This window comes from Pyrgilauda ruficollis, unplaced genomic scaffold, assembly GCF_017590135.1.
Source record: "Pyrgilauda ruficollis isolate IOZ18807 unplaced genomic scaffold, ASM1759013v1 scaffold108, whole genome shotgun sequence".
NCBI lineage: Eukaryota > Metazoa > Chordata > Aves > Passeriformes > Passeridae > Pyrgilauda > Pyrgilauda ruficollis.
The window spans coordinates 1-288,358 of NW_024508988.1; the positions used below are offsets into that span (position 1 = coordinate 1).

Here is a 288,358-nt window from a genome sequence, read left to right on the forward strand (position 1 = left end):
TAGATAACTTTTTATTCATAACACTTTGATTGAGTCTGCAAATTATTCTAAAACATTTGGTTTTACTATTGATTTTGTTCCTTGCTTCCATACATCTTTTGCCTGGAGACAGACAAGTTGTCAATGAAATAGATTTTCTGACCAAGGGTGGATGAACAGGAAATATCCAGGAAAATTTAATTAATGGAAACTTTGAAGTTGAATTCAGCAATTCTAATGTTAACATGAGTGCTTATTCCTAGTATTTCCTATTGTTTTGTTTATAGACATCAGAGAGATCTAGTAAATAGGAAGGTGTTAGGTGTAGGAGCATAAATGGTAGATACCCTCTTTGAATTGGGACCTTTACTATAAGGAAGTTACTGTCTCAAGGCCCTGACTGCACTGCTTATCTCTAGAGTCCTAGCTCTAACTTGTTGAAGGACATTCCCTGTCTGTGGCTATAGTCATAAAGGGTGCAGCTTACCTAAAATTTTTTAGGAAAATATTCTCTCTGTACAAGTAGTTAGAGATAAATTCATAAAGATAATAATTGCAACCTGTTTTGTGTCCAGTTATTATTTTGATAATTTAGGGAGAATTATGTCAGAGATTATCACCTTTTCATATTGTTAAAGGCAGCACTAAGTGGTGTTGATGTACATATGGGTAGTAAACACCACACTATTGATAAGGTTAAATCACTTGGAAAGGGAGAAATGTGGAGTGTATTCATGCTGGTCATACCAACTTAAAAGACAGTCTTGCATGCTGAAGTTTATTGTCTGTTGCACTACCTGAAATTACCATAGGTGTAACTCTTGTAGAAGCCAGTCCAGGTCATGGTCACTAATTTCTCATTTAAAATTCCTGCACATTTCAGATACATTAAATAATATGTAAGTAATAAATTGTTATTACAAGCTTGGTCTATTTTTTTAATGTTGTGTTGGAAATGGATATGGCATTATACAGAATCAGCCTATTAGTAAGTGCCTTTACATGGATGTGTTTGATTTAGTAAATATTTCTGAAGATTTTTCTGCTGCTGAACTTCACAGACACTCTGATGTCCCATCTGTGAGCTGTTTCAGTTCATCTCTTTGGACTGAGAATAATGCTTACCATTTTAGTTAGACCAAATCTTTCATTGCATAAGAGAGAAGCAAATGACAAGATAAATGTGTATAACACAGATTCCTAGCTTTGATTATTAATTTAGAAAGATGTTATTTAGGACAAAAAATTTCTGGGGTGTTTTTTGGGTTGTTTTTTTTTTTTTTTTTTTTTTTTGTTTAGTTTTAGTGCTAATGCTGTCTTATTAACAGATTAAACAGCAGTGACACTGATGGAGAGCCTATGTATATTCAGATGGTAACAGCACTAGTTCTGCAGCTTATTCAGTGTGTGGTGCATTTGCCATCAACAGAAAAAGATTCTAATTCAGAGGAGGAATCAAACAAAAAAGTAAGTTTTTTTTTAAAGAGCCATAATTTTTTTTTTTTTTTTTTTTTTTTGCTACAGGAATGACTTTGTAGGTATAATATTTTATTATGGTACTCTAGTTAATCAAGCCTTTAATTTTATGTCAGCTCTAATTATTTGATGAATGAGAAATGCTGATCTGGAAATTATATTTCTGTGCATGCTAAAATATTAAAAAAATACATCTTGTTATTTTTAGGTGGATCAAGATGTGCTTATGACTAACTCATATGAAACAGCCATGAGAACAGCACAAAACTTCCTTTCTATTTTCCTTAAGAAGTAAGTACTGTTGTATTCTTTAGTGTATTGATGAAACCAACTCCAAATAAAATGTCACACTTTAAGACAAACCAAACCACTTCGCAATCCTAAATGACTACTAATAAAGTTACTTATAACAATATATTTTATAGATCTCTGAGAGAGCTACCTGTCTGGAAAAAACATTATATGGAACAGACAATCTGCAGAGTTTAAGAACACATTTAAGAATTTGTCTGATAATTTATATAGGATCCTTTTATCAGGGATCTTTTACTCATTTGAAACATTGAAGAGAAGGCTGAGTAAATATTTAAGTGATGAAACCAGATTATTTCAGTCATCAAAATGACAAAAAGATAAAAACCCTAAAATTACTTTCATTTAGGTAAAGTTAGGAATGTCAATAGCTCAGCAGGGAAAAAAAACAAACCTGAATAACCAAAGGATTTGTAAGAAGTCCTGAGATTTTTATAATGTTGATTTCTGTTGTTAAGCCAAAATGCTGTTTATGAGCTATCTAGCCATTTCTCTGCATACTTCTGCTATAATTAAAGTTAGGGATGCCACATATAGGTGAAACACTATCACATGTGTTATCTTTTGATTTTTTAACATTCTGATTTTAACCTTTCTGGAACATAATACTGAGATGCCTTGTCACTGTGAGTTAAGTCAGACCAGGTTTAAGGACTAAACACCTTCTGAATACCCCACTGTAGCTTGAGCTTTGGAATTTTACCTACTTTGTTTATCCAAGTTAATGCAGATTTTACCTCAAAACAATAAATAAAAAACCTTAGGAACAAAATTCTACTACCCTGGATTAACAGCTTTACTTGCAGTGCAACTTGGAGTGATAAATGTTTGAACTATTTGTCTGTAAATGGAAAAAAACAAATTTTCTGCTAATATTTTGGAATTTTTTTTTTTTTTTTAGAATTGCATAAAACTGGTTTTCTGGCTAAAAATAGGATTAGTTCTCTTTGCATCAAAAGAAAAGCTTAAATGGCTCTTAAATTCACTTGCAAACATGCATTTTGTTTTAAACAGATGTGGCAGTAAACAAGGGGAAGAAGATTACAGACCACTGTTTGAGAACTTTATTCAAGATCTTCTTTCCACAGTCAATAAACCAGAATGGCCAGCTGCAGAGTTGCTACTTAGCTTATTAGGAAGGCTATTGGTAAGGGATACTTGTTCTTAACTATTATATTAATTTATTTCTTATTACAATGAAATGTGTTTATTTCAGCTCAAACTATTGCAGGAGTGTTTTCTGATTGTTGACACATGCATGCAGCATGTAAGGATATTCTTACGTGTATCACTATTACGTAATGCATAGAAAATACAATTTAGGTCAGAAGATCATTGATATGGAACTTAATAAAGGTCATATGTATGCAGTTTCTCATTAAAGTCCTCTTCTAATACTCCATGACATTTTCCACATTAAAAAATGCCATTCTATAGCATCTAATAAGTTTAGATATTCATAGAACCGTAGAATATGCTGAGCTGGAAGGGTCCCACAAGGATTATTGAGTCCAACTCCTGGTCCTGCACAGCACACCCCAACAATCCCACCCTGTGCCTGAGAGCATTGTCCAAACACTTCTTGAGCTCTGGCAGCCTTGGGGCTGTGACCACTGCCCTGTGGAGCCTGTTCAGTGCCTGACCACCCTCTGAGGGCGGAACCTTTTCCTGATATCCAACCTAAACCTCCCTGACACAGCCACAGCCATTCCCTCAGGTCCTGTCACTGGTCACCAGAGAAGAGATCAGTGTCTTCCCCTCCACTGCCCCTCACAAGGAAGTTGTAGACCACAATGAGGTCTGACCTCAGTCTCCTCTTCTCCAGGCTGAAGAGACCAAATGCCCTCAGCCACTCCTTATACGGCTTCCCCTCTAAACCCTTCACCATCTTCATTACCCTCCTTTGGATACTATCCAATAGTTTCATTCATATTAATTGGGAATAAAGTCAGACTAATACCTGTAATTATTCATAGAATCATAGAATGGTTTGGGTTGGAAGAGACTTTAAAGCTCATCTCATTCCACACCCCTGCAGTGGACAAGCAGGGACACCTTTCACTAGAGCAGGTTGCTCCAAGCCTTGTCCAACCTGGCCTTGAACACTTCCAGGGATGGGGCAGTCACAGCTTCTCTGAGCAACCTGTGCCAGTGCCTCACCACTCTCACAGGGAAAAATTTCTTCTCAATATCCCATCTAACCTTGCCCTCTGGCAGTGGGAAGCCATTCCCCCTTGTTCTATCACTCCATGCCCTTGCAAATAGTCCCTCTCCAGCTTTCTTACAGGCCCTCTTCAGGAACCAGAAGGTTCTCTAAGGTTTTATGGACATTCAGGTTCCTCAGGTGGTCATGAGCCTGATCTTCACTTAGAGTGGGAGGGACTTTGCTCTCCCAGTCCCATACTTCTCTGGACTATTCCTTTAGCACAGAACCTGAAAACAATTAAGTAGTTTGGTCTTTTATAAGTTTGGTCTTAAAGTTGTACATTTACTTACAGATTGTGACATTTTACAGAATGTGAATATTTTTGTAGTAATGTTTTTTGAGAGTTGTTCTTCAGTATTAAAATGCAATTAATACAGTACTTTGAGCTTTTTATTTAGAAAATATTTTATGGTCATGTTCCTGGTAAAACATAGCTTTCTTTATACTTGTGTGAATAATGAGGAAGATGTATTATGGTGCTATACTATTGCAAAGGATATCTGCTTTACTAGATGTCTGGTTTATTTTAGTTTTTTAAAAATATATATTTTTATAACAGGTGTATTTGTAAAGCAAAAGACTCAATAAAGGAAAAAAAATTATTGTAAAGTAAGGACTGTATCTGTGATATAATAGTAAATTACATAACTTTAAGCAGCATGGAAATTAGGTGGACTTTTGAATAAGGTCAAACTGTCTTGTAAGAAGAATCTCAGTTACAGAAATAAATAGTTTTTATAACAGCTTATTCTGCTTTTCTTAGGTTCACCAGTTCAGTAACAAATCTACAGAAATGGCATTAAGAGTTGCATCGCTTGACTATCTTGGAACTGTAGCTGCAAGACTCAGGAAAGATGCAGTCACTAGCAAAATGGATCAAGGTTCTATAGCCAGAATACTCAAACAGGTGTGTGAAAGATCCCATGCCAGTTGGATTGAGATGTATCTATTTAAAAGCCTAAACATTTTAAAGATGTGTGAAAAACTGGTATTATGGGGAATGAGTTTTCATCGTTGTTCAGATTTCTGAATCAAATATACTCAATTTATAAGTATCACATTTGTTAATTCATGTCTTTTTCACACCATCTTCCTAGTGATCATTTTAAATGGTTAATTAAAATGGTAAAACCAATTTTCTGGTGAGACTATAGATGAAATAATGGAGTGACAGTTGGATTATGTCTTAAGAGGCCTTAAAATATATATGTGTGTGCATGCATGTATGTGCATGCATGTATGTGCATTTGCTATTGCAAAATGGTAATTGAGCTTATGGCACTCATATAGAGACTTTTGAGAGTTAAACCGTTAAGCCTATAAGGTTAGCTTTTATGTGAATGAACTGATATTGGTTGTGTGTGTAGGGGGGGTTGTTATTTTTGTGGGGGTTTTTTTACTAGAATTGCATATATCTTTCATTGGAGATTACATATTTGCATTTCTGTTAATGCTCCTTATCAAAATGTTTCCAAATCTGCAAGGTTGGCAGCAATTAACAAAGCAGTATGTGCATTTGGACTCTCTGTAGTACATTAAGAAAATCTTGGGCCTTATGGGTATTTTTAAAAATGTGAACTTTTACATTTCTTATGAATGAAATACTTTTCTTTCTGAACTACTAATTGTTCTCAGCATGATGAGATCTAAAGTTGAGTAGTCATATCAAGGTGGTTTCCCTGAAAAGATTCCAGATCTACTATATGTATTTTATGATGACTGTAACAGACTTATTTTGAAGGTAAAACTCGTGCAATTTACAGGCATTCAGATAAAGTATCAAAATTAATCTACTTCTTCATGAGGCTGATACTTCCCATGACTTTTGTCAGTTGGAATATTTGACTATGTATAGTGTCAAATCTTTATGTTCATGACTTATTATAATTTATACTTCTATGTGCTAAAGGGGTGTAATTCTCTGTTTGCAGTGATTTTTGACAATTGTACATTAGACTTCCTAGGGAAATATTTTAGAAGAATCCTTTTCTCTTTCCTTATCTCCAGAAGTTATATAATAATATTTAAAGATATTCTAAAAAGATACATACCTGAGTGGTGACCTGAATTTTTCTATTTGTTTTGAGTTTTTTACAGGATCAGGCAGAAACTAGGCATTGGCATCCACAGAAAATAAAATAGCTGTGGGCAATTGAGGGCTAAAAGCTTTTTTCAGTTACTCAGGAAGCTTAACATAAATGATGGCATTGTGAAAAGTGTATATTATACAGTACATTCACTCAGTAGACTGTGTTGTTTATAAATGATTTGTAACATACAAACAAATTACTTGAAAATGTGCACAACACCTAAGCTTCACTTTGTTGCTCAAATGGCAAGAAAATAAGATCCATTGGTAGACATATTCAGCTTTAGTCATTAGAAATATCTTAAATTATTCTTTTTATTCAGAAATTAACTTATATCTCTACAGATTTTTCTTTCCTGCTGAATTGAATACTTAGACTGTTGGATATTTCCTTCTACCCTCTGATATCATTACCAGGATAATCCCCAATGATTGATGAGTGCTTATAACTCTGTCTGTTGTGGTTTGGACTCATGAATTGTATAATTAGATTTAAGAGAAAATCTGTTCTGTTTTGGCATTTTTAAACAGATTTTTTTCATAGAAATCTGTCGTAGATTGTCAAGTTGATTTGAACACTTGTGCATGCTTTTCATTAATTTACCTCTTAATATGCTGATCTTCTGGACTTGTACCTTTTTCCACTTGCTGTTGTTTGCAAGCTATATTATGTGCTACATTTGTGACAAGATTTTCAATCTATGCTGTTCATACAGAAGTTGATGGTTCTAAGTTACAGGTTTTATTGCTGAAGAAGATAAATGTTTTGTAGCTGAAGAAGTTTAAGCCAGAAATTATTCTTCTACTTTTATTATTAATATTGAATATGATTTGTTGTGGGATTCACAGTTTCTTTCTGTTTGTTCTGGGTTTTTTCCTTTTAAAATAGTTAGGCAATTAAGGTTCATCAAGCAACTTTTTCAGCCTTTTTATCCACAGAATTTTACATTGGTTGAAGGCCAAACTTTCCAATCACAATTTGCACATCATAGGGTACCAAATATAAATTAATAAACCTACATTAGTATTATGTCTACTGTGGACGTCTTTTGAATTCTTGAACTCATTAATTTGAGGGGGAAAAACCCCCTTTTTTCTGCTGTAGCATCAGCAATTGCAAGGACCTGCACATTTCAGTATAATACTAAGGAAAAAAGAGTGTTTTATGGTTTTGGGTTTATGCTGTCTTGTAGGTGTTGAGAAAGTAAGTTTCTGATTCATTAACAAGTTCATTGATACTGATTTGATCTCTAACTCCTACATGGGGAAAAGTACATTGTCTGATGGTCATATACAAAATCACTGTTCAATTTACATAGGCTAGAATTATTTAAGAGATCAGGATATACATATTTCCTATAAAATAGCCTCTTGTAAAAAAATATTCTGGTTTTAACATTCGTACATTTTAGATATTTACAAATCTGATGCATAGTTCTCAGAATAATATTTCATATGTAGTCCTTTTTGTGCGTCTTAAAAGTGCTTCACAGGAAAACTAATATTACCCTATTCTGTAGATAGAATTTATGCACTAAGTGGAATTTTTATAAAATGTATCTTTGTTCTCAAGGTTTTTGACCTGATAGAAACTAAATTGAGTCTCAGAGAGTATGATTCTTTAGAGTTCAGGGGTGTTTGGGAATAACCTCTGTAAATTCTTTGCTAAATGAATTGAGCATACTTGCTACACTTTCTCTGTATCAATGCTTTAAACCTGAAAACAGTTATACCAAATATTTTGCAGAGGGATAAGTTATTTTTATTTCTTTGACACTTCCCATATGTTTTTACTGTTGTCTGTGTTTCATATTTATGTTCATTTGACTTTTTTGCCTTTTATCCCTTGTTCACCTGTAAAGTCATTATTTCAGTGTTTAATATTGTTGAGAGAGCTAATGATGCCTTTTATAGGTTAAATATTTTTTCAGTCTACTATGTGTGATTTCAGCCCTTTGTTTTTCCTTGGGAACAGAGGGTCTTCACACAAGATCATAAAATGAAAATTAATCAAATCAGTCAGTCTGTTTTAAACCAAGTCTTATTCTGCTGTTAATCTTTTTTTGACTTTGGAGCTACAGTCTAATTTGGTTTAGTCTCTATAAAGTTTAGAAGTAATTGATTAAAAAATTGTTAGTTATATTGATAATTGCAGAACATTAATTTCAGTGTATTTTATATGTGGACATACAGATTTTCAGATGACAATTACCACTGTGCAATATTCTATTTTAAAACTATCTTTCTATTTCCAATAGGTTTCAGGAGGAGAAGATGAAATTCAACAGCTGCAAAAGGCTTTACTAGATTATCTGGATGAGAACACAGAAATTGATGCATCATTAGTGGTAAATTTCAGCTTTCTGATGTCAAATTTATATAAAAATAATTTCAGTAACATGCACTGAATAAAACTATTTTTCTTCATGCATATTAGAGATTCGATTAAATTGTCACCCTAACGTATAATGTTGATTGTGTTTTCTGAAATATGGTTGATGCATTAAACTCACTTAATCTCATATATCTGTTAATTTCCCTCTTCTACATCTGTTGTTTTTGGTTTTTGTATATCCTGCTGTATTTCTCCAGTTTTCTCGGAAGTTTTATATAGCTCAGTGGTTCCGTGATACAACTATGGAGACAGAGAAAGCAATTAAATCTCAGAAGGATGAGGATTCATCTGAAGGAACTCATCATGCAAAAGATGTTGAGACCACAGGACAAATCATGCATAGAGCGGAAAGTCGCAAAAAGTTTCTTCGCAGCATCATTAAAACTGCTCCATCTCAGTTCAGTACATTAAAGTACGTTTGAGCACCAGTGCTTTATTAACCATGCATTTGACATTTTTAATAATTTTTGATAAACATGTCCTAATTAAAACTTTGAATTTGTTGCAGGATGAATTCTGATACTGTGGACTATGAAGATGCATGTCAGTACAACTTTCTTCTTCATTAGCCATGCATTTGATGTTTTAAGTAATTTTTTTGTGAACATGTCCTGATTAACATGTGGACTTTATTTCAGGATGAATTCTGATACTGTGGACTATGAAGATGCATGTTTGATTGTTCGCTACTTGGCCTCTATGAGGCCATTTGCCCAGAGCTTTGATATTTATTTGACACAGGTAAACTGTGCTGGAAGTCTTAGTACACTGAAATCAGTTGGTTTCTGATTCCAAACACTTTTGTGGGAGTGTACCATATCTGTTCATTGTTCAGCATGGGTATTTAACAGGCCACAATAACACCATGTGCTTTCTGTATTAATGACATAAGTGCTTATATTTCTTTTTCTTGCATTCATTTTATATGTCATATTGTACATGCATTATTATATTTGTTAATGGGTGTAGAGGGCAAAATCAATATCATAGATGTACACAGTAAAAAAATAATTGCAAAATGTTGAAATCTCTTACAGTTTCTGCCAGATGCATGCTCTGGTATTAACTGGTGATATTAACTCATTAAATTGATCTTAATTTGAAAATACAAGCCAGCTTAGCTACTTGCTTGCAGTGCATGTTACTGTCACTTTGGAAGCTGTTTAACCTCATTGTGTTTTCTTTCCTTTTTCTGGGAGAAGAGCACTAACATGTTGTCATGGCAACATGTTTGGACTCTGGTACTGGTTTGGTTTAGCTTAGTTTAGGTTCTGTTACTTACAGTGATCTGCATATAGAGCCATTCTTAAAAGGATAGTGCCCAAATCCACCTCTTCCACTGAAAGAACCATGATGAAAGGCACAAGTGAATGGCAAAAGTAGAGTTTAAAATGAAGGGATTTCTTATTTTAGTTACTTAATTTGCATGTTGTTCTGCTGCATTGTTGCCTGTTAAACAGTTTGCTACCTTCCCAAAGCAAATCTTTGTTTTTGTTCTTTTATTAGATTCTGCGTGTACTTGGTGAAAATGCAATTGCTGTTCGAACAAAAGCCATGAAGTGTCTCTCTGAGGTTGTTGCTGTAGACCCCAGTATTCTAGCCAGGGTAAAAAAATCTGAAATATCCGTCACGTATATGCATTTTTCTGTCACACTTAAAAGAAATCTTTAATTCTTATTTTGGATTTGTGTTTTATTTGTTCCTTTTTAGCTGGATATGCAACGAGGAGTTCATGGGCGGCTAATGGATAACTCCACTAGTGTAAGAGAAGCAGCTGTGGAGCTTCTTGGCCGATTTGTGCTCTGTCGTCCTCAGCTTGCTGAGCAGTATTATGATATGCTGATTGAAAGAATATTGGTACGGTGACTTATTTATGATGTGTCATTGTAAAATTTGTTTTCAACTGAGTTTAGATGGTTAATAATATGGAATGATGATTCCAAGAGTATGTTCTATGTATGTTATTTTAATAGGGAGCATCATGATTTAAGACCAACCTTCTAAAATGCATTGCTTTTCAGTGAGGCTTTGTTACATTGTTGTGGTTTCACCCCAGCCAGAAGCCAAGCCCCACGCAACTGCTCGCTCACAACCCCACCATCAGGACTGGGGAGAGAATCAGAAGGGTAAAAGCCAGAAAACTCCGGGGGTGAGAGAAAGTCAGTTTAACAAGGAAAGCAAAAGCCGTGCACACAAGCAAAGCAAAACAAGAAATTCATTGAGCCTTTCCCAAGGGCAGGCAGGTGTTCAGCCACCTCCAGGAGAGCAGGGCCCCATCCTGTGGAACGGTGACTTGGGAAGATGAACACCATCACTCCAAATGTCCCCCCCCCTTTCTCCTTCTTCCCCCCACTTTACATACTGAGCATGATGTCCTATGGTCTGGAATATTCCTTGGGTCAGTTGGGGTCACCTGTCCAGGCTGTGTCCCCTCCCAACCTCCCATGCACCCCCAGCTCCCTCCCCAGCATACAAGGAGCAGAAAAGGCCTTGGCTCTGTGCAAGCTCAGCAATAACAAAAACATCTCTGTATTATCAACTCTGTGTTCAACACAGACCCCAACACAGCCCAATGCCAGCCTCTGGGAAGGAAATTAACTCTACCCCAGCCAAAACCAGCATATACATCAATAAGTAAATATACATAGAAAGTTGTACTGCAACAGAACCAGAATTATATTCTTTTTCGTTCCTTTATTGAGGCACAGATTAAATGAAATGAGGAATTTTGCCACATCTCTGAAGTCTCAGATATGGGTTATTGAGATCAGTTCAGCAGTGTGGATGATGAAAAGAGTCTATAACATATTAATTTAAAGTTGTCATTTGTAATCCAAAAGAAAATAAAAGATAAAACTACTTTGGTTTTTTATGCTATGTTTTAGTGCTTTGAAAGGCTTTTTATTAGAGTTTTTTATAAAAAGTGGGTTTTGCCTGGATGATCAGATAAAATACAGTGTTAATTTAACTTTAAGAAAACACTAGCTTTTAGCATTCATGTTAGGTTTTTAGTCAAATACTACTCATTTGCTATAGTTACATGATAAAACATGTTTTTAAAGTGTTTTGGAAATGTCCACATGAGCACGCATAAAGGTACTCATCCTGGCATTTAGATTAAACATATTTTGAATTAAGCAATATGAAATGAAGCTACTCATCCTTCTCCTGAGATGAAGCCTAGGAAAATGGAAAATATTTGCTGCACATATCATCCATAAGCTTTATTCAAAGGATTTTGAAGTATTACATAAATAGTTCATAAGTAGTAGCTAAAGCATCAGCGCATCTAGCTTGCAAGATCTTGAATTAAGAAGTTGCATTATACATTTGCAACATCATGAGTTCCTAATTGGGATGATATAAATGGAGGAAGTGTTTCAATGTTTAGAGGACTCAGCCCAAAACTTTAGAACTGTTGCAAATAAAGTTATGCTGACCTTTCGTATAAATATACTCCAGAATATTTTAGCTGTGTTTTCTGAATGCATTTTTCAGGTCAGATTGTGTGATCTTCAAATATAATTTATATAATACATTATTAATATGTCTGATTTCTTTTCAAGAGCATAATGTTTTTCTCCTCACAGGATACTGGTATCAGTGTCAGAAAAAGAGTCATAAAAATACTTAGGGATATCTGCATTGAACAACCAACATTTCCCAAAATTACTGAGATGTGTGTAAAAATGATTCGGAGAGTCAATGATGAAGAAGGCATTAAGGTAGAATGAAACATATCCTTCAGGATTTAAATTATCATAATTGGTTTCTATATTTTGACGCAAAAGTAATAAAAAAAGTATTTCATTGCTTCTTTGTAATTTTTTTTTATTTTTAATTTTTAAGAGCAAATAGCTTTCTACATTGCTGTCTGACTTGGTTTTCTTTTCTTTTTTCTATTTTCTTCAAGTTCTTGCTGACAATCAAAGGATTTTAAAAAGTTGTTATCTAGAGTTTTGGGTTTTTTTCTCTTTGCAAGTATTGTCTCTGATACTTCTCTTTTCTAAGAAGTAAAATTAGTATATAAAATTCCTTTCTGAAAACAAAATAAACTTTGTCAAAATTAAGTACTTGATGTTACTATATACCAGATTTATAAGTTCTGCGTATAAAAAATATGAAGTAATAATTTGTGAAAATTTTGCATTAATTCTGAATGTTTAATGAATCAGTTATTCCCCCTAAAATGTTACTTATGTCATCATATTCTTATCTTTGTGTGATGTATATGCAGAAGGGTAAAAACCTAAGATTATGTGTTGAATCATAAACCTGACACTGATGTTTTTTGTTTGATTTGGCAAAAATGATTTTAAAATTGTTGGATAATTAAGGATGCACCTGTAATAATTTTGTATCACACTTCCAGTGGGATTTGAAGTCTGGAACTTTAAAGCTGCACCATATAATTTTACCACTTGGGATATGTTAATGCCAAGTGGCTTTCAGGGCAGACTTAATCAAGAAGTAGATGAACAGCTGGATCTAAGGTGCTGCTAGGAAAGGAGGATGACCTTTCCCTTGCCTTTCCAACAACCTCATAAAGATGAGGCAGTCCCTGCAATGTGTTTTTTTACATCTCCATGGATGATGAATTCTTCCTACAAGCATATGCTTTATAAGTAATTTGGGAATAGTTCACTTTCATTCTATTCCATCTTTTCCTCTATACAAAAACATTGTAAGGGAACCAACTTCCTGTGTTTGGGTAGAGAGACTTGACTTGTCTCTCTTCTTTGCCTTGTCACAGCTGTTCTGAAAATGCCAAAGTAATCTACAATTACTGCTAATTCTGCTGTAGAAATTGTAGTCTTGTGTTCAGTTGTCAGTTTCTCAGGCCTACTATGCTTTCCTGAGTAATGCAGATTAGTGCAGGAAAATGGTAACTATTTCGTGTAGCATCACTTTCCAAGTGATCATTTTTGTGAAGTTTGCTTAGAGACCAGTATAACTGCTGTAATAGTAATCTGGGTCTATCTCAGATAACATTCTCTACAACAGTATAATGTAGGTTGAATAATTCCTTACGGAAGTGCACATATTGTAAAAAAAATTATTGTACGGATGTATTAGCAATAATACCTATGTGCCAAGATAAAATTATTTATTTCTGCTAATTTTTTTTTCCTTCAGAAATTAGTAAATGAGACATTCCAGAAGCTCTGGTTCACTCCAACTCTACATCATGACAAAGAAGCAATGACTAGGAAAATACTAAACATCACTGATGTGGTATGTTAAACAAATTTTAATTAAGTTGCATGTAAAATTTCATTATGTTTTTAGTATCTTTGGAATATTGTCTGTAGTATTTTAGAAATACACAAGTAATTTAATTATCAGATCAATGTATTTATATGTCTCCTGACATAGAATACATGCTAGAATTATTAATCTGATGGAACAGGCTATAAGAAACTTTAAATGCTCACTAATTACTGGCAGTGATAACTGAGACCACATTATATTCAGGTTGTGGAAAATACTTGTTCAGTTAAAACACCAAGAGTTTCTGTTATATTTAACATTTTCCAGGAAATGCTAGTAGCAGCATATAATTAAGCCTAACTAAGAAGTTGTGTCTTAAAAGAAAAATTTCCGCAATTGATAGCATTTCTTTTGAAAGGTTATCAAGCTGTTTCAACAAATGCAAGGTCATGTTCTCACCCAAGGTAAACTAGTATCTGCATAATGTTATCTACTTTTTAGGAGAAGCAAATTAAATTGTATGTCTCAAAAATCTGTTTCAAATAAAATGCTTTTACATTTGTAGTGAAAACGTATTGGTAAAGCCACTGTACTGAAAAGGTATTTTAATATCAATTATACCAAGATGTAAATATCAAATAAAAGTACTCTTCTCATTACTTAAAAATATTAGTTTAAACTGCTTTTTAATATTTTTACTAAATTGTAGTGTATTGTGCGTTTTTCCAGAATGACCAGTCAGTTTATTTGACTTCAGTTTAATTCTCAGTTCTTTTTTGGAACATCTCTGAGCTGTTCCTGACACATGATACCAGTGAAGGCTTAGTTTGTTTATATAAAAATATGTACATGCATATATATATATAATCAAAATGTAAGTAATGAATTTTGAATATATAGTACAGTCATTGTTCAAATTTTAGTGTTCCTTTTGCTTCTAAAACACATAGAATGGGAACACCAAGAGCAGTCCTACAATAGACAAATTCAATTCCTGCTCTTTAACATCTGACCTTTTTTTCTGTCCTTCTTTGGCATTCGTTTCTGTCTTTGCAAGTGATCTCTTAAAAATGCTTCACTTCTTGGTTTTGGGAGAAGTATGATTTGTTTGTTTAATTTCGTTAGTTCTTCAGTAATGACTCACATAACAAAGTCCACAGCTAAGATACCTTATTTCAGAATTAAGTATCTAGTGATGTCAGGTTTTTTTAAACAGAAGATAAGTGTATTTTCATATCCAATGTATTTTCTACACAATTTATGGAAGCAGTGAATCTTCAGAGTATAAGTTAATTCTGCATTATATTCTACTCATATCCAATACCAATATTTCTAAGAATTGAGCTTGGTTTTTTCATATCTCTTAACCTGTGTTATCATTCTCTACATCTTGTATGCAGTGGTTAATTTTCAAGCAAGAAAATCCTTTGATTCCTCTCTTACCTGGAGTGTCATGAAAATAGGTTATCAAGTAAATCAAAGCCTCTTCAATAAGAGCCTCTTCTCTGAGGAAAAGGATGTAATATGGTCTCAGTCCTTCTTAGATACTAGAAGAATCTTCATGGACACAATTTTAATAGCCAAACTCATATGTAAAAAGTTTAAATAAAGTGTTGATATACAGCTATGTTAGATTCTCATTTGCTATTTTAGCTTAGTGTCAAAAACATTTGTTTTGAATTTGCACTTTATTTCTCTAAGATTTTAAAAATCTTCTAACTCCTGCTAGTTTCTGCATAATTTCATTAAACATACAGCAGCTTTCATCCCGATGCAAAAAATAAGGAGAACTATTATGGATTTTTATTACAGTTACTTTTTCTTTACTTATATTGCTTTTTTACTTCCTGTAATTTTTTCTTCACCGTATAAGTTTAATGGAGAATTAAATACTTCTGTAGTCTAAAATCCTTGTGTTTCTGTAGTAATTGTTATAAAAGCAGCATATATTCTATGCAAATGAATGCAGCTTTAACACTAAACCATTTTCTGTTTCATCTGCTGCAGCTGTTGAAGTCAGAAGAGGATGCCTCATATAAACCTGTGAAGAAAGCCTGTACTCAACTTGTTGACAATTTGGTTGAGCACATTCTTAAATATGAGGAATCCTTGTCAGGTAATAGTGTTTACAACCCAGTAGCTTCTTTGAATTTTATGATACTGTAACAGTGGTGGTTCAAATTACTATTGTGTAAAGTTACTGTTACAGAATTCCTATTACAAAACTGATGGTAATGAGTTATTGCATTTATTTTGATTGTGAACCTTGGAGCACTGTGTAATAATAAAGCTTCCCTAATTTTTTCTACCTAATCACAATAACAGAGCTAATTTTAAAATAACTTGTTCAGACTTTTAGATCACTAAAAACAAAACAAATGTGTCAAGCTTTATTTGTATTAATACGTTCTACAGTTATAATAGGAATCATTGGCTAGGTCAGTGTTCTGTGTACAGTAATTAGGTTAAAAACCAGTGATATCTTTGAAGTATCTTTGCTTATTTTACATATGTTGTGATCACATACAAATGTTAGCACATTATGTTCTCATCTCTAATCTAATAAGAATATTCTGTATTGATCTTGAAAGCTATGTTATGAAAGAGATATTCATATGATACTTTGGCTATATGTTTTTCGTTGCTCAAACATTACTTTGTGTATTTTCTAATTTTTTTGCAGATTCTGACAACAAAAGTGTGAATTCTGGTCGCTTGGTTGCTTGCATAACCACTTTGTTCTTATTCAGCAAAATCAGGCCTCAGCTAATGGTCAAACATGCCATGACCATGCAGCCATACCTGACCACTAAATGTAGTGTAAGTAGAGAAAATTAGAAAATCAGTCTTTTCTTTTGCCCAGATAATTAAGCATGGAAATTAATGGCTGTCTTGTATGCTTGATGAAATTGAAGGTAGGAAAAGAGAAATAAAAATTATGTTTCTATGATTCATGATCATATCTTGTAAAGATATTAGGTCCTTTTATGATCTTTATAACTTCCAAGATGCTGTTCCTCACCCTCTGCCTTCACATTTTACACTCAAATGAAACTGAAACCTGTGCTTCTTTCCCTTAAAGACTAAAACACAGTTTTCCACCTGTTATGAAATAATTTCTTTAAATTGCTTTATTTTATAGTCACAGTTTTAAAAGTAGTTAAGATTTAATAAATTAATCTTAAGACTAAAGGTATGGTTCCATAAGATAGAGTGATCTAACATATAGCATAAATATTAGAAGGAAAATGTCCTGCTCTATCCTCTTCCTGCTCTATCCTCTCTTTACCCTAGCTCTGGTGTTTTTCTATTTCTCTGTAAGACAGTTTAGCTCACAGAAATGATAGAGAGCTACAGTGCTGAATCCCCCCAGTCCAGGAAAATGGCCCCCTCCTCTGAAACACTGCATTGCTTTCTCCATTTTGATTAGCACAGTTGGCTCAGTGAAAGTTGTGATGAACCCATCATCTGGCAGGAGCAGAGGAGGATCATGCAGCCATGGCTCAAAGAAGAGCTTGACTGAGTGGGGGGCAGCAATCCATTACCTTAGGTCAGCTGCCCAGGGAAGAGCAGGCCTGAGAATGCTTGTTAACAGCTTAGCTTGCAGGTATAGCCTAGAATTTTACAGTTTCAGCCCTAGAGCATTCTCTAGGCATATCTACAACAGACGTAGAGCTGCTTCTGATCAAACAGTATAGGAAAAGGTTATCTGATTATTTACTTGCTGGCAATACCTGTTGCCAGGTGTTGTGCATTCTGTACTGTGCATGTGTCAGGAAGAGTTCCTAAATTTGTTTTAAGACTCCAAAAAATTTTCATGACCAAAAGTTTTCAGGTCTGTCACAGCCTTGATGACAGGTGAATTCTGCTTCTACTGATTTTTTTTTTAACAGAAGTTCTGTATAAAACAAGAACTTGCTTTCAAAATAATATGTAACTTAAAAGCAGATGTAAACTATATATTATTTTAAATCTTTACCAAATAACTTGCATAAGATACATAATTGTATCATACTATTATGTAATTGTATTATATTAATATGTATTATATATGTATTGCATAATACATATTAATAATACTTAGAGGTAACACAGCCAGAAATGTTAAATGCTATAAATGCTGTTGTTTCAGACCCAGAATGATTTCATGGTGATCTGCAATGTTGCAAAAATCTTAGAACTTGTAGTGCCACTAATGGAACACCCAAGTGAGACATTTCTTGCCACTATTGAGGAAGACCTCATGAAACTCATCATCAAATATGGCATGACAGTAAGCTTTTAATTGCTACTATTTGGTTAATTCCATTTCACATTGTGAAATACATAATTTTGGTTTAAGGAAAGTCTGTCTTCATTATGAAGATAACTTTTGAGCCATGAAATATCAATGTTCTTGGTTTACTTGTGTTTGTATCTGTTGTTGCTATATTTTAACAATTATAAGTTTGGGCATGTTTTCAGAGCAGTCTAGGAGATGGACATTACATCTGTTAGATAGTTACTTTTAGTTCTACATACCTTTTCCCTGCATAACATCACAAAAGTCTCAGGTTTAAATTCAAAATATATAATTCATTTGTTCTTTCTTGCACCTAGGTTGTTCAGCATTGTGTGAGCTGTCTTGGGGCTGTTGTGAACAAGGTCACTCAGAACTATAAATTTGTGTGGGCCTGTTTTAATAGATACTATGGTAAGTAAAATCACAACATGTACATGTCACTTCAGTTTCGCCTACAAGTCTTATTTTAGGGGTACACCATGATTAAATACTGTGATCAAAACTTTTATCTTACTGTAGGTGCACTTTCAAAATTAAAGAGTCAACACCAAGAAGACGCCAACAGTACAATACTTACAGCCAATAAACCAGCACTCCTTAGATCACTTTTCACTGTTGGAGCACTGTGTCGGCATTTTGATTTTGATCAGGAAGATTTTAAGGGCAACAGTAAGGTAAAATAACTTGTATTTATTCTCCACGTCTTGTGTATATTGAATGCTCCACTTCAGTTTGAGAACACAGTATTCCTAGGCCCTCAAAGCTATGCATTTCTTCATAATACATATGATATCATTTTTTGGGTTGTAAATACATGGCTTTGCAAAGACAATGCAGTAAGATTGTGTTTCTCCATTTTGATACATATGGTTGTTATAAGAGATAGAAAATATCTGTTTCATCTTCAAATAACTATTATTTGTGTTTTAACTTCCTCAGGTTAACATTAAGGATAAAGTACTTGAACTGCTGATGTATTTTACAAAGCATTCAGATGAAGAAGTACAGACAAAAGCCATTATTGGCCTTGGTAAGAAATATTAATAGTTTTTAGTATTCTGCTCTAGTAAAAATCCATGCATTTATTTGTGTAGTGGCAGGGAAGTTTGTTTAAAATCAAAGTTCACCATATGTTTTATTTGAGACCTGGCTATAGAAATGTAGTCAAAGGGATACTTGGAAGTTGCATACTTCTGCTGCAGAGTGGATGCTTTTGACAGTGAATACCTTTTTGATGGATGACCAAGTCTTAAAAAGCATCAAGTTTCCAAAGTAAATGGAGATGAGGGTTTTTTTCCTGCATGCAAATATGTTGTAACTCCAAATATTGTTTTTCAGTCCTCAAGGTATGGTTAAAGAATAACTAGGAAAAATGATGGAAAAACTTTGAGAATTTTAAGTGTAGGGGCAGAAATTCCACAGAAATTGAGGGAACTCTGGCAGTTTATCCCAACTGAGAGATGCTCTGTGAAATTTCATGAGGCATTGAGATTATGCCATAGTCTAAATATTACAGCTTATTTTGGGTCTTTGGCAGTATTTCAGTTTTAAATAGATTATTTGTCTGAAGGCATTAGTATAGTATCTTGGTGACTTGCAGTAATGCATGAACTGCTATTGAGTGATTTGTATCATGTTCATCCTCTCCTCAAGGACCAAAACTGTACATGTAAGAGCATCTTGTTTGGACAGATAGGCCTTGGTTTCTGGAAGAGTTCAGTTCATGGTTATGGCTTAGTCTAAAGAAAGTTGTCTCCTATGTGTGTGAGCTTGCATTGTATGGTTTAACTGTGTATAAGAATTTTCCTCCTTATGCTGCTGTTTAGGTGGCTTTTTAGATATCCTGGTACAGTTCAGGTTAGGCAGGACTGAGGATAAGGATTGAGACTGAATCTTCATTTGATATTCTGTGAGGAAACTATTGCAGACAGCTCAGTGGGATTAATGGCTTTAAGTTGCCTCTGTTGCAGGAACAGCGCTATAGTGCTAACAACTAGCTGGAGGTTTTTCTAGGCATTGTATCAAGATGCACAACACTTACTGTAGTCCATTCTCATTTAATTGTTCTATACAAAATATTGCACATGGGATAGGGGCTGCCTTCCTAACCGTAGACATGATTGCTTTACTCATGGAGGCTGAGTGTTGTATTCATTGGAAATGTTCCTGAATTACAAACTGAACTGTGATCAGTTTGGGGAAGAGGAGAAAACAGGAGTGATTATCAGTAGGCATGCCTCAGATTTTTTTATTCTTTTTTCTCTGCCTGTAAACATGTCAGTCTTTATCTTAATTAAACCTCAGACAACTGTTTTCAGTGATATATTAGTCTCATCTAAGTACTGGTTCCACTTTGAAGGTAGCTGCTTGGGTGTACAGAGATGTAGTAGGCAGTGCAAAGCTCTGTTTTACAGGCTGGTAATATTGAGTCAAGTTGTCAAATACATTCAACATTTATGTGCAGCAATAAGGTGAAAATTACTAACAAGCTAATTCAAAATTTATACACACTGAAGACATCAAATGAAGAGTGTGTACTTTCCTTTTGGTAATTATTAGTGCGTCCTTACAGTAAGGACACTCAACAGTTTTAACCTTTGCTTTGGGATGTGTCACTGCTGTTGAGAGATTGAGTTTAACCATAAGCGTTATGGTTATGCTTCTCTTCCAGATGTGTACTTGCAAGGCAGATTGAGGATAAAAAATTTTGTTAGTATCTAACTGGTAATGTCTTACTCAGCCAAATTCAGTGCTTAACCTTAACAGAGTGAAAACAAAGGTATGAAGAGAAGTGGTGTGAGAGCAGCCCCAAGATGTGAAGTCAGTCCTCAATTGAACACAGCAGTTGCCTTTTTTCATCCCCTGTGACAAATTTTTATGTCAAGTAAAATTTCTTCCCTGCTTACAGGGGATGGAAAAATAATAATTTCCCTAAGAGTACTGGTGGTTTTAGATTCTTTTAAATAAGCAAATGAAAGAAAGAGAGTTATAGATTGTTACACATACATGCAAGTGCTTTTCATTTTCAAAATTAAACTTAAGAAATGGGTTGGACTTTCTCAGAGGTGGTCAAGTTATCAATATATACCTATATAGAGTGGACAATTATACTACCTACTTCAAAGAGGAGCATCATTCCTTTTTCTTTCACCTCTTTCCCCTCTATCTCCCCTGAATTCTTTCCTTTTCCTGTTTTGAAATTGAAATGAGATATTAAATGAACTTAGGTCTTGCCCTAGACTTAGCCTTTACCTACACTCTTTTCTGTGTGCACAGAGCCAGTTTTAAAAACCTGACTCAGTCTTCCCTTTGTTACACCCACTTTTATACATTGCTTTCACATAATTTTATTTGCTTTCATTTTTTCCCCCATTCTTCTTTTATGTTTATGTTTTCTGTGTGTTCATTCAGAGTCTTAGTTTCCTATGGTCGTGAAAAATGCACTTAATGTTTGCTTTTCTCACAGTCTTAAAAAATTAATCAAGTAGTTAAATATAGTTTAAATTGGGAAGTTATGTTCCCATTACTGTTTTTTTATGATACTCTGTAAGAGTCTGTTGGCAGAAATCCTAAATCTACATATGTGATCTAAAATTATATATGCTGTTACTTATTTAGATCAAACTTTTTATGAAATAAAGACTTCCCTGGCTAAAAATAACCAGTTCTTTGTCAAGGGTAAGGCTGCAGCTAAAAGCAGTTCTATAGTGTGTATCTTCTAACAGATGTAGTCTTGGGAATGCTTTGGGTAATTTTCAAGACACGACCTTAATAGGTATATGAATAATAACAGAGGTCTAAATTTTATTTTATTGTGTTTGCTATATTTTTTCTTTTAAGATTTTATTGTTTAAATACCCAGGATATTTAGCATTTTTTCCACATTTTCCCTGTCTCCATATGAATAACTCTTCATAGCTTCAGCACAATGTTTTTCTCCAAATGTGTTAGAAAAACAATGAGTAATTTTTTAGCAATGTTCCTCCCTTGCTCTTGGGAGACCTCTTAGTCATTGAGATGCAGACCAGTACACTGAACATGCTTCCAGACCTATGTAGCTCTTAGTTCAACTGCCCTGGGTAGGGACCCCATCTTTATCTATCAGACAGATAATAGAACTCATTACAAACTTAGAATGGTGTCCATATGAAAAAGCAATATTTTTTGTTAGCACTACACTTGGGAGGAGATAAATGTCATACCTCTATTTTGAAGAAAGACTTAAGAAGCAGAAATACAATTTCTAGTTAATAACATGGAATATTTCCTCTTTTCTTCCACCCTTAGGATTTGCATTTATACAACACCCAAGTTTAATGTTTGAACAGGAAGTGAAGACCCTGTACAACAGCATTCTTTCAGACAAGAACTGTTCAGTAAATTTAAAAATCCAGGTGTTAAAAAACCTTCAGACCTACTTGCAGGAGGAGGATACACGTATGCAGCAGGCAGACAGAGACTGTAAGTGCTGAGTTCTTCTGTGCTGAGGCAGGCAAAATCTAACTTTCTTGCATACAATTACTATATACATGAACTGAGTAATTTAAGATTGTTATCTAATTATTAATATTGTACACAAGATATCTTAGAATAATTTTCAAAAATTCATTATGTGCATAGGTATATTAAGACATGTAGCTTATTATTTACTTTCAGGATGTATAAATCCTGAAAGCAATCCAGAATGCATAATTGCTGTAATGATAGTATTAATACTTTTTATCAAAATATTCTCTAAGGTTAATTAGCAGATACAAAATAAGAAATTGTGAAAAATAAAACCTTTATCGAGGGATGAGACTTTAAATTTGTGTGACTTTAATTTTTTAATTATGTTTGCTGTCAGACTGCTTTATGTTTCATGAGATCATAAACCTATTCTAAGATGGTTGAAATGTCTTTGTATTATAAAGCTCAAAGATAAGTATGCATCAAATAATAGCAAAGTAAATGATTATACTGTGGTGAGTGTGCTATTGTTTCCATCCTTTTTACAGGGAAAAAAGTAGCAAAACAGGAAGACCTGAAAGAAATGGGTGATATTTCCTCAGGGATGAGTAGTTCCATCATGCAGCTATATCTCAAACAGGTCCTTGAGGCTTTCTTTCATAACCAGTCCAGTGTACGCCACTTTGCTCTAAATGTCATTGCACTCACATTAAACCAGGGTCTCATCCATCCTGTTCAGGTATGGTAACCTTTTATGATGTGGGGTTTTTTTTTTGGTCTTCAGGTTTCAGAATTTTTTATGCTTGCTAGACACATGTTTAGTTTTTCTCTTGCAGCTATGTTACAGTAATCTCTTATTGTAGCAAGGGGCCTTTACAGAAAGCATATTTTGAAATTTAGATTCCAAATGCTGTATTTTCTTGTCTTTGGATCAAGATCTAAAAGCCCAGCCAGTGCCTAAAGTGCACGTGCAAATGTACATTGGAGCATATTTCTGTTATGAATTTCACGTGTATGCCAAGCTCTTTTCTTTAATTCTTTATCCTGAAAACTGTGACAGCTTGTCTCCACCTCAATTCCCATGTCCTCCAAACATTATGGAATTCCAGAGTCAATGTCAGAACTTCAGTTATCATCACCATTATTCTTTGCTTACATAATATTTTTGTAATTATTTGTTTATAACACAACCATTGTGCATGTTCAGTCATAACTGGTGGTGTGTGGTTTGGGTTTTTTTAAATGGCATTTTTTGTAGTGTAAATTGACTTTAGAGTTTGAGAGAACTGGAAATACTACCTGAAACTTCACACAACTTCTGTCATTTATAATGCCTTCGAGTCTCAATGGATATGAGTGACCAGTGGTGTCCCTCAGGGGTCTATATTGGGACCAGTGTTATTTAATATATTCATTAATGACACATACAAAGGGATTGACAGTACCCTCAGCAGGTTTGCAGATGACATGAAGCTGAGTAGTGGAGGTGACACACCTGAAGGACAGGGCCATCCAGAGGGATCTGGACAAGCTCAAGAAGTGGCCCATTGAAATCTCATGAGGTTTAACAAGACCAAGTGCTGGTGCTGCACCTTGGTCAGGCAATCCCCAGGATCAGTCCAGGCTGAGGGACGAACAGATCAAAAGCAGCCCTGGGGAGAGAGACTTGGGGGTGCTGGTTGGTGAGAGGCTGAACATGCCCCATCCGTGTGCGCTGGCACCCAAAAACCCCCTGTGGGCTGGACTGATCCCACAGTGTGGGGAGCAGAGGAGGAGGGGATTCTGCCCCTCTGCTCTGGTGAGACCCCACCTGCAGTGCTGCCTCCAGCTCTGGGGTCCCCAGCAGAGAAAGGACATGGACCTGTTGGAGCAAGTCCAGAAGAGACCACCAAGATGATTAGAGGGCAGGAGCACCTCTGCTATGAGGAAAGGCTGATAGAATTGGGATTGTTCAGCCTGGAGAAGAGAAGCTTTGGGGTGACCTAACTGTGAACTTCCAGGACCTGAAGGGAGCCGACAAGAAAGATGGAGAGGGACTTTTTACAAGAGCATGTAGTAAAAGGATGAGGGGGAACGGCTTCAAACTCACAGGGAGTAGGATTAGATTAGATATTAGGAAGAAATTCTTCCCTATGAGGATGGTGAGGCCCTGGCACAGGTTGCCCAGAGAAGATGTGGCTGCCCCATTCCTGAAAGCGTTCAAGGCCAGGTTGGATGGGACTTGGAACAACCTGGTCTAGTGGAAGGTGTCCCTGCCCATGGCAGAGGGTTGGAACTAGATGACCTTTAAGGTCCCTTCCAACCCAAACTATTCTATGATTCTGTGATAACACTGGTCTTTTGTGTATTTTGTACTATTTGCTTGAAAAAAGTAGTCAGGTAGTAAGTTGCATAAAGCTTCCTATTCTAGTTTCTGCAGTAGTCAGAATATAACATAAACAATACTGTAATAAAAGAGCAAAGAGTGAGAAAGACGAGATACAATGACTAAATAATAATTTCATTTGGCTTTTTTCAAGTGTGTGCCGTACTTAATTGCTATGGGCACAGATCCAGAGCCCTCTATGCGAAACAAAGCTGACCAGCAATTGGTGGAAATAGACAAAAAGTATGCTGGGTTCATTCACGTAAGTAATTCTTATTTATCATTTTACAAAGTACCGTTACATTCTCTGGTGACTCAACACTTGGATAGGCCTCAGCTGCAGAAAAATAATATAAATAACAAATAAACAATAACTATAAGCAGTTGTAAAGAAGATCCCAACTCTTTCCCCTGTTTGGAGATTTCTGTTTGTAGAAATAGAAAGGATATAATAATTTGAAGCATCTCTTCCAGTCTAAAAATTCCTTTAATTTATATTCCACGGTAGTGTTTTCCTCACTGAATAGTATGTTAAGAGCATTTATTTGATAAGAGGTAAGGACAGCTGTTTCATAATGTTTAGCAATGATTTTCCTGTATTAAGAGAGAGCACTTTGTAAAAGTAGAGGTCAGTATATATGTATTACAACTTTAAGACATCAATGCTTTATAAATTGTAATCTAAGCAGAAGGAACATAGGAAGATTTTAAGTACTGAGGGATCTTGCTGAAAGGAAAATCTGAGGGCTAAGTGAAGACTTGTGGAGTTGTGGCATGGTGACAATAGTTCTGCTAAAGATCTGAAATTGAGTTGCAGCACCCCTTCCTTATTTCAGAAGGCCTCAGTCTTAGTTCAGTGTGTGTACTACATTGTGGGACTTTATAAATCTAATTGTACTCCACTGAAATTTGAGCATTCCACTTTTCATGGCATCCGAAGAGATACCTAACTGAAGTCAGACCTCATCACAGTCTACAACTCCCTCGTGAGGGGAAGAAGAGGGGCAGACACTGATCTCTTTGTGACCAGTGACAGGACTTGAGAGAACAGCTGGAGCTGTGTCAGGGGAGGTTTAGGTTTGATATCAGGAATATGTCCTTTACCCAGAGGCTGGTTGGGCACTGGAACAGGCTCCACTGGGAACTGGTCACAGCACCAAGCCTGACAGAGTTCAAGAAGTGTTTGGACAACACTCTTGGCACATGGTGTGATTCTTGGGAATGGTGCTGTGCATGGCCAGGAGTTGGACTCGATGATCCTTGTGAGTCCCTTCCAACTCACCATATTCTGTGATTCTGTGAATGAAGTGGTGTGATTGGCGGCCATCTTGGCCACAGTGACCACTGAGCAATCAAGTTTAAAATCTCTGTAGCCAGGAGGGAAAGTGCCAGCAAAACCTCAACTCCAGTCATGAGGAAAGCAAACTTCAGGCTGCTCAGGGAAATATCAAGTAAGGTCCCCTGGGAAAATACTTTTGCAGGTGCCGGGTCCATCAGGGCTGCTCACTTTTTAAACATCTCCTCCTAAGGGCACAGGAGCAGGCAATTCCCAGATGTCAGAAGTCAGGAAGGCAAGGCAGAAGGCCAGCTTGGCTGAACAGGAATCTTCTCTTGGAAATAAGGCAAAAAAGGAAGGTGTGTGCCCAGTAGAAGCAAGGTCAGGTGGTATGGGAAGAATACAGAGATGCTGTTCACAACTGTAGGGAGAAAATCTGTGGGGCCAAAGCTCAACTGGAGTTGGAGCTGGACAGTTGTGCTGGTTTTGGCTGGGGTAGAGTTAATTTCCTTCCCAGAGGCTGGCATTGGGCTGTGTTGGGGTCTGTGTTGAACACAGAGTTGATAATACAGAGATGTTTTTGTTATTGCTGAGCTTGCACAGAGCCAAGGCCTTTTCTGCTCCTTGTATGCTGGGGAGGGAGCTGGGGGTGCATGGGAGGTTGGGAGGGGACACAGCCTGGACAGGTGACCCCAACTGACCCAAGGAATATTCCAGACCATAGGACATCATGCTCAGTATGTAAAGTGGGGGGAAGAAGGAGAAAGGGGGGGGGACATTTGGAGTGATGGTGTTCATCTTCCCAAGTCACCGTTCCACAGGATGGGGCCCTGCTCTCCTGGAGGTGGCTGAACACCTGCCTGCCCTTGGGAAAGGCTCAATGAATTTCTTGTTTTGCTTTGCTTGTGTGCACGGCTTTTGCTTTCCTTGTTAAACTGACTTTCTCTCAACCCAGGAGTTTTCTGGCTTTTACTCTTCTGATTGTCCTTCCCATTCCACCAGGGTGGGGGTAGAGAGGGAGTTGAGCAAGCAGCTGCGTGGTGCTTAGTTTCCAGCTGGGCTTAAACCATGATTGTGGGGGACAATAAAAATAGCCTTTTTAAATATGTCAGTAGTAAATGGCAGTGCAAAAATTACATCAGCCCATTCCATTATGAGAATGGCCACCTCACAAACAGGGACATGGATGAGACAGAGATGTTTAATGCTTTCTTTGCCTCTGTTTTCAACACCAGTGACAGACCAAGGGGGTCCCAGTGCCCTGAGCTGGAGGACCATGACTGTGAGAATGATCAACTCCCAGTCAACCCTGAAAATGTGTGGGTTCTGCTGTTCCAGCTGGATCCCTATAAGTCTATGGGGCATGATGGGATTCATCCCAGGCTACTCAGAGCTGCTGATGTGATTACAAAACCTCTCTCAATGGTTTATGAATGGTCTTGGGAATCTGGAGAGGTCCTAGCTGACTGGAAGCTGGGGAATGTTGTCTCAGTTTTCAAGAAGGAGGCCTCCAGTCTCACTTGTCAGTCTTGCTTCAGTGCCTTGTAGAGTTATGGAGGAGATTATTCTGGGAGGTATTGAAAAACACCTGAAAGACAATGCAGTCATCAGTCACAGCCAGCACAGCTTCATAAGAGGAAAGTCCTGCTTATCAAACCTGATTTCCTTTTATGACAAGGTAACCCACCTGGTTGATCAAGGGAAGCCAGTTGATGTCATCTTTTTGGATTTCAGTAAAGCTTTCGATACTGTCTCTCCCAGGATCCTTCTGGACAAAATGTCCAGCCCCCAGCTGGATAAACACATCATGCAGTGGGTGAGCAACTGGCTCACAGGTGGGGCACCAAGAGTTATAGTGAATGGGGTGACATCAGACTGGTAGCCTGTCACTAGTGGGGTTCCACAGGGCTCTATCCTTGGCCCTGTGCTCTTCAACATCTTCGTTAACGACCTGGACACAGGACTGGAAGGGATACTGAGCAAGATTGCAGACAATACAAAACTGGGAGGAACTGTTGACTCCACTGAAGGCAGGGAGGCCCTGCAGAAAGACCTCGACCAATTAGAGGACTGGGCAGTCACCAACCATATGAAGTTTAACGAGTGCAAGTGCCAGATTCTTCTCCTGGGATGGGGCAACCGTGGATGTACAGACAGACTGGGGAATGAGAGGCTGGAGAGCAGCTGTGGGAAGGGACCTGAGGGTCCTGGTCGATGACAAGTTGAATATGAGTCAGCCGTGCTCTGGCAGCCAGGAGGGCCAACCATGTCCTGGGGTGCATCAGGCACAGCATCACCAGCAGGTCAAGGGGGAGGGGATTGTCCCGCCCTGCACTGCACTGGGGCAGCCTCATCTTAAGTCCTGGGGGCAGTTTTGGTCACCACATATAAGGATATAAAGCTATTAAGAGACCATCCAAAGGGAGGGCACAAGGATGGTGAAGGGCCTTGAGGGGAAGCCATATGAGGAGCAGCTAAGGGCACTTGGTCTGTTCAGCTGGAGGAGACTGAGGGGAGACCTCTTTGCAGTCTACAACTTCCTCATTAAGGGAAGAGGAGGGGCAAACACTGATCTCCCTTCTATGGTGACTGGTGACAGGACCCAAGGAAACAGCTGGAGCTGTGTCAGGGGAGGGTTAAGTTGGATAGTAGGAAAAGGTTCTTCACCCAGAGGGTGGTCAGGAACTGAACAGGCTCCCCAGAGCAATGGTCATGGCCCCAACACTACCAGAGCTCAAGAACTGTTTGGACAAACTCTCAGGCACAGTGTGGGATTGTTGGGGTGTCCTGTGCCGGGCTGGGAGGTGGACTTGATGATCCTTGTGAGTCTCTTCCAATTCAGGATATTCTATGAATCTATGATTCTTGAAAATTATTTAAATTTGGGTACCTGGCTGTAGTCGGTAAACAGATCATCTGTATGTTTCTAACATAGAAGCAGTTCACAATACATTTTGATCTCTACCACAAATTCTGTTTAAATCTGTATGCTTTCTCAAAAGGCAGTAGTGCACCTCAGTGTGTGTTTAAAAGTTAAACTTCAGATGAGGAACCACTTAAGGAGAAAAAAGATTAAAAAATAGCTAGAAGTTTCTGTTGTCAGGCATTTGTTTAATTTCCACTTTCAGTGTTACTGCTTGAAAGCAATGATTTAAATAAAAATAAGTACTTTTCCATTTCAGATGAAAGCCGTGGCTGGTATGAAGATGTCTTACCAGGTACAACAGGCAATCAATACCTGCCCACAGGATCCTGTGAGGGGTTTTAGACATGATGAGTCATCCAATGCATTGTGTTCACACCTATACTCCATGATTCGAGGGAACCGTCAACACAGACGAGCATTTCTAATTTCCTTACTCAACCTCTTTGATGATACTGCAGTAAGCACCATATTTCCTTCACTTATAAAGAAATAAAAATATACCATTGCAAGCTTAAATTTTCCTTTTGTAATATATTTTTCTTACATAATTACTGATAGCTTTATTTCCCTAAGGTACTTTGTTTTGCTTTATAATATAAGGTATTTACCTAATAGAATGCATTACTCACTTTTGCATCATTCAGTATCTTTCTGTACTCAGTTTAGGTTGTTTAGAAATAACGTATCTTTAGGTATGACTAAATTTTGCACGTATATATATGTTGTTTAGAGTGCTTTTGGGGGGAATGTAGAATAAAATTTGTGATTTCTTTTTTTTTGTTTTAAACTGTTAGGAACACAGGATAAGTGTATAATAAGATATTTGTATGTATATTCATATGTACTTTTTTTTTAACTTCCAGAAAACAGAGGTGAATATGCTCTTGTACATAGCAGACAATCTAGCCTGTTTTCCTTATCAAACACAGGAAGAGCCACTGTTTATAATGCATCATATAGACATTACACTATCAGTTTCTGGTAGCAACCTACTACAGTCATTTAAAGAGGTATGTGCATTTATATTTTAGTATATTTATTATGGTGGCAGCATAAGCTTCTATATAATTTGGTCAATTTTTCAGTGAATACAGTACCATTATTATGATATGGACCAGTATTGTTAGTTTGTAACTGGTAGTTAAAAAACAACCCTTTCTGTTCTGACCTGTATCTGGTAGACACTAGTTAAAAACTTTCCTTATATTGCTGCTTATGTTATTAAAAATGAATGACAATTTTTGAGATATTAATATTAAATCTATATAATTCCCTAATATTTCTGAATTAATTTGAATTAATAATACTTGCATGCATCATTTTAATAACAAAATCCCATTTACTTTTTCTTTTGTTGTCAAGTAGCTGATGGCAGTGCCATGTGTGTCACCTAGGAGAATTTAAATACATTATTTATTGCAAGAAAAGAGTGTGCAATATGTCTTTTCTTAAGGTAGCATATAAGAACCCAAATAATGGTATAGTATCTGTTGCTATAGCAATACACAATCCTGTAAGAAAAAGGCCTTTGTTTCTTGTGCTGTGTGCAGTTTTGGGATGCTTAGGACAGGAGAGACATGGAGCTCCTGGAGTGGGTCCAGCAGAGGCTATGGGGATAATTAAGGGACTGGAGCACCTCTCTTATGAGGAAAGGCTGAGGGAGTTGGGGCTGTTCAGCCTCAAGAGGAGACAGCTGAGAGGGGACCTCATCCACGTCTGTCGGTGTCTGCAGGGAAGGGTCAGAGAATGGACCAGGCTCAGCTCAGTGGGGTCCAGCAATGGTACAAGAGGAATGGGCAGGAACTGATGCCCAGGAGGTTCCACCTGAACTTGAGGAAGAACTTCTCTGTGCAGTGACCAAGCACTGGAACAGATTGCTCAGAGAGGGTGTGGAGTCTCCCTCGCTGGAGATATTCCAGACCCATCTGGAAACAATCTTGTGTTGTGTGCTCTGGGATGACCCTACTGAAACAGGGAGGTGGAACCAGATGACCCACTGTGGTCACTTCCAACCTGACCCATTCTGTGATTCTTAAAGACTTCAGTGTCTTCATTTCCTGGACAACTTTAACAGTAGAAGGTCCAAACTGTCAGGAAACAAATCCATTTCTAGAATTTCCAATCTGACTAGTAAGTACAAGTCAGAGTTGATACCTGGAAAGAACACTGCTTTGAATTCTCACCCTACCAAAGTCAATTTTTAATTTGCTAGAAAAAGACAGCACATTCTTTAAATGGGGGACCAGAATGTAGAGGATGAAATCCTGCTTGGGACATCTTAAGTTCTGTGTTATGAAAAAGCATACTATGTGCAGTAATAATGCAGGTATGAAATTCTGTAGCTCTACAAGTAATGGAACTGGATATTATTAATACTGTATATGCTGATTTGAGGGGCTCTCTGGTCAGCAGTGTAATTAGTGTCATAGGATTTTAGCAGAGACAAGGATTAAAACCAGCTTGGACTATTTTGTACCAATGTACATATGGAAATATATGTAACATGCAAAAATTATATTCAGGTGAAAAAAAATTAAATTTTCTTCCTGATTTATTGTATTTGGCTTTTACTTCATTTTACTGTCTCTGATAACAAACTTGAGCAGTCTTTTTAAGAATAACATGCCAGTGGAGTACTTCTTGCTTCAGTTCTTTCTGTAACCACCTTGCAAAAAAAGTGGGCTTTGGATCAATTTTTCAGGGACCTTGAATTCAGCTTTTTTATGTCATAAATTATTTTAATCTTTGAATATAAAGTTATGAAAATCAAGTTATGAATTAATAACATTGCTCAGGGAAATTTTCCTAATTTAAGTAAATAATGATTTTTTAGAAATGTACATGACGCTACTTACCCTAATTTTGGAATGTCTGTTAACTTCTCTGTCTCACAGTCTATGGTGAAAGACAAAAAAAAGGAAAGAAAGCCTTCATCAGACGAGGAGACTGAGAGTGACAGTAACAGTGGTAGTGAGAGCAAAAGTGAGGAGGAAGCTTCTAAGCCTCGGAGGTTACGGAAACGAGTGGACTCTGATTCAGATTCTGATGAAGAAAATGATATAAATGCCGTGATGAAATGTTTACCAGAAAATTCAGCTCCTTTAATTGAATTTGCAAATGTCTCCCAAGGCATATTATTACTTTTGATGCTGAAACAGCATTTAAAGAACCTCTGTGGATTCTCTGATAGGTAAGGATATTTAGACAATAGGCCATCTTGTTATCTAGTGAGTTCTTTGTAAGGATTAAGTTTGGAAGAAGTTGGAGGGAGATGTATAGTCGATTGTTAATAATTGCAGTAGATTTGTATAAGAGAAAAACATAAATAGAATCGGTTGAATGTAATGAAACTGGCTTAGAAAAAGTAATGATTTTATTTCTTACCAGGATGTCTATTATATACAGAATGGTTAAAATATAACTACTTATATTGAATATTTTTAAAAGCTTTTCCTTGAAATTGTTTTGGACTTTGCTTAAAAGCTCTTTCTTGCCTTTTGTTCTCTTTAAACAGTAAAATTCAGAAATATTCTCCATCTGAATCTGCAAAAGTGTATGATAAAGCTATAAACAGGAAGACAGGAGTACATTTCCATCCAAAACAAACTCTGGATTTTCTGCGGAGTGATATGGCTAATTCTAAGATCACCGAAGAAGTGAAGAGGAGTATAGTAAAACAGTACTTAGATGTAAGTAAAGTTGCTTTGCAGAAAATCTGAAATCCTTTCAAACTATGTAACACAGTGTAAACTTGAAAGTAGATGCTGATGCATTGGAAGAAGATTTCAAAAATGTTATGTTTCTGGTAATCTTTTGTGATGGGTATATGATAACTCACAATTTCCTTTCAGGATGTTTAGCAGTATTACCTTTCAAAGTATTCTAATAAATTTAAACACAATAAAAATTAATTTCAACTGAAGGATATTTATCTTTGCAGAGTATTTTCTAATTTCTGGTATCCATCATGTATAACTCTACCATATAACTTGTTCACTTTATCCCTGACTGTTTCTGTCATAGGAACGGAGACTAGATCTAGTGTATTTACCCTTTTGTTTTCTTTTTTCTTTTCCAATTCTTTAAAATATTAACTAGAGAAAACTTGCAATTTTGGAAACACAGGAAGAAAGCTTTTACATATCTACTAGAAAATGAAAGTAAAATGTTTGTAGAACAAAACACAAGCTGTTAAAGTTTGAAGTTTTCTGCCATTTGTTTTACATTGTTTCTTTAACTTCATTTGTTTTTTATTTAATGTAGTGTGATATGAATGTCCGGTTTTAAAGTTTGAATGTAAAGTGATCTGTTTTTTGGGGGGTTTATTTAATAGTTCAAGCTCCTTATGGAACATTTGGATCCTGATGAAGAGGAAGAAGATGGAGAGGTGTCAGCTAGCACAAATGCTCGGAACAAAGCAATTACCTCACTTCTTGGAGGAGGCAGCCCTAAAAACAATGCAGCTGAGACAGAGGATGATGAAAGTGATGGGGAGGATAGAGGAGGAGGCACTTCAGGGGTGAGGCGGAGGAGGAGTCAACGTATTTCACAGCGTATTACGTAAAATTATTTTTATGTGATTATAAATGTCAGTCTATTATATTAAATGTACACCAAGTAATGTAATCGACATGAAAGAAAGCATTTTGTAGATAGAGATTCTCTACTTAACCATTTATACAAGTTTTGTAGAAAGTTTAACAGAAAAGACAATAAAAAAAACACAAACTAGAAAATGAGATTTATCCCATATAAAAATTTATTAATTTTCCTTTGGAATGTACTGTGTGTTATCCTTTTTATTGTTGCCAAGTTTTTATGTAGCTTTATGATTCGTGTGTATATATAATTTTATATATCAATAAGAGGTAAAGACACGGGTACAAATTAAGAGTATGTGGTTTTACAAGGATATGTTAACCCCTTGGCGCTGGCGGTCGCGGTGCGTCTCATTGCCGGCAATGGAATGTGTGCCGGGGAATCCCAACTCCCGGCGTCAAGGGATTAAAAGCAATAAAAGCAATAATTTCACTAAAGTTCTTTTGTGTAACACTTGGTCTTTTTTCCCCCCAATGTTTTAGTCATTGAGAAGGTCAAAACGAAATTCAGACTCTACGGAGTTGGCAGCACAGATGAATGAAAGTGTTGATGTCATGGATGTCATCGCTATTTGCTGTCCAAAGTACAAAGACCGACCACAAATTGCAAGAGTAGTACAGAAAACCAGCAATGGCTTCAGTGTTCAGTGGATGGCAGGCTCCTACAGTGGCTCCTGGACTGAGGCTAAGCGCCGTGATGGCCGCAAACTGGTGCCTTGGGTAGACACTATTAAAGAGTCAGACATTATTTACAAAAAAATTGCTCTAACGAGTGCTAATAAGCTGACTAATAAAGTTGTGCAGACTTTACGATCGCTGTATGCCGCCAAGGATGGAACTTCCAGCTAATGAATTTGTACATGCAGCCAAATTTACAGGAATTGAAATAACAGAAAAACTTGAGATATCAACTTTCTGGCAAAAAAAAAAAATCAGTTAAATGAAGAGTAAGAATGGAATCTGGGACGCAAGAAAAAAGAAGGAAATATTTGGTAAACATTTATGTGGGAGCTTCCTTCGCTGTTGTGCAGCAGAAACTTCTCAGTTCATTTTTACTCCCACTGTATTATAGTTTAACAAAAAAATTGTTTATATCTTGAAAAAAAAACCTTTCTGTTTAAAAAAAATAAACAAGTGAATGTTGGAAATTAGTCTGTTAATGTTCTTAATAAAGTGTTCTTGGAGTTTAACCTAGCAGCGGATGGCTTTCTTTAGCTTAGCCCAGTTTCCAGGAAAGCATTGTTTTTCCAGGCTGTAAAGTGGCAGAATCTCCTGGATATATAATTTATTCTGTTGAAGAAAAAAAAAAAAAAAAAAAAAGAAAAAAAGCATGCAGTATCTATGACCTATCTGCAGGAGGAGTTTTTGTAAATGTAGATTTTGATGTATTAGGTCACCCTGAAATAATACAAGAAAAGGGATCCCCAGCAAATCTGGTGGAACGAATACTGCAATAAATTTTTTTACTTCTCTTTGTTACTTGTCTGTTTCGATTTGAATTTCTTATTGTAAAGATCTGTTTAAATCCATTTATATTATTTTGCAGTCTTTTATGTAAAATTTACTATATCAGTGGTTTTCAAAACAAGACATAAAATATTGTTTATACAGTTTGTATAGGCTGACTTCTGAATAATTGGTATCTTTTTATTTTTATCCCTAGAAGGGTGTAAACACAAGTTAACTCCAGGGTTTTATTGTATCCTGCAATATTTAGTATTAACTATATGATTTAGCTCTGTGCCAAACACATTTTCAAGAGTACATTTTGATATAAAAAGAAAATATAGTTTATTCCTTGTATGCTTCAATTTCTTTATAATGCTGTCTAAATGGTAATTTATGATAGTTTAAATTTGGGGAAAGCTGAACGGCTATTTTGCTTGGGCTAACTGGCCATGTACGCATTTCTCTGGGTTAATATAGAGAGGCTTGTGTCAAGAGAAGGTAGCTACCAGTGTCAGAGGAGTGAATGGGTATGAGTCTGGGCAATTACACTACATTCCTTCACAGATGAATTTTTAAAGAAAGTGTTTGTATATTAGGCTAATTTTTTTACTAATTGGAAGATGTTTTCACATTTTGTAAATTGAAAAAATGCTATTGAAATCTACCAGAAGTATTTGCTTCAACTGCCTTGCCACAACCTTTCAAAAGCAGTTTGTCTTCCTAGAGAGCAAGAAAAGCAGCATATTTGCAAACAGGGAAAAAAAAATCTAAAAACAGCTAAACTTTTTAGGAGTCTATTAAACCCTGGTGTCTTTTCAAATGTATTTATCAAAAACAGGTGTTCCTCAACATAGTTATTTTTCTATTATGTTTTCTTTTAAAAATTCAGTATATTATAGGGGGCTGGTTTTATGAAACTAACTTGCAGAATTCTAATACATTATTCAATTTGTGAGGCACAGTAACAGTATTTCAAAATATTGATATGTCAAAAAACCCAAACAACTCATTAAACAAATTATTAATAACTCCTCAGAATCCAGTTAGTAAATTGTTGGGGAATGCCTTTTTGTTGTTTCACCACTGGAATTTTTCTGAACAGAAGTTATTTAGCACCTCTTTGTTTGATAATGTTGATAGTATTCACCATACATAAAACCACCTCTTGGGCTAAGATCGGTATTGTTAACGAAGGGAGAAGTAGAAGAAGCAGGAGTCAGTCCTCCGCAGCTCTGCAAACAGGACGTTTTGGTAGCAAACAATGAAAGACTGTGTTTCTCAGGGCCAAGTGCAGCCTTTATACTGGCAAACTCATACTTGGAGACTAGAGGGGTTATATGACATGTCAGATATTACTGATAATCAGAGTAGAAAATACTTCACCAAGAAACTCCCAAGTGATAAACCCAAGGGTTTCATACAGTTGCAGTTTAAAATTAAGTTGGCTGTTAGTAATTTCTGATGCAATTATATTAAAGCATCTTATTTTTAATAGGTAATACAAATATTTCCTTGTTCTTTTCATGTGGCTTTTCCAATAGCAAAGATGGGGGGTTATTTCAATTTGCTTGGTATTTATTGGAATAAAATTATCAGAAAGAAGTTATAATTAAACAATATAACCCTGAAGTCTAAAGCTGTCTTAGTTGAGAGGATTTAGACCATTACTATATTGTATGTTATGCCAGTGGCATACATGCTCCTTGTTGGGATGTGATGGCTGTTAATAATTTACAGTTATGAAGTTGATTATAGATTATTAAATAAATTCAATATGATTCTTACTAGTTAAAGAGTTGAATTTTACCCTCCCAAAGTACACAGAGTAATACCTAGTCTGGTTTTGCCCATCACAAATACTCTGGTTACTGGCTGTGAAAGGAAAAGGTGGCAGTGTCCCGTTTTGGGAAACAAACTCCTGTTTGCTGTGTGAGACTCGGGATGCTGGTTCTCTGCAGCAGGGAGTCAGTGCCCAGTCTCAGCACCAGTGGCATCGGTGCAGGGCTCAACCTCTGAGCAGCAGCTGCAGCTGCACCAACATGAGCCACGTCAGCAGCAGCAACACACACCAAGATAAGAATTTCTCTACATGAGAAAGTGTTTGGTTTTGTTTTGGTTATTCTTTAAGTGCTGCAGTGCAGTAATTGATCCAGTTACACAATTTTACTCCTTTGTATTGACATAGCTTTGTAGTATTTTTTCACTGTATGGCTATAGATTTTTACATATATAAGATTATTGAATTTTTTATTCTTCCTGCTTTCTCCCTTTGAGTACAGGATCCGTGCATGGACCTTGTTGCAGTAGCTTACCTAACAAAGGGGTATTGTCAAGCTTTTAGAATTAACACTAGCCATATTGTACTTTTTAAGAAAACACAGACACTTCCACAATCTAAATAAGAACAATATGATTATTTTTAATCTTCCACTTCATACTGTAAAAATGCAGAATAATTCTTGAATAATTTCAAGATCACAATAGTTTTTGACAGAACTGTAATTATAGGTATTTTTTTAAATGATTCAGTAACATCCTTTTGTATTTTTGAGGTTCTTTATTGCTTATATTAACAACTGTAATGTGTACAAAAGTAGGCATGGGAAATATTCAGCATAAGTATTTTAGTGAGGTATGGCCATTAAAAAAAAGCTATTTAAAATTTTTAAATTTGAGTCAAACTTTAGCCTTTGTTTTGCTGTTGTGGTGTCACTAGTAAGAATATTGTTACTGTGGAATAATGAGGTTGTGCTAAACAGTAGCTCTAACATGAAATACCTTGCAGCCCTAAAATAGTTCTTTAATGTGTTTGTGGCTCATGTCAAAAAAAAAAAAAAAAAAGTTTTTAATCAGGTCTGGCTCATCTGGTGGGAGTTAACAGCAGGACATTCTGCCAAATGCATGTGTTAATGGTATTCCAGGGAAACACAGATGAGTTCAGCTGATCCTTTGCTTTGACTCCAAGCCCCAGGCAGATCTTAGTGACACTGAATTCAGACAAACACCTTTGCTGTGCTTTCCTGTGTCCCAACACTCCTGAGCTCTCATGCCCTACACATAGCAGGAGTGCTATGTGCACAATTCCCATATCCCAGTGTATGACTCCTATATCCTAGTGTTCCTCACCAAAGAGCCACACCATGGTCGTATGAGCGTTTCCATATCCTTCAGAGAATTTGTCATCTTATCGTTGAAGTTCTGAGTTGTAATGGGTGAGTTCTTAATGTAAGTAGCAAGTTTTTAGATCTCATGGTTCCTTGATTAAATATTAAAGTGTTATATACAAATAAATTCATAGTATTTTAATATTTCATTTATTTAAAATAAATGTTTTAAGAGTTCAGTCTGGACCCTTCCGAAATGAAACTTGAAAGTTTTAATCCTAGAATGTGCACACACTTTATTGATCCCTTTTTCACTATGCTCACAGTGCTCAAATTATGCCTGGGCACCTGTAAATCATCCAGGAAATGCATTTTTGGATTATTCTGGGAGACTTCTTGCTAGCCTGTGTTCCCCCATCAGACATAACTACATCATTTCTAATTTCTGTGTTACTCGGGGGCAGTGCAGCTGCACGCACTGCTCGCAGCTGCCCAGACTGTGAGGCCAGATATTCTCCAGACGCTCCTTGCCCTGCGGGCCGGTTCGGGGCAGGGGAGGGTTTATCCTGCGAGGATCTGAGCTGGCTCGGGCCACCAACACCAGCTGGGTGGCGGCCCAAGTGTGCGCTGTGCCCGTGGCAACCATCCAGGTGAGGGACTCCGTGCGCCGCAGTTACAGCAGGACGTCACCGGCGGCTGCCGGAGTCCGGCACTGAGTGACCCGTGTCACTCGTTACTTCAGCGGCTTCTTCTTTAAAGCAATCTGGTTGGGCTTCAAAGGAGCCTTTCTCCATCACTGTTCTTTGTGCGGCTCTCTTGAAAGGCTCATATTTCTGTTTTGAAATAAGATCCTGCTTCCTAAAATCTGGAAAGGTGATTGATCTGATTTCACCCCCACTTTCCCGGGGACTGGCCATTAGCAGGGTGCTGCAGCCTCTGCCTCTCAGCAGCTGCAGTCACCAGCACCGAGCTGTGTTGGGTCACTGCTGGTGCTGGCTGCACCTCACTCTCCACTGTCTGACCATCACCTCACTTTCAATGCACTTCCTCCTTTCTCTTCTCTCAAGAGGGCTTCTGAATTTGTTTTACCTATCCCTTATTTGTATCTCTCTTCCCAACTATAAAAGGCTACAAAATTTGCTGGAAACAGCCCCACTTTGTCACTACATGTAATTTATTTTGGAGAAACCGTGCAGGGGGCCATCTGCTTTTCATTTCGACTTCACAATCACAGACTGAAGACTTACATTTTCTTTGAGCAAGTCTTCTTTCAGTCTCTTACTCTGCATGTTTTGTTCTCTTGTTAGCATTCTTGATTGTACTTCTGTACCCCTTCACTGCACTTAAACTCCAGAAAGCCAGAAATACATGTGTGAAGGGACACATTTAGTAGGTTTCCTGCTTAGAATAAATGTATTCTGTGAGCACAGGCAAAGTGTGATGAATCCTTGAGAACATCTGTTTCTTTCTTATTTGTGAGAGGTTTTTTTATTTTGAATAGCCTCGTGTGGAGGTGGATGTTCAGATTCAAGGTCAGCCTTGAACATCACCTGTGCAATGAGTTCCAGTGCAGTTCCATCTCCACTGACAAACTGCAGAACAAATTCACATAATACCAAGTTCTAGGTGATTTGGATCACTCCTCATCAAGACTTTTTGTTCGCTGTCCTAAAGTGCTGCTGTTGCTCCACTCAAGAGAGAGGATCCCTTTCCTTCCCTTCGTGTTGAAATCCACATGAAATAATTGGTGCAGATGTTGTTTTTAAGTCTATGTTCAGCCTTTGAGCCATCCAGACCAAACTTTCCAGACCAGCCATGTACAGGCTTCTATACACTGAGTATTTTTCTTTGGACAACTGATCCCAATTACAGGATCCTCCATGGTTAGTGTAAATTTTTCCTACCTTTGATTTTTAAATCTTGGCTGGGAAACCCACTCTGGTCACTTCTTTAAATGTCATACTAGATATTGGTGGTAGGAGGGTGCACATGATTACAAGGTATGTATTACTCTTAGCAGGCCCTTTTCAAATTTAAGTGCTTTTTGAACTTTCCTTCCGTGTATTACTTGTGTCTTGCTATATCAGAAAAAGAAAAAAGTCCTTCCCTTATTTTAGTGTTTTAGTGTGTTTTAGTGAAAAATTCCCAGGTGAGGCTCAGGGTTGTCTTCTGGTGCTTTACCTCCTGTGTGTTATCTCAAAGTGACAAAATTATTTCAAATGCAAGTTTTAGGGTGATATTTATTGTTCAGATAGTAGTGAAGTTTTGCTCCTTTTCCCTACAATTTTACAAATTTTACAAACTGTAGTGCAGATTAATCTTGTGTACACATTCCAATGCTACATATAATTTGTTGAAGCCTATGTAGGATCCTTGAAATTCCACAGCTGAGGACACTTGCTTCCATCTTCAGAAGGTGTAAGTATGGCTTTGAGGAGACAGGGAGCCCGAAAGGAAACTTCCCTTGCCTTCCCTTGCACGTTCCTCTTGAAACCTAACTCTCTGTTTCTTCACTGGCCAGGGGTCTTGAAGACAAAACACAAATGCCAGCCCTGTGCATCTTAATCTGTCTTTTCAAAGAATTTGACATCTTGTTAGTAATCTCTAAGTTTAAATATCTCAGCCAGAGTTCTGGCTTCAGCTGGAGGTGCTCTTGTGTCAGCCGGTGGTAAGTACCATTGACTCCCTGAGATTATTAAGGGAGTTCCTGAGTCCCTTAATAATCAAGATTCATATTAAAGAACCAAAATAGTTGAAGTAGTATCTTCTTACTTTTGTAGCTTTGTCTTTTTCATCTTATTTTAATTATTGTACTTTTTTGGGTTAAGTTGGTGTTGGGTGTTGTCTCCAATATCTCTTTTCGGGGTTTTTTTTAGTTTTGCTTTTGGTTTTACTTCTACTTTTGCTTTGCTGTTGTTTTTTAAACTTCCTGCAAGGAAGTTTTTTCCTGAAATAGGTTCCTTTTGACTTTTTAAAGCTTTCCGACAGAAAACGCCACAGAAAACAAAGATCAAAACGTATTAAAATGTAAAATGTGTGAGGTACACAACACAGCCTCTATATATGATTTAATCCAAAGAAAATGACAATGTACTTAATCTGTGAAGATTCCCTATCTTTCATTGAGATGGAAATGTCATCTATTAGAGTGCTAAAGGAAGTTCAGGTCTCTGGATAAGATTCCTAAAAGGCTGTGGCAGGGGCTGGTTGCCACAGCGCCCAGCCCCAGCAACATCCCAGGGCAAGTGTCCATGGCAACAGCCTCGGACAATGGCTTTGAGCGGCGGCTGCCGGAACCAGAGTGGGGCTGCCGCGGGCCTGCTGCACCGCCAGCCCCGAGGAGCATCTGCCACGTGTCCTGCAGGGAATGACAGCAGAAGGCATCCTGCTTCCACCCTGACTGAGCAGTACTCCTGCATCAGCTACAGAGCCGACAGAGAGTCACCAGCTCAAACACAGCTGAGAAACCTCTGCGTCATCATGTATCTAGTCTGTAATACGCACATGCAGATGTGCAGATGTGCAGATTTAAAACTGCAAAGAAAATTTGTACTTTTACATGTTTCTGTAAGGAAGAAAATAGAAGTTTAGTGTTTAAAATTAAAGGTTTCTTACATAGTGACTGTGGTAAAAGATGCCAAGGAGCTGCTGGGGTAAATGACCCCCAGTGTAAAGTTCACCACTTTTCCCAGCATCTTTCCATTAATTGGCAGGTGCTGCACTGTTCTCTCACTGCTTGGTTAACAAAATTAACCTGGCATTCCATTATCACAGTAGAGAAATGAATAGAATAGAATAGAATAGAATAGAATAGAATAGAATAGAATAGAATAGAACTGCTGAACTACAATGGTTGGAAGGGATCTACAACAATCATCTAATGCAACTGCCACTTCCAAAGACCATTTTGCTAATCCAAAGAACATTTTAGGACTGAACAAAGGTTGAAACCTATTGCTAATGGCACTGTCCAAATGCTTCTTGAATACTGACAGACTTGGGGCATCAACCACCCCTCCAGGATGCCTGTTCTTCTATGTGACCACTCACTACCCTTGTGGTAAGGAAATGCTTCTTAATATCCAGTCTGAACTTCTCCTGCTTCAGCTCTGAGCCATTCCCATGCATCCTGCCCCTGGATGCCAGGGAGAAGAGCTCAGCACCTCCCTGTGCCCCTCCCCTCCTCATGAAGCTGCGGAGAGCAGTGAGGTCACACCTCAGCCTCCCTCTGTCCAAAGCGGACAAGCCCAAAGACTTCAGCTGCTCCTCACAGGAGGTTCCAGCTCTGTTTCCCCCCTCAGGATGCACGGAAGGACCTTTCCATCCCTCTCCAGCGGCAGGGCCCAGCCGGCCCCAGGTGAGGCGGCCCCGAGGCTGAGCCCAGCGGGACCATCCCCTCCCTGGGCCGGCTGTGCCGGGCTCGGGGCTCTGGGCTGGGCTTTGTGTCGGGGCTGCCCGGCCGCTGCTGACCCACCCTGAGCCACTCCTCTCCCACTTCACCCCTGTGCCCGGTGTTACTCCTTCCCAGGTGCAGAATCCACCATTTGGACTTGACAAATTTCACCCCATTTAAGATTGCTCGGTGCTCCAAACTATCCAGATCCCTCTGCAAAAGCCTCTTATCCCTTAAAAGAATCCACAGCACCTTCCAGTCTGGATCATCAGCAAACCTGCTACTGGTGCACTCACCTCCACCATCCAGACCACTGACAAACACTTTGAGCAGGACACTGTAACTAAAAAACGAGGATTTTGTGTCTGGTGATGTTATTCTTCACTTTTCTTATTTTCCCAAAGAGGCTATTTTGAAGATTGCCCATGCCAGCCACTAACCCAAAATTAAACAGAGTTATGCTTCTAAACATTTATTCTACACAAAGTGTAAACAGACATATGCTTGGGAATGTAGAGTACTTCAGGAATCCTGGAAACTCCTGGAAGAGCAAGCCAAACATGTCCTGAGCTGCATCCCGAGCCCCATGGGATTCTGCCCCTCTGCTCTGCTCTGCTGAGACCCACCTGGAGCACTGCATCCAGAGCTGGGCTCCCAGCACGGGAGGGACAGGGACCTGCTGGAGTGAGCCCAGAGGAGGGACACAAAGATGACTAAAGGGATGGAAAACCTCTGCTCCAAAGACAGTCTGAGAGAGGTGGGATTGTCCAGCCTGGAAAAGACAAAGCTCTGGGGGGACCTTAGAGCTCCTTCCAGTACGTCCAGGGGCCTCACAAGAAAGCTGGGTAAGGATTTTTTACAAGGGTAGGTAATGGTAGGACAAGGGACAATGGGTTTAAACTGAAAGAAGATCAACTCAGGCTAGATATAGAGAAGAAAACTTTCTGTTGAAGGTGGTGAGTCACTGGAACAGGTGAGAGGCTGTGATCAAAAAAACACCAAAAACAAACAACTCCAAAGGGATGGCAAAAATGAGGAAGGCTGGATAAAGAAAGAAAAATTACCAATTTCTTCCTTTTCCAAAGTTTCAAGTTCTGCAATTTGGTGTTTGAGGAAAATCTTAAGCCTTCAAATTTGAACAAAAGCATTAACTTCTCTTTCAGCTTTGCAAGAGAAACTTCAGCCCTGAAAAACGAAGCAAGTAATAAGGCAATTAAACTGTAAACCAGTCTAGATTACATACATATACAAATATACATATACAGTTGTATTTAGACTACCTTTATGAGGATATTAGAGAACATGGGCTTTTAAAATTTTGTTTATAAAAGGTTTCAATGACTTAACAGATTTTTGTTTGTTTGATCCTCATAGCTTCCATGACAGCAGACCTCCTCAATGTTTTTTTAATGTCTATTTCAAGATTTCTTTAATTTCAAATGACTACCTGCTTCTCTCAGAAAAAGACATTCTAAACAGTTTCCTCCTCTTCAGGCCTAAAAGGAGCATCATAGAAGAGAAATTGCAAAGAAAAGTTTTGAGTCCGTGGGAGCAGCTTGGTGAAGAGATCACTCTTGATGATCTTCTCACATGTCCCAAATGTTTTTTCTCACTGCTGTGGCTCTGCAGGAGCAGCTCTGCCTGCCCAGGTCTGCTGCTGTCACAGCTCAGGCAAAGTGTGAGTTCAGTGCTGACATCCTGACTGGGAGGTCTTTGAACTGCCTCCCTGCCCTTGTGTTAATGATCTGTGATGCTGTGGATCTGGAGCCACATCAAGAAAGTATTTCCTTTACCACTGTTAAAATGAAACGGACAGACTGCTTTCTCTTCCTTCTCACACATGGCTGTGAGATAGGCTGTGGCACAACGAGATTTCCACACTTGGATAATCCAGTATTTTTCACAGTATTTTTCCACCAAAAACAGAAAGTGTTTCTTGATGATTTGTTTGCTGCCACTCTGAAGAAACACAGTATTACACTTTGGGTACCAACGTCAAAGTCACAGTTTCATGCTTTGATTGGCTCTTTGAAGGCACTGGCCCCATTAATTTTTGACTATTTGTACCTCTTTATATCAATCACTCCAACTCTTCTATGATTTCTCAAAACTACTGCACTGTTGGAACCCAGGGCACAGGGAATATTTCTCTGCCTGCTCTGTCCTGGCCTCCAGTGAAGCACTGCCTTTGACCTTCGTCCATGGAGAAGGCTTCCAAGACTTTGGGAAAGACTAGAGTCTGCAAATGTGTAAAATAGATAACAGAGAAAAGTTTAGTCACAGGGTGAGAAATTTAGAGTTTTGGGATTTTAGTATGGAGGTAGTTAGGAGACAAGCTGGGAGGATCTTGGGTGCTGTCTGGGCTTCTTCTTCTAGTCCATTTTCTGCAGTGTTGGTGCCACAGGGTGCTTGGTTGAGGGAAGCTGCAGTGCAGAGGTTACGCGGACAGACAAAGGATTAGTTGTTGGTAGAAAGGTAGAAATAAAGTACGTTTTAAGAGTTAATTGGATAAAACAGCTTTAAAAGACCTTGAAACTGTACACCTTGTGACCATTTTTGCTGTACTTTCTTGCACACTAAGTCTGCTGCAGACAGCGTGCCAAACTTCTGATACGATAAAAATAAACAGCAACCTGAAGACCGAAAAATTCCCGTGCATCCCTCAATTCTGGCACACAACTGTTAAAAAGAGGTTTTCCCCATCAGGGGAGCATCTGGGGCCCAATAAGGGTACACCTGCACTGCACAAGTAGGCTGGGTTTAAACTATGAGGATAGTGCACATACAGTCCTAGTGGTACACAGCAATAATTAATAGTGCTATATGTGTAAATAATTTATAGCAGAAACAAATAAAATCACTTTTATTAAACCAGTTTATCACAACCCTTATGTTACAAAAATAACTTCATAATAGTGTTAAATATTAAATACAAAAGTAAAACAGTTGTATACTGCTCTTAAAATAAAATAACTTTTTTTGTGTTTTATATATGTTTCTATGTAAAGCAGCTGACCCAGATCTGTTTAAGACTGTGGGTCTGCCTTTACCAACTATATTTAGTTCTTCTTGACCTGAAGATATATGGAAGCAAAACTACATTTTTAGGAATTCAGCTTCATCTAGGCAAGGCTGGAAACGGTGAGAGTTTCCATGATGCTTTAAGAAGGAAACCAATGCAGGCCTCAATCCATTTTAAGTAGAACAATTACTGATTTTAAAAAACAAAACCCAAACACCAACAACTATTTGGAAGAGCACAGTGGCTGAGAACTATTCATGTGTCTTCCACATCTGCTATCATAGCCTCAACTGCATTCCAGTCCAGCTTGCTGAGGATGCTCCCTGTGCTTTCAGAAACACTGTCAGTGTTGATACTGCTGAGAGGAGAGAAGCTCATGCTGTGCACTGCAGAGGCCTGTTGGGGGAAGAGAAGATGAACTGAACATTGTGCTTCATTCGTGGACAGCAGAAATGATCCCACTCTTTTGAAACATGTCCAAATCCAGTTGTGTGTCTGATTAGTCTGCAACAAATGCAATCTATTTTCCTGTTAATGCCCTCCCTCTGGTGTCTGTTGCCTGGGCAGGCAATGTGCCTTTACAGTTGTCAAAAAAAAACATTGAATTTCAAGGCTCACAAGAATGACTGCAATTGTAAAAAAAAATAATAAGGTTCTGCTGAAGCCCCACCATTTATGCCCCTCTGTATCTATCTCACCCACATATTTTGAATAGAGAACCCCATTTTAAATAAAGTAGAAGTAAACAAAGTGTTAAGTGGCAAGTATCAAATAGTTTACAGAGTAAGTAGGTACTCTACCTGGAACATGGAGTCATGAGTATCTTGAAGTATTCTTTGGATATCATCAGGCATAGTCCAAGGACTCACCACGTCTCGATCAGTGTCAGGATCAACACCTTCTGTCTGAACTGCAGTGGCAACTTGAGGAGGCTTTTGTATTGAGCCTCTGCTGACTCTGCACTCAGCAGCTGAGGAGAAAACATGCCAACCATAGCCCTGTAACACTTCCTACAATTTTCATCTCAATCTCTTGAAACTCCTAGAAGCTTCAGGTTCTAGGAACTGAAGCTGTGCGTAAATCCATGTGAAAACAGTGAGCTCTCTTATCTAGAACTGATGTTTATGGTTAGAAAAGGCTGCTGGTTCCTTCCAGCCTCCTGCTCTGAACTGCCTTGACAGAGCAGAACACAAACTGGAACAGGACTACGCATGGTGCCTACAGCACCCAGGCTCTGTGGTGCCATTCCCAAAAAGCACATCGCTTCCTTGTTTGGCAGAGGACTAAACTAAATAAATTTTGAATTTGTGCCTCTTCAGAAGACATGGAACTTTGATGAAACCCTTAGCAGTGATATGATATACTGGAAAAACAGATACAAGGAAGTGCTAGGAAATCAGAGAAAGATCAGACTGAATACAGAGTTTAAAAAGTGAATATATGGAATGGAGAAAAATTACTTTTCTACATGAGTAGAGGCGATTCAGGAAATGTGCCTTTCTGCTTATTATTCCTTCTCTCAATTTCCTGTACTGCCAAGTCAAATACACTGACCTTTGACTTTCCAAAATATGCCAATAGCATAATTCTGGTGTAAGGCAGAATAGAATCAGGCCGCAGCATTTCCTAAGTCTCAGACTGATTCACTTCTCATTCTTTGATCAGAAATTCTGCTCCTATTAACAAGTACTGTCTCTGTTAAATAATTTGATTAGGAACAATCTTTTGTGGATTAGACCTACAAAGAGAGGCATGGGAAAAAGTACCACTAAAATCCAAAGGGGATTTCTTGTTAAGCTTAATCAAATTTTTCCATGCTAACATTATGACAAAATGATATATTAGATGGATATTGTACAGAGGGATAATAAAGACAATTCCTATTTTAAAGATCTCGGAGAGTCAGCAGCATAGAAAGGAATGGGAGAGGCGTAATTCTTGTGTCCTGGTCTGCGAATTAACTTTCTCTGTGGGTTTGAATTGAAAGATAAAAGACTCTACCCCTTGTGATTTCATAACGTGTTTCAGGAGTTCACCAAAATCTAGCACACTTATTTCAGTAATCTTGAAACTGTCACCTGGCTAAAACTGTTCAAAAGGTGAACAGAAGTGATTAAAATATTTCACAAGTTTCTAACTAAAAGGATTTTTATGTGGGGAAAAAATAATGAATTTTATTCTTCTAAACAAATGCTGTATCTGCATCTTGTTCCCCCTCTGTATTATCTAGCACTATGTCATTGTTCTGTGTAACTTACAGTGTCTAGACTTAACAGGACCATTTGTAGCATTTCTCAGTCTTCTTCTGGAGGTACTTTTCTGAAGGAGCATACAGGCATTTCCTGTAGAGACAAAGTAAGCATTTCCTTTTTTAAATGCAGATCAAATATAATCAAAGATGCTTAGAAATTTTTACCTACAAGTTTGCTGCCTGGATTACACAGTACTCTTGCTATGGAATTTAAACTACTTTGGATTTAAAGAGAAGTGATAAGAAAAGGTAACTCTCATAATTTAGCAAAACAATAGCAGCAGAATTGCAAAAATCTCAGGACACGAAACATCCAAGATTATAAATCTGATTTTTTACACACATATCCCTCCCAAAAATCCAGCAATCACCTGAAGATCCTCTTCAGTATGTGCCTTCATAAAAAAAGTTCTGTTCTTACCCCTAGACTGTGTTAAACCAAGAGTTGGGGTGAAGTGTTGCACTTTTTGACCAAAACCAGGTTTGGCAGCAGTTCTGCTTCTTTCTGCCAGAACAGGACTGCTCAGATGCGCTCTACAAGACAAAAGGACCGACACAAGAAATCTTAAATACTTGCTACTGTGTACCATACACCATTCCTCCACACAACTCAGACCTCACAGGGCATATTCAGAAGAGACACAAAATCCAGAGAAATCACATTCACCCCACTTAGCTGAGGACCAGCATCACACATTGCTTGTGGGGCCAGTAAGCCTCACCAGAATCAGAACTGCTGCAATCACAGTGAAGACACATCAAACTGGCTTTACAGAGAGCCACTTTAGGTCCACCAAAACTTTTTAGTTAGTAGCTCCTGCTACTCCTAAGTAGATTCCTGCATGATGTTCCTTAGCATGTCTGATTCTGGTTGGGATGATGCACTTAAATTTCCCTTGGACACCACCAGCAGGCTCTGCACAGCACTGACTACATTCAGTTTAATGTTTTTTGTATGCAACAAAAAAAGGTACTGCACTGAAAAAGAGAAGCAGAAATATTAAATTACAGGATTACCCTGTAAGTACAAAGTTCTCCCTATCATTCTGAAAAGCATAAAATTATATATATAAGAAGAAAAATTACAATGCAATATACACCTGTATTACACATATACACACGTAGCATTAATGCCATCAAACTGAGTAAATGTATCAGTTCATAATACTCAGATACCCTCATCTCCTCAAAAGGCAATAAGAAAAGTGCAAAAGTAAGAACAAGTGAAATCCTAAGTAATAAAAAAATTAACAAGAAAAAGAACAAGTCTAGAGTTTGCACAGCAGAATTTTTATTTGCTTCTTGCTTGTTGTTAGATGCTCTTCAGGTCTATATTGCTGGTTATAGTCCAGTGGAACTCATGGAATCATTAAGGTTGCAGAGGATCTCCAAGATCAAGTACAACCTCTGATCGGATTACAAGCCTGTGGCATTCACATTCTCTGAAAAAATCCCTTCGCTCAGGATTTTTCTCCTAGGAAGCTGAGAGGCCTCAGAGAAAAAGGAAAACAATAATTATCTCATTTGCTTCTCCTAAGTTGTGCTCACATGTGGAATGTGGTTGGAGATTGTTTCATTGGACTCTGCTGTGAGTTATTTTGACTCATTGGCCAATCAGTGTCAAGCTGTGTCGGGACTCTGGGGACAGTCACGAGTTTTCTTTATCTTTTTAGCCTTCTGTAAGTATCCTTTCTGTATTCTTTAGTATAATATGTATATTCTTTAATATAATATGGTATAATAAAGTAATAAATTAGCCTTCTGAGAAATGGGTTCAGATGCATCACTCCTCCCTGCCACAGGGGTCGCCTGCAAATACAATACAAGCCTGTCAACCAGACCCTGGCACAGAGTGTGTCCAGTCAGACCTCCAGGGGTGGTGATGCCACCAGCTCCCTGGGCAGCCTGTTCCAGCGTTTAACCACCCTTACTGTAAAGGAACTGATGTTGAGTAGAATGGGTTAGGACACTGCTTGCAGCCCAACTTTTTCAGTGCTTCAGAAGGCATTTTTAAGGCTCCCTCCAAGATGTGCAGTACTGATTTTAACAAGCCTGGAACAGGGACTTGAGAGTCCTCTGACCCAGACAAATTGTATCTTTGATTCCACCAGCATATGACTTTTCTCCCAAGCTATTCCTGTCTAAACTTGCTACAATATTTGGAGGGTATTACAGACACCAGTAGAACAGAGCAGGTTTAATGCTTAGAGTGTTACCCTGTACTAGATGCCACCTTCCTCCTACTGTAAGCTTGAGCTGATCTTGTGCTGGACAACATCCTGTGATCACTTGCTGGTGATGCCACTGTTTCAGATAACATTTCATTCATCAGAGAAAGTGCCTGTGATACTCTGATTCTGTGATGCTCAGACAACAGGGCTCTGTGGAGAAATAGTATTACACATTACCTCATGCTGTCACTCATTTCACTACAGCTGATTTGTAAGTTCTGTAAGGATACATGAAAAACATTTTTTACAAGATCTCACAGAAAATATACTAAGCCTTTTAAGAGATCATCAGCAAAAAGTTAGAATATTTCTTACCAAAGGATTTGACAGAATGAATGAGTAAATGTTGGGGAAAGAAAACAAACAATGATATTTGGAAAGCAACAAATACAGTCAAAGGATAAAAATGTTCAGAGTTTTCCTAAATGGTAAAGCAGATGTGAATTATTTATGCTTTTGGTTGAAATTTCATTCATATCTGAAGTTTCATAAGCAATATAGTTGAAACAATCTCTATATCTTTTTCAGGACTGGAAAACTAATATTAAAATAAGGATTTAAAAGCATCTTACTTGTCCTTTTCTTCTTTCTTCTTCTGGAAGACTCTAATATCCTTTGAAGTAGGATTATGATGCTGTTTAAGAAAGTATAAAAATCTTTAAATAATTATGTACTGTGGTCTCATTCCAGTCTCTCACTCTCAAAATGTACTTATTTGTCTTGACAGTTACTGCTTAAGAAACATTTCAGAAAAAACCCCAATATGGCCCTACCAGGAAATTCAAGTAAGATTGTGTCTATAATTTTCCAGTCTCAAAAAATATACTGATATCCTCCAGTCACATCTTCCATACCTCATATGCTTAAAATACTAACATTCCTAAGGAGACACCCTCACAGTCAAGCTCAAAGTTTCAAATGGCCTCACCTCCCATTTCCTAAAAATCAGTGGTGTTCCTAATAACTGATATATAAAACAGGACAAGGTTGTACTTTGACCTGTGTTTGCTAGAGTACAATTTGAAGTCTTTAATTCTTCTTAAAAAAAAAATCCAAACCAATCCAAACCAAACCCAAACCATCCACTGAAAGCTGAGAATCCCTCCACTAATGATTTCAGGAGAAAAGCCCATAGCAAAAGCATCAAGTGTATATTAATGGGCTGACGACACAGGAAAGGGAGAGAAGCAGGACCCAATTTTCTTAAATATTTTTCTTACTTCTCTCCACACATGCACAGAAGGTCACCCCAGTTCAATTGTTTAATCTTTTAGGGGAAATACTTTATTTCACATAGAGCTTTTTCTCAAAGTGAATACAATTGCATTATTTAGTCACAGGGAACTTGTGTACATTACATATTTGCTGCTTGGGAGTTAAAACAATTAGAGCTTCAGCCTGCAAGTATTTACAGCATATCCTGAATTCAACAAGTAAAAAGTATAGGAATATATTTGGTGTTATTAGGTCTCATCTTCTGTAACTCAAAAGCTTCCTGTGAAGGCATCCAGATGGCAAATGCATATTTTAAGAGTAAATACTGATTGGAAAATGTCTTCTGAACTGCTTTTGTATGGTTTTTCAAAAATTTTCTATTAAGTCCAGCACACGAAGATTTCCAGATCAGGCCATAAATGTGTTTTTACTAATAAAGTTAAAATGTCAAAAATTCTGGGAGTGGACTGTTCATTGAAATCAGCTCTCAACAAAATACTTTGTAAGATACTTGACATATACGACATATTCTAGCATCTCTGCTGACTTCTTATGATTTTTGCATGCACCCCTGTGTGGGTGAATGACAGTGACAGCTGCCCTCAGTATACTGCCATGTTTGTAAAGGATGCTGGCATCTGAACACTGCTTTTTAAATTCTCTGGGAGGTGTGTGGGAAGATGAAACAAGGTGTAAAAACATTTTAAGAACTGCTGTAGTTGTCACTCCCTGGAAAACACATCTCTCATCAGTGAATGTTGCAGCTGTATCCATCACAGTCAAGGGCCACCTGCATCACTTTGTAATAGCCACCTGCAGCCAGTGATCACCACTGCAGCCTGTGAAGAGCACTGGTGTATTTACTTATCTGGCACAACTATGGCCAGCTCCAGAAAAATAAAATCATACATGTAGAAACCCTACATTACAATAGGAAAAAAAAACCCCACCACTCCCAACCTTAACATTATCTAACCTGAATAATCAACACTTATACAGTAAGTAACAGTTACTCTTCAATACACCTATTATTCTTACCACATTCTTTCTCAGGCTGAATGGATGATGTTCTTTTTGTCTTTGTTCATCTAGTTTCTTCAAATATTCTCTCATTCTTTCCTTTTGCTTTCTTTTCATCCATGTTTGGATCTCTTTCCTTTCCTTTTCTGTTCTTTGAGAATGCCCAGAAGCAGAATCAAGAACCCTGAGGGCAGATGTGAACAGGAAATAATACAGCACATCCTGCAAATTGCAAACCTTGGCAACTACATGATATAACAAAAACATTGAAAACCCTTTAAAATTCTGACACAGCTGGAAGCATAAGTAATGAACAAGACGGGAAATTTTCTTTTGTAAACTTTTACTAAATAAAATCCTGGTAAACAAGTAATTTCCAAGACATCTCCTAAAACTTTTCTTTTACTTGTCAGCTACATTCAGATAATAGAACTAGAGCTTAAACTGGTGGCAACTGTGTCACCAATGCAGCAGACTGGTGACCTGAACAGCTATATTTTTTTTGCCTTGTCAGCAACTGATATCACAAACTGCAGTAGGAAACAGCAGTCACTTTGACCTCTCTCAGGAAAGAACACAGCTGATTTTATAACTGACAGTCAGGAAGGTGTAGAAATCTCCAACAGGGAGAGGAGCATGACAAGCAGGAATCTGGGGCTCAGAGTTTCTGAAGCTGCTGTGCCACTGCCAGGAAATTTCTATTCTGTCTTTTAGAACTGCTTTAAAAGACTTTTTAAAAGACCTGAAGGTCTGAACTGAATCTGCTGTATAAAACCAGTTCTGCTGTACCTAGCAGAAGAAGGAACAAGTAAACGGGAAGGAAAGAATTTCAAAAGCAGAATACTAGAAAACAACCAGTACATTTGACAATAATGACCAGTAGATTTGTGGCGATTACAAGCTCTAATACTAGTCCCATTAACACCAAACCACATCCTTGCTTCCATTGTTTACAGGGCGTGAACCACAAGAATAACCAGGGTTAAAATGATTTAAGCAACACACAACAAAAACCAGCCATGGTATTACCTAAAGGTTTTCTTAGCCTGTGTTCTTGCAAAGCTCAGCTCCAGCAGAGAGGTGTCACTTTCTACAACACGATCATTCCCAATGTCAGTAACATCACTTGGTCCAGCAATTTGCAGGGGATCTTCTAAAGAGCTTGATGTTAGGTAGGGAAAAAAAAGCTGTTACTAAATTAATGTAGAACATTCTTGTAAAAACAACAAGTTAAACCTCTTCCTTTTATACTTAAAACAACAATATCCAGGTTGTTTTACACAGAGCCTTTGGACTGAATTTTCTTTCCCCTCATCTCCACTGGGTTAGTACACTTGAGTCAGCTTTGATGAGGACAGAAGGAGCAAGACCTGATTGTCCCAAGAGAGGGACAATCCGCAACTGAAATGCTTGAGCTCTGCTGTGGTGTGTCAACATGGCTGGAACACAGGAGGCTGAGCCTGGCAGCCAGGGACACCACAGGCTTTGTACTGCAGCTCATGAGGAGATAAGGTTATGGGGTGCTACCAGTTTCAATGGTACCCAAATCTCAGTGACCTTCTGAGCAAGAATCAGTGTCAGTAGAGCACAGCTTCACCTATAATCTCCCCAATTCTTTCCTCTCTTTCAATCAGTTGCTCCTAGTAAAAAACAACTCTCATAGTTTAGGACTACAGGCTGTCAGTGTCTGCTAAAGTTTTGCCTCACACCCATATTCCACCTTATGTAATTACTTCCTAATCTACTTCAGTCACAACCCAGTTCCACTTAAAATATTAAAAAATAGGACACACACCATTCAGTTCACTGCTATACTCCAAGCAAAGCAATAAAGACGAGTAATGGAGCAGAATGACTGGGAAGAAAGGAAACCAGCTACTCTTTTCTACTGGATTCAGAAGACTAACAGTAGCTAAAAGTAAAAATATGTACGTCGGACCACTTTATTTAATGCATAGGCTCTTCCCAGTCTTGAAATCTTCCATCTGTTGCTCTGAACTTTTCACACAGTAAGATTTTAAAAACTTTCTTATGATAGCTAGCCTTCATGGAAAACTACCCACAGCAGTTACATGTATTTTTCTGAAAAAGTGGTTTGCAAATAGGAGAAACAACAAATGCACATAGACAAGAGCACCACCTATATTAACAATTCCAGTACTTTTAATTAGAAAAGAACTTTGAATGCTTCTAGAGCTTTTGCAAGAAGCAAATCTAACAGGCACCACCAAAGTCAGAGTAAATGCCTGAAATTAGCTAACAAAAGGCTTTTATTAAGCTTGAACTTTTACTTGATTTTTGCAAAGTGATGATCCCACCCTGACAGTCAGCTTTTTGGTAAACTGTCAATAATACCAGTCTCAAAATACATACCCAGGACATAGATCTCTGCATATGTGAGAACCTGAAACAGAAACAATCCTTGTTAGTAATATCTTTGCAGTAGTACACACACTAATCATACATAAGTTAAACAGCCTGTGGGATAAAATATAGAAATATGTCAACCTCAATTGACATTTGAAGGCTGACATTAAAAATAAATTAATATTATACATAAGCTTAACAGCCTGTGAGACAACATGTCATTGACTGCCAGGTGAGCACAGAGGCTCCAGAGAGTATTAATTAACAGTTCCTAGCTTTGTGGGTAGTTTTGCTAGGAAGATATTGTCACTGTTGACAATTTTCTGCCATGACCAATTAACTGGAAATAGTCTGTTCCAATTAATTATATAGTGTTTCTTGGAAAATTAATGATTGACACTTACTTGAGGAATCCAGGTACTCAGAAGAAGCTTGGAATTCAGAAGATGCAACTGAAGAGCAGTATGGCTGTCTTGGAAGGAAGAGCACTGCTTCCTCTCCTAAACTAATCTCTCCATCTCAAAAAATTATAGTTGTAACTTAGTATCACCTATAGTTTCCTTAGCTTGGAAATAAAAAGTTTATACTTAGAAAACTCTATTACTGTTTTCAAAACTTAACTGGGTGTGTGTACTATTTGAGATTCACTTGTGCTGTATACACACACAGGAACAATGTTTTAATACCTTTTAAGACAAATCTTAAAGTGTGGCTATCAAATGCACATTCACGTGTACAAACACATACCACTTTTGGAAGCCTGACTGCAAGCAATGCAGGCAATACACAGAGAAAACAATACAACTGCATTTTAACCTCAGGCAACAGGTTGCTTGCAGAATGATTTTTCATCCTCCTTTTAATGCTACTGCAGTCTTCATAATAGCAAAAATCAATTAACCCTCAGTTTTCAAAATTATTAAACCTCCTAAAATAATCTTTTAGGGCACAGACAGTAATAAATCAATTGATTTTGCTGATGTAGACTGGATTTAACAGAGAGATCACCCCTCTAGACACTGGTAGATGACAGAGATGATCAAGACAGCTTTTGGAGGAAGCTTTGAGTGTTCTGTGATATCATAGTCATTTATATAAGGTAAATAAATACAAATCAGCACAGTGATGGGTTTCAGAAACAGACCCAATGCTGACTATTTTCTTTCAGTAACAGTGGAGTGCAAGTATGATTCAGTACGGAACTGTTTTAGTGATACTGTTATGTCATGTAACAAACTCATTATCAGAGCACATCAATGAAGCCACTCTAAAGAATGCAATCTAGAAAGACTCATGCCTGACTTTAATGAGCTCATTCGCATTATGTAACATTCTGTGTAACAGCCATGAGGAAGTACTACAGCATGAAGAAAAGGTTTACTTATTTTTAAAAGATGCAAAGGGGAAAAATATGCAATAAAGATTATACCAGAAGGTGACTTCAGGCCACTGGGAAACTTAGAAGCCAATGCTGAAGAGGCAGAAGAGTGTGCATCCACTGTAGTAGAACTGGGCGCTGGATATTTCAAGTTTAAGCTCTCCTTTTGATCATCTATAACATCTTCAAAAATCATGCCTGTCAAATGATGTTCTGATTCTGTGGAAAAAACCAAAACTGTACTTAGTGCAGACCAATGGTGAATCCTCAAAATGCAGAAACTATCGTATATCTTGGTTAGTGGCATTTTAATTTATCTGTCACCAACAACAGCCTGGACCTGGATCAGCTGTGCCTCCCTATGGAAGGACACTTCCAGGGCTGTGCTGTGTGAACCAGTCCTGCAGACACAAAGAAAATGACTGGACCAGAAATTGCTCTGGATGAGTCTAAAGGACATCCTAAATATCGTCTTACAAATGATTACAGATATAGCCATGATTTGGTTCCACCACTTGGCCTTGCATTAACTCCATAAGCAGATTAGACTATGTTCTTGGCACAGTAGCTATAAGTAGGTTCTACAGAGTTATTTGTTAGATAAACAATAAATCATTCAATACATGTGCTCTAGTGAACACTTAAGCTGATGTAAGATTTTAATAAAACCGGTAGATATTACAACTCAATATTCAGATTGGCTACCTTTAATTTTATTTTTTTCTCTGGTATTTTTGGTTCATATTTCAGTAACACCTTTAGGGATTGCATTAAATGTCCGTAAAAACTAAAAGTTATTTAATATGCATATTCTGTGGTAAATTTATTATCCTTCTGTTAATTGGACACATACCAGCACCAATGACTCCAGCAACTTCAGAGACTGCAGGATGAGCACCAAGGTCAGAATCAGCAGCCATTTCAAAATCTTCTATTAGCTTCACTAACTGTAAGTGAAATCCAAAAACTAGGTAATGATACTTCCTTCAAGGTATTTCTGAGACTTACACCACAGATATTTATGCAAAGTACACTTTAAATATATTTTTCTTGTCAGAATCTTTCGAACATTTTAATGCAGTTTTCTGACTGAAAACAAACAAAAATGTTCAAGAATCAAAGTAGCTCAGGTAGATTAATTTTATGTAAGAATTACAATCTTCTGGATACTTACTTTGAGAAAAATACATATAAACTCTATTATTTGTTTGAACAATTTTATTTCTACTGATCACATTATGTTTAAAGTAACTGAAGTTTTCCAATATATATTTTATCTAAACCCCACACATATTAAAATACTTGCATCATCTTCATAAGTCTGAAGTTTCAAACTAGAAAATGAAAACTAAAACTAACCCAGAGTGAGACATTTTACTGACCATTAGTCTCAAAAAGAACAAATTTCAAAACGGATAAGTAATACATGAGAAATTGTTTTAATAGGAATGACCAACAAGTATGAACTTCAAAAAAAAAAAAAAAACCCCAAAAAAAAAAAAAAAAAAAAGGGGATTTTTTTTAGCATTTGGCTAGGTACCCAGAAGTTTTAAAACCCACATGCTGAAACACGTGCTGAAATGCTGAAACAGCTGAAATGCTGAAACAAATACAGGATATATAATTTTTTTTTCCCTACAGGCTTTAAAAAATCTGACTTAAATAACAACCTTGACAAAGAATGTAAGTGATTAAATAATCCACCTGAGTGTACAAACTGCGTGTAAGTGATACAATGAGGTCTTTACATTCCTGTGAATCACAGAATACCATGAGTTAGAAGAGTTAAAAAATCCATCACAGCCCAAATTTATTTTAATTCCATATTAGGATTTATAAAGATGGCAAAAATGCAAGGATTTTATGAAACTAACTGGATCAGGTTATAGAAACAGTCACACAATATTTTGCAGAGGTACAGTTGCAGAAGTCTTTGCCAAAAAAGGTCTCCTGCTCAGCCTGAACTCAGTTACACAGAAATTAAGTATGTTCTGCCCATTCACTAGTAACATCACCATTCTGGCCAACATTTGGTCCATTGTAAGCGACATGCCAGCCAACAGATTCTGCACTAAATATGAAATAACATTGTATATACATATATGCAAAACTTGTATTATAATATAGATAATATTTATCTATATTATATATAATGTTACAAATGTATTATAAACATATATATATATATATATATATATATACACACATATTATTCTCAGTATCTTTCAACAGATACTAAGCAGATTTGAGAACACACTGCTCCAAAATGGAAGTTTTGTCTTTAGTTTAAAAAATAAACTGTTTAAAAACCAACAGTTAGTACTCACCATTTTGCTATTTCTGAAATCCTGCTCCATATTTTCTACTATGTTCTCTAGTACCCGTAATTGCATATCCATTTCCTTCTGCCTTGTGGAGAAGTACTCTTTTTCAATTAGTTTGGGTGGAAGCCCTGAAGAAGGAACAGTTCCTCCATCTTCATGTGCTGTGTTCCAAGTTACAATATCTGTAACAGAATCTGACTTATCTTTCTTTTGCAATTTGTCTGACACATTCTTCTGATGGTTATCTTAAAATAAAATTTAAAAAAAAAGAAAGCACCAATATCACTGAATAAGCCACAAACACCTAAATACTGCAAGTAATTAGACAAAAATATGCCATACCTAATAGGGTGTTTTAGAAGGCAAGAATTACTACAAAAAAAGTCAAATGTATCAATGCTGATGTTTAAGACTAACCAACTATGAGGTTAATTGGGAAAAGGCTGCAGATTTTCTGTGGGAGTATTACAACAAAAGAATATTACTTTTTCTTGGATTTAGAACTGAAATGGTTTACCTTGCTTATGAAGTGCCTCAGGTGGAACTGCATTAGTAACAGAAGCTGCTGTGTCATGAAGTTTTGTAGTAGATGGAACTTCAAGCTTCTTCTCCTGTTCAGCAGCTCTCTCTTCTTCAGACTCAGATTTCAAGGGCAAATTGCTAAGGATGTCACTGTCTTCAATGTCAACCACACTGATATATTCCCGTTTATGCTAAACAACAAGATAATGAAGAATTATACAGCATGTGTTTTGAATGAGCTGCTTATAGTGCACTGTTCTCCATTTCCTGTGTTAACCTCTTGACATTTGTACATGAAAGGCTTTTTGTTTTGGGAACAAAATAAATACAATCTTCCCTACCATATTACACAACTGACTCATGGAGATACAAAGAGCCCAAATTCATGAAGACAAACAGTACACTTAAAATGCATTTAAGCCATATGTACATTAGATCACTAACCAAATCAGGTGCATCTGACAGGAGGGATGGTAAAGGTTTCTCATTCACTTCAGTGGGGAAACTCAGGTTTAAATACATGTCTGGCAGTAGTATCTCAGAGGAACTGGATGATTCTACAAGGAAATAATAATAGTCAGTATTATATTTACAGTAAAAGCCACAAAAACTTCAGACTATTAGGAAACAGCTCTGCATTCTCTAGAAGATAAGAAAAGCTTTGACTAAGCTGCCATCTAGATTGCTATTAATATCTAAATCCCTCCTACTTAGGTAAAAAAAAAAATCTGCATCTTTACTTAATCCAAAGAAATTAGATTAGTCAGATAGAAACACCTAATAAAACTATCTGCAAATGAGTCATATGATGTAGTAAAATTATCTTCAAATAGAAAAACACTGTTGAATTTTACAATAATGGAAAAATTAGTATGCTCTCTTGGTACTATAGGGAAAATAGCTGGGTACTGAAATCTATGTAATGTATTTATGGAACAATGCTACTGCAACACAATTTCATGTGATCTGTTTTAACATCCTACTGACCAATTCATTTGGTCTACACTATACTAAAACTAAAGTGGGCACTAAAATCAATCTAAAATCCACAAAGGATTGGGTTTCAGAAAGTCAGATAAATTAGCATGTTATTTGCAACCTGAATTAAGCTGTCTCAGGTACAAAAGCCATGTTAGAACAGTAACTTTTACAGACTTCCCAAACAACAAATGAAGCGGAGAAAGACTGCAGCCACACCTGACACAGGAACAGATGTGACCAGCTCGTTTTCTTGAACTTTGGAAACCTCATTTCCACCACTGGTCCCATGATCCTCATATGATTTGAGCACTTGATTGGGAAAAAAAAAGCAAAAACAGAATGCATGAGTTTAAGTAAAGATACCAATGGCATTTTCTGAGTGTTTCTGATTTGCCAGTTCACAATCAAAGAAAAACAGGGGAAGAGGCAAGGAAACAATTTCAGTCAAGTGTGAAACATTGCCTAAAATGCATTTAGATAAAGTCAAGTTAAAATGAACTTTCAGAAAAAGTCACAGCAGAACTGACTTACAGAAAGCATGAAGAGAGTCTTATGTAATTGTGTCAGTAATATTTTTAATTATAATTATTTTAACTACTGCTTTATAATTTATATTCTGTTGTTTTCTGGTTTTTTTGAAACAAGAAAACTGCACAAAAAACTGCTTCCCCTTTCAAACTTGCTGCATTTTGAACTGATCAAATAGCAAAACTAATCAAGAAGCAACACCAGAAACAGTTGGTTTCTGTAGATCACCTGTGTGGCACTTACCTGGGTTAGTATTTGTACTTGCATCTTGGGTTTCTGCTGTTTTTTTTCCTACAGAAGCTAAATAATGTAGATCTGCTGAGGTAATACTTGCTTTATCCATTATATCTAAAATGTGATAGTACAAAATAGATGTCTATTAATGATATAAAAATTGGACATCTTTGAAAGCAACAATACTAACTCACAACTATGGGCTCCAACATTTTCTTACTTGTATTTATGACAGATAATTTTACTTTGTCTCTAAGCATACGTCACAAATGACTCCAAGAAAAGTTCATGCTACCAACTTTATGTGAATAAACAACTAACACTTACAATGTTACACTGAATTAAAATCAAGATTCAGTTTAGATATGAGATTTTAAATTAAATATTTTAGTATGCTGAACAGTAACAGTCTGCTTCACATTCTAAAAGGAGGGCAGGAATATTTATGACACATATGTCTTCATTTCTTTATTGTTGTTTCTACAACAACATTTCTTTAAGGCCAAATTTCAGAGAATGAATTGCATTTTGTCCTGTGACAGAACTGAATATTGTCATGAATTAACATATTATATAAAGAAGGAAATCTTTCCACAGGCCTGGTCTTCATATTGCAGGCTAGAAACATTGCATGCATTGACTTTTATTTACGAGAGCCCTAAATTTTGTGTAATTAGAATATGCAGGCAAATAACATTGGAATAATATCTTTTTTTAAATACTTTAAAAATTTAGGATTGGAAATGTTTACAGAATATTTTGATTAATCACATTAACAGAAATCACTGTCAACCACAGCTAATTAGATTAACTTGACATTATTATTTCATTAACTCTGTTGTTTATAAACATAAACACAAGATTACCACTCATTTTGAAGAAAAACTAAAAAATTTTTTTAAATTTTTCTAGAATTTTCTAAAATTTTTGAGAAAACTATTCTGAATCTTCAGATAATTCATACAAGACCTTAAATTTGTCTGCACCTCTCTCCATACCAATCCCCCCAAGAAACAAGTGTCTCCCAAAATTCTTGATACCTGTTGTACATCCTGAATGGTCTGGGGAAATACCTCATAAACCAGTAAACTCTACTGCCCACAGACCACATAATCCTAGCTCTTAACATGTGGATTATTGTAGAGTTTTACTGTGAATTCTAACAGACTAATGCTCCTTGATTTTTTTAAAATTTTATTTGAGTACTCAAAGCATTAAAAAGACTTGTACTTGCCCATTGACACGGGAAAACCATCTTGAACGTAAGATGTTGATTTTGGTTTGTGATCCTAATATAAGGAAAAAAAGAACCATCTTTAAAAACAGTTCCAGTGCAGATTAAAGGCTTTCTTGGCGATGTTAACTATCCAATATACCTCATATGAGTAATGATTTGGGGAAAAAAAGAAATAACTTCCACTTACTTTTCTCAGCAATTATTTTAACTCCTCTGAACTATTCCAACTTAGTGGAATTTACTGACTATGTAACATTCTCTTATGTACCTTGGGGTGACGTAACACAAATTCCTTATTCCTCTTTGAGTCTACCCTACCCCTGCTGTACCCTGAACATCCCCAGGTCTGGTGAGGGTCTCCAGCTGCTGTGCTGCAGTGAAGTCACAGAGAAAGTATGGTATGGATCAGAAACACAGCTCTCGGTAGTGATCCAGCATTAAATTGGCAGCGTTCTAGCTTGAAATTTGGTACTTGCAAGGATAAACCCCAAAAGATATCAAAAAGGCCTAATCAAAACCCAGCTTGATGAAGGCTTTCTTTTTTCAGAGTCTGGACTGAGACAAAACTGAGATTCCAATGCATTGTTACTCTTATTGTTACTCTTGTTGTCATACATCCAGGCCCACATGGAAAGAATAATGCCTGGGTCACTTGCCTGGGTCACTTTGTCACTACTAGGAAAAGCTTTTTTTTTTTCATTTTTGACATTTTTGTATGTATTTACTACAAATGTACATGCAGACTTATAGCCTATCAAAACAAGCTCATGTTCCATAAAAAAAAAAAAAACAGCAACCCTGGAATCCTTTATAATAATCAATCTCCAGTTTTGAGAAAATCTAAGTATATTAATTAAATATGCATACTGTTTGTAGGCTAGAGCTTGGAAGAAAAGTATATTACTGTTTGGTTTATACTTTTCTTCTTTCTTTTCTGCTAATACTTGAATGGAAAAGGCTAAGAGCTAAGAAAAAATCGTAATTCTATACCCCAGTCTCTGATTCAGAAGCCACTGCTGTGTCACTAATGCTGATGATGGAGTCGTCTGGACGGAAGGACACACTTAGTTTCTTCTTATCCTCCTTCTCTTTCAGTTGCTTCTTACTACGCCTCTTTTTACTGTCAACATATTAATTGCAGGTAAAGAGTAAGAAGTGCTCTGAAATAGTAACAATACCTATTGTTGTTTTCTAGGAAAGATTACTACTAAGAAATAAACACTGAAATAAAGATTGGAAAAGATAAACAGCTGCTGCATATAGATCAGTTCAAATCACATTTTCTGCCTGCTTGAAAACTAATCAAAAATGTTGTAGGAACCCATAGAAATACCAGCAATTACACTAAAATCTCTTGATTGTCTAATAGGCTATTTATATTCAATATAACAAACCTCATAATATTTCACATCTATATCTTGTGTATAATTAATAATTACTACACAAAACGCCCATAACAAATTTATAAAAAGCAAACTTCAATTACACAGCAGTAATTTTCTAATTACTAGGTGACAAATAGATTACACAACAACTACTGCAGCTTCTTCTTTAATATGTGACAAGTAGATTATATGGCAGCAACTACAGTTTAAAGCACTTCCATAGATACTATTAAAATGTATTCTAAACTCTATCTGCAGTTGTGTAGCAAAATTTTTTTCCACTTTACAAATGAAAAACTACTCTTGAGCCTCTGTTCCAAAATGACAGAATTAAAAGCATCATAACTGAAAGAAACCAAGTATTCTATTCCAGAGCATTCTATCAGCATTCTATAAGAACTGAACAAATTTATGTAAGTAGCTTAAACAAACTGTTTCAACTGTTTGTGCATTAATTAACATCAAATAGATCAAATTTTGTAAGTTGTAAATAACATATCTAGCAAAAAAACCCCACAAACCCAAAAAATCTCTGCTTCAGCAGGAATTTTGTTAATCACTGTCTGCATTAAAAACAGCCTACATATTTAATTATACTGACAGAGCATACAATCCATTCCTTCTTGAAGATGACAGTGACAATATGCAGCCCAGACAGCTGTCTACTAATATTCACTGCATAAGGAGTGAGCACTTCATTAAGAGTGTATAGCAAACAGTCAGGAGACAAGACAACTTTAAAACACAGATAGCAGAATGAAAAACATTTCCTCTTGAATCTTCTTCCTATCAATCTCCTAAGAGCACGAACTCCTCACACCCTAATGATACACTTCTGCTGTGTCTTTACTAACATTTGCTATTTTATTCTCTGCTGAGAGAATACACTCCCTCTGATGCCAAAACTAGAATATACAGGTTACCAGTTAGTCTGCCACTTTAAAAATCTGGCTTGCCTTTTTCTTTTGTTCTGCACATCTCTAAGCTCAAATGGTTCAACATCAGTTCTTAGTAGCTGGATAGATTTGGTTTGGTCTTGTCCAAAGGAACTGCTGGGCACAGAATGATGCTTGTGGCATTGCTCAAATGCAATGAGATCTCCAAGGGGGATGAGATTTGGTGCCTAAGAAGGTTCAAAGAGAAAGACAGAAAATGGGAGGAGAGCTCCAGTCAGATTGAATGAAGAAAGTAAGTCCAGTTCGGATTTCAGTTACACAAACAAAAACTCCTGTAACATTTTGTACAGAATCAGACCAGAACCTCTGCCAATATGTACACGTGTAAACTATTTTCTGAAAATTAAAAGGTATGAATTTTCTCCACAGAGCAAAAGAATTTTCTCCACAGAACATATTTCACTAATATTTGCATTTCTTATGTAGGTAGTTCAGGGTGAAGTTAGGAACCATCCAATGTAGACAAGGACTGAAGAAGCACTTTTCAAGGAAAAGCATTTCCATTTTTCTCAACTGGAATATGCAAGCATGTAAGTCTAAAAGAAATAACATTTTTTTCAAAACATCAGGTATTCAGCATAATATTTTCTTACCATGCCTTTTACCATTCCATTTCTGCCCTGCAAAACAGGATTTTTCACCACATTCTGTTTCTGTAAGTAATTCTATTATAATCTCTCAAGGAAAAAACCATATTATTTTACTATACCAATATTATCCAGTATTTTAGATAATAAATTTTTAACAGTCACTGCCAGTGGGCTGAACACTGATGAACTATGGAATGTAGAATCAATCTAATGTAGTTATAAACACTTTCAGGCTTGCAGTCTGTCTCATTGGCATGTCAATAAGCAGGTACCCTTAGTTCTAGATCCCTCCTGGTATCTGTGCTGAACAATTTCAAATTCAAAGTAAACATGGAATTACTTGTGATGACTAAGAAACCATGAAACTGACAAAACATTATAACTTAGAAAAACATATTATTAAAATTCAATACCTTCTTTTTCTGACGTAAATTAATCTGAAGTAGTGATATTCCTGCATCCCACTGTGTTTCTCTGGAGTCAGCATCCTTTGCTGCAGGTTTAATAGGTATTAAAGTAGTAGTGATTGGCTGCCTTACAGCTGGTGGAACTCTAGGTACTGGGTCAAGTTGCAAGCGCAACAGTGGAATAGCAGCCAGGTTCTGAGTGGTTGGTGCTTTGAACACGTTCACATTTTCAGGGAACTGTGGCTGAGGTGAATCCTCCTGCTGTCCTTCACACTGATCTGAATTCAGATGTTTGGGAGGACCCTCATGCACTGTTTCTGCCCATCTCTCCTTTTCCTTGTACTTTTGTCTTGAAATCTCAGGATTGCAACTATTTCTGTGGAAATCTTCCTCTGCCTTACTCTTTCTTGGTGCATATGATGACTGATGGTTCCATAAGGAATCTGATGAACTCCAAGCTACTCGTGGTACTGAGGGTAGCCTGGCAAATGCTGATGGCATTTCTGTTGGATGTAAAAATGCTGGTTTGACATGATAACTTGATTCAAGTGTAAGCAAAGGAAATCCATTTGAGTAACTACTTTCTTTTTCAACAGGAATAAGCTTCACTTTTTTCTGGATGCCGGAGGAAGGAGCCAGGAGATGAAGTGGTTTAGTAGGCACTGAAGAATGTAGATCTTGGTATGGTGACATTAATTCCGTTTCCTTGCTGTTGCTTTCAAATAATGCCAAAGAGGTACTCATATCCACACAATTCTAAATGAGAAAAGCAAATAAACAAGCAGTTACACATCAACCATGCACTAAATATGCAGAAAAATACTTCTTTCTATACCAATCACTATGAACACATTTCCTCACTCAACAGGATAGATAACATATCAGATATACCGAACAGTCTTCATAAACCATGCTTTAATATACCTACTTTTATTTGACCATTGTTGCTTTCATCTTCTACACTCCTCCTTGGCTGAAAAACAGAGCTCTCTTGACCCGTTTTTCCTGTTTCTTCTTGCATTTTTGGAGAAGCATTGCTTTCAGCAGTGTGTGCAGGCTGGCTCCCTGCCAGGTGAACTAACCGATGCTGCTGTAATACTTGTTGCACATTTGGCACATTGGTAAAGGATGACTGCACTAACTGCATTAAACTCATGAAGTTGATCTGCTGAAGCTGAATACACACATGAACGAAGTTAACAATGCAAATAACTTTAACAGAAATCTTAGCAAGGTCTAAGTCTAGGTTATCTTACAGCTGTTCACTATCAGGTGACAAAACAGACAACATCCCAATAATGGGATGATTCAATAATGATTAATTTGTATAATTGTTTACTGTTTTGGACTTCCTTGTAAGATACCATAAATACCTGCCACAGACAGGTTATGCTAAAGCAAAACAAGTATCTTCAATTTTTTGTGATGTTTCAATAAATTTAAGGTCACATAAAATTGGGTCAACATACTACCACCACTTAAATCCTAGCACAGTTGAAAAGCTATTCCAGCATCAGAATTTTTCCAAGTGTAAACTATTAAAGGACATTGACATAAGTGATCTAAAACACACTCAAAGATCTATTATTATATCACTAATTTTCTTGAATTAAAAGCAAGAGTTAAGTCTAAAATAAGTTTCACAGTGCTTAACATGGAACTAGAAATCTCTTTAAAGAACAGCCTGCGCTGTTTTGCACTGGAGCCACGCACTGAAGTGATTTTTTCTGGGAGGAGCTGCTGAGAGCTTCCTCGTTGCCTAGCAAAACCAATTGCTGGTTAGCCTTGAGAATAAGAATGTTAATGAGCCAATTAAAAATTAGACCTGCCTCTATGATCACACCTGTGAAAACAAACAAACCCCGGGAATTCTCTCTTTGCCTTCTGGCCTGGGAACAGGTAGCAAGGCTGGCCCGTCCGCTGTCTCGGCCGGGCAGGCTGTGCCGCAGGGGAGGGCCGGGCCGCAGCGGCTGCCAGGCAGGGAGAAGGGAGGCCATCGGCCGCTGAGTACTAGCCTGGCTGCTGAGATCCCGGCTCTCCCCCCAGCACGGCAGCCAAAAAACCCCCACAGGCAGCTGTGTAGGCCACACAGAGTGCCCTGCGGCTGGAACTGAACGCAGCAGGGGACGGAAAACAGCCATGCAGCCGGAGCGGCTGCTGCTGTTGTGGCCCAGGCCCCCTGAGATTCTGACACAGCCCCTGTGTGGCCTGAGAATCCATCACTATGAGTGCTCTGGACACCCCTGGCAGGGATCCTGTGAGGATCGGCAGGCCCTGGGCAAGATACTAGCTCTTTTAGGGTATAGATAAGACTCGCAGACCTTCAATTCTCCTTCAGGTGAGAGAAAAGGACAGAGTAAAGACACCTAGAGAACAACATGACATGAAGGTCAGTAAGAAGAAGTCAAGTCCCAGATGAGAGGGTTGAGATGCCTCAGGTTTGGGCTTGTAAGGCTATGGAGAAGACATAATTGACACACCAGTCTCTTTTTCCTGTAACTCAATGAAAGTATGGGGGGATGAAGTGTTCAAATTGTAGATACAAGCACAGGCAACTATGCTAAAGCGAGCAGATGTTGCAGTAGTTGTGATCCCAGGAGAACTTTGCACAGAGAGAGAAAAGAGTGCCCCAAGGGAGAGAAGACCACTGTTCCAGAGATGATGATCTCAGAGACAGGTAAATCTCTTTCCCTATCTCAGAGATAGGTAAAGAGATTTACCTATCTCTGTAAAGTAAAGATAACCTTTGCTCTTGAACAGCTCATCCTTAAAATAGCACACCGTAAGTTGATTTGTCTCATAACCACAGTCGTGGGAAGGCTGCAAAAGATGGGAGGGACTCCACGACTGCAGATTTCTGAGCGCCTGCTATTCATGGACATTAAAAGCCATGAGAGAACTATTTCTTGTGGAGAAGTCTATGCCATAGAAAGGGCAACTCCCCTCCCTAAGTGAACTGAAGAAAGACTATTCTAGAGCTGACAAACTGACTGAATTGTTTCTGTATGTTGTTAGTGAGAAAGAAAAGGTTGTAGGGGGGAGGAGAAGTGTTCTAAAGGTTTTATTCTGATTCTTATTATTCTTTCTTTGAGTTACTGTTAATAAAGTTTTCTTTATACCCTTTTAAAGTTTTGAGCCTGCCCTGCCTTCCTCCTAATCCTATCTCACAGCAGGAAATGAGTAAGTATATTCTAGTGGGTGCACTGGCATTTAGCCAGCACTGAACCAACCACACACAAAAGGTCCTTAAAACAGTAACTATTTCCATTTTTTTAACAACACAGTTGGTACCATGAAAATTACTTAAAATAATTAGATGCGCTCACCTGAACTAATTTAAACATTTCATCTTGTAGCATCTGCCTGACAGTTTCTGATGTGCTTGGTTTCTCTTCTCTAGGAACTTCTTCCTTGACTTCTTGCTTTGCACGAACAGAAGTATAGGAGGCAAGACTTGACATAGTCGACACAGCCGTCTCAGAAGGCTGAGAATCACTTACAGCATCTGCACTACTTAAGAAAGAAAAGAACCAACTATGAAAAACATTCAGAGTTCAAAACACCTACACAAGGTTGTCTTAAATCAATCCAGAAAAGTTTTTAAAATACCTGTATATTTAAAAAACATAATTAATTTGTTAGAGCAACTGAATAATTAACAGTGCACGATCTTGACTAGAGAGCATGTAGGACGTGTTTCCTAACACTTTGTAAAACACTGAATGAAAAACAGTAGTAAAGATGTAAGGTCTAGCTGATTTTGTAGCCACAAGCATATCTAAAATATTATCACTAGAGATGAAGGCAGAAAACAATGATTTGACAAAGAGAAACAGAAAAAAGGCTTGGTTAGTCATAAAGTCAAACAGCTGATGGAAAAGTAAGAGGGACATTTTTAGCTGAAATAAGGAAGACTTCATTCTGACTTAAAGTAATGTTCCTTTAGATATCTGGGCTTAAAAATTAACAAGATTTCAGAGTAATGTATTGTATGTGTTACTCCAATTTTAAATTATTTTCTTTACATTTTCCCACAGTGATTACAACATCTTTTAATTGGTAAAGAATATTAAGTACATTAATTCCTTACATGAAGAAGAGAGGGTTAGGATTTCCAGTAAGCTATGAAGAAACTGAAGGACTTTACTTACTTTACTACACCAACAGAAATCAACCCAAAAACATTTCTCTGTTTAAGAAAAATGCTGACATTGCTATGGATACAGGCAACCCTTAGAGAACCTTTTACAGTTGTGAATGGCCTCCAAGCATGTGAACAAGCAGGATCATAAAGTAATGGACAATGAGTAATAGTTTTAGATATGTAATAGGTGTGAAGGGGCATATGAAATCTTTAGGAAGGCAATTAGAATGTGCAGGCATGACATGAAATACCAAAAGTTTGAGTAAATTTTTTTTTAAAGAGTTGGCATGAGAAACTCAAGAAGAAAAAGAGATTAGAGACACATGAAAATGGAGCCCAAAAGTATTTAGTTCATATTTTCCTCTAAAGTGAAAAAAACCTCATAGAGGACTGTTCCAGAACTGAAAGCCTGAGACTGACTCCTGACTCCTTTTCCTAATTCCAACATTCTCTTTATTTTGTATATATTTATGTAAATCTATCAGTTGCCATAGGATAGCTGCATTTTAGTAATTTAAATTAAAATGTATATAAGTTTAAAATGTTATTGTTCAGGTGATCTATATAATCAAGTATCTTCTATAGCAATATTATATAATGAATTCTGTCCAGAACCAGAAAACAAAACTATCATGTCTCTTGAAATCTGTTAGCTCTGAATTAACATTTGAGCTATGCAATATTCCAGACAGCATATGAGAGTATATGATCCACAAGTATTATAGTACAAAAAAGTTCCAGAAAAAGCTACTTCGTTTGTAGGTACAATACATTCTACCTGCAAATATTTTGCAGTCAAAACTACACATCACATTACTTCAAATCAAAAATATTGTTTTATTACATAAAACAGTATAGGTTTATCTTGCCTAGGAACTTCTGCATCGTTTTAAAGAAATGAGTGGGAAAGGTTGCTAGTAACAACCTCAGTCATATTATAAAGAGAGAAATACTACAATAATTGCAAATACTACAATGATTTGCTATGATGTCTGTTTCCATTTTATATACATGTATGTGTATAAATATACACATAACCTCCTGAAAAAGTATTTTAATTAGTATGAGATGAAGTACCTGAAAGCCACCTGACCAAAGCTATACAGATCTGCATTGCTTCAATTACAGCATTACACCGCAATCTGAGCTGGCAAATATTGACATTCATGTTTTGTCTCCCCTAGCAATCAGAAACTGACTCAAACAAAAGCACTGAAAAAGTTCCAGCTATTCAAGACACCAGGCAAAGAAAAGGTTGATTCTGGTACACAAAGGAAGAGAAAATCCAATTTAACTAATACTGTTAATATCACTATAATCTTCATCCCTAGAAGAGAAAAAACAATGACATAATAAATTCTCCAGGGGCATCCTACATTCAGTTAAAACAAAAACATGTAATTTTAAAAAGCAGAGAATTTCAAGTCTTTCTAAAATTAATTTTAAAGTCTTTCACAAACATTATGTGTATGTAGGGACATTTATTTATATGCCATCGTAATAAGATTTTCTGTTTTTTCCAGTTATTGTCTATCTTTCTCCCAGATAAAATATATCTTCCCACAAATCATGCTTGTTTTCTTAGATCATTACTAAAATAATGATTCATCACCCCAGCCCTTCATACATGTGAAATGCCTGTACATGAAATAGGAGATGACTGAAACTGTTTGAAACTATGGCTTTGTTGCTATAAGCAACAGCAAGAACCTGAGACATCACTGAATACAATCATTAACAAAACTGCTTTAGATTTTTAAGCAAAGTTAAAAGACTTAAAAGAGTTTAAAAAACCCAAGTCACTTACATATTCTGTTCAGCCTTTTCTTCCTTTGTTTCTTCCAGGTTTGGATCTTCTTGAGCACTATCTACAGCTGAAATGGCAACCTGCTAAATAAAAAAAGATGAAAAGATCTAAACTTGCAAATTTTTCTATCCCTCCTGCTTCAATAAAATACCAGTTTTTTAGCCTATGGCAAATGTATTTTTGATTAATTATCCAATTACAAAAATCTGACTAAAAATAATCAAAATTATATACTTATCAGGAGATAATTACAGATAATACAACAAAGAGATATAACAATTTACCCAAAAATCTTTCTTTCTTAAAATAATCTCATTATTATGAGATTATAGTTCCAAATTCATATTCATGTAGCAGCCTGGATATATATTCTGTTAACCTCACACTCCCTAGGTAAAGATGAAAATGTGGAAACAACCCCATTATACACAAACTATCTACAAAACAAGAAAATTAAACAAATGTAGGATTTTGCACACGCCATAGATTCACTGTAGTGAAATGTATTGAAAAAACTGGAGACCACAATACATAGCATAGCAATCCTGCCCTTAGCCACTTTCAAAGAAAAGATACCTATGACCAAAAATGATGCATAAAAAAGCAGTCTTATTAATAAATCCAGACTGAGTTTTCAGACAGAAGCAAAAGAAACATCTTGATGTATTTTCTTTAAAAATCAATTCAATTTTATGTATACATAATACATCTACAATATATACATATATGAAAGCATACACGCATTTCCAAAAGTGCTCAGAGCAGATCTCACTTTACCACCTTTTAATTGTTAATTTTATTATTAAGCAAGAAAGAAGATTCACAAACCCTAAACAATTTAGCCCTCAAACTCACAAATGTATTGATAAATTCATGATACTTTGAAAACAATATTCATAACAACTCAATGCTTCCATATAAGATCCTGTCACGTCATGAGAAATGCTGGAGCTGAGTAAGGCATGCAGACCTGCTCTCTGTGTTACAACCAGCACAACTAAAGAAAGTTGATGGGTGGTAGTAGGAGGTATCTCTCTTCTGAGAAGTAACAAGGCATCCATTTGCCAAGCTGACACACTCTCTAGGGAGGTGCTGCTTCCCTGGGGCTCCTGTCAGGGATGTCTCTGAGAGACAACCAAGCCCTGTACAACCCACTATTACCCACTGCTGTTGTTTCACACGTGTGCCAGTGACATATCCACGAGCTGGCTGAGAAGGGAGTAGCAGTGAGGGCTCTGGAGTGCACAGTCAATCCTCCCATCCTTCCAAAAGGAAGGGGTTTGAAAAGGTTTGAATCTGGTAAATCAACAAATGGCTACAGGACTGGTGCCACAGTCAGGGGTATGGCTTCTTCAGCCATGGGACTTGCTTTGAGAACCTGGTCTGCTGAGGGCTGATGGAGTTCATTTATCAGAAAGGGGGAAGAGCACCTTCAGTCATAGTCTTGGAAAGGGGGAAGGGGCCTTTAAACTAAAGTTGTCAGGGGAGGGGCAATTTTTTGACAGAGTCAGAGATGCCTGGAGAGGAGCAGCTTGTCAACAGAGCACCTGAAGAGCTGCACAAAAGAATTACAATTTCTCCTGTCAGTAACTCAGCTGCATCAGGAGCCTCCATGCAAGCATACATAGCATGGGGAATAAAAAAGTTGGAAATGTGTATGTCTACCAGGTACAATGTTAGTGGCATTGCATACGTGGTGTGATGGTTCTGATGAGTGGAGTGTTGGAATGAATGGATGCAGGCTTTCTTTAGGAAGCACAGGCAGGGGAGATGAGGAGTGGGTGCCACCCTCTATGCAGTGCATGGAGTTCTGCCTGGGGATGGATGAGGACTTGACCAAGAGTGTATGGCTCAGGTTTACAGGGAGGGCAGGGACAGGTGACATTACAGTGGAGTTCTGATAAAAGGCTGCCCAACTAGGAAGATTAAGCAGATGAGGTCCTTTATATGCAGATAGGAACAACCTCACGTTTGCAAGCCCTGGTCCTCACAGGGAACTTCAACCATCCCAGTATCTGTTGGAGGCGCAACACAGCATGGCACAGGCAATCTGGAGGTTCTGGAAGGCATTGATGATAACTTCCTTCCACATGTGACAGACAGAACAGCCAGCGAGGAGAGGTACTATGGTGGACCTCATTCTGATCAACAAGGAGGAACTGATGGGGAATGTGAAGCTCAAGGGCATCCTTAGTTGCAGCAACCATGAAATGGTGAAATTTGAGTTCCTCAGGGCAGTGAGGAGGGCACACAGTAAGCTCACTGACCTTCACTTTAGAAGAGCAGACTTTGGCTTCTTCAGGGAGCTGCTTGGTAGGGTCCCATGGGACTGCACCCTGGAAAGAAGAGGGGCACAGAAAAACTGGTTAATATTCAGAAATTACCTCCTCTAACGTCAGGAGGGATGCATCCCAATGAAGAGGAAGTTAGGCAAAAATGCCAGGAAGCTTGCATGGATGAACAAGGAGTTCTCAGACAAAGTCAAGCACAAAAATGAAGCCTACAGAGGGTTGAAACAAGTACAGGGTGAGGAATACTGAGATTGTCCAAGCCAAACATATACTGTGCTGCATCCAGAGCAGCATGGCTAGCATATTGACAGAGGCAATTCTCCCCTCTATTCTGTCCTCAGAAGATTCACTGGAGCACTGTGTTCAGCTCTGTGTCACCCAGTATAAGAAAAACATGAACCTGGTAAAGCAAGTCCAGAACAAAGGGTGTTCAGGGGCCTGGAGCACCTTTCCCACAAGGAAAGGCTGTCAGAGTTGGGGTTGTTCAGCATAAAGAACAGAAAGCTCTATGGAGACTTCAGAGCAGTCTTTCAGTACCTAAAGAAGCCTACAGGAAAGTTGGAGATGGACCTTTTACAAGAGCACAATAGTAACAGGCAAGGGGGAAATTACTTCAGACTGAAAAAGGGTTTAGATTACATTTTAGGAAGTAATTCTTTACTGTGAGGAGATGAGGCACTGGAACAGATTACCCAGAGAAGCTGTGGATGTCCCATCCATGAAAGTGCTCAAGACCAGGCTGGATGGGGCCCTGGATAATCTGGTCTAACGGAAGGTGTCCCTACCGATGGCAGGGGGTTTGGAATGAGATGACCTTTAAAGTCCCTTCCAAACCCAAACACTTCTATGATCTCTGATGATTGTATGACAACTTGCCTGTTCTCTTTGATGTTCTACAGGTCTGATCTTGACAGAGCTATTGGAGCTCTTTGAAGTTTCATATGGCTCCTCAAAGAATTCTACAATATAAACAATATAAATTAGAAAACAACATAGATTATAGTACTGTTACATGATTTCTGACAGCAGGTCATATTAATCCACTTTTTCACTAGTGTGGAGGAAAGTGTTCAAAGTTGCTTCTGCAAATTCAAAATGTGTGTGCTTACTAGTGTTGATGCATGCACGCAAAGAGAGAGGTAAAAAAATCCCTAGCTTATGAAAAGGGTACAAATATGATAATTTACACATACTCAGCTCTTAAAATTTGCAAACCATTTTGCACAGTTGTGTGAATATTTCCAGAGTGAAATATTCTTATGTTAGCATAAGAGAATATAATAATAATAATAATAATAATAATATAATAATATAATAAGAATATTCTATTCTCTCTATAAGAGAATAGAACATGCTAACATACATTTTTCTATTTCTATAGAAAAAAAGGGACATAGTGAAAAAGTGATCAGAAAGTCTTGATAAAACAATTTTATATAATTTAGTTATAATACAAACTGGATAAAATAATTTCAATACAACAATGAAGACATCAGTACTTTTTGATTAAATAAACAGAGGGACATAAAATTGTATTAATGCAAAACTTACTGCTTTATATGTCAGACCACAATAAAAGGATATACAATTAAAACAAACCTTGTTCTGATGTTACATCCAACTCTTGCTGAACAAATGGTCCCACTTCATTCAGGTCTTCAGTTATATGAGACACAGAATTATTTCCGTGATTAATTTTCTTCTTATAAAAATATTTTGACTTTGCAGACATTCTGGTAATAAGGATTACAAAACATAATTAACAACATAATTACCTGGCTCACTTCAAGTATTGCTGTTCCTTTTATACTGCAGGCTAGTGCCTAACTGTAAAATAAGCACTGTTGTGATATAAACAATATTCATTGTTTATATCACAACAGGTTTCCTCTCTGACTACAACTTAAACCAAGCTTATTTTTTTTTTGCATAGCTGTGATATTTTAGCGCCATTAATGGTACACTCTTTCAGACAGGCTGTTTCCAGATAAACTGTGCTATGTCTTTAAAATCATCTGGTTAAGGCCACATTTATCTCCCTCACAGGAACTTAGTTTATTGAAAAAAATAGGAAATTATCAGACAAGAATACAATCATGTCTCAAAATACTAGAGATTATTTACAGAATACTAGAAATCTATATAACTCACTCTCTATATGTATTCTAATACTAGAGGTCGATTTTTTTTTCTTATTGCAATAGAAGATGAAATGCCACAGAGGAATTCAGGTTAAGGATTCTTTATTTTTAAGACAGTGCAAGATATTAACAAATAAAGTATTTACTTCTTTTTCCATCTATTTTTCTGACATGCACATATATGAACACAGCTAGATTACAGATCTAGAGGACAATAAACTAACATTGTGAACCACTCATCTCAAATCAAAGAAAATTACACTGAAAAGAGAGGAAGTTGTCTCAATTCTTTGAGAAAACCAAGACACCCGTTACACTGGAAATCTAGATTCTATTTCCATCACTAAGTTTATAAACAACCATGTACAATTCACTTAATATGCAACAGCTACTTTATGTACATGTGCTGAGGGAGAATATTTAATTTGCTTCATGCAGCTGTAACCAATATGCCCAAGTTTGACTTTTTGCACAAAATTAAACGTGAATATAATACATAAATATAAATATTGATATAATACATACTATGTATATAAGATCTCTTCATGCTGCTTAGTAGAGGAATTATGACCAACTAGAGTTCTTAGATTAAAAAAAAAAATTACCCCAAATCACTTTCACGAAGATTATCACAGACTTGTACAATCTGAACATCAAGAGGAGAATTGGCCACTGTGGAAGAGCCTTCATCCATACAACTTTCTTCCTCTGCTCTAGACTGGGCTTCTGATAGAGATGCAATTTCTTTCAGATATTGATCATCTGGATGCTATTAATAAAAACAACAATAATCAAAATTCACTAGCCAAAAAAAAAATACCAGGTACTTTTAAAAAACCACAATGCTTTCATACAGAATGGCTATACTTAATTAATTCATATCCTTTTCTTTATTATAGAGCCAAGAAGTCCTGGATTTACAGATTTACAGAAACAAGAGTTTCGCCCCTTTTTACATTAAGTGAAGCAATGGTCCTCTGAATTATCCAAATGAAAGATAAGAAAGATTTCTCAATGTCAACTGTGTATGAATTGTCAAAGACACTATATGACAATATAATCAAGGTAAATATATACAGTAAGATTCGGCCTTATCCAGACAATATAAAACTCTCAAATTACCACTGAAAACAGTATGGAAGTCAAAAAGAGATACATAACCTTGTAGTTAGATGCACACGCAAGATTTGTTAAGTTGTAAATAAAACACTTGTCAAAAAACCAGAAAATACAAACCAAAAGTAAGAAAAAAAATCCCTTTTGAAATTGGAGAAAAGCCTTCTCAACCTGAGTCCCACAACCCTCTTCCCTCAAAGACTTTCATGTATTCTTTGACTCTATGTATTTTTAATTAAAGAAGCTAAGTGATCCAGTTGTCTCTGAAACATAAATTAAAGCAACACATACCAGATTCATCTGGCAAATCTCCTCCTTCATATCCACACATATACTCCAAATCTCTGTAACAGTGCTAGTCATTTTTCACAGTCTTTAACCAGTTAAAATACTCTAGTCAGACTGTACCTGCACTGTCCTCAAACACAAAGGAACTCTTGCAAGAGGAACTATTTCTTTATTCTTTGCCTTGCTCTGCCATGTTCTGTCTCCAGTAGTATGTTTTTTCAAAGATGATGTCCAAAACTAGACACAGTGGCCAAACTTACAGGAATTTGTGCAAAAAATGTGGTGTCTGGATAAATTACCTATATTGAACTTCCAAAGAGAATTTTCATCTCCAACTTAAGTATTTCTACTGACAGAATTTCAGTATTTCTGGATTTTTCCCTTTTCTTAGCAACTCTTAAAAGAAAGGCTATTAATATTCCATGTTTTATTGAGAGGAGAACTATGAGGTAAAACATGTATGTGGTTTTTCCCTACTGGCATAACTCACTCACACTCACTTCACTAACACTTGTTCCATCCTTTTTCTTACCTTACATTTTACGCTCCTTGTTTGAGATCTGTCTCCATATAACTGTTCTAACAACCAAAAAGACGTAAGGACAGCTGCCGATGATGTTTTCAGATGTATCATTGGGAGAGTCTCTTCTAAGCAATCTTGTTTATTGGAACCACAGGGCAGTCTTTTATCGGACCATCTGATCATCCACTCCAGCAATTTTGAAATATTGCTCAATTTGCCCATCAGATCTATAGGCAGTTCTTCTGCTGGTACAATACCAACTACATCAAGAGTTTTGTAAATGTATTTAGGAATTGCCTGAGTTTGCAGGGTAGAGGAAGCACGGTTACGAAAGGTCTGGCTTGCTTGTGCAACACTGACTCCTTGATTGTCAGTCTGAGCTCTGTATATTGGTTTGTATTTTAAACCAAATAAGCCTTCTTTAAGTCTTTTTTTTAGGTTACACACAGAAGGTTCTGTGGTCTGCCCAACAGACTGTACAATTGTTGGTTTTTCCAAAATATTTTTGTTTTCATTACAGGCAGGTACTTCTTCAGGATCACAGGATGCCAGGGTGACAGTATAGCAAGACCCTGCTCTAAACACACTTGGACTTCTAGTTTTGTTTTGTCGACGTTTTAGTGTTGTGTGAACATCAAAAAAGAGAGAGTTCAATTCATGCTCTCGAAGCAGCCCAGAAAAGCTAGTGAGAAATGGAATTCCAAGGTCACCGTACTTTATCAGGTCTCTCTCAAGAACGTAACTCAGAAAGAGTTCTAAAAATCTAACATACTCATCATCATCACGTTCAAATTCCCACGCACCAACTACAGGCAAATTATGCTGATTAAGCCTGTCTCTCCTACACACTTTGTCTTTATGTTTTGTTTTACAGTTAGGAGCTTTTATCGTGTGTGTGGTATTTTTGTTACCTATTTCCCTTTGTCGTTGGAGTTCATTTTCCCTGTAAGACAATAGATGTAAGAACATTAATACCCAGATCCATTTTAAAAAGAGTTACATGCAACATTAGTTCCTTATCTTCCACTAAAGTTAAAAACAGCCAAAAACCCCAAATTTACATTAGTACAATGTATAGGTGGCAAGTTAATAAAATTCAAAATCCATAGACAGAAACTAGGCAGTAACATATACAAATGTAGACACAGCTGATAGTAATTTACACTTCAATAATTTATTAGTCATATACTAACTGATATAACATTGGCAATTCTATGATTTAGGAAATCTGTAATTCTTCACTTGATAAATCACCCACAGTGACAATTTACCTGTTTGATGACTACTTGATCAGCAGGAGACAACTCTTCCCCCCCACCCCCAAATTTAAGTCAAAAGCCTTCTGTTGCAATTTTTTCATACCTTGGGAATGAAGGTGTTTGAGGTCTTGTTTCTTCAGTAAACAAAGCATCAGAAAGTGTGTCTGGCGTGTCTGCATCATTATATACCTGAGGATTCCCAACATCAGTAAGTGTGCTTGTGCTTAGACTAGTACCTAATGAGAATCTGTCATAACAGTGTTCCTCATCATTTGATGCTGCCTCTTCTACTGGCTCCCAAATATTAACTTCTATGGGGCCTATGTTCTTTAATACACGTCTCAAGGCCTTCTTCCTCACTTCTTCAGCAGCTTGTATAGACATCATTTCTTCACTTTCAGGACCTTCTGAAAGAAAGAAAACCAAGTTTGCAGTCTTAATTTTCAGTTTTAAGTTAGTCTCTCAAATTGAGACATGAATTAGATTTCAATTAAAATAATAAATTAGAGCCATTTATAAATTCAACAAAAAATTGTGATAATGTGAAGAAACATCAACATTTTGAAAGCCATGATACCCTGTGGCTGGTGTAGAAATCATACGTATCAGAAAGAAAACACAGACTTTGTGACAAAGCTCAAAGTTGTCCAACTGAAAATGGCAATAATTGTTTTGCATGGGATATGACAGAAAGTACTGTCGCAAACTAATAACTAGGATAAAAACCAAAGCTTGTTTAAGATTTCTGGAAGAATGATGAACATTACCTTTAGCAGTACTGTGTCTGAGTCGCTGCAGAAGTCCATGATATTTATCTCTTAGTGGAACTCTTACATCTTCAGGATTAGGAAATGCTTTTACAAAAACCTCTGCCACCTACACAAAAAAAGAAAGCATCTTTTCCAGTAGCTATCATACAAGTAGGTGTCTTATCACATATAACTTACACCATGAGAAAATATAACCAGTAGGTTTTCCAAGGAGGAGAAATATTTGTGATAATCTCTATTGCTTTTATACTAGTTTTAAGGTCTTTTACCTTTTTTATTGGTGGCAATTCTCCTAGCAGACTTAAAATTACATCCTGAACTAATTCTTCAACATTCATGAATCTGCAGAAAGGAAGCATTCGACAAGCCCATTCCACTGCATTCAGACAATGCTCAACTGTGTAGGCATCATATCCATTCTTATTTGGATCCTAAAAAAATTACCAGAAACATTAATTACTACAAACAATGTACTTCAGCAAAATGATTCATACACTGCAAATAGTAATGCTTCTTAAAAATAAGTATCTCTAACTTATCTGCCAAGCAGAGCAGTATATGATGGCAGGAAACAGATGAACATTGTAATGGATCACAACGTACGTTAAAAAAATAAGAGAGAGAGAGAAAATAAAGGGCTTTTTAAAACCGGCTTAGGAAAATTCTATTAGCACACAGCTGAAGAGTTTGTTTACAGCCACAAGTAAAACCTGAGGATTTGCCTAAACTGTGAAGTAAGTAATTCTACTTTGACTTCAGGTGATCATAAATTCTTTCTTGTGAGCAAGATAATTAAGCCTTGTAAGAGGTTTTTAAGATAGATTGGTTTATTTTGAACAGTATTTTCTATCTCATTTGTCACTGTCAGACAAAGTACAGTAAAATCAGAATAATCCACAATTAGAAACAGAGCCATGCTGTTTATCTGAAGCTTAGTTATTCTGGTAAAGAAAAATCTTGGACTTGTTACAGAACACCTGACAAATACACTAGTAGTTCCTTTCTTTTTCTTCCTGGACCTCTGACATCAATTGAGAAGGTGTAAGTAGAGAAAACATGATCAAATTTTAATCTTTTTCATTATTCTTTCTGACAAACATGTATATTTAGCACACCATAAACCCCATATTTTGTGTACTAAGTATGTATTATTCAGGAAATTCTCAAAATATCTTGACCTAATATCTTGACCTAATAGGGAAAAAAACCAAATCAGAAAGTAAATTCTTAGGTCAACAAGTGTAGAAGCTATTGCTTTTCTGGCAGCTCATCTGACTCAAGTACCAAGCAAAAGCCTAACAGAAATACTGTCAGGAAGATGGAGATCACACGCACAGCACACTGCTCCATAGCATCAAATATGTAATTCACATTGCAAGCACTGTGCTCGTTTTGTTCTGTTAAGCAAATAGAAGTTCTCACAGAAATATACAGCAGATCTTTAGAATTATTCTCATACCTTCATGCAATTAAGATGTATCTCTACTATATTAGGAAAACAACTACCTTGATATTGTTAATATCTTCCCTTGCAGTTTGGTACCGCCTACAGTTGTCAGATAATTTTTCACGAACATGAAACATCCAACATAATGCACAGAACTCTCTGAACCAACCTACAATAAAAAAATGCAATATGATGAGATTCTATTTAAATAAATTAAATAGAGTAGCCTGACATTTTTCAGTATTGTTCTGGAGCTACAGCTCCTTAGTCCCACTTAGTGTTCATGTTCTTTCACATCTATCAGGTCTGTAACATGACCCCCCACACCCAATACAGAACAGTACATTTTAGAATAAGAGTTTCAGTAATTAACATAAAAGCTGGAAATGAAATGTGTTCCTGACACATTGCAATATACTATTTCAACCTAATATGCCAGCTGTGGATTTTCACTGGTGTTCTTTTTTCCAGCTCTAAATTACTTTATGTTACTCCATACAGACCTAAAATTTTACAGGTAATGTCATCAAACTGATGGGCTCCAGAAGATGTAGATCCATAAAGAGCAGTGCGAAAATTGCAGTAACAAAGTAAAGTCTCTGGGAATGGACTCAGCAAAGGAAGAGAACCTTTCATTCGAATCTATAATAACAGGTAAATAAACAATCAAAATGGAAATAAAAATCAGTTAACATTTTACATGTATCACTACTAAATACACAGCCTTTCAGTTGTTAGAATACTGCCAAGATCAGCAAAACTCCCTGAAGCTTGCTTTTGATTTTCTTCAAATCACTATTCTGAAAATTCATTTAAAGGAATATGTTTAATATGAACTATGGCACAAAGAATGCTTTTGTTTGAATGGTAGTCATGATTACCAGGAAATACAAGAGTAACACAAAGTATAAGAACTAAGATCACAATCAAGAACTGATTCAACACAGTCCAGGGTGCTGTCACCAAGGCTTTGCCTCCAGTTTCAGTTGAAATGTCTGACCAGCTCCCCATGCCAACCATAGGGATGTGACCATGCAAACAGAAGTAAATACTTTTCAGTCAGATCAGTTCCTGCTCTCAATCACTGCATTAATGCTGGTGCAGGGGGGTTGCAGGAACAGAGAGCCATACACACTCTCATCTTCTTTAAGTAGCTGTGTTACAATGACCTAAGAAAAGACTGATTGTACACAAAAAAATTTAATCAATTTATTCTGAATTTGATCCTGTGCAAACAAACTGTACAAAAGTAAAATGAGATCTTACAAGTTCTGTGCACTAAGATGATCCCTCTACCTGAAGTGAGCATTACCTTCTATGTTAATATTCAACCCTAATGATTTGGAGCATATATCCAGCTCACAGCTATAACTTCCAATTAAAATCTTTTTTTTTCTTTTTAATGGAAAATAAATGAATTCATAGGTTACCAAGTAGGTATAGAAAGACCCAAAAGGAAACACCTTATGATTTAGATACCCTCTATCTTTAAGTTCTGGTTTCCTATAAAAATGAGCATGAAGTATAGAACTAGAAGATGACATGTACAAAACATGACATCAAAGCCAAGGTGAGATTGAATGCTTCTGCAGCTGCAAACTTATTAATAATATTTACAATTGATATTCAAGTTAAAAATAGAAAGTTAAATGTTTACTTTCTGCATAACTTTTCTTGCCCACTTCAGTTGTGTAATATACCACTGTGCTGCAGAGCAAGAACAATGAGCAGCCCGGAAGAGCAAGATAATTCGCTGAAGAACTCCTGACACTTTCTGACGGACTTCTTTCTCTGTTTTTAAAAGAATGTCATCACTGTCTTCCTAAAAATGCAAAGACAAACAAAGCTCAAAATTAGAAAGGACATATAACTAAATGCTATTACTAGTCCTAATCTTGTCTTCTTACAGCATAGATCATTTATGGAAAAAACACAGAGGCACACATCCTTTCTCATCACTGCTGTGCTACCTGGGCAGATGAGCAGACAAGGAAGAAAACAGAAAAATGAGCTCAAAAGAACTAGAATAAAGCTCATAAAGATTCATAAATACCATCAAACAAACACACAAGAAACAGACTTACTTCACTGAGAGAAGCTGGTTGAGGACAGTACAATGGTGGTGCTGGAAGACAGAGCCCAACCGGAACCAAACCATAAAACTTTCTGCAAAGATCCTTGGCAGAATCCATCAAAAGCTGAAATGTCTCTGAGAGAATATCAACATCTGCCATAACAGCTGCTTTCAGTAGTTCCTGTATTGAACTATAAAGAACATCTGCATCTTCCTCTTCAATGGGATCTATAAAATATTAAGCCCAGAAACTGACAGATTAATTGAATCAATACATGGATTTTCATTGTGACACGAGGTTACATTCTCTGAATTTGCATTCATATATTACAATAACAGACCTCATCTGCTTAAGATCTCATGCATTAAAAACTAGTATTCAGTTATTAATTTAAAGTTTTTCAACACTACCATGACGGCTATTGCCTTTCTAGGTAGAACAATGGAACTTTTTAGCCAGGCATTTGCTTGGCATAACATTCTGGCAAATCATTCTTACCAAAAAGGCATAAACACGTATATTATTAATAATGACTAAAGCAAGTCTTTTATCAGTAAGTAGGTCCACCTGCTGACAAGAACTTGAAATGCTTTCAGACAAAAAGATAATAAAATATACAAATTGTGCCAGTAAACTTTCTGTAGAACACAAATAAGGTCAGGTTGACCCAGCTAACAGTGGGAATTTCAGCAGTTAAGTTAGGAGCTCACAGTATCTGCAGGGTTCAGTGAAGACCTGCCCAACAGCCAGAGACAAGTGAGAGACCTGCTTGTGTGTCTTCATGTCTCTAAGGGCAAGACAAGGGGAGACCAAGGGAGCCATGACCACATGCGAGAAATACAGTGTTTACATTGGTATGTGTGTGTCTCTAAAGGTCAGGCACCCGGACAGGCTGAGGAGCCCAGACCAAGCGTCTGCTGTATCCTGTATACTGACAGGACGGTGTGCTCCAGGCCAGCTGCTGTGGGGGTGCATGGACAGTGTATGTGTGTGGGGGAAGAGGGTGTTTGTGAGTAGGTGTTGTCAGTTTTCTGAGTACCAGAAAGCAGAGAGGGGCTGGGGTTTTGAGAGCTTACAAACACAGACATGAGCTACCTGTGACACTCAGCAACTGGGTCAGCTGGCCATCTACTCAGCTAATGGTCTTGCCACTGGCCTAGCTACTGTAGTGACACACACTGTACAAACAGGTACCTATACGCCAATCTTAACCCTGACTAACAGGAGAGCGAAAGGTGATAGGGCTGTTGGTGCTGCCTGAGTGAGTGGTGAGCAGGTCTGTAGGTGTTTGTGTGTGGCCAGACCCACATAGGTGCTGTGTATGTGCCTACTGGGAATACACTCTTAGCCTTGCTAGCTGCTGGATCTGGGGATACACTTTATCAGAAAGGAAAAAGCAAAACTTAACTTCTTATAACTGATTTCAAGTTTGATGATACTTTCCATACTTGTTAACATATAAATTTTTTTTGTTTGCTTGTTGTAACGAAGATTCAGTTTTCTTCCAAGTAAGTTAATATCAAATATGGTCAAATAAAGGTTTGGACAATACAAATGAGAAGACAAGATTGATAATTTATTTCATTTCTGGAATGATCAAAGCCAAAACATACACCCTCATGAAATTAAAGTGCTTGAATATATTATAACAGTAATACACACACTGGAGAAGACACAGTAATTGTTTCTTTCTCAGACAGTGTATATTTAGTCAAATAACAAGAAAAATAACCACAATTATTTTTCATTTTAAGTACCTGTGAACTTCTTGTATTTAATATGTCCTGATGTTTCAGAAGTTACTGGCTGTCCTAACAAACACTGTAACTTTTCCCGAAAAGTCTGCATTGGTAATAAGCTTAATGGCAGGTGACACTCTGGTTTATTCATTCTGAAAATATAATAAGAAAGTGCTCATGAATAACTAAGTCATATCCATACATAATCCAATGAAGGTCTGTTAAGCTAATAGCTATGCCAAAATAAGTAATCACACCACCTTAAGTTCCACACCTAGTAGGAGTCTGGTAATATGAACTTCTGAGGCAATATATACGGCTTGTCACAATAAACTTCATGGAAATAACTATGTAACAAAAAATAGTATACTAATTCCAATAGCAAGTTTACCTTGAGAGCTCCTCAGAGTTCTGACAATACAGCTGGTAGGCCAGACCAATTGACACAGACAGCTTCCAGTCCCCAAGTGTGTGTGCTAACCACACAGCCTCTGGAATAAGTCCACCAATAAAGAACAAATCAAGAGCATATTCAACTGTCCACACAGATGAAAGCTTCTGGTCCCTGACAGCTCTGGTAACCAAACAGTGTTGCAGTGGAATGACACGAGGAGGTGAATCTGTGACATGAAAGGCACATATAAAAGTTTACATAAATCCTCATGCTATCACATGAATAATCTGGAATTTATTTGCTCACATTCTTGTGGATTAGTTACAGTGTACAACTGCTTTTATTATTAATTTACTTTTATTAGAGGTATGCTATGGAAGTCCATCTGCAGCAGCAGATGCAGCTCATGCAATGGTATAGGAGTGTGTTCGGAATAGGCTATTTTCCTGCTCAATTATGTTGGATAGGACAGCAAGTGCAAAATCTGTGGGTTTTTTTTTTCTCTTTAAAGACTTAATCACATTGATGGACCACTTGCAAATATTTTTCGTATTTGTAGCATATACTAGAGGGTACACATGAGATAAATCGAAATTCCTAGAGTTTTCCTAGTGTACCCATATTGTTTGTACACATTCTGCTTGTTGCAAAAGACAGAACGTTAAAATGCATTTTTGAGAAAGAACAGTATATAATATTCTGTGATTCTTTGATTTTAGGGTAGTATATAGATACAAACTTGAGACAAATTTACTATGTCCTTTTTTGTTCAGATTTAGATTTGTTTTTCAAGGTTTTGCTTCCTAGTTCTCCTGCAGAGGTGCTGATCAACATGAATCCTAAAGAGTTATTTGCTCCTCTCACAGCTTCTGTTTTGCTCAGATAGTGGCATTACTTAGGAGATATTCACACTAATCCAACTTGCACAATGTAATTTTACCCCAATTGTCTCACCATGTACATTGATCTTCGCCTAATCAAGTATTAAAATCAAGGTTTTATTTTGTAGGGTTTATCTTGAAAGCTGTCCAAATAAAGCATTAAAGAGACCATGAAAAAAGAAGTAGATACCAGGGCATGCTGTAGTACAGAAGCATTAAAAACATTCAATGTATTCAAATACACTACAGAAAACCTAATCAATCAAAATAAGTTAATATTGTAAAAAAATATATGGCATTATAATATGAACTTACTGGTACTCTACCAAATGCTTCCAAACAAACCTTTATTCTCACAAAGATATGAAAAAGTAGGTCTGAAAACAAAAATTTCCTGACAAAGGAAATCTTTAAATGGAATCTCTCTGAAACCACTCACTGTGATAAACACTAATTCTCAGAAAAATCCTAAGAAGCAGGACTTAAACTAACAAGTACTACTGGATTCAATGCCAAGCAACCTGGCATTCCCATTTGCTTTGACAGATGGTGTCTGAAGCATTTGGATTTGGATTCCAAGACTTTGACTGTCAGATAAGCAAAAAATGCTTTCCTCTGGCTTTTCAGCTGCGGTCACACCAGATCACAGATTCAAGTACTTCTTCAGCACTAGTGTTATCCCACTTTTGGGAGGATCAAAGTCAGTCAGAGCCAGATCTTTAGGCAAAATTGTGACAAAGGATGATAAAAAGGCTGAGGTACTTAATGCCTTCCCTTCCTCATTCTTTAATAGCAAACCAGTTTTCTGAGTAACAAGTCCTCTGAGCTAGAAGACAGGAACGGGGAACAGAATGAAGACCCCAGTCCAAGGGAAAATGGTCAGCAACCATACACCACGTAGACATACACAATTCTATTGGGTTGGATGGGATCCACCAAAGGGTACTGAGGGAGCTGGAGGAAATACTCACTGAGCCAGCTTCCATCATTACCCATGGTCCTGGCTCACCAGGAAGGTTCCAGCTGACCAGAGGCTGGCAAAAGGGACACCCATTGATAGGAAGAGGTGGAAGAAGGGTGTGGAGAACTACAGACCTGTCAGCCTGACTGTGATGCAGAGGAAAGTCATGGATCATCTTGAGAGCCATCATGAGACACATACAGGACAACCAGGATCAGGCCCAGACAGCAGGGATTCGAAACAAGCAGGTCCTGCTTGACCAACCTGATCTCCTTCTATGGCAGGGTGTGGGAAGGCTCTGTAGAGGGTTCTGGATTGACTATTATATGGTATTTTAAAAGGCCACATGTCAGGTCCTGCACTTGGATCACAACAACCCCTGCCTAGACTACATGCCGGGGGAAGAGTGCCTAGAAAGCTGTCCAGTGGAAAAGGACCTGGGCATGTTGCTTGACAGAGGTTGAACATGAGCCACTGTGTGTCCAGATGGCCAAGGAAGCCAAGGGCATCCTGGCTTGTATCAGGAATAGTGTGGCCAGTGGAACTTGGGTAGTGATTGTCCCTCTGTACTCAGCACTGGTGAGGTCAGCTTGAATGCTGGGGTTAGTTTTGGGCCCCTCAGTACAAGAAAGACATTGAGGTGCTGGAGCATGTCCAGAAAAGGGTAACAAGGGAAGGGTCTGGAGCACAGGTCTTGTGAGAAGCAGCTGAGGCAGCCTGGAGAAGAGGAGGCTCAGGGAAGACTTTATCACTCCTTGAAGGCAGGCAGGCTGTAGCCATGTTGGGATCCATCTTTTCTCCCAAGTGCCAAGAGACAGAAGAGGAAATGGCTTCAAGTTATGCCAGGGGAGGTTTATACTGGATATCAGGAACCCTCTACAAGTGTTGTCAAGCATTGGACCTGGCTGCCCAGGAAGGTGGGTTGAATCTCCATTCCTGTAGGTATTTTAAAGATGCGACGCTGTGCTGTTTAGGGACATGGTTTAGTGGTGGGCTTGACAATGTTAATGGCTGGACACAATGATCTTACAGGTATCTTCCCAACTAAGTGATCCTATCTGTTGGAACAAAAATTGTATCAGCTACACTTTTTTTGTGACATCCTCATGGTTTTTTTCTGTCTCCTACTCCACTGAAAAGCTAACTTGATCGTCAAGTTAAAGCATAACAGACATCACTGATACGTGTGAAAAAATTGTGAGATTTAAGCAACTAGAACAGCTTATACAGGAAATACCTTGTTTGATGTGAAGTGGATGAAGGATGTCAACATTGTGGGGAGGAAAGATGTAGAGCAGCTGCTTTGTGAAATAAGCAGCCATGAATCGTGCCATGGATTGAATCACAGCCATGGCAGTGTCAGTATGAATGCTGGTTACCATCCATAATTCATGCTGAACATACTTGATATCTAAAAAAAGAAATATAGAATTAAAACAATATGATAAAAATTATTTTAAATTTGAATGCTAAAATTATTTAATCATAAATAAATTTAATGATAAATTACTATCAAATCAAATCACATAATTTCCCCCTTATTTTTCTTATTCAAAGTCCTTCTTTGAGAGGATTTGAGTTGAAAAATACTTAGCAGGTGACTAGTAGACAATGAGAGTTGTCTAAACACATATTCCAACAAGTGCAGTTGAAATATCATCTGAAGATCAGAAAAAGTCACTGAAAACAGTGTAAAGTGAAAAGCATCAAAAGCTGTCACATGTGCATGTGAGGGCAAAGAAATTAGACACTGGGTTCTTCAAACAGTGTCAACATACATTATCACACTTTTAGGCAAAGTAAACGTACCAGAAAATTCTTCCACCTGACTTGTAGAGAGCTGTGATCGCCTTAGAATCTCTCTTACCAGATGATCGCAGAGTCCCTGAGCTTCACACACGTTATATTGATACAAGTGACAAAACAATATTGCAAGATAGTATCTACGCTGAAGAAAACATGCTCTTTTTCCTCCTGAATTAAAAAATGAAAAAAAGGTACAAGGCCAAGTGGAAGAGAAACAATAAACACAAAAAGAAAAGTAGCAAGTGAAAGTACTATTTCTTTTCTCTCCAGAAACACATCTACATAAACAATACACTTTGAGGAGTAGAAATCAGGAGCAGCTACTTTAGGATATGATCCTTCTATACAACCTCTAAGTCCCTAGTAAGTTAATGCGCATCCACAACATTTTCATTTCTAGAGATATGGCAAAACAATACTATGAATAACTGTTAAGACACAGACAAACAAAGGAGAGCTTAAGGAAGTCTAGCCTTCAAATAAAGAATGCCTGAACCACAGTAGAGTTGCTTAGACATCCACCAAGCCTCCAATATTCTGAATTTTTTTCCTCTATGAAGTATTCTTTATTCTAATAACCAGCAGAAAATTTTCTTATGATGCCTGGAAAAGAAACTCTGGTATATCTGTTTCAAATCAACTCTTACAAAAACTCCTGACACAAGTTTTGTTTTGTTACTCTCCAAACACTAATTCTTTTAACTTTACAACTACTAAAGAAATTGATTTTTTCTTCATCTGTTTTTGTCTCATTCTTGCTCACAAATTTATCTAGAAGTTCCCTGTACCAAGTACTTCATAATCACAAGAAAGCTCTGATATTAAAATAGAAATGCACAGAATTCTCTCAGAGAGCAACCAGACTTAAGTTTTGACTGGTGTCTATTCATCCCATCTTAATTTCAAATATGCATCCTTTATTCATCTCACCCCCTCTTTCTGAAGGGCAAACAGAGTCACAAATGTAAAATGATTATACCACTCACCCCCTCCACTCTCAAAGATTTTATCCCTTACCATTTGTCTTGAGTTCACAAAGAGATCTTTTCCAAATGTCCACAGATTCTCTGTATGAGCCTAAAAGGAACTGCTCCTCACCTGTAAAAGTCACATAGTAACAAATTAAAAACTCTACTTTTAGTAGTTACTTTTACATTTACAAATACATATGCTCTTATTTCAGCATCAGAGATTTACTGAAAGCAGAACAAAATATGTGAGTCCCCCAGTAAACTTCTATTCTCATAATTAAGTCTAAGTTTTGAGCATCTGAGAGAGAAGATGACTTTGAATACTCCTTACCAGGACACGTAATGTATGAGCTCTCCTTCAGAAGGAGCTTATGTATTGTATGGAGTGCTATAGGAAGAGAAGTTAGAACTATCTTTTAAGGGACAGAGATCAAGAACATGGCAAGGAAACAGAATTGTAAAGGGAGACATAAATGGGAAGCTGGGCTTAGCAGTGTAGAATTCAAAAGAAGGTAGAACATCGAACAGCAAAGTGTAAGAAATTAGGCTACAACTGTATACTATTAGGAAAATAAATATGCTAGATTACCAAGTATCTTAGCTTACACTAATTTAGATGCTTAGTTCAAGCTGACTACATTTGTGAATACAAAATGCTCATACCCACAATGGCCACAAGGAGTGAACAATCTTTCTACACAGAAATCCAGTAAGAGACACACTGTGATGTGTGGCATTTACTTCAGAAGAAACAACACAGGAGTTCAGAATTAAAATCTTCCATTCAGATTCTTCACGACATGGCTCAAAGCAAACTGAAGTCAATTCAGTCTCTTTATTCAGCTCAACAAGCTCTAAAGATTATAATGCAATCTATAGACATACCAGGACACTAAGTATTTAAGACAGAATTATGGTAAGAATTTTAAGAGAAGTCCCAATGTTCACTTTTCAAAAAAATCTGGTAGTCATTTACTGTTTGTAACAGTTGGACCTAATTTTCCTAGTTTTCAATTAACATTTTTACTAACCAGACACAGAATTAATCTTCATATGTTGTTCTAATGTCACTCCTGAAGACTGGATGGCTGCTTGTATATGACTTAAAAGCAATGAGACAACAGAAACCTCTTCTGCACTTTTGTTCACTTTTCTTTTTAGCTGCACCTGATACCAAACCACTTTCTTATACAACAGTTGCCATAGTACAGTCAACCTGTAATTCAAGAAGTACAGTATTATGAAATTAAGCAAGAATTAAAGAAGTTGCCTACATCAATTTCTTATGTTCTTTTATTTTGCATTATACACCTGAAAAATAAGTTGTATGAACTACTTTCTTGACTTGGGTGAGGGGAAAAAATGAAGCACTTCTTGCCTCATTTTTGACTAACAAACATTATTCTTCTGAATTTTCTTAAGCACAGCAATCTACTTTAAGAACCTAAACATCCCCAAAATTAATCCCTTTGCTAGCTAAACAATGGGGAAATGAAATAATCTTAGAGAATCTCAGAACAGGTATTACTATCTTTATAAACAAGACTGATTAAAAAACCTAAGCGTAACACAGAAAAGCAAAGACAATAAAACAAGATTGCAGAGTATGGTTTTAGGGCTGGCAAGTCCCTGTCACCTAGCACAGTTCTATTAGATGTACCAGCTCAGACACATAGTCAGCTTAACAATACAAGCAAATACACGTTGCTAGAGACTTAAAAAAGTTTGCACAGAACTGAAACACATCTGCATCTTGAAGTACTACTGGGTTCATAATTACCACAGAGTCAGTCGTATGCACAGTGCTCAGCACCTCAAGCACAATTAATCAAAAATATGGATTATCTTCTCTGAGACAACTGAAACTTGCATATCAGATTTGCAGTGAACATAGTACTATACTAAAGGATTACTGATATTTACTATATTTAAGGATTACTGATTACTACCTTTCACTGTAGTAGGAATTAATTTGTGAGTTATAATGCTACTTAAGTTTTAAATCTCTGGAAAGCAGAAGCCTGCTCATGTGAACAGCACACTTTGATTCACTGGAGTTTTGCAGCACAGAAATACTCTGTACTCTAGAAATAGTGGTAACAGTATACTTTCCCAAAAGTTGGACAGCACACTTCAGTCAAGTTTATGTGTGTGGAAGAAATAGCTCTGACAGTTTAAGTAAATTAGTTTCCACAAATGGGTTTTTCTTATCGCTCTGAGACATCACATCCATAATGAATAAAAACTTTGCTGACTGACATCACTGACATACTGCATATGAGCAGACTCTTGCTCCGTATACTTTGCAACTAGGAAAGAGTGAAATGCACAAGAGACAGTTAAAGCATCTAAATTTCAATATCTGGATTGATGCTGCACTACCAGGTCTGGTGTCAGCTGTCAACCCATCCATTGTCTCCAAACTGATTTGCAGTTATAGTTTAGTCACCACAACCAAACTATATTCAAATATAGGTCTGAGCCTTAATCCGTATGCTTTGTTTATCATGACTTTCCATGGAGTAAAAGGTGGCAAAAAAACCCCAAAAGGATATTTCATTATAGTTTAACTCATACCATTTTCTTTCTATCATACAGAACCACTTAGGCTGGAAAACACCCTTAGGATTACTGTCTCCAACCATTAACATTGCCAATCCCACTTCTAAACTATGTCCCTTAACACCACAGCTACACATCTTTTAAATACCTACAGGAACGGAGACTCAGCCCACTTCCCCAGGCAGCCTGGTCCAATGCTTGACAACCCTTTCAGATACTGGGGGACCTAGGGTTGGACACAGGACTTGATGTGCTGCCTCACCAGTGCCAAATACAGAACAACTGTCACTTCTCTGGTCCTGCTGCCAGGATTCCATTGGCCTTTTTTGGCCATCTGGGCATACACCTGCTCATGTGCAGCTGCTGTCAACATATGTCCCCAGGACCTTTTCTGCTGGGCAGCTTTCCAGCTACTCTACCCCAGCATGTGATGCTGCACAAGGTTGTTGTGACCCGAGGGCAGGACCTGGTACTTGGCCTTGTTGAACCTCACACCATTAGCTTCAGACTATCAATGCAGCTAGACCAGATTCTTCTGCAGAGCCTTTCTGCCCCCCAGCAGACCAACATTCCCACCCAACTGAGTATTATCTGTGAATTGACTGAAGGTGCTCCCGATACCCTCACCCCGATCATTGATAAATATATTAATCAGGGCTGGCCCCAATACTGAGCCTTTGGGAACACCACAGCAACTAGCTGCAGCTGGATGTAACTCCATTCACCAGCACTTCCTAGGCCCAGCCATCAGCCATTAATTAATTTTAACCCAGCAAAGAGTGCTTTTATCCAAGCCATGAGCAGCCAATTTCTCCAGAAGAAAGTTGTGGGAGCCTATAACAAAGGTTTTACTAAAGTCCAGGTAGACAATATCCACAATATCCACAGCCCTTCACATCCATCAAGTAGGTCACCTGTCACAGAAGACCAGGCTGTTCACACAGGATCTGCCTTTCATAAACCTGTGATCTCTGGGCCTGATCACGAAGTTTTGCTGTATATTTTTTTCCCCATGCAAAGCTTATTCATACCTTTTTTCTGTTTTTGCATCATGGATTACTTGAGGACACTCTCTAAGCAGAGATTTCAGTGAGCTAAACTGCTGAGTAGTATTCTCATCAAGAACTAAGAAAACAGGCACTGTGAGAGAGTCAAGTTCCACAAGAGTATTACTGTCAGGAGAGGCAAAAAAATTCTCATACTGTAGTACACATACTCTGCTTAGGGTGTGAGAAACCATTTTCAAAAGACAGAAGCATGCCAAAAGGTTTTTTGAGAACAACTGATCTTGTTGCTGTATAAACATCAGTTTTAAAGTTTCGAATGTCAACTTTGCCACATGCCCAGTCACACTGGCTCTTGAATGCCAGTACAAGACAGTCAAACACTGCTGAAAATATTTCAGGACAAAATGCATCCACTGAGTAGTCTTCAGAGACTTGTTTAAAAATGCATCCTGGTTTAGCAAAGTACATTTCACAAACTGAATAATGCTGAAAAAATGGATAATGCAGTTCACTGTGTAATTCAGTAATGCATCTTTCTCTTCTATATTTTTTGAAATCCCTATCTGCCATGCACCAAGGAGGTTCTTCTGAATGGAATATAGTTCCAATGCTGATTTATCTTTCTCTTCAATATCATCTTCTGCATGGATGGTATCAAACATTGATGCAAATTCTAAGCAACCTTCATCAGCTTTACCAACAGACGAATAGATTCTTTGGTTATAGAAGCTGGAAGGGCTATTGTAAAACTGCTTTCCATTGTCTGATTCTTCTTCAAGGTCCTAAATCAGACAAATGAAAAATCAACAGTTTAATCCAAGTTTACTGAGAGAGAGAGAGCACACTTAGACTGCAAAGAATCATCATTTAGTCAGTCTCATAAATGAAGTTTTTATGCTTAATTACCTTGCTTAAATGCTAGTGTGTTTAATAATCTGCAATTTCATCTCAATCTCAAATGGAATGTTATTTGCAGAACAGTTGGGCAGACAAATTAAATTACCTAACAAAATTACACTGCCAACACAGCAGCAGATTTTATACCAGAAAGTGAAACTCCATCCTTCATTAAACCTAGAGTACAAGACAGAGATTTTGCCAGATACCTGTAAGATATAAAAGTCATTCAATGAAAGCTCAAAAACTTCAAAGAAAAACCAAAACTCAAAAGCATGAAATGAAGTTGGGAAAGGCTGTTCAGTAACTATGATCACAGGGCTACTCTTCCAAAAGACAATACAGATTTTGGAACTGATTAAAGAACCCTCTAAAACTCAGGATAAAGATAAGTACCATATTTATTAAGAATAAGACTCTTGTTAAGATAATCTACAGCCGCAGTACATCTAATAGCTAATGTTACATTTTATTTTAAAGTGAAGCTAAAGCATTAGGTTTCTTGGGAGACTTTATAGCACCTTTCATTACAAAAGAGAGTAAGAGACTTTTGACATGGACACATAGTGACAGGACAAGGTACATTGATTTTAAACTGAGAGAGGGCAGGCTTAGATATTAGGCAGAAATTCTTTACTGTCAAAGTGCTGAGACTCTGGAATGGGTTGCCCAGAGAAACAGTGTCTGCCCTATGCATGAAATGTCCAAGACAAGGTTGGATGGGGCTTTGAGCAGTCTGGTCTAATGAAAGGTGTTCCTCACTCTGGCAGGGGGTTGGAACTGGACGATCCTTAAGGTCTCTTCCAACACAAACCATTCCATGTATTGAAACACCACAAACTGACAGATATGTATATTGTCAGATACTCTTCAAGAAGTCAACACATGCTGAAAGAAATAACTTGCTTAAAACTAAAAATCAAGTATCAGTTTGAGAAAATAAGCATATTCCTCATGTCTATAAAGAAAATGAGAATATTGAATGATTTTAAAAACACTAGTTAGGATAAATAAACCTATTATTTTTTTTAAAAACCCCCACAGTTATTTCCATTTAGAATACCTTAAACATACATAATTTCACTATAAGTGGGAAAATGCTATTAAGTACCAGTAAATCCATGGTTTTCTCATTCATTTCTGTTGTGTCCTCCTCCAAGAATCTCGGAATGGTGGAAAAGATAGAACTTTGATTTTGAACTTGTTTTAAAAGACTGGCTTTTAAAGACAACAGTGATCGTAAGTACCGAGATCTCCCTTTACACTGAAAGAAATAACAATAACAGAAAACATCAGTTTCTAGCAAGACAGACAGTTTCTAAACAATTCAAGGAACTTGGTTACTGTTGAAAAAGCTTCAGTTCAAAAGTCCCAGGGAGAACAGGTCAGCAAGCATCTGTTGCACAGACACAAACTACCATTTGACCATGCTTTGGGGAAGCAGAATTCTCTCACACCAGACAGCTTTAGTTTATTTCATACTGAAAGAATCTGCTTTCTTGATGCCTGAAAAAGCCCTAGAAATTTGCCTGTATGTAGGGTTTTGCAGCATTTTTACTAGTATCATATCTCTTTCAAAATCCTTGCTCACTATTCTAGCTTATGCAGGAATAGCATGATAGCTCATTTCTCCAAAAATCAGAATAGAAATTGAATTAGAAGAAAAGCTGCATTTTATCAGTAAAAGCAAATATTCTGAACTAAATATCTGTTATATCTTCTGTGGTCAGCAACAGTTGCAAGACCTCTTCATTCAAGGGAAGAAAGGGACCTGGCTTCCCTTCTCCCAGACATAGCTCAATTCAGAAGTGACACAAAATGAAACAGAAATGGTTTAACTAAGCTTTAATTGCCACCCTTGATTGAAGACCTAATGGACAAATGTATGCACTACTACAGGGACTAAGTTATAGAGGATTTCCAGAGTTCTTTCTGCATCACTCTGAAAGTTGACAAGAGTAGCACCTGTCAACATCCCAAATCAACTCTACAGATAGAGAAATCCCTGTTTCTTTTACAGTTACAGGAAAATAATATAGTGACAGCTCTACTTTCCTGAAATATCACCCAGACATCAAAGGTATAAAATTTCAGGAAATCTGTCTTCATTGCTTTGCAGATCAAAGTGGTTACTTAAACAACTTTATAATTCAAAGGTACTTGGTCTTCAATTTACACTTTTCATGCACCTGAAATTTTTCACTTAAAAACCTACAAAATAGTTCATAACTCCACCTTGAAGTTCATCAAATTCTGACGGATGTTTTCAAGCTGTTGGGCTGAATCAAGCAAAAGGGATCTCATAAATCCTGATGGTGAAAAGTTGTTAGGAAATCTTAGCAGTGTTATCATGTATCCATCAGAGACAATGAGGTAGGGTAGTCTTGGATGTGAAGCAACAGAGAATCTCTGTTTCAGGAGGTCACGGTCAGAATCTGAAGAACCAAGAGACTGGCTGGAATCTCGACAACAAGAGTGGTGCTGTCTAAAATCGAAATACATCAAAAATTAAGAAGTAACTATCATATGTAATAATCATGAACAGAATAATTTCAGAACATGTAATACCATGCAATCTACTATCTGAATAAATCACCTCAGAATCCTAGAGAAGTGTCTACACTTTTGCAGGATGAGCACTCTGGATGAAACTATTTATGCTTGCAAGATGCCAATATTTTACTAAAACTGCAACTTCTTTGAATTTAAATAAATTAAAACCAGCTTTCAGTATCCACTTACTATTTCATTAGTAATAACTGTATTTTTTCATAATTAGAGTCTAAATTTCTATATCACACATTCTTATCTAGCTAGTATTTGGTATGACAAATACTTGAAGATGAAATTTGGAGGGCTAGGCTAAGAAAGTAATATATGAAAGAACTCCTCAAAAATCTGAATCTTACAATTTCAGCATCAGTTCAGATATTCAACAGAAAAATTTTAAAAACACACACATCTTCTCTTTCAAAATGGTTTTTCTTATACAGAAATCCCTCCTTACTGAGTTTCAGAAAACTGTGTAATACATGTATTCTAATATTAGCCACATAACACACTGTTTAAGTTTATTAAATAAAAAGTGGCTGCATTCATTCAATATATCATCATAATTCATGTATTTTAATATATTTCAGTATCTGATTTTTCAACCAGATAGTGTAAGAAGGTAATATACTGCTTTGAATGTCTTCACAAGCTGTTATATTTACACACTATTTGGTTAAGGCATGCAAAGTTACTAAGATCTTAAAAAAATAAAGTTTAGACTTTATTTTTTTCTCTATTTAGACTGTGTTACTTTCACTTTATGCTAAAGTGTGTTATCAAAGATCCTCCTACTCTCTCATGCACCCAGCAGCATAATCTCAGAACTTAGACCCAGAGAATCCCAAAATAACATTTTAAAAACCAATTACTTTCTGTCCATGCAAATATGTCATTTACAATACCTTACATCAGGTTCTATATGTAAATTAAGCAATGAGCAGAGAAATAGGACTGGATTAAAATAAACTTGCACTTTTAGCACTTCTGCAAGTTTAATTTCTTCTTATATCATAAAAACATGCTAATTTTAATTACTAATAAATTAAAACACTTTTAGGAAAACAAATCACTTTATGTATACTTACATTGTCACAATGTCAATTTTCATCACGACAAATGCATTATAAGAAATAGAAGAGAACTATGAATGAGAAACAGATATTGGAAAGACACATGAAAAGCAAAAGAGTGAATTTGAAAGATAACATTTATGCAAAATTATAATAAATATGATAGAAAGTAAGGTAAGACCAGAATACAGAATACATATAAACCTTTTTAAATCCTTTTACCTGTATGTTATTAGTGGATGAAATGGAATAAACTGTGCTGGTCCAAATTCTACAGAGCATCCAGAAGCAATTAAGGTCAGCAATTCCCCCATACATGTCAATAAAACCAAACATCCGCGTTTTAACATGCAAGCCAAGAAAAGGCTATCAGGAGTCCAACTCATATCGCCAACCCAGTAAGATCTAAATTGGACAAGTAAAAAAATATTTTTTCTCTGTCAAACTTCAGCATCAGAGGGTTAGGATAGTTATAAAATAAACAAACAAACCATAACACAAAACCAAAAGATCCACAACAGCAGCAGAAACAGCACCATTTACTAACCTGATGAACCTGGATGGGGTCATGCTACTCTTGCTACTACAACCTTTCAGGCTACCCGAAACTGTTACAAAATTCAAGGTGTTCAGAAACAAAACCTGAGTTGCCTAGAAAGAAAAAATAAAGACATCATAAATGTTTGTATCAAAATGCCATTATTGTAAAAAAAAGTCTACTACTCACTTATGCATTAAATTTGGTGGACTGGTAACATCATTATATATGGAAATTACATTGCATTTCATTATTTGTTACTATTTGAACATTTATTGAATTCTACACATTGTTCTACACTTGAAATAGAACTAAGGACTATTACATACTTAATATGTAATTCAATCTTCTTTTTAATGTAACATTTTTAATGTAACTTTTTTCTAAAACACTCAATATAAGATCACTCTTCTTTAGTCTTTGTGGTAATTAACAACTGGAGCTTTGAAGAATTGTACCAACCCAATCTGGTACATCAAAAAACGGGTCCATTTTCCCTATCATCACTAGCATTAAAAACTACATTAAAATTTGACCTCTGAGTTATTAATAGGAATAATATAATGAAGTCCAAAACATGTCAGGCTGAGGCTTGACTGAGAGTCACCTAGAATCTTTGCAGATATGATGCAGTAATTGAAATTAATTTCTTTTTTATTAGAGCTTAGAAATGACAGGATCTTACACCAACTTCTAACTGAACACCACACATAAACAATTATGAGCTGTAGTAAAAGTTTTTAGCCAGGGATATCAATGTAGATATAATTTCATGTTGCCTTATGAGTGCTAAAATCATTCCAAAACTCTGTTTTTAAATCCTTGTTACTACTTCATTTAAACTGAACTCTTAGCTAAAATGATGCACTGTCATACAGACCTTTGGATCAGTCTGATTTACAGCTACTGCAAGCAGAAGTCCATCTCTTGCAAATGCACATAGCAGAGCTCCTCTTGACTTTACAGACACACACTGAGGTACCAAATTAACAAGAGAACAAGTCTGCTGTACCCACTGGATCTGGTATGGCAAAGAACTGAATGCCAACAAAAAGATAACAAAACCAAGTGGTTACTTCATTTTGCAGAATGGGGTTATTCCTATAGAGTAAAAAACCATGCAAGACAAAACCATATAAAGCATGAGCTAGTAAAAAAAAAAAAAAAAAAAAACAAAAAAAAACCCCTGTTTTTCTTCAAATGCCTTACAAATGAAAAAATATTTTGCACTTACACAAGTTCAAAAATTATTTCTGATCACTAGGAGTTATTTTTATGGGATGGGATTTTTATGGGATTTATAAGTCTAGAACATGCAAATATATACAGATCAATGACATATAACTGAGGCACTTGCATTCTAGCCAGAAGCAGCTTCCCCAGACCTTGTAACACCATCCACCTCAGGATTACTCAGAATTTGAAAATCAACAGCATGTGGCTCTGAACAAAAATTTGTGGATGACCCATCACTGGAAGCGTTTAATGAGATGTTGGATTATGATTCCAGTAACACCTAGTGGAAGGTGTTCCTACCCATGGCAGGGAGGTTGAACTATGTGACCTTTACAGGTCCCTTTCAATCCAAAGCATTCTGTGATACTATGAAGATTCAGAACATGACAGAAAACACAAGACAGAATCTGTCTTGAAGTATACCATCTAACTGACAGGAAAGAAAAAAAAAAGCATTAATATGCAAAAATGAATTAAATAACAGCAAGCAATGAAACTAAGCATAAGTTGGCATAATAGAAACGTAGTTACAATTTTAGGCTGCAATTACTATGGTGTGGATAGCTAGCTAGCTACATACATACACATGCATTTCTGCACTGGGTATATTACGCTCTATTTCATTTTTTATTTAGTATCAGAAAGGAATTACCATGCCACTGATAAACTGAAGATTAGGTCAAGTAGGACATCACTACTAAATATCAAAAGGACATCATATAACACAAGTAGTGGTACCACATCATGTGCAGGGCAAAATTTTGGCAAGTTATTAAAATAACACCTGCAGAGGGCATATCCATTTGAACTCATAGACATGTGTCACCTAGGAAGAAGAATGGACTATACACGTGCTCCTGATTATTACTCAATAGCATTTTTAAGTGGTTGTATCAGTGTAACTATTTCAATACTTGGCCCCAATCCAGATAAAGAAATGCACACATAGACTTTCACATCAAGCAAAAGAAATGGAAAGGGCAACAGAAAACCCATAAAATATGCAAATCCACATAATGAAGAGGAAGAGGTAGTCAAGGCATTCATGGCTGCACAGTACAAGAAATATAAGAAAATATAAGATATACAAGCAATATAACAAGAAACAAGAAAAGTACACTCTATCATCATCATGCAAAAAACAATGAAACTAAAACACATGTGCCAACAGGCATACACAGCTACCCACACAGAATGATATATATTCCCAGTATTATCTAGGTGTAAGCTAATAATGAAGTAAGGAATATATAAATAAATGCTGTTGTATTAAACACATTCTACAAGGGGCATGTAAAGGACAGGGGAGAATGGCTTTAAAATGACAGAGGGCATACTATAAACATCCACATGTAAACATAAATAGGTTCTCATAACCATAGGTTAATGGAACATCCATGTAAATGTGTTCATTTGCATCTCTGAATCCCAGCTCCAAAAAATAATTAAAATATTCCTGATGCTGCTGTAACTTCAGATATCTTCGAACTTACCTAATATTTTTAAAGGTATTTTCATGCCATCGAAGAATCAAAAATGTGAGCATCAAACACTCACCAGAGTAAAATACAAAAGAACACAAACAGCAATCACCTAGTACCTGTAAAAAGAGAACACGATCAAAACAACCCCAAAAGGCTTGTCACACGAAAATTTCTCTTTAATTATCTACATATTTAGATCAATAGCTATTACAAATCAGATTAAATAACACAATGTTGTCATTTAAAAATGTAAAGGCTGGCAAGAATGTAAGTGGGCCAGAAACTCTGACCTGATCCAGTGTGGCTGCTCTTACATTGTCATCAAATATAACATGAACTGAAACATTAAGCCTATGCAAAATGCCAAAGAGGCAGACATTGCTTTCAAAATTCACTGCAGCTTTTGTGGCTCTAATTTATTTAAGAAATAGAATTATTGCCTTGGAGTTTATTTTTTACCTCATTTTGTATGAAAGCAGCATCCACTCCAATTTCTTTTTCTTCAGTAGAAGGCAATATAACAGATTCATCAGTTAAAACTTGTGTCCAACGCCCAGAAAGAGAGGTTTTACCAGAGGCTGTATTTTCATGTTCTGTACTCTCCCACAAAAAGGCACATGCTGTAGGAGTAGTTAACAGTACCTTTCTGCCATCTCCAGATACATACAAGTACAACCTCATTAAACACTCTGGAGAAAAAAAACAAACAAACATAACAATGTGCCAGGATAGTTTCTGTTCCTTTGTTATACATAGAATTAAAAAGAATAGAGAAAGTAGATTTCTCTTCTCATCTATAACTAGAAATTCAAGCTGTCATGTTAAGTATCTTTAATTTCCAGCTTCATGACTGATAGCAGACCTCCGGCAGCAGCAAAGTCAGATGGATATTCATCTCTATGTATCCTATGAATTATCCTTCCCACAACACTCGACCATTAGAGATGTTTCCCAAGACAGCCTAAGTGCTCTACTATGGATTACTTTTAGCTCTTAGGTATACTACTGATCTTCCCTGAAATGACAGAATTTCTTGTGCAACACTTAACTTTAGAAGCTGGCATCAGTGATGCTATCCAATACAAGAAAATATTTGATAATTAGGTTTGCAAATACATGTCTGCATTTTATTATTTTTAGCCAGCATTTGCCACAAAAGCCCACCTAGAGAACAAGCTTCAAATTGTCCATATACTGTTTACATCAAACGTACATCTGCCGTAATTGATAACCTAGTCAGGAACATTTTACAGTAAAAAATTAACCAATAGGACATACAGTATCTGAAAATGAACTATTTACAAGGGATTACTAAATGAAAAACCTGTACCACTCAAAAGACATTTGACAAAGTTTAGCTAGGAAACAAATTATGCAAATGCAAAACAATGTAAGAATACAGTTTTACTCATGTAATAACTTTTAAAGAAAGGAAAAGAACTTTCCCTTTATTCCATTTTTTCACAGGATTAATTGAAAAAAACCTACCTTGTGCTCCTGCTACTACTTTTTTGGACTCTTCGATTGCTGGCACAATTTTCAAGCAGTCCTGATCTTTATTCCAAAGAAACAGCTCTCCTGTTGTAAGTATTCCTGCCAACCAAGCAGCTGTGTTCGTTGGGGGAGAGAAGTTTTGAAGGATATTACTGTGAAGTTACTTCAAATTACTTCTCTTCCATCTTAGCCACAGTTTTAAGTGAACTGGCAGATGCTTTAGATATCTGCCTTTTCACACTGTTACAAATATAAATAAAATAACCTGAGCTTATTGCACATAAGATATTATACTTAACCATTTCCTGATGTTGTTAAGACAACCACATTTTTCAACAATGACTGCAGCGAAGGTATTTTCTTCTTTGTCTTCCCTGATGCCAAGTTAATTTCATTTATATGTTTACCATCTAGAAGAAAAACAGCCTCTTTTTCCTATTGAAAGAATGAAAAAGTATTTAATTTTTCAAAATGCTGTTTTCTACACAGGTGTACAGAATAATGCAGAGAAAAAATGTCAGGGAAAAAATAATTTTAAAAAGTACAATAAGGCAGCAATTGCCACACTAATTTCATTCTTTAAAATATTTGCTTTACAGTACATTATATCCAGCATGGACTTACAGTGATGATGAATTTGACTCAAAGGTTTCAAAACACCAAACTGATCTTAACTGTCATTAGTAAAAAGTTTTCAAAGTACCTCTGCTAAACTACCTTCTAAAAATGCAAAAATTGGACATTAGCTATCTTGTCTTGTAGTGTTTAATTTAGTGAGATAATTACAAGTGACTTCAATAGAAAAATAATTTAAAAATCAGTGTTAAATTGCTACCTACTTAAATTCAAATCTTAGAAGAAAAAAATTTAGTGTGTTTTTATGAAAGAAGTCTAAGAAAGTGTGTCTTTCAACAGATGCAGGATGAAATGAGGAAAAAAGAACCGTTCACCCTTCCCACGATATATTGTAAAAAACGTTGTGAAAAACGATAACCATCAAAACAACAATCTCATCTAAGCTCTTCTGAGTCTTTGGGGTAGGGGAAAAAAAAGGCTCTTCAATGTTCCTCTGGGAAACTTTAAATCTCCAGATTCAGATCAATAAGGTAAAAGTAATTTATTTTTTAACTCTTAAGGTTAATAAAAATACTTCCTGAGGTTGTTTTTAAACCCTCCTAAAGCAAATGGATGTGCAAAGTATTATACAATTAAAACTCAAAGAGTTTATTATACTTACCTGTCCAACCCATGATATGCGGGGCCATGGTTTTCTTTGCTTGATACACGTAGAGATGAGCACATCTAGCTTAATCTCCATTCTTACTAAATCTCTAGGTAACCATTATACAGAAAAGCAAATAGTGACTTTCCCACACATTTCTAGAGAAACTGAAGAAAGAAAAAAAAAAAAATTCAGAAGTTTTTGTTGTCTGGGGGTAGGTGCAGAGGAGAAGAATTCACAAGGAAAGTCTTGACCATCTCTAGCAGCTTCCTTCTAAACACAAAGAGAACTGATGCTTACCCGTACTTCCAAACTTTTGATATTTTTTAATATATTTTTAATTTTTTTTTTTTTTTTTTAATGTTTGATGTATTTTCCTCCGGGCAGCCCACGGGCGATGTGCTGCTCAGCGGTGCGGGTCACGCTAGCTCAGAAGGAGCCAAGAGAGAGAAGCCGCCAGTACATCGTAAAGAACTCCAAAGATGCACAAGACAAGGAAAACATCCTGCAGCCTCGTCCGGCGGGACAGGAACCCCAGGGCAGGGGCGCCGGCCTGGCGCGGGGCCAGCCGCTCACCCGAGCGGGGGCAGCGGCACAGGTTTCCCCCGCCGCAACCCGCACTGCCCGTGCCCGGCTCAGGGCGGAGACGGCCCCGGGGCGGGCTCCTTCCCCAGGGCTCGAGCGGCGAGAGGAGCTGAGCGCCCAGACCGCTGCTGGCTCGCCGCAGCCGGGCCGCTGAGGGGCCGCGCCCGCCGCCGGCCCCACCGCCCCGCGCCCCCCCCGCGCAGCCGCAGCTCCGCCCCGCTGCTGCCGGCGGCGCCGTGCCGGCGTGCAGGGCGGGCCTTCCTGTGCAGCCCCGGCGGGCTCGGCGCTCGGCCGGTGCGTGCCCCCGCATCTCTGAACGAGCCGGGAGTGTCGCTCGCCGGCCAGAAAGTCACCTGCATCCTGGGCTGTACTCAAAGCAGCGTGGTCAGAAGGATGACGGAGGGGATTCGGCCTCTCTGCTCTGGTGGGACCCCACCTGGAGCGCTTCGTCCAACTCTTGGGTCCCCAGCACGGGAAGGGCATTTGACCAGTTGGAAAGGGTCCAAAGGAGCGCAGCGATATCAAAAGCAGGAACACCTCTCCTATGAAGATACGCTGAGAGAGCTGGGCTTGTTTAGCCTGGGGAAACTTCTGCAGAAACCTCATTGAGGCAAATCAGTACTTAACAGGGGCTTATAAAATAGAGGGAAATGAGACTTTTTGCAAGGGTGTGTACGACAAAGATGATTGGGTTTAAACTAAATGAGACAAGATTTACATTAGATGTTAGAAAGAAGTTCTTTGGGAGTGGGGAGGGCACTGGCATAGGTCACCCAGAGGAACTGAAGATGCCTCATCCCCGGTAACACTGAAGGCCAGGTTGGATGGGGCTCTGAACAGCCTGGTCTAGTTGAAAGTGTCCCTGCATGGCAGAAAGGCTGAACTATTTGATCTCTAACATCCCTTCAAACTCAGATCATTTTAGGGTTCTGTGAACTCTCATATGTCAAGAAAACTGACTATTGAACTTGATGATCAACACAACTTCCTCAGTGGGGAAAGCCAGACACCATGGATTGCCTGTGGCAACAGCCCGCAGGGAACAGGGCACATGGCTGTGGCTGTGGGGGAAATTTGCATCAGCATCAGTATTTGGGGATGAGGGGCATGAGTAACAGCAGGATACATAGCTGTAAGAGATCAGTGTTCTCTATACAATACAGGAATTACTGGAATTCAGGCTGTCCTGGTTTTAGCTGAGATAAAGGTAACTTTCTTCCAAGTAGCTGGTACAGTGCTATGTTTTTGATTTAGCACAACAGTGTTGATAACACACTGATGCTTCTGCTGTTGCACCGTAGGTACGTACTTACTTTATGTAAAGGAATTTTCAGTGTCCTGTGCTCTGCCACCGAGCAGGTACACAAAAGACAGGAGGGAGCACAGCCAGGAGAGCTGACACGAACTGGCTAAGGGGATTTTCCACACCGTGGAACATCATGCTCAGTATATAACCAAAGGGAGCTGGGTGGGAGGAACCCATCACTTCTAAGGGACAGGCTGGGCACCAGTCAATCCATGATGAGCAATTGCATGGTAAATTACTTGTGTTTCTTGGTTTTATTCCTCTCTTTTTGCTACTTCCCTTTTTGTTACTATTACTTTACCTTTTTCCAATTATTAAATGGTTATGTCAACCTGTGGATTTTAATTTTTTTCCAACTCCCCCCATCCTATGGAAGGAGGTATGGGAGTAAGAAAAGGCTGTGTGATACTTGCTAGAGGGGGTTAAACCATGACAAGGTGAAATACAAGTGGGTAAGCTGTCACTATATTTTATTATCTTGAAGAATACCTTGATTTGCTTAAAGCAGCTATTCTTTGAAACTCACCCTTGTTCCCACCTTCTGCCACCTTTCCCTAATCACAGTGTTGATTGAAAGCTACAGAAGAAAAAAATAAAAGTAAAGATACATTGATAATATTGTTAATGAGCAATGTTTTATGTTGGTCTGCTACTTCCCTGTGATTATCATCCTTCATTTAATCTACTGCATTAAGCCACCCTTCTCCCCTCTGATCCCAGTTTTCCACATACCTCCAAATTTAAATTGGGAAACAGAACCTGTCCTTTCTCCATCTGAGAGCAGAGCAAGTGTTATGAAAACAAAAGGTTATGTGCATACTGGAATTACCTGCTGTCAATCTGAAAAATATCAGAGGTAACTTGTGATACACTTTGAAATACTACTACTTTGATCAATTTACAATATTTCCAGAGGAATCCTTATTCCATTAACTGGAGAAAAAAACAGAAGAGCTGAACTTCAAGTCTTTGATTTGTGTCTGTTCAAAACTTTTCAGTTATTTCTCCAAATCTGAAAATAGAAATCTTTTTAGTAATCACATTACTAAATCAGATTACAGAATGTGGCTGAACACAAGATATTTTTATGCAAATACTGAAATTTAGTTAAATATATCAGGCAAGACTGAAAATTATTTGTGTGAACTGCACTAACAAGACCAGGGTAAATGCATTATATCCTTTGTAAGAAACATAGCTTAGCAGAAGATAACTTCTAATACTTAAAGATGGTTTATTTTACATGGAAGAAGAAAATATTTTTCCCAGGACACACAGGACTACTTCTATTTAAATACTTTTTAAGGACTACTTCTATTTAAATACTTTTTAAGTTTTTAACAATGACAAAGAAGAAAAGCTAATTCTAATATTTCACCTCTTTTTTCATCTAACAAGGTTAAAAGGAGTTGTATTTTAATTTTTATATTGTATCAACAAGTGCATTTGCTGGCTTAAAATCACCAAAAAAATCACCAAAATCATTCAAAAGAAGGTATTTGGTAGTTGAGAGGGAAAGAAATGTACTTTAAGCAAAATTTTAGAGCATACCTATTTCATAGTAAAGGCACTGTAGAGCACTCAGCATATGAGAAGCAGCAGGATTGATGCCCTCGTTCTCCAACACTTTTCATTCCTGTTGTCTGGACAAAGGCCCTTAGATGTCCTTGAGAGGCACTGAGAGGAACAGAGTGAAGCAGTGGAAGCGTGCTGGGCCCATACCCTAGAGGCTGATAGGTTAAATCCATTATTCTAATGGATTTTTTTGTCTTCCATGGAGTACAAGACCTAGCAATCCCCAGGAGAAAGAAATTGGGCAAGGGAGGCTAGGGACCAGCATGGCAGATGAGGGAACTGTTGGTCTGACTAAAGGGAAAGAACTAAATGCACTGGAACCTAGGACAGGGAACCAGGGAAGAGTATAGAGAAAGACTGGTTATGTAGCGATGAGGTGAGGAAGGCCTTCCAGAAGCTAGAACTGAACCTGGCAAAGGACATAAGGAATAACAAGAAGGGCAACTACAGGTATGTGAACCAGAGAAGGTGTAACGCTCCTGATAAACAGTGATGGAAAGCTGTTAATAGATGAAGGCTCAACATTTTTGCAACAGTCTTCAATGGAAATCTGTTTTCCTGCACCTCTTGAGTTGGGAGCAGGATGGCGACTGGGGGAGCAAAGTGCTTCCCATTGGCAAGGGATGATCAGGTTCATGATGACCTACTTGAATTTACCTAAGTCTTTAGAACCCAGTGAGATGCCTCCCAAGGTCCTGAGGGCATTGTCTGATGTAGTCCCAAGTCACTCTCCATGATAACTGAGAAGTCATGGCAGTCAAGTGTAGTCTCAGGTGACTGAAGAAAATATATCCATCTTTAGAAAGAGAATAAAGAATAACTCTGGGAACTACTAACCTGTCAACCTCCCCTCTATGCCTGGAAAGATCATGGAACAGGTTCTCCTAGAAATTGTGCTGAGGCACCTGGAGGACAGAGAGGTGATTTGAGACAACCAGCACAGCTTCACGAAGGATAAGTCATGCCTGATCAACCTGGTAACCTTCATGACTGAGTGACTCCAACAGTGGACAAATGAAGGGATACAGATGGTATCTGGACTTCTGTAAAGCCTTTCACATGGTCCCCCACACATCTGTGTGAGATGTGGGTGAGAAGCTGGACGTGCCCCGGCCATGGCACTGCCAGCCCAGAGAGCCAAATGTGTCCTGGGCTGCATCCAGAGCCCCGTGGGCAGCAGGGCAGGGAGGGGATTCTAGGTGTGTATATAATTTGGTGCTTGTGTGCACGTAATAAAAACAGACAGAAGTCAATTTTTGACTTCTTTATTTGATTTTAACAGATACAACATATTAAAATGGAATAGGGGAAATAATTTGCTTTTCCCCATTATTTAAAACAAAGAAAAAAATATTTTTGAAATATTTTTTATCCCCATGGCAAAGATCACACAAAGTACTTTATTTCAACAGTATTAAAAAAAGCTTTCTATCGTTGAAAAACCTAGTAGTAGTAAAAGTAAAAGAAACTCCATTTGTCACATTTACATTCTACAATTTGTAGATACTTTTAGGAAGAGCATGAATACAGGCCACACATCTGATAACCATGGCAGCAGAAAACTCTCTCAGTATTTTCTTTCTAAGGATTTGTTTGTTCGTAATTCAGTGCCAACATCGGAACCTTTATTTCAGTTTGTACTATCTGCACTAATGATTCTGTTCTTGTATTAGTCAATCAGTGAAGCCGTTCTAACTTGGCCTGTAGAGATTTAAAATTCCCAATAGTAGTCTGCACCATTAGTGTGGGGCTCATAGACTGAAGTTCAACCAGGTAGCAACTAACAGCATCCAAGCAAACATTTGTGAATCGTCGCCTGCAAAGAAAACACAGAATAACAATGAACTCCTTTTTAATCCTGTATCTCAGAATTTATCTGAACTAGAACATGAGCATTCTTTGAGTTGCAATGGAAAAGTGTATCAGTAAGACATCTGTCAGCTACTTTTAAGTATTTAACTCTTCATTAAGAGAAATTTATTTTTGAAATCTAATGCCTGTGACTAAGGCATAATGGGAAAATAATTGACCCATTACTATTTATCTGATATTAAATATATACTATAAAAGCATGGTATAGTTTATAGCAATGTGAAATATTTAGATACTACTTTAGATATTCTTATGGTCAATGTGTAAGTTATTAATTTAGATAGCAGTTTAAATGTCTTAAATTATAATCAAATCTCAATTTATGTATTATCAAAGTAAGTATTAAAATCAGACAACATTCACTAAAAGTTCTAACAGATATTTAAATCAGCCAACCATAAAAGACCAATACAGTGATAAAAGATAGAAATAAACTATATGTGAACAGGGGATATTCAGGAGAATCAGAAACATCTATGTTTATAAGAGTTATCAAGACTTTGCCTAGTTCTGCTTTTTGGTTTTGAGACAAGATGGCTCTGACTGAAGTTCATAAAGTCTATTCAAATAAAAATTGTCAAAGCTAGAGGTGATATGCAAGCAACTTTTTCAAGTACTTAGCTATCTTTTTTGGTAGAAACTTTTTCTATTATTACACCTAAATTTCTTCCTGATGTGAACTAAGCTGAATTTTAGTCTTGGAGACCGATTCATCATCAACCTCTTATAAAGAAATAGGGAAGATCCATTCCAATGTTTGGTCTTCTATTTCCTAGATTAACTCAGAACTTCTAGAATTTGTACATAAAACAGTTAACTGTTTCAATCACAAAATGCCCAATTTGTGTTTTCCCCCACTTTCACACATTGCAACAGATTTGTCTGAACTAGTCCTTAAAGTATATTGCCAAAAATCACAAAATAATCCTCTCAGTTTCTCAAGGATCTTCAGCGATGTGAAGAAAATTACCTTTGTGGAAGTAGTTTATAAGGCAGATTTCTACAAGTTTCTACCAAATAGTTTTGAATGACAAGTGTTAGGAATAAAATATTAAATTCACCCAAAAGAAGAAAAGCTTTGGGAATTGCTGGAGTGAAGAATTTTAGAATATTTTATGTTTCACTAGTCATTAGGATATAGCTATCTTTTTACCTCATAGGTACTCTGCTTGGATCCTGTACATATCCTGACAGTAATACGTGAATACACTCCAAGAGATGCAACGGCTTTTTCATTCTACTCCAATATGGATCCTAAAAAAAAAAACCAAAAAAACCACAGAATATTAAGGACACAAATATTAAGGAGACAAGACAATAAAAAGGTGTGTCATGTGTACAGGAATTGCCAGCTGTGCAATTATTTATTTATTGTATCAAGAAAGTTAGATAAATAGGAATTCTACCTTAATCTATATTTAAGCCTGTATTTAAACATTATTTTAAATTACGTATGTAAATATACCTAAATTTAATTCAGTTTTCCATTACCACAAAGTCAAACTTCTTTGTTTATTGCATTAATGGTTCAGACAAGATGTAGTGATACAACAAATTTTAATCATTATTAGGAAACAAATAAAATTAATATACTCAATATATGCTGTTCCTTCTGCAACATAAGAATTCTAATCCTATTTCATCCTAAACTAGCTCCAGGTAAACTAAAAGAATTAACGAATTTCCGCATCACGCTCTGGAACTGAAATGAATAAAATCCAAGGATTTTATTCACAGGGAGAAGATGCAGCTTTTTTGAAGTCTTTGAGTAAAGAAAGCAAAGCTTTGAGTGCATATTTTGTTATATCCTTCCTTATATTAAGGATTTTCCCATTAAAGAGAGACCTTGATAATAGCTGAACACAGAATTTTTATTTTGTGTAATTTTCCTTACCCGTGCTTTGAACAGCTGGTCATACACTTCAAGCAGCCTTGGCAATGGCACTCCAATTTCTTGCATGGTGTATGTTACAAAACCTACATCCCAGTTCAAAGTGCAGACCTGTTGCTCTAGAAACTGCACTAGAAAATCTGGAGGACATAAACAAGGGATCATTTAGATTCCAACTTGTTACTGGGAGTCTAGGAAACAAAGGCATTTAAGAGTCATTTACTATCAGCAGTGCATGGCAGGGATTACTCATACCTAGTACTTTGATACCATTTTGCTTTGCAACTGTGCTGTTAAGAAAAATTCATTAACTTTTGTTTCTATGCAAAACACATACTATGACTACATTTGCTAGAATGGCCTGAAAAACTACTGAAGCTTGTTTAAGTGCCTGTAACAACAGTGTATTGGTCAGCACAAAATGTTCATATTTAATGTTAGTTGCGCATTATTTTAGTATTATAAAACAAAAGAAGATTTACTGCTGAACAACATATTTGCCAGGTTTTTATATAATTGTCAAAACATATGACCATCAGAAAAGCAGAAATTTTAAGAACTATCCAGAAATCTCCTCAATTATTTTCAGAATCTACCCATTAAGATGGCAGATGGCTCATACAGAATTTCAAGAGACAGCAGATAAATGTGCTTGCTTAAAATCTTAAATGTATAAATACACATTTTGTACTTTGTGCTTTGATGCAAACAAACTTTACTATTTTCTAAAATGAGATCTGCACAGCCATCCAAAAGTAACTGCTGCTGCCACCTAAATGTCATTTATTTCCCATTTCTTTTGAGATTAAAAAATGAGAAACATTTCTTAGTTTAAAACTTTTATAAGAGTCTAAAAAAAAAGCTGAAACCCATCCATCAAACATATGCTTATTTACTACGCAGGCTAACAACTTGCCTAAAGGAAAGTAGCGAGGTGTGCCAGCATAGATCTTTCCAAGCAATGCCAGCTTCAGACAAAGGGCTTGCATTCTGTCAGCGGGGCTCAGAGATACACTGTCGCTCAACTCTGGAAATGAAAACACTTAGAACTTCAGGAAAAGTCCTACATTTATACAAAATGACACTGATGTACATAATTTAAAAATAATACATGAAAAGCCTTACACTCTTGTCAACAAAAAAATCAGCGCATGGAAGTAAAAATACAACCTTTTCTGATGTGTTTGCATGTACATTTTTAAGTTTTTATGCTTCCATGAAGTTCCATCAAACCTACTTAAAAAACTACAAACAAACAAAACCACATTCCAGAACCCAAAACAAACACACTACCACACAGCTTTTCCCTTAAATCTCTGATCAATGTTGTTAGCACAATGGTAAACTTGGGCCCTAAAACCAAGGGGGGAAAAAAGCCCCAGTCAATCAAAAACAACAGGAATGGATAGTGAATTACTAACTGATGGTAAAGGATGACAGAGATCATCACAACTCCTACTCCATTAAGACCTACCTTTTTCAATGACTTCTTGCCACAGAGTTTGCACCAAGATAGGATCAGAATGACCTGCACAATGTATAATTGCAAGCTTACACTCCGAGAGCTTAAAAGGGTCAGCAAATTCTCCATACAGCTGAAAGAAAAATTACCAAGCTTTACTTTTCATGTAGGATCAAATTAAATCTTAAAAATCAGTTGTTTCTTATTTTATCTGACAGACTAGTAAATATGCAACATAACTGTTGTCAACTACTAAATTTTTTTTTGCTATGTGTAGTTTCATTTCTTAGATACAACACTAAATTTTATATGAATTTGAAATGAAAACTTAATTTTCCAATAGTTTTTTCTGTGAGTGAAGAAATTCAAGAGACGTCATAATGAAAATAAACATGTGAAAGAAATTAAAATACTAAAGACTAAAACACTATTAAAGTACAGAAAATTATGGTCCAGGGTAACAGACATTCTGAGACCAGGAATGATAAACTGCCTATTACTCTTCCTAGTCAATATAGAATAAGTCTTTGAAAAACATTTTTTCTCCCCAAAATTTGACAAACTGGACTTTAACACAAGGAAATTTCCATCACCTTGGTTATATCCATCAGCTCAGCATCAAGCTGGGAGATTGCATCTTGTACTGAAGAATGATGGGAATACTGCCGCTGTAATGTTTCTTGTATTTGAAGCTGGATCCTTGCAACCTTGTTTAAGAGGAAAATACAGTATTTCAAGATTGAATTAATTTAATCATAGTTTAAAAATACACCCAGGTTTAACTTGAGCCTATTTAAATATAGAAATATTGCTGCCTTACACCATTAAGTCTATTTTAATCTGCCTAACTTTGCAGGACGAAAGCAAAGAAATCCATTTATACAGAACTGGTAGTAAAACTGTTACGTGCCAATGAGACAAAGTGAAATAATACATTTACAGTGTAGCTTAGATTACTATTTTTTCTTACTTCCATTTTCTCTTCTAGTTCATGTAGGAATTCACCATCTGCAGCTAAAGAGGATATGGCAGTGGAACTTTTGGCACTCAAAATGGCACGTGCGATGTATTCAAGACGCTGCTGAAGAGAAATTTCCGTGCTGCAAAATAAATTTTCACAATAAAATGAGTACTTAATATATAATTGTTTGAGGGTAAGTTATAGTCTAGCTAGACTCTGGGAAGTAATATGTGCCTTTTCCAAATTTTACTAAATCATGCATGACACAATCCAACCACATTACCCCATCTTTACTGCAAGCTCAGTTCTAGTGTACTTCTCAATAAGAACTGGCCACTTAATAAGTTATTATTACAGGAAATGTATTGCAAAGTAATGTACAATACAAAAACTAACATTATCATTGATTTCCAGTACTTGCCTAGACTTAAAGCTAACACATCTTTTTTTTTTTTTTTTTTAATAAAAACTCCTTTTTAAAAAGTACTTAGACAAAAGGTTTTGATTTTGCTTTTTTCTGCTTTTCCCTAGTTACCTCAATATATAAACAATAGATCACACATAATTCATACCTATGGAGGTCAGCCAACTTAGCCAAGACTCTGGCAGCATTACTAAAATTTCTGTTTTTTTCAAAGTATCTCCAGAGTAAATCCATATAGCGGACTTTGTTTTGGTCAATCTTGGTCATCCGCACCAGATAGGGCTCCAAAAAGGGGGCAGTAACCTGCAGACATCAGAAAGGTAACACTCATACTCTTGCTCTTCCCTGCCTTTTAAAGCATTATTACAATCACCTCTCCCAGTTCACTGAGTATACACAAGCTCACCTGTAACAGCTTGTCCGCCAAGTCAGCTTGTATCAACCAATTGTAAAGTGCAATACTGAAGAGCTCATCTGTTGAACGCTGAGCCAGCTTTAGCATTTGTTCAAACTAAAGGAAGAAAAGGTCAGAACTGCTATTAGAGAAGTGGTTACATTACTTTAAGCCCTGAATTACCATGCGACAATACTTAGGTTCACATTATTTGCATGTCATAATTTCTATTGGTGCTCTAGATATTGAGGCCAATTCATGACAAACCTTCACTTCATTAAACTACTCCATAATTTTATTAAAATAATAAATTCTAGACCCCTTCAAATCACACTGTTCTCTGGAGCGTAGTCATGACTTTTTTGTAAGTTTCTTACATGATGTCCAGCTTCTTCATTGCTTAACATGTTGGGGTCAGATGACAGCACCGGAGGACCTGGCTTTTTGGGTACACTGGGAGACTGAGGAGCAGCTTTACTTTGATTTACTAACTCTTGAAGGGTGTCAGTGATACACTTGTAGCTGTTCAATCTGTAAACAGAGCAAAAGAAAATAAAAGCTTCGTAAATTTCATTGCAACTGTCCATAAAATATTTTCTCAAGTGTGTTATTGTATGCCTTTGTAGACAGTTACTAAGATTTAACGACTGTTGTCAGTTTCTTGTCAGGTGGATGTCACAACCTAGTTTGTTCTCTTTCATCTTTTTAAGAAGTATTTCCTGTAGTGTTCTGATCACAATGTTTTCTGCATCTGTTACCCCTTGTTTCAGATTAAGTTGCTGCCATATTAATCATAATCAAGGGGAGCATGATGCGCAAAAATATTTATATTGTGTCCCTTATCATAAAACGCTTGTTTATTATTACCCTGCATTCCTTCCATAAAAAGCTACTTTCCCAGTCACCTGAAATAAAGCACTCCACATAATCGTCATGAATTATCCTGAAAACTTGCCTTTCTTGAAAAGCTTGGAGTCCAACAACATCTTCTTCTGGTTCTCCATTTTTATAGAAATGAAGGCCAAGACCTTGGGGATCTTTCTTTTCAGCTGCTGTAAGAGAGAGCTCTACTACTCCCTCGTAGAAACGCACTAGGAAAAATCAAAACAAATATCACTGTTCATTATTGTATTAAATTCGCAACAAAATGGTAAGTGACATCAAACATTTCTCAAGCAAATGCTACGCTATTCATTCTGGTCCATCTAATTTAAAGTCTATACCTGTTCCCACCCTGTGGCATTTATATGCAAACTTGAAGTTAAGATACTAAGTTACACAGAAGTTACATACAATGTCTTCCATAATATATAATACTGTACTGAGGCCCATTTCTTAACTGTTACATAATTTAAATGTATATGTAACTGATATACTACACTAATTAGGATTAAGAACTTTCTTTCAAACAGCATATTTCATAGAAAAGGTACCTGAAACAGTCTGCTTACAGAGACCCTAGTGAAATATTTCAACCACATATATGAAACAAACAGGCACTGCGATATGAAGTAAATACATGGGACTATTTTAATATAGAAATGGTTGGCTTGTTAAGTCTAGCAAGGCTTTAAAAAAGAAAAGGCTGGCACATTTTAATTTTAAGATTTATTAAGCAACGGTTTATGGTAAAAAATTACAAGACTGAGTTGAAAGTTATCAAACAAAACAAACAGAAAAGATGGCATGAAAGAATACCATGAAATTATTCAGCATGATCAGTGACTGGCTCTTACCCTGCCTGTACTGTGCACAAACATTAGCAAGGTCTACTTGATTGCTGATCTTCTGGTACTCTTTCAGCGACTCCCTCAGCATCTTCTCTTTTTCCATTTTGCTTTGAGCTTGTCGAGATCGCTGAAGAAGTTCATTTGCCTAAAAACAAATGCAAAATGGAAATTATTAACATAAACACATCATGGATACTGTTAATGAGCTATTATTCTAAATTTCAAAGCCAAAACAGAAGAAAGACCATCCTCTCCAAAGCACTCTCTGGTCACTAAGTTTCCAGCAGAAAGGCTACAAGAGCATTAGAAGAGCTGAAGACTTAAACAACTGGTTTCCTATTCTCTCCTCACCAGTTATTTCTTTCAAATTTATTTGAAGAGCTTCAAAGACCTAAGTTCTTAAACACAAATGAATGTCACAAATTCCAGTAAACTATGGAATGGACAAAAACCAAGATACTATGCTCAGAAAGACACTATGCTGAGAAAGACTGGAATAAGACAACATTTTATCAACATAAAGAAGACAGAGTTAAGGTTAGAGATCAGATTAAAGTTAAGAGACTATGAAAATAACTGCAAATGCATCAAATAATTTTTGTGTAATGTTCATTAATAGCATTAATCAATTAAAAGATGAAAATATGCCCAGAACTTGACTTCATCTTCTTCTGCTTCTGAAACTACTTGAGCATAATTTTGACTTACAAGCTGCCCAATGTCTCTCATTTGTGTATGCTCTCAAGCTGTGTTCGGGTGCTGCAGAATCTGGAAGTGCACTTACCTTTGAACACACAGCATCATCAGTGCTATAAAGAAGAGGGCAGATATCTTGCAAATGGGCAATGATTCCATCCACAGCAGCATTATCTCTGATGTAACAGTTTATAAGAGAGGCAATGAGTGCTCCAGTCAACTCTCTATCTCTAATCACTAAGTCTTTAAAAGCAGTAACCTTTAGCTGTTCTTGAAGTTCCTGAAGATGAGACAGAATTTTATTAGTTCACCAAATCTTTTACTTGACCCTGTTTAGAAATGTCTGAATGTTCCAGCAGCAAAATTAACTGTTTCTAATAATTAAAAACATACATAACTCCAATGACTACAATGTACAGCACAGAAATACATTATTTAAAATACACATTTTATAGCAAAATAAAAATCAAGGGCAACTACTAAAGGCCTTGCTGGATGCCTAAGGACAGTGAAAACTCCTCCTAACAGACCTAACAGACTTCCTCTGCCATCTTCACTATGTGTCCCTCTGTTTCAGATCTCTGACAGTAAGAATGGAATTAGCAGTTCCTTTTACTTCACAGGGCACTGTTAGAATGCACACCCTATGAGACTGTCAAAATTTTTAATATTTGGAACAATAAAAATGACAGATTCAATAAAAGCTGGAGTTTGGAAAGTTCGAGGTCTGACCTCATTATGTTTTTTAAGATTAAATTACACTGAAGGTTTCTAATTTTTAAGAATTTATTATGTATATTTGCGCACACTCAGTCGCCAGTACGGTCTAGGTAGTGACTATGTAGCGTCTGTAGATGATACTAACAGCATGATAACACAGCTACAAAAACTCTAAATCTACTGAAGACAAAGGACAATATTTTAGTTGTTAAACAGTTAGTTAGCTCCTTGTCCAACACAAATAAAAGTTGCACAAAGCTCCCCATTGCCCCAACACCATGAAGAGCAACAGCTTTTGTGCCTCTGTAAGGTTTACAATTATTCTTTTTGTGAACAAAATATACAACTTCTTAAATAATCCTATAAGGTTTTAGGACAAAATGCCCAGTATTCAAATTAATAGCTTTTTTCAATGGTTGGCTGCGAATTCGACATTAGCAAAGGGTGCACAGCAGTAGCACCTACTGTTCTACAAGTTTCCTTCTTTACAAACCAGGAGCCTGAAAGAGCTGGGATCATTTAGCTTGGATGCTTAGAGGGCAATATGTGGGATCTTACTAATATTTTTGAGAAAGTGTAAAGAATGCAGAGTCAGGTTTTTGTCAGTGGTAACCAGTAACAGGACACTGCACAATGGTAAAAAATTGAAGCGAAGGAAATTACACCTGAATAGAAGAGAAATCTTTCTCACTCTAGAGGTAGTTCAACACTGGAACAGGTTGCTCAGAGACACTGTGGAGTTTTCACCTTTATAGATATTAAAAATCCTTACTGGACACAGTCCTGGGCAATCTGTTTTAGCTGCCCCTACTTTGAGAGTCAATTAGATTATTACTCCCACTGCAATGGGGACAGATGATCTCCAGTGGTTCCTTCCAACCTCAGGTGTTCTGTGGCATAATCTGGTACCCTACTTACACAGAAGAGCAAGGACTTTATTACCCTATTGTTCTCCATCTTTCACCAAGACTAGGGCAAAGAGTGAATTCCACATGGCTGGAATATGCTGGTCTGTTCTTTTCAGAACATTTTACAGAACATGCATAAGGTAAAAAAAACAGTAATTTATAAAGGAGACTCAGTATTAAGTATCAATAAAAGTAGAACAATTTATTGTTAGTGACACTTCCAACTGCATAAAATTAAGTGATTATGTCAATACTACATGTCAGTCTCTTAAACATTTGTGACCACATATAAAAAAATTTTTGTGTGGTTTAAAATTCATATGTTTCTCAATCATTTTAAGTAACAGTCCTTTGGGAATACTTAGGTAGCAAAAGAAATTCAGGTGATTAGTACATACAAGTTAAAATTATATTATCCAGATCTTACCTTCTGAAGCTCACCTACAGCAACACTGAATTGGTGCTCACATAGCAACTTCCATAAAGCCAGTGCCTGGCAGGTTTTGCGAACAAGCTGCTGGATGCCTTGAAGTGAAGTCTTCTCAGTTAGCTGTGCCTCAGCTGGAAAACCAGACACTGTCAGCAAGTAACTATTCCACATGTTTCAAATAAGCATGTAAGTTTTTGAGGTTTTTCAGTAACCATCTCCTTAACTTTCTATCTTCTTCTCTCCTTCATTGCTGACTAATGATGTCTAGCTTCCTTGGGAGACAAATGCTATGTTAACACTGCCCCAAAACAAACAACCCTCTGTTAACATTTATTTCAAACTACGCAACAAAGGAATCATTCTCTCTGAAAAACAAGTATGGTTTCCTGTGCACTAGATTTACACATCAGTCTTAAAATTTTTACTTTTGTTCCAAAAATATGTATTATAAATGTATTTCTGCTGAACATAAAAGAAATCAAATTAAACCCATACATATTCCCTTTTTGTTTGATTACCTGCATTTACTTGTAGAGAGAACAATTACAATTACAGCTGTGGTCAACACAGTCTACACTACCTTTAAAGCAGCAACTACTCCAAAAACTACAACATTTAAGTCTGGTAAGATGTACTATATAAACTGAAAGGATAATGTTTTCATACTTGTAACATAGGCAGAACATAATTGCAACAATTTATGTGTTTACTTTTCAGTGTTTACACTTCACAAATGAGGTTAAAAATAATTACATTGTGTCATTCAGCAATCTGAACAGATTAATGAACTCAGTAAAAAATAAAAAAAATAAAATTATTAAAGGTCTACCAAATCCTACATAGTGACTTACAGAACATGTTTACATTTACACTATTAAAAGCCCAGGATTACACACACGTGGACCACAAACATTCACAATTCCATATATGCATCAACAACATTTCCCAGCTTGCCTGCAAGTGCTGGGCAAAAGCTGCACTATAAGAAGACAAGAATTCAAATGGGCTGTGTAACAGACCTCAAATTTCTAAACAAGGTTTTGTAGACATTTCAGTGACTGTACCTTTGGAAACCTGCACTATAGTAGTTTTTTAACAGGACATCGTGCTCACTTATCTCATAAAATAACTGCTTAGGAAATGCTATCTTGTAAATATAAATGGTTGTGCAGCTACTAAATACTGTAGTGAGGAGATTAAACAAACTTATCCGTAATGGAGAACATTAGGAAAGAAAAAAGGATACAGGTAAGTGTTCAAAACAATGGCAAGATATTTAACATAAAATTTCTGTGGAAAAAAGGCCTTTTTATTCAGATTATTTCACAAGAAAAGAGAGAAAAGCAACATCCAAATGCACCATTCCTTGATACTTCCTGCTCAAAACCAATTACATACCATGATATTTCCTTTGGAGTTCTTGCTGGACTTGCTGAGAACTTCCACCATCAGGCCGCATAAAACCCAGGAGTCTCTGCTGTAGATTGGCTGGTGTGCTGAAACTGCAATTTAAAAAAAACCCCAAGAAATGCTAATATGATTACAAATACCGAATCACTTAAAGATGAATGTAACAAACTCATTTTTAGCATCTGAATGTTGCAGCTGGAGACTATACAAACACTTCAACTCAGCAAAATACCTATGGTAGTTTTTCAAAAGCTGTACATTAAATACCACATGTAAATTTACCACAATTAACAATACCTTGGGTTTCCAAGTGCTCCTACTGTAGCAAACTGTGAATTTCTATCCAAAAATTCTTGTAAACCTTTTAGTTCTTGTAGCACACATTCCAGCATACGGGATGGAACACTGCTTTCTATCTGCAAAAGAAAGAAAACTTCTTTACAGAAAGCTGGGTTTTCACTTCTTTCTCCAAAAAATTCAAATTTAAGCTAACATCACTGAAAAGACAAATAAGAGGGTACAACAAATAAATTGTGTGTTAGTAACAGATCACTGGAACACATAATTATACCACATTCATTAAGGCAGCATACATGCGAAGAGGCAGGAGTCCTCTGCAGATACACAGTATTCAAGATGCTACTTTCTTTGCCCTCCCCGATAACTAAATCAGTTATGCTTTCCTACTTCCAACTCTAAGCTAGAACAAGGATTGAGCACTGAATTCTATTAACAGTCATAGCCAGAAAAGATTTTATTTTCATCATGGACAAAAAATGAAAGAGCAAGATGTTAGTTAGGCAAATGACAAAAATTTTTTATGTCCTTCCACAACTGCAGTGACTATCCCAAATCACTAAAGCATTTCATTTGTAGGGTTTGTCTGGAGGGAGCATGCGGAAACCCTAAGAGGGTATCAAGGAAGTGACATCAGTAAACATGGAGAAAACTGGTCATTGACAATTAAGAGCAGAGATTAAATTAGCTGGTTTCTTAGAAAGTATTATTTAAAATAATAGCTTTAAAAAACAACTAATTATCAATTAAGAGATCAGCACTTAAGAAAACAATCACATGGCAAACAATGGGTCTTGTACCAAACAGTTTATAACTAAGAATGGAAGTTTAAAAGGACTTAAATATTAAAAGAAACTTTTAAGAACACAGAATAATCTTTTACATACTGCAACAATTTCTCGATTGCCACTTTTGAAAACTCTCTCCACGACTATACTGCCATCCCAAATATTTCTGAAAAAAAAAAAAAAAAAAAAAAGCCAAATCATTTAACCAAGTATTTTTGTAAGTCTTCTATATATAATTTCTTGAAAAAGAAATGGTAAAACTTTGAAGTTAAAAATCTAAAATAAGGAATAATTTTATTCTAAAAACTAGCCATGACATAATAATGAATAGTGCAGATATAAATAATTAGCAAAATTCCAGATCTAAAATCTTTAATGAAATCAAATTTGACACTTTCAAATACTACAGATGAATATGATTTCCTGGAAATACAGTAAACAAACAAGTCTCATAACAAAAATTTCTTTCCCACTCAGCATGGAGAGAGATCACCAACATATGCAGAACTCTGTTGTTGCTTGGGTTGCTTAGGGCTCAACTTCCAAGGTAACAGAATCTTTAGTAATGCTTCATTGCTCTGACTTCCAATTCTGACTAAATATTCTTCATAGAAATTACTTAAAGGTAGAACATTGATCTTTTAAGTCCTTCTGCATTTCTGTTTCATCGTTCAGTAGGAGTTTAAAACACACAACTCATAGGTTTTAAAAATAAACATGGAGATTTCAGAGTGCTGTTTATGCACTTGATTGCAGGCTCAGTATCTAAGCAACTTTCCTGCCCTGGTCATTCACTGAATGTACTATTATTAAAAGAGATGCAAAACCAACATATTATATAGACAAGTATTTCATAAATACAACATTAAAATTTACTAATTTCCAATTTATATGTTATTAATATAGAATACACCACCTACATGCACCTATTAGTGCAAAGAAAAACTATGAAACAAACTGAGTGACAGAATCTCTTTTTACAAAGATCTCACCCTATAATCCGGGCAAAGTATATGCAGATGCCATTGTGTCTTCCAGAAAATACTATCTCAGGACCCATCATTCCGCTAATGGATGTACCAGGGTGAGACATGGAATTTCCAGGAGTAAAAATAGGAGTTGACATAGCAGGAGGCTGTAAACCTAGAGTAAAAATAGGTAATTATTACTCATTTCAATGTCAATGAAAAAGCCTTAAAAACTTTAAAATTAAGAAATAAAAATGGAGAATAAGGGTGTTACCTTGCCCAGATGTCAAAATGCTAGGATTAGAATATGGACTATCAACAGTCAAAGGGGTACCTAAGAAGGGAAAAGAAATAAAGGTAAGGTTGTGGAACACAATCCAAAACTGCACCCTCCCAAATCTACGTCATAAAGTAGCTGTGCAAAAGCAGCAAAGTTGTTAAATCAAATACTTTCAATGTTATGTTTATAATAAAGTCTCTAACTGCACTCACTTTTTATCAATCAACGCTCCACAAGTAAAATAAATGGATACACTTCCTTCAAGAGCAGCTGAAGCAGCATTTTCTTCCCAGCATTCATGCGTTAATTTATTGCACACCATCTGTTGTCTCCATTGGATATAATATTGCCCACATATTTTTTCCTGTTCCTCACCTTCTGAATGCTGAACACTGGTAATATTACTTTTATTTTTATGTGGGGCAGATGTACAAACACTACAGCAACACTGCTAACTCAAAACACTAAGTCTGAGACTGTCCACAACCTCAAGTTCAGCAATGAGTACTCCATCTCTTCCTGCAAATTAAGTCTGAATAGCTAACTTAAGACCTCAAAATATCAGGAGCATGTGTGGTCATCTACAAAAATGTCCACATACCATTAGCAACCACAAACAAGGCGATGTATCACAGAAAAGAAAAACTGGCACTCTGGAAATTTGGCTTTTACCAAAGGATACAGTTTTGCCTAATTTGCTACAGTTCTCTCAATTTGGCAAGACACAACAGCACAGAGGATAACACAGTGCCAATACATTCTCAGAGCACATTGTCATGTGTGCTAAAGCAAAGCACAAAATTGCAGAGAAGCAGCATGCAAATGCATGACTAGACTTTCAACAGTGGGAAAAAGATGGAAATGGCACCTGGCCTTTTAATGCTAACATTATTGTTAAGTTAGTTTCACATGCAAAATTATGAAGTGGTTGAATGAATTTCTGTCAGCAGTGTCTGACCCACCACATGGGACATCCACAATATCAGAATCTTAATTTCACATGACAGTTCTCTACCCTTTGAGTAAACCGAGAAAGTAGTAGGAGAAGAATGGTGCCATCTTCCACCTGGACCTGTTACTGAAGCAAAATGGAAACATCTGCTTTGATACTAGGTTTGAAAGAGGCATTTATGACAGAATGACAAAAATAAGCAAACATTCAGACTTGGGAAAAATACATTTAGTCCTAAAATGAGTCTCCTTGTTGACTACAGAGCTTCCTGCCATTTCCCCCACAACCTAATTTCACTCCTTGTCTGCTCCTAGCACCTGTTCTCCCCACAGCTACTGTTCTCTTCAACTCAAATTTAATTTTCCACTCTTATGCCATGCCTCAGCTCTTGCTCACACTGTCACTGTTCCACACCAAAAGGGTTGGAAAGTGATGCCACTAATTCATTACAGTAGTCATTCCTCTTTAGAGTTTTAATAGCAGTTAAGAATTCTGAAAAACAGGGTCAACTGTTTTTCCTAAATTTCATCCTACTTCACCACATTTTTCTCCAATACTTAGGAATTTGGATACATGTCAAAACACAGTCATGAAATGGAATTTCCTTGAATTCCAGGCAAACAAGTTTATTTCCCAAGTCTCTTGTGTAAAACTGAATGCCACATGTCAGATGAAGGAAGGGAGATTTTATACATTAATGAGTTCTAGATAAAAAACACTAATTAATTTAATTCAGTATTTCAATCAGAATTTCAACCTTATTATCATGAATTTCTTTTTTAAAAACCTTCCAAACTGAAATTGAGTACTGCATATTAAGGAACAGCAACTGTAGAAATTTAAGTGAATCTGAAAGTACAAAAAGGCCTTCACTCCAAGAAGCATTAATTCTGAGGAGAAAAAATAAGCACTTTTCTCTTTTTTAGGTGGCACTGAAGACTGAAGCAGAAACCAAATGATGAAGACAGAGCTTTTAAAGACAGAAATCACTCCAAATGACTAGCTCATTTCTTGATCAAATTTCTTCTTCCTTCTCATAAGCAGTATCTGTAGAGGCATGACAATGACAATGTAGGAAGATGCAGTTATATCTACACAGCAACCAGCTAGGCTTCATGAAGTCTGAAATACATTATTGATAAGTTGTTCTCTGGAAGTAACAAATGTATACCCTCTTCAGAGTGTCTTAATAGAGTATATGCAACATGGACACATCATTTGAGATAAATGATCTAAACCCAAAAATCACTCAAGAGAAATGGAAAAAGCTCTTGTAATTAACTAGGTAGTAAGTGAAAAACACAGTCTATTTCAGACAAAAAGAACACAAGTACTTGAGAGAAGACAAAACACAACATATTCAAGAAAAAAAACCTGTCCAAAACAATGAAATGCTTGCTACATACCTGCAGAAACAGGAGAACCCAAAATAGGTCCAACGTTGCTGGGAGGAGGCAGAGCTGATGGAAACCTCATTTGGGCTTCTCCACCATACCTAAAATTTGCAAAACCAAAAATTCTCAACATGTCATACACAGCCCATTCAGTTTTCATGCCTTTGAGAATTAACAGCAATTCTGAGGTTCTTTTAAAATGGGAAATAAAAATCCCGGAAGAGTTTTTAAGACAAATTTACCAATTCCTAAGTCAGACTTATGTTTTATCATCTTCTCAAGATTTGCTTCTACAGGGAGGTGGAAACAAGGGCACAGTTGAGATGACCCATGGTTGTCTTTCTATCATCCACAAGTAACTTCTATTAATCTCTATCCTACAGTGTTACATGAACACTTTGCTATGTCTTCCCTTGCTAACTCCAGTTATAATCCACATTTTGTTTCAGATTTTGTGATAAAATTGAATTTAATGACAAGCAACTATTCACAATCTACTGAAAACAGCTTACTGACTTTAACACCAGCACAAGTTTTGGCAAGGAACTAGTAAGTTTTTGGGAACACAACACTCCAAGCTGCACATTTTATCATCACTCTCAACAGCCGTATCTTACCAAAAACTCTTTTCTCTCTCCCTGTAGGACAGCCAAGAGACCCACAATATAGGGTCACAAGAACCTCATGAGGTTCAACAAGACCAAGTGCAAGGCGCTGCACCTGGGTCAGGGTGCTGCCCGACAGAGCACAGACTGGGAAAAAAAAAAACTCAAACTCATTGCAGGCAGTCCTGTGGAGAAACACTTAGGGGTTCTCATGGATGAAGAGTGGGAAATAAACCAACAGTCTGCCCAAAAAGCCAACACTATTCTAGGCTGCATCAACAGAGGAGTGGTCAAATGATTCTCCTCTTCCATCCTGTCCTTATACCCCACATGCACACCCTGCCTGTATCCAGCTCTGGGGTCCTCACTTCAAGAGAGACTTTGTACCCACAGAAGCAGGTCCACATGAGGCCATGAAGACCATGACAGTGCTGGAGCAGCTCTGCTGTAAAAACAGATTGAGAGCTGGGGTTGTTCAGACGGGAGAGAAGACTCTGGGGAGACCGTACAGCACCTTCCAGGACTTAAAGGGTGTCTTACAAAAATCAAGGGAAAACAACTTTCACAAGAGCAGACACTGATAGGACAAGAGAGAAGGGTTTTAAACTAAAAGATGAAAGAGATTTAAGTTAGGTATTAGGAAAAATTTCTTTGCTGTGAGGTAGGTGATGCACTGGAAGAGGCTGGCCAAAGACAGTGAGGATATTCCATTCATTAAAGTATTCAAGGCCAGGATGAAAGAAGCCTTAAGCAACATTATCTAGTGGGCAGTATCCCTTCTTAAGGCAGAAGGGTTGAAACAAGGTGATCTTTAAGGTCCCTTCCAATCCAAACAATTTTGTGACTCTCTGTATACATCAACTTCTTTAAGGCAGATAATGAAAATACACATATTGGCACCATATCAAGGATCTGCAGCACTTAAGATCCATGGGTTAGAATTTAATCCTCCAGAGTGGAAGTTCCTAATTCATCATTCAGACTGTGCCGGAAAAAACATACCAAACTAAAAAGCAACAACCACAGTCAAAGGAACCAACCAACAAAAAAAAACAGCCACAAAACCCAAAACCACTACCACATCACCAAAAACATTCACACCTATAGCCAAATGTCACCAGGCCCTGAACTGGCAGCAGGTTAAAAAGCCTGTACACCTGTTTAGTGACCATTTGTCCTAGATTACAATATAAAAATGTATTCTATTCCCATCCTCAAGAGCTGCTGAAACCAGGAGGGGCATTGTTTTTTCCTTATCTCCCATTAATGGGCCCATCAATGTCTTGCTACATGACTCAGAGATAACTCCCTCCAGGAGCCATTTCTGTTTAATGGGCAATCAAGGACCCACCTCGTGACTCAGAATATCAGCCCATTGTGACATGCTCCACCCGGGGAGGAGGAGCTAAGCATCTCCACTGGGATATAATCTGGGTTTTGGAACAGAACAGTCAGTCTTTCCATTGGATTCCTAGAGGAACAGTTGCCCTTACCCACTGGTTTCCAGAGGACAAAATCTACTACAGGATCACCACTTCAACAAGACCATTTCATCTGCATTGCTACCACCACCCTAACTAGCAGGGTGTCAGGTTGTATTCTGACTCCATCAGTGCTTTTTCTTTTGTATTATTGCATGTATTTGTTTTTTTCCCTTTTCCTAATAAATTGTATTTCTGACTTGGAGTCTCTCACTAGTTTTGCTTTCAAACCAGAACACCACAGTGATCCTGAGCATAACGTTCAGAATGACAGACAGAATTAAAACTTACCTGAAGAATGCTCGAGTAGCCCAGGCAGATACTTCCCTATCATACGCAGCATTAGAACAGGCCAAAATAAGGCAAGTGGCACAGGCCTGATCCTCCTAGAGGATATTACAATGTTAGTGAGCATATTACAATGCTAGTGTGGTGTCTTATATCAAGTTGTTAAGAAATGTATAGAAGTTATATTCCTCAATAACTAAAATGGTAAATACTTTCTGCATAATTTTATTTAGAAGCCAGGGAAATCAGCTCTTCTGAATTATAGATAAGAAGTGAATCCTAGCAAGTTATTCCACTGCATTAGGTAAGATTTTGCTATACAGTTTTTGCAAACTCAGTGCTATTACTGGTAGGGAACAATCTCCATGCCTGACATTTAAACATGACTAAGATTCATGCAATTTCTATAAACACAAAAACATAAATTACAATTGTGTCTGAAGAAAAAACACTTGTAAAAATCAGTGTTTGCATATTCTAATAAGCTGTTACAATACCAATTATGTCCTTTCCAAGCACAAGAGAATACATTGCAATGAACACTCACTACAGAAACTACACAATATTAAAATTAATTATTAATTAAAATATTAAAATTGTAATTGTAATCCACAATAACCAAGCTTCTGCTTGTTTCTCTTAAGCTGCTAATAAAAAAGAATACCCAGACCAACATTTCTACTGGCCTTCAAAATATGAAAATCCCTTGCAGTGGTAGGAATTCAATTTTTTTAGAAACTCTTCTTCTCCTGCTCTCAGGTCAACTTCTTTCTAAACTAAGAAGTGCACTACACTTATACATACAAGACATAGGAATTTCAGGGAAAATAACACATTTGTTTTTACACATCATAAAATGAGGAATTATTTCTCTATTCTTTTTATGTAGACAAAAGAAAAATTTATCAATCATTTTAATTGGTAAACAAAACATTGACCAGAAAGTTGCAGCAACAATGAAAAGGTGACAAGTCTTCCATTTTTCACAACACATCAAAAGCTCTTACCTGATGCAACTTGAAAAATCTCTCAATCTCCTCTCCATCTCCACCTGTATTGCTCACAAGCAGATGCCGCAGCTGATCAACAGGTCTGAGTTTATGAAACATAATGCTTCCCTAGAAGTAAGGCAAAGCAAGTTAGGCTAAAGTTGTCTTAACTCTGTTTCATCAGAACACACCCATCTCCATGACATTTATTTTTGGCATTCTGAGTCTTCCTCCACTGCAGCACTGGATATAAATATACCTGGTCTCCAAAGCCCAGTTCCCAATCACCAGTGAATCAAGGAAAGGCAGGCAAGTACTGCAATGGTTACAAACTCTCCTTAAACTGAGTTAATTTTGCTATTCTTAGCCTAACACAAAGCACAGAATTACATATTCAAGTATATGCAGAAAAGAAAGGTTTTGTGTATCCTGCAAATCCTGAAAACTGCCAGAAAGAAAAATGCTTAAAGAATTCAAGGCATGGTAAGACTTCACATTAATCACCTTCCCTGCATTCAAACTAACTACTGGAAAGTGCCCAATTAATGCCCTTAACAAAACAGCTGCTAATAAACAAATGCAGCTTGCAGGTCTAGAGTTTGCAAGACATTAATATTTAAACACTATTTTAAATAGCCTATTGGTCAAGATATAGAGTGCCAAAAATATTGCTAAATATAATCAGAAAAGTAGGCAAGTTTGCTTTCTTTTCTTTTCTTTTTTTTTTTTTTTCTTTTCTTTCTTTTCTTTATTATTGTTTTCTAAAACCCTCTCAAAAAATCTCTCCTGGGACTTTTACTATGACAAGTAAGAAATTACTAATTCAAATTTCAATTGCCAACAATATTTACTTGAACTATTTTTCTGGGCAGACAGTGACTGTTTCAACTTCACATGATCAAGAGCATAACCAAGGCTAAAGGAACTTCCCAGATTTGTATCTGCAAGGATTTCTGGAGAGCAACAAAAACTATTAATACACTGTATAAAAGAAGTTGATCTAAAACCTCTGAGTAAATTTAAAATAGGTACAGATAGTTCCAACAATCTTTTTCCTGATTCCTTTTTATGTTCAAAATATAGTCCTTAAAATATATCTAAAATGAATCATGTACAGATTTAGATGAAAAGTCCAATTTCATATTTAATTCTTCTGGTAACCTATGTCAAGAAAAGTAATACTCACTTGGGCTGAAAGCAGAACAAACTTCTTAGGCGGCAGCATGTGTTGCTGCACAACAACAGGTGAATCAGTTATGGGAATAATGTCTTTATTTAGTGGTGTCACAATCTTCTGAACTTTAAATTCATCGATAGCAGAAAGAGCCCAGGAATGTCCGTCAACACGGGTCGTCATCTGAAAAACAGATAGATATTATCCACAGTTTGGCAGCAAAAATGGGTTTTGCACATCCATGGTAATGTGTTACTATTTACTATTTAAAATTACACAGAACAGAATCTGCTCCTCAGACAAGAGAACCCAACAAAAATAAGTTCTTGTACTGTTTAACAAAGTTACCATCAAATTTACAGCTATATATACACTGCTACTTTTAGGAGAAAGGGAATATGGGGGACCGGGATATTTTTTTACATTTAAATGTAAAACAACTTGCAAAGTGAGGCTACTACAATATAAACAGCAACCATCTAATAACCACATCAGAACTAAGCACCATAGGCACCATTAATTTAAAAGATTTCTTAAAAAAATAAAAGAAAGCTGCAACTGAATTAAAAAGGCTTACAAGACCTTTGCAGTTGGCAGCAGTACTTCAAATATAACTCAGGAAGAGACATATACTAGTGAAGACATTCCAGAAAATTACGTATGCAAAACAGAAAGAATTGCTGCTCAAGAACAGGCTGCAGTTTTGTTTGGGAAACCTAGCTGTTGCTGTCAGATGCCTTGGGGAAAAAAAGAGGTTGGCACTTGGAATATTCATGTCTAAGTTTTTGTGGGAAGGGATATGAAACAACTATAAAGTTCCTTTGTAAGTTATTAAACAGCAGATTAATCAAAACTTGACTTTGAAGCTTTTAACTTACACAATCCCTTCATTCACTCCAACTCTGCTATTTCCACAGTAACATTATTTTTGACATGTCACTCCTCTACCTCAGCAGAAGACTTGAAACATCTTTCAGAGATGAAATACATGTTTTCCCTGAACTGATACATAAGGCAACTAACTCCCTCCAAACTTGTCTTACAAATCCACTTACAATCAGGAAATGAAAATCAGAAACCGTCCCACCATGAAATAATGAAGACATCAATCATGTGTGGATTTTAATGAATATATGGCATGTACGTTTAAATAAGGAATCACAAAGTTTCTAGCATCTACATTTTAAACAACCTTTATCAAATTTTATACTGATCAACACCATTATGGACCGAGGGCCATGTTTTTCTGTGCTTGTGCACAAAATGCAGCAGACAATAGTATTCTCAAACAAATTAATTAGAAGTCAAGTCTTAGAAGTTAAGGCAATTGCTTTTGACACAAAGGTTGCATCAAGCTAGAAAAGTATGCTTGAACTAGGGATCCCTACTGAAAGAGGCTCATTCAGCTTTGTGAAGTTTCCAAACTCCTCATGACATTTTCTGTCACCTACTTATTTCTCGCAGATAGTATGACTCAGGAATCTTATTAGGAAAGAAAACATAATACCTAGACTTCATCAAAATCATAAAGAAGTCTGCTTTATACCTGCGTTTCCATCATTGGCTTTTGAAAAGGGAAAGAATCATGATTGACACACCACAGGATGTCATTATCTTCATTTTCTGAAGCTGCCATCAGCAGGACCCCTAGCAAGAATAGCAGCAGTAAGTCCATATTAGAAGCAATCATCAAGCATTAAATGCAAACTCATTAATTCATCCCTAAGTTAGCAAAATTCAGTCTTTAAGTCATTATCATACAATATGAACAGCAACTAATATCTCCTGGATTTCTGTGTCATATGGTACTTCAAAAGGTCACTTTTAACACCATTTGCCGTCTAAAAGGTAAAAGAGATGCTTATAGGGACCAAAGTAATAGTGACTGTCGCACACAAAGAATAATCTCATTTGAGCCATGTACCACTGCCTACCTTTGCTATAAAGAGCTCTGTGAACCTTTGCAGGTTTCTCTACATTCGAAGAAGCTGAAAATCCAGGTGGCAAACGGACATGGACCAAGGTTAACATGGAAGGACGAGCTGTTGGATGTTTAAATTGTGACGTACTAAAATATAGTCGGACACCTGAACAAAAGATAAGAAAGGTCAAAAACTGTGCAGATACCATTTAGCAGTTTAAGTAGAGCGGAATTAGCATTGCTTTTTTACCTGCATGTGTGATTGCTAGTAGTTGACAGTCTATGGATTCAGAACTTTCAATCACTGCTATTTGAATAACAGGCTTAAATACAGAACGATCAATTGTTCTGAAAAATAAAACAAAAAAGCCCAATACACTTTTAATCCAAAGAAACATGCAAATTCTTAAAAATTATATTGTGAAACTATGGTCTTAAAGGAAGCCTCTTACATTGTAACTGTCATGAACATACCTGGCAATGCTCCCTGCAGCAGAAACTATAGCATTTTGTGAAAGAGAAGTTACTCTGGTCATTCCTTGACCATCTTGCCCCAAATCATAAACCTGCAATTCAATAACACAGCTTAGTGATTTATTAATGAATTAATAAATTCAGCCTCACTAATCAAGAAGTAACTCAAGCTGTATTTTTATTTTGTACTCATGCTTCCATAGAATCAAGGCTACTCTTTCCTCAGAAAAGAAGTTTTTCAAATCTTCAGCATGCACACTGCTACAAAAAAATAAACATGAGTAAGGGCCTGACATAGCTACACAGAATTCTCAGGTACTGAGGTAAACTTACAGAGGTACCTGTACATTATTACACACATTAATAACAGACCAAAGAGTCATAAGAAGTCACATACTTGCAGGACTCCTTTTTCTGAGCGGGTGTACAAGATATTTCGAGAGTTGTCAATGGCAATTTGAACTACAGGATCTGGAGGAAGAGGAAAAAAAGGGAGAACCAGCAAATCAACACCAGACTTGGGAAAGCAAGTTTAGGACAGAATGTCAATAAAATAATGAATTGTCACTTCACAAAAAGTGCACTTTCATACAGGACTGCTGCTGTAAGTGATTTAAAACAGCAATCAAATAACACAACTGCTAGTAAACAAAAACAAAAAAAACCCTGTAATTTCAAAATAATTTTTCACTAAACAGTGCAAGAAGGTACACATTTTCCATGTTCATGGTGATACCACTAAGCACCTATTAATTTTGTACTACATATCACTTTAGTTAGAAATGTCAAAGAAATGTCAGTTTTTTTCAGGCTTTGCTATCTACATCCTGAACTAAACACTCAATCTGTCTTGATTTTACAGAATCACTAGGTTGGAAGAGACCTTCAAGATCATTGAGTCCAACCCATGCCCTAATACCTCAACTAAATCATGGCACCCAGTGCCACATCCAGTCTTTTTTTCATCACATCCAGGGATGGTGACTCCACCACCTCCCCAGGCAGGCGGGGTACATTCCAGTACTTTATCATTCTTTCCATAAAAAATTTTTTCCTAATATGCAACCTATATTTCTCTTGGCACAACTTAAGACTGTGTCATCTGGTTCTGTCAGTTGGTGCCTGGTGAAAAAGACCAACCCCCACCTGACTACACCCACGTTTCAGGAAGTTGTGGTGAGCAATAAGGTCACTCCTGAGTCTTCTTTTCTCCAGGCTAAACACCCCCAGCTCCCTCAGTGGTTCCTCACAGGGCTTGTGGTCCAACACCTCACCAGCCTTGGACTCAGCACTTGGACTTATTAAACTTCATCCTGTTAGACTTTGTCCATTCATTCAACCATTCCAGGTCTCTCTGCAGAATCTTCCTACCCTCCAACAGATCGACACACACTACCAGCTTAGAGTCATCTGCAAATTTACTGATGAAAGGCTCAATATCATCCATGTCATCAGTAAAAATATGAACAGGGTTGGCCCCAGCACAGACCCCTGAGGGACACCACTGGTGCCTGACTGCCAGCTGGATGTAGCACCGCTCACCACCACTCTCTGGGCCTGGCCATCCAGCCAGTTCCTAACCCAGCACAGAGTGCTCCTGTCCAAGCCGTGGGCTGCCAGCTTTTCCAGGAGTGTGCTGGGGGAGACAGTGTCAAAGGCCTTGCTGAAGTCCATGTACACAACATCCACAGCCTTTTCTGCGTCCACCAGGCAGGTCACCTGGTCATAAAAGGAGATCAGGTTGGTCAAACACAACCTACCCCTCCTAAACCCATGCTGGCTGGGTCTGATACCCTGGCCATCTTGTAGGTGCTGCATGATGACACTCAATATAAACTGCTCTATTACCTTACCAGATACTGAGGTCAGGCTAACTGGCCTATAATTACCAGGATCCTCTTCCCAACCCTTTTTGTGAATAGGCATCACATTAGCCAGCTTCAAGTCATCTAGAACTTTTGTGCAATTCTTCTACAATAATGAACCAATGCAAGTATCACTGACAATAACTAAGTACTTTGAGTAAGCAAAATATTCAGACTGACTTCTTGGTAGCATTATTTAAAAGATTACATTAAATTATCGGCTAATAAGAACTTTAATATCAGTACTTACCATCCTCTGAGAATGTGAACTGTAGCAATGAAGGAATAAGAAAAGACAGCGCACTCTTTGAATGATTAATTTTTCTACAGCGCTGGCTAAACCAGCCTGCTTCAGCCTACAATTTAAAACAAATACAGCATTGAAAGAAAAAGCAAAACAAAAACCAAACTAGGAGTGATACTAAGTCATTCAAAGGACGAGTATGAAAACAAGTAAAGATCTAACTGCAAACTTTGATTTAATTCAACAAGTATGTGTTATTCAATGGAAAGAAAACAGTGATCATCAAAACAAAAATGTTGCATAAAAAACTGTTTGCAGACAATGCAATTTGAATTTTTAAAGTTGACCAAAACTGCACTGCTATTCCCCACATAAACACTACTTTTTCAAAGAAAATGCATCTACCCGAAGCTGTTGTGCAACCAAGACATGCAACACAATTACAGAAGAAAAGAGACTGCAAACTTGACATGTTTTAGAACTATTATTGCTGAGATCCCACAACAGTGAAACAATGAAAAAATCCTGCGTGTAAAAACAACAGTCACCTGGTATGCCACTTCATATAAGCACCCATCTTTTCCTGCAAGGAAGATCCTCCCGTTATCAGTGGATGTGATTGCCAGGATGTAGGTGTTGTCAGTAGGGAGTGAATACAGAGGATCTGGTAGCAGCTGCATTCCTCCAGACATGCTGTCATTGAGTGATCCAGTACCTTCAGTAAACAAGAATTCATAAATCCTCTTTAGTTTTTAAGCTGTTTTAATAAATACTACAAGTCTGTGACAAGAAACATTTCAGAAACTGGAAAAATTGCATAAAATTTAATAGTTATGAAAATATTCTCAAACAGCTTTTGTCCAATGTGAACTGCAGAGTAATAAATCCATTCTATGTAGGTTTCCAAGGAAGGAAACACAATGTTTTTTCATTTCTATAGACTGTTCTCTCCTCTAAATCACACCAAGTCCGAAACATAGGTTTCTACTTGTTTTCTCTTTCACACTGACACATTATTAAAAAAAACAGTATGATTCTCCCACTTTCACCAAACAATTTTTTCTCTTAGTATATATGGCATAAAAACACCCTATCAGGTTCTCAATTTTTGTGGTTGGAATACAAATGCCAACAAAGTTAATGAACTCTATTCACACTTTCAAGATTCATGCACCTATCTTCTCTCCCTCTTCAACATCCTGTTTAATTAACAGGAGGACCTGTTTCAAAAGCTTTTTTTACATTAAATAGGCAAGGAATAAAACTCAATGCTTCTCATAGAGTCCATGATCCAGCAAGTGCACACCATAAAAATTATCTTCCCTGCTTGTAACATGATTTAAAGATTTAAAATAAGCAAGGCACTTGGCACATGGGGTTTTTTAATTTTTTAATGACTACTAATAAAATTGCCATGTATAAATACACATGGGAATTAACACACTGGGGATAGGGGAGAAGAGATTATTACCTGATTGTAGATTAGAACAGTGAAGCCCTAAAATCACAATATCCACAGGAGTAGCCAGAACAAGTAAGTGTCGTACATGAGGCTGGAAGATACCTAAATAAAAAAAGAAAATTTTGGTTGGCACCCTGCTTCTCTGATCACAGTGATGTAAGCAAATAAATCCATTGGAAAGCCACATCAACTGATTAGACTGAACAGTCATATGAACAGCCTAATGATCTGTGGAATTCTAGAATTAGAAAGGAGTATCAGCCAGCAGCTCGACTTCGACCTCATGACATACAGGACCTTTAAAACAACACTTCTGTTCCCAACATGTTTCTTTTAAACTCAACTCATTTGCCAATTCAACTTTGACCTTGATGTCATCTTAGCAGTAGATACTGAAATAACTGAGAGGGCTAGAAACCAGAATCTCATGGAAATTATCACTTGAATATGTAAATTTATAAACAAATGTTTAAACAAACGTTAAAGCATGATGTGGCAAAAAAATGCAACCTTATCAGTGAAAATAAATGTTAAACTATACATTATTTTTGGATCATAATTAATTTTTAATGTTTCTAAAATCAAAACAAACCCATATAGTCTGTGTGTACATACACATATACACACAAACCACAGATTTACACATAACATAGAATCACTGAGGCTGGAAAAGACCCCCAGGACCACTGAATCCAACCTTGAGACTGAATACCACCATGTCAACTAAACTATAAGCACCAAGTGCCACATCCATGCATTAAATACATATGCATGTTAATATCTATGCATATATAAAACAAAAAACATATTTTGGCTTTTATATTACCTTACATTGCATTATTTGTATAAAATACAAATGCATATATACATAAAGACTGAAAAAAATACACAGAAGGTTCAGTACTGTCCAACTCTAATCTCTGTCATAATATTCCTTACCTGCCTTTGGCTTTACAAGGCCCACTGCAAGAATAGTTTCACTGAGGCCATCAAAATAAGCCAGATCTCCTCTGTCAATAAATACACAAAAAAACTGCATTAAATTTGTCATGTAACATCACATAATAACAAAGTAAATTAAATCAATGTATATTTAAAAATTATTAAGGCTTTTGAAACACTCTGAAGCCATTTACATCTTTCACTTTCAGTGAAAGCAGGTCCTTTGAGTTGCTTGTAGCTCCTACAGTTGCTTTTCAAAGCAAATCCAACTGCAGCATATTGTATTTTCGGATTTTGTTAATTCATACAGTCTACTCTGAATTACACAGTGCAGCATCTGCAATACTGATTAACATCAAGAGAAGGAAATCACATGGGATTTTTTTTCCCCATGAAAATTATCTGATGCAAAAATTCCCAACTTCTTCCCCATGATCTACCACTAACACCATGCACTCCTGTTTTCTTTGGGGAATGTATTTCATACGTTCTGATGCAATGTAAATGTATAGATAGTAGCTATTCTGAACTTTGGTTTTTTTTTAGGAAATGCAACAATATGTACAAAGCAATTCTTACTACACAAATGCCTACTATGTGGGCAAATAAAGACGCAAACACGCAAACTATAAACTGACCAATGCCATTTCAGAATGTACTGAACTTATTTTCAGTTTTATGCATCCATAAAATAAGCAAGGATGGAGAGTTTCAATTATGATACTTCAAAATACTAATGCCCTATTACTTACTATTGTGGGAATTACTTGTCACTGCACACGCGTATCAGTACTTACTAAATCTACCTATAAAAGTTAGGCAATTAGAGGGATTTTTATCTACTTTTTCAGCACAAGCAAAGCCCTTGCCTAAGAAGAGCAGTAACTTTAGGACATTAGATATGTCTGACTCAAAGCAAATGCATTTTCCTTTCTCTCACCTGTGGATGATTTGGCAGCAATATTACTAACTCTGACAGATCATATGCTTACTATTCAAAAGTTTTAGTAAAACCTAAAAGGAATTAAGATCAGTTAAACCAAACAGCACAACTCCATGTTTCCAGTAAACAATCTCTCACTGCTCCAGTTGCTTACTTCTGGTTTAATACCAATAGAACAACATCAGGAATGCATCCTCTACGTACCCATCCTCATAGTTCCACATGAAGATGTCACTGTCAATGGTCAGCCACGCTCTGCTTATCTCTGGAAATACTCCCATCATACAATTGCACTGCATATCTGAAGCACTGCTGATGTAAGGACTAAATGCATTTTGGGTAGCAACAGCAAAATCCTCTTCAAAGCATTTAAAAAAAAAATCACTAAAATATAGTATTACACAAACTGCACACTTCTATTCTTCATTTAGAAACCAATTCCACCAACAACTCCACTCAGATGTGCCTTGTTACCACTTAAGAGTGTTATTAAGAGAACCCAAACAACATTGAAGTTTTTTGCTGGGAGTCTGGCAAAAAGGTTGGGGAAGAAAAATATGGAGGAAAGCTGTTTCTAATATTACTTTTTACACAATCTAGGACATTTGTTTACATAAGGATACGTCCAAACTGCTCCACTAGCTCTGGTGGAAGTGGGACTCGGCGGACTGAGCTGATTTCCGGAAGATTGGGTATTGACAGCAAACCTGGTCCTTGTAAAGGATAATCCATATCTGACATACCAGATACAGTAGGGCTACCTACAAATAAGAAAAAAAAAAAAAAAAAAGAAAAAGAAAAAAAAAATCAAATGCCTTGATGCTGCAGAGACTTTAAACATGATGTAAATATTGCTACTCACAAGATACACACGGACGGAGGTTTCTGTAGGAGCAAAACCACAAACAATAAATCTAAGTCTCAAATGAGATAAGAGCAAACAGATTTGCAAACAAACTCTTAAAGTAACTCACCTGGACTCCAGCCTACTCTTTGCCCCCTTTTTTCTGTGATACCCTGCAGTGCTTTTTTCATTGTATGGCCAGACATTGACATGAACAAGCCAGAAGCATATTCCTTCACCTAGAAAGGCTGTGTGTACTCTCAGGACCGATTTAAAACACCTATATATATTCGCTGTTTTATGTGCTGTGTATCCACGACCCTGCCAGAGCAGCTACACTGTGGCCATGCCATCACTGCACAACAGAAAGTAGATGCTCTTTGTTTACATCCAGCCACTTCTGGATATATATGACTAGAATACCTCTCCGGAGCCCACTTTGCCAGCCAGTCAGCACTATTGAGAAGGAAATGCTGTCTCCACGCGTTAAGGAGAACAAAACGAATTTTTGGTGGGAGGAAGTACATTTTATATCATAAGCGTGACACAAGGCTGCAGACAAAAAAGAAAGTCAAGCTTAAGAGAGCTTTCCAGGCTTCGTGCAACTTAGGCATGCTGGTGGGCACATGGCTACCATAAGCGCATTCTGCACGGGACGTCCCAACAGGAAGAATGGAAAATTAGAGCCGTTTCCGTCACCTTTCAGAGGGACAGAAGGCACCTGAAGACCAGCTCTCCTGCAGTGCTCACATCCACAGCTCTCACCCGCGCACTGAAGCGGACAGCGCACGGCCCCACCCCACCCCGCGCCCGAGACGCCTCCTCACACCCGGCCCCAGTCCCCGAGCAGGGCCCACAGACCGCACGCGTGTCCAGCCGGGCCGTGCCGGCCGAGGCCGCCCCGCGGCGGGGCCCGGGGCCACAGGGACCCCGAGCGAGCGGGTGCTCCTCACTCACCTGGCGCCGGCACCGCCAGCAGCTCCGACAAGTCCGGGTAGCAGCGGTCGTCCTGGATCTGCCGGTCGATGATGCGGCCGGCGATCTCCAGCGCCTCCTGCGCAGCGGGCGCGGCCGGGCTCGTGGCGGCTGGCATCGCGACGGAGACAGAGGCGACAGAAGGACGGCAGCGACACGGCGATGGCGGGGCCGCGCTCTGGCGCCGCTTCACCGCCCGCCCAATCCCGTCAGGCCCCGCGCGCCAGGCCGCTTCCGGCGGCGGGAAACGTGGGGTGGAGGGGACGGGAAGTGAAGTTCTGGGAAGTGGGAAGGGAAGGGGAAGGGAAAGGGAAAGGGAAGGGGAAGGGGAAAGGGAAAGGGAAGGGAAGGAACGCGGAATGACGGCCCGGCACAGGCGGCGGGCAGCGCCTCCGGGCACGGGAGGTGATCTCTGCCAGAACGGATCAGTGGAAGAGCCGACCAAGAGGGGACCTCATCAATGTGCTTAAATATCTAAAGAGGGGGGAAGGGATGCCAAGAGAATGAACCAGGCTCTGCGCGGTGGTGTTGAGCAAGAGGGGAAGAAGCAATGGGCAGAAACTAATGCACAGGAAGGTCCACCTGAGCATAAGGAAGAAGTTCTTTATTGTGCAGTGCCCGAGCATTGTAACAGATTGCCCAGGGGACTGTGCCGTCTGCCTCACTGGAGATACCCCATTTGTTTGGACACAATCCTGTGCCGTGTGCTCTGGGATGGCCCTGCTCAAGCAGGGAGGCTGGACCAGATGACACAGTGGTCTCCAACCTGACCCATCACAGCTCGAACAGGCAGGCTGGGGCTGCGTGCATCAGTGGCATCCTCAGCGCCACCTCAGGGACAGGCATGGTCTGCTCTGCAGCCCCCAAAGGCACAGGGTGGCCACAAGAAGAGCAGTGGGAAGCGGCTCCTCTCCTCTAAGGACACTAAGGCACTCGGCAGCTCGCTGTCCACTCTGCAGGCACAAGAGCTCTGGTTGGGCCCCGGTGACAGCCCAGCCAAAGACAGGGTCTAGGACCACACAAATATCATATATATACTGGATCTGTCAAAGGCTGGACCCATCGATCTCAGAGGTCTTTTCCAACATAAATAATTCCGTGGTTACTTGCTGCCATCCTGATGGGATGCTGTGGAATGACAGTATAGCTCAAATTGATGCAGACATGCAGATTTGGAAAGAAAATCCAAGAAAGACAAGCAACTACTGGAGAGGTTTCAGCAAAGACAGCAGCAGTAGCTGCAGTAGGAGTATACTACTACTACTACTATATTAATTATTCTTATACAATAAAATATAAAAATATATCGTACATAATTTAGATATGTATGTAATACTTATATATACCAAGAGAATGTAAGATTTATTATTCTAGTAGGTAGTAATAATATGAATGAATAATAAAATGAAATAATAATAATATTATAATGATTAGGGATGTGGAACATCTCACAAGGAAAGCCTATGAGAACGAGGTCTGTCTCAGTCTGGAGCAGACTGAGAGGGGATTTTATCCATATATATAAATATCTCAAAAGCAGATGCCAAGAGAATGGTGCCAGAATCTTTTCAGTGGTACCCAGTGATATGATGAGGTGCAATGGCCATAAATTAAAACAGAAGTTCCAGGTCAACATGAGGATGAACTTCTTTGCATTGAGGGTGGCAGAGCATGGAAATAGAATGCCAGGGAGGTTGTGGAGTCTCCCTCTCCGAAGACATTCAAACCCTATCTGAATATGTTCCTATGTAACCTGCTTAAGGTGACCCTGCCTTGGCAAGGGGCTTGCACTAGATGACCTCAAGAGGTCCCTCCCAGCCCTAACAATCCTATGATTCTGTGATTTTGTGTGCATTGATACAAGCCAAAATCAAGCTTATATCAGGCTCCTCCAGACTGAAGCCCCTCAAGATCTGAATACAGGTTTGAGTCAAACTTTGAAATTTTTTTGTTGTTGTTGTTCATCTGTAACTGGCTGGACAGTAATGATTGTGCAGTTGCATTGTGAACATTGTACACTTGGCTAATCTTTTGTTTTGAGGAAAAGAGAAGACAATCCCAAGGTGAATGGGCTGGCTGAACAGCCAGAACCAGAACTGAAGTCAGCAGGATTGAGCAGTAACTGGGGAGGAAAGGTAATTCCAGGAGTGAGTGATCATGTCCCATTAGCCACCTACTCAAAAGAGATGCCAAACTCAACTAGAAGAACAGCACCTGCACTAATAACCACGAGAAAGGAGGATATACAGCCAGCAAATAATGGTTTGAGTAGTAGTACATAAAATTATGTAATTTGTAACTGATCAATGTTGATACCTTTGTTTGTTAAAATGTATAAATAGTGTAAAGCTCTGATTATCAGGAAGCCAGCCTTTTGTGAGTTAACATCCACCTCCCTACTCTGCACAAGCAAGAATAAAGAAACAGAAATACACGAATAGAAATGCCTCACTTCATGTGCAAATTGCATACTGGGTAACAAGCCCACGTTCAGGACAACATGGGGAATCTCAAGGCATGCACAGTGCCTGTTCAGAGCAGAGGTGTAAAAACAAGAGTAAATAGCTTTGCATGGCACTGGCCTCGTGGCTGCTGTTTTTCCAGAATCTGGGGTGACACATCAGTGTGACTATATCAGGTTTTTAACTTAACAAGGCTGAGTTTTTGTTAAGTGATGTGTCTGCTCTGAACAGCATAGGCATTCCCAAAATGTCACAGGAAATTTTCGGACTGGGAGTAAATTTGGTTCCAGAGGGGTTTGGTTTCTAAGTGATGTTTGCTGCCTAGACTGCACTGACTCTGCTCCTCAACTGGTCCAGCATCCATTCTGAAAAGCTTCATTTATGGCAGAGGCACATGGCAGAAGAAAGGAAATCCACCTCAACCTCTGCTTTCCAAATTAAGATTATAAAGTTAAACCACAAACCCTGCAGGGTTTACATCACTGTTGAGGTTTAACCCCAGCCAGCAACCAAGCCCCAAGCAGCTGCTCATTCACTACCCCATTCCCAAGATCAGGGAGAAAATTGGAAGGGTAAAAGCTGGAAAACTCGTGGGTAAAGAGAGTATAATAGAGAAAGCAAAAGCCACACACAAAAGAAAGCAAAACAAGGAATTAAGTCACCACTTCCCCTGGGCAGAGAGGTGTTTGGTGATCTCCAGCAGAGCAGGATCCCATCATGCATAGTGGTTATTTGGGAAGACAAACACCATCACTCCAAATGTTCCCCCCTTCTTCTTCTTCCCCTCAATTTATACACTGAGCATGATGTCACATGGTCTGGAATATCTCTTTGGCCAGTTTGAGTCACCTGTCCTGGCTGTGTCTCTTCCCAACCTCCTATGCACCCTCCATTTCCCTGCCAGTGTGGCAGTTTGTGAAGCAGAAAAGGCTTTGGCTCTGTACAAGCACCGCCCAGCAACAACAGAAGTATCTCTGTATTTCATCACTGTGTTCAGCACAAATCCAAAACATAGCCTTGCACTACCCTTGTACTACCCACTGTGAAGATTAACTGTACCCCAGCTGAAACCAACATAATAGCAAATTAGGAAATTCTCTATCTTCTCAAGATTAAGAAGCTAGTGCCTCGTCACCAGCAGGGCTCCCCAGGGCTCAAATTTAGGGACAGTGCTCTTTAATGTTCTCATAAATGATCTGTTTGCAGGAATTAAGTCTGATTATACTAAACCAGGAGGAGCTGTTGACTCCCTTGACGGTAGAGGAGCGTAACAGAGATTTGGACAGAGAGCTGATCAATCACCAATCATCTAAAATCTAAAAAGTGCCAGATTCTCCACACAGGACAGGGAAATCAGGGTTGCACAGAGAAATTGGGGGATGAGAGGCTGGATTACAGCTCCATTAAAAGCAATCTTGAGTTTTTGGGTTGATGTCAAGTTGAATAAGAGTCAACAGTGTGCCACAAGTGACAGCCAAAAGAGCCAACTATGTCACAGAGTGCATCAGGCACAGCACTGCTGGCCAGTCCAGGGAGGTGATCATCCCATTCTACACTGTACTGTGGGATTGCACACCACGTATTGAGCCCTATGTGCAGTTTTGGGCACCTCAATTTAAGGACATCACACTGTTAGAGTGTGTGTCAGGAGTATGGGGGCCAAGATGATGAAGAGTATTGAGGCTGAGATTTAGATGCTGAGGTCGCTAGGCTTGTTCAGTTTGGAGAAGGTGCAGGGGGAGCTTCAGGCTGTGGACACTTTCCTCATGGGGAGCAGCGGTTGGGGATGTGCTGACCTCTCCCTGGTGACCAGCGGCAGGACAGGAAGAAATGGAATTGTTAAAAACCGGTTAGAAACTTTTGTAAAATAGTTGATAATTGTTAAGCAATTGTTAGCTTGATTGTTATATCGTAAAAGGGGTTAAAAGGGAGAAATACGGTACTCAACGTACCATATTACACCTAAGTAAAGTGCACCACACCCCCAGCGAAACGAGCCAACCTGGACTGAACTGTAATGGACCAATCAAGCGCCTTAAACCTTCATGCAAATTAAAGGATCCAAACAGAAACCAATCCAGAGGGACAAAAAAAAAACAAAAACCAAACCCACCCCAGGATAAAAAGGGGCATCCGACCCAGGGAAGCTGTGCCGCTCCACCTGGAACATCGGCGACCTCGCTGCTCAAGAAGACCGAGCTCCGGCTCTACAGCATCCTCGACAGGAACGCTTCTGCTCGGCCCGCGAGCCCCCTTGCTACGACCTCGTCCAACCGAAGGACAGGACGGCAGCATGTCCTCCACGGAGGGACCTTGTGTCGGTATCCGGGGAAAAAGGCCTGAGGCACGTGGGAGGCACACCGGAGCCGGTAAGTATCACCCATCCACGGGCAGGGAGAGGGCCCGAGGGGACAGCGGGGCGAGCGTGTGTGGGTGGATGAGCGTGTTTGAGACTGGACCAGCAGCTTAAGCGGCTCAGAGCCCCGAAGTGAAATGAAGACCTGCTACTACCAAGGTTCTGGCTCTCCCCCACGAGACCGTCTGGGAACGGAGGGAAGCGAAAGAGGGAAGACCGAGTGAGGCGCCCGGGCAGGCCCCGTTAAAGCCTGACAAGCCACGGGCGGGTGGGGGCTGTGGAAAAAGGTGTAAGTGACCCACAAACAAGCCATTGTTTCCCTGGCGGGTGGGGAGCCATGGTGAAAGAGAATCACAGGCAAATCAGCATCACCTTCCCGGGCGTGTGGGGAGCTGCGGCGAAGGTTTTGAGTGACACGCAGACAGCCTCACAGGTGACCTGACACCAGAGGAGACCAGACTCAGGGCCCTTCCCCACCAACTCTTCCTCCAAACTATCAAGCCACCACCTCCAATGATCCCCGCCTCTCCTTTATCTCCTCAGGGAATCTCCATGTGATTTTTACCCACTCCCCTGTATAGATCCACCCCCTGATGCTTTTTCCCCACCGCCTCCTATCCCCACTAGCCTGCAGCTTGCTCAGCCTTAAGTCGGAATACAATACCTTTCCCTGAGAAGAAACCTCTGGATATATCCTCCAACTTAACAACTGAAACCTCCCAAAGTGATAACAAAGAATTAGCGAGCCAGTCAAATGACCCTTCAGATGCTGACCCGTACTGTAATACCAGATCAAAAAGTGGTGTAACACCCCCAGCGAAACGAGCTAGCCTGGACAGACCTTAAACTTTCATGCAAATGAAAGGATCCAAACAGAAACCAATCCAGAGGGACAAAAAAAACAAAGCTAAACAAAACAAAAAAACCCCCAAACAAACAACAACAACAACAAAAAAAAAAAAAAAAAAAAAAAAAAAAAAAAAAAAAAAAAAAAACCAAAAAAACCACCCCAGGATAAAAAGGGGCATCCGACCCAGGGAAGCTGTGCCGCTCCACCTGGAACATCGGGGACATCGCTGCGTGAGAAGACCCAGCGCCGGCGCTGCAGCTTCCTCGACGGGAACGCTTCTGCTCGGCCCGCGGGCCGCCTTGCTTTAGGCCTTTTTATTATAATAAATGCTGAATTCACTTTTAGTTCCGGGAGTCCAGTCCCGTTTTTAACAGAATGAAAGGGAAATTCAGAATAACAGAATGCCAAGGGAAATTCAGGTTGGACATCAGGAAAAGGCTCACCCTCTGAGAGGGTGGTCGGTCCCTGGAAGAGGCTTCACAGGGATTTTGTAAGGGCATCAAGCCTGGCGGAGCTCAAGGAGCATCTGCATAACACACGCAGAAACGTGGTTTAGTTTTATGTGGCGCTGCGAGGAGCACGAATTCCTGACGTTGTTGCGTTCATTCACTGGGAAGGAAGCTCGGCTGTCCCCGCCCGGCCGCTTCCTGCCGGCGCCTGTTGTGGATCCGGGGCAGGCGTAGCATGGAGCCGGCGGCCGAGGGCGGTGAGGGACGGGGGCGCCGGGGCTGAGGGCGGCCCAACTCACCCGCAGACCCCGCTCACCCCTGTGGTTTCTTCTCCTCTCTCGTTGCAGATGCAGAGATGCTGGGGACACCCGACCAGGAGCTGGCGTCCACCATGGGCTTCTCCGGCTTCGGTACGTGGCGATGCGGCCGGGGGGGCCGGGGCCTGGCTGGCGGAGCGGGGGCGAAGCCGTGGGGCCTGTCAGCCCCAGGTGGGCTTGTGTTCCAGTCTCCGTTTGCTTCATTTCCAGGGAAGAAGGCTCGAACTTTCGACCTCGAAGCCATGTTTGAGCAAACGAGAAGAACTGCAGTGGAGAGGAGTAGGAAAGTCTTGGGTAAGAAGCTGCTAGCGTAGTTGGCTCTTGCATTTTAAAACATCTTTTGATTTGCTCCTTTAGGGAGGTGTTTGAGGTGTCTCAGACTGGCTGTGTAGAAGAAAAAACAGACACGGAGTTTTGTTCGAGGAAGGCAGCCCTGAACAGCTTGGGCCTCGATGAACAGTAAAGTTACTAATTTGCTGATGTTGTCTCAGAGTGTTAGAGCTGTGTGCATGTGCAAAGCTCCTGTTGTGGGGCACAGCTTTCAGATACAGGAAAAACACACAACCTCTTTTGTTTTTTCTTTTACTTAGCTGTGTATTTATTTTGGAAGAGAAATTGGTATAGACAGCTTTAATCTCGAGACTGCAGAGTAGAGAAGAAGAAATGTGTGTCTTAGAGCAGGTTGTATAGCAGCCCACAAAATGTGTTGCTGTCTTCTGCTGTGCTGGCAGCGGGCACTTTTTGAGGGTGATGTTTCAAGAGTGGGAGGTGGAGCAAATTGTATCATTTGCTGCCTGTAGTCGAGACAACATCACTTCAAACAAGGTCCCTGAGAACAGTCACACATGTTCTATAAATCCCTTTGCCAACCCAGCTATTCATACTTTCTCCTTCCCCTTGGCCAGTTTTTGAAGCATGTATGCCTTTTGTTTTATTGTGATGCCATGTTTTTTATTGCTCTGATTCTGTACAGAACCAGATCAGACCTTTTTGGAGGCTAATTGACTTTTTGGACTTTAAGACACTATGAAATTCAGATATATAAGGGATTCCAAAATACATTACAGACCGGTTTTTTTTTGTCTGTTTTTTTTTTTTTTTTTTTTTTTTTTTTTTTTTTTTTTTTTTTTTTTTTTTTTTTTTTTTTTTTTTTGTTTTGTTTTGTTTTTGTTTTTGTTTTGGTTTTTTTTTTTGTTTTTTGTGTTGGCTGAATCTAAACACAGGAATGTATGTCCATGTTGGAAACCTTTTTAAATTTGTTACTTGTTCAGGTTGAGCTGTCTTTCCTTATGAAGAACTGTTTATTTACATAATATATTTGTTTAATAGGGGAAGTCAGTAAGTGATTGCAAAAATACAATGTTTTTAAGTCAAGATATCTTGACCTGCATCTTGAGTATATCCTCTCCCTCACCCTGCAGCAGACCACATCCTAGCCCATCCCCAGGTTTCTAGGCTTATACCAGTAAAAGAAACACACAGCATTTTCTTGTTTTGCCAAAATTTATAAAGCTTTGTATGTAATTCAGTTGTTTAACTTAGAAACAAGTTTTAGTATTGAGACTATAGCAATTAAGAATGTGTATGTGTTGTGGGGGTGGCTTAATGTGAGCGCTTATTTTCTGATTTTTTGAGAGACACTTCGGCTTTTTAGCTTTTTGTAATGACCATGATAACTTTTGGATATGTCTATCCCACTATCTGATTTGTGGAGCTGAGATCAAAATATGTTTCCTGGTTCTGTACCTTGCAGCTCTTTGGGTTTCTCTTCAGTGGAAAGTGTTTCCTAGCTTTGCTGAAAAAATGTTTTTCTTTTTCATTTATCTAACAGAGGCGAAACACAATGTTTCTTACTTAATATGAGATGGAAGTTTTTGTTTGCTTTGATTTTATTGCAGTGTTTCATAGGGATCCTTTTCAATGAGTGCAGAAAGAATGAACTACTAGTGTGAGCAATACTTTGTGTGCTTAAATTATTTAAAATTCACCTATTTACACATCTGTATACTTTAACTGCACTAATTTAGTTCCCTGTGCTATGAAAACATCAACATTTCTCTAAAGTGATCATTTTGTTTTAGTATAATGTTGGAAATAATTGAAATATTAGTGTCCTTATATGATCAACTTATTTTTGATAACATTTACAAATGAACAACTGGGTGTTTACATTGTCCTTTTGATGTTTTTTTGAGTGATCATTGCAGTAGCAATGGAAATTTAATAGATATGAAAAAGTATCTTAAATCCTTTAATTACTGTTGCATTTTCAAGTATTTCATCTAGGTCTGGGGAAAAACTATGTTACTGTCGTTAGGAAGCCAGTAATTTTAGTATTTTTAAAGGTCTTGATTATTTTTTTTTTTTTTGTCTCCCTATTCAGAAGCCCGTGAAAGAGAGAAAGAAGACCAGACTGAAAAGGAGTTTAGAATTCCATACAGTGCTTCATCAGTTTCAGCATCCAGTGCAACAGGACCTGGGTCCACATTAACTGAAAGGTACTTAGATATGGTGGGAGATTCCATGCAGCAGCTTTTTTATCTGAGGAGAGTGTTGGCTTGTTTTGATGACATGAGTATCATTTAGCTCCTGTGAATATGTCTTATCTTAAGTATTTCAGTGGGAATACTGATTTTAAACTTTTTAAAAAATTTCTTTCTCAAAGATATGTCAATATTTGCAAATATTGACATTATGTATACTTAAGAGGCAATTTTGCTGCTTCCTCCTTGATCGTGTTCCGCATACTTTTTTAAAAATAAGAACAATGATGTTACCATGTATTTTTTGAAAATATTAGGGCAAATACAATGACAACATATGATGACTTTATTAGCAGCTATTGTGCCCACCTTTAGATAGAACATTGATGTTCACCCCTGATGAAAAAGAAGGCAAAGTAGGTGGACAGCCTCTGTGTGCAGACTTTGTGGAGTAATGATGAGGTAGAGAAAGCTTTTTGTTTTACTTCAGCCTGAAGTTTATTCTTAAACTTTAGTCTGTTACTGACAAGCAATATATGCTATGGAATTTGCAATTTAAATTCTGAAATTCTCTGAAATCAGAAGTAGCTGAGGGCAATGGGGACCACATAACTCCATTGTCTGGCAGGGCTGGCAGATATGAATGTGTTGTACATTTTTAGGTTCCTGTATCTATGGAAGTTTTAACAACCCATGCAAGACTCTAGTATATGCATATTATGGGCTGGTGTGTGGTAGGTTATTATATGAGCCTATATGAGGTTATTATAGACAAACTTGTAGAGTTTCAGACTCAACAAATTTTTATTAGAAAATTTTGGTTTTGCCTGTTGGTCTTTGGAAAACCTGGGCACTCCCACAAAAATGCTTGCACAATATACTACTACTTTGTGTATCCTATGTATGCCTTGTGCCCAAGGAAGAATGTTCTGTACTTCCATTTGCTTCTGATGATCTTACATACCCATTTGATGACATAATGAAGGATGACAAGAATTTAAATGTAACATGATTGTGTATTGTAAATGGATGATTCCAACATATATAAGCAATTTAAACAAGTTATAAGGTGGAGAGTAGTCAGGCAATACAGAGGCTTTCCGTAATTATCTCATTCTTCTAATTGACTTGACAAGAGAGACATCCAGGGACTTAATATAAGGAAGATAACAAGTATGTTTCAATATGCTGAGTTATTAGGTAGACTCTGATAACTCATCAGAGTTGTGCTCATAGTAAATTTTGGTTTTGTTTTTCACTAAGCATTAAGAAGGAATGGCTTAACCTGAAAAGCTCTCCTGGAAGTTTTATATTTCCATGTAGAAAAAGGATATATAGCTTAGTTCTTAGAAGTAAAAACACGAAACTAGAAAGACATGCCATTGTGACTCAGTCTTAATTCAGAGGAGCAATCCTGCAACTGACAATTTTAGTCTGAAATACAGGATTTTCTAGTTCTTTTATAACAGAGATTTTTGTTAATATTTATTGATCTAATATGCATAGCATCTTTTATTCTCTGATAATGGCAACATTTTACTGAATTTAAAACTTTTTAAATTTTAACTTTTTAAACCTTTATCAGAGGTTTTTTTTTTAAATTATCAGAGCAGCCCTTATACTAATTTTTCAGTTTTTAAAAAATCACTCCAAAATGATGTGAAATACACCTAATGATTATTTTTTTTCTCCTGAGCTATTTTGCTGTAGAGCAATGTTTACAATAGCTATGGTATATAATTTATGCATAAGTATAATTACACCTTGTGAAATGAAAGAATCTGTTAGTATATGAAAAGGAAAAACCTGAGAAAATTGAGTGATGTGCAGAGAATGAACACATGGGGGGGATATGCCCACATACATGCACAACTCTCAGGATGTTTCTTGTTATTGCTCTTCTCAGTGTGCCATCAATGCTCCATTACAGCTTTCTTTTTTTTTTTTGTTTTTGTTTTTAGTTTGTGGTTTTTTTTTTTTTTTTTTTTTTTTTTTTTTTTTTTTTTTTTTGGTTTTTTTTTTTTTTTTGGTTTTTTTTTTTTTTTTTTTTTTTTTTTTTTTTTGTTTTTGTTTTGTTTTGTTTTGTTTTTCCTCTAACAGCTTGTTTCACTTACTGAGGAGGTAATGAGGGAAAGTAAAAAAAAAGAAGTCCTTACACTTTTCTGAATCCTGGGAGAGGGGCTGGCAAAATGGTTGTTCTTTATTTACATTCCCAGGCAGACTAAGATTGTAAGACTAGAAGTTGAGGGAAGCGCCGCTTGCTTTGTCCTTTCGGTCAGCACCACTCCCAGCTGATGTCAGAAAAGTAGATGGGGATTTGGTCTGGCTGCATTGGTGTGTTCTTGTGTTTGACTGTATCCCAGTCAGGACAGAGGACACCTGTAGCTATTGCTGGAGTATTTGGCTCTTCCTGCTGTGCTTGGAGTGTGGTCTAAAATTACACTGCAGCTCTGGCCACATCACATGGAGAATGGCTGTGCTGCCCCTCAGAGTACTGAGATGTTTGATTTGATCAATTTCCTTCCCAGCAAATGAGATAATTATAAAGATAATTAGGAAAAAAAGGTGGATGCTGTTCTTGGGTGTCTGTATAAAGATCTGAAAATTTGGGACTCAAGGATTGGAATGGCTTCCTTGAATGATTATGTGGTATACATCCTTATCACTGGCACAGTTTCTATTTAGTTTCATTCCAAAACTAATTAAATGGTTTAGCTTTTGGGGAAAAGATGTGTCGTTTGCTAGTGTAGGAATGCATATCAACTTTCAAAATACAACTCTTTTGCATATAGTATTATGGAGTTAGTTTTGAGGATAGCTTACTTGAAGAACTTTGAAGATCCCAATCTGTGCCTCACATGCTGGAAAACGTTCCCTTTGGTAAAAGGATATCAATTGCTCTATTATTGTAGAATAAGAGAAGCTTTTTATATTTGTGTTGGATTTGTTAGGTAGTAATATTCTGATGTAGGTCTTTAATGTAGACAAGCTATCAGGCTTGCAAACCCTGCTCTTCACTGTAACATCTGAGGACCTAAGTCATGTTGGTTTTAATTTATTCTCTTTTCTTCCTGAAACAGTTTCAATTGCTTGTCCAACAAAATTTTTTCCTGTGCGACTTAGTACCTGCTTGTACATGTGTATAGGGCAAAACTCGTTTTCTTAGTCTTTCGTTATGTTCCTAAACTTCTGTGATTTTTATTATAGTCTTAAAGTGATAACCTAAACGTTAAAAAATCCCAAACAAAACAATATCACTGTAGTTTATGAAGAAACAGGAAAAGAAAGCTATTTTTTTTCAGCCTGTTCACTTAAAAATTCTGAAAATATACGCTCCCAAACGAAATCTTGGAAGTTGAGCTTCTCTGTCTCAATAGCCCTTCTGCCCGTTCGCGTGCGTGGCTTGGGAACTGCCAGCAGAGGGAGCGCGGCTGCTTTGAATAAACTGTAGGAGCATAGACACCACGACTTTGCTTGTCAGAAATTTCCATATGCCAAATCAATGTGTTTGCAGAACCAATTTGGGCAACAGCAGAATGGTAATTTAATGTAACTTTTGAAACACTTGAGAGTGTTTCAAAAGATGATGGTGGGCCTAAACTCTGTTAATGAAAGTTAGTGTGCATTTTGCTACTAATTTTGGTGTCTGCTGATTTACAAGAGTGCTTGACATCTTTTATCTGAAAATTACAGTGGAAGTGACAATGTTTTCAAATAGTAATGTTTTAAATTTTTCTTGCAGAGAGGCAGTATGTAGTGAAAGTGAGGACAGCTCAAATGAAGCTTTAAGTGGTCCTTCTATGCAATCCCAGAGTTCTGCTAAAGGTCCAGCTGAGGATACTGATGATGATGATGATGAAGAAGAACAATTTATCGGGCCACCACTTCCCCCTGGGTTCAAGGATAGTGATGACGACAATGACAATGATGATGCAGAGGAGGAAGATAATGTAAGTTGTTTGTTTCTCTTTAATGTTTTAATCCTTTGAGTGGGTTCTGATTTGTATGTGGGTCATTCCTTTTTAATGGAATTCCCAGGTGATGTATGGCTTGTTCAAAATGCAGGTTTTCTGTTTTTCTTGCAGTTTTTCTAATGTTAATTCATCAAATGCAAATAATTATTTTTATTTAAAAATATCAGGATTTAAAATAAAAATACACATGTGAGTCTCAAGGGTAATTCAACATCAATTAGTGTATATTGTTTGCTTTTTGTTTTCATGTTATGAAAAAACCCAGATAAATATTTAATATGGCCATTTTAAATGGTTTATTTCCCAAAGCACATATTGAATTTTATACAAGAAAGAGGAGGCAGAGGAGGGCTTGAATCTAGGGAGAACCACTGTGCCAAAACTGTTTTTAGGAAATTAAGTCTGGTAACTGAGGGCTTGTTGGTTGGTTGTTTTTGTTTACCTGTGTTTATTTTGGTTTGCTTTTTTCTAAATAAGTGCCAGACCTGTTTGTTGTTAAGAATACAGATTTTCCTGTGTTGAAATCAAGAGAACCCCTAACACCCTAACTTTGGTATCAGAGAGACTCAGTTAAACAGCCTTCCTCTATTGACTTGAAAGGCATGTGGATCTAGCACTGATGTGGTTTAGTGGTTTAAGGGTTACAGTGGTAGTGCTGGGTTGGACTGAATGATCTTAAAGGTCTCTTCCAACCTTGATTATTTGATGATTCTGTGGAAAGATTAATGGTTTGATGTTTGTTCTTCAAAACTGCTTGGATAGAATATTTTGTGGCATTGGGGTTTGTGTGATGGTTTCCATGTGTAACAACAATGATAGAAGTCCTGTGAAAACAGCCTTACTTATTATGTATTGAACCATCTGGTAAAAGACCTGTATGTCCTGTTACACAAACGTAAACCAAACTAAAAACCACTGAATTTCCAGGGGTTCCAAGACTCCTTTTGATTTTTCTTTTGTTTTTTTACTCAGGATTCAGTTTGCTTGATCTTTTTCTGTAATATCTCTTACCTTGCATGTTTTGAGCTTATATTTTAAAGTTTAGAGAACTCATTTTGAATGCTTGAGAGGAGCTTCTTGAGCCATGACATTTCTCATTTTTAGAGTAAGCCTAAACTTACGTGAAGACGTTTTCTGTTTTGTTTTTTGTTTACCTACAAGGGATAAGTGATGGGAAATTTTGGTGTATTAGGTATTTGTATCTCTTTGTCTGATTAATTTGATTCACTGTTGTCTATGGATTTCTATAACTATCAGACTGTACGTTTTAGTTCCATATCTCCTGTCATTGTATCTGTACCCCACAGATGACTTGTTCTGTCTCAGGCAACCACGAAGAGATAAATCCAGAATTTTCTTTGAGAATGACATAAACCCTAAGTTTACTTACTGTTGATCTGTGTCAGGAATTCTCTTAATTTCTGGCTGTTAGGGCACTGTGGAGTCGGTCTCTGTTCCTGAGGGCATCATTAGACTCAGTGGGTTTCAGTTGCTATGGGTCATGTTATATTAAAATCACTGTTTCATTGCTGCCAACTTCTCCAAAGGCAAAACAATTTTCAAAAACAGCTGAATTTAGCCTTTCTCTCTCAGTAGTCACTATGCTGATTGACTGTTTTAATTTCTAACAAGATGCTGGTATTTATTTTTTATTCATAAAAAAATAATTTGAATAATGCTACAACTGGCTTGATGCAGTGAAGTTACTGGTGACCACAGTTAAAAGACCCTAATGAAAAGTTTCAGACAGAAAGGTAACTTGCAGTCTGGTGTGATTTAAGTTTGTCTGAACTTAAGACAATAGTTACAAAACAGTCTAGAATAGATTTGGTTGAGAATAAGCAGAGCAGCAGAAATATGAGACTTGTGGGTTTTCAGTCTAAACAGTTAATTTATAACTGGGGAGATTTTGTGTCAGTGTGAATGCCAGAGGCCTTTGGGGTCTAGAGCCTTCCCTTACTGCTGCTCATGAACTCAGTTATTTTCTTTCCTGTGAAGGGAATCAGGAAGCAGCTGTGCTTTCGTGGTTTCCTGTTGATCGATTGGTGATCACAGTATGATCTTGCGAGCCCCAAGGAAGGCAGGTGTTGCAGTTATGAGAACTCTGATTCCTTTCTCTTGCTTGTACATAGACAGTGGTTGGTGTGCATGGGTGCAGAACTGAGACAGAAGAAACTGAAAGCTGAATATTTTTTTCACAGATGTAGTATGAGACTCTCTCTTTTATTATCTTATTTTGCTGCTGAAGTAATTCCTTGAAAACACAAGTATCTGTGCTTTTGATCCTGAAGGAATCAAATTTTTCTTTAGTAGTTCTAGGTGTTGTGGTATATAATTTGTAATTTGAAGTCTTGTGAATTTTGTATGACAGATAAAATTCATCAAAATGCTGGTTTCACCCTGACATTTTCCCACTGTCTCTCAAGTCTGACTTTAGATGTGGGTTTTTTTTCAGTATTGCTTGTTCTTTTGTTTTTCCTTTCTTATGACAGATTGTCAGTAGAGACATTTGTCAAATTTGTCTTGCTATGAGGCAGACAACTTTGGAGTCCAGGGCTGGCCCAGGACTGCCCAGCTTACATGAGTTATTTTACTAAATAAACATTTAGGTAGACGGATTAGCTGGTGGTTATTTTCTTTGATGGGAATTTTTCCATACCTTCTTGGTGTTTTTGTGGGAAAATGACTAACAGCAGTTAATTGCACAATGTTTTGAATTGACACTGGTATTTTTTGAGTATTATGCATTTTTGTAATTTGCATAAATCACCTGTGATACAAAGCAAACACAACTTTTTAACAGAGCCTTAGATGTTGTATTACAAGTGTGAATTCTGACTTGCAGTACTTTTTTCCCCAAATTGATGTAAGTTCATTTCATATCTGTAAGTCTGTGGTGCTGTTTTAAAGGATTTTTCAGTGTTTCTTTAATCTGTGTTGATACTGATCATTAGTTACATTTAACAAATAAATATTTAGTTTGACTTGCTAATTTGGTATCATTCACTTCCATTTGTGTCAAAAGTGATGATACTTAAGAAACCGCAATACAGTTGTGAGTATTTATCCAAATGCATTACAATGCTTGTTTGTAGTAGTGTAAGGAGTAGTGGTTTATCAAGTACATTTCAAGGATAATAGGTAGATGTGGTATTAATCCCCTCTGATATTTTCCTCTTGGTTTAGTATCCCATTTTATATAAAAGGCTTGCATTAATTTGGGGAGCGAGGCAAATTAAAGCTTTTTGAGTTGGCTATTTTGCTGTTTGAGTTGTGATCGTCATGCTGGCTATTTGAGCTGTGATCAGTACTTACTTTTCTGTGGTGCCTTTTCTTCTGATGGCATAAAAACCTGGTGGGATCGTTGGTGCCCATTTTTCACATGGTCATAAGCTGAGAGGAGGAGGGAAAAGCAGAGCATCTTCTGTAGTGTGAAGTTTTTCAGGGCTGATCTAAACCTTTCTAGAAAATTTCAGAAAACTCTTTATAAGAGAAAACAGCTTGTTTTGCAAGAGGGCAATCGCATAATGAGGGCAATATTGCATGTGATAAATTTTGGCTTGGGAAATATAGTAGAGGCTTGGCCAGCTTTTTTTGCCTGGCAAAATGCGCTGGGAATCTGTCTGATATCTGTTCACTCAAAACCTGTCTGAAGAAGGACAAAGACTAGCAAGAGCAGTTGTGTCAGGATTGGTAGGTAGACAGATTTAAATTTAGGACATAAACATTTTTCAAGGGAATGGATGACACGTGTTAGAAGACTTTAGTAACAGTGTATATCTGTCAGTGCTCTCTTCTACATGTTATTAGAAAATGTGCTGAGATCATTAACAAAACTTAATGTACTGTTAGCTTCTCGTGACACTTTTTCTGCCTTGAGCCAACAGGTAAAGGTGATTGTTAAAGAATTTGCTAGATGGATTTGCAAGGATTTACCTTCTATTTGGAGCTGAGTTACAGTTCGTTCTCCTTCGGAACAGAGAACTGTTTCTCCCTGCCGCACCAAAGGGATACTAATCATGTTGTAATTATGTCCTTGAACCAAGTACAGCCTTGGGCCTCTTCACAGCCCAAGGCTGTACTCTGATTTGGCCTGTTTCCAAAATGATAGCATAGCTGTATTTCAGGTTTTAGAATTATTTGGAGATATTTTAATTTTTTTTTCAGAAGTTTAACAGGACATACCAGTAATACTTGTTCAGAATTGAAGGAAGCCATTTCCTGCTGATTTAGATGGAGAATTTAAGTAGACTGTAATTGCTCCAATTAGAATTTGGCTATGGTACCAGACTAAAAATTATAGTGTTTTAAAAATAAGTAAATGTTGTGGGAATTTTTAGTCTTCCTAAGGATTTGTAAGATTTAGATTGAGAATTATCTGTCCTGCTGAATCTTATTTACCCAGTCATGATTCATCTTATCTAAAGAGGAAAAGGTATAGTAAGCTGAACAAAGCAATTTTTTGTATGCAACAGAGACAGAAAAGTGTGGTTTTGAGGGTGAGAAGCATTAAGTATTTCTAGTTATTGAGAATAAAATAGGTGGAAGTTAACAATTGCTTTAAATTTGCTTCTGTGTTACCTTCCTATATAAAAATGAAGCAAATGTTTTTTTCATATATATGCATATGTTCTTAAGTCTTAACAATGAAAATGAGGTAAATGTATTTTATTTATATTAAACTTGGTACAAGTTGTGGCATTTTTCTAAGGATCATTAATGTGGTGCAAAGATTGAGAAAGATTATATCCAAAGTGAGTTAAAACAGATTTGCAAACTTTGCAAAAATTAGAAGAAAACAAAATAATTGGTCTCTCTCAAATCATTGGTCTTCCAATGTGACGGAATCAAACAGAAGCTGTAAAGAAAGGAATACTCAACTTAAAGAACAGATCATCATATGGAGAGGAAGCTAACAAGGTAATTCCCTTAGGGAATGTTGGTCTTCAGTAAAAAGGCATGGAGTATTTGCTCATCCTGTCTTCAACTGAGTGCCCCAGAATTCATGATTACCAGTTGTTCCTAGAGTGTACTTGCAAGGGCTCTATTGATTAATTCTGAAGAGCTTAGCAAGTCCAAGCCTTCTTTGCTGTATATCTCACCATGCTTTTTGGTGGATGATACGGATTTTAATGTAATATGGCAGAATATGAAAAGTTTTAGAACGTTTCCCCTACAGATAGGTACTTAGGGTCCTGTGAGTTTGTTTCCAGAGGTATTTTGTGAGAACATTAAGAGGCATGTATTTGTTGACTGTGAGGTGCTTCAAAGTTAGACAGAGGTGATTTTACCAGTCTTAGGACATAATCTTAGTTTTTACTGCCCTTTTTAATGAAGTTCAGAGATCTTCCGTCCTGTTTTTACTTTTTATCAGCTCTTTTAGAGACCTTTTACCAAGTCAGCTTTAGCTGCTGTAGCCCGTAGAAAGCATGCTTCAGGAGCTGCTCATACCATTTCTGTGTTTGAAGAGGGAGCTGTTAAGACTGATGCAAGGTGTTGTTCATCTCAAGGCCAAATACGCTGTGGCAATAAACCTTCCACAGTTAAAGTGTGATCCTCATGCTCATCCCTCCGAGACCATTAAGTCTTTCTAAGCACATACCCTGCATGTTTATCCCAGTCACAACACTGTACTTTTGATACAGTATTATTTAACAAGAATGGGTTGCAATGGTATGTGCAATGATAAATGCAATGCAATGCTGAACATTGGTACATGCAATGGTATGTGAGCATTTTGTCCTGAATATTACTTTCTTTACTTCCAGTAGAAGCTGGCATATTTGGAAGTGAAGATACTGAAATAAAGTTATTCTTTGAGAACTGAAAACACTGTCAAATTGAAGTGGTGACTGCCTCTTTACATGATGCTTGATGCGTTTTTTGGCTGTTGCAATGAATTTCCTATATACTTTAAAAAAGAAGCACAAATAGCATATAGTTTCTATCAGTGTTAGAATACATAAAATATTTTTAAATTTGGCCAGGGAACAGCAATGGTGACACTATATTCAACTTCGTTTGCATCGCTATGGGAAACACAAATTGAAGATAACAGGTTTTCCCTTTATTTGGCATGTGAGTGTTATCTTTTTGATAAGTTGTTTGTGCTCTAAACAGATTAAGGAGAAATACAGGTACAGAGTACTCTTGCTAGAATCAAGAGGAAGATGAAGTGGATGATAACAAGTACTTGAAGTATTTATGGTGGGGATGAACAAATAATTTAAAAGGATTGGATTTGATGGGAGAGTGTAAGTGACATGCAGTTACACTTCCTCTCCTATGAACAAGTCTTCACAGGATTTTTGATGAACAAATGATTTATGTTAAACTGTTGGAACTGCAGACCACTCCAGTAGAATCCTTGGAGAGCAGTTTTGTTGACTCTAGGAATGTCTGCTCTTTGTTTAAAAGATGGCTTTGGATTTTTATGAATGTGAGTCTACCACACATATTGTTTTACAACTGCTGCAATGACATCTCTTATTTGCAGGTGAGCACTTAGCAGTATACAGGGACTACACATACTTGATACTAACAGTATCCAGATCACACAACAATCACACAGAACCTTCTTCCTTTACTCCTGCTTATCCTTTTCTTTGTACTTTAAAGTCTAATGAAATTATTTTCAAATTCTTAGAATCTTGGATAATATTTTATTGCATTACCTTGTGTACTATTCGTGAATGTTTATTTGACATACCATTGTAACTAAAGATTAATAAATATTCAAATAACCAAATACCAAAGAATTCAAATAACCAAAGAAGAAAGACTTTTGATTTGGTTTATTTGCATGTGTGGGATTAATGCCAGTGAGCATTCTCATGTGGTGAAACACAAGGGCTTAAATAAGGGTTGAACTCAGTCAGTCATAGTGATCTTTTGCAGTACAGAGGCCACTTAGGTCATCTTTCATATAATAATGAGTATGAACCATGTCATGGTTTGGGAATGGTATTCCCCAATTTAGTACTTCCATTAAAAAGAAGACCATGGCCTGCTCCCCTCCCTCCCTCTGGTGGGAGACGCAAAAGGCAGAGGTCATGAATTGAGATAAGACCTATTTACTGGATACAGCAATGGATATGAAAGTAAAGAGTAACAGTATTAATAAAGAATATTAGTAGCCAAAGTGTGCAAAGAGGGTGATTCACATGGAAAATGGTCTCCATGCTTGGCACAGTTAAGCAAAGGTGAATGGCTTCTGGTATCTGGGAAAGGAATGTCCTTCTTGTCCCTTTTCCCTGCCACTGAAACTCACATGAGCTGTAACTGAGTAGTATAATGTTTTGTCCATGCCCTGTCGTGCTCATCTGGACTGGAGCCAGGGCAATACAGGAAATAAATTCTGGAAGAGCTGTAGAAATCAGGAGTAGAACTTATTTTTCTACATGTGACCAAAACTTCTGTTGTGGAAAAAGATGGCTTTGAAGAGTTACCTTACTCAGTTTAAGAATTCAAGTGTCTGGAACAAAAGTAGAAGCTAGAGTTCTAATTGATATTAGTTATTTTAATGGAAATGTTAGAAAGTCTGGCTTGTTTTTTTCAGTCAAGTATTTCACAAATATCGCAAATATAGTGGTATTTCCCCATCACTTACTGTAGAGTGCTCTATATTTCTAGAGCAGTTCAGGTGTCAGAAAGAGCTGATAACCTTTATTAGAGTTGCAATGTCCTATTAATTAGGACAAATTTTATATTAATGTCTGCCTCTACTAGCTGTGTATTAGCTGCTCTTTTGCTATTATGTACTACAGGCAAACCATGGGATTTAATACTTTAATTTAAAGAGGGTAGCAAAAACATAAAGGAATCATGTTATACATATAGCCTTTCCCTTTTTTCTCTCATGTTAAAATTCAGTTGTCAACTTTGGAAGATTAGTTGGAGGATGGAAAAGTTACTTAGGATTTATGCAGCAGTGTAAATGTTTCTTTCTTAGCTCAGTAATCTTAAAAGTTTCATGCATTGTCTGGATTTATAAAGGTATCTTCTTCTAACCAGCCTGTTACTTGGGATGTTTTGGAACATCCCAAGTAACAGGCTGGTTAGAAGAAGATGCTGGTCTCTGCAAAGAAGGCAGATGAGCATATCAGACTATGTGTGGCATCTCTGGGCATCAGTTGGCTTTCAATGCCACCAGATTTGTAAATTTTTGCAGTTCAAATAGTCAGTGTATGTCCCTTGCAAAACTGATGCCACAAAGTAACTGATCTTGTCTTAAATATATGAATAAAGGTATTTCTCACTGACATTCCTTCTTGAAGTTAATTTACCTTTTCTACTGAGTACCAAAAATGTCAGAAATGGAAATTTAGAAGAAAAATTTAAGTAGCTTAATCATCCTCAGTGTCTTCAAACAGCACTGTTTTATAAGATCACTGTGACACAGAGTGCTGAATCATTTTAAGGACAACCTCTGCTTGGTCTACAGTGTCAAGTCTTGGTCTTTGTGAGCATTCTATGCCGTTTTAGATGCCTTAAGACCATCTGAAAATAACTTGGATTTTATCTCCATAATTTTTTCCTGAAGAAAATATTAAAATTCTGGAGAAGCTGTAAAGCCCCATGTACTGTTTTTTATTCACTTGTGGTTTTTTCATACATTTACTTTTCCTTGTGTTTAAAAAATGCTCTCTCATTTGGATGACATGCATGGTTGTGCAGGCATGCAAGGTTAAATGTTGGGTCACACCTAAGAGTTTGATGATTTTTGATTAATTAGAAGTGTATCATCCAAATTTAAATTCTAGAAATAACAGTGCGAGAGTAAACTTCACAGTCCATCTCAATAGAAAATAGTTTAAGAATTCTGACATGGATTTCTGTCAATAACTACTTGTTTTAATAGCTTCATTTGTTTTAACTTGGCATTTGTTACATTTATTTTCTCAGAGTCCTTCAGAGTTGTTCCTCTGTTCCATGATTAAATGCTGCCTTATCTAGCATTTTCTTTGGTGAGGACAGCCAGTTAGTTTGGGGCTTTTTTTTTTTTCTTTTTTTTTTTCTTTTTTTCAGACCAGTACTCTGTCGTATTTAATTGCTCTTCCTAAGGTGCCTTTTAGGGATCAGGCATTCCGCTGATCCTCTCTTTCCCATTCCTGCTTGTATCCCTCTCTCTTGTGGCTCTCATATTTTTCTCCTTTCTGTAAAGGAACTCATGAAAAATATTTTTAAAACAACAAATGTTTGTATTTGTGACAGTGCAAGCCTGTAAGTAGTAAAGTTTTTGCATTGGACAACTGCAATTTTAAAGGCAGATTCTTTCAATTATCTCTAAATTAATGGCGTAAGGCTTAGTCCAGTTGTTGTCCATAAATTTTTTTTTTTCTTTGGGAAGACAATTATGATACATTGAGTAGACAGTGAATTTATGAGAAAGCCTAATGGTAGTTTCCTGTGATTTCTCAAAGTCTTGTTTTCCAAATAAGAAACTGCATTCTGTTTTTCAATGAATGAGTAGTAGTAAAATAATTCAATGCATTTTCAGCAGAAAAATTAATTCCTCTGAGTAAAATGAACGTCACTAGATCTAAATCAGCTACAACTATGCTATTTATAAGGCTATTGGGCAGATTAAATAAATATACTAAATAATACTAAATAAGTATCTGCCCAATTCACATTATAGTTATGAAAACTGGTCCTATCCTGTAAAAAAATATAATAGTTGTCAGCTGTAGTTTAATGCAATTTGCATTAGTTTACCTCTTGAGAATCATCTCATAGTGTAGGAATTAATGGAAGCTGCAATTCTGTCTAGTACTTTTAGGGAGTATCCTCATGAGGGACTCTGCAACCAAGTTTGAGTGGGTGGGAAAACACCACAGAAACTACCCAAAATTTTACAGGTAAAATTTTGTGTCTAGCTGCAGCTTGTGGGTTGGTGTTTGAAGAAGAGTTCATGTTACTCTGAGTAATGCTTTAAAGTCTTGAAAATTTCCAAAGTATTGCGAGAAAAAAATCTGGGGTTACAGATTCATGTTTCCTTCTGACGGTTATGTATTTATTTATCAAACCTACTTGCTTTCCAAGTATAGTAAGGAATTTTTTTTTTTCCTGAAGTCAACCTTGCCACTTCTTGTGTGTTCACTTTTTGGAATATCAGTTAGTGATTTTTTTAAAAGCATTTAAAACAGATTTAATGAAAATTAAAAAGTATTTTTATGCTGTGTTTTCTCATATGATTACATCGCTACTAAGGTAATTGGCTCATTTTCAGAATTAAATTGCGCAGGATAATTTCCCAGTAACTGAAACTTCCTAGACCTTCCTTAGTTTTTGGTTCAAAGCACCTTGTAGGTATTGAAGTTTTTGTACATAAAGAAAATTAAATCAGGAGTGATTGAGCCACAGATCATCTTAGAGAAAAATCATCGGTAGGTTTAGGCTTTCTGTGTTAGGAAGTTTGTCTTGCAGGCCAGGAGCTGATGAGAATCCAAACTTTCAGAATGTTTCTATCTGAAATAAATTGAACAAATAATATTGAATTTATTTTTAATCTGTAACAACTCATTTTGCACCAAAGAAAACAACCCAGCTTTAGGTTTTGTAGGTGCTTTGAAAATACTGTGTGGCAGCCGCTGACAATGCACTGCTTGACCTTGCTGTGTGCCATTCTTCTAGCTAAAAAGGCATGCAGGAGGCACACTGACAGTAATCTCTCAGCTTGGCGCTTTTACAGTGAGAAGGGCTTACTGTGTAAGCATGAGGCTTAACATGCCATACCTTGCTGTAATTGCAAGTTCTAAGAAGGTCATCTCAGGTCTTTCATCCTTCGGGGTGGATGGGTTAAATTGTGTGAAGTTCATATTATAGCTTATTGGTTATTTGAGTTCTTTAAGTGCAAGTTTGTGGACATTAGAACAGTAAATATCATTTGGAGCAAATGCATAACCTTATGAAAAATTCCAGTGTCTTAACCAGAACTCTTCCACTCCCTTTATTGTGCAAAATTTTAATAGTGTAATTTCTATCTGCTCTGTCCCTGTCAGTATTAATAGATACTTGTAAGTCCTTGATATCCACAACCAGCTGCAAAAATCTATTTATATGTATTTGCTCACTCTTTCTAGCTTGTTCCCTCACCTAGCGTCCATGCTAGTGGAATTGTTCGGTATCATAGTGACTGTGAGGATTTCAGAATGCATGAGTAACTTATAGTGGGTTTTAATAGTTTTTGTACCTGTTTGTCTCAATCTGATGATCTTGTTTTGAAAGCAGGATTCTTTTGCTTTCTTCATTTCCTTAATTCTGTATTACACTGAAATTCTAAGGGTAAGTGGTTCACCGGTAGGAAGAATTTACCCAATGTCAGGGTTTCTGCATTTTAAAATGCATTTTAATAGATTGTCATTTCTGAAAGAATTTATTTACGTAAAGGAATACTAAACTCCGTCATTTTACTCACTAAAAAAAATGAAGGCAGCTTCTCCCTGTCTGTAGTGGTTTATCAGATCTTATGAGAGGAACCTAAAGACAAGGGGTTGCCATCATTCTCTACACAGAGATCCATTTTTGCTGTCTCAGACTGGATGTTACTTGTGGTGGCTAAATGAACTGAGGATCCAAAGTACCTGAAATGTGTGGTATGGAAGGCCAGGTAAATTCTGAAAGCAAGCATGTAAAGAAAAGTGCCTTCAGATGGCCTGTACTTTGCAATTTTTCTGTAAACAGAATAATGGCATTGAAAAACTCACTGTGAAACCATTTGTTTTGGAAGCATATCCTACTGTCCGTTTTGTGTGGCTCCCAAGAGGTGAAGTGTAAGGTCTTAAGAGGCTTGGGAAACAGTCAAGTCTAGGACAGCAGTAGGTGTTATGTGAGATGGCATTAGTTTCACAACTAAACCATGTCATTTAGTGGATCACACATTCACGGGCTATATCAAACATGAGGTTAATGTGAAGAATTTGGGCTTACAGAATGAATTCCAGAAACAGGAGTTAAATTCTGGCCAATTGCAGCAACTATGCAAAATTGGGAATCCTTGTTTTGGCTTCCTTATGAGTTGTCTGGAATATGTCCATAACAGGGAATTTGAACAAACATGAACGAAAAATCTTGGACCGCATTTGATTCAGATTATTTTATGGATCATATGTTCCTGCCCACCACTTCAGCTTTTCCTGTGAAAAGCCAGTAAGTGTTTATAAGCTCTATGCTTCTCTCATGCACGTTTTTGGCATATTTTGTACTTTTGTTTCTTTTTCGACAGAATAGCATGTTGGACTTGCTTGTTACAGGGGAAGGTCTGCTAGAGGATTTTTATGGATAGAGCTTGCTTTTTTAATGGAAACAGTAGTTATCAGTTAACAGTAGAATCATGCATTCCCTAGGAACCTCGCCAATCAGTCAGCCAGGAGGTATGAAGTATCATGGATCTGTTTTTTCAACAGCATCAAGACTGCACTTGTAACATAAGCATTATACACAAAGCTTGTTATATTTTTCCCCTTTTTTGTGGAGGGTTTTTAGTTTGTTTTTACATCCCTGGAGAACAAAGGCATGGAGAGCAACCCTGCCGAGAAGAACTTGGGAATGAAAAGCTGGAAGTGATCTGACAATGTGTGCTTGCAGGCCCAAAAGCCTGGACTGCATCCAGGGTTCTGTGGGCAGCAGGGCAGGGAGGGGATTCTGCCCCGCTGCTCTGCTCTGGTGAGATCTATCTGGAGTACTGCATCCAGCTCTGGGTCCCCAGCATAAAACAAGAAGGACAGGGACCTTTCAGAGTGAGTTCAGGAAAGGGCCACAAAGATGCTCAGAGGGCTGCAGCACCTCTCATGTGACAAAAAGGCTGAGAGAATTAGGACCTGAAGAAGAAAGACACTGAGGAAACCTTATTGCAGCCTTCCAGTACCTAAAGGAGCCCCACAAGAAAGATGAGGACAAACATTTTAGCAGGGTCTGTAGTTACTGAGCAAGGGGTCATGGCATTGAGCTAAAAGAGGGTTGATTTAGGCTAGATACAAGATTTTTTTTTATGCTGCGGCCTGTAAAACACTGGAACAGGTTATCCAGAGAGATATGGTACATGCCCCACCCCTGGAAACAAAATTCAACTCCAGGTTGAACAGAGGTCTGTGCAATGTGATCTAGTTGAATATATCCCTGTTCATTGCAGGGGCATTGGACTAGATGGCCTTTACAGGTCCCTGTCAACTTAAACTATTCAATGATTGTAAGTAATAGGCATTAGTAATAATTTCTGTCTTAGTGGAACATGAACCGCTCAATGAACAAACATACTATAGCTACTGGAGTATCAGCATAGCACCGCTGTAAGGTGGGACATTTTATCCTATTTGAAACAAAAGCACATAAGCAATTGTCATATTGAAAATTTTACAGCAGATATGCAGTAGATGTGTGGTCTGGAATCTGGACTTCTCTATGTCTGTGGATTGTGCTTTTCTTTCCTGACTCGCACAAAAAGCAATTGTAGAGTTTCATATGAGTATCTGAAGTTGCCATCTTTGTACTAGATTGGTATGAACTAAGAATGGTAACTTCTGTTATGACCAAGTTGAAGATGCATATTGTTGCTAATCCATTCCATTATCTCATTAAAAAGTAATAGCAATTTCATTTGAATCATATAATTCAAACTTCAACTTTAGATTGTAAAAGGAAGATTTTTCCTGTAACTCAAGTAATCTTTACGTAGTAGGGAGTATCATCAGCAACTCCTTGTGAAGATCAAGAATCCTATTGAATAAGGAGAGACATCATAGGTTGTATCTAATCTACATTTTTATATGTTAGGAAGGAAGAAAGATGTATGAGATCTTAATGTCAGTAAAAATCTGAAATGAGGCATTTCAGGAAGGTATGATGTTGACTTTTTGTGTTCTTTTTCTGTGCACAACAGTTAATGTTGTCAAGACAATGGATCTTTATCTTAGTCTGGAATAAAGAGTGAAAGCATTGTTTCTGTGTACTCACATACTTCAGGCTTTTTAAGGAACAACTATAATAAGTGTTTGATTTAACATGGGTGAGATGCCACTGAAGGCTGTGATGACGTCTTTCTTCTTTCCCTGTATAACCCAGAGCTGAGCCATACTGGACAGTTAAGTGTAATTGCTTTGTAGAAATCAGTGTCTGTCTAGTTGTGTGTCCTGTCAGGTTTAATTGTAATAATTCGGAATTTTCAGGCTACATTACATGTATGGAAATCAGTATTTTTGATAGAATATGCTTTAGGGATTTCAGCATATATAGCTACTGTAGTAAAATACACCATATAAATACATAGAAGACAAGCATGTTTCGTAATTGTTGCACACCACATTTTACAATTATTTGCTTTATGATTCCAAATAAAGCCAGGATATTCCCACTGGTTACCATTTCTAACCTAGTGTTTAGTACTTCCCTTGAACATCTTAAAAATTATTGCAGTGTTGTTGGGTACTACAACCATTTTAGCAATAGGAGGTGTATAGTCTGGCCCTAATGCACTGCTTTCTTCTGCCATAAGCATAGATAAAAGAATATACCTGTGAAGCATGAAGGAAGGTGTGTTTCTACCAAGCATGGATCTCAAGTCCACACAATATAAATGTATCTTTTTCTCTTTACAGATGCATAAAGTCACTTAGCAATTTATCCTCATGTCACATTACATAAAATTGTGCTGCTATAAGAGAGCCTAAATGTTAATGTTTTGAAGGTAATTTATGGGTGGCATGGGAGAATTAGTAATCGAAACAGTAATGGAATTGGAACCAGCTGTGGAAGCTACATAGGAAATTGTTCTTCCTTCCTGCAGTAACAGAGACATGCTGTAACTTTTAACCCTTGTCCCCCTACCTTCACCCTGTGTTGCAGATCTTCTTTACATGACTAGCTGATAAACACACATACACACACAAACACACACACACATATACTTTTAATTCCTTACTCTAATTACTTGGTAAGTTTGTGGATAACTGCAGTCATTGTCACTGAGTGGGTTGTTACACATACATTTCTGTCTCTCAAGATCCTGAAGTAAACTTTTGAATGAATATGTTTCGCATTAACAGCTGTAGAACTGTTGAAAAGTGTAGTCTGTGGACATCTCTCTCTCTCTCTTGAGCTGTAATGGTTTAGTTTGCTGAAGGTAGTGTGTTTGCTAAGACCAACAGGACCCTTGGGAATGTGAAAAACTTCAACATTATTGCTGAAAACCTTACAGCAGATTCCTTGAAATAGGTGTTATTTATTCCCGTTTTTTCAGATGAGGAAACTGAGGTATGTAGAAGTCAAATAAATAGCACAGTTAAAGGTCAAGGATTGGTCTACACCAATGGTGTATTGTTTTAATTTTGTTCATTAAAATACTGTTTAAAAAAGGTGGCTTGCTAATGAGGTTGCCATTATAGTGGTGTAGAGGTTGTATTATCTTGATTGTGAAATTCTATGCTAACATGTTCACCAGAAGTCTTACAATGAGCTCTTTAAATAAGGCCCTTTTTGATAAGAGAAAAAAATGGATTTTATTTCAGTTGTAGTAATACCATTTCTGTTTTAGATAGCAATGCCATATATTGATTATATCTTGGTTGCATTGTTTTTTTAAGTTTTGATGAGTCCAAGACTGTATTGCTGTTGATGGACTTAATTTCAGTGGTTACACAACTTTCAAAAGAAGCTTTAATACTTATTGTACTGCAGATGTAATTTTAATGTACTTCCATGGAAGTGCATGTAACTGAAATTGCGTTTTGCTGCATGACTTAAAAAGGCTTAGTAGTATTTTTGATTTTTTAAGTATATAGAGGGGAGGAATATTTTTTTGAAAAAACGTGTTGAACTTCATACGTATTTCTGAATTGTACGATACTTCGTAAGTACTTCTGTTTTGTCAGTGGTTAAATCTAGAGAGCAGTAAAGCTATTTTAAAGAGTGAAAAACATCTAAGTGTTCATGGTTTATCTTGGTGAGTCAGGTGAAAGAACTTCATGCTCTTCATTCCCTAAAGTTTGCCAAATGGTGGTAATGATAAAGTGTCTGTGTAGTTTAGATAAAAGATGTTTTGGATCAGGTTTAATGTAAATAATTAAGTGAACTGGCTAGCAGGCTGAAAAATGTTATGCATTAACAAATGTTAAGTTCAGTCTGGTTGTGCATCCTATGTTTTGGTTTTGGATTCTTTCATGGGTGTCTTTTATGGCATATTCCTTGTGGTAGAAATCTCACAAAGACTCTGTGGTACAAAATTATACACAAGCTGAATGTAAAATAGGTGAATGTCCCATCTGAGCTAAGCATTTGGCACTTTTACTCCAAATACTTAAAAGTTCACAATTATTTGTCCTTTCTGATTTCATAATTAAGCTATGGTTTGGAAACCTCCCAACCTGAAAAGAGCTTTCAGAGTTTGTTTTATTTCTCCTCATTGTCAGCTGATCTATGGTTGTGTGAGTTGTTTTACTGTTGCAGAGTAAATGGAAGTATTCCATTATGTTAAAACAAAGTGCTCTGTTCAGCTCTAAGGAACAACCTGAATAAAGGATATGCCCAACTGAAAATGCTAGAGATTTTTTTCATTCCTAACATGGCAGGTAGCAGTAATGTTTTGTATTTTTTTATTGTAGTAAAATAGTGTCTTGACTGAACATGGGTGCTTTTTGGTGGTATGTGGCAGTTGTACGTACGGTTTCAGCAAATTTGAATTATTTCTATTTATACCCATTTGAAGCTGAGAAGATAAAGATGAAGCAGGTAGGAGGTTATATGAGTAGAATATAACTGGAATACTAGGCTTAAGTAAACCTGTCTCCCAGAAACTGCAGAGGAAACTTGAATGATTCCAGGCAATTTTACATTTAAATCAGTTTTATTGATCGTTATAACTTGTTTTAGAAAAGGCTCAAGAGAATTTCTTTGGTATACATTGTGAGAACCATTCCCAGGTCATAATCATTAATTTAATATAAACTATGACTTCATAAATCGAAGGCTTGTTACAAATTTAGAAATTTATCTGAATAAGATTTTGGAATCTAGATTAAAAATAGCAACCTCCTGAAATGTGTCTAAATGAGCCCCCAGAAGACAGATCAAGCAGGCTTTTTGCTGTACTTCAGAAGTATGCTGTTTATTTCTAAAAACGGTGCTTGCAAACATGCTGAGATTCTATTTGTAATACCTTTTCTAAACTGCTAAGCCATTGGAGTCTTTTCAGAAAGGGATATGCTAGTCAGTAGCATGAAAGGGAAGGGGAGAGCTAACTGATGTTACCTGTTGTGTCATGGCACAGTCTCTGAGTTACTATTTGACTCAACATCTAATAAAATATGTTGTATCTGTCCTATAATAACAATAGAAATTTATTACTTTTAGGCAGTCATGTTGGAATAAAGATTTAATCTGAGGTCTTTTTCCTTGCTGGTCAAACCTGACAAAACACTTAGGTTCAGATCATAAGAGAAAAATTGCACGAATCTGTGAATTAGATGATGTTGGGAGAAACTAGCCACAGTACTATTTACATGTTGAATAATTGAATTTACATCCTATTAGTATTTGAAAGGAAGTTCATCTATTTAAAGCACCTTTTAATTTTTGAGTGCACACTGAAGCAATATCTCTTAATGCACTAAAGGAAAGAATAACATCTTGATCTTCCTATACTTAAAATTCAAGATGTAAATAATCTGTGGTGTTTTGACTAACCTAAATTAAAGGCTGGAAACTGGGAACAATATGATTTTAAAGGGCCCTTCTGATATTTCTGTTAATTTTGAAGGTTTTCTGCATTCATCATGCATGCCTGAGGTTAATTCCGTGAGTAATGGATGTTTTGGGTATTTTGTGGGAATACCAGCCAAGATAATTCATCCCAGTGTTTGCATGCATCCTCCTGTTTTCCAGAATGTTTTCCTTTGTCTTCAGACCAGAAATTTAGATACTACAGACACATGTACCCTGATTCACCCAATCTAATCAAGGCATCTGTGCTAGAAATTCAGATGCTTTGCACTTTTCTGAATAATTCATGAAGAGGAGAGATTTCAAAATACTTTTTGTTTTTTGGTACACTGGTTCTTGTTCTTTAGTTATTTACCTATTTCTGAAGGCAGTATAGGAAGTCTGAAGAAGTTGTTTCCTTATTTAGATGCATCACATTTAGAAACTCAGATTATATGAATCTGGGCCAAGCTGAGTTTAATAACATGCAAGTTATTAAACAGTTACATCTGTCAATTCTAACACCTAAAAGAGAGGAAATTAAAAGTTGTTGAAATGTCCTTTCAAATGTGTATGCTTCCTTCTGCATGGAAGTTTGTGGGTAATACACCCTGTAAACCCAAAAAAATTTATATTTTTCTGTTGCTGGAGAACAGCATCTTGCCCATCTCTCATATTGTAGTTTTTCATACTTAATCTTTCTCTTGAATGTCCACTTGTGCAACCTGAGTGTATATCTTACACGTTTATTTTCAGTTTAATTTACAGAGGAAAAGAGTGAAAAATTGTGACTCGGTATACCTGCCCATTTTACAAGTAGTGTGGTTTTAATCAGTGCATGATTGTGGAACAAAACGTGACATCACTGTGAGTTTGTTTGAAAAATGGGTTTAAAAAAGAACAGAAAAAATAAATTCGAACACTTACTACTGCTTTCACCTTTCACTGCTGTCATGGAAAATTCATCTGGATGCCTAACAGCTGAAAACATTTATCTAATTTGAAAAGAGGAATGAGTGAGGTTTTCTTCCAGATTTGTGAAATACTCCCCTTAACCTCCTTTTATCTTTCTTCAAATAATGTTTCAGACTTAATAGTGAAGAACAGAACTGGTTCTGTTCTCTATGTTCATCGTCACTAAAATAGTCTCTTAATTTCCTTCCTGCATATTGAACTTGCATATTGAATTTGGATGTGAGGTAGAAGGGAAGAAACTGCTTTTTTGTGGGCCTGAGGTTAATTCCAATGTATGAAGGTTATGCAAGAGTCCTCCTCTGAAGTTTTATGGACTTCTAGAACTTTTTTACACTGAAAAAAAGAATTTAGGTTGTGTTTTAAGGGTTGTGTTTTAAGAGAGAGAATACTTGACCTGTAAACCAAAACATTTTGATACAGACAAGCAACAAGAAGCATGAGTTGAAGCCTGCTGCTATTCATATTAACATATGGTTGTGCCTACATACTGCAGCACTTGGACCAGATTTCTTCGGTGGTCATGATAAACAGTGGCTTTTCTCCAGAATTCACTGGATTTCTGTGGTATTTTATCTGCCTAAACATTACAGGCTGTCTATGGAGTCTCCCTCTCTGGAGTTATTCAAAACCCACCTGGCTGAATTCCTGTGTCACCTGCTCCAGGTCACCTTGCCTTGGCAGGAGGGTTGGACTGGATGATCTCCAGAGGTCCCTTCCAACACTGACCATTCCATGGTTTTGTGAAGAGCTTGTGCCTGTCTGCTCTGGGAATTACTGTGTCAGATATCCCATACTTTCTGTTGTGATTGTTGATGAGTTGTCTGCCCATATTTTTGTCCTAAAAATGTTTTAAGAGCTTTCCCTCCAATATGTAACATAATTTACAGTATGAACATTTTCATAAGAAGATATTACATTTCTCTTTTTAACTCTTCCCTGTCATCTTGATTAACATTCTTAATTGAACTTGCGATTTTGAATACTTTGCTGAAGAAAATAGAGGGATAAATAGTATCTGGTCACAAGGCAGATTTCAGCACTGGTGTACAAAATAAAAGTCTTTCAAAGGGTCTCAAATTTTCCTGCACTCCTCGCCTTGCCCCTCAGCAGTGTGATAGTTGCTTTTCCATGCAAATCGGGAATTTTGTGTGGGAAGAGAATAAGCTTTAAAAAAACTTTCAAGAAAACATGTACATTGTGTATTTAAACAAAAGGCACAAAAATAGGAAGTCCTTTTTTCTTAATTGCCACAAGGCCTGAGATTTGAATGATTAAAACATGGCCTTCTGTAAGGGGACCTTTTTGGTGAAGAGTTAAGGTCTTAAGTAGATGGTGGTACTCACATTACCATTTGTTGCTAGGGTCTGTTGTTCCTTTTCCACTTCCACCAGCTATTCCTGCTGCCCATTTAGTATTCCAGTCATTTCCATCTGTCTTCAAATAAGGCAGTAATCCTCTGTGTCAGAGCACTTCTGTGATACTTTTCTGCAAAACCTGTCTTTTCACCAGAAATAGAGAATGTCTGTGGAGTGTAGCTCTTGCCTCCTTCTCATCATTCGTGCCCATGAACAGACAGCATCTTCCTGTGGAGTGTATCAAACCAGAGACCCAAAAGAGCAGGGTGTGTGTACCCTTGTAGCTGAAGGGGGTTTTTAGTATAGTAGAATCACTTAGAATTATTGACTGGTTTGGCTTGAATGATACCTTAAAGACCATCTCATTCCAATGTTCCTGCAACTAAACCACGTTGCTCAGAGTCCCATCCAGGCCTGCTCTTAAAAACTTAAGGGACGGGGCATCCACAGCTTCTCTCAGCAACCTGTGCTAGTACCTCACCACCCTCACAGTAAAGAATTTCTTTGTAATATCTAACCTAAACCGACCCTCTTTCTCAGTTTAAACCTATTCCCCTTTGTCCTAATGCTACATGTCCTTGTGGTAAGTCCCTCCAGCTTTTTTGAGGCCCCCTTCAGATACAAGAATAGTGATTCCCCAGGGCCTTCTCTTCTCCAGGCTGAGCAATGCTCCCTTCTTGCAAGAGAAGTGCTCCAGCTCCCTGATCAATTTAAAGGCTGTCTTAAAGATATTTAAGGTAGGTAGTAGCCAAACCAGCTTTAACCTTTTCTCTTGCTCAAGACAGACTCTGCGTTTAGTTCAACCAGCTGCAGTTTTGCATTTTTTTCTCCATGCTGTGCCATAGCTCTGCTCTCACAAATGATAGTCTTTTCAAATTTTCAGGAAGCCAGTGTTTCAGGAGAGAATTGAGAACAAGGGAGCTATGCAGGTTTTTTTCCAGGGCAGCATATGATCTTGAAGTTCTCAAAGAAGGCAATTGCAAACATAGAGAAAAAAGGCATGGTTTTTCTCTGTAAATTATAGTATTTTAGGTACCCAGAAAAGTTCCTATTTAAGGACCTGATGTGTGAAAGATTACCTACAGTTTGCAAGTCTCTTTCATACAATATAATTTCCATTTATATACAAACCTCTGGAAACAGAACAGTAGAGGTTCTTTTAGGTATAAATGCATCATTTTCCCCTTCTCTGGTTGGCCATGAAAAAAAGAGTAATTTTGATTTATTTGACCTCTTGTTTTTGTCTTTGATTTTTCTCAAAACATTCTGGGGAGACTAATGTAGTTTCAGCCTCTGGTTGCTAGTGGCGTATTTTCTGAGTATTGTTTGAGAATAAGGAAGCTCCCAAAAGGAGCAAGGGAAAAAAATCCACAATATTTACTGACAGTGGTGCAGTAAATAGAAGATTGTTGTTAGACACAGGAGTATAACACTCAGCTAGGGCTGAAATTCCCTGAAAAAATTGAAACTCCATACTGCAGATGTGATGCTGATTTGCAGTGTCCCTTTTGCAGAAATTGCTTTTAAGGTAAGACTGTTCATTTTGAGAAAAAACTGTAAACTTGTAGAATACTCTATTTCACAGATTTAATATATATAAATCTTATGTCAGCCAGGGAATTGAGAATTTTTGTAAAAGTATTAGGAGATATGTCAACACCATAATTATTTTCATCTGTTTCTGCTGAAGCAGAAATTTAAAGTATTATCTTTTCCTCATGGGCTTTAAAAGTAAACAACAGCAACAACAAAAAACACCCTGGAAATCCTGTAAAGATTTTACCTCCTGTAGTTTTAATCACTATACAAATTTTGTGGAACAATATTAGTGAAATCATATAATCAGTTTGTGTAAAGTTAGCATCTGAAATCCAAGCAACAGCTGAAGTCCTACAGGACAATTCAGGCAAACTGTCTTGACGCTTTTTTCACACTTACAGTAATATTCCAGTATACATGATATCCGGATGTTCAAATCGGCCTAAATGTATTAGCTATATTTCCCTTTCAAAGTGTGGAAAAAAAAAAGGATTTTATGGCATTCGTTATTCTTTGGAGTGTAATAACTGGAAAAATGCAGTAGTGCTGGTAGTTGCGTCTGATTATCTTGTGTGCATATAGGCATGTGCTGTAGCACATTAGAGATACAGCATTCTGTGTTATTTATGAAGTTCATGGTTAACTAAAATAGAATAAGCCACCTTGGTTTTTTGTAAATATTTAGCTAATTTGCAGATGTTATGCCAAGATATGTTCCTGGATGTCGTTATCTTAATTTTTTGTTTTGAATAGTCTAAACAGTTACTTTAACTGTCAGGCATCCCTTGGACCCTGCAGAGCTTAGCACCAGTAGCAGTCGCCAAGTGTCTGACTTTTAGGCTCAGACTGTTTGATTTATCAGGTGGCAGAATATATTCCTGTCTGTTTTTCTTCTCTAAAATGAGTAGCCAGAATACTGTTCAATGTGAGTGTGGTGTAAAGCAAAAATGTTTTCATGTTAGTGCTTCACTCTTCTCATAAAAAAGGGGATTTAATTATTGTCACTTGAGGGAGCTAGCAATTAAAATAAAATTTGTTCTAGATAATTTGTTTATTAATAATTTTTCTCTTTTTTGGCTTACTGAAAGACCTTTGAAAGTAGTTGAGATACCCTCTGAAAATTAAATTCAGTGCTGACACAATATACCTTTGTGGTAAGTTACATGAAATGAAGAACTGTATAATATTCCAATGCAGAAAAGCAACCTGGCAGTGATTAAAGTAAGAATGCAGCAATGGTTTCTGTGAAAGCTTTTGATTCACAAAAATAGTACATCTTTTATTGTGTGTGATGGCTTTGTGGGTGAATCTTGGAAACTGTTTGCTTTTCACACTTTGGTTTTTATGGAATGTGCTTGGAGGACAAGTGCCAGCAATGACTGTTGAGCAGTTTTTTGCATCCCAAGAACAGCAAATATCAGTTCATAGTGTAGGGAATGATGGAGCATTGAAAACTTAATTTGTATTATAATTATACCTTTGTCTGTGTGCTTTATAGTGTCAGTTGAACAATAAACTCATTTTCATAATCACAGCTTCACTTGGGAATTTTGAGCTACAACTGCTTCTCAGCTTCTAAACCACAGAATCTGTGAAAGTGTCACTTGGTTCCATGTGGGCTATACCTTTTAGGATGTGGTGTAGTTATTGGTAAACCTTTGCTGTTACCTTGTGGTGGGCTGACTTTGGCTGGATGCCAGGTGCCCAGCAGGCTACTTTATCACTCCCATCCTGAGCAGGATGGAGCGGAAGAAGATGGAAAAAAAGCACATGGAGATAGAGGCAGCTTAATGAAGTAAAAGTGAAATCCACACCTGGAAACAAGGGAAAGCGGAGGATACATTCTCTACTTCCTATTAGCAGGGGATGTCTTGCCGCTTCCCAGTAGGGCTTCAGTGAGCAAAGTGGTTGTTCTGGAAGACAAATTATGAAAGCACATGCACAGCCTCCATGCCCTCCCATCTTAAAGACCATCTCATTTCAACCCCACTGCCATGGGCAGAAGCACCTCCCTCTGGACTGTGTTGCTCAGAGCATCATCCAGTATGACCTGGAGCATTTCCAGGGATGAAACACCCACAGCTTCTCTGGGCAACCTGTGCCAGTGCCTAACAACCCTCAAAGTAAAGAATAGTGCCTAATCTAAGTGTACTCCCTTGTAGTTTAAGTAAGGTTAAAAGAAAGGTAGGTGTGGCTAAACCAAAGATAATGAAAGTTTTAGTTTTGTCAGAAAAATAAAAGATGGAACTGATAAGATAAAAAAGTATGAAGATAATCAGCCTGATGCTATAGAGACATTTCTGTGAAATGTGAAAGATAGTGAAGGGATTGGCAGAGATGGATAAGACAGGAGATTTAATGTGTAGTATAAAATGTGCCTAAAATTATTTTAAAATCATACTTGGCAACAGAAAATTATAGCAAAGATGTTAGGCATCAAGAGGATAGTGTCTGTTTTAGGAAACTGGAGTGGTGCCAGATAAAGAAGCATTTTGAAGGTAATGATTCACATGACCTTTCTAGAAAATTGCTGAAAAGTACTTGAGTACTTCCATTACATTTCTTTCTGTGTGGACTAATACCTTCCAAAGAGAAAAAAAAAAAAAAAAAAAAAAAAAAGAAAATATTTTCGTGTTTTAGTCTTAAGACAGTGTCATATTTTTAAAACAATTATTTATCATATTTTTGGGAGTCTATTCATGCAAATAAAAATGTGAAATCAGTCTCTGGTTTATGATTTCCCCATTTCTTCTTCTCATGTTACTACTGGTGCGAGGGAAGCCTTCTTACTTTTACATATATATTGCATTAGTGGGTTTTTTTGGGGATAGCACTGTTTTCACAGAGATGGATTTTCTTTTTTTCCAGAACCCTGTCAAGAAAATCCCAGATTCTCATGAAATTACACTCCAGCATGGAACCAAGACAGTAAGTGATAACATGTTTTGAACCCTTTGTGCTTTTCTACAACTGTGCCAGTCTGTGAAATAGGTTAACAAATACTTATCAGCTAAATTCAAGAAGCAAATTGTTTCCTTGATATGTTAGTTTAGTCGGTCTCTTTTCTTAGTGCAACTGAAAGTGTGTTTCATGACTACCTCTTCAATTCCTTGTAATAACCCAAATATGGCTCCATTTGACTCAGCTGTAGTCTCATTTTCATCAAGTATGTTCTCTGTAATTGTTAGAGTTTTTCTTCTAGGATAGACCTTCTTAATATGTAGACATGGGTCTAATCTAGACCTTTCTTTGGTCATGGGTTTAAAGGACTATGTTATTGCCAATGACTTCTTTGCAGCTAAGTACTTCATTTTACTTCAATCTTTCAGTGCCTTTTTATACACCATTCTCAATTTCTTGAGATGTTGTTCTTCCTTGTCTTTGACTGCATCTTTTCTAGTTTTTATCTCCACTACTGCTCCTTTGCTTTCTTTTAAAGAACGACAATTGATTTTCTGCTCTATATATATATATATATATATATATATATCTGTCTGTCTATCTCTGTATAATCACATCTTGCAATATGAATTCAATTGTTTTTGTGGGCTAATTGACCTGTAAAAGATGCATTGCGCAACACTGAACAAAATAGAGTGGATTTTTCTACACATGGTGCGTGTAACTGCTTTGCATATTAATTTCTATGGATACTAGGTTTTGCAGAGTAGTGTACTAGTGCAAATCAGTTTCCCATTTTACATGTGACAGTAACTGCTTCTGCAGTATGTTTCTTGAATACACGTCCTAACAAACTTTGTTAGGTAAATTTTTCTGATTTATTTTTCTCTATATTAAACCAGTAAATCTTTTCATGGCTTTTTGAAGAGCAAGCTCATGTTATTTCTAACTAAAAGGCCTTATAAAGTGGTAGTTACAGTTCTGGAAGACTTCTGAGATATTTTGACTGCAGGAGAATGCAGCTGTCATCACCTTGAGCAGAGGTGAATTGTAATGTGGGATATATATAGCACAGTTGGATTAGACTGGATGCAGTAAATTAAACATATTGAAAAAATATCTCTTCTGTGGAAGGGCTGTATTTTTGGTGGGGTTTTTTTTGTTTGTTTTTTTGTTTTAGAACAGTGAAACCATTTACTCCTGACCTTCGACACATAAAGATGGGAATAACTTCGTATCTTGATTTTGGTGTTTTGCCCCAATGTTTTTAAATACAATCTTCTCATTATGTTCATACAGTGTAATGTATTTCAGCTAAGCTTATATATCCCATCTGTACCTCTTCAATCTAGTGAATGTGGATTTGATGATGACTCTATTCCTGTGCAGCTGAGAAGTCTCAGGAAAGATTTCCCAAGCTAGAGAGTCTTCCCAGAAAACTGATTAATTTCCCAGTTGTTTTGCTTATACAGTGTAATAGGAATTACTGTTCCCAATGAAACTTCATATATATTTTTTATTTCTCCTGGTACTTGTGATATATAGGTGGGTATGAGAAAGAATATGAAATATATGCTTTCTAATATCTCATTTCACAACTGCTCCCTCATATAGAAGTTACTGAATAGAACACTTGAGTGTTCTGATTAATCTGGAGATGCCCAGTTTTTCTGCATGTCAGAAATCATGAATGAAATTGCTAGGGTTCAGAATTTCCATTTACGTTGTAAAAGGGGCATATTCTTTTTAGAAATACACAAGAGATTTCACATTTTAAAGATTTCTGCAAGTGAATGCCTCTGAATTACAGCAGAACTTTTAGATGAAGGAGGAGTTAGTTGTCTGGTGAATAGGTTCATCATTTCTGCCACATCTTGGTTTCCTTGAAAGTACTGTTTTCAGACAGTTGGCTATACTAGGGCGTTGTGTATTTGAAATACTGTGAGGTACCTGTGTTACAGAATCACAGAATTTTCTGAGATCGAAAGAGAGTCACAAAGATGATCAAGTTCACCTCCTGACCCTGCACAGCACCATTTTCAAGATTCACACCAGGTACGCAGGAGCATTGTCCAGACACTTACTGAACTCTTCCAGCTGCTGTGACAGCTTCCATGGGAGCCTTTTTCAGTGCCCAACCACCCTCTGGGTGAAGAACCTTTTCCTAATACATTTCATCAAGAAGAACTCTGTGAGAGATAGTATCAAAAGTGTTACTTATATCCAAAAAGATCACATCAACTGGAGTCCGTTTATTAACTAGATGCCTTACCTTGTTTTTAAAGGAAATCAGGTTTGATAAGCAAGGCTTTCCTCTCATGAGGCCGTGCTGGTGGAGACTGATGACAGTGTTGTCCTTCTTCTTGCCCTTCTTGAAAACTGGAACCACTTTCATCAGTTTCCAGTCATCTGGGACCTCTCCAGATTCCCAAGACTGCCTGAAAATTATCAAGAAAGGCTTGGGAATAACATCAGCTAGCTCTTTGAGGATTCTCAGATGAATCTCATCAGCCTGATCTGAATCTGCATAGCCTGATACAGGGATCCACTTGGAGCAGCAGATCCTGCTCAGTTTCAGGATTGGCTGGGAGTTGATAATTTTCACAGTCATGGTCTTGACCCCTCCTGTCAGAAGACAGAAGCAAAGAAAGCTTTAAACATCTCTGCTTTGTCTATGACCTCTTTGTGAAGTGTGCATCCTTATCCTGTAATGGGCTGGTATTATTTCTACACTGTCTTTAACCATTAATATGCTTGAAAAAAAAAAAAAAAGTTCTTGTTTTCCCCCATGGTTCTGGGCAGCTTCAACTCCCACTGAGCTTTGGCTGCACAGATTTTCTCCCTGCAGCATCTCTTTGGCTGCAGTAAGCAGCATCTCTGTATTCTTCCCATGTCACCTGACTTCGCTTCCATTGGGCATATACCTTCCTTTTTTGCCTTACTTCCTAGAGAAAATCCCTGCTCAGCCAAGCCAGGCTACTGCTTCCCCTGCTTCATTTCCAACATTGGGGAATAGCCTGTTCCTGCCTTAGGAGGTGATGCTTAAAAAGTGGCCGGCACAGAGCTGGTCAGCAGTAGTGGGAACCTGTAGGAGAAGACGACTAAAAATGAGTCTTTGATAAGATAAGGAATAGTAAGTGCACTTTTTCTCCATGAAACTGGAAAAAGAAAACTCAAAAGAAGCCCATACTAATTCATGTACGGAAATCTCAATTCTAGGGAAGCAAATTATCCATCTTAAAGAAAAAATTTTGTTCATACAGGCTGTTTTTGTTGGGACGATTGTTTCTGTAGGTTACTTTTTTCATGAACTTGTTTCCATGCTTTAAAATATTTTCTGTGGGAGCTATTTAACAGTTTACGTAAGTTTTAAAGTGTCCATAACACAGTGTGTATGGATGTATACTAAAGCTTTGAAAAAAAAGTACAATAGTAGACTGATATATCTTTGAGACAAGTTTTTTTTGGTGGTATTACTATGTATCTGCATTAAATCATTGTTCCTGTCAGTACTTCTCATGTATATGTGTAAAGAAGATACATATAGGTAACCATCTTCTGTGTAAAATTCTTGGTATTTTTGTACATCCATATCTAGAATTTTTAATACTGTTTTAGACATCTGAAAGCAATTCCCCAAGTTCTTTTCTTCCTTGAAGAAATTCTGTTTTGCTAACCTGTAGTCATGACATAATTCTCAGGCATTACCCTCCACTCTGAAATGAAGGGTTTTTTGTCTTCTATTCTGCATAAATAGTATTTTTGTTTGATTGGGACTTTTTTCCACATGGTTTTCTATAAGTCCGATGTTCTTGGTGAATTCTTTTTCCTTCAGAATTTTCTGGTTTATCTCTTCAAATGCTTTTCCTGAAATTTTATTATCATCATCATTATTATTAGTATCATCTTTATCATTACTACTGCTACTAGTACTACTAGTACTACTACTACTACTGCTTAATTGTGTTGGAGACTATCTTTCTTCTTACTGAAAGGGTTTTTCAATGTGATGATTATCTCTAAAAAATGTGAGATGACCCATGTTTTTGTTTTGTTTTTGTTAAAAGTAATCTGCTGGTTGTAGTCTAGGTTTTACCCATGAGCTCCATTAAAACGTAAGCATGAATTCCATATGAATTTTATCTTTTAATGAAAACTAATTCAGGCATTTTAACATTTCAGACTAGGTGTAATTTTGAGTAATTACAAAAATACTCTAGTTTTATATTTTTTGATAGAACTTTTCATCACTTTCTTATGTAGATAACTTAATTTTTTGAGAATTAATCTCTTGGTATCTAAATTCATTTAGCACATTGTCCAGCTAATCTTATATTAATGTTTGAAACCATAGTAGTAAATATGATATTTTCACAAATGTGAAAGGAAAAGAAATCATTTTGAAGGTAAATGGTTTTAAGTAATTATTTTATATAATTTTTAGTGAAATGCCTTGTATTACCTTATTTCTCCATGTAGTGATTTGAACACTACTGTTTGTTTTAGTTTGTGAAATACTATGTATTGTACTATAGAACATTACCATTCTTCAAATAGAGAATTAAAATAGATTTTCAGTAAAATTTCTGTTTTAATTGATCTGTGATTTGAGAGTAACATATGAGAATAATAAGCATAAGCATTCTTTCCTCAGAATTTCTAATAGCTCTGAGAAGCTGGTTGTGTATATAAAAGAAATTGGTTTTGTGAAGTTACTTTGACCTGTTTTGTTACAGTAGTATATTTTTAAAATCTGTGATTTAAAAAAGTTCAAGTTTATACCCCATTTTATTCTTCCCTTCCTTTTTCAGAAGAGAAATCTTAACTAAGCAATGTGTATATGCACAAGAGCTGTCTTAAATAAACTTAGAATCTTTAGCTGGTGAATGTTAAACACTATTTTGTTACCTTGCTGGAAATATTGTTTGTACTTTTGATAGATGTCTAGAGCACAATTTTCTTCATAGAAACATTTAGCCTCATTTTGCAATGAAATTATTAGAAAGTAAACACTGTAAACTATTTTTTTCTCAGCTGTCTTCAGTGGTTTATTCAGATGATGTAATTGCTACTTCCATTCTTACTGCTTCTTCAAAAGTGCTATGACTTTATTCAAGGTAGTGAAATTTCAAAATGAAAATCTAGTTAAGATATTTTAGTAAGAAACCACTCTGGGTTGTTTGAGGCTTGGGTCCGGGCTTTTTGTTTTTTGGTGTTTTTTTTTTTTTTTTTTTTTTTTTTTTTTTTTTTTTTTTTTGTTTTTTTGTTTTGTTTTGTTTTGTTTTTTTGTTTTTTTTTTTAACTTTAGTTGCATTTTTTATTTTGCTGAGACCTTGAAGAATTGTGGAAAAAATAAAAAAAAACTTGAATTATTATGATTATAATTTTTTTTCCTTTACAGGTTTCTGCTTTGGGGTTGGATCCTTCAGGTGCTCGTTTGATAACTGGTGGATATGATTATGATGTAAAATTTTGGGATTTTGCTGGAATGGATGCCTCTCTCCAAGCTTTTCGGTCTCTCCAGCCTTGTGAATGGTAGGCATGAAGGCTGCCTTTTGCACTTAATGTTTCATGTTAAGCTCCTGGTAGAATGCACAAAAGCCTTGTTAAGACAGCTTGTTTAAAAGGCTCTTGAATACTAAGGAATGTGAATCTAAGAACCTGGCTGCTTATTTCTTTTCCTGCTTTTTGCAGTGACTTGCATGTTTTCTCCCCTTTTGGAAAGCTACAGGTGGATTTGCCCATGCAATTGTAAATAGCACGTCAGAAAAGGAACCTCTCAAAGACAAGCTGACTATCAGAGTTTAACTGACATTATTAGAATACACTTTCTATATGTATTCTGCTTACATAAAACTAATTAAGAGAAGAAGCAAGTTAAAACAATTGACCCCTTTGTGGGGAGCCTCTCTAGTTCCTGCCAGGATTTCTGAAGGGAAGGGTGATTCATTTAGTTTTCATGAAGTCCTCTGTTTCAGAAGCACTGATCCTTTGCATTGCAATGATCGCTGAATAACAGCATAGTGTGAAATACTGTCTTTCTGAAAGAAAAAATATACTTATGTACATTTATTTCTATGTTTCTATATATACAAATTGAAAAGAAAATGCAGGAAGCATTCTTAGAGAGTTATTTCCATATTGTCCATATTGTTCACTGGTAATTTAGAAATTAAGTGAAGTGAATTAATTTAATTATAACATAGAGAACTGGAACTCCTTTACCAGTAGTGAACACTGAACTTTCTGAAAAATATATTGCATAAAATAAAACACAGTGGTTTTAGCGAGGTACTAAATGGTATGGTGTCTGCCTGATGTGGTACAGTTTAAAAGGTACTTCCGTGTGATTAAGAAAGGGATTGTAATTTATTATACACAGAGTAAGAAGTGCTCAAAATGTCTGTTTTTAATCATATATAGAATATATGATTAAAATATAGAATGCGTATAACTGACTATGGATATGCCAAAAATCTAGGTAATGAAAGATGAGAAGTTAAGACTGTTATCCTTAATAGGGGCAAAATTGAAAGGGATTCTATCGTTGGTCTGAAGTGTGAAAAATTGCAAAAATAAAATGTGTGCTTTGCATTATGCAATTCCAATCTCTTTGACAGACCTTGACTTGTTATAATAAGCTGACAAATGATACATTTACTTCAAAAACATAATTAAGTAAACATGCCACTTAGGAATAAATACATAAATAAATAAATAAATGTTTTCACATATAAAGTGACTGATTCAGACTTTTCTGGCATGAATTTCATTTACATGATTAGTTAGCAGAATATAATTGTATTGTCTTTCCTCTGGTATAACTGAGGAAAAAGAGCTGACAGTCTTTACTCTCACAGTAGGACATTATTTTAATGAAGCATTTTCAAGTTTAGCAGAAGAGTGCATTCAAATTTAGTAGTACTTGACAATAATGGTGTAAAATAGAAATATTGTATAAAAACACAAGTAGAATGTATGTTAATGCTCTGTTTAAGGGATAGCTTGCAGATAAATAGGTAAGCTCCTTTTAGCAAAAAACTGATTGTAAAATATAAACTTAAAATGCTTGTTATTCTTGACACTATTAATTTAGTGTGTTGTAAGGATCTCATAGATATTTTTATATAAATGTTCTTTGTGAAATTCTTGTGATTTGAGTACATTGATGTATAAATAAAGTACTTAAAACAGAAACATGAAGTAATATTAAATATAGACTTTACTGGTGTGAAGCTTGGAAATTACACTTATGATGCGAGTCTCATGAAGTAATTTTGGGAGCTCAAAAGTTACTATTCAAATATATCTTCTGTATCTTTTTCTAAACATAAAACTGGAACTATATCTCTGTCTGGTAAGAAGATTCAGCTTCAAGTTCTTTCATGCTGACATTGAGACAAGCTGGTGAACTATATGGAATATTATATCACTTGTGTCCAGGTGTATATATTTTCTTACATTACTTTTTCACTATGCAGTTTATTATTGAAGAGCTATTAGCATTCACAGACTTGAATTTCAAAGAATTCTGAGGAGTTCTGGTATGGAAACATTAGGTGTTAGGAGAAATCCAGATCTGGAGCCATAAATTTAATTTCATTTTAAAAATAAAGGAGCCTGAGATCAATTCTATATTGTCAAGGCTCCATTTTGTAGCATAATATCAGGTTACTCTCTTAATTTCTCCTTGGATTTGTGATGTAAAGTTAAAAAAACCCAGCCTGAAAAAAAGCTAGTACTTTCAAGCCATACCTTGGTGTTACACCAAAAGGAAGTGTAAGGCAAAGCTGTTAGGTGTGTAGAAAATATTTGTGTGTCATGATTCTGCAGCTCCTAGTACAAAGTGCTTTGCACATTTGGCAATTTTAAACCAAATTTATTCAGATTAATACTATTAAAAGGAACTGTTTTATAAGTTTCCCAAGACTTTTGCTGTGGCATTAATAAGAAGCAAAAATATTTTCTTAAAAAACTGCCTTTGTAGAGCCTCACTTTTGGTCATGTTCCAGTAAACATCAGAGAAGTGGTAACTTCTGTGACTTTGCAAATACTCTACTTCTAGAAGCAATTTTTAGACATGATTTTAGAAGTCACATTGCACAGTCAAGAAGGTATGGGTTTAGCTTTTTTTTTTTTTTTTAGGTAAAGGTTATGGAAATCTGTTCTCTAAAGCTAATATTTTCACATGACTGATTTGATAAATTATTGGTTATGTTCCATTGTGCTAGTTGCTGTAAAATCAGTTGCTTTTCCTTACTGGGAGAAATTTTAAGACAAAAGAAAACTTTGTTCAGACATGCTGATGCAGAACTACTAAGAAGCAATGAGATTACATTGTTTGGATTATGAACAGTGCGTTGTTAATAGTATTAGTGCCTGCCAGTTTGACTTTTAGTATTTTGGTCTCTGAAAACAGGGGTTTTTTTCAGAAGACTCCGTGGGCCTTTATGTATTGTGGATTCTGTCAGAAATCAGATTTTACTTCTGACCTGTTTGTTATTACAGGTCAGATCCTTTTCATGCATGAGACATGCATCAAGTGAAAATATATTTTAGTCTAGTTTTTAAATGTTTGTTTTTTATTCTTACATTTCAACAGTGATAAGTGCAAAATGTGAATCTGTGCTTTGGAGATGTTGGCTGTTTTCTTTTGCCAATTTCAGCATTGGAGTATGAGAAATATAACTTAATGAATACTTCATTCTATGTACAGTACTCAGGTGGGACTCAGGAATATTTTGCATGAATCATACGATTGGACAAGAGAGCTCGGAAGTACCACTGAAAAAAAATTTTAATTCCTAAGGTGTTTGTTCTGCAAAAACTGAATCTGATATATTCTTTAGTCTAGGTTTATCAGCTGTCTGCAGAGAATATTCTAGACTTTAGATACTATTTCTCTTGTGGGTTTCCTGTAATTTCTTTCAGTGTTTCCTCTGAGCTTGATGTAGCTGGCCATCTTCTTTTCTGAGAAAGTATTCATTCATTCTCTTGAGGATCAGAATGTTTATTCAGACATTGACTGTGATCTATTTTGGAAATTCCCAGATTTGAATGTCTCCTTTCTATTAAAAATCAGCTTATAATACTCAGTCCAATTTGGCTGCCAGTTGGTATTACATAATAGGGTGTTTGAAGCAATTTTTAACTTTTGAATTGTAATGTAGTCAGTTTTGACAAACATTTTTTTGAATAAGAAACTTAAACTTAGTTTACATTACTATGATCAATGAAGAACTTTTAAAGTAAGTATTACAGTATTTTAATTTTTTTATGTAGTAACTCATGTTTGAGGACAGATTTAATAGATAATAGCTACTGCTGAGAAATTACGTGAGGTCACTACTGTATAAGAACTGAAATGCTAAAATATTAAGTTACAAGTTGCGCAGTTGGTTTTTTTGGTCATCTGAGTGTTAACTTCACTAATAGGAAATAATGTTAAAAGGTAGTTTCCTGAAAGGTGCTAGGATTTGAATGTGCATAGTAATGTTCTTAAGCAATGAGAAGATATTTCTTCGAGAATACTTTGGATGCCATATCTATATCTAGCTGGCAAAATGTGTTATGGTCCTGTACTTCAGATTAGTCTAGAGGCAGAAGAGAAGTATTAATATAAAGTAACATTACTTTGCACATTCTGTTATGTGCTGGGATATAAATTCTGGCAGGTGTGAAGTGGATAGACTGCTTTGTATTCTTTGTTATCCTTATAATGAAGTGTAGGGAATCAAAGGGATATCTGCTTCAGACAGAGCAAGAGCCAGGAAATTTGTTCATAATGCAAAATGCTGAGAGAATATGCTGAAGCTGGAATTGGGCTTTTCATTCATCAGTCAGCTTTGCACTTTCAGTTCATCTTTGTCATCTCAGTATTATTATTCCATCGTTTCTGCCGCAGGTTTTCTCAATCAATGGAAGATGTATGTGAGAGCACTGTTAAAACAAATGAACAGTCACCTAAGACATAGTAAACTAGACAGATGGTTATCTCTTGTCATGTTTCCAGGGCTGATGGTATTTAACTTTATCTTAAAGTTTGCTGAAATTAAAGCCCTGGCCATAAAAAAAGATGCAAGAATGCTGACCTATGACTAATATCTTGGTATGTGAGGTACAATGAAGTTTTATGTATGACTGCAACATCCTTTTATAGTAATTTACAGATTACTGTAATTCCACATTTTACTTTTGGGAAGATGAAAAAGAATTTTCATCTCTAGGTAGTTAAATCTGACACACACTCTTTTTCCATTGGAGCTGTAATAGCATCCTTAAAGAAATATGTTTGCCAGAAATGACGTTTTACGTGTTTGATAAACTATATGTGATTGAAAGAAACATCACACGCATATATGCACGCACACTGTGGAATAAAAAAATTTATTCCATTAGTAAAAGATTTTCTGCCTCCTGCCTCTTTGATATAGGAGTGTATATAGGTCTGTTTCTGCAACATGGTTTCTCACCATTGACACTTTCGTTTTAGTGTAAGTTTACAGGGACGTTAACTGCAATGTTTAATTTCTCCTTTTTTTTTTCTTTCTTCTTTCTTTATAGTCACCAAATCAAGTCTTTACAGTATAGCAGCACAGGAGATGTCATTCTTGTTGTCTCTGGCAATTCTCAGGCAAAAGTTCTTGACAGAGATGGCTTCCCAGTAATGGAATGCATAAAGGGAGACCAGTACATTGTGGATATGACAAACACAAAGGTAAGGTCAGGGGCTGGGGGTTGTTTACTTGCATACTGTGAGTGTAAGACTAATAAGCAAAAATGTGTATATTTTTAATGGTAGTGAAAAATGCAAATGAAGAAGGGTTCATTCATAGTCCTGAAGTGCTTCAACCACAGTTGCATTTTAACCATCTTGCCCTTGTGTTTTCACAAACTTTCATACAATGCTTCCATTTACCTAGAGTATTTAAATTCAGGTCAGTTTTTAAAATAGCTTAAGCCTAAAAAGTAATGATAAAATCTAAAGCTCAGACTGATGATAAAATTGATTTACTTATTTCTTGTAAAGTATATTGCCAAATAACTAGGCTTAATGCTGTTTTGCCTAAAGCTGTTCTTGTCAGATGACTATTTCTTTTGGCTGGTGATACGTATATAAAACCATCAAATAACATCTGCTTTAGTTCTACTTTGCTTAAAAATAATTTAGATTTTCTTTCTCTTGTAAATGTCTAGAATTCCAGTATACTGTAGTCCAACAGTCAAAATGCTGAAATACTTGTTATATTGCCTCGTTAAATTTTCAGTATTTCTCTCCTTATTTGTGCTGAAAACAAACTGAAGTCATTGCAGCATTGCAGGAGCAGTTTCCAAATTTCTCTTTGAACGTAGGCAATGAGCGTGTGCCTGTACTTCAAAGAAACAAAGCCAAACTGGCAATATATAGTTCACTAATATAGTTATATTCATAGTCATCATAATGGCAATCACTTACTTTGTATGAAACACTCAACTTCTGGTTTTTTGTCTTAAAGGAAAGCAGCGGACTAGTCAATTTGCAACTTCAGTATTTTATGAAAAACTCATGTGAGATAAAATCCCTCTTGATTCTAAAATTCTATTTCCTCAGCTTTCTCCAACAGGATCTTTGGCTAGTGTAGATTGACACTGGCGTATTGTGTCAGTATTGTTACTGTTAATTCTGTCATTCTTCTGTCACTTGAAAAGGTTTGTGTGGCACTGTAGTGATGCCTGTTGTTTCATCCTTTCTCTGCATTACAAGTCTACCAAGAGAAAAAGAAGTGTGTTTCTATGCTCTTTTCTGAAAGAAAAAAAAAAAGTAGAAGAATATAAGGGGTTTTCTAATTCAGAGATGAAAACAAGGATGAAATGGATCAAGTTCATACAATCTGTTAAATCATCCTGGTATCAGTCAGAAGGGTCCAAATTTGTGCCTCAGCTTTCCTGTGATTCCATTTGAAGGATTTGGAGTAAAAGTTGTAAAAACCTTGTAAGACAGCTTACAAGTCCCTTTAAGACCTCTGTGTTTATTTCTTTAGGGTCACACAGCAATGCTCAATTCAGGCTGTTGGCATCCAAAGCTAAAGGAAGAATTTTTGACGTGTTCTAATGATGGGTAAGTATTGAGGTCTATCTTTGACACTGTTTTTTGGGAGGCTTGTTTAGCTGAATTTACTTTAAATATCATTCTTATTAGTCTTTAGTAACTACTTAATATAGTGGGATCTGGAAGCAAATATTATATTTGTTTTGCCTCTAGATAATAAATGGGGGTTTTTTGTATTATTTTAGTTCTGTAACTCAAAATTATTTTAAATAATATTTTATGAAAGTTTTTGGTTAATTGTTTTTTACAAAAATTCTTGGACAAAATTTTACCCGGTATTCCTTTGGAGTAGAGTAATTCCTATGGAGAAACTCAATGTATTCAATGAATACAGTAGGAAGATTGAGGATTTAAATTTGAAGTTACAAGTTTCACTTTAGTAACTGAATATTGATGGATGTTGTTTGACAAGTGTCAAAGAGACCGTTAGTAATTATTTTGTGGCTTCAGTCTTCATCTTTGTGGTTAGAATCAAATGGTAAAATGTCACGTGGCATCTGGATTCGTTAAGTTACTGCAGCTGTCAGTAGCAGGTTCATGAATTATTTTTTACTGATGTTTCAAATATGCAATCTCCTTTAGTCTAGAGTGACAGTAAGGATTGATTTTCCCCACTAATGTATCTGTAGAGTGGTCCACTGTAAAAAGAAGACTTCAGTTATCAGTTTCTTTCAACAACATGGTTTATTTTCTTTTTCCCCTAAAGGGGACTGACTTACTGGTTTAACAGATGGGTACATGAAAATATTTTTTTAAGGGGAAAATTCACACTTTCTGATAAGACTGTGTCAGAAGGAGAAAAGCCTGAATACTACATTGTGCTTTATGGAGAAATTAGGTTTTAAAAATACACTTGAGCAAACCGTATATTGTTTCAGATTTTAGGCACAGAGGTACTACTTCCATAATAGGAATTATTATTAAATGCTAGAATCAGTACTTTAGACAGTTTGTTGATATTTTGAATGCATTTAGACATTAGTAGGATTTCTTTATTAGGTTTAGTAGTTTGTAGATCATGAAAAACATATTAAGATACTCTAAATGATGAAGATTGTCTAATTTTCTCCCATCTAATCAAGTCCCCTAACTAATATACCAAAAAATGCGCTCAGTACATTCCTGATGCTTGAATTGCTGTGAATTAAAATGGTCTGAACAAGAAAGAGAAAACCAGATAAACACTACTATAAATGGCTGCATAATTGCATTTTGACAGACACTACATGGCTGAAATTACAAGAAAAGTATTTTAAACTGATTGCATTGTGCTTCATGCTAGTGACAGGTCTTTGAAGGATTTGGATATGTCCTGTGAAAAGAAACAATTTGTATTGCTTAATTTGCCCCACAGGGATTGAACACAGTCTGTGAAATTTAATAGTAACAGAAACTAAAATCTCTCCAAGGTTTAATCAGTAATTCATTTTAAGATTGGAGCTGTGAATGCGAATTGAAAATAATAGTTACAGTTGGAAGGGACCTACAATGATCATCCAACTGTCTGACCAGTTCAGGGCTGTGCAGAAGTTAAAGCCTGTTAAGGAAATTCACCAATCAACCATATCTCCAGGAAGCCTGTGTTGGTCTGGAACCACCTTATCAGTAAAGAAATGCCTCCTAGTATCCTGTCTGAACTTTCCCTGGAACAGCTCTGAGCCATTCCCATGCATCCTGCCCCTGGATGCCAGGGAGAAGAGCTCAGCACCTCCCTGTGCCCCTCCCCTCCTCATGAAGCTGCGGAGAGCAGTGAGGTCACACCTCAGCCTCCCTCTGTCCAAAGCGGACAAGCCCAAAGACTTCAGCTGCTCCTCACAGGAGGTTCCAGCTCTGTTTCCCCCCTCAGGATGCACGGAAGGACCTTTCCATCCCTCTCCAGCGGCAGGGCCCAGCCGGCCCCAGGTGAGGCGGCCCCGAGGCTGAGCCCAGCGGGACCATCCCCTCCCTGGGCCGGCTGTGCCGGGCTCGGGGCTCTGGGCTGGGCTTTGTCCTCGGGGCTGCCCGGCCGCTGCTGACCCACAGCAAGCCTACAGAGCTAAAAAGGCTGAGCAGGGAAGGTCATCTGATCATGGCAATATCTGGTCAGCTTCAAAAACATAATTAATTCAAAGAGAGAAATTAAAGCCTTAATATTATTTTCATTAACCATGTTGTGTGAAGGTGAGTTGAATTAGTGAGTAGCACACCTTTGAAAATATAGGTTCCATTAGTAAATTTGGAGCACAAGTCTGATGAGGAGCAGCTGAGAGAACTGGGGTTAAGTCTGGAGAAGAAGAGGCTGGGGTGGGGGACCTTAACACTCTCTAAAACTCCTTGAAAGGAGGGTGTGGCCAGATGCCAGTCTATCTCTTCTCCCAGGTAAGAACAGACAGGGCAAGAGGAAATGTGCCTCAAGTTGCACCAAGCTAGGTTTAGATTGGAAATTAGGAAAAAATTCTTCTCTGCAAGGGTGGTCAGGCATTGGAACAGGCTGCCCAGGGGAAGGGGTGGAATGGTTGCCATTCCTGGAAGTGATTAGGTATATGTATTTGTGGGGGATCTGGCAGTTTTAGGTTAATGGTTGAACTCAATGATCTTCAGCATCTTTTCCAACTTTAATGATTCTAATTGACAGTAGTTGCTGGAATTATATCAGCTATTTTAACCAGTATCGTGTGAGTTTCTGACTTCTTTTTTGGTGGTAATTTTTGAATGAGGAAAAATAAGTTCTGTAAGATTGCTTTTATATGGTATTCTCAGAGAGTATTTTGCGTAGGAGAGTAACTTTAGAGTATTTATATGTCAAGGCAGATAGTTTAAATCTAAAGAAAGAAATGGTCTGTGTCAGCAAAATATAATTGAAATGTTTTTTTGGTTTATGCGTAAAGGAAACAGGTTTTCTGAATTTTAAGTAAATGCAATTTGTACTAAGCATTCTAGAAACCAGATTTTTTTAATTTAATACTGTTTATTCAACGTTTTGTGTAGAATGAGTTAAGGATGTCCTTAAATGTTACAACTGTATCTGTCAGTCTAATTTTTTTACATTTATTCCACTGTTTATACTTCACCTTTAGGTGTTAAAGAAAGGTATTTCGTCAATTTGTAAAGCAGGCTTTTTTGTTCAAGCCAGTAGATTTGCACTTAGTTGAATGCTGGCCGAAATATGAAACTGTTGAAACTGTTGAAAACCAGCATGGAACTTGGTTTATGCTGCATGCAAAGAAAATAATATAATTATAAGAAAACTGGAATTTTGAAAATTGTGGGCTTCTCAAGTCAGACCAAAAGACTGGCAATCTTTATTCTAGGGAAGAGAGGTCTAAGTAGGGGACTATGTGATCAAAGTTTGTGAAATGTCCAAGATGGTAGGTGAGCTAAATGTGGAGCTCTGGTATCTGAAAACATCTTCGAAACCTAAACTTTCTTGGAAATGGTTATAGTTAAGTTTAGAACCAATAGAAGAAAAAAATTTTGGGTGCTGCTCAGATTTATTTTGTAATGTGTTGTCACAGGAGTACATGGACGCAAGTTTAAAAAGGGTGAGAAGAATACATGTTTAGAAGCACTTGCAAACAGATAGGAAATGCAGTAGGCGTTATAATACCTTCTATATGACAGTTGTGAATAGTAAGGTAAAATGGAGTTAACTGTAATGACCAGACTCTGAATACAGAGCTAAATGAACCTATGATCAGATGTAGCCAGATGTTTCTTATATCTTTATGTTATTCAGTGACAGTAAATAATTAAGATGTATTTCATGCTGCATTACTGTTAAAAATGTAGTGTTTGGATTCTCAAGGTACAATACTTTTGCAATGGTTCTATACCTGGAGTTGTGTGGTGTTCGTGTGAATAAGTTAACTGTTAAGGTCTTCTCTCAAGCAAGATGGTGAGACAAAGCCCACTTTACATGGCTCTGGTACACAGAGATTTTTGGTATGAATGTTTATATTTTTAAACAAAAAAAAAAATTAAAAAAAATAAAGGAAAAAAAAAGAAGTAACAATCTTTTTACAAGGCAGAAGACCTGCCTGTACCCAGTTTTGACATTATATGTTAATGTGCTTTGAAGTTCATAGACCTTGACATATTACACTATCACGTAATTTAACAAGACCATCTGTACCCATAAGAGGAGAAATTAAAAGCTTTAGAATATCAGAGCATATTGGAATATTAGAGCATATCAGAGGAAAAGGTGCAAACATCTATTCTTTGTCTTTTATCCTGAGAGTGCACTGCTGATCTTGTATACAGTGAAGACAAGCTCTGGAAATTCTGCCATAGATTCCTATTAGTTTTGTTCTAAAATTTTTACTAGACAATGAAATGTGGTGTAAGAATAAATTACCTTAAATGCAGTGACTGCTCTGAAACTTTTAAGAGGGAATGTTGATGCTATGTGTGTATCTACAAGTTGTGATTTAATCCTCACATTGAGAAGAGGGATTGCCACAACTGGCATGTGTGGAGGAGTATACACCTGACACTAAGCACCAAAAAGGGATCCTTTAGAGGGTCATCCTGTATGAATGTGGGAAGATGATACCAGGGATGCTCTTAACAGCTATGAAGGAAAGCTGAACATTTTCTCCTTTTGCTGGTTTTAGGCTGTGTTGGATATCACACAGAACAGTAAAATACAGTGATAGTTGTCTCTTAAACAGAGGCTTCTCTACTCACATGATGGGTATTTCTACGTGGAGAGGTTCTGTGTACTCCAGACCTGGTTGCTAGAACCATCAGCTTTTTTGAAGACGCTTGCAAGAAAAGATTTTGCAAAAAAAGTAATACTCCAGGAGTTTGGAAGGTGCTGAAAATAATGGTTGCAGCATGTGTGTCACGCTTCTTAGGGCACAAGGAATGGCAGGGTTTGAGGCTGAAGGAGGACACAGAAGAGCACGTGAGGGATATTAATATACTGTTAAACCTTAATTCTGTATTGTATGGCTCTAGATAGCATTTATACCTCCTCTAGAGAAAACAATCATTCATAAACCAAATGAATGAGTATCTGCAAGCTGTAGAGTGTATTTTATCTGATTCCTGTAGCATTTACACTGTCTGTCTCTTTAGTTGAATGGTTTCCACCTGCATACAGTTTAAAAATAAACTAAGGAAAGAAAATGGCATTTTCTGGATAGCATGTTGAAACAGGAATTTTCATAATGCATAAAGAAGTTAAAAAGCAAAATTTCCAAGTGACCTTGTGTCAAATGAAAGGAATACATTTTAAATATGTTTTAAGTAAATGCTTTTCAAATATTTAAAATCCATATTTCTTTTTATGTTAACCTGCTATAGCTCAAATACTCACTTAGATAGTCTTTATATCTATGTGACAGTCTCTTTTGATTTCATGTGACTAAGAGTGTAGTAGGAGTCTGAACTAAAAAGTAATTCAAATGGAGGCTCTTATAATTGCTATTGTAAAAGAAATGTTTTGAGAGGTGATCTGTTTCTTATACATGGGTGACTTATGCATGGCATTCAAATACGCTATAAATTCTAAAAAATCCTAGAAGTAGGTTTTGATGATAATATATTCTAATGTGCAGTTATTTGTCTCTTTGTAAATTTATTACTTCAGACTGCAAGTATACGGGTTACCAGCAGGGAGTCTCATTGAGTTTTGAATCACTGTTCAAGGACACAATGTTGAATGCAGGAAAATCTACACAAGAAAATTACACAGTTCCATCAGACTCTTCTATGAGAGAAACAGAAGCTGGTCAGCTTGCACACTGAAATGAGCCACAGCCTAGACACAGCAGTTAAGGAATGAGTCTGAAAATTCCTCTTAACTTGTATAAGGTCCTGCCCACTTATGCAATTGTTAGTAGATATGTACAAATCTCAGTAGCTCACTTCATTTTATTTTCCTTGAAAACATTCCAGATGATGGCTTGTGGAGACACGTAATACTATACTCTTTCTTTTTTTTTTTTTTTCCATGTTGTGGCCAGGTTTGCTTTTTTTTTGGTCTTATTTTTAAACAAATTCTTCATTACTCTGGAATTATAGATGAATAATATTTTTGGGGGGCTTTTACAGGTTGTTAAGCATTTATTTGCTTTTAATTGAGAAGGAAGTAAGAAAGTTTTCAGTTCTGTCAGTAATCTGGTGATTCACTGTAAGTATATGAATGAATGACACTAACCTAGAGATTTAGCTAAAGTAGGTGTTTATTTGAGTGGTTTTTTTTTAAGCTAGAATAAATGTTGTGCATAGATTCTTATATGTGGGAATTCTGATATTTTCAGTGCTTCAACATCACAATATTTCATATGATTAAAACTAAATTATATTAAAAGAAAAGACAAACATAGAAAAGCAATTATCTTTTCCATGGAACTGCAGTAATTCTCATGATTTCATTACAGATAATTTCAATTTTAATGTATTTGAGACTAATTATTTAATTTATATTAACTGTTCACTGTTTTAAAAAGTATATACACAAAGCTTTCATCAGTATTGATACTAACTTGAGCAATTTTCTTGCTCAAGCTATCTTTTATCATGTGTGGCTTTATGTTGCCTAGAACTTTAAATACGCCACAACTATTCCTGCATGATCAGTCCCTTTCCATTGCATGTACTCCTTGCCATTCTAGATAAGGTTCAGATCCAGTGTGTGATCAACACTATCTTTGTCTTTCTTATAGATCCTTTGCCACATTATTGGGCTTATTTGGAAGATACAATTGTTAAGGCAAGGATCTTTCATTTTAGCAGCAGTATGTTGTATAAGTGTACAGAGCAGCGTTAAGAGTGATAGCAACAGAAATTCCAACATTAATGCACTCCCTAAAAGTGGAAAAAAGTTTCGGAATTTAGGAAGTTGTTAGATAGTTTTTTATTCTCTGAAAATACACCTGAGCAGAGTGACCTTTAAAAATACCCTGTGTTTTAAGACATAACTAACTCTTTGTTTATATTATTCCAAAATATCAGTTGATGTCTATGTAATAACAAAGAAGGAAGAGGAAATGGATGACGTTGTTTTTGTTATTTGGATGTTTTCTTATCGCAAATGTGATAGGTAGTGCTGTAAGAATAAGCAAGAGAGGTCAGAGATGTTAAATGTTCCAGCAACAGGTGTTCTGTGTCCCTACTCTCATATATTTTTTTTCCTTTTAGAAGCAGAATCACAGCCAAACTTGAAATTTAGCAGTCATGAACTTTATGATTTGTCATTGCAGTTTGGGTTATGGTTGATTAACAGCTGTTTTCCTGTAGAGCATTCCTCTCACAAGTCTTTCCTCTCTCATCCTCTAGTAAATTAAGTTAGTGTTCCTACTCTCTAAAAGGTATCCTAGGGAGTATTTACTGCCGTCACAAACTGACCTCTGTGATAAGTTATTTAGGGGCAACTGCAGTGCAAATCTATCTCTAATTATTTCAGTGAAGTAGCTTCAGATCTTCAGAAATGGAATTTTACATTTAAGGCACAATTGAATCCTTAGTCTTTTGTCAAATGTCAAATATGAAGTTACTCTGATCTGTGGAATATGGTTTTAACTTTTGTTTTAACCATATATTGTTGCTTAGTAAATATTATCTGTGTCTTTTTTGTAATTTCAAGCGTCAAAATACAGTTAATGAAGGATTAGTAGTTTACGTAGCACGTATCTGCTGTTGGCAGCCGTTGCTGTTCAGATGATTTTTCTCTCCTTTAGGGTGTCTGTTAGTCCTAGATACTACTACGGGCTTTTGAAATTGGCTATATCTTAGTGAACACTGCTGTTTCATGACGACTTTTATCTCAGCTTACCATTCAGTCTTCATATGTTAACTATTGCCATCCTCTTAACTAGGTTTGCATCTAGAATGTCTGCTGTCTCATCTTCTCGTATTAGCTGCCTTGTTTCAGTCTCTTTAGTTGGGAACTATCAGTGTATGACTTCTCTTGTCATGACAACTCTTCTAGTTTTTATTAGGCTCAGAACCGCATTGAACCTAGTAATTTGACAGAAAAGAGATTTGAGCAGGCCTGGAATAGCATTGCTGAAAATGGCCAGCAGTTGGTTTCACTGCCCATGGAACAATAAGTTATTCCCACGATGTTGTTCAGCTTGTCTTGAACTTCAGCCCAGATGATTCTGTTTTTCTTTAACTGAAGTCTGTGCCCCTTAAGAGCCAAGTCACCTGTTGTAGACCACATACTTAGTGTGTTCTCAGGAGAGCACAAGTTCTGTTATCTCCAGCCTGCTTGGCTGTGCACTGTGAAGGACAGCTCCACTGGCTATGAAGATAGGACTATATGGCATTTCTCTTTAGATTTATAGACTCTTAAGCTTCAGATTACATGCTGTCTGCTTACTCCAGGTTGACAGCAGCTCAGCCTAAGCTGATTACACTAAAAGTGAATACAACCCTGGAGTTTGTTGAACTGGGCTAAGGCGTGGAACAGCATTGTTGACAACTTGAGAACTTAAGCTGTAATTTTATTTTTCTTTAATGCTTTTACATATCAGGAATACGGTGCATATGAAAACATAGTTGAGAGCTGAATTTGGACTTGTGTGGTTTAGTGTAAGTGTAGTTATATTGTCTTGCTGAGTTGAAGAATTTATAGATTTTTTTCTGAATAATGTATTTGAAGAAATACAGTGATAAAGCTTGTTACATAGACTGTCCTTGTTTTGTTTAAAAGCACCAAAGTATTCAAAGCAGGCTTTGAATAAATACTAGTAGTCCTAACACCTTGAAAACTGCTGAGAACAGTAAGATAGCAATGCCAGGGCTACTACCAAGACATTTTTATAAACTTTTGTTACAGCCTAAGCTTCAACACTGCATCTGTCTTCACAGATTTGAAGGGTAAAAAAAAGCATACTTGAAAATAATTACTCATATTTTACCTTCATTTGGGGGATAATTTAAAAATCTTTAATTGCCATATTTGCTTCCACTTTCTAAATTTATTTCTTAAAACAACATGCATATTATAGAGAGCAGGACTTGCTTTGGGGTCCAAAGTATCTACTCACCACAAAGATCATCCTGAGGCATATCTACTTGCATCATGGTACTTTGTACGGTAGGGAATGCAAATAACATTATGGTGAAACAGTTGAATTTGGCAGAGGAATAGTATAACTTCGACTTCCATCTTAGAAAATGTAACTCTTGTCAAGTTGTTTCAAGCATATATGTTTGTAGGTGTGTATACACATATACATTCACTTACTGTGCCATATTCCATATTGAAAGGGAAATCATTAAGTTTGAAAATGTTTCTTCAAGATTTTTATGAGATGCTTTTATTCCTAGTACAATATTACAGTTTAGGAAAATAGTTTTCAGAAATAATTTAGAACATAGAGAAATACAGTTCTGTCAATTGATTTATTTTCAGTTTTACCAAGGTGAAGTTTTTTACTACAGCAAGAAACTTGAAAGTATTTTTGTGCGTCATATGAAAGTACACATTAAAAAAAATGGGTTGATTTGTCTGGCAAGCACAGAATTTAAGTATGCACCATAGCTCAGTACTTCCTGAAGACTTTGCTCATTTTAGAAGTCTGCAGTGAGTAGAACAAGAAGGGACAGTCTTTTCAAAGGCTTTTGCTAGGCAATTGCAACGCTCTTAGCTTAGGATGGGAATGCAGACGTTTTGGTGTGTATATTTGCTTTTATGCCAGAACACACGGTAGTTCACTTCTCACCTGTAGTGTGCTCTATTTGGGTCATATGGATAAGCTTCCCTGAAACTTGTTTCCTAACCCCTTTCAGTCAGACTGGAAAAGCTTTTCTCTTACATATTCTCTGATCCTGGCTCACCTTGACTGGGAAAGAGAGTACTTTTGTGCTAACTTTCTGTTAGCTGATCTGTGGGGGTAGCTTCTGGCAGAATGGAAAATATGGGAAACTGGAAGTTTTAGTATTTCTATCAGCTAAATTTAATTTAATATCAGATAGCGAAGAAGACGGAAATTTGCCATTTGTGAAATTGATAGGAAATTTCCCATGGTTTCGGGTCATATACAGGTTGTTGGGCAAATACTTCCATTGTGGTGACTTTGTTCCACAAATATCTTTCACTGGCAATTTCCTCTCCTGTCTTCTCCCATAAGAAATGTATTACATCTTTTATTTTACGAAGATGGAATCCTTTCTTCTCACGTATTCATTGATAATTTTAACCTATAACTAACTCAGTTTAAAGGACTATTTTCTCATGAGATATGCATCTTATTCAAATGACCAGAATTCTTTGATTATTCTAGTACTAATGGGAAGTACCTTAGCTTAGTAAACTAAACTAAAATATTTTTGTTTGATAATAAGGAAGTGGAGTAGACAAGGATTTATTTTGGCACATTTCTGTACAAAGATAAAATGTACATTATATCTAGGAAAATAAAACTAAATTGTAATGATTAATGTTCAAATCTGATTCTGTATTAAAACTGCATAGTAATGACTAATGATACTTGATATCCTATAGATCAAAACTCTGTGAAAATATTTTCTTTGTGATTTTTGACGTTTAGAATTGCAGGTAATTTCATTGTTTGAGTAATGAAATTTTAAGTTGTTTCTCTTATCAGGGTCCTCATGTTATATAAATACATGTTTTAGTTAAAATCCCACTGCTAAGTTGCTTGTTTAGAGATGTATGTTGGGTGGTTTTCATTTTTCATGGAAGAAATTGGAGCAGCCTGCAGTTACATTTCTCAGCTCATAGTGTTTCTAAGGTGCGTGGTTTCACTGGAAGATGATGAAGCCTGGAAGAGTTTCCAGTTCAGAAAATTCTGTTTAAGGCAAATAAATCCCGTTTCGCAAGTGAGATGGAATACCATGGAAATTATGTATGGGTTTTTGTGAAAGAAGTTTCTCTTGTTTATTTAATAAAACCTTTTATAAATTTTTGTATAGTATCCATTAGTAACTTATAAGCAGGAAATTACATTCCAAAATATTTTGAAATTTTTTCTGTTAATTCTAATAAGTTTTGTTTCTGCCTTTTAAAGGATTAATCTTGTAAATACATGTGAGACATTTGTCATCTATCAGCTGGGCTAGCTAGTAAGAAGAGATCTTAAAACTGATAATCTGAAGTAATCAAAACAACATGTTTCTAATGCAATTTCATAAGACTGAACTGTTGCCTCAAAACTTCTATATTTCTATAAATTATTTTAATTAAAGCAGATTTTATCAGAGAAAGTGTGAATGCTTCTAGTAAAACCTGAACACTAAGTATTAGCCACTGACTCTCAGATTGGTTGGTGAGCTGGTTAGTGTTAGAATACAACAGTGTGGGAAATCATACACAGAGAATAAAGTTATGTACGGTTAATTACGTGTAAGCTCTTAGTATGAGGCTGTGGAAAAGCAGATACATGTCCTGTAAAAATGCATGCTTATACAGAGAATGAACTTCTACTAATGGCATTGATAAAGGAGATGATGTTAATGTTATATTTCAGCAATACCTGTTGAGTTCTGTGTCTAGTTACAATGACAGCAGTCTAAAAAGAATGGTAGAAGACATTGAAAAGGAAAAATGTCAGAGATTTATGCTGAAACTTCATCTAATTCAAGAATATTCAGGAAGCTGAATACACTTCAGTTTATTGAATAGGATATTAAGAGACTTGGCAATAGCAAAAAAAATTGAAACAGAAATAAAATATCCAACATTTGAGAAGTCTTTAAATTGTTAAAGACGTAAGTTGACCCGGTAATTGAAAGCTAGCAAGATTTGCCTATAAGAAAGAAAGTGTTTCTTTATAAACAGATGTATTATGTGACTGAAATGATTATTAAGGAAGAAATGCAGTAAATTCTTTACAAGTTGTAGCTTTCACACAGAAATTGTGGATGAAATTTCTCTTTCAATCATCAGACAAACCAGTGAACACAAAAAGCACCATTTAATCAAAGCACCACCAATCAATCTGAGATTGGAATAGGCTGGGTATTCTCAGTGATAAAAACTGTGATCAAGCTGTTCATGTGACTTAGTTTTTTCTAGATAAAGGCTTGGTATTGAGCTGTTAGTGTCTGTTAAAAGTACTCAATTTTTGAGGATAGGAAGAGGTCCATACATAGTCCTTCTGAGGATGACAGAACTGTCCATGTGGAGCTGCAGGTAGGATATGTATCCAGTTGTTGTTACCATAGCACATTAGTTGCAAGACTTCATTCCTATTTTAGTTGAGTGGTTTTTTTTCCAAAATCAGTCTGCTTTCATAGTTTTATCAACCAATTCCTCATTGACTTTTTAGCTCAGTGTCCCCCTTCTGTCCCCAAATCATTCCCCAGTAGATAGTTTTGCGGTGACAATAATGTCAATTTTTTAAGCTAATATTGTCATTCAGATAATTTCTAATAAAGCTTTATATTAAATGCATTTCTCTTGAGAGGGATTAGTTTGATTTCACAAATGTTTCTTCTCCTTGAAATCTTTCCAGACATATGATTTGTGAAATCTTCAGTTTGCTAGGACAGAAAACATATTCTGATATTCTTCTGTTTAGCTCATTAATGGTAGTGGAAACTTCTGGTCAGTTAATCTCTACAATTAAGATCCACATTCACTGGTGTCTGTGTGATTTAGAACATTTTGGCAAACATTTCAGTCTCCTGAGGATGAACTTTTCGTGAGATAAGATGCAGATCTTCTTTTGTCATCATAAACTTACTAGACCATGTACATTCCTCCTTTCAAAATAAATAATTTACTTATACTTATGTGTAGTTTTCTTCTGTTGTGTAATTCACAGTGAATTAAATGGATAGAAGAATATCAGGTACTGAAAGGTCTCAGAGATGAAAAAAGGTGTCTTCCCTTTTTTGGTGGTACACACGTAGGCTTTAAAAATAAACTATTCTATCAGCATGTTTATTAAAAAAATCTAGCAAATAATTTAACTTAAAGCAGATTTGGTTTGACAAAATTTTAGCTTTAAAACTCTTGTAGAAAAAAACCCCTACTTTAGTTCATCCAAACTATAAAATTCTGGATTTTTTCTGAATAAATTTTTAGTTTAATTATCTATAAGTGATGTGTCATTCCAGCATCTGTTTACTCACAGTGTGAACTACTTTTCCTTAGAAAGTTTTTTGTTAGTCTTTCAAGAACACTGGGTGAGTGTTGTGCCTGTAAAAAATACATAGTATAGTTGTCTTTTTGGACCACTAAATCGCAATTACCATTTAAATGGAATATATGTTTCCAGTTCTTTCACACAGTGAGACAACCTCAAAGGACCAGAGTCCATAGCCATGGTTTGTTTGTTCTAAAAACTTTTTCAAGTAAGTGAAGGATGTCTCTTATATTGTACATAGCTCACATTCATTTACGTGAATATTGGCATTGAGTAAGAGCTCACAGTGACTCTAGAATGGCTTGGGTTTGAGCCAAACACCCATTGAGAAGGATCTAGGTGACATGAATAGACTGCCGAGCACTGTACATGAAAAATTGTAGTTTTATATAATTTAGTTTCATAGATTTGGATATTCTGAGGAAAAGTCAATGTAGTTTTAAATTAGCTGTTCCACTTGCAAGCTCCTTTTTTTTTTTTTTTTTTTGAAAGATATGTCATTGTATGGAATATAACTTAAATATATTCCATGTACTTTTAGTGCCATAATGTAGCTAGACTTTAAAGCAGTGAACCTAACAAGGTTTCTTTCTTGTAATGACTCTTTATGAATTAGAAATTAACTTAAATAAGGCACTCACACACTGTTACAGATAATACTACTTAGAACTAAATACCAAATGTATGTGACTAGTGCAACATTCATAAAATTCAGGCAAGGGGAAAGCTAGAGGTGCATGAATTAACAAAAGGTTACAGTTTAAGAGAAACCTGATGTTTGTGTGCATGCACACAAGTGAACACCAAGAGTAAGGAACTAATAGTCTGGTACCTGGTTCCAAAATAAAGTAATTTTATTAAAGTGATTTTTAAATATTTTGTCAGTTAGAGGTTTTAAGTCTTCATCTCAGTGTTCACGCATGTAAATAAAATATTTTTTGCTTCCACACAGATCTGGTTTAACCAGTATTTTATATAATCTTTTACTGTTTAATTACAGTTATTGAAATGCCATGCAGATTATCTAAAAACTTGTTCTCAAGAGTTGCATGAGGTAAAAATAAAGCAGAATTGGCATTTGTGAAGATCAAATTACTTAGAGGGATTTTAATATCCACTTTATTTATCCTCTCAAAGTTGATGTCTTACTTATGTCAGCCGTAGCAATTCAGCTGTTTGCAACAGTGAGGCTTAGGAATTGTGTGTATCAATTAAATTTGATGAGTTTTTTTCTTTCTTCTGTCTCTGGAACAGCAGAATTCACATCCTTTGGTGCATAAACATGGTATTCTGCCGGAGAGGGATCATTGTGGGTTAAAGTTCTGTCACTTATTAAAATCTCCTGATAAGTCATAATTTTAAGTCTTTAGTAGAATTTTCTCTGGAGACTTGTTTGTAATACAAGAGTGCCTCCATCAAAAAAGTGTGGTTATCTCACAGGTGTGTAGTAATTTGCACTGCACTAGATTGCTTCTTGTCTTGACGTGTCTAAAGGTCCATTACAGATCCATGAGGATGGCTTCTCCTAGACTAACTTATCTGTTTATAGATACGTACGTGGTGCAGAGCTGATTAAGAGAGTTCAGCAAATGAGCAGGCCTGGTTAAGAAGAGTTTGAATAATGACTGTACTGGCCCTTGCTGAAAGCTGTATGTTTACAAAAGGTTTAGTAAAGCTATTTTTGTCTTTATAAACTATGTGTGTTTACATTAATATTTTTTCTGAAGTTTTTCTTGATTCAAATGTTAGCTGCTGCAATAAGATACACAGTCAATGGTAAGAGCTTACATTTGAGGGCTTTTTCAACTAACTTTTTTATGGCATAACTTACTTTTAAAAAGATACACACAGCTTCAGGTAGATCATCTTAAGAATTAAAAATCTAATTCAGAAGGAAAACTTCTGACAATGCAGAGGAAATTTGGGACCAAATTAGGCTAAATTATTGTTCTGCACTGGTGGGGCCTCACCTTGAGTCCTGGAGACAGTTGTCGGTTCCACAGGATAAGGAGATAAGGGCATGGAGTGTATAAGGAGAAGTGGCACTAAAAGGGAGAAGGGTCTTGAGAGTAAGACTTAGGAAGAACTGCTGAAGTTGCTGAGCTTGTTCAGCCTGAAGGAGAGGAATGTTTACCTTCCTTTTGGGGGACAGCAGATGGAAGGTGCTGATCTCATTCTCTGGTCACCAGTGACAGGACATGAGGAAATGGAATGAAGCTGCATCAGTGGAAGCTCAGCCTGGACATTAAGAATAGGTTCTTCAATGAAAACATGGCTGATCCCTGTAAGAGATTCCCCAGGGAATTGGTCCCACCATCAAGCCTGGCAGTGTTCAAGGAGCATGTAAATGAGTCTCTTAGTCAGGTTAGTTTTGTATAGATCTGCAAGGAGCAAGGATCCTGATCGATCTCCTCTATTCCAAGATACTATGTGACTCTGATCTGTGATTCTAAGAAGGTGAGAATTAAAAATGTTGCTGATGCCCTAGGTAAAAAGAAAGGATAGAGCTGGGCATTTCCACTCACTTAAAGAATAGCTGAATTATTGAGGAAGCATCCATGAATTCTAGCTGAGGAAAAACAAACAAAAAAAATATTAGAGAAGTTTCCTGCTACTTGGTTGATCTCTGTAGGAGTGCTCTCAGCTGCAAGTTAAATTTTGATTGCTGTGTATGTCAGTGAGTACTTTTAACTGTTCATGCATAAAGTTAGAAAGTGGAGACAAGTCATGTCTTCACAATATTTAGGACAGTGGACATAAGTTGGAGCTGGAGCTTCTGCAGGTTTTCCAGTCTCCGTCACTCTCAGATTTTTCTGCCTCCTAGTAGTTCTTAAAGTTGGAGATGCTGGTGACATTTGTATGTCTTTGTTTTGATTTTGGATTTAGTTCTATTCTTATTGCTTTTGAGGAGATTTCTCGGGGTTAATAGAATTTTAAATACAAGAAGTGTGTGTCCCTGGCAGGAATATTTATATGTTCTAAATGCATGGTAGAGTACCCTTTTGAGTTGTCTGTAGTCACAGAATAATTTAGGGTGAAGTGGACATCTGGAGGTCATCTGTTTCAATTCCCTGCTTAGTGCAAACCCAACTCAGATCAAGTTGCTCAGGTTGTGAAGTGAAGTAAAAGGTGAATTTCTGAACAGTCAGAAATTTCAGGGCTTCAAGCAAACACAAGACTAGAGGATTGCAAGTAACATGTTCAAACTCTAGATCTAGTTGATATTTTTATCAAATTAAGCTATGAAACAAGTCACTTCTCTGCTGTTATTTTATTTGCAAGAAAAATCAGATTGTTAGAAGCATTTTCTAAGTTATTTATGTCCTGCCTTTCCTATTTTTAATCCCACACATTTTAAACTCAGAAAAATCCCTACCATTTTCCCGCATATGGAGAATGTAATTAATAAGGGAGCACAAGTCCCTTAGTGTTTATGCTTTTTTAGAGTCATTTTATCTACTAATCTATTTCTTTAAACTTTTAACTTCACATAAAAGTAAGAAAAGAATACAGAATACACTTCCTCAGTAGTGTAAGTATTATGATATGAGCAGACCATGATTTATGAAAAAATGATTTATGAAAAAATATTCTGTGTGGTTATCCAGACAGATGTGGGACTGTATTGTGACTCTCTGGAGTTCTGAGGCTGAGAATTGTCATTTCTTTTCTTGAAGAGATGCTTTTTTCCATTCTGAATTCCTGTGAGGATGAGGGAAGTGTCTTAGACTTTGGTGGATATTCCGGAAAATCAAAATACAAATACCCAAATTTACACTTAACTTATGTGCTCCAGTTTGTCCTGATCTTTATAAGTAGGTCATAAGCTTTTATGTGTTTACACTGCAATGTATCAAGATTGATACTTCATACATAAAGACAGAGTAAAACTCACATTTAAAATTTTCTATAGCCTAAGGTGCATAATTAATCTGTGCAGCAAAGTCAAACTTTGCATTGTGTAGAACAGATTCTGTAACTTCAGAAATGTCAAAATACATTTAAGGCTTACAATTTGCTCCCTTTACTTACTTACCTTTGTTAGACTGCAGTTCATTGCTAATGGACCTGCAGAAAAGTGTCTTGAGTGAGATCTAAGATGACAGCAAAAGCACTTGAAACTAATGCATGTAGGGTCAGCTGAAGTGTTGTCTCAGAGAGCTTTTCAATCCTTGACTGTTTAATTTTGGTTGATTTTTCATTGGTGTAATGAAGAGTTCAGCTGAGTGTTAGTTCCAATTTAAGTTATTTAACGGAGTGAAAAAAACTTGAGATCTAAGTGAGCCTAAGCTATTTTATAGCCATGACTAATCAGCTCTTTAGAAAGCATCCTGTTTTCCTAGTGATTAACCCCTCCTCCTTTTGCAGAATCATGCAAGACTGCTCTTGAGTAATTTCAATTCATGCAGGTGACAGTAACTTGAACTGTCAAGATGTTCTTTACCAGAAGTTTTCCCCTTTGGTCTTAATCAGATGTACCCCCTAGGGAGATTGATTACATCCTACTTTATCTTTCCTAAGTGGACAATGAGATCTCAGTTCATTCAAGATGCCTGCTTGCCCCATTTGGAAAATGACATAAAATTGTATCTACTTTTACTGTCACAGCTTTTGTAATTGAATCACATAATACCTGTAATTTACCTACTATTCTGTATAGAGATAATAATATTGGTGTTAGATGCTGCTGGAATAGTAAATTGAGGACTTCTTGTGTGTAAAGTGCTACCCAGTCTCAGGAAAATACTGGTGCTCAGGTTTTTTAAATAGCCCAGCATGAACATAGACTTTTTTACTATTGAGTCAAAAGCATATTGACTCTTACAATGCTCAGTATCCTTCATTAAAATCACTGAATCTGTTACTCACTGGAAGAAAATATCTTCAGGGGATAGTTCTCTAACCTAGCTGTGCACTGTTTTCTGAAGACTTGCTTTTAGGTATCTTGCTGATTTGAACTGAAGAAATTATTGCCTTCTTAATAGTTGATGCAAAGATAAACACCTTTTTCTTCAGTCAGATTTCTATGTGAAGACATCATCAACAAAAAAGCAAATTAGCTGTCAGTCCCAGTGAGAATGTAATTCAAAATCAGCAAGACTTTTTTCTCTTAGTGCAGTTTAGCTGCCCAAATGTTTATCACTATCACAATCAAATATAGTCAGTGTTTCAGGGAAATATGAAAGGAAAATAGTTTAATATTTAAGGAAGTACTAAGGGAGAAAGGCTTATTATACTCGGGCATGATGATCATATTCAGTTTTTGCCTGTATATTGGCCATTGGAAGGGAGGCAAACAGACTGAATCTAGGAGTTAAACTTGAGAAAGAATTATTTGAGAAGGAATCCATTACAAGAACACAGAATGGAACCCTTAAATGAATTATTTTTAATCAAAGTATTAGTACTGTAGCCTTTGTTTTCAGTACAGTATATGCCTTTAATTTGGAGACCATTTTCTTAGGCTGAAGGGACCTTTTTCTGTACCACTCTGTAGGGATTTTAAACAGACCTCTGGAGCATGTTTCTGTGTTGGTTTTTAGACTGGGGTTTTTAAATTTTGTGGTCTTTTTGGAGTTTTGTTTGTTTTTTAATACCTCAGTGATTTGCCTCCAATTCATCTTCTACAGGATTGGAATGTATTTAAGTACAGTATCCTCTCAGTAATATGTCCTCTCAATAACATAATTTCCTTATCATGTATTTGATTCTTGTGAATAGGTTTTTGAAGCTGTTTATTTCATTTGGTGAGATGGCGGGAAGGGATGTTTGTCCCATTCCCACCTGATCCCCTAACAATTATCCTGTCTTCAGAATCAATGTTTTCAGATTTCTTCTATTTTTCTGTATTCCAAGCAGCTCTGAATAGATGTATGTTGAATATTAATCTTCCTTGCTTAGAAGTGAGGATTCTTACTGGTATCGCATGCCTGCATACTCTGAAGTACTGCTTTTTGTCCAGTGCACAATTGATCTACTTTACACTTTCTATTATTCTTTCTCAGCCTTTCATTCTGCTTGTGTGTTCTTTCCCACAATAGCTGTTCTTGTGTTTTCTTCTGAACTTACAAAGTTTCTCCCACAAAACCTTTTGTTATATTTATTTTCAGAGTACTTGTTTTGATGTGAGGAAAATTCTGCTGAACATCAGTAACTGCATTGGAACTTACTATTAACTGTTAATGGAAAAGACATGTAGTATTGTTGTTTTTTTTTTTTTTTAATTGAAAAATTTCCATCATTTACTTTCCTTTTGATCTTGACCTTTTCCTATATATGATTTATGTATTAATATGTTATACTGTCTTCCAAGTTAGCAATTACATTCAAAGCAAATTGTGGCTATCTTAGAATTTTTATAAAGAAAACAAAAAATTCTTGTGAAACTTTTAGGTCCCAGATGAAACTTACTGTTTTGAATTAAAGCACTCAGAATCTTTGAAGACTGGTTATAGCAAGGTATTTATCTGAATTTTACTTTGGGATTTCAGTGGGAAATTCACAGTGAAGGTGCAAGACAGTATAGAGCAGAATCCAGGAATATCTTTTAAGATCCATTCTGAAGTATTTCTGTTTGTGTGACTTGATGCTCTTTCTTGAGCTTTGACTTAACAGCTGCTGGAGATAGTTAAGAAATGGTAACATTTAAAATGCAGAATTTTGTTCTTACTATGTAGTATTTTGTCACTCCTTCTTTTTGCCAGTATGATATGCAAAATATGTCTGCTGTAATCTTTGAGGGTGATCAAATTTTGGAACTGGTCATTTTGATGAACTGATCTGTAGATACTTTGAGGGAATCTTCAGGTTTTGAATGAAGAACTTAAAAAAAAAAAATGCAAAGTTCCAAAGGATGTATTTTCCGTCACTTTGGAGAGGTATGTAGAAGGGAACAGCTGAAGTACATAAGTAATCCATATGCAAATATGATACCATTTTATAGACAGGCGCTTATGATTAAAAAAATTGTCAGACTTCTGTTATGTTATTTACTTGTTTCTAGGAAATTTGTTTTTACTCTTGAATTTTTAACCTTAAGAGTGCCTTTTGGATTGTTAATCTGACCCAGTGATTTAATCTGGGAAAAAGCAAAAATTATTCAGTCTAGGAAGCTTGTGATCTTTGATTTCATTAAAAACAGACTCTCTATGCCTTAAGTAAGAGGTTCTGTTAATAGTTATTCTACTGCGTCTTTACAGTATGACCTCTAAAGGGTCACACGGACGTATTGGTGGGTCACCTTCTGTGTCTGAATGGCTGTGTTCTCAGTCAGAAGCAATAGCATGTCATAACTCACTAGTATTGGCTGCTGCCGTTTTCCTCCCATGAGCATGCTGCACAGCACTCCATTACTTCTGATTTCTTAACTGAGCTAATATTACTCTAGTTCTTCTCTGTCTCCTTTTCTAATTTAATTTTCCTCAAATGTTGTATGTATTGTCCACCAGCAGGATTTTTGCTTAATAATTCAGAGCACCTACTCTCCATGCTCTCTCAGACATGCTTATGTGTCATTTTAATTTTGAGTTAGTTGCTTTTCAGTTCCTTCACGCTGGAGAATGGAAGCAATGCTTATTCATTGTTATTAGGTTTTAATCTACTCCACCCCAGTAATTAAGATTCAGCTGTTCTTGTGCATACAAATGATGTACTTTGTACATTTGTACTTTGTACATATGAATGATGGTAATTTCTCCTGTCAAAAAAGGCTACCAGTTTAATTTGAAAAATAGAAAAATACGGTTTCATAATTGCTTAGCTCATTTGCTGTATATCGCATACTTTTTTTCACTCTGTTAAATGTTTCTCTTCAACTTTTCACATTTTGTGTTTATTTAAGTGACAGAAAAGTAGAGTTGTTATAAATTACTAAGTTGTCTACATATTTTTGGCAGTTCCTTCCATAATTATGATTTTACATATGTTGGATGTGACTTTTTTTGTATTCTGGTTCAAATTATTTTAATTCAGCTCAAGTGCTGGAAGTAGGTATCTTATTTAGAAGTTTTTGTTGCCAGACAAGTACAGAAAGTTTCTCTGGATTTCTCCACCCATTTATGTGTACAAATTTTTTCATTGTCTGGCAGGTGACTCAACCTTCCTTAGGTCCCCTGTGCTCAACAGAAGACTATAACTTAAGTCTGCTGAAAGAGGGCAAAAAGAACACAATAATGAAAGTTTTCTTGCTGACATAATGATGCACCACTATATGCATGAAGTGCATCTTAACAGAACTTTGCAGCTATTTCTTAACCAACCTCTTTACATATTCTGCTTTAGGCAATTTTCCACTGTATTAATAAATTCCTTCATTTCACTCCCATGTACATATGTTTGTTTTATGCGATAAAAGAGTTTTAAAGAAACCCTTACTGTAAGATCAGTTGCTTGTTTTGTTTATAAAGAGTCTTAATTGTTTTCTATCACTGATGACTTGGTGTCATCTTGTACTGGCATGATCAATTCCATTGCCACCGTATTTGTATGATGCTTTTGAAGTATGATAAGTTTTGCCACCTTGTATTACATATGTAGGCACTATAATACTGTGTTCACATAGGTGTTCACATAATATTCGCATAAGTGAACGCTATAATTAGGTTATTAGATGTACAACATTAAGCCTGTTCTATACTTTTAACAATACATTTTAACAATAATGTACTCTTTGCTTCTTTTGTATTTCAAGTGGTAAGAGTAGACTTCATTATTCAGATTAGACGTAACATATTAAATGCCAGTAACATTCAACATTGTGCAATAAAGTTTTTCAGTCCAGAAGAAACAGAGGAGGTGGGACAGACAAAAAAGCTTAGTGGAATTTGGCAGGTCTGGCTTCTGAAGTTAACATTGGGTCATTTCTTGAATTTCAACAGATTATATTAGGGCAGTGTCTAGCTGACTCGTGACAGAGAAATTTTCTGTGCTTGCAGTCTGGGAAATGCAGCTATATAATTATAATAATTTGTGTAATGCAGCAGCATTGCCAATAATTAATTTTATTAGAAATTTTAACTTGGTAATAACATCATAAGAACATGAGAAAAAAGGGGAAAAAGAAAGAAAAATTATTTTCTGGGAAAAAATTCTGCCAAAACCTTCCCTTGAACCTCAGTAATTAAATTAGTTGTTTGTGGTGTGTCATTTAACTTCTCAGTGGTCACGAAAATACCCACATTACCTTTCCAAAACAACATTCCCCTCCTTTTCTAAGTTGCTTTGAATTGCTTTGGCAAATAAGAACTTTACAAAATCACTTTTGCCAAATCTGTTTTGCAGATGTGGAATCCATCATTTAAGAAGTTAAATTTAAACATATGTATGTGAAACCTTCTTCATGGATATTTGAATTGAAAAGGAATTTATTAAAGAGAAATCATAAATGTTGATAGGATGAATATATTAAAACTTGATGTAATGAGCAAACAGCAGTATATGTTAGAAGTATAGTTTTTCAAAAATGTCTCTTTCTAGTTTTTACTAAAGAACAAACTTTCAGTAAACAGTTTGTTTTCAGGTGGAAAAGACTCATTCAGGAGATGCTTTTGTTTTCAGTGGAGTTCAAAAATATCTTGGTTCTGCCTATTAACAGATAAATATTAATGGTATACTTCTGCTAAGTGGTGCAACATAGAGCATAATCCAGTGTTATTGTTTCATCTGCCACTTTTTTACTTCTGGGGAGATACTCTTAGGAAGAGGGTTTTTTTGAACAAAATGAGTGCCCTGGAAATTATCTGATTAAAGTAGGGGTATAATTTTTTTACTCATTTCAACACAAATGACAGACTGAGCTCAGAGAGCTTAGGAAGTAAAACCAGAACTTCTGTAATGCAATCTCATTTATCTATTTTTTTCATTATGTCTGAGGAAGAAGAAATCATTAATGCTACAAAATATTCCAGAAAAAAACCCCAGAGTTTTAATTCCATAATGTATCCTGAGTTGACTGTTATGTGGTATGCTGATTGAGGGTCAGAAGGGGAGAGAATATGTGGAAGCAGTCCATATATTTTTGCCATAATTGCCAATTGAAAGACAATATTACCTGAAGGTAAATTATTTGGGTTTCTGTGCCTCTTTCCCTATTTATCTCCTTTCCTTCTGGCTAGAATGGGTGGAGTTAGATGTTAGTCACAGTACCAGAGAAAGGGCTGGGTTGGAAGAAACTTCAGAGGCCATCTAATTCCAAAGTTCCCCCTCTTCCAGCCAAGGTTAGGGATGCCACCCACTAGACCAGATTGCTTAGATCCTTGTCCAACCAGGTGTTGAAGATTTCTAGGGATGTGACATCTACAGCTTCTCTGAGCAACCTGTGCCAGAGCCTCACATTGTCACAGTAAAGGATTCGTTCCTAATTTTGATCCTAAATCTCTCCTCCTTTAGTTTAAACTGTTGCCCCTTGTGCTGTCACAATCTGCTTGTATAAAAATCACTTTCCATCTTTTTTACAAGCCCTTTTAATGCCTTCTTCTTTGCTGTCTGAGCAAACCCAACTCTCATCCTGTACTCACAGGAGTTGTGCTCCAGCCTTCTGATCCTCATTGTTGCCTCCTCTGGACTTGCTTCAACAGGTCCATGTCCCTTTTATGCTGCATGCAGTGCTCTGGGCGGATCAGAGCAGAGCAGAGCAGAGGGGCAGAATCCCCTCCCTGCTCTGGGAGGCTCTGGATGCAGCCCAAGACATGTTTGGCTGTCTGGGCTGTGAGTGCTCACAGCTGGGCATATACAGCCAAAGAATCAGTTAGGCTGGAAAAGGCCTCTGGGATTCATTCCAGCCTGTGACCCATCATGATCAACTAGACCATGGCACTCAGTGCCATGTGCAGTCTTACCTTAGACACTTAGTGCCATGTGCAGTCTTTCCCAAAACACTTCCAAGGATGTGACTCTACCACCTCCCTGGGCAGCCCATTCCAGTGTCCAATAATCCTTCCTGTGAAGAAATTCTTCCCAATGTCCAGCCTAAGCCTCCTTTCTTTCCAGAGAAGGTATGTCCCCAAGGTCCTTCAGTGATCCCTGCTTCTAGTCTCTCACAGGTCTGAAGGAAAATATAAAACACGTACTTAGTTTACAAATGACTCCTGGTGTTTTTGTTGGTGGTGATTCAGTCAGAAACCATGCTAAGCTGAAATTTTGCAAATGGTATTATAAGATGTGTTTGCTGTAATGTGTCCATTTTAAAATAGGAAATATTTCCATAAAGAATAAAAATACTTAAAAGGTCTTATGTGAAATAAGACATTACAGAGCTTAGTCTCAGCTGAAGAATTAAGGCTCTCTGGGAGTGATTGACAAATTCGTAACCGTGGTTACAAATAATATATAGGTGGTTTCTTACAAGATACTTTAGTATAATTTTTTTTCATTAGATCCAGTAGCAGCAAGGCAACAGCAAACGCATGCTCAGTTTGGGGACATTACGAAAACACTGAGGGAATATTGTATATATAGTGTAGGCTATGTGGGCATTTTTGACAGGGCATGTAACTCATGTGTGGGAATACGGCCAGCTGTCTGCAGTGGAAGCAGCAGTTCAGAGAACTTGGATTTTTCAACTGACCTGCTGATATTACAGCTGATTTAGGGCTCATACTTCTTTTAATGTGTTTTATAAGGAATAAGAATATACAAGTGCTTCTTCTTTCTTTACAGTGGAAAGGTAAAATGATAAAAAGGTTTCAATATGCTCTTAGTGTAGCAAATTTTTGAGGTTTTGACAGGTTTTTGAGGACGTTGAGCCCTAACGGACGTTGAGCAGGGTTTAGAAAAGTCATTATATGCCAACAGAAATAAAGAATTAGAATGGTAAAGGATTCTCAAGAGATTTTTTTCTGGAATTACATCTGAGATGCTGTGAGGCATTTGAAATGAAAGGGCTCTGAAGTTCCCTGCACATAACTGTGTTACCAGGTGCACTACCTGAGAAGGTGTGTGCCAAGGCAGTCCTTGGGAACTTGAACTGTAAAAGAGGACAGAGCTGTTCAGTAGGAGATGGTCACCACTGAAGGAAGAAGAGAAGCTGAAGGTGCAGAACTGATTTTGGAGGGATTGAGTATTATGAAGGAAGGGGAATGGAAAAAGACTCAAGTTTTGAGCAGCTGTTACAGTGGGAGAAAGCGTGAATGAAAGGCAAGAGACTAAGATGGTTATTGACCACACAAGGAGATGAAAAAGGGAATGTCAGAATCATATAATTATTGAGGGTGAGAGCAATTTCTGAAGATCTTACAATAAACCTAATCATAATTGCAATATAGTGCATAATTTAAAATAAAAATAATAGTTAAAACCATCAAACAACAAACCTGCCAAACGCTTGAATGTCTTGTGCTAGAGCTCCAAATACAGCAGTGACGTGATGCCTTACACATAAGAGATTTGCAGACTTTTGAAAATGAAACTAACCTTGACTTTATTATGGAACACTGAAGATTAATTCTTCTTATTCATTCTAACTTACAATTACTGATTTCTCATTACTGTCATTAAATGTGCAGTTGATTGTAACCTCTCTGAGGTATTTCCAGCTTATTTTCTTGTCTGTTTAATTCTAGAGTTATTTATATATCAGCTCTGTGGCCTGTCTGGTCCTGTAGTTCTGATGGAAGTTCCTAATGTATTGCTGTGGTATCTTGTCTCATTCTGGAGCAATGGCAGCCTCTATTAAAGATGTATTTGCTTTGCTAGACACCAGTGAATTATGTGCTTTTGGATCACAGGCAGTGTTTGTATAGTCTAAATAAATGAGGTTGCCTTGAGAACCTTGAGACTTTTTCTTTCTAAATGAATGATCTTCCTTTGCCAAATTCTGAAATTCTTCTCTGCATTAGATGCCAGAAGAGTTTTGAATTTTTATATGGAAAGACCTCAACATATTAAATGGACAGAAAACATTTGTATCTAAGACAGTTTAAAGGGTCCACCTGTATCTAGTGTTTTAGTTCTCTCTTGTTTGGATGTTTTTCTGTATCTAAGGAACAGTGAAGATCCAGGCAGATACTCCTTTTCCATTAAGAGAAAGGATATATTTGTTTTGCTGATAATGTGGGAAAAACTCAACCTGAAAAAACAACAAATTAGTCTTTCTGAAATATTTGAAGAACATTTTTATAACAGAACTCTTAACACCTTCAGGATTAGTGGAAGAGAACTACAATAATATTACAAATAATGTTTACAATACCTCTTAGAAGTAAAGTGTGAAGAATAATCAGCCAGTTGAAAGCAGAATATTCAGTTGTTGTTATGTCCGAATAGTTAAGAAATCTGTTTAAGTTATGAATTTGTATAAGCATTCATGCCTATTTCCTGAAGTATTCATTCTTTGTAGAGGACTGAATACTTTCCTCTTCCTGACTTCCAGTGGCAGTGGAGATGATGTAGTACCTGTGTATTGACTTCTTGTTATCTTGCAAATTCTATATCTTGATGTACTTACATGAGAGTTTTGGGGAAAAGTGTTTTGGTTTGGGTTTTTTTTTTTTGTTTTGTTTTGTTTGTTTTTAATTATTTTTTAACTTCAGATGCATTTTAATGTACACGATGTTTCTTATTAAAAAAAGTTGTCCTCATAGCTTAAATGCTATTTTGCCATTACAGCTTAATTTAAACAACATTATATGACATCTGTGCTGGAAAAGGTGCTTGGTTTTATCACAAGAAGAATAATTTTATATGTATTAACATTATTTAAACAACTGTTTATTTAAACTATTTTTTCAGAACTGTGAGGACTTGGGATGTTAACAATGAAAAAAAGCACAAAAGCGTATTTAAGCCACGATCAGTTCAAGGTAAACGAGTGATTCCTACAACTTGCACGTACAGCAGAGACGGCAAACTTATTGCAGCTGGCTGTCAAGATGGCTCTATCCAGATCTGGGACAGGAATATGAGTGTAAGTCCAGTATTTGATAACAATATATGCTTCTATTATTTTGAGTGTGAACGTTGAAACAGATAAAAGCAATTTTGGCACTTTTATATTTTTATTTATTCCCTCTCCCTCTCCCTCTCCCTCTCCCTCTCCTCTCCTCTCCCTCTGTCCTGAAAACCAAATAACTCGTAGGCGTGTCTTAATATTTCTTCTGCCTTTCCACTGATCATTAAGTGTGCTGCTACTGAGTTCAAAGGTTGGGAAAACTCTTGACAATCTGTATTTTAAAAAAAATTTTTAAAAAATTGACCGCATATCTGTATCTAGATTATTATTCACTTAAGATGGAATGGTTGTGAGAAAAGCTGTAATTTTTTTGTTATTATATAATTTATTTGATTTATTGAATATATTGAGGAGTGAGTCTTAAAACTTGTTACTGAAATCAGTCATTAATCCGTATAATAAGTAGAGAAGAATAGCATCCACGTGGGTGAGGATATGGCCAATGCTGCACATTAAATGGTAAATGTTGTTATAGTGTCTAATGTGTAAAAATTAACATTGAGGCAAAATTTGAACATTTATGTAAAGGCATTGTGGTCAGAAAGAGTCAGAATGGAAACTATTTCAAACTTATCAAAATTAGGAAATATTTCTGTTCATATTGAACTAAACAATAAATTTCCAGTAGTTATGACTTGAACTGACAAATGTAATTCTTGCTACCACTTTATAATTTGAAGCTTAGAGCATTCAGTGCTCACTGTTGCTTTGTGTAGTATGGCTTACAAACCAGTCCAGTTCCGAGAGTTTAATTATGCAATGTCAAGTGCAGATTCACCAGGCTAAGCTTTACTGCTTTGAAAAATAATCATCCTAGTAAGTCATCCATATGCTCTCTTTATGCCCATCTTATGTGAAGAAGATTCGGTGGGATAAGTACCAGTGGCATGCATTGGAGGAGAAAATGGAAATAGGCTCAATTTTTTTTTAAAGCCAAAATGAGAATACAGAGTAAATGAGGCAGGAAGAGCAGGATTGTGAAACTGGTGTGATAAATCTCTGAAAGCTGTACAACTCCAGTAGGATGGCTTTGTGGAAGTAAAACTGAACTAGTGCAGATTACATTAGTCTGTTCATATTTCAAAATATTTGATTTTAAAAAGGAAAACAGACAATCTGGGCAGCTTTTTGCAAAGATTTAGAAAGATCTGATTGCTAGAGGCAGGAGGAAATGTATAGATTTAAAAGGAAAAGAAAGCCTGTGGATCATACTTGAAGTACAGCCTGTATTTTGGGATTGTAATCTATTTTTATTTCTGTTTTTATTTCCACTATAAACCTAGTAAAACTTCCTAATGGCATGAAGCTTGAGAATTCATCCTAAGTGTAAACTTATTCTAACAGAGTAATAAATTTTTCAGAGACTGGCTTTCATCACCTGTGTATGTTGTTTATTTTAACATATACAGTATTGAAATATTAAGCTTTCTGGTGTAGTTTTAACAATAGTACTCTTGGTAGTCTGCTTTTTCATGTGCTTTTCCTTTTGAACTTTCCTCTGTCTGTAAGATGACATATTGCAATGCTGATTGAGTGCAGTTTAAGGTGATTATGAGTAATTTAAAGATATATCCTGTGCATCTTGTGCAATTTCCAATGGGTGACCCCTGTATAACAAGGCAAGACTAAAGTGATTTTCTAGTGGAAGTTAAGTTCATGGTGTTCCTGGGTTTGTATTTTTAATGTCTAAAGAATTTTTGTCTTTGCTTTATTGGTTTCATTAAGCATGCAAGATTTTTGTGTAAAGGAGCAAGTAAATTGGATTTTTAGTGGTATTCTTACCTATGGCTGCTGGTGTTCTCTGGAGATCCCTGTGTTTCAAAAGGCATCTTTATTAAACAATTAGAAAAAGCCTTCATCTTGTATTTGGGGATGGGGAAGGGATAAGAAAAAAATTTTCAAATGGACCATGTGTTCAACACAACAGCTAGAAAGAGGATGAGACTGACTCCTGCAGTGGAATGGTGAAAGCACTTACTGTCCTGACAGAATACAGAGATGCTTGCAAAGGCGAAGAAGAACATGCCAAGTTATTACAAATTGTTGTGGTTCTTGGGTTATTTGTTGTGGTTATTACAAATTGTGTGTGACATAGGAAAATGGGTAAAGCTGTGGAGGATTGAGGTGTGAGGGTTAAACTTCTTGAAGAAATATATATTAGAAATATTAACTTCTGATTTTTGAAAAGAAAGCTGTAATTCCCATCCAGCAAATGTAGTTTGGTTCTGTTAAAACAAGAGTGGAGCCATATATATACACATATTTTGTTGTGCTGCAGTACAACTGGCTTTCAAGTCAAAATTAAGAGAGCATTTGTGTTTATCTTGACAAGGCACTATTCAGTAAGTAGCAAAATTCACTAGTGTTTGAAAGCAGAAAATAATTGCCATATTTTCTTACTCTTGATCAGTTTGGAATGATTCTGTCATCACTATTTATGCTGTGTGCTTGGTCCTTATGCAGCTGGAAGGAGAGATTCAGGAAGGTATTTAAAATTGACTGTTGTTTATTTGACTGTATTGTCTTGAAGGGATGACCCTATAAACGCCTGTTGTGACTGTCTGAATTTGATTTTGCCTTTGTGCAAGAAAGTAAATGATATTTCAGCCCTGATCTTGAGTGCCTAAACCACTGCTCCTGCATATGACAGTAGCAGCACAAATGAAATCCATGAGGATTGTCCATCCGCATCTTACGGCTTACGCTTGATACACACCTGTAGTGCCTGTTGTCCTGGTCATCTGTGAAGATTTTTAGATGCATTTATTTTTGAGTTGAGTGCAAACTACTGTCAAACACAGACCTTCTAGAGGGGGAGGTTTCTGTTTGCTTCTGTGAAAATGTAAAGTCCCTGCTTTTCCACAGAAAAAGGCTCATCAGTGCAGCACAGGATCACGTGATAGGTCAGGTTGGAAAGACCACTGTGGGTCATGTGGTCCAACCCCTTTGCCCAAGCAGGACCATCCCAGAGCTCGTGGCACAGGATTGTGTCCAGATCATTGCTGGATATCTCCAGTGGGGGAGACTCCACAACCTCTCTGGGCAGCCTGTTCTAGTGCTTGGGCATTGCACAGTAAAGAAGTTCTTCCTCATGTTTAGGTGGAACTTCCTGTGCATCAGTTCCTGCCCATTGCCTCTTGTCCTATAAAAGTATGAAGCAGCAGTTCCAAGGGCAGAAACGAATATCCCGACAGGAAAAAGGGTCTGATGATGCCCTTTCAAAGAGCAAAAGGGGCACTCACTAGAAGCAGTCATAGTTGCACAGTGTTCGTGGGAAGCCATCACTGTACCACTTTGCAAGACAGAAGCTACCCCACAAATCTCCGTTGCCACTGTAGTCATAGTTTCTGTCTGCTGGTATAGGTTTTTTTATTCACTGCTTCACACCACAGACACATCACCTGTGTTCTACACTGCTCCACAGTGTACAACTTGGTCTAGAATGGTATTTTAAAATAATTTTTGATTTTTAATTTAGAGGAAGACAGGTTCTCTATGTCATATTTTATCCATCCTGCTGAAGTCAAAGTAGTTGTTTGTTGTAAATTATCTTCATCAATTAGTTGGTCTTTTTCTAAGCTACTTTTGAACCATCACAGTATCTGCTTTTTTATTTTTGCGGGGGTTTTTTTGGTTTTTTTTGGTTTTTTTTTTTTTTTTGTTTTGTTTTGTTTTGTTTTGTTTTGTTTTTTTGTTTTAAATTATGTTGCTGTGCCTAGGGAGGGATTTTAGTGTATGATCAATTCACTTCTGACTAGTAATGAACACCACGAATGTTTCATTCAGTTTTTTACTTCCACTATTATTTTGGTATGATTCCAAATCTCCCAGCTGTATGCAGTGAGAGTAAAAACACTTTTGGAACTTCTGGAGGAAGATTTTTTTCTTCCTCCAAACTGACATTGGTAATTTGCTAATGCTGAAGTTAGCCAAATGCATTCCAGCTCTGCCTTGCTTTTTTCCAAACTTCCTCAGCAGGATCATGATCCATTATAATCACCTGCCTAAGAGGATTTTTTTTGTTTTGTCATAAATCTGTGTTATTTTCTCACGTGTGTTATTTTGTCAGTGCATGCTTTTTCTTTAAGGTTCACGTACATGTGCATTTACAGTGCGCATTAGCAGAGCAATCTGTCAGACTATTTGAAATATTATGAACACTGTCAACTTGGCTTAAAATAACAGCTTCAAAGGATGTAAAAAATAACTTCCTTCAAACTTTGAATGAATAGTGGAAACAACAGTGTGAAATAGTCAGTTATAACACAACATATTAGAACACTCTCAATTTAAACGTTCTGAGATGTGGGGAAAAGTGTCTGGCAAATATGGAGAGTTGAAGAGCATTAGTGGTCAAAATAAGATGGGGCCTGAAAAATTATTGGTTCACTGGGCAGTGCAGTAAAACCACTAAGTTTACCTGCAGTTCAAGTAAGTTCAAATTCCTCATCTTGCCTGCACTTGTCCAACAGAGCTTTTTGCTCTGTTGGTAGAAGTATATATTTCTGAACAAACTGATCCATGGAGTCAGTCTTCAGTGTCAAGAATGCAGAGTGTCTTGCTATCAGTAAACCTTTGTGTGCCTGATATTCCTGTCCAGGAATGAGAGTATCTCATTCATACAGATAGGGAAAGAACAAAGTCATTTTTGAAGCATGTTGTGAGTTAAAATTCAAGTCTCTTCAATGAACAGAAAATCTCCCCTCATTTTCCACAATAAGCAGGATTGGATTGAGCTGTTTTTCATTAGTTACAAATAGGCTTTTTTGGGGTAAAAAAGCTAGACTTCTTAGTTAGCCTTTCTTAATCTTCCAAACCTCCTGATGAGGCTACCTGTTACGTGAATTTTTTTCCTCCAGCTTTTCCTGGGTGTGTTCAGCACAGAACTGCATAAACAACTTCTCTGTGTATGACAGGCTGAATCATGTTTCACAGTTTCACACATCACCGATTTTATGGTATATCATTGCAGGTGTGATACAAAGATAAGGATGTTGGGGAGATAAAGTTTGTAAGAGAAGTGGTCATGATTTTTAAATGCCTTTGAGAGCTTGTACACTCAAAATCTTCTCTGTTTTTAATAGCTATGTTAAATTTGGTTATAAACTTGGAGTAGTTTTATAAGCTTTTACCTATCTACTGGCTGCACTATAAGTAGTAAAGAATTAGTCTGGACAAATACCTCTGTAATAGGTTTGTCTTTTACATCTGTAATAGGTTTATTTTTTTATATAGTGCAAATCTGAACATTGTATCTAAAAGATACAATGTTTTGTGATTTTCAGCATAATTCTCATTAAGCAAATTGATTCAGTCCTCATGGAAATACTTTTATAGTGAGCAATTAACCTATATTTTTTTACTTTCTTGTTTCATAAAAGACTTAGCCATAGGTTTAAATCTGTTCTTCAGCTCAAAAGTGAGCATTTGATGCAGTACAGCTGAATTACTGCTTTGCTATCATTTTCTTTTCTCCTGGTTTTAAAACTTTACTCTGATTTTAAATTGCTAGAGTAATTTATGTATTTTGATGAGTTTAAATTACTTAGCTGAAGCTCCAAGTGGTCTTGCAGAACTTAAAATTCTCAACAATGTTGAAATTCAACACTGTAATAATGTACTGCCCGCATAAATAATTCCCAAATGTGATCAAGTGGTAGTCCCAATAACTTGTTTTCAACATGCCCTTAAGCCACCCTATCCTCAAAATATAAGGGGAAGAATAGCGGAATGTCACAGTATGCCTTGAAATTAAACAGATCTAAGCTCTGTACATTTTAATTACAAATAGTCATGTTAAAAGTATTTTCCAAATAATTGCATGATTTATAGATGTAAGATAAATACATTTCTATATTTAGTGATGGTTTGCTTTGAAAGGGTTTCTGTAAGCTTTAGTTTTGTGGTGTGCTGTGGGAAGTTTTAAGGTTGAGTTTTTAGAGACAAAAGGTTTTGCAAGTACTGAAGCCATTTTGAAAAAATACTGTACAACTAAGGATACAGATTTAGATAGTGAAAAATTATTATGTGAAAAACTTCCTGTTTTTTTTTTTTTGGTTTTTTTTTTGGAATGGATTTTTTTTTTAAAACTTTATTTTGCTGTTCATGATGGATTTTACAGCTGATGCTGCCAAGATGGAGTGAGCAAAACTGTTAGTGAGATCTGAGACTTGCTGTAAATACTTTCCCATTAATTAGAAGGTCCTTTGAGGGGATTTATACCCATGTGTTAGGAAGATGAGGTTGTTGAATCTTTGCACATTTACAGGATTCATTTTGCATATGCTGACATGCAAAAGACATGGCTTTCAGTAAGTCATTTCTGAAATGTCTTATGTCTGTCCACTAGAAAGCTTTACTAAGCCTTTTTAGATACAGTTTCTACCTTGTGTGTCTTTGGCATCTTGTCTTTGGCATCTTTTCTATCACAGCATTAGAGAGTTACGCTTTTTTCACACCAGCTAGGTTTTATTAATCTTTTTTTCACCATGGAATATTCACTTGTATTCATTTGGGTGATTTTTTAATGTATAGAATTCAATGCTTATATTGATATCTCCAAGCATTAAAATATTCCAGTGATGAGTCAATATGTAATAGAAACAGTTTACAATGACTGTTCTTAAATTTGCTGAATATCACTACTACAGCTAAACAGCAGGGAAATCTTCCAATTTCCCCCAAGTATGTAACATGTTTCATGCTTTGAAGAGGGCAGTCTGGCTACATCTGGACATTTCTTGTGTAAATACAAGATGAAGTATATCCAAATATACTATATTCCCCTTTCAAACTTAAGGTAAGTTTTCCATATCCATAATATTCCACCCTTTCATTCCATATGTATATGTGCCAGACCTCTGTTCCAGAAACTGGAAATCACACACAAGCTTGCCAGCAGCAAATATTAACAGATTCATATATTACTCCTTTTTGTATACGTCTGGGTTAGCCAGTACATCACTATCTGTACCCTGAAGCCAGCCACAGTAAAGAATCTGACAATCATATATGTGCCCTGCTGTATTTCTAAGTGCATTTCTCTCTTAGGTAATAAACAGTTTATAGTTAAGAACTATCTAAATGTTTGCACTATCTAATACAGTGATGAAAGGCAATTCTAAATCTTGAAGTCTGTCACACCCCAATGAAAATAGGTTTAAGGATTTCACTTTGGATTCATGTATGGTTAAGGAAAAAGGTTTATCCCACAAGGATTATATATCTCTCTTTGGTTTATTATTTGGAAAACTAAAAGTAGAACTTACAGAAATAATTTCAAGATTGCAATTTGAGAAGAGTAGGCATTACAGCAATGTGATTTGCTTTATTAGTATTGTAATGCTATTAATATTAGTGTAACATGAATAATGTTACAGAAATAGAAATATGAAATAATAAAAAATAATGGGGGAAAAAAGAGCCTTCTTGAGCTAGCTTTTTTACTTTAGAGGAAAGTTTCCTTTTTTTGCAGAGGCAAAAAGTGGAAAATACAAATACTACATTCTGATCTAAAAAGAAGTGAGCTCCGGAGTGGTTTGGCTTATCTGAGAAGTGGCTTTTAGATGGTGTAGTATATGCATTGCTCAAGCAAGGTGAGCACTTCAGTGGTCTAGAGTCTGATAGGGTTTGTAAATTATGAAAAGACTGTTGTGCTTGATGTGTATATTAGGAAGCTAGTTTTGCTTCCAAATGTATCTCACTGTGCTTCATAATAGGTCACTATTTCTTGAAGCTTGTGAGGAGATGAACAGCAGGATTATGCTGTGAATTTCCTAAAATGAAAAGTGCATTTCTGTACAGCTCTTGGTCATTAAAGACCAAGAGAGAAGCCAAGGACTCCCACATTTTAAAATACTTAACAAAAGGAAAGCTGTTACAGCTTGAACAAGTGAATTAAAACCCAAAAAGGTAGGAAATAGCTTCTGAGCCATGGAATATACAGGTTTGCAGGAGATAAGTTATATTGAGTCATAGCTTTTGTATGTAACATTAAGTTACATACATTTAACTCCGGAAGTTTGAAGAAGAACAACCTTTTCTCTACAGAAAGAACAATTGATTCATGGTTATATCCATTAAAAGTTACAGTTCTGTGGGGTTACAGTTTAAATAATTTGCCATAATACACTAGAGACTGTACTCAGTTCCTAAAGAATGTAAGTCTTGTTAACTTTAACTGAAAATATTTGAATGGCATTTCTAGAGAATTCATAATAAGATTATTAGTCAAATAAGTTATTTTTGTGTTCATGATTATCAATGAGAATATAAATTGCACAGCTAAAGCATGTCTTGGCAGCAGGTATAGAACTAAACCAATGAAAAATACCATATTTTTCATAAGACAGCTTCCATGAGGAGGTTTCTTGTAACTCTAGGTATATATCTCATAATTAAAACCTGATTGAATATATGTGAGGCTTCCTTCCTAAGTAAGCAAAACTTCTCCCAGTGCAAAATATTTTAAAGTAAAGGGGTTTTTTTCATGATCTTCCTATTCCTAAAGTTTGTTTTCAACAGATGTTAGTGCTAAACAATTAGCAGAGAGGGTGGTGAAATAGGTGGAGCATTGTCCAGCTGTGTTTTATTTAATGTATGACTGCAGTGATACTATACAGACTGAAATCAGATACATCCATGAAACAGCTGCTTTCCTTAAACCAAGTTTTAAATTTCTCATGAGATAGAGAACTAGACTTGGAGTTGGATATGACTACCTATGTATTTCACACATTATGTGTAAATACATATACAATGTGTCTAAGTATATCCAGAGACTTATAATGACATTCTAGTTCAATAGACTTTCTGAATGTGTATAATCATTTAAAGCAGTAATTTAAACAACGTATTCTTAGATATTTCAATATACGTAATTTTCATTTAGATAAAGCAGTATGTGGAGTTTTAAAAAAATTCCTTTATGGTTACTATTTCACTTCGCACTGTGTTTATTTATCACCTTGAGATTTGGCTTGTGACTGTTTTGTGGTCAAAGAAATCACCCATAATCAGCACAAAAAAAATTTATTTTATATTTGGTGCATTTTTCTGCATGCTGGCTCACTAGCCTGCTCTTTGTCCTCATCATTATGCAGTTCTGTGGTCTCACCTGGAGAGTCCGAGATCTGTAAACAAACTTCATCCTGCTGAGGCCATTGGAGTACACTGTGTGGGCCTTTATAGATGCTGTTTCACCAGGGCTCACAAGAGCAGGAGGACAGGTAGTGCATTCCTGCCCTTCTGACAGGAGGACTGGTATCTATTTAAGACTGACAGGAGGACTGGTATCTATTTAAGACTGCCTTGAAGAGCCAGAGTGATTTGTCAGAAACAGGGACAGACAGCTGTTGCAGTCAGCAGAAAGCATTGCCTTGCAAGTCATTGGGTTGTTACTTACCACAAATGTGAAAATGGCTGCTTGATTTCAATATTTGATGTATTGAGGTTATGGGTAGGTGTTCGCAGAAGTGTAGGAATGTTTTCTGTATTCCAGACAGGTCGATGGGGTTTCTTGGCTGTTGCATCGAGGTGGGAGGACAGGGTAGGGCTGCAATAATGTGTGGTACTGTCTGTCTGCATGTGTAAAACAAACTTCAGTTTTGACTTCCTTCCTAACCAAAGGTGATTGTGTCAGAAAATGAATCCTTCAGTGTCAAGTTGGTAAGAGGTTTACACCAGCAAACAAAACAAGGCGACGTGCAAACTGGATTGCACTATGTGTCTATGTAGACTATGTGTCTTTGACCCCCTCCTTTTTTTTTTTTTTAATAATTTTTTACCCAATAATTCTATGTCCTCATGTGTTGCAGAAAAAGGAGTGGTGGTTTTCCTTGGTTTGATTTTCGTTTTCTTTTATTTTTTCTGAGAAAAACACAGATGTGCTTGCAGATCAAATGAAAGATCTGTAATTGCTGTAATTGAAATATTGTATTTAATTCATTGGTGAAATACAGCTGTTAAAAAAGACAAAATGAGGCAAGAGTGGACCCCTAAAATTAAAGAACCATTATCAAGGAAACAAAAAGGGAAAACACATTAAAGTAATGATCCTGGCAGTGGGTAATTGGTTGGATTTATTACAGTGTGTTTTACAATATGTGACAAAGGAGATGACACATTGGGATGCATGTAACAACACTTTTCTTATGAATGGTTAAAGGAGGTAAGATCTTCCAGGGAAATTGAGAATATATAGTATCCATTTAAGAAAATCAGTAACAGCTTTCACCATGTTGAATTTGTATTGGCAGCTAAACATTCACTGGGTGATGTCAAGGAGAATTGAGATGTTCAGCAGAGAGACAGTGATGTACCCTTTTTTGGAAGGCAATTTAATAGCATGAAAATATTGGGAGTCATGTTGTGAATAAAGTGTGTAAAAATACACTGTAGAGTGAGAAGTTCAGTGGCCAAGGGGATTGAGTAGCAGTGAATAGCCGGAAAAAGGTGATCATGTACCAGAGGGAATAGTGAAGAAGGGAGCCAACGTGTAGATGGTGTGCTGGATATACTGGATTTCATAAAACAGTGAAGAAGGGGGACAGAAAATAGACACTTTTTCCCCTGTGCTGATGACAGTAAGGGTGGGGTAGTGTCCCAAGTTGGATTTGTCAGGAGTAATCCTGAGACTCAGGAGGGAATTTAAGTAGCATTCTTACATGGAATATAGTGGGATTGACAAGCAGTGGGGGTGGAGAGGAAGGCAATGGATGAAAAGGCGAGAGAGAGAGGAACATGGAGCTATTTGGGGAACACTACTGGGTAATGCAAATAAGATTTCGAGATACATGAATTGCTGCTTCTGAAATTTGTATCTCTGTGCTGTGAGGATGCCATTGCTGGTGGAGAAGAAATACTAAGTTGCTGGGTGTAAGTGTGAAATACTGCTGAAGTGAAACTAGGAGGCTAGAATGAGAGAATGAAAGGAATCTTTCTGTTGGATGGAAGAGAATTCTAGGGATGGTAGTGGTCATAAAGAATTGCAGTGGAAAGAGGTATTATGTAATGAAAGATGTAATAGAAAAAGAAGAGGAAAGAGGGGTTTAAAGCAAATAGCAAACATTAATGGTAGTGGAGAAGGCTACTTGCAGAATGAAAGATTCTGTGACAGTTCTCAATCCTCAGAGACAAATTTTCATGGAAATACTGCAGCCTGTTTGAAGGACTTTTGGATATCAATTTGGACATTTTTGTATTTCCATACCTTTTATAATCATCTCATTTGTATTACATAAGACAGAAAGGATTAATTGATTCAAATATGCAAACAAAAAAAAGTCTTTATTCTTGTGCTTAAAATAGTAGTTTGTTTTAATGTCTGTTAAAAAAGAAAGCTAAGGTTAAAAGTGACCCATGTTTGAAATTTAATCAGAAATTGCTCTGTAGAATATCAAGCAACTTCTTCTCTAAAAGGTATTACAAACTTTTTCATTCTATCTAGTGCTTTGCTACTTGACTGCTGCTCTGAAAGCTAACTTGGAACACTCTGTTCTGTTAACCACTATAAACAATTTTTGACTTTTTTTCCTGCTTTGCCATCTTTTTGCTTTTTGCTTTTTGCTTGCATGTGTGGGGGTTTAATTTGCTTGCTTATTTAGCTAGTCAAATATATAAAATTATTGTGAGAAAAAAGCATCAAAGAAGGAACTGTGAAAATGACATCAGAATGTTGCATGAAAAGAAAATGAAGTTTACTTGAGAATGCTCAGTTTATCACTGACATGCATGACGAAAAATATCACCCCTTTAACTGAGGCACAGTTCCATCTTCATTGTTCCATCTTGTAGCAGGCCCAGGGCCTGCGAGCCCTCCTTGGCGGTCAGAAGCCTGAGCTAGGAAATGCCAGGTCACGATGACTCGGGCCTTAGGAGCCCCTCTCTTCCGCCTTTCGGACCCTGCTTATCTCTCTGTAAGCCTGTAGGTCACTTTCCCCTGACCCTTGCTATTGGACAGTTTCCAAAACCCCTGTAGGGTATAAAAACCCCTAATTCTGCCTGGTTCAGCGGAAGAGCTGTCACTGAGACCCTTCGTGGGGGACACCAGTAAAGAATCCTGTGGAACCTTATTCAGCTTTTTCTCCTCTCTCTCCCTGCGTCTGCTGCAGTGGCACCAGCAAGCTAAAGAGCTGAAATCACAAAGAGCTGATAATCACTAAGAGCCAGAAATCTTAAGCTGCTTGGCTGCCTGGAGCTGGGACCTGCTTGGGGGTTCGGATGCAGTGCTGAGCCTACCTGAGCTATCCTCACCGGGCACAGCCCGGCTGGAAACTGCCACGGCACCATCTGAATGAATAAAACCAAATCCATAGTTTTAAAAAATTATTTATTTTAAAATAATATGCAGAGAGATAATATGGCATGATGGTTACAGTGTGTTTTTATCAGAAAGCAATCAAAGAATGTAAAAGAAAGAATAGCTTGGTATGTTCCAAGAAGTTTAGTGAGAATGCTTTCATTTCTTAGAGAAATACATCCATCCTCTTAGAATATACATGTGCTAGCTACTGTTTCTAGCAAGCAAATAGATTTATTATACAACCATCTTTGATAGCTCACTGCAAATTATACCATTTTGGCTCAAGGATTACTGAACCAGAAATGTTAACTTTATGTAGATTTTTATGTATTTCCAGTCATATTTCACTCTATTTACACTGTGCCTCTGTTAGACCAGAGAAGTGGTTTAAGCTTTGGGGACACTGAAGGAATGTGAGAAATTTTATTGAATATTTGGGAATAAGCTGAGAATAATTCTGTCATAGTTGCTTTTTGAAGGCTACTTAGTAGCTTCTTTATAACTTTTTTTCAGTTTGTATTTTTGTTTATTGCCTGTACGCCAAAAGCTACTTTTAAATGATATGTAACATCCAGGGTTGGCATAGATGAGTTTGAAGAAATCTGTGGACTTTTGGTGGAGTTGTAGTGTGTCTTAGCTGAATCTTTAGTAATGTTTTTGTAGAATAACATTGATCACATTTGATTGTTTTCTGGAAGGCAAAGAAACCTTCAACAGCTGGGCATGTCTAAGGATGATCAATTCAACTTCTAGAGAGGCAAAATGAGGAGTGGGCCTTTTTTTTTGTTTGCAAAAGCCATATTTATGATAGTAGAAAGGAGGAAAAATGTAAATTTGCTAGGATAATATGAGAAGGTTTAGATAAGTTATGAAAAGATACAGAAGAAAGTTCCTTTTACATCCTTGTGTGTTCTTCTCATGAAGTGTAAAAAATCTCCAAAGGAAGCCAACTGAATAGTTTTCAAAAGCTATTTTTATTAGTAATAGGTATCATTTTTGTGGCCAAGATAGGTTATTTTCTCAAATGCAAAGTTTGACCATGCAGCCAAACATTCAGCTGGGGTTTCATTTTCAAACCTTTAGGAAAATATTTAGCAATATTGTTAAGAAGCTGTCTTTCTAAAATGGTTTCCTGAAATATTTCTTGATGAATAAGCTTAAACAAGAAGTTGTTTCTGTGGTCAGCAATATTCTTAAAAGTTGAATGTTTTTCCTGGTGAATGAAGCATGTGCAGATAGGAAGGACTTCCTCATAGCTCTACAATCAGAGACATCACTAGGACAGGCTGGCCTACTTGCTTCCTTGTTTTGCCTAAACCCTAAATGTATAGTCAAATGTATCAGGTGGCTTTCCTCATTGCCTTCTGCATAAATGTTTTAGATTTTTTTTTTTTAATTAGAAATCCAGTTTTTGTATCAATTGTAATTAACAAATCACTAAATAATTTTTCACCTTGCCTGGCTGTACCACTGTATGACTTCTCTTCTTAGACTGCTCTTTTCCATAACTTCTAAGCATTTTCTGACTAAATATTTCACACTTGTGTTTTTATTTTCATTCACAATTGCAAGTCAGATATCCTGATTTGGCAAGTAAGGTTATGCTACTGTCTTCATAACTGATTAATTAGGATTGAGAGAAAAGAAGGAGTGTTTCAGGTCTGACAATTATACGTGTAGATGTCACTGAGTTAGAAAGTCACAGAGGAGAGGAAATCATGTAACCGTGTAATCACATAAACACAAAAACCTCAGATTTCACAAGTTAATCTTTTGCATCAGTTTGCTCATTACTGAAACACCATTTCTGGCACCACAGGAAGTGGTACTGAAGAGCCATCACATAAGTTGAAAGCCCTGGGATCATGTTTACAGAGACTTAAAGAAAGCGTCTAATATAGCCTGCAACTGCCTGATCAGGGAAAATACTGAGAAATTCCTGAATTTGGCTGACATATGTAGACCTGAAAAATTTTAATTGATACACTAAAGCCAGAAAGTACACTTAGATTTCTTTTGTGGATTATAATTGAGAGCTATGAGATAGGCTTCCTTCAGTAGAGGTGGCTGAAAGGGGGATGGGGAAGTAGATATTTGGATAGTGAAACTCCTGTCTTGGGAACCTGTCTGCCTTGTCAGCTGTGATCAGAGCTCTGAGGTGTTGTCTGTTTCTGCTTGGATCACTTTGAACAAAGACCCAGACAGCTTTGGTCAGTTGTGACTAAAAAGGAGATTTCTGATTTATTTGTTTGTTGTTGTCTTGCAGCTTTGTAACTGATACTTCTATTACCCTGAGCCTGGCCTATGATAATATGTCATCTTGGAAGGCTTTTACATTTGTTAAAAATTACAACTTTTGCAATTGAATATTGTCAGTGTGAGCTATTTTATTTTGCTGTATCTTAGGTGAAAATACTCATTTAAAACTCAAGTAGCTGTACATGGCCTGGGACTTGCTTGTCAGGCGTCTCTGCTGAACTATCCTGCCCTTCTGCCTCCTGTTTGAAACCAGCATAAATCTTGATTGTGGTTGTGTGGTTGACTGTGTCCACACTAATAAATAAGTAATATTTTGCTATACATTTGTAAAACAGAGAAAGATTGATATAGCTGTCTTTGTAGGTCCCACTTTCCCCAAGGCCTGCCTTAATTTACTGCCTTTGCTTTAAAGAAAAATCTAGAAGATGTTAGAAATAAGAAGGAAGCAGAATGTCTTGGCTGGGGCATTCAATATTTTGTTAAAAGAAAAGTGGGGGGGCAGAATGTCAGAAGCATTATAATATTGGGAAAGTGTTGGCTTACCGTGAAATATTATATCCCAGAAACAATGTGGGAAGTTGAAAAATTCCGTCAGTTAGACATACTGTTATTTTCCTCATTGATGTGGCTTGGATTTCTGAGGTGAACAAAGTGAGTAGATCTGTCTTTTTCCTAGAACAAGTTTTATTGAGTGTTTTGGAGCAGGACAGCAGTTGTGAGATGCAGTGCTGCAGCCATGTGGCTCTGTTGTAGGTCATTCTTTTGTGGTAAATCATTCATGTGGCCACTGTCATCTTCACTTCCATATGGGTCCTCTTAAATCCATACAGATTTTTGTAAAAGGGATACTCATTGCTGATGCTCCTCCAGTCATGTATCTTTGCCTCTACCCCCACCTTTTCCTAATCCGTTCTCTGGTTTCCTTTTGTGTTCTGGCTCTCATTTGCTCTGAGGACTGTGGCAATGTTGCAAACCCTGACATTTATCTGTTATTTTTGGGGTTTTTGGTACATGCAACTGTGTCCTTTCTCACATGTGCTTTATGTTTTATGCTTGTCATCTCATTTTGCACACAAGTACATTCAGCTGTAATTGCTTAACTAAAATATACATGCTAATACAAAGCTAGGAGGAAAGTGCTTACATTGGTGGAGTTCTTTGTTAGAGAGCCTTTAAAGTAGCAGAAGATAGTGGTTTACTGCAGAATTTGCTGAAGTAACTAAACCTTTAAAAAATGTTAAGGACTGATGAACTTGTAAAATTTTGTATGGCACATGACTTACTTCAGAATAGCAGGCACCTCTGCAACAAAAGGAGAAGGGTAAGAAGGAGATCTGTAGATGCACTTTGCCCAAATGATCTTGACATCTTTATCTTAAGTTTCAATGCTCTTCCTTTCCCTTCTTGAATCAAATTTTGTAATTGCATACATTGGTTCTGTTGTTTCATGTCTTTCCAGCTAGAAACATTCTGATAACAATTTTTTGCTAATGATTTGTTAGCAAGATTAGACATCTGTTAAAAATACTAAGAGGTCAGAGGCCAGAAACATTATTTTCTTTGAAAACTGCAATAAATGTTTGCCAGTATGTGTAAAAACTTTTTTTCAACCTTCAATCATTTTAGAATATTTGATTTAGTACTACAATTCAGGGTTATATTCCTTTGCAGAATAATATATGGAGGGCAAGAGCTTGCAGAGCTCAAAGTTAGGAAAACAATCTTTTACTGGTAAACTGAGCAAATTTATTTTTAAAGGCATAGAATTGCTGATGCAATCTTACTATCCCTTTCAGTCAAGTCTGGTTTTACATGAAATCTTAAAGTATCGAAGCTGGATAGAGTTGGGCAAAATTTGTTCTTTTGGTTTAATTTTTGTCATTAAGGGGCAAATAATACCAGTCTTTGACATCCATATGTTTCTGTTTTCCTTTCTCTGTAGGACAGTTGAAAAAAGGGCAAAAACTGGTCAGAGTATAAGTGCTTCATTGAGAAGGCTCTATAGTGCATGGTGTAAAATAAAAAAGTCATTTCAGTTGGAAAAGACCCTGAAGAGCATCGAGTCCCACTATTTACAACCTTATATACAATCTTAACTCTGCCAAGCCCACCTCTTAAACCATGTCCCCAAGTGCCATATTGGCATGTCTTTTAAATACATCCAGGCATGGTGACTCAACCACTTCTTTAGAAAGCCGGTTACGATGCTTGGCCACTCTTCCAGTAAAGAAATTTTTCATGATATAAAATCTAAACCTCTTCTGGCACAACTTGGGGCCAATTTAAGATGGGTTGTTTAATTCTTGAAAGACACAGTTTAAGTTTTATTAATGGATTCGCAAATAAATGCTAAATAAAATCAGTATCTTTGACCATAGGAAAATAATACAAATTCTGACTGTTACGTGATTTGCTATCTATCTATAGACGTTTAGGGTTTTTACTTGTAAAACATAAAAGAAAAGGTATTTGTTGGATCCCAGATCTCTTTCTGTGTTTTAATTTGGATCCAACACAAAACAAGAGGAAAGAATTTCAGGATGAAATGAAAGGAAAAAACCCTACACCCTTACATTAAGTTGGGCAGCAGAGTGAAGAAAATGGTATTTTAATATATGTATGTCAGTGTGACATTGCCTGAAGGGATGGGAGTGTTGTGGAGCCCAAATGAATTTTTTTCAATTTGTTTGAATTAGCTTAATATCGTAACGTAATCTTTCTGTCATTTTTTAAAGTGCGAATATTAACCATTTATGATGTTTTTGAGAGTGTCCATGGTATTTCTTACACAAAAAAATACATAGTTTTAATTGCTTGTTAATGTTTAACAAATACTACAGAAAATGTATTTCCTGATAGCCAATTCACATTTTATTCTTTACACGTTTCCACATACTTGGAGAATTTTATGCAATTGGATGCACAGAGTATATTTTTTAGTATTAATAAATGCTCCCACCAAAGACAAACACTTGTAAACCTCAGTCTGTTCATAGACTTCAGGGTATGCACAATTGGCTGGAAGTGACATTCATTTCAAAACAATTACTATGGCTAAGTGTAGGCCATTGCATTCTGTTTTCAAATACTATAAGAAGCATGTTGTTGGTATTTGAAATCCCCCTTTGTTTGTTGAAGAGTCATTTGTGGAGGGAATGCCTCATGTGACTCCTCTTAATGACTGACCAAATCTGCACATGAAAATAAGATTGCAATAATTATTAAAGTCATCACACAAAGATTCTCTAGCTTTTGAACCAAATTTAGAACAACTATTCTTAAGAATAAACAACATGAATTAATTCACTAGTTTGTGGCTCTTACTTAGAAAATAACCCATTAAAAGAGTCTTAGTAAGGTGCATAGTCAAAAATGTGAAGATCAGTTCACTGAGGATGCCTGTGTGACCCCAGATCAGTCTGTGTGATTGCATTTCATAATCACATTCACCTTTTGTGATCATATTCTCTTTTTTATTCAGTAGAATTGTGTCTATTGTAATGCATAGTTTGGATAATAATCACTGAGCAGCTGCTCATTGTTTTGTCCTCTTACTGTTCAGGGTGGGATTCTTGGTCTGATTTTGCTATATGTTGTTCAACCCCTCATCTGAAAAGATATGCTTACATGCGTGAATTTTGTTTTGCTCATCACTACCATAAATGAAGGACTTCAAGGTCACTAATTGCCATTTTCTTCGCTGTGTTTTAATCCTCAATTTAAAGAGGGGAAGATTAGATACAATCACACTGGAAACCTTTAAGTCTTGAATGCCTAATTTTACAACTATGTGAATTAGTTTTCTTTTACAAAAATAGGGCAAGTGAGAAGCATAATTACCTACGTATTAAAAAAGGAATCAACCTGTCTGAAATTTGTTTTTCTCTGTTTCTGTCTTTTCCCTTTTTCCCTTCCTGTGTTTCCACTTCCTGTCTTAGAATCTTAGGTTAGACCCTTGCTTTGGTTGGAAAGTGGAAAAGCTTGATTTGACAAGACCATTTAAATTTAATTTGAGGTTCCTTCCCTGTTAATAGAATTTTTAGGTATTTTACTGAATAGTGACTTAATAAATAAGAAGTGATCTCCATACAAGAACAAAATGTGAACTTGAAGGTAGTTTCAACCTTTCTTTAGGATTATCAGCAAAATAGAAATAATTAAAATAAAACATACATCGTTCCCATACTTGAATTTTAGTGTACCTAAATGGAACACAAACCTCACAATATCTGAACTTTGTTCTGTTATATAAGCCATGAATTCTGCCAGGGATTAAATTTGGCAAAAGTAAATTTTTCCAGTGCTTTTCAGTCCTTTCTAAAGTATGTACACTGTATTTTGCTAGTTTGAGAAACTAAAAGCCTACTTAGGGGAGTGTTGAGATCTGTCTTGGAATGTATTTTTATCTTAACCAGGCATAACTACCTTTGTTCAGTGCAAGTGGAAGTTTTCCAAGAGTGCTGATGCTATGTAAATCTGTACTGTATATTTAAACCTATGAAGAATTTGAATCTTGCATTCAAGCTCTTGTTACGAAAGCATATTCTAAAACTAATATAACATTTTTTAAAGTCTGTTGGAAATACTTAGCTACTGTACCTTCTAAAAGTGTAGGGGTTTCTGTTTAGAATAATGAATAGCAGCAGAGCCCAGAAAATACTGTGAAGTAATGTTTGTCCCATTTGTTTCATTTGTTATTTGATTTGTAATTTTAATTTATTTTGTAATGTTTTGTTTGTTTGGCAAACAGGTGCATACAAAGTTCCACTGCAGGCAAGCCCATGCTCCAGGCACTGACACTTCATGTTTGACATTTTCCTATGATGGTACTGTCCTTGCCAGCCGAGGAGGTAGGTGACTGAAAGAACGCTATGACATGTTGAATGTAAGACATTTTTAATGAAATGAAATGGTTCATTAAACAAACTATATAGATCACGTTAATTGTTAGATGTAGTTGTTTGTGGTGGAGGTAAGGTAGTGAAATCAGATACCAGTGATTCAAATATGAAGTATTTCACAGTTTACTAGTTTTATTTGATACACCATGCAATACTATGTTCCTGAAAGAGAATTTTACACCAGTTAAGAAATATTTTAAGATAACTTTTCTGATTGTATTACACAGTTTCTGATCTGTGTTCTTGTCTAGCAGTAATAATACACTGAAAGGAAATCCTTAGCTTAATTTAAAAAAAAAAGTCCAGTTTTGTTGCTTAGTTCTTACGTGGAAGATAAGTGCCTCTCAATAACACGGTCTCTTCTTTGTAGGTATTAATTCCTCATACAACTTTCTTAGGCAATGTCATTTTCTGTCCTAATTGGACTTTTTATCTGATCTGTATTAAAAACATCAAAAGTTGATGACTGGAATTGACTTTCCAAAATATACTTGAATGGCAAAAGAATTTGGAATGTCCACAGGACTGGGAAAACAGGCTTGTGTTGTAAGCTTCAGGTAAAACTTCTATAAATGAGTCTTAGATAATAGAACAAGACCTGAGAAGGCAGACATGTATTTGAGGACTCATTAACTTCATTATTGGGATAGGATGGTGTTTGTTGAAGACAGCTTTTGATGCAGAAATTTGTCTGCCCAGTACTTTGCAGGCAGGTGCAAGCATACAAGCCAAGCTGTCTGGATAGAAAACAGCTGTAACCAGAAGCTCTGTGTATGCATTAGCATTGCCCCAAGGCCAAATAAACAGGCCTAGGGAGAGGCAGTATACATTAATGTTGGCTAACACTGTGCCTAACATATGTTTAGAACATCTGGTCAGTGTGGTACATAGACAGAATGAGATTACATACACAAAATATCAGAATGTAGGTATTCATAGATTAAAAAAACTCTGAAGCAGTGGATGTGTTTCCTAGCTAAGTAGCTTGCATTTTCTTTGCGGCCTCCCTGTGCCCCTGTCCCTGAAGGGGGTAGAGTGTCTGACCGGTGCACGTCGGTACAGTGAAATGCAGCTGATATTGGCTGTGGCCTCACTGATTCTTTGTATGTCTTGCCGCATTTCAAAGATTCCAAATGTTGTTTCCAGATCACATCTTTCAGAGTAAGGACTTTGTAGTCTTATCCTCGAAGGCCCTAGGCATATGGACACTAATGGCACTTGTGTTGTTTTGTAATTGCTGTTCAGGGTCCTGAGTTGAACTGCTGTTCAGAGTTCTGCTGCCACTCTACCCATCATGAATGGGTTGTAAGTGGTGAGGTAGAAGCTCTGAAGCTTTTTTGTCCTTATTGAACCAGACTTTTATTATGTGTGGTCCTTCTCCTGCTTGGAAAATATGTGAACTGTGTGTCTTTCCGTTCTGCACTAAGTAAAATGCTGTGTCTGTCTGCCAGTGGTGATTGCTCCAAAAAAATTCACGCAAACATACTTCAGGAAATTTAGGGATAAACCTTAGTGTGCTTTTAAATATAACGGCAAACAAGGCTATTAGTTAGTGAGGGGTATTCACTACTGCTGTCTTGAAACCTCAATTTATGCAAATTCTCTTCTGTTTCACATTTATGTATGTAGACCACATAAATGACCTTTTCTTATTTTTATTGCATGTGGCACTTTTACTTGCCTGCTCTTCCTCATCTGTCTCCAGTTTTTGTCTTGTGTTAAACAGACTTTCATTTACTCAGGTTTTATCTTCCACACTCTGCACTAAGCTGTATAAAATGTTGATTGATTGTTTGCAGAATGTAAGACTGCACAGAAATTTGGCCACTCAGAGTGGATAAAAGTGCTACCTTTGTCTAGTGTATTAAGAGAAAAAAAAAGCTCTCTGTGCTAGAAAGTAAGGAGGATTCATACCTTATTTTGACTTGTTTGGGTAGTGCTTTAATATGAGGATTGCTTTGGATCTGTACCAACAAAAGCAGATGTGGATCCAGCATTTGTAGATTAACACACCTGCCAAGTGCTGAGGATCAAAGAGAGGATGGTTGTTTGGGGCATGGGAACTTTCATTGAAAGCCTGTTGGACTTTCCTGTGGATCTGTGTTGGATATGAGAAGATGAGGCATGGCTCAGCTGCAGGCACAAGGGAAAATGAAAACCTAAGGAGCTGCTTATGAAAGTTTCCAGTGCTATTCTTGTTGGATATTAGGTAGTAACCTGACAGAAACTTAAGAAAGTGATATTTCTGCATGCTTGAAGCAACAAAGCGTAGTATTTGGGGAACATTTTCTTTGTTTAGCAGGGAAGAGATAACAATTAGGATTGGACTTGAGGTCTTACTGTAAAAATTTTTTAAATCTTTTTTTGACTCCTGATATTTTTTTGTTGGTCTTTTTTCTTTTTTCATTTTACTTGTATTTCATTCTTAATTTTGAAATTGGTTTAAAACATAGAAACATGCATGCTCAAGGGTTATGCAGCAGTATGTATAGTGACTGTTTTGTGTAGTGTAATAACATACTGCTCTTCATAGTAAATCCAAACATTAGCATTTCAAAAATCAGATGGGTTTTTGTCAAATAATATTTCTTGGAAGCTGAACACTAGTGTTCATTCTAACCATGGCAGAAATGCATTTACTAGTTTTAATAGGCATAGGCAGAAAAGTGCAACACTTGGGGCTGAAATGGCGTTATGAAAGACTTCCAGTATCCTTCTAGCCATATGTCTGTGTGTTCATTCCATATGTTTAGAGGGGACGATGCACTTATTTGATCAGGCTGGTATGGATGCAGGTGATACTGAGAAGTGTTCCAAATGTAGGTATATTTCCTCAATTTGTGACTTCCCTCATGGGATCTTTGGCTTTGGTCCTAATCTTTGATGCCTCCAAAGGCTGCTCTGTAGTTGTTGCAGCTCCTGCTGTAGAAGCAGTACAGAAAGTACAAAATGCAGAAGCCTGTACCTTGTTCTGTAAGATAAGCCTTCACAGAAAGGCTCAGAGTAGATAAACATACTATGGTAAGTGTGCTATGCTATATGTTTCCAAAGCTGTAACTTTTTAAAATTCCCATTTCCTATGTTTCTTTGCCTCATTGATCTCTGTGAACAATTTCTGTCATGGAGCTTTGCTTTCAGCAGAGGACTCCCTCTTTTTAAATAGAGTGCTGCTGACTGTAGGCTTTGTGAATTCCTGGCAGCACTTTTGCTTCTTCTGGGCCTACTCGCATTTATGTGCTTGTCTTCTGGTCAATATCTTCTGAAAAGAAAACAAAAAAAATCAGATATAATCTTTATAATGTTAGTGCTTTAGCCTTATTTTGACTAAAGGGCATTTGAAAAATGCCTATCTTTGCTCACCAAAGACTGTTTTTCTAGGACCTAATTGTTACCTCTTGATAAATCCAGTGCTCAATACCATTGGCATAACAGTGTCTTGACCTGATTGTGTCAGTCTTGAGCCTGTTTATTGGTATCCTTATTAAAAGGATAAACAGCATTTGAAAAACAGCATTTGAAATGCTACTAAAAATGCTATAAAAGCTTTAAATAATCCTGCCAGGCTTTGGAGAAGTCTGCCATCAAGAAAAAATACTGAATGATCTGAGTAGACTATTTTGAATATTCATACTGAATTGCACAACTCCTGTTTATAGGCTTTTGTTTAAGGATAACTATTTTTGTTAATGTATAAAGTAATTAAAAACAGATCACTACTGCTGCAGCTCTGTTAAAGCTGCCTCCTAAGCATTGATAGAAGGATCCTACTAGGAAAAATCCTTGGTGCTGAAGAAAGGCAATATTCTGTGATCTTATTGACAGTGATTTCAACTTGAAATGCAAATTAGATTTAGGAATCAATTTGCATCTGGGAGTTTTAATTAGGAAAAGTGAATTGGAGCAAATTCTTAATGATGGTTCAGTTTCACAGCATTAGCAAGTCAAGTCATTGTACTAGCATTTTCCCCTCTCCAAATACTTACTCTTCTATTTCTAAACTATTTCAATTTAAGACAATGTTGACTTAAAATCAACCCTAAATTTGAGTCCTACTGGAGTTTTCTGAATTTTTTTAACTAGTCCATTACATTTTCTTGCTAGCAAAGGAGCTATAGCTACATGTCTGACTGCATTTCTCCTGCTAAAACCTGGCAGGACTACAGTTTGAAGATCATGTCAAGGCTCATTCCAGTAGGAACAGAACAGCCTTGGCTGCTAGCCGTAGATCTGTCCCTATCCAGGAGATTTGCAAAGTGGCCAAATGCTGTCCTTTGCATACATTTATAAAGTGGTGGTGCTTTAGATGTAACATCTCGACGATAAGTGGTTTTCGTTTTTTTTTTTCTTGGGGGGTGGGAGGGAAAAGGGAGGGCTCATTTTACAAGACTAAATGCTTTGAAGTACTTGGGATGGAGTCTACTGGGAAACAATAAGAAAACATATATTCCCTAAACAGGGACTCAACATTTTTCTTTCTTGTCGCTTTTTAGCTTCCCGATGAACAGAAATATACTCTACTCTAGACATCATTTATTTAAGTTGTCCAGTTCTTAAAAATATTTTGTAGTAAGGAGTTATCCTAGTCTTTAATATAAACATACATGATGTACGAGGCCACACATTACTGCTTTCCCTGTAAAGGGCACTGCTGGCCTTGATTTCTTTTGTTACTTCTTTTAAAAACATTTTATTTCCAAGGCCTCCTTTGAGCTCTTGAGCTCAAAGGCTGTGAATCCACAAAATACTTGTAGATAACCAAATTACTTCCCTGCAAGATTTGTATTTTGGAAGGAAGCAGATTTTGCCTCCTAGGTCAGAAAGATTTTGTAACTTTTGTCTGAATATTTTTAAAGAGAATTGTTGCTTAAATGTCCTTCTTTTTACCCTTGAAAGTGCTGAGGCACTGCTGTCAAAGACACATCACTAGGATGTGTCTAGGTGCTTGAGTGAGGCACTTCAAAGCTCAAATTCTGTAGCTCATTTCATGCTGGAAATATGTGTTCCAGAAGGATAGTCAGAGAGGATATGTAGATGTCTCTGAGAATAACTAATTAATCTCTTTTTTTACCCCTGTTCTCATTTTGTTAATATGTCATAACTTTTCAAAAAGGGATAAACAGCCTGACTTTTACTGGCCTACAGTCACACCATGTTCATCAAACACAGATGAAAATTGCTACAAATCTCTTTTTGTAATCTTGATTTTGGCTTTTATAGCTAAGGGTAATGTTGTGAAATGCTTTCATTACAGAAAGAGTGGTTTCACTTACTTCCCTTCACCCCCTTCCCTGAGGATTTCTGACTGATTCCAGAGCCTCTTCTCCATACTGAGATAGCAGTTTGTTGCCTGCTAAAGAAGGGGGAGGGCTTTCAGGTGTTTTTAATGTTCTTCCTGATTGCTTTTTCAGGACAGGTAAAAACCACACATATAAAACTTTTTAAGTTTTTGATCTAGACCATCCATGGCAACATTTTTAATTTCTTTAGATATCTTGTAAGTTAAATTTGCTCCTAGAAGCAAAACATCAATGCTCACAAACAAAGAATAAATTAGTGATTGAGGAATCGGATTCCACTGTGTATAGTGCTTCTTGATAGGAAGGATTACCACAATACAATTGAGCCATTGAATACTGGAGTGCTGCATATTGTGCTTCTCAACCTTGCGCTGTCATAGTCACTTACTGAGGAAAAACTTCCAAATTGGTCCCATTTCAGATGCTTCTATTATATAATTTTGTTCTCCTCTCTGAATTAGAGAGTGAAATTTTCTGACATGTATAAGTTCTTGACTTGAATTCTTTATTGCTGACCTTTGTCTCTTCTGTTTCATAGGAGATGATACTTTAAAGATATGGGATATCAGACAATTTAAAAAACCTCTTAATTCAGCAGATGGACTGCCCAGCTTCTTTCCGATGTAAGTATTCTAATTTATTCCAACTAGCAGAAATAACAATATTTTTGCTGAATGGGGAAGGATTCTGATGGAGTTCTTATCGTCAGTTGTCACTAGGTCCACAGTTGTGCAGAGAGGACAGCACAAGAAGAACTGTGCAGTGACAATTCTGGTCTATTTCAGGGATTTGTGTTGCTTTAAAAGATCTTATTTTTGTGATATTTCAGTCTCATATGTCTCAAATCTAATTAGATTAGTAATATTTCAGGAGGAGACCCTTATGTGTGTAATGAGATATAGATGTAAATCTTATTCTTATTTAGTCTATAATTAATAAAAAAAGAGCTGAATGAAAAACTAGACATAACATGAAGGTACTTGATATGAATTGAGGTTACAGCATCAGAAATGCTGATTTTATTTTACTGCATAGTGCTGAGTATTGTTTTCAATATTTTTATTGGTCTGGTCTGCATTTCCATTGCTGTAATACAGCCAAATCCTCTAAGGACAGTTTGTAATTTTGAAATGAGATCTTAGAAAGACAAGTCATGGACAGCTCAGTCTTAACTGCAATTTGTAACACAGAGGAAAAATAAACAGAAAAATATTTTTGGCCAGTGTGTAAACACACCACCTTGCATCACTGAAGAGTGCATCATCAGCAAAACCAGATTTCATGATTAGTACATTTTTTACTTAATGATGACAGCCAGATTTGAAAGTACTTTTGTTTGTTTCTTTCTTTCTTTCTTTCTTGTATTGAAAAGCTTGCAAGACTTTTGGGTGGAGGAGAATTTTGCTGGGAGGAGGATTTTTATTGAACCTGCCAGTTTTGCCCATGTTGTGCACAACAGTAATAACAATTGTAACAGATAACTCTAATTGATAACTACACCAATAGATGACAGCTAACAAATACTTTTTCAAGCTTTGTCTGGAAAGGACTAACAAATAGAAAAGATTGTTTTAAGGAGTGCAATTTATATCTAAATTCTTGATATATTAATTATTTATCTGCTCAGTGAGATGCTTTGTTTTCTTCAACAGGACAGATTGTTGTTTCAGTCCAGATGATAAGATCCTTGTCACAGGCACCTCTGTTAAGAAGGGTGGTGGCAGTGGGAAGCTGTTTTTCTTTTATCGTGAGACCTTCCAGAAGCTCTATGAGATAGAGGTTACAGATGCGGTATGTATTTTAGTTTAATCATCTCTTCAAAATATGAATTAAATCCTATTAATATGCTTCTTTTCCCTTATACAGGTTATACCTACTAACACTATTGTGATTTTCCTACTCCATGATTAAGAGATAGGGCTAGAGTAATCTGAATGATTGTTTCAATTAAATTTTAAAAAAATCCTAGGACAAGATGTTTAAGCAGTAGAGCTTCCCTGCTCTGGTGTTAGCATTGCATTTCTCAAGGATTTCTGTGAACCCTTCTAGATCTGTGAAGTGAGACACAAATCCTAAAATACATAGATGTTTATGTTGTTTACTTCACTAGTTATCACGATGAAATGCCTTATTGTGACAAAACTCATTTTTGTCCATGAGATCAGATTAGTGGTTACTCTAGAATGTGTTTCTTACTTGTCTAAATGCAACAATTTGTTGCAAAAAGAAGACATCATTAAGAAATCCGTCAAAAACACCTTTCTCACCAGTTACTATCAAAACCTAAAGCTGTGAACCTGTTATACAGAAGGGTCTGTTAATGGCTTGAACTACCACCTATTCCCTTGTGCAGAAGGGAAAAGCTCCATACCATAGATGAAAAGGTCCTTTTACTCTTGTGGTATAGAAGTAAACTTATGGGTGGTAACAAACACCCATAATGTGTTTAGGAGTGGGTGAAATTACCACAGAATTGCCGCTGATAACTATGGCACTGTATGCTTATGTCCATTTTTGTTGGAGTATTTCAGGTTAGTGATTTTGTCAGTTTTTTCCAGGATACCATTTTCTCCTTCTGCACTTTTTTAAAGCGAGCATAACAGGTTTTCCTAGCACAGCAGACCAAACCTCCTTCTGCTGGATGTTGTTTATACACCACCACCTTTGTATTTTCTTTTCTTTTCAAATCCTGCTTTCTCCATTAGTCCATCCCAAGGGAAAATCTGCTTACGGATGGATTTCTTATATCTATAATTTTGGTGGTAGCTGTCTTGGAAATTAAAAATGCTGAATTCTTACCAAAGCAGAAAACAAACACACGTTTTTTTCCTAGAAGAACACATGTTTTTATCTTAAACATATAATCTAAATAGAAAGGGGTTTTATATGACTTTGGAAGTTTTACTTACTGCTAAATAATTTCTCCAAATACAGCAGAAATTGGCTTTTGTGTTTTTTTCCTGTGGAACATACCAAACCACAAACCAAGCTAAACTCATGAGAATTTCTAGGGGAAGCCTTATAACCAAGTATTTTTAACCTTTTTCTGAGAGAAAACATGAATGCCTCAGTATCTCCTCTGAAACTTCATGACAGAGAAAAGAACAACAACCACATAAGATAAAGTGCAAGAAGTAGATTTTTGTAGGAGCTCTCCTGTCCATGGGCACCAAAAACAAAATAGTTTCATAATTCCATTCACAATGAATTTGAAATCCTTAGACCTGAGTGTTTGGAGGTTGTCATGATGCCATCTCCTTTTAGTAATAGTCATGTCAATAACAGTGTGCAGAAACTTCACTTAAGCTCTAAGTCTGCAAGAGGGAAAAGCTTGTCAGTGGTTGATCCTGTATCTCCAAAATCACTTAAATATTGAGAATACTGCTTGAGATCAGCCTTACAGCCAGTCTTTTTTTGCATTCAAAGAAATTTTTGTTTTCATTTGGTAACTTTGTCTTCTAAGTCTTGGAAATAAAGGGTCTGTTTACCTGCCAAGATAGATCATGTTACAAGGGAGTCCACAAAATATTCCTTTGCTCTCAGTTTATCTTAGAATCAGGAGCTAAATTTCTGTTCTTTGTTTAAAAATGCAAAAAAGACATGAAATGCAGACCCAACAGTAAGAAACTGTCAATAAACAATTTCATTGGGGCCACTAATATAGTAAAATTTCAAGTACATGTACAAGTCTAAGCAGGTTCATAATTTTATACTATAAATTTGTATAGGTGGTGATATTTATATGGTACTTTTTAATACTGTAGTAAATCACTTTGTTCTATAGAGTTTTAGTGCTGCTGGTTTTCTTCATTTGTAATTATAAAATTTAAGACTGTCATCTGCTTTGCACAGTGAAAATGAAAATAATGGAACTAATAGGTGAAGAATTTAGACAAATACTGATCTTATGACATAATTTTCAGTGAGTCAGCACTACCAATACCTGTACAACAAGTCTGTCTAGTTTATAACTTTAACTCTACACATCTAAGGAAAACACAGTTTAGCATATCAATCTGAATCTAAAAGAACAAAAATTCCTATAAGCGGTCGTACAAAATAAAAGCAGTATATTTTTTTAAGGTCTTTCTACTGTTTGTATCTTTTGGCTTTTTCATTAGTGTTCTTTACTTGTTCGTCTCAAATTACTGTGTTTGATGAAATATAAACGCATAAAGGCATGCTAAAAGCAAATGAGCGTTCAAGAAGCTGGCTTTTATGTTCTGTAATCAGTAAATGCTGTTTGTCGGAAAGATTATTGGTCTGTAAACTGTAAGATTAATATCTTCTGTGTAGTTTATCAAAGCATTTTTTTCAGCAGTGTAGTAATTACTTTCTACCGACTGCTTTCCTAGTTTCCATTTTTTTCCTTATACTGTCAAAAATAGCAGCTAGCATTTAGCATTAGTGTAATTAAAGATAAATACATAGTGTTATTCAAGACTTCGGTTTGTTTTCTGCAACAAAGTGTTACACTTCTTTACATTTTCCATGTTATCTAGTGCTGAAATACGTCATTTTACTCTTTCTGTTCTGGGTTTTTTTAGGTATTACAGAGTTGAAGTTATGCTATGCTATATGTATAATAAAAGCATAAATGCATCAGTGTCTGTCTCTGCAAAGAGACTAATCTGCTCTCGTTTCTAATGAAATAATTTCAGTGATATCAGTGAGATTTACTCCATATTGCTGAAGAAAAATGGCATCTTCAGTAACTTTTTGAAAGCAATTGTATAGCAGTTTAGTGGTAGAATGTATATAATCAAAATAGCAGAAAATCTACTGAGATTTTCTCAGTATAGTATAAACTATTCATGTGTTACTGTCTTAATTTCACAAGGATTTTTTAAAGGGAAATGCCAGCAAGTCTAGAAAATTGAAAAGCAGTAAAGAGCAGTAAACATTATCTTAAACCTTCTTGGTAAATAGCCAGTGAAATTGGCCTGTGAGTGAACTTAGTGGGTAATGAGAAAATATTTAATGGGAATGTTTGACCAAAGCTGTGTCTGGCATTCCTTTCCATCATACCACACAAACCTTTTTTCACCTTTTCTTTCAAGTTTTCATGGGAAAATCCATTACTGTTTCAGAGCTGCTGAAGTGCAACCTTGTGGTTTTACTAATGGGCTAGCAGTCTGATTAGTTTCTGCTGTTGTGGCTGGGTACAGAATATGAATTTTCTTTTTTCCTCTTCTATTAATGTTTTGGTTTTTTGTTTCTCAGCCACAATCTGTGCTTAAACAGCTGTGTTGTTATGTCCACTCCGGAATGCCATCCCACATGAAGGCAGTGGGACTTTCATGGAATTCAAGCTTCTTAGATAAATAGCAATGCTTTTTGAAGAAAACTAATGTCAAAAGAGCTGGAGATCATGGGCTCTCTCTCTGGCCATTAGCTGGAGGAGGTGTGAACAGGACAAAGACAAAATTGTTGGTTCTTCTCTGACCATCTTTTCTGCTTTCAGTGACTGCTGTTTTTGAAATATCTTGATGCAGACAGAGGAATTTTGCAGTTAATAGCACTCAGTGAATTCTTTTTTCCCTTGAGTTTATCAAGGAGAGAAATCACTCATGCTGCACGTTATGGCAGGGTCCTTTACTTACTGCAGGTTACATCAAAATTACATCAGGGTTGGAGCTCTTGCCTCTGCCACTCTGATAAGAAAGCTGATGCTCTGTGTACAGTGCCCCAGCCTTGCTCTGGCTCAGTGTGTACAGATAAAATTGGAGATTTTGAGGGCTTTGTACTGTGACAGTGATCATGTTTACTAAACTGTACAGAATTTCGTCTTTTTAATGGAACTTGAAAATACTCTGTTACGAATATTTTTTGTCTCTTCCTCTTCTGTCTTTTTCTGTCTCTTTCTTTTCTGTCTTGACAGTATTATTTATGAAAGATTCTTCCGCTTTTTTGTCAAATAATTTCACAATAAAATAAGCTAATTAAACTTTCTCAATTTGAGCATTAGAGGCTTATTTAATCTGAAATACTAATTGCACACAGAACCTTTTTTCACTCAGTTTACATGGTGAAGGAGACTTAAACAGATGGCAGGAAACAATACTGCCAGAATATGGGGGTACAGAGCTTAAGTTCAGAAACTCAGAGGGTGTTTCCCTTTCTTTTTTTCATGTAGTGTGAGAGGCAGGAAGACCTGTAGCTGCTGTGGAATGAGGTTTCACCTTTGGGATATGCAGTCTGGAAGGGAAGGGAGATTTCAGTGCCAGATGAAGGCCAGGGAGGATTTATTCCTAGTTCTTGATTTGGTTATGCAACCATCTTCATGGGAACCAGTTAAAAATACCTAGTGTATGGGAAAAAGAAATGGGTACACAACATTTCCCCCAATGTCAGTTTAATTTTAAATAGCTGTGGATAGGCACTTGAATCACTCTCACATGTCTGTCATTCATTTGGCTACTTCCAACAGATCACCCTGTAGTTATCCTTATTACAGACAAGATTGATCTTGGCAGAAGTAGAGTACTCATTTTCCCCATATGGAAGGGACAAGTATTACACCCTGTTACTGCCAAGCAAGAATGGGCACTGAGAAAGAAAGAAAGAAAAAAATTGTATAGTTACAGGAATTGGTGATTTTTAATGAAAATTGAAGTAATAATTTAATTTAAAAAAGAGCCGAGATTATGAGTTTGTTTACATTATAAAATGAGATGTGCAAGTTTTTAAAATATCCCACAGAATTTTGTAGATAAGCAGCAGTCCATAACTATAGATCTATGGTTGTTTTGGGAAACCTATTTCTGTTAGGAGGATTCTTCAATATTTTCTTAGTTTCTCAAATATAAGCAAAAGTTAAATTATTAAATACTTCTTAAAATACCTCTAAGGGATTTTTCAGGAAGGTCTTCTGAGACAAGCTATAAATAAAGCTTCTTTTTAGATGAAAGAATGAAAAGGAAGGAAGGAAGGAATAAGGAATATGAACCTTCCAGCATACTTTATGCTTATGGTTGCTTTAGGATTGCAGTATTTCTTTCCTTAACCTTAAACAATACAATTTACTATTTATAAGGTGCAGTAATGTAGTAAAGGGCTTTTCCACTGTGGCCCATTTCACTGAGATTTAAAGCTTTTCTTTATTTAAGAAAAATAAGTTATTTTAACTTTTGCAAGAAATCATCATGCAACTTCGGCTTTGGGGTTTTTTGTTTGTTTTTGTTTGTTTGGTTTTTTTGTTTTTTTTTTTTAAGCCATTTGTTTTGTTTTTATGGAAGATACGTATTTTCCACAATAGGTAAATTAATACAATATTTAAGGCTCAGTAAATTTATGTGTTTTTTTAAGTGAACAAAAACACTCTCTAGTATAAGAGGTGAATCACAGGAATGTGTTTTCTTTTGTAGTGTGGTAACCTGTCAATTTTTATTTTCTGCTTCCATATATATAAGGACAATGTGGTCCTTCCCTTTGTGTATCCTGGAGCAGCAGTACTTTGTTTTAGGAGAGATGTCACTAGAGGTTTAAGGTATGCAAAGTAATAAACTGTGAGGGTTTTGTTCCTGTACAGGGAGTGGGAGTGCGCATGAAGGTTGTCTCCCTTAGTTTTATGATATATGAAGATGAAAGTGTAGTTGTAATTTTAACAGACCAAGTGTTTGAAAATGCCTGACATTGCAGTTACAAGGGAAACAAGTTGCCACCTTAAGTTATTTTTTTACTCATCAAAAGAGGAAAATATTTTTCAGTGGCTCCATGTTCTTGTAAAAATATATTTCATAGCTGTACCTTGAAAGTTGAGTGGTACAGCATTGTTATGCATGTATTGAAATCCTTCTTTAAAATAATGGCCTCTGAAAATATTTTTAGGGTATTTCTGGTTTCTACATAGAGAATTGTAAGTTTTATCCATTTCTGGTCCATTTTCTATTGAATATTTCCACACATTTTCTAAGTCATGTTTCACAGGGGAAAAACATTAGTATTCTTTCCTCCACTAGTGTATTCTCATGAGTATTTTAAATCTAATGATAGCAGGTCACTACATTGTAGATACTCCCTAACTTCCCACCTTTGTTATTGTAGTTGGCTCTTTTCCTTGGAAGAGCTCCAGGGGAATCTTGAATGCGAAGATTTTTGCAATGGGGGTTTACAGTAGATTTTTAAATATAATATTAGTACATTTCTATTATGTGAGCAGCCTTTTTTTAAATCAGAGCATACATAGTATGAACATGTGTTAACCGCATTTCTGCTCAGAAGAAGAAACAAGATGGAAGCATTTATTATTCAGCTTGGCAGACATTTGAAAGTGGCATACTTCTAAATCTGTTGTTTAGCATTTTATTATTACTTAAAACTCAGCAGTTTTATAAGAGTTACACAGTTTTATCCCTTATTCGGGTGCTTCCAGGAGGCTGGCCAGCTGTTTCCAGGTAGAGCAGCATGGCAAGCCAGGTAGATGTCTGTTGTATCTCCACTCTGGTCTAAGACACCAGTGGAAAGAGATTACAGAGTGTGCAGTAGGAATTGGCATAATTATCAATGATCTTTGATAATTGCATAGAAATGATGGTATTTCTGCAGATAAGATTGCTATTATCTACGGATTAGAATTTCAAGTTCCTGATTTTTTTTTTAAATTTTTCCTTTAAATTCCAGTTGCTTGGAGCTAGCAAGAAATTATTTGTTAATGTGGGTGAAAATGTCTTGAAACATTTGCTTAAAAGTCCTTGGGGCCTGTTTCTGAACTTCATGGAGTATGCATGAGAGAAGTGTTTTCTTTTAAAGCATTGAGATCTTTGAAACAGACTTTTCTACTGCCTCTAAGTTAGAATGCGTTTGGATTTATCCTCATCCTGAGATTTTTAGTGTATTTTGATTCATTTTCCTCTATTTTCTTAAGCAGTGTATGCATTCTTCCTGGGATGTATAAAATATAACATGACAAAAGTTTTTTTTGGTTCATGAAAACTGTGAGCCGTATAAGACATATCTGTGAAAGTTTGTGCTAAGACTAGATTCATATCCACTGCACAGCAGTCTAAATATTTGAAGTTTCTAAACAGTTCCACACCTTTATTGTAAAATGGAAAAGATTGAGAGCCCCTGCTTTAATATCTTTCCTAATTACAGAAGTTGTTTAAAAGTGGTAGTAACCAAAGAGGAGTGGGGAACAATCTTGTGGTAGTGGGACACTGTCTTCAGCAGTTGGCATCTAAACTTTTTATGTTTTATTCAAACACATCGAAACTGTATTAAATAAATGGAGGTGTTTTCCTGAAATAACTTTGTACATTTCCCTTCTCCTATGGGGAGACATTTTGCTAAAGTCAGAAGTACTTAATGTACAAGTCCTAGAACTATGGAAGATAAAGCTGAAAGGCTAACACTGAGATTTCATCCCTCTATCCAGCCCAAGTTTGAAATTGCTCACCCCTCTCAAATACAAATACAATATAAGCTTAGGTAACAGATGATAGTAATTTATTATAAGCTTCCTAAGTAGTATTATTTATTACGTTTTGAGCTCCTGTGCTGCAAGCGCAAAAGATACTGGAAGTGGTTCTTCACTGTAAGTATGTAGGACAGTTTTATAGGAGAAAGGACAGGATAGATGTGCTATATAAACTAGTTGCATGCATACTTGCACTGATATTGACAGATGAGGCTTTTTTCCGAAAGACTGGAATTTGTAGTGATTGCATTTAAGATAAAGACTCTGTTCAGTCAGAAAAGCCCCACTTAGCAACTGCTGGGGTCACCTGTCCTTATGGAATCCACGACCACGGTCAGAATGTCATTTTATATGTTTGCTATCTTCCCTGCTGACAAGTCCCTCATCTGACTGCCTGGACAGCCAAGTGCAGGGAATCCAAGCAGTGCTGTTCAAACAGAGCCCATCACATACTGTCACAGCCACTGAAGCAAAGCTTTCACATGGGAAAGAGAGAAAGTTTGTTTAAGTTTTTCTTCCCCTAACTGAAAATATTTTCTTAGGTCAGAAGCTCCTGCTTTCACTTTTTTATTGTATAGCTTCAGAACAGATTCTGAGGAATTATTTATTAGATTGTAGGTTAGGAAAGGGCAACAAGGGCAAATACACATTTTTTTCTGTTTAACCCCTGTTCAGTTTTTGATATCTGCACAGCTACACCTGATCTTTGAAGCTAAGATTTTCAAGATTTGTTGGGCAGTTCTAGAAGTTTGTGTCTGGTGTATTTTTTCTGCACTAGGAATATTCAATATGGGTACCAGGATTCTTTATCTTGAACTATGTAGTTTCATCTAAGTAGCACAATGTGCTGTAATACAGATCCTCATTAGTTTTCTGTTTTTCTTTTATAGCTATTTTGGCCACTGTATGCTGTAAGGATTCACCTGACCAAATATAGATGTCTACAGCTGATCCAGTCACCCTAGGCTCCTTTTCTAATCAACAGAGAAAAATAAACATATTCAGACTGTGATTTTATCCCATCCTAAAATAGATCTCTCTAATAGGTTAGCTGAAGTCTGCTGTAAAATGCTTATTTCTCTCTGTTAACTTTAAAGGGAGACAGTTGTAGACATTTAAAGAATAGATCTCCAAAGATTAAAAGTGTAGACACGTTAAGTTTGATGAAACAAGTCCCACCTAAACTCTTCACTTCCCTCCGTGGGTGTTTATTGTCTTCTACTAAAGCACTGGAACATTTAATCTCTCATTTTCTGACCTTGCTGATAATGGGTTACTTTTGCATTCATTTCTGTTGATTTAAGAATTTTTGACTGTAGGCAATTCACAGGAGAAAAGCCTGCCAGTCCATGAAAGACTTGTGCTAGCTGAGAGCGAAGCCTACGCTCTCTTACTTGCACCTGATTTCCCAACAACTGTCAAAACATCAGCAGCTTCACCATGGAGTTACTGAACTTCATCTAAAGTGTAACGCTTTTAAAGAAACATCAAATGCTCATGAATTCTTGTTTCATAGGTTAGAGATGTGTGAAAACCTAGGATTAGCATGTTTCGGTGTTTATCTGAAATTAGCAGTATTTTTTTCTAGTGGCTATTTGGAAGATCAATTTTGATTTTCCCTGTTTGCAGGTGGAATTTTGACTGCACAGTCAGCACAGGGAAAGTATGAATATTAGCTGTATGTCAAAATCATTCAGTAGAGATTTCCAGCTTCTCAGGGTAGTTTAATGTAGGGATAGAAGTAGATAGATATAGTCTGCAAAGCAGATTTGTTGTCAGTGTTTTTATTTAAATAGTTAGCACTAACAGCTGTGGAAGGAGACAATAATTCAGTAGACTTTGCTTAAAACTCTGATAGCTGCTCTTAACTGATAAGTCATATCTAGTGTTTTGGAGCAAATGTATAAGCCAGTTGAAAGTCAAAAACAGCCAGAGAAGAGTGAAAGTGTGTACTTGAAGTGAAAAGAAAAAAAATGGAAAATGTTTATTCCAAGAGTACATAACTGATATGGAAACACGTTTTTCTTTCCTCTTCCCTGCATGGCAGGAGAAGATTTAGTAATGAACTTGAAAAAGCTGATACATTATCATGCACTATCTGAAAATACACTTTACATGAAATGTTCATTTTCAAAGATAACTGCATGGTACTTAACCTTAAAACTTAACTGTTTTTAGGGAGAAAGGGTAGTTTCCAAAGAAAACAGTGCCTGTCTGAGAAGCACTAAGACCTCCTCAAGGAGGGAAAAGAAATTAAAATGTCACTGTAAAATATGGCCCCTGTACTTTACTTTTCATTTTGCAGTAGCAAGGAGAGAATATAATTCTGTTGACCTAAGTGCTGTAGAAGTGTATGGTGATTCCTATTTATGTCCAAAATATGAAAGTTCTTGGAATTTTTTGGAAAATGGTGAAATCATTATCATGCCAGTCTTGTTGCAATTATGACCTCCATATGCGTACACACATGTAACACGTTTTATTAAACGTGTCTGTTTAATAAAATTTTGCTAACCGAAAAAGATTAATTGTTATCATGGGGCTTGTTTACATAAAAAGTTAGTTAGATTTTGTTGGATCTGAGCTGAAATGCACCAAATAAAAACCAATTCTTTTGTACAAGATCAGCTCACAGACATGTAAAATGTTAGTATAGGAATTCAAGAAGGCAGTGATGGACAGAAACCTGAATCTTCCCTTAATCTTTTGCAGCAGAGTGAAGGAGGATGGAGGTGAATAATGCTTTCAAGAGACATTCTTTATATATGTTCTTGTTATTTTGTTGCATAATGAGCAACATCATTATGAGCAACCATTTTGGTAGATTCAAAAGATACTAGTAAGATTAAATGACTGTTGAGGCTCTGAAATGCTGTAGAAAAATCTTTTAGGTCTCAGATATAGCATTTATGTGAAGACTGTATGTACTCTGTAATTCACAGGAACTAGGAATACGTGCTGCGTGATGCAGCATTGATTAATGCATTTATGGTTTTATTCTTTATATGTTTTATTGCAGCGCATCTTCTCCGAAGCTTTTCACAATCCAGATAACCACTGCTAATGTGTGATCTCTAACCATTCATAGTCCCTCTTACTAGAAATAATTAAACCTTCCTGCCTAACCTGTACTGACCCCTCTGAGACTGCACTTCCCATCCTGGATCAGCTCTATCCACACTCTAAAACGGGGTGTTTTTATCTGAAGTGTGGTCCAGGGAACTGAATTCCTTTTCTGCTGCAGTCTCAAACCATCTTTATAAGCAAAGATCCAGGAAAATTCTTCCAGTCCTTGACATCAGTCTGTAGTTTCATGACCTTCCAGCTTCATAGTTTCATCTTAGGGGGTAAATTTTCCACTCCTGTGCCACAAATCATTTAAATCTTTTCTTACTGACCTTGTAAAATGCCCTCTCTGCATTGTTTACTCCTGTCAGGGTGTTGCCCAAGTACTCTGGAAAGTTTCAGCAGAGGTAATTAGCTGACAAATCTGCTTCAGTTATTCTTCACTGTGCCTGTTAAACACCGGGCTGTATTCCTAGGCCAGAATAAATGTCCCATTCCGTGTTACAGAAAATGAGGCTTCAGTTTCTCATTTAGAGACACTGCTGTTAACTCTTGTCTAAGCACTAGTACTTGTTCAGTACCAGAAAAGCCATATGTGTAGTTGCCTAGATGGAGAATAACCTGACAGAAAAATTATTTGGTGTTGTTTACTGTTTACCTGCAGCAACAGCTCTGTTCACATGACTCAAAGGGAAATACAGAGGTGAGAACAGACTGATAGGGGTGAGACTATTTGGGAACCAACCCAGAACTGCTTACAGACAATGACACCCACTGAATCTGTTCTAGCCTTTTTCACAGTGAGAATCAAGAGGGTAAATTTGCAGTGTTTCTCTTTTGGGTAATATTTTTAATATTTTCCCTGTCTGTCTTCACAAAAACACTTTCACAATGTTTTCCCAGTATTTCCCAATGCAAGCTACTGTGTTTGTATATGAACAGATATTGCCAAAGGCTTTTCAGATTTATTTAATTTTAAGAACTTAATGCTTTTGCCATAGCAAAAGTACAAAACAACTTTTAAATCGTTACTAGTAATTGTCTTTTGTAATTTTCTTATAATCACAAAGCTGGCCACATCATTCTATGGAAAAATTATTTTCAGGATTTTTATTACAGGCTTCCAGGACTTCATGCTCCAAAAGCATAGTGTCCAAAGCATTCAGCCACCACAGAAATATTTTTTTCAAATGTTGAAGATGATGTTTGTGTGATGATACATTCTGCACTTTATCATTGTTCTTTGTTACAAGACATTTTCCATTTTCTAAGCTATGACATGATATTTTTTTACTTTCAGAATCTGCATAGGTTTTTCTTCTTTTAAATGAAAGAAAATTATTTGCAGTTTGTGGTTTATATAGTAGGGCTGGTACATTGAAACAGGCTGTTGAGTTTCCATCCCAGGAAGTTTTAAAAAACAAACAGGGTGATATCCTGTGCTGTCTGTAGTATCTGACCATGCTTGGAGAAGGCTGGTTGATTTTTGTCATCTCCAGAGCTCTCTTCCAACCACAATCATTCTGGAGTTGTGAAAAATTCAGTATCAGTAGATGGGTGCCTACCTACATGCGCACCTAGGCAAAGGCAGGAAAACACTTCTTTATCTGCAATTAACATACGTGCCTGGAGAGCTGGGAGGTAGCACTTTCATTGAGATGGAATTTGATGTTTAGCATTTACAGTGATAAAGGTGTCTACCTGAGTTATTCTAGGTGGAAGCAGTTGAGAAGTTAGAGGCATCAAAGAATAAATGCTCTTTAAGTGTTAATTATTTTTGTGTGATAAAGATTTTCCTTCCAGTACTAAGACCTAGCCTACAATCATTCCTTTGTTGTACAGTTAATTAGAATTTTGACTTCTTTAGGATTAAATGATTGGAAAAATTTTTTAGGATATAGTTTAGGAATTCAGTATTTTTGTATTTTTGAAGAACTGTCAGTTTCTAAAATAATCTAAAACCCACAGAAGTAGTTTTTATTATTTCTTACAAAGTAGGTTTATATTCCAGTGGATTGATAAAATTACTTGCATATTCAGAACTTGAGTTTGTTTAGTTTTTAACAAATTATATTTTGGGAATGTTTTATGGTTTTGGAAGATTTATAGGGCTACATTTAATGGCAGTTTCTTTTGCCTGCTCTGTAGCACGTGCCATGGTGGTTTTAAGTGTGCTGTGCGTGTTTGACAAGTTAGAAACTCAGCAAACCCCATCAGTGCTGAGCCACACTGTCTCAGGCTTGTTTTTGTTGGCTGGTATCCACTACCACGCTATAAAATACATTTACTTGACAGAAGAAAGTGGAGAACCACATTAACTGCAGAGTTTAAAAAGGCTGGCTAACCACATGCAATAAATATTAACAGAAGAAAAGGCCACCCACCTTTGACCTTTAATATTTGTTACTAGCTCTGGTGTTTTAGAGTTAGTTTAGCATTTTGAGCATTACATAACAATATGTAAAACTCTTAATTAAATCCAACAGCTTATTAGCAACTCTGTATTGTGTACTTCAGGTTTACGTCTAAAAATGTTGTTCTGTAGTTTTCTTGTAATAGGCAAACCAGGTTTATTTCTACCTGTAAGTAAATGGGAAAGTGTACTGTTGTATGTAGTGTGTATGTAGGAGGGTGCTTTGCTGGGGAGCCTTGTAAAGAATGGCTGTTTGATTAATGAAACTTTGACTCACTCAGTTTTTCTTCTAAAAGAGAATACAAAGCAGAAAAAACAGCTTAGGAGAGTGTCATGCATCATCTTGGTAAAATGAAGTTCTGTGGTAAAATGAAGTTCTGATTCACAATGGCTGAATGGGCTTCAGAATTTTTTCAATATTTTTAATGTTATGTGTCTGCTAGCATCAAAAAAATGGAGGCTGGACCAAACCAGAAATAGTATGGAACATGCACTGGGAAGTTGGAGGGAGAAGAAAAGAAAGGCTAGAAAAGGGAGCATTGTTCCATGAAATGCTAACAAGATAATGCATCTTGCTAGCTCTTATTTGTTACATAAGTGGCACAAACCAACTTCAGCCTTGGACAATATCCATTTAAGGCATTACTGTCAGTCAATAATAGATATTTTCTTTTGTGTTTTTGATGAGATGTGTTGTCCTTTGTGGCAGATTGCGCCCACTTTGGCTCTCTGGAGTCAGAAGTTTGAGTCTTAGAGTTTCTGTGCTGTCCTGTTGAATCAGACTCAGAACAGTACTCACATGGAGATTCGAAGTCACATGTAGAACAATACTCTGAATGTCTGAAAATGAGTTTCCATGCTGACCAGAAGGATGACAGTACTGTGAGACATTGGCTTCAAATACCAAGTTCTTACTGTTGTGGGGACTAAAGAAGCAAGAGTGAAAATCAGCATCTCTTCCATTTCTGCAGTCAGCAAGTGAAAAGGTCAACACTGTATGACAAGAAGAGAAAAAACAGATAAAGTGATGAATGAAGTGGAAGAATTAAGAATTAAAAATAAGAATACAGAAGTCATGAGGGCTTGAATCGCTATATCTTATCTGAAGCACTTAATCGTTCTCCTTCAAATCCTGCTTTAACTTTCCATTTTCATTGTGCCCATGAAGATCCTGGCAGCAGATAGTCTGTAGAAACCACTGGTTATCACACTGTCACCAATTTTGACTTCCTTCCCTGACTACATGCTGGTGTTGTCACTCCTTTTACATTGTATTCTACTCTGGAGTTACTCATTCATGTATTCACATGCTCATTCATATGCTTAAGCTTGGTCCTGCTGCACTGTGGTGCACTCTTTGACAATGTGAATATTAATTCTAAGATCCAGATGAGTGACCAACTAACTGTCAATATCTCACTCTATTTCAGAGTGTTGTGCGTTGCCTTTGGCATCCCAAGCTGAACCAGATCATGGTTGGTACTGGAAATGGTTTAGCCAAAGTGTACTATGATCCTGTAAAAAGCCAGAGGTACGTAATCATGATTTATTATGGTTTTTTTCCCCTCAAATTTAGCCTGATTCTGTGATTCAATGATTATAGTAAGAAAACTGGTTTGGTAACATTTGTTTTGCAGAATTCTAGTTATTCAGCAGCAGTGGAAGGAGAAAAAAATAACCTAAAATGTTTGCATATGAAGAGGGGTACTTTTTCCACTGGGCTTTTCCTTATGCAGTGTGCTGGCTGTTCTACCTGAATTTACAAATGCTTTCATTTTTTAATTGCATGAAATGTGCGGTAAGAACAACCTTTCATCCTGTCTGTTGGAGGTTGCTGAGGAAGTGTTACTGAGTGGGTATTTATTTTATTTAGGTCTTTGTATTGTATTCAGGTTTCTTAATCCATATTTTCTTCCTGAAGTAAAAATCTTGTTTAGAAGCATCAGACTTCAGTGCTAATGAAGTAATGCTGGAAGACCCAGTTAGACAATGTGCAAAGCAAGGAAACACATCCCCACCTTTATTTTAGTCTTCTTCACCACCCTGATTTATCACATGAGGATTTTGTCTGTATATCTAAGGGAAAGGTGGTACTGATTTGTCAGACAGTGACTTACCAACCTAGGATGAAGAGGGCCTAAGTAGAGGGCCTATAAATATTTGTTTCGTGATTAATTCTCTTTTAGGAAGTGGCACATTCTTCCTTCCTGTCAGCCAGGAGGAAATGTACAATTCATTGATACTGAGTGGAATAAATAAGGTGCTCTTCCTATGTATGTGGTATCTTAGTTTGCTGGCATCCTAAACCAAACTGAGTTCATGTTTTCTGTATACTTACTGTCACCTGGGCACTTCGGTGTGAAGATAAACTCTGGTTTACAAGATTATCAGAAATAAGTTTTATTTTCTGATTTGGGCAGTTTAGAGAACATGGGAGTTGGTCATCATTTTTTGGACCATAGAGTCCTAGTGCAGTTTTGTGCCTGGGTTATTTCTTGGTAAATACCATTGGTTTAAATCAATCTTGCTGCAGCCAGGCTTATGCAGTCTTTCCTGCCCCAGTGTTACAGGCATCTCTGGTTAGATAACAGCCAACTCTTCTGCCTAGGAAGAATTATATCAGGAGCAAATGAGTGCCCAGGTTTGGAGAGCAGCACTTCTAATGTGCCCAATAAAGTACTGTGGGCAAATGAACTGTGAAATGAATCTTCCACCCTTATTTCTGCATGTCATATAAGCTGCTCTGTAACAGAAACACTGTAATCTCCCTACCCTCCTTCACATGAGCGTGAACAGACAAAGATACACACATTCATGAATATTTAGAGTGCTGTATAATTTTGTTGAGACTGTCTTGAATAAAAACTGGTTTCTGTTTGATATAAACAGACTAACTGAACTGCTCTGTTTCCTCCTAGGGGAGCAAAATTATGTGTGGTCAAAACAAAACGAAAAGAGAGACAAGCAGAGACTCTCACGCAGGATTACATTATAACACGTAAGAAATTTAAACATAACTTTATAGTAGAATCCTTAGCTCATTCTTAGGTTTGAAATTATTTGCCGATTGTTTAGCTCTATTTTTTCTCCTCTAAAAACCAGTCTTTCATTAAGCATTGATCACTGGTGTCATATATTGGTGCTTTGTACAATTTTTTTATAGTGTTGCACAAACAGAAAGGTATATCTAATCTGTACGCTCTGTAAAGTTGTTAATAATAGTTGGTTTCTTGATTGTGGTGCTCCTGAAAGCCTCAAAAATTTTGGAACTTTTTTACAGCTTCAGTTTTCTGTTACTTAATTGTGGAATGTAGATGGGTTTAGGAAGAGTTTTGCCATCTTGCAGTACCAGTGACAAAATCAGAGATGGGAGATAGGTCTTGAACAAATAACAAATGATTTTTCAAAATTTATGACTTACTGAAGTTATACAGGTTTTTAAATAGCTTAATTGTCCCTAGGCTTGGGGGTTTTATGTTTGTAGTAAGGACCACTGACGCATAAGAACTAGTTATAATTGCTACTATAAAATGTTCCATGATCTGCCTTTTTCCAACAACAGATTTTACACTGGAATGAGGGAATTAACTGAGAGATCTTGACCTTCCCCATTAGCATTGCCCTGTGTAGTGTTTCCTCATGTGAAATGAGAACAGTCACGTGGTGGTGTGTTGCTTCTGTGGTGTGCTGCTTCTGTGGTGTGCTGCTTCTGTGGTGTTCATCCTCTTCCAGTTCCAGGGTGTTCAGTTCTGATATCTAGTAGTACATTCTAAAACCAATGCTCTATAAAACAAACAAGTTGTTTGGCAGCATAAAAAGTGGTTTAGAATGAGGAAGTTTGGGCAGTCTTGGTAACTAGACCCATATCAAGGCACTTTGGTTCTGGGTTCCCATCTTGGCCACTTTCCAGCCACAGCTGTTGCCAGCCTACCTTACTGCTGCAGATATCCAGCTCCGGTTTTTGGGAGCTTAAATTTAACTAGCAACTACCAAAGATCAGGGGTATTCATTCTCATTGGGTGCTCTTAATCCATCCTTACAACATGCTTCACTGTAATGCTTTGTGTGCACTATCATTAGTGTTTATATTCTAAAGAACTTCAATGATTTTTTAAAGCAAATTCTGCTTAAAATCCAGTGGAACATATCTGTTCAATGGCAATTATAAATGTCATCGAAAGATATAGGTCCCAGTTATGCAAATTTTTGGGGTTTTATCACTGAATTCTAGCTGATTAGATGTTTCTTCCACATAATTTTGAAACTAAACAAAGATGCTTCCATATACATCAATGCAGAAAAATGTTGTAAGGATTTGCTCAGCAAATTTTTAGTTTTTTCCATATTTTGGAAACTTTTCAGAGGTTAGATGTGTGTCTTTTAAATTTACAGATAGAATGGGGAAGACCTGAAGATCTCTGAAGTGCTTTTGCAAAGTGAACTAACCCCTTTTTTCTTCTCCTTTTTTTCCCCCTCTTTCTTCTTTTTGTTTTTTTTTTTTTTTTCTGATCAGATTTCTTGTTGCTCTTTAATATCAGAATTGCCTGTAATGGCTACTTAAAATTCAGGAATGTTGTTTTAAGGGATTAAGTGTCACTTTTAAAACACAGGAATACACAGCATGCTTTTCCCTCAGACAGCCTTGACTCCACAAATGGCAAAGGCTTGGATCTGTGCGTTAGTCACCTCAGATGCTCTGTGGAAACTGATCAAGCTTAGTGTCTGCCAGAAAATTGTCCCTGGCATTTCATACTTAATGAAATCTGCAAAAATAAAACTTCCACATTTTTTTCCAAAGATCTGCTGTGTGTCACCAGGCTGTAACTTCATTCAGTCTAATAAATTGAATACAGAAAGAAGCTGAAAACTCAAGCTGATAAGTGCCTGAATGCTCCCTGATATTTTTGTGGGTTTTTTTTTTTATTCAATATAGAGATGATGTTCCTAAATTTAAGATTTGTTTGGTTATTTTTTGTCTTTATTGGATCATTTGACCGCTGCACAATTTCCCAGGTTTTGGGAAACAGCGGCAATGAGCATACCTGTGTGTGAGATCTAAGCCTCTGCAAGAAAGCTATGCCCATTAACATGGTGTTTCTCTGTTGCTGACAAATGACTCTCTTGTCTGAGTGGATCAAAGCCATTACTGTGACCGAAGATAACAATTTTATGAGGAAATAGAAGTTCTAAATCCTGACAATTTAGCCAGACTTTCACAGTTACGATATTTTTTCAGTGGTGATTAATCTTATTATTTAAGAAAGAACATGATTGTGATTTCATGTGCATAAAATTACATTTGGAATCATTGAGGGATTTCTGCTCCATTATTTGTCATATCCAAAAATGTATCAAGCTCCTTGTCATGCTCTTAGAATATGAGAAAGCTGAAGAAACATGGGAAGTTCAGAAAAGAGTAGCTGATTGGTCACAATGCTAATGTTGACAGAGGTATGAATGAAATACGCATAAACTGCAAACAGTAATTCAGATGAGAAGTTCCTGCCTGAAGGAACCCTGATATCTGACTGTTTTCATCTGTGAAAAATTCAGCAGAAAGAAATGCCTGAAAGTACAACTCATTAAACCACTGTTTGGATATGGGATTACTGGGAGCCTGCTCCTGACACCTCTTCCAGTGCAAGAAAGAATCCAACTCTTTGTACTTAAAATGTTAAAAAGAAAAAGGAATTTCTAACATTTCATTTTGTCCAAACTGTGACCCTTCAGCCCATGCGCTTCCAATGTTCCGTGAACCACGACAACGAAGCACGAGGAAACAGCTGGAGAAGGATAGGTTGGACCCGATGAAGTCTCACAAACCTGAACCTCCAGTAGCAGGAGCAGGTAATCTAGGCATAATCTTTTTGAACTGTTGTATGCCAAAGAGGCCATCATGCTGTGGTTCTACACTCATTTGGATTTGCATTTTTTGGGTGTTGACTCTACTCCATAGATGTATGGGCAGTGTCCAGCACTTTAAGACATTGATGTCTCACTGGAGTGCTTGCCTGCAAAAAATTAGTAATTACAATGGCTTACTTTGAGTTACATAGTCAGTAAAACACCCACGTGAATGTATCTCTAAGTTAAACCCTTTCTATAGCATTAAATAACCTCCTTTTATCAGGTCAGCATTGCAGACTTTGCGTATTTCTTAATTATTTTTCTCTTCATGCCACAGGTCGTGGTGGCCGTGTTGGGACTCATGGGGTCACCCTGTCATCATATATAGTCAAGAACATTGCCCTGGACAAGACAGATGACAGCAATCCTCGAGAGGCCATTTTACGTCACGCGAAGGAAGCAGAGGAAAATCCATACTGGGTGGCTCCAGCATACGCTAAGTAAGGAAACAATTAAGAATACAAGTAACATTTCTGTAGGCCAGTAGGAGTTTAGTTAAAATTAGTTAGATGTTTTTAATGCTATACTTTGCCTATTTTGGATTGCTGCCACTAACTTGTAAACCAAGAATATACTCTTCTATAAAGATACGAGTTTCCAGGAGGTTAAGTTGTTGAAATTTCATATTTCCACTTCTAAAATGTAACCTGCCAGTGCTAGAAGTTATTTTAAAGCCTTCGAAGTTAATTTGAGTTTAGAATCTTATCCAAATCAGTGTCTTAAACTGCAATATACCTTTTAGTAGGGTACTGTCCCATTGGTGTATTGAGATGATTTTCCAACACACCCTCTAGTTCTGACTGATTCTTAGATTAAACCTTCAAAATATTTGTGTGATGTTATGACAGGATGATTTCTCAACTGTCATAAGTTTTTATCTGAATTTTTCCTGCATGAGGACCCAAGTAACTGCCTAATTAACTTGGTTTGAAAGGTACAGCAATATTAAAAATTGCAGCTGATAAAAATTAAAAGCTGATAAAATCTCCTACCAAAAATTGCACATAATGAAATAAGTTTTCAGGTGTTACGTAAGTTAAGGAGCCTTATCAAGATTTTTGTGGTAAAACCTTGGTAACCGCACAGAATCACAGCTTTCAGATGGTGGTATTTGTTTGCTGACTTGACCCACATGTTCACAAAGATAACTAGATAGCAGTTCTAAAGCAGCTTGAGAATGTCAGTGACCCAGCCTGGCTTTGAGCAGGTAATTAATAAGTATGGTACACTGGTAATTGATTAGTATGGCATTTGGTGTTGTACATCAGACCAATGCATTATGGAGTATCACTCTTGCTACCAAAGATGGGATATTTGAAAGCCTAATTCTGTAGCAATTGCTGTAATGAATATATTAAATATTGATGTTTAATTGTTTGATTGCAAGAGAGGAAATATATTCAGAATGTGTAGGCATCTGGTTTTATTTGAGGAATCCATCCTCAAAAGTAAATTCAACCACACATTCCATCAGGTAGACAGATATGTCAGCATATTTTTGGCTTACTAACTTCATTGATTGTATATTAAGTTTCATCCCCAACACCTGCAATGTAGTAGACATGAAAGTTTTAAAACAAAGCTGTGTTAGAGGAGGCTTACTGTGTCAGGTGGCCAGATCTCATTACAGTGCCTTGTTAAAGATGTGGCTGCAGGGGAAGAGGAGAGCTGGCTGAGAAGTGGGCAGGATGCAAGTCCAGACTGCTATTAACTTACACACCAGACGGTGATGTGTATGTGGGGGAATTGGACTGCAGCCAGCAGCACGCTGCCTTGATGGCTTTGTCAGCTGATAAATCTCATCTTGGTGAGGATGAGAGCCTCAAGCCATCATCCTTGCTTTAAAAGCTTTAATTTCAGATGCACTCTCTGCAAAGAGCATTAAAAAACTCCCAAACAGTAATAACATTATCAACAACAACAGAACAACAACATAATAATAACAATACAATGAAATGCAGAAACTTGATTGTTTTGTGTTCTTAGTTTTCAGAAATTCAGGACTTTATTAACAGCCACATAAAGCTGTGCTATTATAATATAACATGTATAATACAATAATACGTGCTATTATAATTATATCCTACATCTGATTTTATGAAGCATGGATATTTAACCTCTTCATAAAATGCATTTTACAGATGTACTTAAAACTTTTATTTAATAAAATATGCAAATTACAAATAATAGGTCTAAATTACTGTTCAGTACTGGTTTGTATACAGCACAGGTGCTTTAGCTATAGCATAAGTTACACTAAAGATTTAAGAATGGTGATATTCTGATACATTTTAAAAATCATACACTGTCTTAAGACCCAAAAACCATACAGCCAGTATGTTTCATTTTTTTAAATAGTGTTTATTCTTTTACTACTTTATTCTTCTACTACCAGTTTTTCCACATTTCTTGTAGTAAATTCTTACTTAAACATGGTATAAAACTATCCACTTGATATATCTTTTGTTTGGCAAGGCTTTTGGTTTTGTGCTGTCTATGCACATAAAATTTTCACTCTCCTTCTTCCAAAAATGTGTAAGGAAACTGTAGTTATTTCGTTTTCTCCAGTGATAGTTACTAAATAATTTTAGACTAAGAAGATTAAGAAGTGCTCTTTTCTGGTTAATCAGTTTTCATAACTTGGAATATGATAACTGGATTGATTTGTCTGTTCCTGATCCATAGTGGCTACATCATTCTCAATCAGTTAACAGATTTAATGCTTTTTTAATTTTATATAAGGGAGAGTGACTTGTGCATGGGGGAGTAGTGACTGGACAAGGGGAAATGGTTTTAAACTAAAAAAGGAGAGATTTAGATTAGATGTTGTGGAGAAATTCTTTATTCAGAGTGTAGTGAGGCACAGAACAGGTTGCCCAGAGAAGTTGTGAATACGCCATCCCTGGAAGTGTTCAAGGCCAGGCTGGATGGGGCTCTGAGAGGCCTGGTCTGGTGGAGGGTTTCCTGCCCATGGCAGGGGAGTTAGAACTGGATGATCTTTAAGGTCCCTTCCAATACAAACCATTCAATGATTCTATGATTTTCACTTCAATAAATTTTCTAAAAAATGCATGGCTTCTGTTAGTTTAAGCATTCTGTGTAAAAATATATCTCTTTTTTTGCAGTTAAAGATGCATAATTTACTCTTGAAGCTGAATATTTGTTTTTATTATTTATCACTTGAAAAAATTTTTAAGCTTGTTATCATTAGCTTGACCTTTCTGTTCCCCCTGATATTTGAGCCAAAAAGGAGGGGGAAGTACATAAGAGGCAAAAGAATGGGTGAAAAACAGATGCTGCTGAAAAGGATACTGGAGGTGATAAGAAGTACATGCTGAATCAGGAGATGACATGTCGTAGAAGCCCAGTGTGAATAAAGTGTCAAATAAGATGTGATCAACACAGCAGAAAAGTCATAATTGAATGAGGATAAGGAAAAGATCTTGAGATTTCTCAGGAAAAGGCTTGTTAGAGTCCTTGGCAAGAGCCATTCCAGTGGAGTGAAAGGAAAGGAAGGACAGATTGAAGATTTCAAGTAAAGAACTACAGGAAAGGAACTTGAGGCATGAGTTGTAAATGTTTGAAAATTACATTCTTTGTGAGCTGTTTGTTTTAACACAGCTGTACAGATACACTATTATGACTTCAGATGTCCCTCTGAAGCATCAGCAGGAATTACTAAGCATTGTAGCTGAGTGCCTAATCAGATGCAGCTTTCTTCTGTACCAGAGAGAAAGTGAGGGTGAAATTTCCTTCCTCAACGAGGTGAACTGGAGTTAATGAAAATACCTTTCATTTCACTGATGTTACCCCTATTTTGCAGTCTTTCTCATTGCTGCTTGTCACTGTCAAAAGGGAATGACTTGAAGCAAGAGTCTGTAGCTCTGTTGTGTTCACTGAACTTTTTCTCAAGGGCAGTGCATCTGTGAAGTGTTAGTCATGTAATGACTCGAGTATTCGTTAGATGAAAAATCAGGACTAAGCAGAATGTCTTATAATAGCAGTCTTGTTGGCATGCATTGTTATATTTATCCTAAATATTATTTTGTAAATTGGTAATTTTGAGAGGGAAACCCCTGAGATTTAGAAAAGAGTCAAGCTGGTTGTTGGGATAAAGAACAAAAAAGGCTCCTGATGCTAAAAACCTTAACTTTTCCATTTGGAAGTGACCTTTATGACATTATTCTGGTTTCCATGCATGCTTGAAAATCTTTTTTCTTTGTTTCAGTGCAATATAAACACAAATTTCAGAAGTTACTTTGACATGAGTCACATGTTGTGATTTGCAGTTGTCATCTCCAGCTGGTTGTGCTGCTGCAGTATTATTTATCTTCTAGTCTATGATCCTCACATATCAATGAGCTACTTTTACTGGATCCCTGAAAAGCAGTTAAGAAAAACAACCCATAACCAGAGGGATTATGGTGACACTAAAGCAGTCTTCATGGCCCCTGGAAATTTTCTAGAGGTCTGCATGTCTGAATATCTTGAAAACCACTGAAGTAAAGAGAAGCACATAGTATAAATAAATCATGTTAGTTTGTTTTCCCATTTTTGTTTGCAGCCTGTTGCCATAACCCACAATAGGAATGCATTTCTCAGTGTATTAGATACTGGTTTCAGCTGACAGTCATGTGGAAACACAGGATCATAGAACAAAAGTTAGGTAGGAAGGGAATGCCTGAAGTCATCTAGTCCAAGCTCCTGCTTAAAGTGTGTTCACTGCTCAGATCCAGTTAGACTTGCGTTGTTCTGGGGTTTGCTTGACCAAAATATCCTCAAGGATGGAAATTCCCATACCTGTCTGGGCAGCCTGTTCTTGCAATTTAGTTGCCAGGCACAGTATGTCCTTGCTAGGTCCATGCTGGCTGTTCTCTACCACCTTCATGTCCTTCATATATCTGGAAATGCCTTCCACTGAGATTCATTACATAGCTTTCCTGTGAATTGAGGTTGTGTAATTCCCCAAGTCCTCCTTTTGCCCCTCACAGAGATGATAATTACTTTTTCTAGCCATTGAGACCCGCTCCTAGTCACCATATCATCTCAGTGATGACAGAGTGCCCTTGCAATGACATGGGCCAGCTCCCTCAGCACCTCTGGATCCACCCATGTGATACGGATTTTTACGTATCCAATGAGCTACAAACTCCGTCTTCCTCTTCCTGTTGGAAATGTCTCAGTCCCTACCAAAGACTCTGCTGTAGTGTAGGAGTGCTCGGAGGCCTGAGGACAGACCTTTTCAGGGAAAACGGAGCCAGAAAAAGCACCGAGAATCTTGATCTTTTCCATAGGCTATATCAGTGGTTTACCTGTTCAATAAAGCACATTTTCCTTCACATTCCTTTGGCTGTCAGTGTAGCTGTAGAAATCCTTTGTTCTTGCCTTTCACATTTCTTTTCTGTTTCAGTTCCATCTAAGCTTTGGCTCTCCTAACCCTGTTCCTCTGTGTTCATGTAATGCCTCTGTTCTTCTTAGCTGAGGGTGTCCTTGCCTCCTTTGTGTTTTTCCCTTTTGGATTTTGTGGTTTATCACAGTCAGATCCATATGCATCCATGCCAGGCTACTGCCAGGCTGTAGTTTTTGCAGATTACATGTAATCTGTTTTGAGGAGATCGCCTCAAATATCAACCAGCTTTCCTTGGGCCCCTTTGCCCTCCATAGTATTCTGCCATGGCATCTGCCAAACAGATCCCTAACAAACTGAAATCAACCCCCAAAGTCAAGTATAAATAAAACTGAGAAATTTGATGGGGAACAAGAACATAGCTCTCAGAAATAAGAATACTTAATACAAGAAAACTTGTTTTGTTAATTTTCGTAAGAATTTTTGTAAGCATAAAGCAAACTGCTACATTTACTGCAGTAACTAAGCAGAAAAAAATGGTGTTTAAATTAGATTAAATGATCACTGCTAATAAAGCAATAACAAAAACAGTGTTTTAAAATGGTCAGGCATATGGATCACCCTAGGTGCCCAATTACAGCTATGTAGCTTGTGGAGGTGGAAACAGTTTACATTTCAGCTGAGGCTATAGCTATTTAATGGTAATTTTAAAAAGTAAGCTTGACTTCCTCTGCATATTTTTGCTTTAGCTGAATACTGCTAGATTATGGCACAGCTTCTCTTTTTTTTTCTTCTTTTTTTCTCCTCCTTCCCCTACCTCAGCTTTCCTGTATTCAGCAGACCTTTTCTGAAGTCTGTGCCTTTCTTCAGTGCCACTGATATCCTGGAAAAAACTTAGGTTTTGCTGCTTGTTTGACAAATTTATTCATTCCTCAGTCGGAAATGTTTATCTGAATTATGACAGTTGCAGGTTTGTGGTCAGAAATTATGGGCTTCCACTTGATTAGTTGTGCTTTAATAATGAAACTCTTAATACAGAGGTCATCCTAGAGGACATTTAGATACTTTTCATCTATTGTGGTGAAAGGAGGGTACGTTGCTAAAATGGGCTAAATAAACCTTTGTCAGTATGTCTTTGTTGGAAAAAAGAGAAGATTCCATACATTCTTCCTTTTCAGCAGCTAGCAAAATCCAGTATTTCAGCCAATAAGGCCTTCATCCCTGGTGTCTGTTTTAGATTCAATGTTGATTTTCCCCCCCCCCCCCTTTTTTTTTTCTACTAACTTCTTTCTTCAGCAATGGGTTAAATAGAGTTTATGTAAGTATTTTATAATGAAATTTTAAAACTGAAAAATATTTAAAAATCTCATATATGCTTTCCATGGGCAGGAGAAGGACTCATGTAACTTCCACAGTATAAGTCCTCGTCTGGGTGCAAGGTCTGCTACAGCCTGCACCCAGGGAGCACCTGGCAGTCGGAGTTCTTCAGTAGGGCCATCTCTGGAATTATCATCAGCATGACCCTTTCCTCCATGGCAAGCTTGGAGGATGGAGGGGCAGGCAGGCAATAGAAGGATCGTGCATGTGATGTAGTTGTCTTTGACTAGTTTTGGTGATTTTGAACCTATTTGTGTCACATATTAAGTGGAGAATCCTTCTCTGTAAGAGCTGATGGCTTGCTATTACTCTTTGAAGTCAGAGTCAACATGGGATTTTGCCTATTGTGCTATGTAAGGCAGGCACAATTTTGGTAAGGTTTATGCGTTTTGTAGAGCTTGCCAAATAACAGTTATTATAATAATAATGCTTCACATCCTTAGACTGATACAAAAACATTAGTTAATATAGTAATGAGATAATGACTGCCTTGGGTGCATTTTATACTTTGTCATGTTGAGAAGTTGAGCACAACCAGCATCAGAAATCTGATAGTTTCAGCTCTGCAGTGACTGTGCTGAGAATTAAGTTGGAAGAGGGGACCATGCAGTTGTTAAAGTGTAAAACAAGGGAACTGAATGTCCAGACAATTTTTTGAATTGCTACTTGATACTGTGTTCATTTAGAAAGTGAACAGTAATTACTTTTAAAGTTTTAAGTGGTATTTAAAGTTCAAACAAAGAGTGGAGGAATTGATACCATCAAGCTTGACTGTCAGATACACTGCGTTCTCATATGAAGATCATTATATTTTTTATGTTACAGTAGTGTTAGATAAAGTCTCTGGGGTAGAAGCTGTTTTTTCATGCATAGGCTTAGCCAGAAACCTGGCTTAGCTGTTCTGTTTTCACTTACTGGCTGTTGCTGTTCTACAGTGTATCAAAATGGAAGTTTCTTTTCAAAAAGTCATGGAATAACAAGGCCAGTGTCTCTGCTTCTCTAGCATGGAATTAAATGTATTTGTTCCTCACTTCTGTCTTAATTTTATTCATGGAATATACAGATACTGGTTGTAAGCTAATGAGGAAATAATACTTGCAAGACGTGTGTGATTGTTGTGCTTGTTTGTCTGTGAGCTGCAGGTTTCTTCAGTTCTGAGAAGATTAGTTGATAGGTTATTGTCAAAAATAAAAAATAGTCAAGCCTAGTATGCTCTTTTTTTGAAAAAGTGTCTATATGGTGTCTATATGCCTGTCTAATACAGTTTCTGATAAAGTATTGTAGTCTGACTACTATTTTAATCTTTTTAATGTTTTCTAGAACGCAGCCAAAAACAGTTTTTGCCGAAGTGGAACCAGAAGATGATGAAACAGACAAGCCAGAGTGGAAAAAACGTAAAATTTGAAAAACACTTTGTTTAAAGAATCATTTTGGAACATTTGAAACAAGATGAAACATTTATTTCTTTATTTGGGATAGTGGGTCAAAATTTGAAAGCAAGTATTACTTCAGTTTATAAAACTTGCTGCAGTATAAAAAGAGATTGTTGAATTACACTGGCTTAATCCCACATCTGAATTTTGTAATAAGGAATTACTTATACTGTGCAAATAACTCCTGTACATCAGTTACTAAGCTTTGTGAGTTAAGTGAAAAATATATCTGTAGCTATGATATTTTATAAAAATCCTTTCCTAAGATTTTTTCCCTCCTGAGAGCTGAGGGCCTCAGGAAGGAAATGTAAATAATAACTGTCTTCTGCTGTGGAATGCAACAGGTGCATCTTCCCTTGGTTCATGTGAATTGTTTTCAATTGATGACCAATCACAGCCACCTGTGCCAAGGCTGTGAGCAGTCACAGGATTTTGTAATACATTCTGTTCTATTCCTGTTCTTTGTATCCTTCTGTTCATCTTTTCTCTCTGTTCTTTTAGTATAGTTTTTATGTAGTATTTTGATATAATATGTAAGCTAATAAATCAGTATTCTGAGAAACATGGAGTCAAGCCTCGTGTCTCCACACGTGGGGTGTTCGCCTCAACATATATCTTTATAAATAGTGAATTCGTTATATTGACAAATGTTGGGTTTTTTTCATTACTGCCAGCTTTACAGATGCCATGTCATGACAATGTTCAATGAATTTAAGTATCCAAATAAAATAGTACAATTTCTCAGACTCCTTTTTATTTTTTCCAGTTAAGAGCTAACAGATTACTGCTTTACAAGGGCAACAAAGTTTAGATTAGTTATTGTGTAATATTCAAGTTTAGTTGATTTGTTTGCTCACGAGTTACAATTCAGTTCACACTCTGTGTGAATCTTAGAAAACGTGTTTTCTAGTGTCTGTACATCTTTGCATGATGCTCCTTTTCAGTATGTGTAGTATCTACAGTAGCACTGCATACAGCTTATATTTTTTTAAAAATGTGAAGTTGCAGTGGACAGTTACATAATATAGTGTAGTAAAAATAATGTGCTTATTGCCAAGTTGATGCAAAATTTTGTTGAGGTTTGTTATCCCTCTTAGTTTGTCTCGATAAGTTTTAGGAGGCAGCAGATATGTGTATTTAATACCAGGTTTTTGTGTGTATAGACTTTGTTGTATACCTGAATTATGTATATCCTGCCTCACATTTTCTGTAGGCTGATACTATTCTTTATAAAGTAGTTCATCTAAATATGGAAAATTCTCATTTTTTAACACAGAATTGCAGTTCTGAGTGTCATAAATGGAAGGACCAATTTAAAACTAATGAATGTCCTTTAGAGGAGAATAAAGAACCTAAGTTTTAGGCCTTTATGTTTTGATTATAATAATACACAGTATGCTAAGTATTGTGATTATAATAATACACAATATAACAAGCAGTCTGCATTTCCACTAAGAGTAGAGTAATAGACATGATAAGCAATCAGGCTTTCTTATTTGTGAATAGAACCTGGAGGCATATTTTAAGACTATATTTAGCAAAGCCTTTAATCACTTCCTAACCTCAAGACTGTGGTCCTGATATTCAGCAGAGCTTAGACTTTTTTTTAAGCATAGTTCTGTATCACTGTTTCTTTATATTATTTCCTCTTCCAAGCTTATCATTCTTTTTCAATTATTATTTTTATACTTGAATGAAAACTAAGTCTGACTTCAAAAGGTATAATGAGAAGCATTGGCCACTACAAAATGTTTCCACTGCTTTCAGTACTGTAGTCTTTTGATAAAAGAAGAACTTCAGTACATAGTCAACAACTTGTCTTTGACCCTTGTAAAATTATTTTAATACTTTCGTATAATAGCAAATCAATGTTTAATTTAAAATTGCAGCTGTAATATGTAGAATGAGGGACTGAGTAGATGAGTGGAAAGTAAGTTGAGGAGAAAAAGAAATTCCAGATGGAGAGAAGGAGTTGTTAACAAAATCTGCTAAAGACCTCTCTATGCAATCCTCCCCACAACTTAAAAAACATAAGATGGCATTGCTTCATTTAAGGCTATTTTTTATCTTATGATTCATCCAACTATAGCCCTACAAAATGAACTATTTTCAAAGAAATCTCTTTAAAATCTCAGTTAATAATTTTAAAGGATTTGTATGTTATTAATTTTAGTCTGAATATTAGCATTTTATCTTTTCCTTTGTTAGTTGTTCAACTGAGGCAGTGTGTCTTAGGGAGCAGAGCTGCAGGGAAAGGCAGATGAGGAAAAATGCTGCAGCTGTTCTCTGAGAATGAGAGGAACTTCTCCTTTTCTGTTGTTATTCATATCAGCTAGATCTTGTTTCCTAATTCTTAAAAGAATTAGTTCTGTAAGTGAACACTGCAAAAACTCTGTTGAAATTTCTCTAAGTGTTCATCATTGTTACTTACAGTAATTGTCTTGAATGACTGTTCTAGCAGCCTAGAATTTAAAGCAGTGCCTGTGCAGATACGTATTAAAAGTATTTAAAACTAACTTAAGTTTTATTTATACTTTAACTCTTGGATTGGTTCATTTGACATAGCCCGTAAACTAGATTTCCCGGGATTTTCACCAAGGCACATTTTAATGCATTTTTAAAAACAATTTTAAATCTTGAACAGCTCAATGGTAAGAGTTAAGCTAATCAGAAAGAAGATGTGAGCAGTCTGCTTGACCATAGTCAAGTGATAGTAAACTCAAGGGATAATAAATTTGTGACTCAAGCCTTTGAGTTGTCTTGGGAAACATCTTTAATATTAAAAATATCAACACAAATAAATATTTGCTATGACAGATGGAACTCTTGATGCAAACTGGAACATGAGAACTCTATTGTATTAATTTTTTAAAAAATCTAATTTTCTTATAAGCTTCTCTAAGCTTTTAGAAATTGCTAGGCTATAATCTTAATCTTCTGTGTGTCTGTATTTAGAGTTAAAGTGGCCAGAGTCCAGAGGGGAGTTTGTTTCTGCATTACTGAAACAAGGTGGGATTATTTTGTTTGTTTCCTTAGAAGCATTGTTTACGGAGGTACTGATGCTTCAGTTTTAGCTTTCATATTATCCAGAGTCTGCACTGCATTAGTACTTAACTCTGAACTTCACATAAAGTGTTAGCAAGTTCTCTAAGTTCTCTAAAACTTTACTTAGACAAAACAATCCTTTTCCAGCTTGACGTCCAGAAAGTATAAACAATGGAGAATTAAGGAGAGCAATCTGGGAGGATGGGACTTCATAACCTGAAACTGTAATGGACAATTAACCTCAATATGTAAATGGACCAAAACTTATAAAAGTGAAAACTTGTGACCCATAATCCATCTTGGGTGTAGCCTTGGCCAGGCTCTTGTACTGACCAAGGGGTATCCTTTGAAGGCCTTTCTAATGAATACCTAACTTTATTCCTGTAGCACTGTCCAGCCTCTGTTCTCAGTAGTCTCTCAAAGCACCAGTACCACAATCACTGCATGTGGAAAGGCTTCCATGGTGCTTTCTCCAAACCTGGATTTTTCTGTGCAGCCTCTGGATGTTTCTTTATAGTAATTTATGGTCTTTATCCCTTTGTGCTAATGACAGTTGTAGACCAGCTGTTGGGTACGTCTTGCCTGTCAGGCCAAGGCATTTCCCTCCAGACCGTTGCAGCCCACCAGCTATCTGTCCACCCTCATTTTCCACTCCTTGTTGGTGTTGCTACCACTGTTACAGAGATCTGAATTTAACTGTAGTCCTTTGCCTTGTCCTGTCCTCCTTATTTATTTTCCTATCCTATTATTTAAGTCTTCTGCAACAGGCGAGAAGATTGACAAATCCTGGCACTGTCCTCTGCCTGATTCCAAGTATTTGTTGACTGTTTTAAGTTTCTCTCTGGTCTCCTTCCTATGACTTAAAATTTACTGAAGATGATGCTTTTGCCTCTAGTTTTTATGATTGATAGCAAGAACTGTGAATTTGTCCCCAGAGGGTCCAGTTTTTGGCTCCTTTCTCGTGGATCCATGCCTAATTTCACTTTGCTTTTCCCAACTGCATTTTCTCTGTTGTGGAAAATTATGTATTATGGGAAAAGAAACCATGATCCCTTCTCCTGTCACTTCCATCTCTGCTGGACCCTGAGGAGTGTTCTGCATTGCTGAGCTGAAGCACTATCCTCTTGGTTAGATGTTTATCTAGTTTCTTTGAACTCTGATGGCTTTGGGGATATCCAGCTTGAGACATTTGTAGCTCACATCTTCCTTTAATACTGAATCGTAAGAATTTTGATGTGGCCTGTTAGTCACAATAGTATTACAAAATCCCTCTTACAGTTTTTTTCATGTTGTATGCCTGTATGTCCTTCTAGCCGGTCTCTCAGCAATGGGAATTTACTGGAAGTCCTACAGTTACTCCATTAAAAATCAGCAGGTTTGTTTTGCCTTCTTGCCATGGGCAGTCTGGGAGTTCAGGAGGTTCTGTCCACTGTTGTTAATCCCTGGGCTCTTCTCATCCGTCAGACTTTCATGCATGCACATGAATAAAGAGTTGGATAGTTGGCTAGCAGAGATGTCCTCATGCTTGCCTGGAATTGAAACATAGATGTATCTTATTACATCAGTTTTTAAATCTCCTAGGATTTTTGGCTAATCCCATTTAAACTAGGTTTTGGATACAATATGCACTCAATATGCACTTCATCCACTGAGACTTCACACCTAGTTGCTTCATGCAATCTGGATAGCTCTGAAATGTGAGATATTTGTCTGTAGCATATAACTCCAGAAGAAATTTGCTTCCCATCCTACATATGATGGTATTGTCTCCCACTTTGACAGTGTTGTCTTAGATCAGCTTCTTGGAATCTTCACAACCTTGATGTTAAACAACTACAGCACCTTTGGCAATAGTTTGTGATTTTTTTTTTTTTTTTAATGGCTGATGATCAGACAGTTAATCTTTTTCTGTGATAGAGGACTTAAAACAAGAATGATTGAGAAAGCACAGACAGTATGTGTCTCCGGGGGTTTTTTGTCTTAGCTGTTCCATGAGGCTGTTGTGTGTCAGGCTAATGAAGTTTTTGTCACTCTTTCAAGTAAGTATTCCTGTAGGCTCTGAACTATTTCCTTGTTCTATGATGAAATAGAAGATGCAACAGATTAATACCTACAGCAGATAAACAAGGGCTAGATGGGTCCTTGAGAAGTTCTGTAGTCCATCCTTGACTCACCTCATCTATACCTGAACAAGGTCTGGCATGTTTACTGGATCTTTAATTGCTGCCATGATAGACCCTGCACAATCGCCCTAAGCAATCTGTTCCAGTGCTTCATTCTTAGCACTAGAAAATTTTTAATTGTCTCTAAGAAAAACATTCTTGCAACAATTTAAGACCATTGTTTCCTATCCTGTTCCCAACAGTCATTGAACACAGGTTATGATGTTCCTCTTTGCCACAGCTTTTTATTATGTTTGAATTTTATTATCTTCTTATGTCCTCTCTTAACTCTTTGGGTTTTGCTTTATGAATTATGTTTCCTGGCCTATCATCAGTTACTTACTTTTGCCTTAGAGTTCTGATTGCCCATATTTCCTGAAGTGCACTGCCCACAATTTATACAGTGTTTTAAGTTAAGCTTCTTTTTTAGCGCTACTGAGTAAACAGGAAAAACGTTTGCATGTCTCATTACAGTTACTTTTTAAAATTTTTTTGCAGTTTGGCCAAACAGATTTGTGTTTAGACCTCTTCAGTTTTAAAGTCCTCTGGCCAAAGCAAAGTGCAAACAAGACCAAATGCCTGTTCAACAACACCGACTTTATTTGGTTACATTTAAGTGTAAAGGGAAGGAGAGAAATAGTGCAAGCAGAAGATGGTCACTACTGTGGATCCAGCACCTTTGATCCTTCACTGCCCTGGGCTTCTTCCTGGTGGTGGGGTGGTCTTTTCTGGAGGTTGTACCAAGCAAGTACCTCCCAAATTGAGTGTCACATTTCTGACCCTATTACTTGTGCAGTTATTTCATGTGTAACCCATACTGCAGCTGAATGTTGTGAAAACTATCAGTGTTGATCCTGCTTCAGCAAGGTCAAAACTGAAACTTTGATCCAGTTTGTGCAGAGGCACCTATGAAGTTTTCTGTAAAAAGTTTTCACCATCCAGCTTGTTTAAGCCTTACATTGCAAATGTCACTAACCCTTGCTTTATAGGTCCAAATCCCACTAAGTCCAGAACCCATACTGCGGAGCTGCTGCCCAAAGTCAATTCACCATCTAGTTGTTATGTATTATTCTTTTGAGTTTTGTTCTTTGTGCTGAATTTCACAGTGAAGACTTAGGCAAAGAACTCATTGAGAGCCTCAGTCTTCTCTGTATCACTTGTTACCAGTTCATTCTTCTTGCTTACCAGCAAGGGTGCAATTTCTTTGGCCTGTCTCTTCTGACTTACATCCTTGCAGAATTCTTTCTTGTTATTCTTTACATCCCTTTCCAAGCCCAGTTCCATCTGTGCCTTGGCTTTCCTCATGCTGTCCCTACACATCTGAACCATATCCCAGTACTCTCCTCAAGTCACCTGTCCCTCCTCTACTGGCTGTGCATTTTCTTCTTTCTTCTCAATTTGAGGAGCAGATATTTGCTCAGCCATGCTATTTTCTTACCTGCCTGGCAAGATTTTCTACACATCGTGATGGTGAGCTCTTGTGCTCTAAGAAAAGTGGACTTAAAATGCTGCCAGCTCAGGTCAGCCCCCCTGTCCTTAAGGACAGTTTCCCAAGGGATCTCATTCACCAACTCCTTAAACAGGTTGAAGTTTCTAACCTTCAGGGTCCTGACCATTCTCCTTGCCAGGCCCACGCTCCATGAGATCACAAATTTCACCAGGGCATGGTCACTACAGCCCAGGCTGCTTCCAGACTTAACCCCTCAAGTGAGCTCATCTGCATCAGTGAGCACCAGGCCTGGCCATGCTTCTCCTCAGCTGGTCTGGCCAATACTTGGACCACGAAGTTGTCCTCTGCACACTCCAGGAGTGTGCTGGATTGCTTACAGCTGGCTGTATTGCTCTCCCAGCTGATGTCTGGGTGGCTGGACCTCCCCATCAGGATGAGAGGTAGTGAGGATGATGTGCCCTGCAGCCAGACCAAGAAGGCCTCATCAACAGGCTTCTCCGGATCAGCCTGTAATAACCCCCACCACCAGGTATCATTTCTTGGTCCTGTCCTTGTTTTTTAGCCACGAACACTCAGCCTGTCCATGGCTGTTTCCCAGACACAGCTCTTCGCAACCTGTCCCGTCCTTGATAACAGAGGGCAACATCTCTGCTCCTCCTTTCCAGCCTATCTCTTCTGAAAAGCTTATACCTTAATTACAGTGCTCCAGTTATGCAACTTGTCCCACCATTTCCACTATAATAATTGTGTTACAGTTTGGCAGTTGCATAATGGTTTTCAGCTCCTCTTATTTGTTATGCATGCTGTGTGCATTGGGGTAGAGGCCTTCAGCTGGGCTGTTGACCTTCTTCAGCCTTTGGGAGGGGTCCTCTACAACTCCTTTGGGAAAATTTACAGGTATTTTGCTGCTGTTCCCTAAAGTCCTATTGTTTCCTGTTTCCTTGCTGACACCTGCTAGAGCATCATTTTCCCCACTAAATCTAGTTTAAAGCTTGGCTGTAAGTCTTGTGAAATTGGTCCCCAGAGCACTCTTACTCTTCTTGGTTGGGTGCTCCACACCTGGTGCCAACATGCCCAGTATCTCCGCGGCACTTTCCAGAGCACAGACTCAAAGCCCTAAGCATGGCACTGTCTTGCAGCGAGTCGTTCACCCCGTGCACTTGTTTCACTCCACCAGTTCCACTGCCTTACCAGGAAGGTAGAGGAGAACCAAGCTTCAGATCCTTTCAGCTTCTTTCTGAGAGACCTGAAGTCTCTTTTGATATTTTGGAATCTCTTTGTCCCAGCATCATTCAGTCCTACATGAAGGAGTAGAAGCAGATTATAGTCCTCAGTTTCTAGGCTTGGTAGCCTCTTTTCAACATCCTGAATGTGGGCCCATAGTAAGGTAATTCCACTGTGTTTTCTCAGAATGTGTCATTGTTTGTCAGATTATTTTGAGTTTTTTCTTGGACCTAAAGTGCTGCAAATTTTTACAGCTTCCAGTTGTGAATGGATGTAACAAATGTAGTCCTTGTTCATTCAGGTAAGCTACTATTGAAGTTGGTAGGTAGTAGCAAACCTGTGAGGTTTCCCATATGTGTGGGAGGGAAATGTTTCATGTATGTTAATTTTCTTAAGTGTTCATAAACTTAAGTTAATGTATGCAGAAAGTTTTGAGGAAACAGTTTGCTTTCCTAGAAATTACTGGATAATTCCCTTAATGTTATTTCATTTCAGGATTTCCCAATTGTGTCTAGTGGGAATCCTTCTGACATTATCAGTGTGAGATGTGGAAGACCTCAAGGCCTCCTTGTGCTCAGCATTTCAATACTTATCAGTCTAAATATATATCCAGCCTGTCTCAGGTGTTTTGATCCTGAATTCTCCCTTACTTTGATTTTCCTAAAATAAAAAATGCTATAATCTCATGTGATTTGTGAATCAACAGTAGGGCCAGTCACACCCCCATAGGTATGCATGTGTTCTGGTATATGATAGGACTGAGTTCCTGCATCCATGGAAAGAGCTGTGATACTGCAGGGAGATCTGCAGCTGCCTTTTTTGTGATTATTGTGTTGCGTGCACATGGACTTTCCAAAACATTTTACTGAAAATCATCATCTTTAGGCTTTCTTTTAGCCCATTGCAAGTGCTGGTCAAGATCAGCAGGACTGCAGTGCCGCTGATTTAACAAGATAGGAGTGTAGGTGGCAGCTAAGAGCTTCCTGGTGTTGGGTGACCCTTGGTTGTGCAGGTGTCCGTAGTGTTCAAATGCTGAGGGTCATGGAGCATGTTGGAGATCTCTGGAAGTCTGTCTCCAGGCACTGTTTGTACTGCTATTCCTTGCATGCTACTGACCACCTAGTATCCCTGTATCTCACACTCTGAGGCAGCATTGTTCCTAGACTGGGTATTATCTTCTGCTGTTGCTCCTTGATTTCTGCAGTGTGCACATGCCTCTGAAATCTGCATTTCTGGTCCATCCCTGCGCTGTGTTACTTAACTCTGTGCAGCTTGGGATGCCCTTTAATACAGAGTTGCCCTTGCTAGTAAGAGGTCAAGGTACGCATTAAGCTAAAAGGACTCAGGATTCACCTGCATCCAGACCTGTCTTGGGTGGCTGCTGTATCTGTTTATTTGAAGTATTTATTTTTGTAACATGGTGTATAAATGTAACGACTGCAGCACAGAGGTGGGGGTGGGGAGCAGACCGGCGGGGAATCTGAACCATTTATTCAAAGAAACGAGCTGGTTTTATACACTTCTTCAATGCGCAGAATTTCTGCGCAAGGTAATGCTCATTAAGTGACCCATTCCATGTTGCCACATCAGCAAGATGCCTCTAAATGTCCTTCTGTGGGGTGATCACACACTGTTCACATGTCTGTCAGCTTCCTGCAGGCTCTTCTCCAATAGGGCTCTAACATGTGGCACCTCCTCCCACCAGGGTCCTGCAGAGACAGCCTCTCTGTGCTGCCATGTGCTCCTGTGTGCTGCCATGTGCCTCTCTGTGCTGCCACATGCTCCTTTGTGCTGCCATGTGCCTCTCTGTGCTGCCATGTGCCTCTCTGTGCTGCCACATGCTCCTTTGTGCTGCCATGTGCTCCTTTGGGTGCCACGTGCTCCTTTGTGCTGCCATGTGCCTCTCTGTGCTGCCATGTGCTCCTTTGTGCTGCCATGAGCTTCTGCAGGCTCATCCTACAGCCTGCAGCTCAACTTCATCCCATCTCTTCCCACAACTTCCCCTTTTTTGTTTTATATAAACAAAAACCATGAAACAAAACATTTCTAAATTAGAACATGTTTAGCCCACCGCTTGAACCAAACAAGCTCTGTTCATCTTGTTCCCTCAGCTTCCTCATGAGCTGATGATAAAGCTGGAGTAACCAAGGCTGGTTGGGTCATTCTTGCAGGTACCCATCATGGACTGGAATCTGTGGAAACACAAGCATATTTTCACCTCCGGGTTATCAATTTCACTATTTACCACTTTCAAGATTCTTAGCAAGGCTAAGTGAGCTTGTAATTTATAAAAATGCCATTGGACGCGAGTTAGGTCACTCTGAATATGATTCAAAATATTAAGAACATATAAGACTTTTATGGAGGGTATATCCCATTTCTGCACTCCCTTTTTTTTTTTTTTTTTTTTTAACAACTCTAACATGGACATTTTTCAACCCAGTAAAACAATGCATCTAATAAAACAACCAGCACTACGGAGCAAAAATAAGCAAGGTAATATCTTTAGCTGCCTAAATAGTTTACCATCACTCAGAATCTGCAACTGCTGGGGAGGCCTGTTTCACAGTAAGGACATGGGAGAACCTTTTCTGGACAAAGTTTCCAGGTTTACCTCAAAAGGGAGTCCAGCTTTGGATAATCATATCAGCAAGTCAGAATTACTTGATTACACTTTCAGTGCAGAAACTCCTGGGTCTGATGGCATACTTCCCCAGCCAGCCAGGGCCAGGGCTTGGCCAGGGCTCAAGCCTTGGCTTGAGGGTTTCCCTAGAATACCTATAAGCAAATTTTTGTTAATATAACTAAAGGAATGCATAAAAGTAACATGGAATATGTATCTTACAACTCAATCCCTTTACAAAAACTTTATGTATTAACACTATCTGGATCCAGAAATATACTATAATCACACAGCTTACCTTGGATTTCCCTAATAAACAGTAATTTAGTGAAAATATAAAGATAGCTTTAAAAAAAAGCAAAAAATTACTTAATAATACCTAAATTTGTCAACTTTCCTTCACAGAAGGTGTATAAATCCAGGCCTGGGACATTAGAATTATATTAACTCCCTAAGTGGTTTCAAAAGATAACAGGCTCTGAGTGAGAAGTTGCATCAGGATGAGAATGTTATGGTCTTTCATTCCAGTAGTAACCTTTTCCACATCAAGGTAGTAGCTAGGTGGGAGCCATTTTTCCAGTTTCTTCAAGCAGGAAAAGGGTACTTTGAAAAAACATATCAGTTAATTTCTGCTTGAAAGGATGGCTTATAAATTAGAATTATTACAGGAGCATCCTTTACAAAAAGCATTTAGTGTGGGGGTTACAAGGTCATGGGGTCACAAGGTGGTGTGGTAAAAACCCAATCTTTGGGATAGGATCCAGGATCGTGGCAACATTCTAAATAACGAAAACAGGAGAGTTTCATGGACCAGCTGCAGGAGCGTCATGCTGAGCTTGCAGCTGCCCCGAGGAAGGGGCCACCCATCTACCCAGGTCTTTCCTCCAGCGCAGTGTCAGCCCATGAGGGTCCGCAGGGGACGGAAGCGCTGTCTGCAGCGGGAGCGGGCTGGGGGCCGCGCTGAGGCTGCTGCAGGGCCTCAGGATGGTACACAGGATGGGCCGTGCCTCGCTGGGCACATCCTGCCACGTGCAGGGAGCAGGGACACGGCGCTGCCCTGCCGGTGCCACCAGGCTCCCCGGGTCGCCTTTTCGCTGCCCGCATGCAGGGAGCTGCACGCATCCCAACGTCCCCGGGCTGTGCCACGTGCTCGCTCCCATCTGCTCGGGCCACCACTGCAGCACCGCAGCCCTGCAGCCCTGCACGCTCCCCTCCCGCTGCCTCTGCCAGCACTGCTCCACGCTGGCAGAGGGCAGGCGGAGAGGGAACGCTGCGAGGAAGGGTCCCCCGGCTCCAGCCACTCGCTGCCACATGGCTTTGCTGATGCCACAGGGCAGCGCGAGCTCTTCTGCAATACCATCAGGGTCCCCTCTGGGATCAAATGGATTGGGGGACCAGGGGCCATCTTGTGGTTCTCCTCCCACAGACCCAGCAGACTTACAGTCATTTGCTGGTGGCGCAGGAGGGGTTGGCATGGCTGCTGCAGTGGTACAAGCATCTTTCTTTGTCCACTCTGCAGGTGTTGCATGTGCCATGAGTGCTTCACATGCAGTCTGCCACAGACAAAAAAGCATTGTCACTGCTGCGTCGTCTTGTGGAACTCAGTCCCACAAAATGTCCCCAAAAGTGTGCCATGTCTGAGGATCAAAACCATTGGTATCATCTAAAGCTGGATCACAGTCTTTTGCTCAGAGCAAGAGTCTGTAAAAATCTGTAGATTGAACTTTCCTGCCGTGTTTCTTCAAAATCTGTTTTAATGTCTCTGCGATGTTCTTTTGTTCCTGGGATGCACCATCCCCCATAGTTCTTGGCTGCTATCCTCCGTCCTGCAGAAAGGTTGATTGGTGCCACGACCTTCCTTTCAGCTCCTGGGCTTCTTTTCAGCCCCGAGCATCCTTTCAGCCCCCTGTAAACTTCAGCTCAGCATCACTACCAGTGCAACCACCAGTGGCCGATCATGTCCTCATTTAGGATGCCATTTGTAACAACTGCGGCACAGGCCCAGGTGGCAGGGAATCTGAATCATTTGTTCAGAGAAACAGGCTGGTTTTGTACACTTCTTCAAGGTGCAGTATTTCCTTATATGGTAATTCTCACTACATGACCTATCCCATGTTGCCACATCAGCAAGATGCCTCTAAATGTCCTTCTGTGGGGTGAGCATGTGCTGTTCACCCATCTGTCAGCTTCCTGCAGGCTCCCCTCTGCAGGGCTCTGCCATGTGGCACCTCCTCCCACCAGGGTCCTGCAGAGACAGCCTCTCTGTGCTGCCATGTGCTCCTGTGTGCTGCCATGTGCTCCTGTGTGCTGCCACGTGCTCCTTTGTGCTGCCATGTGCTCCTTTGTGCTGCCAGGTGCCTCTCTGTGCTGCCATGTGCCTCTCTGTGCTGCCATGTGCTCCTTTGTGCTGCCATGTGCCTCTCTGTGCTGCCATGTGCCTCTCTGTGCTGCCATGTGCTCCTTTGTGCTGCCATGTGCCTCTCTGTGCTGCCATGTGTCCTTTGTGCTGCCATGAGCTTCTGGAGTGCATCCCACACCCTGCAGCTCAACTCCATCCCATGTCTTCCCACTTATAGGCACATTTCTCCATCCTGCATAAACTATACAAGTGGTAGTGCAGCCTTTCTAAGCCAGCTGAGGATTATCCCCTTTCTGTCTTTTTCCTGTCCATTGCCATTTGGCGTGTCCCTAATGCAGTGAACTCTAAGTTTGCAATGGTTATGCAAGCAAAAAACTTTGTGTGATTCTAATGCATTATATGTCTTAGCTAATAAATGTCAAAATTTTTAACACTATGAGTTTTAGCATCAACCAGGAGTCCCCTCTGTGAGTAAATTTACATATGGTTTGCAGCTGACTCTTCATTTAAAGTTACCTGACTAAGCAGAGGCAAATATCAGGAACATTCCAAATAGAGAGGGATCAGTGTGTTCAAAATAGCCTTTGCAGGCAAGGTTATCATCAATAGGTCTATAGTTTTATGGTATTTTCCAGTAAGATCTCCATGATTAGTCATAAAATAATTTCAATGTGTATATACATATGCATTTTTATATTAATTAACAAAGTTAATAGTGAGAAAATTTAACATTTTGGGGAGAATATGAAGTACCTACTTTGTAGGTATGTCCCCATATTTTACTAGTGCATCACAGAACTGGTGCAAAACTGTTGCTGTTGCAAAGGTTCAGATAAATTTAATTCAGTCTTTAAATTCTCCATGTAGCAGTCAAAGAAAAAACAGAACCAATTACAGACTAAGAAACCAATGCCCAGTAGCTCAGGGGTTTTCACCTGAAAATTTTATATTGCATGAACAAAATGTGAGCTCTTGTAGAAGGCGAGGAAACAGGTTATGCTAAGTAATAGGGCACAGAGAGGAGTGGGAGGTAAATGGTGGGATGCTGCAGGAAAAGGCAGTTTGTGTCCGGTTTTATGTAACATAATTTTAGGTTACCTCCTTCAAGATCATCAAACAGTGTGTTAATGAAATTAGCAGATGATACAGAAGAATACTGAAAATGCCATTGAAAAAAGAGAAGCAGGAAATAACAAGAAGTGACTCTGACAAATGCAAGATAGTACATCTGGAAAATGATTATTCAAAATGCAGATTGTTTTTTCTTCTCTGGTGGGATGACTCTCAGCTACACCAGAGATAGTGGATGGCAGTTTGTGTGTCTGAGTTTCCTCTGACAAGGCAGAGAAAAAAAGGCATATGGAGCTTTTGCCAAAAGTATTGCTCCTGACTGAGCAGCTAGAGTGACACTCAGGCTGGGAACATAGCACCTTCTGTCTCACAGCCACTGAGAAGTACAAAGGTGGTTGGGATGGCTTTCCTCTGAAAATCAGCCTGGTAAATACAGTACAGAGGCATCTCTTTCTGTGAGCACCGGGTGCTGATGTCATATGTACTGCAAATTAAAAGTGCTTCTTTGTGTTTTCAGCCTTGCAAATTCAGCTGTCTGAGAGGCAAACTCTTGTCTCCCATCAGCTTTAGAGAACTGCTTTCTTTCTCCTGCCTGTAATTACAGTTATTTGCATCTTCAAACTCCTAGGGATTTCAAGGGAAATTGCAGGAAGAGACTCTTTCTAGTTGGAAATATTCACATTTCAGAAAGCAATTCTGCTGATCTTTTCCCAGTCATGCTGTTACCCAAATGCATGTGCTTCAGGTTCTCTGTTTTACAGTTTCTTGTGATTGTTGGATTGGGGGACATGTTCTTTCCTTTTCCCCTTAAAGATCAATCTTAAAACATTTGGGGATTTGATCTCTTCCCTCCCCACTCCATGTAAAACATGTATAGAGATTTGAAGGAAATATGGTAATGAAAAGAAATAAGCCTAATATTGGACTTGCCTGCTGTTATGGTTCAAGCCCAGCCAGCAGCCAAGCCCCACACAGCCACTCACTCACTCCCCTTCAGTGGGATGGGGGAGAGAATAAGAGGGGTAAAAGAAGGAGAACTCATGGGTTCTCTTGGGTTGAGATAAGGAGACTTTAATAGAGAACAAAAGCTGCACCCACAACAAAGGAAAACAAGGAATTAACTCACCACTTCCCATGTGCAGGCAGGTGTTCAGTCACCCCCAGGACAGGAGGGTCCCATCACTTGTAATGGTTACTTAGGAAGACAAATGTCATCGTGCCAAACATCCCCCCCCTTATCCTTTTCTCCCCAGTTTATATCCTGAGCATGATGTCACAGGGTCTGGAATATCCCTTTTGTCAGTTTGGGTCACCTGTCCTGGCTGTTTCTCCTCCCGCTTCTCCAACCACTCCCAACTTCTCTGCAAGTGTGGCAGTCTGACACGCAGAAAAGGCTCTGAGTAACGTCTGCTCAACAATAAAAACCCCTTTTATTTATTTTACTTATTGTATTATCAACACTGTGTTCAGCACAAATCCAAAACATCACCCCCAGGACAGGAGGGTCCCATCACTTGTAATGGTTACTTAGGAAGACAAATGTCATCGTGCCAAACATCCCCCCCCTTATCCTTTTCTCCCCAGTTTATATCCTGAGCATGATGTCACAGGGTCTGGAATATCCCTTTTGTCAGTTTGGGTCACCTGTCCTGGCTGTTTCTCCTCCCGCTTCTCCAACCACTCCCAACTTCTCTGCAAGTGTGGCAGTCTGACACGCAGAAAAGGCTCTGAGTAACGTCTGCTCAACAATAAAAACCCCTTTTATTTATTTTACTTATTGTATTATCAACACTGTGTTCAGCACAAATCCAAAACACAGCCTCATACTAGTCACTGTCAAGAAAATTGGCTCCAGCCAAAACCAGCACACCAGCCCATTATAAATTGTCCCTGTGTAGTAAGGTGGAAAATGTTCCTGCATTTTTGTTTTACGAAACAGCACATGCTTGATTTCCAGATCCGTGATCCTTGTAAAATTTGGTGTTTGCACAATATGAGTGCAGCAGGTGCTTGATTTACAGGAGGCTCTTCCTCTTCCTCCTGCAGAGACTGCCATGAGACAGATAATCCTTGAACATTAAGGATTGTCTAGAAAATTACTCTGAAAGGAATGTTCTGTGTTACGCTGACAAAAAATTATATGACTTCACCCAATGGTTCAAACTCTAATCCTCTTGCATGTCATCTGCTAAAGTGGCAGAGATCAAGTTGTCTTTAATATGACAAATGTGTGTGTATATATATTGTTTCTTATGGGGACAGGAGTTGTCTAGGGGGATATTCGCCTTAATTAAGGCAGTGTCTGCTATGAATGTAGAGGGCCGGAGGAACTGAAGCTGGGCATGTAATCAATGAGAAGTACAGCTTGTGAAGGAGCAAGTAGAAGAGTCTTCAGTAAGTCTCAGTCTGAGAGACATGAACCTCAGGCCACTTAGAATATGCTGAGGCAAAATGCTGATATTAACCCTTTGCAGAATGGAACAGTGTACTGGAATAGCCCTTAAAACAAAACAGAACAAAACAAAAAAACCCCAAAAAACAAAACACAAAACAACAACAGCCAACAAACAAGCAAACAAAAAACCAAATGAACAAACAAAAAATCCCAAAAGAGGATTTACATGATGCTGAAAATTTTCTTTTTGATGAGATTTTCCCTAGTGCTGAGGCATCCAGTTTTAGTTGCCCTCTGCTGTGAAGTTCGGGCTTGTGGGATGCTGTTGCAGTGACACTGACTTAGGAAACCTTTCCAGGAGTGATGGGACTGACAGATGGGCACTCCAGGTGAGCTGTAGGGGAATGAATATGATGCACACCCATGCATCACACCCATGGTCATTAGAAAATTGAGTCAACTTTCAAAGACTCCATTAAATAATCAAAAAACATTGTAAAATCATCCTGTAATAAGAAAGATGACAGAAGAAGAAGCTTTCAATAAAGATAATTATCACATTCCCAAATGCAATGGTAGATTTTGCTGTTCACAAGGTGATAATTTTTTTGTTTGTTCAGACTTTGTAAAATGCCAATTTGTATGATTACCTTGGTTAATTTCTACTAGCTCATGTTTGCACAAAAAAAAAAAAATAGTTGTGGAAATTATATAGGTACCACGGTGGTATATATTTTTAATCCTTGTTTTACTGTCAGTTCTGCTCTGGCCTACAACGGAGTTTAAACAGGTCTGTAAAACGCGTTGTTTAAATGCTTTTCTTTGAGCGGGAGGGAAGTAATTTAGTTGAAATCTTGCTTTGCTACAAGAACTCTTTCAAGTTCAGATTTTTAGTCTGTTAGGTTCTTCTCAAACTTATGATCAGAGATGGTATCATTTGCTAAAAGAATCTAAATGGGAAAAACAACTATTGCAGCAGGATTGAAGAATAAAAATACAAGATGGGGAGAACTAAACAAAGACAAGTTAGTGGCTGATCTAGGAATATAGTTCTACTACTTCAGTGTCCCTCTGGTGCTCTCTAATAGCATATCTCTGCTGCAGGAAAGTCTGTAAGCCAGCTTTCTGAACCAGGGAATTCCTCTTAGCTCATGTTTTGTGCTTGTCTGCCTCTGCTCTGCTCCTTGACTCACTCCTGGTGTGCTGCTCCGTGTGCTCAGCCGAGGAATGTTGCACTTCCTTTGGGAAGCAAGGGTGCTGCACTGGGTCTCTACAGCCCTGTCTTGGCATTGATTATGTTTATTACTGAATCACACTACACTGCTTGGGAGCCAGGGTTTTTTTTAAATCAAAAATGTTTGGAATCTCAAACATAGGGCCCTCTGCCTGCCAGAATGAATGCAGGGGCTGCACTCCAACAGTTCTGGGCAGAATCAAACCTTGCTGTTTCACTTATGCTGTTTATAAATGCATAAACAAACAAATAGGACCCCAGTGGGACAGCTAGACTCTTCCTTGTCCCAAGGCAAGATCAGCATTCCCATTTGCTTCACTCAGCACTTTTGAACAGTAGGGATTTGGTTTAATCTAGTGATTAAATGCATTCTTCTTTTTTTTTCTTTTTTTTTTTTTTTAACCAGGGATTTTTACAGTCAATATTTACCACATGGTTAATTGTTATTGTTAATGACCATGGTAGCATTAGACACAGAGTCAATGTTGAGGGTGGTGGGGGATGGGGAGGAGCTGTGCTCAGCTATTGCCCTCTGCAGTTTAACATTCAGCTTCCAACATTAACATGATTTGTTGGACTCCACAATCAAAAATATTGTGCCAGTAGAACAGAGTGAAATGGAATTCAGGAGCCAGCACCTCTGCCAATGGAAATGAGCACTAAGGAGCTGCTGCGACTTGAGCCAGCACGTTTTTGCCTGCTTGTTTTTCCAGAAATTGCCACAAAGACACTAGTTATAACTGGACAGAAAGCCAGCCCAGAGTTCTGTCTGCAGACCATAGTGCTGCAACGTGGAAGAAGTGAGTCTGCACCAGCACAATACAAACGTATCTCTGAGGTGAGCTAGTTGATTACACAAGGGACAGGAACCAGCTGCCAGCAGTCCTGGCTGGAGAAAGCTCCAGGCAGCAGTGATGTGTGCTGAGAGGGAAAGTCAAATGTCTGATACCAGGGTGGTGGGGATTAGCAGAACTGTGATCTAGGGATTGTAACCTGTGAGTCAGCATCTCCTTCTGCATGCTCCATAAGAGAGTGTCTTGTTATGAGCACTGCTGAGAGTCTTCTGTCTTTTCTTTTATGTAAGTGCAAGGTAATCTATCAACTCTTTTTAATAAGTTCCTACAGGCAGAGGAACATCTGTGGAATTATGAATTACAGGTTCTGAGATTTAGTGTTTCAAGTCATTTAGATGATAAACATTCCAAAAATAGAGAGTATTTTGAAGCTACAATTCTCATTGCTTGAGCATAGTTGTGTAAAAATATCAGACAAAAGGCTGAAGAAAAGTAAATTGGATGAAATAAAACCATTGGGTTTGTATATGGTGGGATCAGTGGAGCTGCATGTGCAGCACACAATATCCAACACACCTGGAAGGCACATGCAGGACTTGGGTGCACATTATGCCTGGGATTTCTGCAATGAGAGCTCTGTTTTCTTGTTTTTCTGAAGTGAAGTTTCCATCCTTGGGATTTCCAATCCTGCTGCTAGCCTGTCTAAGCTATTACATATAACTTGCATCTGGAATTTGGACCAATAAATAGTATCAAGTATGCAT

The 288,358-nt window shown here is 37.2% G+C and overlaps 4 protein-coding genes across 6 annotated transcripts; 2 read left to right on the plus strand and 2 right to left on the minus strand.

The window, feature by feature from the left end:
• Positions 1–1,307: 1,307 nt before the first annotated feature.
• Positions 1,308–35,358, plus strand: LOC121356258 (nipped-B-like protein; the record flags this gene model as incomplete). The annotated part of the gene is made up of 26 exons (XM_041472490.1): positions 1,308–1,446; positions 1,664–1,746; positions 2,782–2,914; positions 4,737–4,880; positions 8,321–8,410; positions 8,655–8,869; positions 9,096–9,198; positions 9,964–10,062; positions 10,168–10,314; positions 12,048–12,182; positions 13,594–13,696; positions 15,638–15,784; positions 16,352–16,488; positions 17,801–17,941; positions 18,268–18,361; positions 18,470–18,624; positions 18,890–18,980; positions 22,238–22,411; positions 22,948–23,138; positions 24,919–25,026; positions 29,223–29,423; positions 29,830–29,976; positions 31,861–32,156; positions 32,481–32,655; positions 33,300–33,485; positions 34,048–35,358. Coding segments are annotated over 26 exons (4,000 nt in total), but the record flags the coding sequence as incomplete, so codon positions are not given.
• Positions 35,359–45,368: 10,010 nt separating this feature from the next.
• CPLANE1 (ciliogenesis and planar polarity effector 1) lies at positions 45,369–104,251 on the minus strand. Of its 2 annotated transcripts, XM_041472403.1 has the most exons (54): positions 104,135–104,251; positions 103,850–104,001; positions 102,912–103,047; positions 102,607–102,726; positions 101,578–101,807; positions 101,128–101,234; positions 99,279–99,435; positions 98,408–98,511; positions 98,083–98,265; positions 96,473–96,722; positions 95,349–95,501; positions 93,365–94,122; positions 90,803–90,987; positions 89,818–89,898; positions 88,804–88,968; positions 88,232–88,405; positions 85,150–85,378; positions 84,777–84,910; positions 83,029–83,246; positions 82,602–82,766; positions 81,448–81,586; positions 81,004–81,113; positions 79,767–79,928; positions 79,495–79,603; positions 78,831–79,134; positions 77,478–78,411; positions 76,147–76,310; positions 75,000–75,133; positions 74,277–74,359; positions 73,377–73,445; positions 71,110–71,189; positions 68,485–68,668; positions 66,087–66,332; positions 65,165–65,914; positions 64,162–64,328; positions 62,811–62,940; positions 61,818–61,872; positions 60,593–60,697; positions 60,038–60,130; positions 59,285–59,397; positions 58,836–59,031; positions 58,322–58,563; positions 56,848–56,941; positions 56,046–56,213; positions 55,021–55,134; positions 54,623–54,653; positions 53,279–53,410; positions 52,268–52,433; positions 50,587–50,648; positions 50,000–50,164; positions 48,205–48,317; positions 47,791–47,874; positions 46,333–46,502; positions 45,369–45,928 (listed from the first exon to the last, which is right to left on the minus strand). In XM_041472403.1, the coding sequence occupies exons 2-54, from the start codon at positions 103,928–103,930 to the stop codon at positions 45,788–45,790; spliced, it is 9,639 nt and encodes a 3,212-aa protein (XP_041328337.1). In that variant the 5' UTR covers positions 103,931–104,001; positions 104,135–104,251; the 3' UTR covers positions 45,369–45,787. The 2 variants fall into 2 exon arrangements, with proteins under 2 accessions (XP_041328337.1, XP_041328346.1); XM_041472412.1 differs by lacking the exon at positions 55,021–55,134 and having other exon boundaries at positions 68,485–68,671; positions 71,110–71,192.
• A 4,298-nt stretch (positions 104,252–108,549) lies between these two features.
• NUP155 (nucleoporin 155) lies at positions 108,550–139,287 on the minus strand. Of its 2 annotated transcripts, XM_041472561.1 has the most exons (36): positions 139,067–139,287; positions 137,889–138,026; positions 137,470–137,566; positions 136,320–136,390; positions 135,390–135,482; positions 134,467–134,633; positions 133,925–134,030; positions 132,207–132,280; positions 131,810–131,901; positions 131,586–131,683; positions 131,349–131,501; positions 130,961–131,061; positions 129,427–129,597; positions 128,259–128,369; positions 127,255–127,349; positions 124,890–124,978; positions 123,547–123,609; positions 122,526–122,585; positions 122,276–122,426; positions 121,383–121,449; positions 120,496–120,614; positions 120,187–120,290; positions 118,786–118,919; positions 116,819–117,010; positions 116,041–116,179; positions 115,260–115,395; positions 114,682–114,835; positions 114,317–114,421; positions 114,059–114,213; positions 113,496–113,625; positions 113,119–113,232; positions 112,538–112,658; positions 111,980–112,090; positions 111,067–111,203; positions 110,326–110,426; positions 108,550–109,116 (listed from the first exon to the last, which is right to left on the minus strand). In XM_041472561.1, the coding sequence occupies exons 1-36, from the start codon at positions 139,200–139,202 to the stop codon at positions 108,978–108,980; spliced, it is 4,224 nt and encodes a 1,407-aa protein (XP_041328495.1). In that variant the 5' UTR covers positions 139,203–139,287; the 3' UTR covers positions 108,550–108,977. The 2 variants fall into 2 exon arrangements, with proteins under 2 accessions (XP_041328495.1, XP_041328504.1); XM_041472570.1 differs by lacking the exon at positions 123,547–123,609.
• A 6,125-nt stretch (positions 139,288–145,412) lies between these two features.
• Positions 145,413–269,589, plus strand: WDR70 (WD repeat domain 70). The gene is made up of 18 exons (XM_041472598.1): positions 145,413–145,458; positions 145,549–145,611; positions 145,729–145,812; positions 147,902–148,016; positions 151,744–151,951; positions 176,404–176,463; positions 181,838–181,971; positions 187,000–187,153; positions 188,457–188,533; positions 215,299–215,473; positions 234,829–234,928; positions 240,815–240,899; positions 241,929–242,067; positions 256,604–256,704; positions 258,092–258,171; positions 260,904–261,020; positions 261,358–261,520; positions 269,125–269,589. The coding sequence occupies exons 1-18, from the start codon at positions 145,437–145,439 to the stop codon at positions 269,207–269,209; spliced, it is 1,962 nt and encodes a 653-aa protein (XP_041328532.1). The 5' UTR covers positions 145,413–145,436; the 3' UTR covers positions 269,210–269,589.
• The last annotated feature ends 18,769 nt before the right edge of the window (positions 269,590–288,358 follow it).

Bases quoted from the DNA above. Each gene is read 5' to 3' on its own strand.
- CPLANE1 (XM_041472403.1), bottom strand. From the start codon at position 103,930: ATGGAGATTAAGCTAGATGTGCTCATCTCTACGTGTATCAAGCAAAGA. The intron at 71,190-73,376 runs GTCAGTGAGCTT...TTTATTTAGCAG, and splicing joins TCTGCTCTTCTAAAGTGAAG to GTTGCCATTTCAGCTGTAGA. The intron at 45,929-46,332 runs GTAGAGTACCTA...TTCCCCCAACAG, and splicing joins CTCATGACTCCATGTTCCAG to GCCTCTGCAGTGCACAGCAT.
- NUP155 (XM_041472561.1), bottom strand. From the start codon at position 139,202: ATGCCAGCCGCCACGAGCCCGGCCGCGCCCGCTGCGCAGGAGGCGCTG. The intron at 136,391-137,469 runs GTACGTAGAGGA...ATTTATTGACAG, and splicing joins ATGTGGAACTATGAGGATGG to AGGAGATCTGGCTTATTTTG. The intron at 122,586-123,546 runs GTAGAGAACTGT...TTCCCTTCTTAG, and splicing joins TTTCTCGGTTTACTCAAAGG to GTACCCCTTTGACTGTTGAT.
- WDR70 (XM_041472598.1), top strand. From the start codon at position 145,437: ATGGAGCCGGCGGCCGAGGGCG. The intron at 215,474-234,828 runs GTAAGTCCAGTA...TTTGGCAAACAG, and splicing joins TCTGGGACAGGAATATGAGT to GTGCATACAAAGTTCCACTG. The intron at 242,068-256,603 runs GTATGTATTTTA...ACTCTATTTCAG, and splicing joins AGATAGAGGTTACAGATGCG to AGTGTTGTGCGTTGCCTTTG.